This window comes from Staurois parvus, unplaced genomic scaffold (assembly GCF_062004578.1).
Source record: "Staurois parvus isolate SC_StPar_1 unplaced genomic scaffold, SC_StPar_1.0 ptg000831l, whole genome shotgun sequence".
Lineage (NCBI taxonomy): Eukaryota > Metazoa > Chordata > Amphibia > Anura > Ranidae > Staurois > Staurois parvus.
Genome location: NW_028318627.1, coordinates 394,150 through 682,507, shown reverse-complemented (window position 1 = coordinate 682,507; position 288,358 = coordinate 394,150). Strand labels below are relative to the sequence as shown.

The 288,358-nt window shown below is 48.1% G+C and overlaps 2 protein-coding genes and 1 pseudogene across 2 annotated transcripts; 2 read left to right on the top strand and 1 right to left on the bottom strand.

The window, feature by feature from the left end:
- Positions 1-54,538: 54,538 nt before the first annotated feature.
- Positions 54,539-174,825, top strand: LOC149443808 (protein mono-ADP-ribosyltransferase PARP15-like). Its single transcript, XM_089655264.1, has 10 exons — positions 54,539-54,789; positions 55,996-56,135; positions 100,939-100,996; positions 104,497-104,646; positions 110,206-110,268; positions 110,482-110,661; positions 149,130-149,321; positions 159,101-159,237; positions 166,922-167,096; positions 171,804-174,825. The coding sequence occupies exons 2-10, from the start codon at positions 56,100-56,102 to the stop codon at positions 172,088-172,090; spliced, it is 1,278 nt and encodes a 425-aa protein (XP_089511390.1). The 5' UTR covers positions 54,539-54,789; positions 55,996-56,099; the 3' UTR covers positions 172,091-174,825.
- Positions 174,826-189,093: 14,268 nt separating this feature from the next.
- Positions 189,094-232,275, top strand: LOC149443807 (protein mono-ADP-ribosyltransferase PARP15-like). Its single transcript, XM_089655263.1, has 9 exons — positions 189,094-189,535; positions 191,966-192,105; positions 197,526-197,559; positions 200,476-200,625; positions 203,154-203,216; positions 203,430-203,609; positions 216,116-216,304; positions 224,478-224,596; positions 232,106-232,275. Exons 1-8 carry the CDS (start codon positions 189,346-189,348, stop codon positions 224,576-224,578), a joined length of 1,047 nt encoding a protein of 348 aa, XP_089511389.1. The 5' UTR covers positions 189,094-189,345; the 3' UTR covers positions 224,579-224,596; positions 232,106-232,275.
- A 20,930-nt stretch (positions 232,276-253,205) lies between these two features.
- Positions 253,206-264,839, bottom strand: LOC149443806 (protein mono-ADP-ribosyltransferase PARP15-like; annotated as a pseudogene).
- Positions 264,840-288,358: the final 23,519 nt, after the last annotated feature.

Here is a 288,358-nt window from a genome sequence, read left to right as displayed (position 1 = left end):
GCCGCAGCAGCAGCAGCAGCATCAGGTGGACCTGGAGCAGGAGCTCAAACAACAGGCTTGGGCCTACTTGGACAGCACCCTGCCAACCGAGGTAGACAATCCCCTTGACTACTGGGCAACGAAACTTGACCTTTGGCCCCAACTAGCTGAATTTGCCCTTGAAAGGCTGTCATGCCCGGCCAGTAGCGTGGCATCGGAGCGCGTGTTTAGTGCGGCAGGAGGTATTGTAACTCCGCGGAGGACACGACTGTCCACCCAAAGTGTGGAGAGACTCACGTTTGTGAAAATGAATCAGGCGTGGATTAGTCTGGATTTCAAACCACCAGTTCCTGACACAACTGACTAAATCCGCCATGAATCATGCCTCAAACATGTGCCACTTTCAGGTCTCCTCACACTGCTGGTGTGTTTAATTTTTTGACATAGGGTGCTGGCAGATTACGGGCCTCCTATAGCTGCTGCCAGGCCCCTAATCTGCCATAGGCCCCTATATACCGCCTCCTCATGCTGCTGCTAGGTCCAGAGTCTCTCATGGGTCCCTGTACGGCCTCCCATTGCTGCTGTCTCCATCGCCACACTCTGCTGCCATGTGCCACTTTCAGGTCTCTTCACACTGCTGGTGTGCTAAATTTTTTGACATAGGGTGCTGGCAGATTACGGGCCTCACATAGCTGCTGCCAGGCCCTTAATCTGCCATGGGCCCCTATAAACCGCCTCCTCATGCTGCTGCCAAGTCTAGAGTCTCTCATGGGTCCCTGTACGGCCTCCCATTGCTGCTGTCTCCATCGCCACACTCTGCCATGTGCCACTTTCAGGTCTCTTCACACTGCTGGTGTGTTTAATTTTTTGACATAGGGTGCTGCAAGATAACGGGCCTCACATAGCTGCTGCCAGGCCCCTAATCTGCCATGGGCCCCTATATACCGCCTCCTCATGCTGCTGCCAAGTCCAGAGTCTCTCATGGGTCCCTGTACGGCCTCCCATTGCTGCTGTCTCCATCGCCACACTCTGCTGCCATGTGCCACTTTCAGGTCTCTTCACACTGCTGGTGTGTTAAATTTTTTGACATAGGGTGCAGGCAGATTACGGGCCTCACATAGCTGCTGCCAGGCCCCTAATCTGCCATGGGCCCCTATATACCGCCTCCTCATGCTGCTGCCAAGTCCAGAGTCTCTCATGGGTCCCTGTACGGCCTCCCATTGCTGCTGTCTCCATCGCCACACTCTGCTGCCATGTGCCACTTTCAGGTCTCTTCACACTGCTGGTGTGTTAAATTTTTTGACATAGGGTGCAGGCAGATTACGGGCCTCACATAGCTGCTGCCAGGCCCCTAATCTGCCATGGGCCCCTATATACCGCCTCCTCATGCTGCTGCCAAGTCTAGAGTCTCTCATGGGTCCCTGTACGGCCTCCCATTGCTGCTGTCTCCATCGCCACACTCTGCTGCCATGTGCCACTTTCAGGTCTCTTCACACTGCTGGTGTGTTAAATTTTTTGACATAGGGTGCAGGCAGATTACGGGCCTCACATAGCTGCTGCCAGGCCCCTAATCTGCCATGGGCCCCTATATACCGCCTCCTCATGCTGCTGCCAAGTCCAGAGTCTCTCATGGGTCCCTGTACGGCCTCCCATTGCTGCTGTCTCCATCGCCACACTCTGCTGCCATGTGCCACTTTCAGGTCTCCTTCACACTGCTGGTGTGTTAAATTTTTTGACATAGGGTGCAGGCAGATTACGGGCCTCACATAGCTGCTGCCAGGCCCCTAATCTGCCATGGGCCCCTATAAACCGCCTCCTCATGCTGCTGCCAAGTCTAGAGTCTCTCATGGGTCCCTGTACGGCCTCCCATTGCTGCTGTCTCCATCGCCACACTCTGCTGCCATGTGCCACTTTCAGGTCTCTTCACACTGCTGGTGTGTTAAATTTTTTGACATAGGGTGCAGGCAGATTACGGGCCTCACATAGCTGCTGCCAGGCCCCTAATCTGCCATGGGCCCCTATAAACCGCCTCCTCATGCTGCTGCCAAGTCTAGAGTCTCTCATGGGTCCCTGTACGGCCTCCCATTGCTGCTGTCTCCATCGCCACACTCTGCTGCCATGTGCCACTTTCAGGTCTCTTCACACTGCTGGTGTGTTTAATTTTTTGACATAGGGTGCTGCAAGATAACGGGCCTCACATAGCTGCTGCCAGGCCCCTAATCTGCCATGGGCCCCTATATACCGCCTCCTCATGCTGCTGCCAAGTCCAGAGTCTCTCATGGGTCCCTGTACGGCCTCCCATTGCTGCTGTCTCCATCGCCACACTCTGCTGCCATGTGCCACTTTCAGGTCTCTTCACACTGCTGGTGTGTTAAATTTTTTGACATAGGGTGCAGGCAGATTACGGGCCTCACATAGCTGCTGCCAGGCCCCTAATCTGCCATGGGCCCCTATATACCGCCTCCTCATGCTGCTGCCAAGTCTAGAGTCTGTCATGGGTCCCTGTACGGCCTCCCATTGCTGCTGTCTCCATCGCCACACTCTGCCATGTGCCACTTTCAGGTCTCTTCACACTGCTGGTGTGTTTAATTTTTTGACATAGGGTGCAGGCAGATTACGGGCCTCACATAGCTGCTGCCAGGCCCCTAATCTGCCATGGGCCCCTATATACCGCCTCCTCATGCTGCTGCCAAGTCCAGAGTCTCTCATGGGTCCCTGTACGGCCTCCCATTGCTGCTGTCTCCATCGCCACACTCTGCTGCCATGTGCCACTTTCAGGTCTCCTTCACACTGCTGGTGTGTTAAATTTTTTGACATAGGGTGCAGGCAGATTACGGGCCTCACATAGCTGCTGCCAGGCCCCTAATCTGCCATGGGCCCCTATATACCGCCTCCTCATGCTGCTGCCAAGTCTAGAGTCTCTCATGGGTCCCTGTACGGCCTCCCATTGCTGCTGTCTCCATCGCCACACTCTGCTGCCATGTGCCACTTTCAGGTCTCTTCACACTGCTGGTGTGTTAAATTTTTTGACATAGGGTGCAGGCAGATTACGGGCCTCACATAGCTGCTGCCAGGCCCCTAATCTGCCATGGGCCCCTATATACCGCCTCCTCATGCTGCTGCCAAGTCTAGAGTCTCTCATGGGTCCCTGTACGGCCTCCCATTGCTGCTGTCTCCATCGCCACACTCTGCTGCCATGTGCCACTTTCAGGTCTCTTCACACTGCTGGTGTGTTAAATTTTTTGACATAGGGTGCTGGCAGATTACGGGCCTCCCATTGCTGCTGCCAGACATGTAATCTGCCATGGGCCCCCGTACCGACTCCTCATGCTGTGACGTTGCAACAAGGTGTAATTCAACCCTACATATGTTAGACCGCCTTTACGAACAGCTAAAGGCCATCACAGATTTCCTGATGTTAAAAGCGGATAAAGGTACTCCCTGTGTAACTTAGATGTCAGCCATTGTCAGCTCATGTGTGACACCTGCGCTTGCTCAGGCCCTTTGAGGAGGCCACGCTATTCGTGAGTCGGCAGGACTATGGGATGAATGAGGTCAAATCGGCCATGGGCCCCCGTACCGCCTGTTCACGCTGATGCTGGTCCCACAGTGTGACCTGGGTCCCTGTACGGCCTCCCATTGCTTCCACTCTGCCATGTACCTCTTTGAAATCTCCTCACACTCCTGCGGTTGTCCATTTTGTCATAGGTTGCTGGCAGATTAGCGGCCTTCCATAGGTGCCGCCAGGCCCCATATCGACCATGGGCCCCCGTACCTCCTGGTCACGCTGCTGCTGAGCCCACAGTGTGACCTGGGTCCCTGTACGGCCTCCCATTGCTTCCACTCTGCCATGTGCCACTTTGAAATCTCCTCACACTCCTGCGGTTGTCCATTTTGTCATAGGTTGCTGGCAGATTACAGGCCTTCCATAGGTGCCACCAAGCCCCATATCGGCCATGGGCCCCCGTACCGCCTGGTCACGCTGCTGCTGGGCCCACAGTGTGACCTGGGTCCCTGTACCGCCTCCCATTGCTCCCACTCTGCCATGTGCCACTTTCAGGTCTCCTCACGCTCCTGCTGGTTTCCATTTTGTCATAGGTTGCTGTATGGCCTCCCATTGCTGCTGCCTCCACCGCCACACTGTGGCTCCAAACACTGGTTTTGGCCCCGTGACTGGCCAAATGAGTGAAGTGTGCGGTGATTCTAAGATCGACGGCACTCATCTGCATGTCATACTGACAGACAGTATTATTTCTCTTCCCCAGCAGACTCCAAGGGCATTTAAATTAAAGGTACAGTGTTCTGCACTAATATTAAGTCTCTCTGAAGCCTAGAAACACCCTTTTTTAAGTTAAATTCACAGCGAATTTATTCGACTCGAATCGAATATTGTCCACGAATTCGCCGAATCAGTCGAATCGAATTTTTCATTTCTTCGCTCATCTCTAATAATAATCATTCCGTTCTCTATGTGTAAACCCTCCATGACGTGATTGCTGTGCGCAGCATTACACCTAAGCGGCATTGTGCGGCAGCGAGGTGTCCCCGGGAATTGTTCAGCAAAGGCTCACGTGATTGATGAGCGCAGCCACAAAACCTGCATGAGGAGCCAAAAGTCCCACAATGGGAGAGGCTCAGATCTTCATATACTGTGCTGACACTAAGCCCGCGTTCACAACGACTGCCATTTTGAAATTGTGCGACTTCCCTTGAAGGCCATGATTGCAAAGTCGCATGTCAGAGCGACTTCAGGTGTGACTTGTAAGACATCTGTGTGACTTCATTATTATTATTATTATACAGTATTTATAAAGCGCCAATAGTTGGCTCAGCGCTGTACATTACAGAGGGGGACAGAACATGTGACAGAACAATACCAATACAATGCAAAACATGAGGGGATCGAGGGCCCTGATCCTTGGAGCTTACAATCTAGGAGGGAGGGGATGGTGGTACAGGAGGAGATAGCTGTGGGGGATGGGGTGGTAGGAAGAGTGGAGGAGGTCGGCAAGTTAGCAGGGGGTGGGGTAGGCTTCCCTGAAGAGATGGGTTTTCAGGGTGCGCCTAAAAGAGAGGAGAGTAGGTGATAATCTGATGGGTTGGGGCAGGGAGTTCCAGAGGATGGGTGACACCCTTGAGAAGTCCTGGAGGCGGGTATGGGAGGAGGAGACCAGGGAACTAGAGAGAAGGAGGTCTTGTGAGGAGCGGAGTGTGCGTGTTGGGCGGTACTTGGATATTAGGTCAGTGATGTAGTTCGGGGCAGTATGGTGGACGGCTTTGTACGTCAGTGTTAGGATTTTGAATTTGATCCGTTGCGCAATCGGAAGCCAGTGGAGGGATTGGCAGAGGGGGGTGGAGGACACTGAGTGGAGGCCAGTGGAGGGATTGGCAGAGGGGGGTGGCGGAGATGGAGCGGTTGGAAAGGTGAATGAGTCTGGCAGCCGTATTCAGGATGGACTGAAGCGGGGATAGCCTGTGGCGAGGCAGGCCAGTGAGGAGGGAGTTGCAGTAGTCGAGTAGTGATATGATGAGGGAGTGGATGAGCTGTTTAGTGGTTTCTGGGGTTAGGAACGTGCGGATTTTGGTGATGTTGCGGAGGCGGAGTCTGCAGGTTGCGGAGGCGGAGTCTGCAGGTTGCGGAGGCGGAGTCTGCAGGTTGCGGAGGCGGAGTCTGCAGGTTGCGGAGGCGGAGTCTGCACGAGTTTGTTAAAGATTGGACTTGGGGCTGGAAGGATAGGTTGGAGTCCAGAATGACACCAAGTACTCTGGCCTGCGGGGCGGGTTTGATGGTGGCATTGTTGGACATGATGGAGAAGTCAATGGGGGGTGGTGTCCAGGCTTGGGGGAAGACAAGAAACTCGGGTTTGGAGAGGTTCAATTTAAGGAAGTGGAGCGACATCCAGTCTGATATGTCGCTCAGTAGGTGTGTGATTCGGGCTGAGACCAAGGGGGTGAGGTGGGGGGTGGAGACCAAGGGGGTGAGGTGGGGGGTGGAGAGATAGATTTGTGTGTCGTCGGCATAGAGGTGGTAGTTGAAGCCGTGAGAGTGTATGAGTTGGCCAAGGGAGGAGGTGTAGATGGAGAAGAGAAGGGGCCCGAGGACAGAGCCTTGAGGGACCCCAACAGAGAGGGGGAGTGAGGGGGAGGTGGTAGCATTGTAGGTAACGCTGAAAGAGCGTTGTGACAGGTAGGAGGAGAGCCAGGAGAGAGCAGAATCTCTGAGGCCGAGGGAGTGTAGTTTCTTGAGAAGGAGGGGGTGGTGGACTGTGTCGAAGGCCGCAGAGAGGTCAAGGAGTAGGAGCACTGAATAGTGTCCATTAGCTTTGGTGGTTAGCAGGTCGTTGGAGAGTTTGAGTAAGGCGGTTTCGGTGGAGTGTAGGGGACGGAAGCCGGACTGTAGGGGATCGAGGAGGTTGTTGTCGTTGAGGTGAGAGCATAGGCGGGTGTAGACGAGGCGCTCGAGGAGTTTAGATGTAAATGGGAGCAGGGAGATGGGTCTGAGGTTGTTCGGGTCATTGGGGTCCAGGGAGGGCTTTTTAAGTATGGGGGTGATGTGTGCATGTTTCAGAGGGGAGGGGAAAGTGCCTGAGGAGAGGGAGAGATTGAAGATGTGGGTGAGGGAGCGTAGGATGGAGGAGGAGGAAGGTCGTAGGAGTTGTGAGGGGATAGGGTCGAGGGGGCAGGTGGTGAGCAGATGTGACTTCAGGCACACAGGTGCGACTTCATGCACAGATGAGACGCTTCATGCACACAGGTGCCGCTTCATGCACACAGGTGCCGCTTCATGCACACAGGTGCCGCTTCATGCACACAGGTGCCGCTTCATGCACACAGGTGCCGCTTCATGCACACAGGTGCCGCTTCATGCACACAGGTGCCGCTTCATGCACACAGGTGCCGCTTCATGCACACAGGTGCCGCTTCATGCACAGGTGCCGCTTCATGCACAGGTGCCACTTCATGCACAGGTGCCACTTCATGCACAGATGTGACTTCATGCACAGATGAGACTTCATGCACAGATGAGACTTCATGCACAGGTGCGACTTCATGCACAGATGCGACTTCATGCACAGATGCGACTTCATGCACAGATGTGACTTCATGCACAGATGAGACTTCATGCACAGATGAGACTTCATGCACAGGTGCGACTTCATGCACAGGTGCGACTTCATGCACAGGTGTGACTTCATGCACAGATGTGACTTCATGCACAGATGTGACTTCATGCACAGATGACGCTTCATGCACACAGGTGACGCTTCATGCAAACAGGTTAGGCTTCATACCAGGGGCGGACTGACCATTTGGAAACTCGGGCACTGCCCGAGGGCCCGGGGTCAGTAGGGGGCCCCATGAGATGCCCTTGGTACCTTTTTCATAGGCTTTTTTGAGTTTGGGCAAGGACACAGGGGCACCATGATCCCCTATTGCCCGGGGCCCCATGAGTCCGCCCCTGCTTCATACACAGATGTGACTTCATGCACAAACAGGGTGCAACTTGTCCTGCGATTTAGCGATTTGTCAGATCACATGACAAGCTGACCGGGGCTAAGCTCGAAGCAGAGATAAAAGACATAAACTGCAGATCTGTAATCAGTAACAGATCATGAAAGATATTTGTATTCAGACAAGTGCTGTAAGTACCTGAATGTGAGCCGGTATCAGCCTCTTACGGTCCCTGTACAGCAGAGCTCAGACTGGGAGACAGAGCCAAACAGTTCATGACAAGAAGCATGCTGATAGGAGGAGAGAGCAGAGTGACAGGCTGGGGGTGGGTTCAGGACTACCTGGGCTCATAAAAAGCAGATTGAATGATGCATGACATCAGACTGAGGACATCTAGTGGCAGAAAAATGTACTGTGGAACATTGGCGGATCTAGGGGGAGCCCCCTGGCCAGATCTAGAGGGGCCCCCCACCATGATTGCAGTTGTAATCAGGGGGGGGTGCACCATCCTGGCATTTTTACTGCTGAGCTAGGGTGGCCCTCCCCCACCATGATTGCTGTTGTGCCCCCCTCCAATGGACTTGGTCCCTGGCCTGCTGAGCTCCTCCCTCTGTCCCCGCACTAAGGACCCAAGACAAAAGGGGGGGGCATCGGGACATCCTGGCATTTTTGTACTGCTCCCCCACATCAGACAGGCTAGATCCGGCCCCGAGGAGGACGTCTCTAGATTGGAGGTGAGCTGGATTGCAGTATGAACCGTTTTCTTCTCATTTAATGACTATTCACTTCTATTGTCTTTTATTATGAAACAAAGATGCATTTTTCAATAAAAATTGTAGGCGGTCCAACCAATCAGATCAGTGGAAACCCCCACCTGTGTGCCAGCGGGGTATTTCGGCTTTGTGCTGCCCTAGGAAAGACTACAATCAATTACCCCCCCCCCTCCCCCATCTAAATTTGTCCTACCCCCTTCTGCTTAAGATGCACCCCTTCAGGACAGGAGGGGGGCAGCGGGGGTGGGACAGGTGGGGGGGCAGCAGGACAGGAGGTGAGCAACAGAACAGGAGGGGGGCAGAGGGAAAGGACAGGGGGGTAGTGTGATGGGCGGGCAGCGAGACAGGAGGGGGGCAGAGGGAAAGGATAGGGGGGTAGTGTGATGGGCGGGCAGCGAGACAGGAGGGGGGCAGAGGGAAAGGATAGGTTGGTTGCGTGATGGGCGGGCAGCGAGACAGGAGGGGGGCAGAGGGAAATAATGGGGACAGTGGGACAGGTGGGGGGCAGCGGGAAAGGAGGGGCAGCAGGACAAGAGGGGAGCAGAGGGAAAGGATGGGGACATCATGATGGGGGGGGCGCGCAACAGGACAGATGGGGGGGAGAGGGAAAGGATGGGAGTAACAGGATAGGTGGGGGGCAGAAGGACAGGAGGGGGGCAGCATGACGGGTGGACAGCAGGACCGGAGGGGGGCAGAGGGAAAGGATGGGGACAGCGGGACAGGTGGGGGGCAGCATGATGTGGGGGCAATGGGACAGGTGGGGGGCAGAGGAAAAGGATGGGGGCAACAGGAAAGGTGGGGGGCAGCATGATGGGGGAGCAGAAGGACAGGAGGGAGGCAGTGGGAAAGGAGGGGGACAGGTTGGGGCCAGCATGACAAAGGAGGACAATGGGACAGGAGGGAGGCAGTGGGAAAGGAGGGGGACAGGTAGGGGGCAGCATGACACAGGAGGACAATGGGACAGGTGGGGGGCAGAGGGAAAAGATGGGGAAAGCGGGACAGGCGGGGGGGGGCAGCGGGACAGGTGGGGGCAGAGGGCAAGGATGGGTACAACAGGAAAGGTGGGGGGCAGCATGATGGGGAAGCAGGAGGACAGGAGGGAGGCATCGGGAAAGGATGGGGACAAGTGGGGGGCAGAAGGAAAAGGTGGGGACAGTGGGACAGATAGGGAGGCAGCATGACGGGGGAGGCAGCGAAATAGATGGGGGGGGCAGTGTGACAGGACTCAGGGAGCACCAGTCTTCCAAGCTCTTACCTGTCCAGCAGCAGCTCCTCCAGATGGGGTCAGGAGATGGGGTCAGGAGATGGGGTCAGGAGATGGGGCCAGGAGATGGGGCCAGGAGATGGGGCCAGGAGATGGGGCCAGGAGATGGGGCCAGGAGATGGGGCCAGGAGATGGGGCCAGGAGATGGGGCCAGGAGATGGGGCCAGGAGATGGGGTCAGGAGATGGGGTCAGGAGATGGGGTCAGGAGATGGAGTCAGGAGCGGTAGCTGAGCCTTGCCCCATCTCCACCAGGATCTGAGGGGGGCACAGAGTGGGGGGCTCCTCCACCCTGACCTCGTCCTCTTCTTCCTCCACAGGCCCTCCGCTGGCACCCATGGTGTCCCTTCTGCGCCCCCCCTGCTGTGTGCACGGAGGAGTTCCTGTACATTGTCTGGGTGTACGGCGGCCTGTGCAGGGTTTCCTCCAACTCTGGGACCCCTAAGCGGGGGAGGGGTACCTATGCAGTGCTATAGAGGGGCAGGAAAGTCATTGCCCCATGTGGAGGCACCTCCTGCATAGGTACCGCCCCCCTCCTGGATGTCTCGGGGGCCCCTGTGGGTGACATCTGCTTTACATTTCTAGTTGTATAAACCCACCTGGATGACACTTCCTTACTCCGGGTGTCATCAGCTGACAATAAAATCCACATCTCTGTCTCCTTTGTTCGAGTCCCGCGGATCTCCTGCAGCCACTTCCTGTCTACATGTCCCCCACTGGTGTCTGCCCGGCATTTCTCAGGGCGGGTCTCCTGACGGTGACAACCGAGGACCGTGTCTGTGTCATGTGTTATGCAATGGCGCTGGGGGAGATTTCCCTTCACTTCCTGTCCCGTGGCCTAAGCAGGAAGTCCCCATTGGAAGATTTCCCCTCTATTCCTGTTCTGGGGACAACCCAAAAATCTGGGATTCTAGATTTATTTTCAATGAAAACAGTAAAACGGGACAAATAGAGAGGAATCTCCCTACCGGGGGGCACAGACGGCAATACAAACCTGACAGAGGGTCTCCCCCCTCCCCCTAACACAGACAAGAGGTCTCTCCCCCCTCCATCCAACACAGACAGGGGGTCTCTCCCCCCTCCATCCAACACAGACAGGGGGTCTCTCCCCCCTCCATCCAACACAGACAGGGGGTCTCTCCCCCCTCCATCCAACACAGACAGGGGGTCTCTCCCCCCTCCATCCAACACAGACAGGGGGTCTCTCCCCCCTCCATCCAACACAGACAGGGGGTCTCTCCCCCTCCATCCAACACAGACAGGGGGTCTCTCCCCCCTCCATCCAACACAGACAGGGGGTCTCTCCCCCCTCCATCCAACACAGACAGGGGGTCTCTCCCCCCTCCATCCAACACAGACAGGGGGTCTCTCCCCCCTCCATCCAACACAGACAGGGGGTCTCTCCCCCCTCCATCCAACACAGACAGGGGGTCTCACCCCTCCTCCTCTCCCCAACACCGACAGGGGGTCTCTCCCCAACACCGACAGGGGGTCTCCCCCCTCCATCCAACACAGACAAGAGGTCTCTCCCCCCTCCATCCAACACAGACAGGGGGTCTCACCCCTCCCCCTCTCCCCAACACCGACAGGGGGTCTCACCCCTCCCCCTCCATCCAACACAGACAGGGGGTCTCTCCCCCCTCCATCCAACACAGACAGGGGGTCTTACCCCTCCCCCTCTCCCCAACACCGACAGGGGGTCTCACCCCCTCTCCCCAACACCGACAGGGGGTCTCAGCCCTCCTCCTCCATGCAACACCGACAGGGGGTCTCACCGCTCCCCCTCTCCCCAACACTGACAGGGGGTCTCAGCCCTCCTCCTCCATCCAACACCGACAGGGGGTCTCACCCCTCCCCCTCTCCCCAACACTGACAGGGGGTCTCAACCCTCCCCCTCCATCCAGAACTTAGTTATACTCTAATGCAGGCCATAGACGGGTCAAAAAACGGACGTTTTTTAATTTAAAAAAAAAAAAAAAAATGGCCGATTTTCATCCCATCTACGGTTGACATTTAATGACTTCTGTCCCTGCAGAGCTCGGCTGTTATATTTTACATGAAAAGTCTTGCGGTTGTAACAATGTATCCATTTGTATCCGAATAAAAACATCTGTATCCAAAATGGATACAAATGGATACAAATAGATACATTGTTGCAACCGCAAGACTTTTCATGTAAAATATAACAGCGGACTGGAATTCTTCTTCCTCTTGCAGGTCTCGGCTCATACGCAGGTCTTTTTAATCGGTAAAACGATCGGCCGCAAATTTCCCAACTTTACAGATGAAAAATTGTGCCAAAATCCCGAAAAACAGCCGACCAATTAACCCACTAATGGTGTGAAAATCGGCCGTTTTTAACCCGTCTATGGTAGGCATTAGGCATGGCGGGCCCTATCAGCATTATTGTGGCCCTCAAAAGGCTGGTTACATCACATGCCAAGAGCACCCCTCCCCCATTACATCAGATGTCCAGAGCACCCCTCCCCCATTACATCACATGCCAAGAGCACCCCCCCCCATTACATCAGATGTCCAGAGCACCCCTCCCCCATTACATCACATGCCAAGAGCACCCCCCCCCCATTACATCAGATGTCCAGAGCACCCCCCCCATTACATCAGATGTCCAGAGCACCCCTCCCCCATTACATCAGATGTCCAGAGCACCCCCCCCATTACATCAGATTTCCAGAGCACCCCCCCATTACATCAGATGTCCAGAGCACCCCCCCCCATTACATCAGATGTCCAGAGCACCCCTCCCCCATTACATCAGATGTCCAGAGCACCCCTCCCCCATTACATCAGATGTCCAGAGCACCCCACCCCATTACATCAGATGTCCAGAGCACCCCCCCCCATTACATCAGATGTCCAGAGCACCCCTCCCCCATTACATCAGATGTCCAGAGCACCCCCCCCCCATTACATCAGATGTCCAGAGCACCCCACCCCATTACATCAGATGTCCAGAGCACCCCACCCCATTACATCAGATGTCCAGAGCACCCCTCCCCCATTACATCAGTTGTCAAGAGCACCCCCCCATTACATCAGATGTCCAGAGCACCCCCCCCCATTACATCAGATGTCCAGAGCACCCCCCCCCATTACATCAGATATCAAGAGCACCCCCCCATTACATCAGATGTCCAGAGCACCCCACCCCCATTACATCAGATGTCCAGAGCACCCCCCCCCCATTACATCAGATGTCCAGAGCACCCCCCCCCCCAAATACATCAGATGTCCAGAGCACCCCCCCATTACATCAGATGTCCAGAGCACCCCCCCATTACATCAGATGTCCAGAGCACCCCCCCATTACATCACCGTACACCCCCTTTGGGGCAGAGCTGGAAAGCAGATAGCGCAGGGTCTGGAGGAGGACCAGAGGAGGAGTGGAGTCAGTTACCAGATTCTGCTGAATGCTGAGACGGGGGGGGGGGGGACGCAGAGATGAGGGGGGGCTGCAGCTGCACTGAGAGGTGCAAGATTTGGCAGAGGAGTTCTATTATCCTCTCTGCTGAGACAAGGTGGGGGAGGAGACAAGGGGGTACTTGCAGGAGAGGTGCAAGGGCCACATGGAATGGCCTGGAGGGCTGCATTCGGCCTGCAGGCCTTGTGTGTGACACCTGTGCTCCGAGGTGTCACTGACAATGTACTGCTACAGGCAAAGCAATGTGCAGGTATGTCACTCTGGCTGTACCAACACAGGGGGCGCTGCACAGGGGAGCAGGCGCGCTGCGCTCCCCACACGCAGAATGAAGACCCCAAGATCATGAGACGGCTACATGTGATCATACCAGTCTGCTGCTCTTCCAGGTGAGCTGTGATTGGCCCACAGCTCTCACATGATACATGGGCCCAATCACTGCACCCGCTACCATGTGACCAGCCCCAGCCAATCACAGGTCACTATTATCTTGAACCGAACATGAAAATAACTCATTAAAGACCGTTCAGAGCAAAGTGTAAAACAAAAAGAAAAAGTAATTTTTGCTACATAAGATGCCCTCCCCCCCCCCCCCCCAATGGGGAAAAAATGTCTGTGTGTCTTATGGAGGGAATATGGAGCGACCGGCCTGGTCTGAACCTCTCCTGTACTGTGTCCGCAGTCTCTGGTCATCTCCTGTACTGTGTCCGCAGTCTCTGGTCATCTCCTGTAATGTGTCCGCAGTCTCTGGTCATCCCTGTACCGTGTCCGCAGTCTCTGGTCATCTCCCTGTACTGTGTCCGCAGTCTCTGGTCATCCCTGTACCGTGTCCGCAGTCTCTGGTCATCTCCTGTACTGTGTCCGCAGTCTCTGGTCATCTCCTGTACTGTGTCCGCAGTCTCTGGTCATCTCCTGTACTGTGTCCGCAGTCTCTGGTCATCTCCTGTACTATGTCCGCAGTCTCTGGTCATCCCTGTACCGTGTCCGCAGTCTCTGGTCATCTCCTGTACTGTGTCCGCAGTCTCTGGTCATCCCTGTACCGTGTCCGCAGTCTCTGGTCATCTCCTGTACTGTGTCCGCAGTCTCTGGTCATCTCCTGTACTGTGTCCGCAGTCTCTGGTCATCTCCTGTACTGTGTCCGCAGTCTCTGGTCATCTCCTGTACCTATGTCCGCAGTCTCTGGTCATCCCTGTACCGTGTCCGCAGTCTCTGGTCATCTCCTGTACTGTGTCCGCAGTCTCTGGTCATCCCTGTACCGTGTCCGCAGTCTCTGGTCATCTCCTGTACTATGTCCGCAGTCTCCGGTCATCTCCTGTACCGTGTCCGCAGTCTCTGGTCATCTCCTGTACTGTGTCCGCAGTCTCTGGTCATCTCCTGTACTATGTCCGCAGTCTCTGGTCATCTCCTGTACTGTGTCCGCAGTCTCTGGTCATCTCCTGTACCGTGTCCGCAGTCTCTGGTCATCTCCTGTACCGTGTCCGCAGTCTCTGGTCATCTCCTGTACTGTGTCCGCAGTCTCTGGTCATCTCCTGTACTGTGTCCGCAGTCTCTGGTCATCTCCTGTACTATGTCCGCAGTCTCTGGTCATCTCCTGTACTATGTCCGCAGTCTCTGGTCATCTCCTGTACTGTGTCCGCAGTCTCTGGTCATCTCCTGTACTGTGTCCGCAGTCTCTGGTCATCTCCTGTACTGTGTCCGCAGTCTCTGGTCATCCCTGTACCGTGTCCGCAGTCTCTGGTCATCTCCTGTACTGTGTCCGCAGTCTCTGGTCATCTCCTGTACTATGTCCGCAGTCTCTGGTCATCTCCTGTACTGTGTCCGCAGTCTCTGGTCATCCCTGTACCGTGTCCGCAGTCTCTGGTCATCTCCTGTACTATGTCCGCAGTCTCCGGTCATCTCCTGTACCGTGTCCGCAGTCTCTGGTCATCTCCTGTACCGTGTCCGCAGTCTCTGGTCATCTCCTGTACCGTGTCCGCAGTCTCTGGTCATCTCCTGTACTGTGTCCGCAGTCCTCTGGTCATCTCCTGTACCGTGTCCGCAGTCTCTGGTCATCTCCTGTACCGTGTCCGCAGTCTCTGGTCATCTCCTGTACCGTGTCCGCAGTCTCTGGTCATCTCCTGTACCGTGTCCGCAGTCTCTGGTCATCTCCTGTACTGTCCGCAGTCTCTGGTCATCTCCTGTACTGTGTCCGCAGTCTCTGTTCATCTCCTGTACTGTGTCCGCAGTCTCTGGTCATCTCCTGTACTGTGTCCGCAGTCTCTGGTCATCTCCTGTACTGTGTCCGCAGTCTCTGGTCATTCTCCTGTACTATGTCCGCAGTCTCTGGTCATCTCCTGTACTATGTCCGCAGTCTCTGGTCATCTCCTGTACCATGTCCGCAGGTCTCTGGTCATCTCCTGTACTGTGTCCGCAGTCTCTGGTCATCTCCTGTACTATGTCCGCAGTCTCTGGTCATCTCCTGTACCATGTCCGCAGTCTCTGGTCATCTCCTGTACTGTGTCTGCAGTCTCTGGTCATCTCCTGTACTGTGTCTGCAGTCTCTGGTCATCTCCTGTACTATGTCTGCAGTCTCCGGTCATCTCCTGTACTATGTCCGCAGTCTCCGGTCATCTCCTGTACTGTGTCCGCAGTCTCTGATCATCTCCTGTACTGTGTCCGCAGTCTCTGATCATCTCCTGTACTATGTCTGCAGTCTCCGGTCATCTCCTGTACTGTGTCTGCAGTCTCTGGTCATCTCCTGTACTGTGTCCGCAGTCTCTGATCATCTCCTGTACTATGTCCGCAGTCTCTGATCATCTCCTGTACTATGTCCGCAGTCTCTGGTCATCTCCTGTACTATGTCCGCAGTCTCTGGTCATCTCCTGTACTATGTCCGCAGTCTCTGGTCATCTCCTGTACTATGTCCGCAGTCTCTGATCATCTCCTGTACTATGTCCGCAGTCTCTGATCATCTCCTGTACTATCTCCGCAGTCCTAAAATCTAGGTTCATTTTATGGAGTGAAAAATACGGTAATCCCTGATCAGCCCCCCCAGGGTAGTACAATGTTATTATGGTAACATTGTACTTCTCTGATTAAAGTATTTTTAAAGAAATAAATTAAAAAAATTTAAACAATAACTAAATAAAATCAAAAATACTGTATTGAGATCTAAAGCAAACATTTTTTAAGGGTTTTTTTTCAAGTACTTGCTGACACCTGATGACCTATCAGCGACTCTGGGCGAAGCGCCTAACCTTTCTGCTTTGGATTGTGAACGTGCCTACGCCCCACTGCTGCCCCCCCCCCCCCCCCGTCGAGAAGAGAGAACACGGCACCGAGTAAAAGCACTACATTGTACACACACACGTTAGATTAGCACATTTAACCCTTTGATCGCCCCGTCACCCAGCCAGTGCCATTAGTACAGTGTCAGTATATAGAATGTTTCACTGATCTCTGTATTCCTGCCACTAGTGACATCAGATAACGTCAGGGTCAGTAAGTACCCCTCCCAGCCAGGGTCAGCTGGCGTTAGATTGCCCGCACACTGTCGCACTCACGCTATAGGTTGCTGATCACCGCCATTACTAGTATAGTGTTTGTACGGATCAATATAATTATTATCATTATATCATAAAGCTCCAACAGTTTGCACAGCGCTGTACAATATAAGGGAGATAGTACAGTTACAGTATGTGATGGGAGTGACTTTTGGGGGTGGGGGACCCCTGTCTCTGCTCCCCATATTCACCCTGTGCCTTTTAGGGGTACAGGCTGGATTGTCCTGATATGGTGTAGACCTGTATAGGTGGGGTGTGGGGGTTGTTCATTGTTTACTGCCATGTGGTTGTTCCATTGTTCTATTGTGTCTTGCTTGCCAGCAAACTATTATGGGATGCATGTGTTCCTGTATTGTCTGCTGCCATGTGGTGTATCCTATTGTTCTATTGTGTGTCTTGGTTTGGTGGGGGGGTGTTTAAGGCAGCCCTTCCCCCTGATGGGACGGCCTGCTTATGTGTTTCCTGTTCCTGGTTGTATTTCCCCTCCCTGTGTATATATCTTGTGTTTGTGTTAAAATAAAGCAGTCCATTTCCTGTCTTAAGAAGTCTGGTGCTGTCTTGTCATGTATGGTCAGCGATGGTGTCCGTGGATAATGTTAGAACAGGAAAGCGGGAGTCTAATGGAAATACCCTAGCGCAGTCGGGGTCCGGTTCCGTTACATTGGTGGCAGCGGTGGGATTGTGCTTCCAAGCTGTGAACACGTCCAAACCACCACCGTGATTCAAGATCAGGAAAGGAGACATCGGTCACCTCAGAGGAGATATGGACCTGGCATCAGAGTTCCCAGGGCTGCTGCAGACCGTTCTTACAACACACCCCAGGACTGTGTCTACGGATCAGTACCTGGAGCTCAGGCAGCGGATTTGGAGAGGAGCAATTCAGGTTGCTGATATGGGCAAGGGCTATCCAACCCCAGGGGAACGGGCCAGGGACCATCGGAAGTTACAGATACCATTCCTGGGAGAGTGATCCCAGGAGCAATGGGTGACTGAGTTGGACAAGCTGGTCCAGCAGGAGATAGAGCTGGACAACTGATATCGGGCTCTGCAATTGTATGCAGAGCAGGAATATTTAGGGGTGACAACAGAGTGCTCTCCGGAGGAATATGACTTTGGTGGCCCTGGAATGCTGTGGGAGGTCCTTACAGATCATTTTGTGTTTGGCGATGAAGGAGAACCTACCCTGGAGGAGTTGCGAGAAGACAGAGAGGCTATGTACCAGCAAACTATTATCGGATGCATGTGTTTCTGTATTGTCTGCTGCCATGTGGTGTATCCCATTGTTCTATTGTGTGTCTTGGTTTGGTGGGGGGTGTTTCTGGCAGCCCTTCCCCCTGATGGGATGGCCTGCTAATGTGTTTCCTGTTACTGGGTGTATTTCCCCGCCCTGTGTATATATCTTGTGTTTGTGTTAAAATAAAGCAGTTCTCTTCCTGTCTTAAGAAGCCTGGTGCTGTCTCGTCCTGTATGGCCAGCGGTGGTGTCCGTGGATAATGTTCGGACAGGGAAGCGGGTGTCTAACAGAAATACCCTAGTGCAGTCGGGGTCCGGTTCCGTTACACAATACATTTCAGTACAGAAGGAATATGAGGGCCTGGCTCATGGAGCTTACAATCTGAAGGAAGGGGGAGGTGATACAAAAGGTGATAGCTGCGGGGAATGATCTGGTGGAGGTGATTCAAGTACAGTTCTCAGGTGGAGGTGGGGTAGGCTTCCCTGAATAAGTGAATTTTCAAAGATCGCCTAAAGGCAGACAGGGTGGGGGCTGACAGGACTGTAACATAAATGTAATATTCGGATAGTTGAGATGTGATCAGTAGAAATATGTCATTGTATATCTGTAACGGACATGTAAAATTTATTGTAACGGACATGTAAGGTTTGAGTGGAAATATGGTATCATAGCCATGACAGGTGAGTAGATGAGATGAGGCCACGCCCTTTCATTACAAAGGTGTGTGCAGGAACAGTCTGGTCATTAAGGATGTACATTGAGCCCCTGGGCAGTAGGGAAATGAATAGATGGTACAAAGGAATGGTCTGGGATCAGATGTGTATTATACACAATTACTCCATAGGCCTTACAGACCCAATCATCATTTAGCATTAATTAGTCTAAAGCCCCGCCTCCTGGAGGTGACAACTTTTGTGTGTCAATCAGGTTATCACCTTCTGGGAAAACCAGTGACAGCAGACAGACTGTCTGCCTTTTGTGGAAAGCTCTATAAGTAATATTCACATCAAAGAAGTATGTTTAATCTCTTATAAAAGCCAAAATATTAGCTGCAGAGATATGAACAAGCTTCCTTCTTGTAGGCAATTCTGTACGCTGCATTTACATATAAGAATCATATTTGTGGCTTGGGGAGGAAGCCAGGGAAATGCATGGAATGAATAGATGACGCGGGGGTGCTGTCAAGGTCCTACCTTTTCCCTGAGGTTATGTTACTCCATGTGCTGGCGTCCATCTTGGATTCTGCTGTGCATGATGGGAATCCTTTTATGCCTTCAGGTCTCTGAGGTCCATCCCCCAGAGGGGTGTGGCTGATGACATATAAGCCTGTGGCCCGCACATGCTCTTTGCACTTGTGTCTTGTGTCTTTGTGTTGCTATTACTCTGTTCTGACTCTCGCGACTCTCCTGGTATCTGATTCGGCTTGTGACTTGACTATTCTTTGTATTCTCCTTTGATCTGACCCTCTGTTGCTGAACCCGGCTCGTGACCTGTGATTCTCGTCTGCTGTCCTGTACTGTTTTGTCCTGTTGTTGTTGACCCGGCTTGTCTGACTACTCTTTTGTCTCTTCCACCAGCTACACGCCATTGGCGGCGGCCATTACCGCAGCTGAGGTGTCTCGGGGGGCGCGACCTGGTTCCTGGCTGCGTCAAGTCCATCCCCACCAACAGGGGCCCTGGTGAAGGGCAGCCTGGGACTTAGACTCCACGCCCTGAGGGACTTCGGTCTGTGGGTGGTGGTTGTCGTCAGCCAGTGCGTTACATTGTTAGGCCTGCCTGTCCGTTCCTCGGCCCCTGCCCTGACATTACACAAGTGCCATGAACCCTGACGGTGCAGGCACGCCTTCGCTCCCAATGCTAGTCGCCAGACTCGATCAACAGGATCACCTGTTGGATCAGTTCGCTCAGGCGTTGCAAACTCTGCTTGCACGCACTGCACACCTTGATCCTGGTGCTATTAGGCCGGTAGTCACTCCGGTGGTCTCTTCCGCAGCTTCTTCGCCTATTGCGTCCACCACCTCGGCGGCTGCATCAGCGGCGCCCAGAGGTATGACTGGTTCAGCCCCTCTTCCACAGCGCTTTGGGGGTGAGCCGAGTCAGTGTCGTGGGTTCCTCAACCAGGTGGGTATTTATTTTGAATTAATACCCCACGTTTTTCCGACTGAGAGGTCAAAGGTGGGGTTCCTAATTTCACTACTCTCAGACAAGGCCTTGGCCTGGGCAAATCCCTTATGGGAGAGGAACAACCCGGTGATTCAAGATTTTTCCGGTTTTGTCGATGCCTTCCGTAGGGTATTCGACGTACCGGCTCGTTCCGCCTCGGCGGCCAAGCTGCTCATGACCATGCATCAGGGTTCACGGACCGTGGCCGAGTACGCTATAGAGTTTCGTACCCTGGCGGCAGAGGTCGGTTGGAACAATGAGGCTCTGGTGGCTGCGTTTTCCCATGGTCTTTCTGACACATTGAAGGACAAGATTGCAGCTAAGGAACTGCCTGTGGTGTTGGAGGAGCTCATCTCTTTCCTGATCCTGATTGACACCAGGCTCAGGGAGAGGCCTTCACTCAAGGAACGCCTGCGGAGGCCTTCCAATCGACTGGCACCTGCGTTTTCTGTTCCTCCCTCTCCTCCCACGCCTCCTGGGGATAGCTTGTCTGGTGGGGAACCCATGCAGCTGGGGTTTGCTCGCCTTTCCGAGGGGGTCGCTGCCTGTACTGTGGCCTCGGTGGGCACTTTCGGCAGTCTTGTCCGGTCCGTCCGGGAAATGCTCGCACCGGAGATCATGTCGGGGACAGATCTTGGGTGGAGTTTCCTCGTCCCCGGCGTTCCGCAAGGATAAGCCACTGATCACCGTGGTCCTTTCTTGGACGGAGGGCTCGGTGACGGCCCAGGCGTTGGTAGACTCTGGGGCCGGTGGGTTGTTCTTGGACAGCTCGTTTGCTGCACAGCACTCCATTCCCCTGCAGGCTCGTGCTACCCCATTGGTTCTCGAAGCCATAGATGGCAGGCCCCTGCAGCCGCCGCAGGTTACCCACGAGACTCTGCCGATAGAGGTAGCCATTGGGGCTGTTCACAGGGAGTTGGCCTGTTTTCAGGTGATTTCTTCCCCACACTATTCGGTGGTTTTGGGGTATCCCTGGCTCCAGAGGCACAATCCGACCTTCAATTGGCAAACAGCCGAGATTCTCTCATGGTCTCCACAGTGTGGGGCCGGGTGCATCCGGGGGCCGGTTAAGGTATTGTGTGCCTCCTCGGACTCTGCGTTGTCCACCGACTATGGGGAGTACCGGGACGTGTTTGATAAGGTACGCGCTGGTACCTTACCGCCGCATCGTCCTTACGACTGCGCCATATCCTTGCAACCCGGGGCCACTCCTCCGCGTGGCAGGGTGTACCCTCTCTCGGTTGCAGAGAATAAGGCCATGGAGGAGTACGTTGTGGATGCGCTTTCCCGGGGGCACATTCGTAAGTCTACTTCTCCAGCAGGAGCAGGTTTTTTTTTCGTAAAGAAGAAAGGTGGGGAATTGAGGCCTTGCATCTATTATAGGGTAATCTCAATCGGATTACCATTAAAAATGCATATCCAATTCCTTTGATTTCTGAGTTGTTCGACCGCCTTAAGGGAGCAACAGTCTTTACCAAACTCGACCTTAGGGCGGCGTACAACCTCGTACGGATCAGACAGGGGGATGAGTGGAAGACCGCGTTTAACACCAGAACTGGGCACTACGAATACCTGGTGATGCCCTTCGGATTGTGTAACGCGCCCGCGGTTTTTCAGGAATTCATAAACGATGTCCTTCGTGATTTGTTGCAGCAGTGCGTAGTGGTTTACCTGGATGACATCTTGGTTTACTCTACCTCCATGGAGTCTCATATCCACACGCCACGCCCACAGTGACTAGCTAACCGTGACGCACGCGTGTGGCCGCGACAGGGTGGTAAAGAGGGGATAATAAAGAGATTTACACTTGAATATCTCAAACCGTATATAAGATCAGCCGTGATACCTTTTCACAGCCCGCACTACCTCTGGCCACCACCGGATGGAGACTCCACTCCAATCCAGCTGGTCGACCACACACTGGCAGATACGATCTTACATACAACCTGGTGCCCTGATTAGAGTTGAGGACCAGCTTAGTAATCACACCCTTCTAAAGGTCCCTTCAGCTATCCTAGCTTGAACCCCGGTGTTGATAACCCTTCCACTGTCCACACACCCCCACACCAGACGCACCACAAAGGTAGCCTGCCACCACCCAACAGTTTATCCGCAGAACGGTCTGTTGAGACACCCCACACACACAGATCTCCATCTGGCAGATCTGTTACCTTTGCAATCTGCGTGCAATCTGCCCACTCACAGTGCAGTTGCATACAGATTGGCAATGAGCATAACCGAGCGTTTTAAAGGCACTAAAATACAATACAATATAACCCAATCCAATCTCTCCAATCTAGTCTCTCCGAAGATATGAGCCCGAGCTTAAATACACAGAAGTTCACTAATTAATTTTAAGATTTAATTTCCCAAAGTGGGCGGAGCATAAAATATGTACAAAAGATAAAAGGTTACAGAAAATACAAAGATATAAGAAGACACACAAATGACTAATTACTATAAAATAAAAGGGAATAAAAGACAGAATAACACTTTACCCTGCGGCTGGAGCAAGCCAGAAACTTAGCAATCCATTGGTCAATCCAACCAGCTCCGTACGGATCACCCTGTCCAAATGTCCGTGCGTTCAATTTATGGCGATTTGGACATGGGCGGGACATTAGTCTTCGGCCAATTGACTCTGGGGGAGGTGGTCCTGACCTGCCCACAAGAGGTACTGTGTATGGACCTGCCCAAGTTCAATTGGGCCGAGACTGGCCTGAACACCAAGTCGGGGATTGGATTTCTGACACCAGCGTGTACAGTACCAATCACCATCCGACTGTCGCACCCCCGCGTCATCTAACCATTCCATGCATTTCCCTGGCTTTCTCCCCAAGCCACAAATATGATTCTTATATGTAAATGTAGTGTACAGAATGGCCTGCACACAGGAAGCTTGTTCATATCTCTGCAACTAATATTTTGGCTTTTATAAGAGATTAAACATACTTCTTTGATGTGAATATTACTTATAGAGCTTTCCACAAAAGGCAGACAGTCTGTCTGCTGTCACTGGTTTTCCTCAGAAGGTGATAACCTGATTGACACACAAAAGGTGTCACCTCCAGGAGGCGGGGCTTTAGACTAATTAATGCTAAATGATGATTGGGTCTGTAAGGCCTATGGAGTCATTGTGTATAATACACATCTGATCCCAGATCATTGTCTGTACCTTCTATTCATTTCCCTACTGCCCAGGGGCTCAATGTACATCCTTAATGACCAGACTGTTCCTGCACACACCTTTGCAATGAAAGGGCGTGGCCTCATCTCATCTACTCACCTGTCATGGCTATGATACCATATTTCCACTCAAATCTTACATGTCCGTTACAATAAATTTTACATGGCCGTTACATCTCCTCTCTTCCAGATGATGCATAGCTGAGCCTAAACGGGTCGGCTAACGCGTCTACATGGAAGGTTCCGTAGGTTGGGGGGGGGGGGGGGAGTTCTCCCAACTAAAGTTTGACACCGCTGACAGCTCAGCCCATCCCCCTGCCGATGGGGAAGGGCTTCTGCCCAGCTCTCTGACTGATCCCAAAGGGTTTGGGTCACCACTGGCCAGCAGATCCCCCCGCGGATCCATTTCATCTGCTGGCCACCGACTATCGACTGGACGGGTACAGGCAAACCTGTCATTGTGCGCTGTCAACATTTTCAGCCACTGGCCAGGGTCATCTGGTGGTTCGCCATTGGCTGTGACACCCAGATGCCTGAGCCTGACATAAGGTTGTTCCTGGGTGGTCTGGACCTGGTTCCATGGCTTGGATACCAGAACCTCCACCCTCTGACCTGTCTCCCACACTTCTGCTCTTTCTGCCTCAGCCAGAGACTGGTCAGCACAACCCCTGAGCTCCTCCAGGCTGACATCAAGCCTATCAGCCACCAAGAATACAGGGTTGTCAGCTCCAGCCTCTGAGAAAGCAGATTCAGAGGGGGTCAGTGTTCCCCCGTCATCCTGTGATCCTTCCTTTGCTGTGCACAGCAATGAGTCTTCAATCATGATACTCATAGCTGTGGGGACAAAGGATAAATCCACAGACTTTACTCCACCCGGGGTCATCCTCTGACCCGTGCCACACCCTTCTACTCTATCCTCCTCAGCAGAACATCTGTCAGCACCACCCCTGAGCTCCTCCGGGCCAACCTCAAACCTATCAGCCTGGAAGGACTCAGTGATGTCAGCTGCAGCTGCTGAGGTGGAAGACACTGATTGGGCTGAATTTGCCCCAACGTCCTGCAGACTTCCCTCTGCAACACACAGAAATGAGTCTGCACTGGCAGCACCCGCGACTGTGGTGACAGAGGGGAAGGTTACAGGAGGAAGGATTCCACCAGGGGTTGTCCTCTGACCCACGTCACACACTTCTACTCCGTCCTCAGCAGAGCGTCTGTCAGCACCCATGAGTTCCTCTGGGCTGGCATCAGATGTAACAGCCTCTGGAAACTCGGTGCCGTCAGCCACAGCTACTGAGGGGGTAGAGTCAGAATGAATCAGACTTAAACCCTCACCCTGTGGTCCCTCCTCTGTGCACCACAGCCCAGGATCCAAAATGGCATTACTGGTATCTGTGGTGTCAGGGGAGCAGACAACAGAAAACTTCATCCCACAAGGGGAGAGGGGCACACAACACTGGTCTACTGAAACCCAATGTACCTTTTCCCCGGGGACTTCAAAAGAACATCCTGTTGCTTTACATAGGGGTAAAAAAAACAAATTCCTTTTGCCCATGCACCCCCATCCTGCTATCCACCGCTGGCGGTCCTTCAGCCAGACCCCTGAGATCCTCTGGGCTGCCATCAATTCTCACAGCTCCAGGGGACTCAGAGCTATCTGCCACAGGTGCCAGATGGACAACAGTCTGAGGAGACCTTATGTTATGATCCGCCAGATGGTGCTGCTGGCTGCCCACTTGACAGACCTACCCAAAGCGTGGAGTCTAAGTCCCGGTCTGTGCTTTCACCAGGGCCCCTGATGGTGGGGATGGACTTGAAACAGACCAGGACCAGGTCACGACCTCTGAGCAGGCCCACCAGTGGCAGGGGGAACCTCTGGGGATGTATTGGTACCGGAAGAGCCAGATGTGAGGAGGACGGCAGGGCCCAGCAGGATAGATTGCGAGCAGTGGTCCCGTGGGAGAGGCGTGGTACAGAATCGGCAGGCGGAGAATCGGCAGGTCACTCGCAGGGTCAGCAGGAGAAGTCAGTCCGTAGATAGGTTTAACAAGCCGGGGGTCAGGATGGGAGAGAGTAGAGTAGTCAGGACAATCCGGGTCAAAATGCGGGAGAGAGTAGAGTAGTCAGGACAATCCGGGTCAAAATGCAGGAGAGAGTAGAGTAGTCAGGGTCAATCAGGATCAAAAACACAGGTACAGGATTCAGGAACTCAGAAGACCTTGCGGCAATCAGTGACAGTGCAAGGCATCTTTAAATATCGCGCCCTGCACTGTCATTGGCCGCCCAGGACGCGCCCCCGGGCTGTTATTGGCCGCCCGAGGCGCGCCCCCGGCTCCCACTGCGCATGCGCGGCGTCCTGTCATCCGCGGCTCGCCGGGACCTAGTGCTTGTATCCCGGCGTGAGCCGTTGCCAGCGCGCATGCGCCGGCCGACAGGACGCCGCGATCCCTGACACCTTAGGCCCTCTGGGCCAGGTTCACAAGGGTCCAACCCAGCTAGATTGGGCCCTTCCACAGACAGTCCCTTTGTAGCAGTGGGCAATGACTGGTCCGGGGCCACCTGGTGGGCACCCCGAGTCACCACTGCACCAGAGGGAAGGTCTGCCTTACACATGTCATTACATTTATCATCACATAAAACATTATCACTTGCAGAGTCCTCTGTGATTTTAAACTCTTCTCCAGGCCTGGACTCCAGACATCCACTAGAGCCAGGCCCTGGTACACAGTCCTTCACCCCCTGACCCTCCCCAGAATTCCCAGTGTGCATTGAGTCACTCAACAGTACATTATGTGAATCCGAGACCTCGGGTGGAAATGTAGACTTCAGGGGTGTTGACTTAGACTTGTTCTGGGTTACCAACCGCCCCAGGTCAGTACCCAATAGTATGTTCGTGGTAGCTGCTACGCCCACTTCTCTCACTTTGCTTCTGGATCCTTGGGGCAAAGCAACACAAGCTGCAGGTAGTACAGGGGTGACTCCTCCAACCCCTATGATAACTGTGGCTTTCTTTGGGACCACATCCTCACGACTCTTCCATCCGGGAAGGGATAGGATATCCTCGGGTCCCTTATCTCGGAGTCCAGTTGAAACATTGTTGCCTATGGTAACTGGCTGCAGGCTCTCCACATGGCCTCCTTCATTAGTGGGATCTGCTCTGCCCACTTCTTCCACTTTGACTTCCAGACTCCTGGCTCAAAGAAACACAAGCCATAGGCACTGCAGGGATGGCTCCTCCAACCCCTGTGCCAGCAATGGCTTCCACTGGGATCACATCCTCACAGCTCCTCAATTCTGGACGAGCTAGGACATTCTCTGATCCCGTACCTTGTAGTCCAACTGTAACGCTGTTACTTGTAGTAAATGGTGGCTGGTTATTCGCTCGGCCTCCTCCATTTTCTCCAACAAGAAACACAGTAGGGGGTACATTTTCCACTTTTGCTGGTGGGCTGGATATCCTCACGTTTGGACAGGGCCGTGCGTAATGTCCCACTTGGTTACAGGTAACACACTCCCAGGTCTCCTTAAATGTAGGTCTGGCCCTTGTAGTTCTTGATACAGATGGAGCTAACAATGCATTACTCTGCTGGATTTGGACCTTCTCGGCTTTGTGCCTTCTCTCAGTTTGCTCCATCTGCTGCTGGTACTTTCTCTCAATTCGTAGTAACTCGGAAATGAGCTGAAACTGCAACTCGAGGTTATCACTTGCCAAAAGCTGTAGATTTATTCCCAGAGAAAGATCCTCTGATTTCTTGTACCAAGAGGGTTTGAGAACAGAGTCACACCGATTCACGCAGTCATCTGGAGTGACACAGTTGCAGGGTTCCACCAACATGGTGCGCTGTTCTAACTCCATCTCTATCAGAGCACCTAGGAGCTGGTACCTCGTCTTGCCAACTGTATTGATGTCCTTTAGATCACAGAGCTCAATCACAGTCTCATCGGATTGTCTCAGGTACCACCGGATTAACTTATCTTCCTGGGTTACCATCTTCACGTTTTGCCAAAATAAAAGATAGAAAAGAAAAACAAAGAAGGGGGGGGGGAGCAAATAGCCAAGTATGTCTTCTACAAAACAAAAATTATGCACTGAGTGAGCTTCTGTAGGTCAGTCACTTCTACCGAGCTTCCAACCTTTAGTACACGGGGTACATGAATAAACCATGCACTAATGTACTAAGCAGATCCCGCACACTGCCGCCAACTGTCAAGGATCCATTAAACGATCACCCTGTCACGTTTCCACCACACGCCATGCCCACAGCGACTAGCTAACCGTGACGCACGCGTGTGGCCGCGACAGGGTGGTAAAGAGGGGATAATAAAGGAATTTACACTTAAATATCTCAAACCGTATATAAGATCAGCCGTGATACCTTTTCACAGCCCGCACTACCTCTGGCCACCACCAGATGGAGACTCCACTCCAGTCCAGCTGGTCGACCACACACTGGCAGATACGATCTTACATACAACCTGGTGCCCTGATTAGAGTTGAGGACCAGCTTAGTAATCACACACCCTTCTAAAGGTCCCTTCAGCTATTCTAGCTTGAACCCCGGTGTTGATAACCCTTCCACTGTCCACACACCCCCACACCAGACGCACCACAAAGGTAGCCTGCCACCACCCAACAGTTTATCCGCAGAATGGTCTGTTGAGACACCCCACACACACAGATCTCCGTCTGGCAGATCTGTTACCTTTGCAATCTGCGTGCAATCTGCCCACTCACAGTGCAGTTGCATACAGATTGGCAATGAGCTTAACCGAGCGTTTTAAAGGCACTAAAATACAATACAATATAACCCAATCTAATCTCCCCAATCTAGTCTCTCCAATCCAATCTCTCCAATCTAGTCTCTCCGATCTAATCTCTCGATCTAGTCTCTCCGGAGATATGAGCCCGAGCTTAAATACACAGAAGTTCACTAATTAATTTTAAGATTTAATATCCCAAAGTGGGCGGAGCATAAAATATGTACAAAAGATAAAAGGTTACAGAAAATACAAAGATATAAGAAGACACACAAATGACTAATTACTATAAAATAAAAGGGAATAAAAAGACAGAATAACACTTTACCCTGCGGCTGGAGCAAGCCAGAAACTTAGCAATCCATTGGTCGATCGACCAGCTCCGTACGGATCACAGATGTCCAAATGTCCGTGTACCCAATTTATTGGGATTAGGAGATGGGCAGGACATTAGTCCTTGGCCAACCAACCATGGGGGGCGGCTCCTGCATCCGCCCGCAATGTGCTGTGGATGCTGACCTGCCCAAGTCCAATTGGGCCAAAACTGGCCTGAACACCAAGTCGGGGATTAGATTTCTGACACCAGAACGTCAGCCCGATCGTGACAGTACCAAACACCATCTGACTGTCGCGATGCCACGCCCCCTAACCATTTCCTACATTTTCCTGTCTTTCTCCCCAAGCCACAAACATGATTTTCATATGCAAATGCAGCGCACAGAATGGCCTACAAGAAGGGAGTATGTTCATCTCTCTGCAACTAAGATTTTAGCTTTTATGAGAGATGAAACATCCTTCTTTGATGTGAATATTACCTATAGAGCTTTCCACATCAGGCAGACCGTCTGCTGTCATTCGCTCCAAACTGGTTTTCCCAGAAAGTGATAACCTGATTGACACACAAAAGGTGCCACCTCCAGGAGGCGGGGCTTGTGACTAATTAATGCTAATTGATGCTAAATGATGATTGGGTCTGTAAGGCCTATGGAGTAATTGTGTATACATACACATCTGTATCCCAGATCCATGGATGACCCCTTGTTTGTACATCTATTCATTTCCCTACTGTCCAGGGGCTGAATATACATCCTTAATGACCAAACTGTTCCTGCACACACCTTTGTAATGAGAGGGCGTGGCCTCATCTAATCTACTCAACCTGTCATGGCTATGATTCCATATTTCTACTGATCAAATCTTACATGTATGTTACAATTATACAAACTCTAATCTGGCCTTCCTGTTTTTGAGGCTCACCAATGGTTTCCATCTTGTGGTGAACCCTCTGTATTCACTCTGGTGAAGTCTTCTCTTGATTGGTGTCAGGAATGGACTTGCCAGTAATGGTGGGACTCACCTGCCTTGTGGGCGGCAGTACCAGGGCTGGCCAGCAGGTGCTCCCGGCAATCAGAGACTCAACCCTGCAGCCAGCCAAACATCTGAAACTGATCATGCAGGTGTATTTAAGGGATGGCCAGACCTGCAGTCTCTGCCTTGGTGTGTGGTTTTCCTGGGCCCTGTATCTTGTTCCTGCATTCCTGTTCCTGTCTCTGTCTGATTCGTTGCTGACCCTGCCTCATTCCGGACCTCTGCTGACTTCTCCTGTTTCATCCCTGGCTTGTGACCCCGACCATTCTCTGCCTGACCCCCTGTTCCTACCTGCCCGATTGTTATTGACCCGGCCTGCCTGACGACGCTTGCATTGTATATATTGTTATCTGTGGGTGGTTTGGTTTGGTTTGTTTGCACTGTGTTATGTTTTAGTATTGCACTGCGTTTATGTTTGTATTGTTAGTCTTTAATAAATTGTCTTATTGTTTATAACATATCTGAAGTCTGCGTTTCCCTGCGTCAGTTCACATACCTCTGGTCATACCCTGGAGCCCTGACATTACACCAAGGCCAATCCTGACCAGAAGTGGCTGCACAGGGAAGCCATCTTGGCTTGTTGATGGGAAGGATGGATCTGGATGAGGTTGTGTATTTATATCTGCTAGTGTTTGATGACAGAGAGTATGCTTATCAGACTCTGAAGGAGTATACCCGGGATGAACTGCTAGAATGTATACGGCTCGCTCATGTTCTAGTAGATCAGGGCACAGAGTTCTCTGAGGTGCAGCCATTGATTCAGGTTTGTGCTGAGTTGGTTTCATCTGGTTCCCCCGAATGCAGGGATGAATTTTTGCCGCCATTTAGTGCCGACCAGGTAGAGTCCCTGGTGTGGTTATTAGAGGATGATGTGGGTTACTTCTTGGAGCGTTATTCTGCATGTTCACCACAGACACTAAGAGATTGTATAAACGCAGTGCAGTCATTGACCAGACAGGCTTTGTGTAAGCTCAGCTTTGTTCAACCCATACTGCAGACATGGACAGACTTGTTACACCCAGCCTCAGTCAGCTTACAAAGACCCCGTCCTGCTTCTAATCTATTTTCTCAAAGCTCTACTCCTGCATTCCCAACAGCTCCTCCTGCCCTGCTATCTACCGCATGTCAGTCCCCTGTTCCCACTCGCTGCACCTATCCTGCCTTTAACCCTGTAAAGAAGTCCTCTGTAGCAACTGCTCCCTCCTCTGTTCCATCCTCCAGCTCTTCTCTGTCTCCAGCTGCTCCATTCCTTTACAAACCTGCGCTTACTTACAGTACTCCAGTAACTAAAACCAGGAAAAGGCGAAAGTTCTTTCCAACCAATACCATCCTGCCAGTATCCAAACCGGTCAGCCTCCCATCTGAGAACCTGCCTTCCATGGTGCAGCCTGGTGCCTCGGCGCCCACAATTCAGCTTGATGCCTCCACCCAGCCTGATGCCTCCACCCAGCCTGATGTTTCTACCCAGCCTGATGAACTGATCCAGCCTGATGATCCTATTATGCCAGACGACTCGGTGCCCGCTGTTCCGCCAGTTGACTCGGTGCCCGCAGTCTTGCCAGACGACTCGATGCCCGCTGTTCCGCCAGTTGACTCGGTGCCCGCTGTTCCGCCAGTTGACTCGGTGCCCGCAGTCTTGCCAGACGACTCGGTGCCCGCAGTCTTGCCAGACGACTCGGTGCCCGCTGTTCCGCCAGTCGACTCGGTGCCCGCTGTTCCACCAGTCGACTCGGTGCCCGCTGTTCCGCCAGTCGACTCGGTGCCCGCAGTCTTGCCAGACGACTCGGTGCCCGCAGTTCCGCCAGTTGACTCGGTGCCCGCAGTTCCGCCAGTTGACTCGGTGCCCGCTGTTCCGCCAGTTGACTTGGTGCCCGCTGTTCCGCCAGTCGACTCGGTGCCCGCTGTTCCGCCAGTCGACTCGGTGCCCGCAGTTCCGCCAGTCTACTCGGTGCCCGCAGTTCCGCCAGTCTACTCGGTGCCCGCAGTCTTGCCAGTTGACTCGGTGCCCGCAGTCTTGCCAGTTGACTCGGTGCCCACAGTCTTGCCAGACGACTCGGTGCCCGCTGTTCCGCCAGTTGACTCGATGCCCGCTGTTCCGCCAGTTGACTCGGTGCCCGCGGTCTTGCCAGACGACTCGGTGCCCGCGGTCTTGCCAGACGACTCGGTGCCCGCAGTCTTGCCAGACGATTCAATGCCTGATGACCCAGTGCCCGCGGTCATGCCAGTTGACTCGGAGCCCACTGTCGTGCCTGGTGACTCGGTGCCCACTGCCTTGCCAGATGACGCGGTGCCCGCTGGCGAGCCAAATGACCTGATGCCTGGTGACCCAGTGCCCGCTGTCATACCTGGTGAACCGATGCCCGCTGTCGAGCCAGACAATCCCATGCCTGATGACCCAGTGCCCGTTGTCATGCCTGGTGAACCGATGCCCGCTGTCGGGCCAGACGATCCAATGTCTGACCCAGTGCCCACGGTCATGCCAGTTGACTCGGAGCCTACTGTCGTGCCTGGTGACTCGGTGCCCACTGCCTTGCCAGATGACGCGGTGCCCGCTGGTGAGCCAAATGACCTGATGCCTGGTGACCCAGTGCCCGCTGTCATGCCTGGTGACCCGATGCCCGCTGTCGTGCCAATTGACTCAGAGCCCACTGTCGTGCCTGGTGACTCAGTGCCCACTGCCTTGCCAGATGACGCGGTGCCCGCTGGCGAGCCAAATGACCTGATGCCTGGTGACCCAGTGCCCGCTGTCATACCTGGTGACCCGATGCCCGCTGTCGAGCCAGACAATTTCATGCCTGATGACCCAGTGCCCGCTGTCATGCCTGGTGACCCGATGCCCGCTGTCGGGCCAGACGATCCAATGTCTGACCCAGTGCCCGCGGTCATGCCAGTTGACTCGGAGCCCACTGTCGGGCCTGGTGACTTGGTGCCCACTGCCTTGCCAGATGACGCGGTGCCCACTGGCGAGCCAAATGACCTGATGCCTGGTGACCCGATGCCCGTTGTGGTGCCTGATGACCCGGTGCCCGCCGCTCCGCCTGGGGGCCCGGTGTCTGCCGCCCCTCCTGGGGGCCCGGTGCCCGCCGCTCCACCTGGGGGCCCGATGCCTGTTGCCCTGCCTGGGGGCCCGGTGCCCGCTGCTCCGCCTGGTGATCCGGTGTGCAGCTCGATGTGCCTCTGCCCGGAAGTCCAGCTCGATGTGCCGCTGCCCGGAGTTCAGCCCGATGTGCCGCTGCCCGGAGTCCTGCCCGATGTGCCGCTGTCCGGAGTCCTGCCCGATGTGCCACTGCCCGGAGTCCAGCTCGATGTGCCTCTGCCCGGTGTGCCGCTGCCCGGAGTCCTGCCCGATGTGCCAGTCTTTGATATCCCGCCAGTTACCAGACCCGGGCGGTGGAACATTTCGCCCAGCTAGGACTGTTTGGAGCGTCCTGAGGCCGCTCCTTGAGGGTACTGTCAGGAATGGACTTGCCAGTAATGGTGGGACTCACCTGCCTTGTGGGCTGCAGTACCAGGGCTGGCCAGCGGGTGCTCCCGGAAATCAGAGACTCAACCCTGCAGCCAGCCAAACACCTGAAACTGATCATGCAGGTGTATTTAAGGGATGGCCAGACCTGCAGTCTCAGCCTTGGTGTGTGGTTTTCCTGGGCCCCTGTATCTTGTTCCTGCATTCCTGTTCCTGTTCCTGTCTCTGTCTGATTCGTTGCTGACCCTGCCTGATTCCGGACCTCTGCTGACTTCTCCTGTTTCATCCCTGGCTTGTGACCCCGACCATTCTCTGCCTGACCCCCTGTACCTACCTGCCCGATTGTTATTGACCCGGCCTGCCTGACGACGCTTGCATTGTATGTATTGGTATCTGTGGGTGGTTGGTTCCTTTGCACTGTGTTATGTTTTAGTATTGCACTGCGTTTATGTATTGTTAGTCTTTAATAAATTGTCTTATTGTTTATAACATATCTGAAGCCTGCGTTTCCCTGCGTCAGTCACATACCTCTGGTCATACCCCGGAGCCCTGACAATTGGTGACTTTGACACACATACACCTACCTCCTGGAGAGTGTTCTTGATCTGGCCAACTGTTGTGAAGGGTGTTTTCTTCACCAGGGAAAGAATTCTTCGCTCATCCACCACAGTTGTTTTCCGTGGTCTTCCGGGTCTTTTGGTGTTGCTGAGCTCACCGGTGCGTTCCTTCTTTTTAAGAATGTTCCAAACAGTTGTTTTGGCCACGCCTAATGTTTTTGCTATCTCTCTGATGGGTTTGTTTTGTTTTTTCAGCCTAATGATGGCTTCACTGATAGTGACAGCTCTTTGGGTCTCATCTTGAGAGTTGACAGCAACAGATTCCAAATGCAAATAGCACACTTGAAATGAACTCTGGACCTTTTATCTGCTCATTGTAATTGGGATAATGAGGGAATAACACACACCTGGCCATGGAACAGCTGAGAAGCCAATTGTCCCATTACTTTTGGTCCCTTAACAAGTGGGAGGCACATATGCAAACTGTTGTCATTCCTACACTGTTCACCTGATTTGGATGTAAATACTCTCAAATTAAAGCTGACAGTCTGCAGTTAAAGCACATCTTGTTCCTTTCATTTCAGATCCATTGTGGTGGTGTATAGAGCCAAAAATGTGAGAATTGTGTCCATGTCCCAATATTTATGGACCTGACTGTATTACTGTCCTTTTGCATGAATGTGTTCTGCTGAACGATTTGCCCTATTTCAGGCGCAATGTGTGGTTAGGTAGGATCTCTGCAGTTCCTGTTACCGGGCGACTGGGCGGGCCAGGGATCGGGACTTCTGACTCAAGATATCTTGAGGTATGACTGATAAGGTACTAAGTGTGGTGGGGCCATGTGGTTCTTTGCCGTGGGTGACAGGCTGCTTAAAAAACAGCACTGCTTCATTACACATTAGTACCAGCTTCGATTGATGAAGCTTTCTTCTTTTTCTCTTCTGCGTGGCTCTCCATAAAGCCACACCATAAGTAGAGGAACTGTCTTTTTTATTCTACAGCAGTGTCTATAGACTGATGTGGAAGACTTCTTAGGGAAACAGAGCTGTCAGATACTATACTTTCTCTAAAAAGTTCTTGTCACGGAGCTGGTCCTTCCTTCCCCATCCTCCAGGTTTACTGGCTGCCACCTCCCACCCCTTAGCAGCCCCTCACCCTTCTGTCCCATCCATGCTGGGACTTCTAGTCCTCTTTGTCCCTGACACAGGCAGCCCTCAGCAGCCCCTCACCCCCCTGGCTTGCAGTCTGACGGAATCCACAAACAGGCCATCTCCTCCCTTCCCCCTCATGCACAAATTCCTGGGCTCCCTGGACAGGATAGGAAGTATTCGGTTACCAGCTCTATACTTAAGGGTGAGCAGAAAAACCTCCGTGTGTTCTCCTGGCTGCGTATGTGAGGGAAGGCTGCGCTGAGTGCCAGCTTCTCTCATCCGACCATCCCCCGTCCTCCTCCTCATCTCCTGGACTGTCTGTGCTGCCTGGAATCCCTGCACTGTGGAGGAATCTTCTGCTGTCCCCATCTGCCTGGCTGGATCTATCCCCTGCCTGGACTTAACCCCTTGTTCTCCGTGAACCTGCCTGGACTTAACCCTTCCCTGTCTGGAGAACTGTACTGTGTTGCTGTGTCTGGTGTGGATCTGTGGACTAAAGGAACTGTTGTCTGTGCCCCAAAAACCTCCCCAATAAAAGCACGTTGGCTTCCGTGCAATCTGTCTCTGTGTGCTCTCTGGTTCTCTTGACAGTTCTATAATCTTTTCCTATTGACATTTTGGTTGCTTTGGTTGTACTGTACTGATCTCTTTATGCGCTGCCATGTGTTATACATATAAGTGGATTGTCTCTTTTTTAGAAAGAAGTACTTTTTTTTTTTTTACATTCCTGAATTGTTTTACTCTGTATAACTGAATCCCCTCAGCCTATGTGACTGAGGTGTCCCTGACTGAGGTGTCCCTGACTGAGGTGTCCCTGACTGAGGTGTCCCTGTCCAGTCTGTGTGGCTGATGTATGCATAGTATAGTCTGGTATATATCCTTGGCCAGGATTGGGGGCCAGATATACGGTTCCTGCTGTTATCTAGGTATGTCGTATCTTACATTTGATGGTGGGGGCTCAGTAATAGATGAATTCTGACATTATCCAGGTATGTCGTATCTTACAGTTGATGGTGGGGGCTTAGTAATAGATGAATTCTGACATTATCCAGGTATGTCGTATCTTACAGTTGATGGTGGGGGCTCAGTAATAGATGAATTCTGACATTATCTAGGTATGTCGTATCTTACATTTGATGGTGGGGGCTCAGTAATAGATGAATTCTGACATTATCTAGGTATGTCGTATCTTACATTTGATGGTGGGGGCTCAGTAATAGATGAATTCTGACATTATCTAGGTATATTGTATCTTACATTTGATGGTGGGGGCTCAGTAATAGATGAATTCTGACATTATCTAGGTATATTGTATCTTACATTTGATGGTGGGGGCCTAGTAATAGATGAATTCTGACATTATCTAGGTATATTGTATCTTACATTTGATGGTGGGGGCCTAGTAATAGATGAATTCTGACATTATCTAGGTATGTCGTATCTTACATTTGATGGTGGGGGCTCAGTAATAGATGAATTCTGACATTAGGTATATTGTATCTTGCATTTGATGGTGGGGGCTTAGTAATAGATGAATTCTGACATTAGGTATATTGTATCTTGCATTTGATGGTGGGGGGCTAGTAATAGATGAATTCTGACATTATCTAGGTATGTCGTATCTTACATTTGATGGTGGGGGCTCAGTAATAGATGAATTCTGACATTATCTAGGTATGTCGTATCTTACATTTGATGGTGGGGGCTCAGTAATAGATGAATTCTGACATTATCTAGGTATGTCGTATCTTACATTTGATGGTGGGGGCTTAGTAATAGATGAATTCTTGAGGAAGTCTCACCACCGTGTGAGATGGGGAATTGTACCACCGTGTACACCCCAAATGGGTATCTGTGTGATCCCACCGGGAGCTCCTCCTGGATTGCCAAGGATTACATGATATATAACTTTGGAACAGGAGTGGCTGAATCCCTCAAGGAATGGCACCGAGGCACACCGGGGTTTAGTACCCCTAGAAGGAAATTTTACCTTAAACGCTTGAAAGAATGTAAAAAAAGTACTACCCAGATACTTTCAAAGATAAGATAATTGAACAAATGTGAGTGAACAATGTGAACAAAATTGTTGAAAAAGGAAATAAAAGAGACTTCTAGTCCTGGTACCTGGAACATGAACCTGGTAATATTGCCAAATAACTGTAAGCAGATGATAGCTTATACTACCACCCTGCTTACTTACAATGACCTACCTAGAGGCATGGGTTAAAGCCTAATGTAAGTATTGTAACGGAACCGGAACCCAGACCGCACTGAGTTTTTCCGTTATAGCACAACTTCCCCTGTCCGAACACCATCCACGGACCACACCCTTGAAATCCCTCAGGAAAAAGACAGCACCCAGCTCTTCTTAATACAGGAAGCCAACTACTTTTATTGTACATAAACAACATGTTTTATACAGAGGGCGGGGAAACACAACCAGGAACAGGAAATACATCATCAGCCCACCCTCTCAGTGGGAAGGGCTACAGTATAGGCAGGAAACACCTCATCACCCCTCCCCATCCAACCAGACACAGAACAATGGGATGCAGCCATGTGGCAAAGGACATTGACCAACCCCCACACCAATACACAAACAGTACATCCCATAATAGTTTGCTGGACAGGAAGGCACAGCACCATGGGGGGGGGGGGAGCACATGGCAAACAAACAATGGACAGCCATGTGGCCTAGACAAAGGACAACACACAAATGCACAATACTGGGACATTCACATGTACACCCTGTACCCTTAAACAGGCACAGGGTGGGTTAAACATAATGATTTGGGGAGATGATACAGAGGTCCCCCCACCCCCAAAAGTCACTCCCGTCACAAGTATGAACACCAGATTAAAAAAAAACAAAGGGAAATAATGAGATCTATATATAGATTTGAGGTACAGTCCAGGAAAAAAAAGAGAGAATGCAGCCTTATTAGAGAAATGTGCTAATATTTTTGTCTAGAATTTAGGCCAGCTGATTGTGAGAGTCTGTTGTTGTGATAAGATGTGTGAGATCCATGGATTGTATGTTGTGTTGTCTGGGCTGACTGTATTAATGTGCCTAAAGTGCCGTGTCAGCAAAATATCTGACAATACTGATTCTATATCAGTGGCATAATGATTTGTTTTGTGTTTGTTATTTATGTTTTAAGGTGATGTGATGTTGGAAGTAAAGGGAACGAGTCAATACCATGTTGGTCATGGCAACATCTAGAAGATAAACACATTTTGACCTTGAAATTACTAAATTTTGATTTTTGACTTTTAGAAGTTTAAACAAATTGAGACATGATTGGGGTAACTAATCACTTAAAAGCTATAAGTGTAATATGCAGAAGTTTTGCACTTTCCAATTTAGGAATGTGATAAATTTAATGTAAGGAAAAAAAATGTAAAATATATTGCTCATTCTAAAAAAATTAATCTAAGAAAACTGTAAGTTGAAAATTGTGAAAAGCTTGCTGGGGTAACTATTAATTCGGACAGTTAAGCCACACCCATTGCCGTTATTAAAATTGATAGAAAGTCAAGTGGAATGTTAAAAGAATTAGTGACATGTAAAAAGCATTTTCACTGATCTTATTTAACCCCCCTGGTGGTATTCCCGAGTGTAGCTCGGGGTAAAGTTTCAGTACCAAAAGCAGTAACCCCCCCGAGCTACACTCGGGCTTACCATGCGGCGTTGCTCAGGGGGTCCCTGCAGCGCTTACCTTGTCCTTCGCTCCCGCGACGCGTCCCCTGCAGCGTCCCCGGCCATCTCCTCCGGCCGATGCCGGCATCTGGCTTCTGTGTTCCGGTCCCTGTGACATTGGGACGTACGGGCGCCGGAATTTGAACATTTTAAAAAAAATGACATTTTTTTTAAAACGATTATTTCATAGCAAAACATTCCTGTATCAAACCATTTCACATACATTTTGTCCCGAGTGCTTTGTCCGGCGCCCTGCCTGCATTTTGACTGTTCTTTCTGCCTGGAAACTTAGAAAAGTCCACGGCGTCCAAAAAGCGCCCCTTTACGTCAAAAGCGGTTTTAGACCGGCTAGAGAACAGCGATAGTAAATCAGAACCACTTGCAGAATTGAGTGATAATGATTGGTGGGGGAAATTCCTCATCAGAAACTGAAAACGATTCTGTGACTGAGCTCAGCGATGGGCCAACTTGGCGCTCTATTTCACATTTCAGTGTTTTTGGTTTGATTATATTATTGAATTATATTTATTATTATTATATTATTATTTTTTATGAGTATTTATTAAGTAAGTAATTACTAAGAATTGCAGGCCTACAATACATAACACCAAATTTCCATGCAAAAAAAATGGTACCGCTTTTGTTACAAAATTCCTGACATAATCATAACGCCAGGGAGGTTAAAGTTTAAAAATCAGGAGTGCTGTCTGATATGTTTAAGGTGCTGACAGCCCACCGAGTGCTGACCCCCCCCCCTCCCCCTTTTTCTTTAACATAGGTTAATTGCGTGGTTTGTGAATGAGAACAGCTGTGTGGTCATGTGAATTTACTGAGCCAAGTGAACTCTAAAAGGAAATCAGCTGTGAATAGTGAATCGTTATGTGTATTCACTATCTTGTGTTTGGTTTTTTTATTTTAGAAGATACAGTTTTGGAAGTTTCCAATGTGTTCAGAAGTGTGAAGTATAACTCTTGCACACAAATGGTAGCTTTCTAAAAGGTTTACATCGAGCTGCTCATTTTTAACCACGTTGAATAATAATTTTTTTTTTAATGGTATACCATAAACAAAATCCACGCGGTAATCGTTAATTTGACGTCAATAATTTTTGGTATTAGAAAAGTGCACTGTTAGAACAACTAAGAGAGAAAATGTTAAAAGTATGTACTGTATGTTTTGTTGTTAGATCTTTAACCATTGGTTTATTAGGAGGAAAGTGTCATGTTTGTTACTAAATGTAATTGATGATTATTCCTCAGATTAGATCAATGCCCTGGTTGGACTTCTTTCAGGCTGTCAGAACGAAAGATCACAGCCTTCATAAAAAAAAAATCAACCGATGGAAGTATTATTCCAAATTGTTTTCTTCCTTGTTTTATTAGTCTGTTTTCTTTTGTAAATACTTAAATGTTTCACCCCCATTAGCTGATATCGGTGTAGTTGGTTGAGTTTGGACCTTCTTTGGCAGTTCCTAGTTGCCTATTGATTGGGTGTTAGATCTTCTTTGTTGTGTGTTCTGATCTAACATGTATGGGCTCTGGTATTAACGAGTTCAACAATCTAAGAGCGGTCCCCAAACCAACCAGACAAAGCCAGAAATCCCCAATTACCAGTGACAATAGAACTGAGCATTTTCTATCTTACAAAGTTTTTATATTATTGTGAAAGTTTGACTATTGAGTTGAATAATTATAATTATATTATATAATAATTATAATTTATATTATAAACAATTATAATTGTTTCCTATTTTAACACCTATAATATCCTAAGAAATAAAATGAATGTATGTTAGTGTTACTATATTGATTGTTAAGCTTAGTTAGATATTGTCAATATTGATAGATATTGATTTTATATTAAATCTATGTCGGGGTCTTCAGCTTTTCTTCAGATCTGTCTCCTCTATTTCCAAAGAGCAGCAGAGGTATGCTGGCACATGTAGTTCCATGACTTTAAATGATAAGGTTCTGCTGTTGCCTATTGGCCCACAAGACTTGTGTTTAAGGCTGCTTAACCTCCTGCTGATGATTTAATGAGCTACAAGCCCAGCCAGGCCATCTCTTCACATTCTAATGTGGCTCATTGCCTCAGGCTTTACACCTTAAAGGTCCTAGCAGATTGTCTCTGTGTCTCCGAAATGTGTTTCAATCCTGTTTCCTGTTCGGTGTCACCGTGCATCTCTATCTGCTCTTAGAGACCTGTTTGTTTGCTTGCTTTACTACCTACTCCTAGTTTTCTGTTCTCAGTGTCTGTGTGTTTCCATGCATATCAGCTTGAGCTGACCTCCCTAATGTCCAGTGATCCCTGTGCCTCATCACTGCAAGGGGTTCATATTTATCAGTTGGTAGTTTCCAGTAGCTTCCTGCCTGGGTGAGTACGAGGACCGCAACCTGGGGACTGTCTGCAGCAAACCCATCTCTACCTTCAAGAGCTCTGGAGAAGACAAGGCAGTTCCTTAGACCCTGCTCCTTGGCCCTTGCAAGGGCCCTCGCCCTTGTTGCATGTGCAGACATGCTGTGTTCTCCCCAGATGATACTGTTGGGTATCCTTCCTGTCTTAGAATCCTTGATACATCAGCTGTATCCTGTGTGCCTGCATTCCCTGTGAGCCCTGATCCCCAGTGCTACAAGTGTTTCTTACTAGCATTTTGTGTCCTGCTTGCCTTTAAGACCAGTACCCCAGCGCTGAACTGTCCTCCTGCCATTCTTCTAAGTCCTGTATTCTGTGCAGTTGTAAGCCGTGTACCGGGGGGGCTCCCCAGGATACAGTGAAGTCACGAACGAGGAAACAACCCCAACACCAGCTTTTGTCACAACAGAATTTTACTTAGATGTGGCAAATAAACACAACCACAAATGCTGGGAACATACAATACATTTACATACACCCAGCCCAAAGGCTGAGACCCTTGTGCTGCACAGTACGGCGCCCCCTGATGGATGAAGGTAGAAAGGGTAGTAATTTACCTACTGGGGGGCACAACTAAGCTGCCACACCTTACCTGTTATTACCCTACAGAGCAGGAATCAGTGTATGGGTGTACGGTATGGGCTAGCCTGCGGTGCAGCACAACAGCTTACAATCTTACACAGATCTACAGTATTCCCCCTCCCATAACTGGTCCTGTAGCACGTGCCTGAGTATTCCTTCTGAGCAAAACGCCAGTCTGGCTTGAGTTTGTAGGATTTTATCAGCTCTCCAATGTGAAATGTCACTTTAAGTTGTGGAGTCCTTCCAATGATCAGTAACAACACTTGTGGCCTGACACAGAGACCCTAACTAACTAACTATAGGCCTGGACTCAGTCTCTAGGCGCCAACACTGAAATGAGGTGCGTGCACGATCTTACCGACCCGGGTGTGCTTTGCATCCGCTGGTGACTCTGAACAGAACAAATGTCTCTCCACTGAGCATGCAATATCACAGTATATATTTTGCTTAGTTCCTCAGCTTCCTGGAAGTAATCTTCCTTTCTTTGAACAGGGTTAGCGTCTTGAACACCATCAGCTTCACTCAACTGAATTTCTGATTACAGAGGGCTGTCCTCACATCTGGATGGCATCGGATTCTCAGATCACACAGTGTCAGGGAGCCAGGAGCCAGACACACAAGGTAGGTTTATTATACAAAAACAAGACAGAGTCTATGCAAGTCCAACAGCAACAGCGGATGACTTGGTAGTACAGAAGCCAGGAAGGATGATCGCCAGAGCCGGGGTCAGAAGCCAGGAAGGATGGTCACCAGAGCCTGGATCAGAAGCCAGGAAGGATGGTCGCCAGAGCAGGGGTCAGAAGCCAGGAAGGAGTCTTGCCAAAGCCGAGTCAGTATCCAAGAGAGCAATGAGAAACTAAACGGGAGCTTGCTGCTGAGCAACAGACAGGACACGAATGCAATGGACAGCTACAAACAGCAGACTTATATGTGATAAGCTGCCACCTCCTGGGGGAGGAGCCACAGAGGCGAAAAGCATAAAGGATCCCACAATGCTTTGCAGACACCTAAGATGGATGCCAGCACATGGAGCAGCACAAGCCCTGAGGAAAGGTAGGACCTTGACAGTACCTCCTCCTGAAGGACCCCTCCCCCTCCGCAGCTCAACATAAGGCTTCTGGGGAATTCGGGCGTGAAAAGCGCGGAGGAGGGCAGGAGCATGAACATCCGTGGAAGGAACCCAGGAACGCTCCTCGGGACCATAACCATGTCAATGGACCAGGAACTGCACCCGACTGCGGACCAACCGAGAGTCCAGGATGCGGCTCACCTCATACTCCTCATGACCGTCAACCCGGATAGGACGAGGTCAAGGCGGAGAGGCAGTAAAGCGATTACAGACCAGAGGCTTCAACAGGGATACGTGGAAGACTTTAGGGATACACATCCCAGGAGGAAGAGTAAGGGCATAGGCAACCGGGTTCACCCTGCGGAGAATGCGGAAAGGACCAACAAAACAGGGAGCCAGTTTCAGTGCCAGCACCCAAAGATTGAGGTTACAAGTGGACAACCACACCCGATTTCCGACCTGGTATGAAGGAGCAGGCAACCATCTACGATCAGCCTGGAGCTTCTGGTGCTGAGCTGAGTCCTTCAAGGACCTCTGGATCTGCCCCCACGAGGAACGCAGGGCAGCAAGATGGTTCTCCACAGCCGGAATGTCCTGTGGCGAGAACAACTCAGGCAATACAGTGGGTTGGAACTCATAGCTGGCCATGAAGGGAGACATCCTGGAGGAGGAGTTGACAGCTGAGTTCCTCGCAAACTCTGCCCATGGCAGGAGATCGACCCAATTGTCTTGATGGTCTGAGATATAGCAGCGAAGGAATTGTTCCAGGGCCTGGTTGGAATGCTCCGCAGCCCCATTGGACTGCGGGTGGTAGGCCGAAGAGAAGGAGAGCTTGATACCCAGCTGGGAGCAGAAGGCCCGGCAGAACCTGGACACAAACTGTCTCCCACGGTCCGAGACAATCACCTTAGGCAACCCATGCAAGCGAAAGATCTCCCTGGCGAAAACCGTAGCCAGTTCTTGTACAGTTGGCAATTTCTTGAACGGAACACAATGGCACATTTTGGAGAAACGATCAATGACCATAAGAATGACCGTATGGCCTCGAGACGCAAGGAGGTATATAATAAAATCCATGCCCAGGTGTGACCAGGGATTCTCCCCATTGGGAATGGGTTGCAGAAGGCCTAATGGAAGATACCAAGGAGATTTATTCTGGGCACAGACAGAACATGCCACTACATATTAGGCAATGTCAGAACGGAGAGATGGCCACCAGAATAAACGAGAAATGACCCAGGACAACTGGTTCCTACCAGGATGACCGGCAGTCTTGGAGTTATGGTATGTACGCAGCAAGCGGGTGCGCAATCCCTCAGGTACGAAACATCTACCAGCCAGTCTCTCAGAGGGAGCATCAGTTTGAGCCGCCAAAATCTGCTCCCCAAGGGGATAAGTCAGGCTGGTACAAATGGCAGCCAGGATCTGATCCGGAGGTATGACTGAGGTCGGCTCAGAGTCCTCCCTGGACAGCTCAGAGTATTGCCGTGACAAGGCAACAGCCCTGACATTCTTGGAGCCAGGCAAATAGGAGACCACATAGTTGAAACGTGACAAGAACAAGGCCCATCTGGCCTGACGGGGCGTCAACCTCTTAGCTTCCGAGAGATACGTCAGGTTCTTGTGGTCAGTGAGAATGAGAACCGGAACTGCAGACCCCTCGAGCAGGTGCCTCCATTCCTTGAGAGCCTGAATAATGGCCAACAACTCCCTGTCACCAATCTGGTAGTTGCATTCTGCAGAGGAAAGCTTCCTGGAATAGAACCCACAGGGATGTAGGGGTCCATCGGGCGACTGACGCTGAGACAGGAGGGCGCCTACTCCCGTCTCGGATGCATCAACCTCAAGGACAAAAGGCAACCCAGGATTGGGATGAGACAGTATCGGAGCCGAAGCGAAGGCGGATTTCAGAGCTTCGAAAGCTAAGATGGCCTCGGATGACCACGCGTGGGGATTACTGCCCTTCTTGGTCAGATCTGAGAGAGGCTTGGCCAGCGTGGAGAAGTTCCTGATAAACTTCCGCTAATAGTTGGCGAATCCCAAAAAGTGCTGAATGGACCACTGGGACGAGGCCACTGCAGAACCGCCGAAACCTTCTGAGGGTCCATGGAGAATCCCACAGCGGAAATGATGTAGCCCAAAAAGGCAACCTGGGATCGGTGAAATTCACACTTCTCGAGCTTACAGAATAGCTCGTTCTCACGTAACCGTTGCAGCACCCGCTTAACATCCTGGATATGAGCCTCCATAGACGCAGAGTAAACCAGGATGTCGTCCAAGTAAACCACCACGCACTGCTGCAAAAAGTCACAAAAGACATCATTAATGAACTCCTGAAAGACCGCGGGCGCATTACACAACCCGAAGGGCATCACCAGGGATTCATAGTGACCGGTTCTGGTGTTGAACGCGGTCTTCCACTCGTCGCCCTCCTTGATCCATACGAGGTTGTACACAGCCCTAAGGTTGAGTTTAGTAAAGATCGTTGCTCCCTTGAGGCGGTCGAACAACTCGGTAATCAACAGAATTGGGTAAGCATTCTTAATCGTGATTCGATTGAGACCCCTAAAATCAATGCAAGGCCTCAATTCATCGCCCTTCTTTTTCACAAAGAAAAAGCCAGCTCCTGCTGGAGAAGTAGACTTGCGAATGTGCCCCTAGGAAAGCGCATCCACAACGTATTCCTCCATGGCCTGATTCTCTGCAACCAAAAGAGGATACCCCCTGCCACGCGGAGGAGTAGCACCTGGTTGTAAGGTTATGGCACAATCGTATGGACGATGAGGAGGCAGAGTGCCGGCACGCACCTTGTCAAACACCGTCAGTGTCATAGTCAGTGGGCAACACAGAGTCCGAGGAGGCACACAACACCTTAACAGGTCCACGGATGCAACTGGCCCCACACTGGAGACCACGAGAGAATCTCGGCCGACCGCCAATCAAAGGTCGGATTGTGCTTCTGAAGCCAGGGATATCCCAAAACCACGGAGTAGTGCCGGGAAGAAATTACCTGGAAACAGGCCAACTCCCTGTGAACAGCCCCAATAGCTACTTCAACCAGCAGGGTCTCATGGGTAACCTGCGGCGGTTGCAGGGGCCTGCCATCTATCGCCTCGAGGACCAATGGAGTAAGTCGAGCCTGCAGAGGAATGGAGTACTGGGCAGCAAACAAACTGTCCATAAACAACCCGCCAGCACCAGAGTCTACCAAAGCCTGGGCCGTCACCGAGCCTTTCTCCCAAGAGAGGACAATGGTGATTAGCAGTTTATCTTTGCGGGAAACCGGGGGACGAGGAAACTCCACCCAAGATCTGCCCCTGACAGGATCTCAGGTGCGAGCGTTTCCCGGGTGGACCGGACAGGACTGCCGAAGATGCCCACCGAGACCACAGTACAGGCAGCGACCCTCCCAACGCCGAGAGGCCTGCTGCTCCTCGGGTCAGAAGCCAGGAAGGATGATCGCCAGAGCCGGGGTCAGAAGCCAGGAAGGATGATCGCCAGAGCCGAGGTCAGAAGCCAGGAAGGATGGTCGCCAGAGCCGGGGTCAGAAGCCAGGAAGGATGGTCGCCAGAGCCGGGGTCAGAAGCCAGGAAGGATGGTCGCCAGAGCCGGGGTCAGAAGCCAGGAAGGATGGTCGCCAGAGCCGGGATCACAAGCCAGGAAGGATGGTCGCCAGAGCCGGGGTCAGAAGCCAGGAAGGATGGTCGCCAGAGCCGGGGTCAGAAGCCAGGAAGGATGGTTGCCAGAGCCGGGATCACAAGCCAGGAAGGATGGTCGCCAGAGCCGGGGTCAGAAGCCAGGAAGGATGGTCACCAGAGCTGGGGTCAGAAGCCAGGAAGGAGTCTTGCCAAAGCCGAGTCGGTATCCAGGAGAGCAATGAGAAACTAAACAGGAGCTTGCTGCTGTGCGACAGGACACGAATGCAATGGACAGCTACAAACAGCAGACTTATATGTGATAAGCCGCCACCTCCTGGGGGAGGAGCCACAGAGGCTGAAAGCATAAAGAATCCCACAATGCTTTGCAGACACCTAAGATGAATGCCAGCACATGGAGCAGCACAAGCCCTGAGGAAAGGTAGGACCTTGACACACAGCCCCCCTTCTCTCTCTCAAGCATGGCTGCTCTCCTTTCTTTTTCCTGTTCACTCTCCAAGTGTAAAACCCCACCCCTTCATGAATATAGAAATCTCTATGCAGTCTGAGGCTGTTAGAGAAAACAGTGACATCTTGTGGCCAAACTGCATAACGTCAGTCAGAACGTTTTTAATTCACTTCAATCAGTGTTCAATGAAAGCTGTTTCCCCATCTCACATGCCACCCCACTAGAGGTTGTCGTCCTCGGCAACCCTCCCCATACAAACTCATTCTGGGCATAATGCTGTGGGGGCACACCAGCATTGGGCCTTGCTGACCTTCGTAGAGTGACAGGCTCAGAAGCACTGGGGACGTCAGGCACATTTAATGGGAGAGGAGCTGCTGACCGCTCAACGCTTTCCATTGGTGGCAAACTTGCTAAGGTTGGAGCCTCTGAGGGAACTGGGACAGGGACAACCCACCATTCCTCCCCCTCCTCTAAGGGGATTTCCTCTGTACTCTGAGCAGGAGGAGCCATCCCCTCCCCGCACACTGGTTCATCAAAATTACAATGCCTCAACATGTTACGATGCAAGTTTCGTGTGGGCCCCCCAGTCCCTATTGGATCTACCTCATAGACCGGGATGGCAGGGTCTACCCTCCTCTTCACCGTGTATGGGACCGCCTCCCACCGCCCATCCAACTTTCCAGACGGCTGCTTGGCTTTAACTATCACTCAATCACCCGGGGCATACCCCTCTTTCTGCACTGGTCTTGGATTGGGGTGTACCACTTGTCTAAGGCGCTCCCCCACAACCTTGTGGATCGCTCTGAGCCGGCGGCGGTGCTCTTGCACCCATGCGGTAGTGTTTCTTGGTGGTGGCTCCATCGGATTGGGCATGTGGAGATCTTCAATCTCCCTTCCGGCCCTCCCAAACATGAGCATATGTGGGGAGTATCCGGTGGTACTGTGTACCCTGTTATTATAGGCCCACATCAGTTCAGGTAGGTATTCGGGCCACCGAGCCTTTTGGCGGTCCTCCAGAGTCTGCAGCATCTGGAGCAAGGTGCGGTTGAACCGCTCGCACGCCCCGTTTCCCTGGGGGTGCTGTGAGAACGTTCAATCCCATACAGTTGGTACAACTCATTCATTAGAGTACCCTGAAAACATGCCCCCTGGTCTGAATGTATTCTCTGTGGACACCCGAACACCTGTATAAAGTATTTGCAGACCGCTTTAGCGGCCGACTCTGCCGTCTGGTCTCTGGTGGGTACAGCCACCGCATACTTTGTGAAATGATCTGTCGTGACTAGACAGTACGAGAGTACCGAGGTAGAGTACCCAATCTGTACATAATCGATCATAAGGAGCTCTAGGGGTGCTGATGTCCGGATGGCCTGGACAGGAGCCCGCTGTTCAGTACTTTTACTCAGCCCGCAGGGCCAACACTTAAGGCATGCCTCGGCCACCATGTCTGCCAAATCTGGACAGTACATGAGCCGTTGGAGCCACTTGAATGTTTTATCGCTCCCAAAATGGGCATTCCTCTCATGGGCTTCCCGGGCAGCTTCCGGTCCCAATGACAATCTGTCGCCGGTACTGCAACTCTGACTGCAAGTATATGGTCCGACACAGGAGGCCCTGGGTAACAGTTAGCTTATCCCATTGCCTCAACAACTTTTGGCCCTCGGGAGTCAGATGAGCCCGCTCTTCTGACCGAGGCCAGATCTTGGTCCGGACCCATTCTTTCACTTTTCACAGGTCCGGGCAGCTATCCTGGACCCTCTTCCAATCAGCCAAAGTCTTTCCCAGCACTAATGGCATCCCGGACGCCACCCCACTTGAATGTGCCATGTCCTGGAACATGGGTAATCGACCAAGGTCAGGAGTTTCAGTGTCCTCTAGCTCCTCATCGGCACCCTGAGCCAACAACCCTACAGGGACTCGGGAGAGTGCGTCGGCGTTGCCGTTCTCCCTACCTGACCGGAACTTGATGCGGTATTGGTACTTAGAAAGGCGAGCCAACCACCTCTGCTCAAGCGCACTGAGTTTGGCATTTTCCAGATGTGCTAACGGGTTGTTGTCAGTCATCACGGTCACCTCTGCACAGGTCAGGTACTCCACAAACTTTTCGGTCATGGCCCACACCAGTGCCAGTAGTTCCAATTTAAAGGAGCTATAATTGTCAGGGTTGCGCTCGGACTCCCTCAGAGCCCAGCTGCCATAGGCAATGACTCTCTCATGTCCATCCTGGACTTGGGATAACACAGCCCCCAGACCATGTAGACTTCCGTCAGTGTACAGCAGGAATGGGGTGTCAAACCGCGCATAAGCCAGAATTGGGGCACTAATCAGCGCCCCCTTCACTGCTTCAAAAGCCCCTTGTTGCCAGGGTCCCCACTCGATGGGACGATTCTTCGGGCTCCCTGCAGTGCCCCTTAATAACTCGTTTAACGGGCCCACCAAATGAGCAAACTTGGGTATAAACCTCCTGTAGTAGCCAGCCAGTCCAATGAACGCTTGCACCTCTTGTAGTGTACTCGGCTGGGGCCACTTCTGGACAGCCTCCACCTTATCAGGGGTTGGCTTTACCCCCTCTTGGGTGACCAAATGTCCCAAATACTCTATCTGTTGTTGAAACAGTTGGCACTTCTTGGGCTTGATTTTGAGCCCATGGTCTCGCAGCCATCCTAGAATCTGTCACAGTTTCTGGAGGTGATTCTCAAAAGAGGCCCCAAACACTACTACGTTGTCCAGGTATATCAATACCGACTCAAAGTTGAGATCTCCCAGACAGTGCTCCATCAACCGCTGGAATGTTCCCGGGGCATTGGACAGGCCAAATGGCATACTGTTGAACTCGTAGAGTCCCATAGGTAGGATGAAGGCTGTCTTTGCTTTGTCCTTCTTGGCCATCGGTACCTGCCAATACCCACTGGCCAGGTCAAGAGTCGAGAAGAACTTCGCATGACTCAGGGCAGACAACGACTCCTCAATCCGCGGAAGGGGGTAGGCATCCCAGACAGTCTGGGCATTCAGCTTCCGATAATCCACGCAGAAATGGAGACTCCAATCTTTCTTCCTCACCAAGACTACTGGAACAGCCCAAGGACTTTGACTCTCATGGATCACCTGGTTTTCCAACATGCTGGCCACCATATCCTTCACCTCCTGATACATTTTAGGCGGGATTTGCCAGTAACGTTCCCTGATCGGTGAAGCTTTGCCGACGGGGATTTCGTATTCGATGGTGGAGGCACACCCAAAGTCCTCATCATGTCTCGAGAAGGCCTCCTGAAACTCCCAAAGGGTGTCTTCCAGCAACTTCTGTTGTCCTGGAGTCAGGATCTTGCAGTCCACCCCCATCCAGGCCATGATCACTCGACCAATCCACTCCGCTGTTGGGGTCTCCCTTTGATGGACCTCTACAGCATAGGTTCAGGCTGATCTCCAATCTGCCCGTAGCATGAAGCTCCTCCATCGAGGAATATCCATCGAGGAATATCCCCTTCGGACACATAAACTTCGGCCAGCAAGGTATTCCCAGGGACGGTTAACTCAGTCTTCAACCTTGAGGCACAGGCACACATCCATCTATCCTGTACGCACAGGCACACATCCATCCTTCTCCTATCTGCCCGTAGCTCCTCCGTCGAGGAATATCCTCTTTGGCCAGCAAGGTATTCCCAGGGACAGTTAACTCACAGTCTTCAATGTTGAGGCAGCGTACAGGCACACATCCATCCTTCACAATAGCGAGGGCCCGGGCTACCAGTGGATGAGTCTGCATTTCTTCTTGGTAAGCGGGCTCGATCAGGACCTCCAGTCCATTCAGTCGTCATCCAGCCCCAACTGGCAGCATCAATATTCGCTCATGTCGAGGCGGGATCTTCACCGGGGTCCTCCGCGACACCCTCACGTGTCCAATGGGCCGACCGGACATGTCGCCCTTTTGTAGACTACAGCTCCTCACCATCTGCTGTAGAACCTTCTGGGTTTGGCTGGTGTGTGGTGGCCCGTTGTCAATACCTCGGCCCTTCTTTGGCATAGAGTTGGTGGTCTAGGTCCCTCAGCATGTTCATACCTAATGTCACGTCCATCCCTCTCCTGGACGAATGATCCACCAGCACGACCCCCTTCTTGCCGACGACTTGCCCACACAGCCGGACCCACTTCCAGACTATTCCTCGGACGTCCATCTCTCTGTTATTGGCAGCCGTCAGCTTGATGACACTCCCGTCTTCCGGCTCCATCATATGTCCAAAGTGTCTTTTGAAGAACTCCCGAGGCATAAGGGTGCATTCCGACCCTTTATCAACTAGGCAGCGTACCTTCTGGCCTTCCAACTCGGCTTCCATAACGGAGCTGCTGGCATACAGGTCGGGTTCTTCATGCTTAGGGCTTAGCTTCTGGTGTACCGCCGCAGGACGCCCAGCTACTGCAGCGGTCGGAAGTTTAACTTTGGCTCGGACTTCATCTGTTCTGGGCCCTCTCTGGCCATGTGGCCGTACTGTCGACAAGCTCAACAGAGGGGTCCCCTTTTGACGTGCCCCCGCAGCTGAGTTATCCTGAGTGGAGTGGCGCGAGGTGCTGAGGTCATTTCCGGAGACCGGGGAGATTCTGCCTTCATCTGGGACACTTCCAGCCAAAGTTCTCTTAATTCTGTCCGCAGGGCCTGGACCACATTCTTCAGATGTGTCTTCAGATGCAGACTGACCTCTTGTAGCATGGGTACTACTCACTATTCTCGCCACCACAGGTATGCACTCTTCCTTTCTCTCCACAGCGGCTAAGTAGATGCTGTAGAATGTCATGTTGGGCGCTGTCCGGGTCATCTCTTGCAAAATGTCTTGTAAGAACTTGTTGGAGAGCCCCACTATGAACTGGTCTCATAGTAGTCAGTCCACCTCCCGGAAAGCTCCCATGGCCTCTGGATCTCGCCGCTGTATTTCATTTAGCATCTCCTGTAGGGCATTGGAGTACTGCATCAGGGTCTTGCCCTCTCTCTCGTGGTCGGTTGAAGAAGTGGCTCCACAGCTGCACTACTTTTGCACACCCCCCTTGGGCTCTCTCCAGCAGGGAGAATATTTTCTCTAGGGTGTCTCTCTCAGATTCGGTCCTTACCATTACTGTCCGTCTGACGTCACCCTCTAGAGCCCCCAATGCAACCTCTGCCCGCAGCTCGGACGTCAGGTTACACATCCTAACCGCACTTCGCACTCTTTCAGTCCAGTCCTGCAACGTCATCTTTTTACCGTCAAATTTTGCCAGGTGGCTCAATAGCGCCCCCACGGGAATGTACCCTACTGGTACGGGCAGGGCAGGGGCAAGCTGTATCAGCGGTGTTGGGGGCAACTTGGTCCTGCATCGGCACACCCTGAGCTGGGTCCTGGACCGGTGCCATTGGCGCCGGGGGGAAGAGCTCCAGCCGCATTCCCATCCATAACGGTCGCTGTATCCTGCTGACTACGCCACGTTGTAAGCCGTGTACCGGGGTGGGCTCCCCAGGATACAGTGAATGTGTAAGCCGTGTACCGGGGGGGGGCTCCCCAGGATACAGTGAAGTCATGAACGAGGAAAGCAATCCCAACACCAGCTTTTGCCACAACAGAATTTTACTTAGATGTGGAAAATAAACACAACCACAAATGCTGGGAACATACAATATATTTACATACACCCAGCCCAAAGGCTGAGACCCTTGTGCTGCACAGCACGGCACCTCCTGATGGACGAAGGTAGAAGGTGCAGTAATTTACCTACTGGGGGGCACAACTAAGCTGCCACACCTTACCTGTTATTACCCTACAGAGCAGGAATCAGTGTATGGGTGTAGGTATGGGCTAGCCTGCGGTGCAGCACAACAGCTTACAATCTTACACAAATCTACAGTATCCCCCCCCCATAACTGGTCCTGTAGCATGTGCCTGAGTATTCTTCTGAGCAAAACACCAGTCTGGCTTGAGTTTGTGGAATTTTATCAGTTCTCCAATGTGAAATGTCACTTTAAGTTGTGGAGTCCTTCCAATGATCAGTAACAACACTTGTGGCCTGACACAAACAGAGACCCTAACTAACTAACTATAGGCCTGTCTCAGTGCTATGGGCACCAACACTGAACAGAGGTGCGTGCACGATCTTACCAACCCGGGTCTGCTTTGCATGCGCTGGTGACTCTGAACAGAACAAATGTCTCTCCACTGAGCATGCAATATCACAGTATGTATATTGCTTAGTTCCTCAGCTTCCCATCAGCTTCCTGGCAGCAATCTTCCTTTCTTTGAGCAGGGTTAGCGTCTTGAACACCATCAGCTTCACTCAACTGAATTTCTGATTACAGGGGGCTGTCCTCACATCTGGATTGCATCGGATTCTCAGATCACACAGTCCCCCTTCTCTCCCTCAAGCATGGCTGCTCTCCTCTCTTTTTCCCCACCCCTTCATGAATATAGAAATCTCTATGCAGTCTGAGGCTGTTAGAAAAAACAGTGACATCTTGTGGCTAAACTGCAGAATGTCAGTCAGAACGTTTTTAATTTACTTCAATCAGTGTTCAAACAATGAAAGCTGTTTCCCCATCTCACACTCTCCAAGTCTCCTGTCTCTGTGCTTACATGTTCCTGGTCAACTGTAAGGTCACTGATCCCAGCCATACATGATAGGCCCTTTTTAAGATGGCCGATTGTTCATGATTGAATTCTGAATAGTGTAGTTAGTTTGGATGACGACTGAGTAACACGTTATACAAAGTGAGAGTGGTTTCTCCTCGTATTAAGATGTATTTCTTTTCTTCTAGGTCTTATTGTCTCTATAACACAGATTTACTTCGGCAGAAAAATAAAAACGCCATGGCTTCATGGGCATTTTTTTTTTAACTAATGTTGGGCTAGCAATCTCAATGACGCCATCTTCAAAAATATCCTCCCTTATTCCTGGACTTCATGACATCAGCCACAAACAACAGTGATGGAGAAAAGTGGTTTCAAAACTTTTAAGTATCTGAAGAACATTTTTACTTATCATTTCAGCTGTCCATGAATAGAAGTCAAAGCTCAATGTGCTATAATTGCAGCAGATCTGCACACCTACCGGAAGTTTCTTGTCATGTGGACTGCGATGGTCCTGAAGAATATATTATGTGTGAACATTGTACGAGTTCTTAGGTGTTGCAGTACAGTCATTTGGAGGACTAGCTGTCAGGGATACATTGGAGGAATCAACTAAAGACTTGGCGTTCATAAACAGCCCAACACACAGTTTTTTTTTAGACTTTGATTTTTAATTTTTGTTTAATGTTTTGCATTTTTCAGCCTTCGTGAAGCAAAATTAGATTTTTCTGCAGAAGTAAATTGGATGTATAAATCAGGAGAAATATGAACTAGAAAGAAATATTAGGCAAACAAATTGAGACGTATGAGCATTTAAAGCAGGGGAGGAATTGTAAAGCAAATATGTTTCTCAAATTTCTTTTTAGGAAGGGATAATTGTTTGGACAATATGATGTCCAAGAGGAGGGACTGTAAGGGAAAACGGAGCAGCCATTTTAGGTATAAATAAAATACATTGTTAATATGAAATACATTGGTAATGAATCAGATGGCACACCTCATGCCCTCTCCTGTTGGCTTAACACAGTGTTTCTCAACTCCAGTCCTCATGGACCTCCAACAGGTCATGTTTTCAGGATTTCCCTCAGATGAAACAGCTGTGGTAATTACTAAGGCAGTGAAACTGATCAAATCACCTGTGCAAAATAATGGAAATCCTGAAAACATGACCTGTTGGGGGTCCATGAGGACTGGAGTTGAGAAACACTGGCTTAACATCAGCTTCTGCTGCCAGTTCCACAGCATTCTCACAACCTATTGACCTCAAGATTGTTTTCACAACCTTTGAGGACCAGTCAAACTTGATGGACATTTACATGTGGACAAATAAGCGCATCTCCAGGAGTTTTCTCCAAAAACACAGATGGCTCTCCAAAGAAAGATCAGACAGTCAGGTACCACCCACTGGAAAGCATATATAAATTGTATTAGAGGCCCTAGTTAGGCAGAGCGTTCCTTTGAATCCAACACCATGTATTGTTCTGCTCTCCCTGCATGGAGGTCTACATGCTTGTATAATAAACATCTACTTTTCAATCTGGCTTCAGCTGTCAAAATGTTACTGAAAGCCATGAGTTTTGGGTTTCCCCATTAAGTGTCCTGAGAAATCCAATATTAAACTTATTGGGAGAAATAGAGCATCAGCTCTTGTGCTCAGCCCTGCCCCATGTTTGTTGTTGTCAGACCGGTGGAGACATTCTTGAAAGACAAATTAAAAACTGAAAAACAGAAAGTGAAAGGCAGCAGAAAGCAATTTTCCGCTCCACACCCAACACAGACATCTCCATGTCACTGCCATAGACCGTCACCCTCTCAGAGGAACACAGAATGGAGGACAAACCCACCGGCTTCCCCGTACTACTTCAGTGGGATCAGGGGATCTAGGAGCTGAAAAACCGAAAGAAAACCCTTCTGCTGTATTTCCAAAATCCCAACGAGTCTAACGGAGGAGAATGTTAGATTCCTGATACCTGCTGCAGCCAGAGATACGTCACCATATACTTCAAGGAGCAGAAAGGTAGGTACTGAGGTAAGGGTTACTTATATATACTACAAGGAGGGGGCAGGTAAGTACTGAGGACTGGAGGGGATCCTCATACACTACAAGGAGGAGGCAGGTAAGTACTGAGGACTGGAGGGGGATCCTCATACACTACAAGGAGGGGGCAGGTAAGTACTGAGGACTGGAGGGGATCCTCATACACTACAAGGAGGAGGCAGGTAAGTACCGAGGACTGGAGAGGATCCTCATACACTACAAGGAGGAGGCAGGTAAGTACCGAGGACTGGAGGGGATCCTCATACACTACAAGGAGGAGGCAGGTAAGTACTGAGGACTGGAGGGGATCCTCATACACTACAAGGAGGGGGCAGGTAAGTACTGAGGACTGGAGGGGATCCTCATACACTGCAAGGAGGAGGCAGGTAAGTACTGAGGACTGGAGGGGATCCTCATACACTACAAGGAGGGGGCAGGTAAGTACCGAGGACTGGAGAGGATCCTCATACACTACAAGGAGGAGGCAGGTAAGTACCGAGGACTGGAGGGGATCCTCATACACTACAAGGAGGGGGCAGGTAAGTACTGAGGACTGGAGGGGATCCTCATACACTACAAGGAGGGGGCAGGTAAGTACCGAGGACTGGAGAGGATCCTCATACACTACAAGGAGGAGGCAGGTAAGTACCGAGGACTGGAGGGGATCCTCATACACTACAAGGAGGGGGCAGGTAAGTACTGAGGACTGGAGGGGATCCTCATACACTACAAAGAGGAGGCAGGTAAGTACCGAGGACTGGAGGGGGTCCTCATACACTACAAGGAGGGGGCAGGTAAGTACCGAGGACTGGAGGGGGTCCTCATACACTACAAGGAGGAGGCAGGTAAGTACTGAGGACTGGAGGGGATCCTCATACACTACAAGGAGGAGGCAGGTAAGTACTGAGGACTGGAGGGGGATCCTCATACACTACAAGGAGGGGGCAGGTAAGTACTGAGGACTGGAGGGAATCCTCATACACTACAAGGAGGAGGCAGGTAAGTACTGAGGACTGGAGGGGATCCCCTGTCATGTAATAATAGAGAATGTATATACATATTTGGATAATAAAACATCTAATATATCAATTTATATTAAAATACCAAATAAATAAATTCTGTTGTACTTTTCCGTTACGTTTCCTGTAGAAATATTTGAATATTTATATTTCTTTTTTTTCACAGATCAGCAAAGGGTTGTGCAGAAAAATCCTCATCATCTTCTATTACAAGGCGGGAGCACATTATCGCTGCGCGTCTCATTACCGGACGCAGAAAACGCTCAGAAAATGGGCGGTTCTTCCTCCTCACTGGACGCTTCCCATGTAAGTTCCACTTTTATTGTTATTGTAGCGCTTCCCCCTTAGGAGCCGCTGACGTTTTTGGTCCCCCTATAGTCCTGCACAGCCAGGCAACACACATTTTCCTCCACACTTTGCACACTGGAGTCAGCAAACAGTGCTTGAGCTTGGTTTTGGGGTTGATAACTTGGATGGGGTTGAGGAGTGTATGGGATGCCCAAGGGAACTGTGAACTGGAGGACCAACTATGTTCACAATTGCAGACCACAATAGTCTCTTCTTTAAGAGCCCTCCAGCTCTCCCAGAGGTGTACCTCCTCCATCCTCAGATAAATCCTCCTCTTCACCCAGCTGTCCTGAGGGTATTCCCAGGGTAAGGGGGCCCAGAAGCCGCCAATTTAGCACAGCAGTCCCAGAAGAGAATCTAGTTGGGTTTTCCACCTGACTGCCCTCTCCCATTATTCGGCCCAGGGGGTCTAGGAGTACCCACACTGTCCACCCTGTCAGCTTGGTGGGTTGGTAGCTACCTTCAGGCCTTTTGCTGAGCTGACTTCTTCCCTGCTGCTCAGGATGGCCCTCCTAAAAGACAATGGTGCAGTAGAGATCCTCCTTTACTGCACCTGCCTGTAGGTAGGCCCTTTCCCTGGGGCCCCCTCCCAGGCTGCTGTTAGAAACCTCAGGGCCACCTACAACCAACATGACAGCCCCCCCCAAAAAAGAAAAAACACAGCTTACTATGCTTTAGTTATGAATGAACACAGTGGGTGATCGGTACCAATCATGATCACTCATTGTATTAATTCAGGAAAGGAAGGGGCTGGTAAATGTGACATATTTATGGGACCCTTGGACTCTCCATCCTGAGACATCCTATTAAGTGCTTGCAGCTGCCAGTGGGAAGGAGAGGAGGGAAGCCAGCAGCACTTTGGGGGGGGGGGGGGAAACGGGGTCCTGGGCAGGAGGGGGGAAACATATGGTGCACAGGGAGGGTAATGGGTGTGGCAGGTTCCAATTACTGGAACCGATCCCCTGTAGGTCTCTCTCTGCAGCAGCTGAAAACCAGCAGGATGGAGAGGAGAAGAAGCCGGCTTTCTGCTGCTGCAGAGAGATCCATACAGAGGATTGGTTCCTGGAATTGAACCCTCCCCACTGTGCCGATCACCCTCCCTGCCCACATCTGATTAACCTACCTGCCTTGGACCCCCTGCTGGCCTTGGCCCCGTACAGGAGAACTGCTGGTACCCCCTTATCCACGGCCCTGCTTCTCTGCTCCCCAGGCTCTGTCATACCTAAGGGTTGCCTTGGTCACCATACCCAGCCATACCACAGCCCACCTGTCCTGAGGTGAACTCCTGCCTCACTCACAGGCTGACTCATCCCCAGGCTGCTACTCAAGCTCTAAAAAAAACAGAAAAAACAACAACAAACAGCCTATCTAAGTTGGAGGGCGTTACGTTCCAAAGAGATGAATCCATTCATTTTGTGTCTGTTATCTGCTCAGCCCAGTGTCAGGGGCGATGCTCCCCAGTGTCAGGGGGTGATGCTCCCCAGTGTCAGGGGGTGATGCTCCCCAGTGTCAGGGGGTGATGCTCCCCAGTGTCGGGGGGGCGATGCTCCCCAGTGTCGGGGGGTGATGCTCCCCAGTTTCGGGGGGCGATGCTCCCCAGTGTCAGGGGGTGATGCTCCACAGTGTCAGGGGGCGATGCTCCCCAGTGTCAGGGGTGATGCTCCCCAGTGTCGGGGGGCGATGCTCCCCAGTGTCAGGGGACTATGCTCCCCAGTGTCAGGGAGTGATGCTCCCCAGTGTCGGGGGGACGATGCTCCCCAGTGTCGGGGGGCGATGCTCCCCAGTGTCAGGGAGTGATGCTCCCCAGTGTTGGGGGGACGATGCCCAGTGTCAGGGGGACGATCCCCAGTGTCGGGGGGACGATGCTCCCCAGTGTCGGGGGGACGATGCTCCCCAGTGTCGGGGATGATGCTCCCCAGTGTCGGGGGGTGATGCTCCCCAGTGTCGGGGGGTGATATGCCCCAGTGTTGGGGGGTGATGCTCCCCAGTGTCAGGGGACTATGCTCCCCAGTGTCAGGGAGTGATGCTCCCCAGTGTCGGGGAACTATGCTCCCCAGTGTCAGGGAGTGATGCTCCCCAGTGTCAGGGGACTATGCTCCCCAGTGTTGGGGGGCGATGCTCCCCAGTGTCAGGGGACTATGCTCCCCAGTGTCAGGGAGTGATGCTCCCCAGTGTCGGGGGGTGATGCTCCCCAGTGTCGGGGAGTGATGCTCCCCAGTGTCGGGGGGTGATGCTCCCCAGTGTCAGGGAGTGATGCTCCCAAGTGTCGGGGGGTGATGCTCCCCGGTGTCGGGGGGTGATGCTCCCCGGTGTCGGGGGGTGATGCTCCCCAGTGTCGGGGAGTGATGCTCCCCAGTGTCGGGGGGTGATGCTCCCCAGTGTCAGGGAGTGATGCTCCCAAGTGTCGGGGGGTGATGCTCCCCGGTGTCGGGGGGTGATGCTCCCCGGTGTCAGGGGGCGATGCTCCCCGGTGTCGGGGAGTGATGCTCCCCGGTGTCGGGGGGCGATGCTCCCCAGTTAAACAAACTAATACAGGGAGGAATGTAGCGCTACTCACACCGGTGCATAAATCCAAAAACAATACAAATACTAAGTAGTGTATCAAATCAGTGAACAAAGAAGCTATAACTGTGCTCACTAAAGTGAAATCATGCAAATAAATACCATCAGGTGACACTGATACATGTGAATGAATCTGCAATATAAACAGTGATAGTGATTGGAGTAAATAGATGCTTCCAAATGATGAATAAATAAATAAACTCATATATCTATATTGTACCGCGCTCCAAACTTAATAACTCTAAGTGCTCTAAATAATTAAATAAATAAATATTATATATAACCAATTATTCAATAATAATCTATATCCATAATGCTTAAATCCATAATTGCATAGTACTTAAATCCATGATTGAAGTGAATCAAAAAAATTTCATTAATAATTATGAATCAGTGTATAAAAAACTGCGTGCCTAAAAAGTGAAAAAATACAATAAAAATATAAAAAAATGAAAAATGTAAAAAATAAATAAAGTAAAATATACTGGAAGAAAATTTTATATAGGTTAATGATAGTTCAGTTCATCCGAATAGAGATGGTAATATGGATCAATCTGATTTGCGTAGTAAGTCAATGTTCATGACATGAACCTCTCTCTCCTTCCTCCTTTCTTCAACTTTTCTCAATTAAGACTTTCTCCTCTATCTGCTTAGGCTTATTCCTCCATAAACGATACATACATAGAGAAGAGAAAAAGAAACATAGTGTCTTATCCTGAGTAAAAATGTTTAATGAGCTTCTGATCTCCCACTCACATGGTATCAGCAAAAGTAACGCTTTGTATAAATAACTCCAATTCCTCCTGCAAACAGCACTGCAGGTGTGTGTGTGTTCACTCGCTATACTCGCCGTTTCCTCTGTGGATGCGTGATGACGTCACCGCCCCTCCCCTACGCGTTACGCTACAGGGACTCGTAGCTTCCTCTGGGGGATGTAGTTTTACATGTCATCCTGCACCGAAGGTTATATATATCCTACCAACGCCATTTTTGCTATGATTTAAACGTTCTTGGTGCCACCTCCATATTAAGGGAGTCCAAATTGAACCACAATGTTAATACTATAATATATATTCATAGTGCGCCTCTTCATCCTCCGGCTGCATATCGAATGCTTCCACACACACCCTTCACAATTGGAATTGCGAACTACTACCTTTACATCGCCATACAGATAATAATAATCATTGCTATACTATCCACAATTTACATACTATATCTCCATATTAAACATTTAAATTCATTTAGATACATTTTTAAAAAATAACCATAAAATAAGTATGACAGTAACTAATTTATTAAGAATATGCTAAAATATGAAAAAATGAAAATCAAAATAAAAATAAGAATGGGAATGAAAAATAAAAAATTATAAATCAAAATAAAAATAAAAATAAAAATAAAATAAAAATAAGAATAAAATTAGCAATAATACAAAAAAAAAATAAAAAAAAAAAAATTAAAAGATAAAAATTAAAAATAAACCTATTACTTAAATATTTATATGTTCAACAATAAAAAATTAATATTATAAGTGCTAAAAAAGCACCAACCTTGCCTTAAAAATTATTTTTATATACTATTCTTTAGTTGACGTTTTTAACGTTAATACATCTATATTTCCCCATAATATTTCATTCTATATAAGAGATATATTCTTATGCTCCTTAATACATATTAATATCAGTAATCACTCAGGAAACAAGCTAAATCAAATTCCTTATTTAGTCCCAGCGGATGCAAAGAATTCATTTGATAAATCCACTGGGATTCTTTCTTACTAATTTCTCTGATAAGATTATCCCCTCTCCAGTGTGCCTTATGTTTATCTATTCCCCAAAATTCTAATCCTTCTGTTTTCTGACCATGGTGTAATTTAAAATGTAATGATACATTATGATATTTATATCCTTTTGAAATATTTCTAACATGCTCCTTTATTCTTTCTTTTAGCATGCGTTTTGTTCTTCCTATGTAGATTTTATTACACGGACATTTTAATGCATATATTACCCCCTTAGTGTCACATGATATAAATTGATTTATCTTAAATAATTTTCCACTTATTGGATTAGTGAAATGCAATCTATTTCTGGGGTTATTCTTTGTTCTAATGCAACTGTAGCATCTTCCACATTTGTAAAAACCAATTCCCTGAAAAAATGAAAATGAATTTTGTTTAGGGGGATCTAATATGTTCTTTACTACCTTATCTCTAATGTTGGGAGCTTTTTTATAAATAAATCTTGGATTATCCGGAATGTTATCTTTCAAATCTTTGTCCAGTTTCAATATATCCCAATATTTTTTAATTATTTTTTGCACATCTTTATATTGCTTATTATAAGGCATTATAATAGTCATAGCCTTATCCATATTAATATTATCCTGACTTTTAGTTAGTAAATTGCTTCTATCCAATGCACCTACCCTATCTCTTTCTTCACCTATATACTCTTTTTTGTACCCTTTATTAATAAATCTCTTTACAAGGATGTCACTCTGTTCCTGATAATCTCTATCATGTGTGCAATTACGTCTCAGTCTTGTGAACTGCCCTCTGGGTATGTTCTTAATCCATGCTTTATGATGGCAACTATGGGTAGGTATATACGAATTTCTATCAGTGTTTTTAAAATAATTCTTTGTAGAGATAGATGATCCCTCTTTAACTAGCCATATATGTAAAAAATTGATTATTGTATCACTGCTATTCCAGCTAAGTGTTATATTATTGTGATTGTTATTTAATTCCGTATAGAATTGCTCTAGTGATATATCATCTCCTCTCCATACTAGAATGATGTCGTCTATAAAGCGATAGTATGCTATAAGCTCTTGTTTTTGATTTTTAAAAATTGTGTCCTCCTCCCATTGTGCCATATATAAATTTGCTATGCTAGGGGCAAAACGTGCCCCCATTGCTACTCCTTTGACTTGTAAAAAATATTTGTTGTTATACCAAAAGAAATTGTGTTTAAGACAAAATGTTAGACATTTAATAAGGTATTTTTTCTGTCTTTTATGCAAATCAGAGTATTTATCCAATGCCCACTTAGCTGCTTCAATTGCCCCATCATGGTCTATATTTGTGTACAATGAGGTGACATCCGCTGTACTTAGTATACTATCATCAGTGAGTGGTAGGTTTTGCATTAGTTTAATAACATGTCTAGTATCCTTCAAATATGCCTGCGTTTGTACCACTAATGGCTGCAGATATTGATCTATATATTCTCCCATCCTTGCTGTTAGAGAATCTATCCCATTAATTATGGGTCTGATTGGGGGATTCACAGGATCTTTGTGGATTTTTGGTATTGAGTATATAATAGGCAGTTTACATACTGTTGGCACCAGATATTTTGCCTCTTTATCATTTAGTATGTGCTTTTTATTTCCATAATTTACTAACTTTATTAACTCTTTTTTATACTCTTTATTTGGATTATTCTTAAGCTCCAGATATGTACTTTCATCTTTTAACATTTCCTCCATAGATTGTTCATAAAAAGTTTTCGATAATATAACTATACCACCCCCCTTATCTGCCGGCCTAATCACTATGTTTTTTCTATCCTTAAGGCTATTAATACCTTTCTCAAGGTTATGGTTATGCTTGTACTTATGTATTTTTAGTTTTTCTAGATCACCTGTTACTAATTTTTTAAAAGTGGTTATATATGTGTTATCACTGGATTTGGGGTTAAAAACAGATTTATTTTTCAGATCACTGTGTTGGTATTTTGATGTTTTGGCCACTTGGTTATATTCTATCGGGTTTTGAGCATAATATTTCTTAATATTTAATTTTCTTATAAATTTTTTTTTTTTTTTTTTTTATAAATTTTTTTTTTTTTTTTTTTTTTTTTTGTACACACACACACCTGCAGTGCTGTTTGCAGGAGGAATTGGAGTTATTTATACAAAGCGTTACTTTTGCTGATACCATGTGAGTGGGAGATCAGAAGCTCATTAAACATTTTTACTCAGGATAAGACACTATGTTTCTTTTTCTCTTCTCTATGTATGTATCGTTTATGGAGGAATAAGCCTAAGCAGATAGAGGAGAAAGTCTTAATTGAGAAAAGTTGAAGAAAGGAGGAAGGAGAGAGAGGTTCATGTCATGAACATTGACTTACTACGCAAATCAGATTGATCCATATTACCATCTCTATTCGGATGAACTGAACTATCATTAACCTATATAAAATTTTCTTCCAGTATATTTTACTTTATTTATTTTTTACATTTTTCATTTTTTTATATTTTTATTGTATTTTTTCACTTTTTAGGCACGCAGTTTTTTATACACTGATTCATAATTATTAATGAAATTTTTTTGATTCACTTCAATCATGGATTTAAGTACTATGCAATTATGGATTTAAGCATTATGGATATAGATTATTATTGAATAATTGGTTATATATAATATTTATTTATTTAATTATTTAGAGCACTTAGAGTTATTAAGTTTGGAGCGCGGTACAATATAGATATATGTAATTAACATTCATACACCTGGAGAGGGTGTAAAAAGTACCTGGCGATCTAAATATTTAATTATTTAATTAAGCACGTTTATTGATTCATTAGTCGTTTACTTTTAGAGATGAGCGAATCGAAGTATCCGAAGTGGAATTCGAGTCGAATTTCGGAAAAATTTCGATTCGTGCCGAATCCGAAAAACAGCCTAATTCGGACGCGCGAATCGAAATTTTTCCGAAAATGGCGGCTGACATGTGCGGCGACGGAGCGGGGATGTCGGGGAAGGCGCGCAGACAAGGCGCGCTGCCCCATAATGCATTCCTCAACGACATGTGATCGCATCAGCCAATCAGCAGCCAGCCAGCCAGCACTGTGTAATGGTCGAGGTATATATAGCGGCCATTTTGGAAATCTTCATTTGCCTGCAGTCATTGAACAGAGGCAGACCGCTCTGTACTAGGGACAGGGACAGAGTTAGGGCCACAGAAACGAGAATTGGGGACAGAGAGAAGTTACTTAGGGACAGAGAACCATTACTCAGGGACACAGACTTGTTAATGAGGGCCACAGAATCGTTATTTAGGGACAAAGAAACGCTAGTTAGGGCCACAGAATTCATACTCAGGGACAGACAGAATTGTTACTCAGTGCCAGAGAATTGTTACTTAGGGCCACAGAAACGTTATTAGGGCCACAGAATTTTTACTCAGGGACAGACAGAATTGTTACTGAGTGCCAGAGAATTGTTACTCAGGGACAGACAGAATTGTTACTGAGTGCCAGAGAATTCTTACTCAGGGCCACAGAATTCATTCTCAGGGACAGACAGAATTGTTACTCAGGGACAGACAGAATTGTTACTGAGTGCCAGAGAATTGTTACTCAGGGACAGACAGAATTGTTACTGAGTGCCAGAGAATTGTTACTCAGGGACAGACAGAATTGTTACTGAGTGCCAGAGAATTGTTACTCTCACAGACACAAAATTGTTACTTGCACAGACACAGAATTGTTACTTGCACAGACACACAATTGTTACTCAGGGCCACAGAATTCATACTCAGGGACAGACAGAATTGTTACTGAGTGCCAGAGAATTCTTACTCAGGGCCACAGAATTCATACTCAGGGACAGACAGAATTGTTACTCAGGGACAGACAGAATTGTTACTGAGTGCCAGAGAATTGTTACTCAGGGACAGACAGAATTGTTACTGAGTGCCAGAGAATTCTTACTCAGGGACAGACAGAATTGTTACTGAGTGCCAGAGAATTGTTACTCTCACAGACACAAAATTGTTACTTGCACAGACACAGAATTGTTACTCGCACAGAGACAGAATTGTTACTCAGGGCCACAGAATTCATACTCAGGGACAGACAGAATTGTTACTGAGTGCCAGAGAATTGTTACTCAGGGACAGACAGAATTGTTACTGAGTGCCAGAGAATTGTTACTCTCACAGACACAAAATTGTTACTTGCACAGACACAGAATTGTTACTTGCACAGACACACAATTGTTACTCAGGGCCACAGAATTCATACTCAGGGACAGACAGAATTGTTACTGAGTGCCAGAGAATTCTTACTCAGGGCCACAGAATTCATACTCAGGGACAGACAGAATTGTTACTCAGGGACAGACAGAATTGTTACTGAGTGCCAGAGAATTGTTACTCAGGGACAGACAGAATTGTTACTGAGTGCCAGAGAATTGTTACTCTCACAGACACAAAATTGTTACTTGCACAGACACAGAATTGTTACTTGCACAGACACACAATTGTTACTCAGGGCCACAGAATTCATACTCAGGGACAGACAGAATTGTTACTGAGTGCCAGAGAATTGTTACTCAGGGACAGACAGAATTGTTACTGAGTGCCAGAGAATTGTTACTCTCACAGACACAAAATTGTTACTTGCACAGACACAGAATTGTTACTTGCACAGACACACAATTGTTACTGAGTGCCAGAGAATTGTTACTCAGGGACAGACAGAATTGTTACTGAGTGCCAGAGAATTGTTACTCAGGGACAGACAGAATTGTTACTGAGTGCCAGAGAATTGTTACTCAGGGACAGACAGAATTGTTACTGAGTGCCAGAGAATTGTTACTCTCACAGACACAAAATTGTTACTTGCACAGACACAGAATTGTTACTCGCACAGAGACAGAATTGTTACTCAGGGCCACAGAATTCATACTCAGGGACAGACAGAATTGTTACTGAGTGCCAGAGAATTGTTACTCAGGGACAGACAGAATTGTTACTGAGTGCCAGAGAATTGTTACTCTCACAGACACAAAATTGTTACTTGCACAGACACAGAATTGTTACTTGCACAGACACACAATTGTTACTCAGGGCCACAGAATTCATACTCAGGGACAGACAGAATTGTTACTGAGTGCCAGAGAATTGTTACTCAGGGACAGACAGAATTGTTACTGAGTGCCAGAGAATTGTTACTCAGGGACAGACAGAATTGTTACTGAGTGCCAGAGAATTGTTACTCTCACAGACACAAAATTGTTACTTGCACAGACACAGAATTGTTACTCGCACAGAGACAGAATTGTTACTCAGGGCCACAGAATTCATACTCAGGGACAGACAGAATTGTTACTGAGTGCCAGAGAATTGTTACTCAGGGACAGACAGAATTGTTACTGAGTGCCAGAGAATTGTTACTCTCACAGACACAAAATTGTTACTTGCACAGACACAGAATTGTTACTTGCACAGACACACAATTGTTACTCAGGGCCACAGAATTCATACTCAGGGACAGACAGAATTGTTACTGAGTGCCAGAGAATTGTTACTCAGGGACAGACAGAATTGTTACTGAGTGCCAGAGAATTGTTACTCTCACAGACACAAAATTGTTACTTGCACAGACACAGAATTGTTACTCGCACAGAGACAGAATTGTTACTCAGGGCCACAGAATTCATACTCAGGGACAGACAGAATTGTTACTGAGTGCCAGAGAATTGTTACTCAGGGAAGACAGAATTGTTACTGAGTGCCATAGAATTGTTACTCAGGGACAGACAGAATTGTTACTGAGTGCCAGAGAATTGTTACTCTCACAGACACAAAATTGTTACTTGCACAGACACAGAATTGTTACTCGCACAGAGACAGAATTGTTACTCAGGGCCACAGAATTCATACTCAGGGAAGACAGAATTGTTACTGAGTGCCAGAGAATTGTTACTCAGGGACAGACAGAATTGTTACTGAGTGCCAGAGAATTGTTACTCTCACAGACACAAAATTGTTACTTGCACAGACACAGAATTGTTACTTGCACAGACACACAATTGTTACTGAGTGCCAGAGAATTGTTACTCAGGGACAGACAGAATTGTTACTGAGTGCCAGAGAATTGTTACTCAGGGACAGACAGAATTGTTACTGAGTGCCAGAGAATTGTTACTCAGGGACAGACAGAATTGTTACTGAGTGCCAGAGAATTGTTACTCTCACAGACACAAAATTGTTACTTGCACAGACACAGAATTGTTACTCGCACAGAGACAGAATTGTTACTCAGGGCCACAGAATTCATACTCAGGGACAGACAGAATTGTTACTGAGTGCCAGAGAATTGTTACTCAGGGACAGACAGAATTGTTACTGAGTGCCAGAGAATTGTTACTCTCACAGACACAAAATTGTTACTTGCACAGACACAGAATTGTTACTTGCACAGACACACAATTGTTACTCAGGGCCACAGAATTCATACTCAGGGACAGACAGAATTGTTACTGAGTGCCAGAGAATTCTTACTCAGGGCCACAGAATTCATACTCAGGGACAGACAGAATTGTTACTCAGGGACAGACAGAATTGTTACTGAGTGCCAGAGAATTGTTACTCAGGGACAGACAGAATTGTTACTGAGTGCCAGAGAATTGTTACTCTCACAGACACAAAATTGTTACTTGCACAGACACAGAATTGTTACTTGCACAGACACACAATTGTTACTCAGGGCCACAGAATTCATACTCAGGGACAGACAGAATTGTTACTGAGTGCCAGAGAATTGTTACTCAGGGACACCTAATCGTTGAATTAAATAGTATGTCAGACAACATGCAGAGGAGTGGCAGAGGAGGCAATGTTTTAGGAGCGAGCAGACGTGGCAGCAGAGGAAGGGGTCGAGGCAGCAGTATTCGCAGCCAGAGGCCAGTGCTCCCGGTGTCATCCAGCGGTCGTGTCTCCACCGACAACCCTGCCGTCATTGATTGGTTGGCTCGGTCGTCTTCCTCTTCCCAGGTCACCTCTGACACCTACAGCCAACGGTCGGTGGGTACGTCAGACACAACCGTTAGTTGGCATGGCCCGGGACCAAGCCCACTGAAATCACGTGTCCTCTACCTGCCCCTGTCCTTTGCTGTTCCCTCACCAAGCGAAGTATCGCATGCTGTGGGCTCAGCCCCACTGTACAGTGAGGAAGAGCTAACAGAGGGCGGTCAGGAACGGGGGGAGACATCGGCCTTTTCAGCAGCCAAGCGAACAAGTACTGGCGAGGAGAGTGGCTCGGTAGCCGGTCTAGAGACAGGTCTGTCTCCTGACCCAGACGCAGCCGAGGGGGCTAGTAGTGAGGCGGAGACCCTACTTGATGATGAGGAGGTTGATCGCACTTGGCAGCCTCGTCGTCATCAGGCAATTTCTTCCGCATCATCAGGAGAAGAGGGTGGCAGCTTGGCAGCGAGCAAAACAGTCGGTGGGTTGCCCAGGAGACAGCAGCAGGGTCGCATCAGTGTCAGTGGAGCCAAACGTCCACGGAGTAGAGCACCAGCTCCACTGCAGCCTACCACCACGGCCAGTAGTGGTGCCGGTGCGCACGGAGGAAGTAGCAGTCAGCCAGTGAAGAGTAGCGGGGGCAAAGTTTCCTACTCGGTGGTGTGGCAATTTTTCCTCAAGCCGCCCGAGGAAGTAAACGTAGCCGTATGTCGACTATGTGGCCAGAAATGCAAGCGTGGCCAGGGGGCCCATGTTGGGACTACAGCGTTGCGTCAGCATATGCAGCGTCACCATTCGGTGGCCTGGGAAAACCGTGATAAACATACGGCGGTTCTGCCTGCCCCAGCCCCCGCTCCATCACCCGCTCCGTTACTTGCTCCGTCACCCGACGTCGTCAATCGCCCTCTATCAGCCAGTCAAGGCTCCAACACCTCTGCTGAGGGGAGTTGTCGCTCATTGGCATCTTCCGCTCGTTCAGATGCTCCTTCTCCTGCTACTCCTCTTCTCGGATTCCGTCAACAGTCTTTCTTGGAATCCGTATCCAAGAGACAACAGTTTGCGAGCACGCACCCGACGGTGCAAAAGCTGAACGTCCTCCTGTCCAAGTTGCTGGTGCTGCAGTCCCTCCCTTTCCAACTGGTGGACTCAGCACCTTTCCGAGAAATGATGGCTTGTGCCGCGCCGCGGTGGAGAGTGCCAAGCCGTCATTTCTTTGCCCAAAAGGCAGTGCCAGCCCTGCATTCACATGTAGAAGAGATGGTGGGCCAGTCTTTGAGCATGTCGGTCTCTGCCAAAGTGCACGGCAGCGCCGACGTGTGGAGCTGTAACTACGGTCAGGGACAGTACATGTCATTTACGGCCCACTGGGTGAACGTGGTGCCGGCACAGCCGCACCAGCAACTTGGACAGGTCACGACGCTTTTGCCTCCACGTTTGCACGTCCTTGGTCCAGCAAGCATGTCCGCCTCTACCACCTCTTTTTCCGCCGTGTCCTCAGCCGCCACCCCCGTGCCAAGTCCCATTACCCGACCGGCATATCACATGTGCAGGGCGCAACGGTGTCACGCTGTGCTGCACCTGGTATGCCTTGGCGAACGTAGTCACACAGGGGAGGAACTGCTGAGTGTAATGAACAGAGAAATCGACAGATGGCTGTCTCCGCGCAAACTAAAAATCGGAACCATGTTGACTGACAACGGAAAGAACATGGTGTCTGCTCTGCGTCAAGGAAGGTTGTGCCATGCGCCATGCATGGCTCACGTGTTCAATCTGGTTGTCAAGCGGTTCCTAAAATCCACCATCCCACTGCAAGACATCCTTAAAATGTCACGTAAACTGTGCATGCATTTCAGCCATTCCTACACCGCAAAGAACACCCTCATTGAGCTGCAGCGGCAGAACGGAATTCCACAGCATCGCCTGATCTGCGACGTTGCAACAAGGTGGAATTCAACCCTACACATGTTAGACCGCCTTTACGAGCAGCGAAAGGCCATCACCGATTTCCTGATGTTACAAGCGGATAAAGGTACTCCCCTGTGTAACTTAGATGTCAGCCATTGGCAGCTCATGCGTGACACCTGCCGCTTGCTCAGGCCCTTTGAGGAGGCCACGCTATTCGTGAGTCGGCAGGACTATGGGATGAACGACGTCATTCCTCTGTTGCACGTCCTGGAACAAATGCTGTTAACAATGGCTGGTCAGGGTGCGGTAGACGTGGCGCACAGATCTCAACGCCACATGACCCCTGTGGGGGCAGGACAGGAAGAAGAGGAGGAGGTAGAGGAGGACATTTGTGCTCAGGAATTATTGAGTGAAATGGGTGGTTTTTCCACTCAGCGGACAGGAGTGGAGGAGCAGGAGCATCTGGTAGAGGAGGAGGAGGAGGAGACAGAGGACCCAGACGCACCGTGGCAGTATGCTGTGGAGATGGAGGCAGGGAGTCCCTCGCATTCCTTGGCACAAATGGCCCATAGCATGCTCGGTTGCTTGCGTAGCGACAGCCGAATAATAACCATCAGACAGAGGGATGACTTTTGGCTGTCCACCTTGTTGGACCCTCGCTACCGGTCCAAAATGGTGGCCTTTTTCACACCTGCTGAGAGGGAGGCCAAAATTACGTACTATAAAAACCACCTATGTAGTCAGTTGGTCTCTGCCTTTGTGCGCCAACGTCCATCCTCAGACACTGTGGGCCCTGTGCGCTCGCGTTCCGCTGGCATGGCAGCAGGGGAGGGGTGGGGTGGTAGGAGCAGTGGCAGCTCCACCAGCAGCGGCTGCCTCAGTCTGCAGTCGATGATGAGTAGCTTTCTTCACCAGCGCAGTGAGGAAACTACTAACCAGCCGCAGCAGCAGCAGCAGCATCAGGTGGACCTGGAGCAGGAGCTCAAACAACAGGCTTGGGCCTACTTGGACAGCACCCTGCCAACCGAGGTAGACAATCCCCTTGACTACTGGGCAACGAAACTTGACCTTTGGCCCCAACTAGCTGAATTTGCCCTTGAAAGGCTGTCATGCCCGGCCAGTAGCGTGGCATCGGAGCGCGTGTTTAGTGCGGCAGGAGGTATTGTAACTCCGCGGAGGACACGACTGTCCACCCAAAGTGTGGAGAGACTCACGTTTGTGAAAATGAATCAGGCGTGGATTAGTCTGGATTTCAAACCACCAGTTCCTGACACAACTGACTAAATCCGCCATGAATCATGCCTCAAACATGTGCCACTTTCAGGTCTCCTCACACTGCTGGTGTGTTGAATTTTTTGACATAGGGTGCTGGCAGATTACGGGCCTCCTATAGCTGCTGCCAGGCCCCTAATCTGCCATAGGCCCCTATATACCGCCTCCTCCTGCTGCTGCCAGGTCCAGAGTCTCTCATGGGTCCCTGTACGGCCTCCCATTGCTGCTGTCTCCATCGCCACACTCTGCTGCCATGTGCCACTTTCAGGTCTCTTCACACTGCTGGTGTGTTAAATTTTTTGACATAGGGTGCAGGCAGATTACGGGCCTCACATAGCTGCTGCCAGGCCCCTAATCTGCCATGGGCCCCTATATACCACCTCCTCCTGCTGCTGCCAGGTCCAGAGTCTCTCATGGGTCCCTGTACGGCCTCCCATTGCTGCTGTCTCCATCGCCACACTCTGCTGCCATGTGCCACTTTCAGGTCTCTTCACACTGCTGGTGTGTTAAATTTTTTGACATAGGGTGCTGCAAGATAACGGGCCTCACATAGCTGCTGCCAGGCCCCTAATCTGCCATGGGCCCCTATATACCGCCTCCTCATGCTGCTGCCAAGTCCAGAGTCTGTCATGGTCCCTGTACGGCCTCCCATTGCTGCTGTCTCCATCGCCACACTCTGCTGCCATGTGCCACTTTCAGGTCTCTTCACACTGCTGGTGTGTTAAATTTTTTGACATAGGGTGCAGGCAGATTACGGGCCTCACATAGCTGCTGCCAGGCCCCTAATCTGCCATGGGCCCCTATATACCGCCTCCTCCTGCTGCTGCCAGGTCCAGAGTCTCTCATGGGTCCCTGTACGGCCTCCCATTGCTGCTGTCTCCATCGCCACACTCTGCTGCCATGTGCCACTTTCAGGTCTCTTCACACTGCTGGTGTGTTAAATTTTTTGACATAGGGTGCTGCAAGATAACGGGCCTCACATAGCTGCTGCCAGGCCCCTAATCTGCCATGGGCCCCTATATACCGCCTCCTCATGCTGCTGCCAAGTCCAGAGTCTGTCATGGTCCCTGTACGGCCTCCCATTGCTGCTGTCTCCATCGCCACACTCTGCTGCCATGTGCCACTTTCAGGTCTCTTCACACTGCTGGTGTGTTAAATTTTTTGACATAGGGTGCAGGCAGATTACGGGCCTCACATAGCTGCTGCCAGGCCCCTAATCTGCCATGGGCCCCTATATACCACCTCCTCCTGCTGCTGCCAGGTCCAGAGTCTCTCATGGGTCCCTGTACGGCCTCCCATTGCTGCTGTCTCCATCGCCACACTCTGCTGCCATGTGCCACTTTCAGGTCTCTTCACACTGCTGGTGTGTTAAATTTTTTGACATAGGGTGCTGCAAGATAACGGGCCTCACATAGCTGCTGCCAGGCCCCTAATCTGCCATGGGCCCCTATATACCGCCTCCTCATGCTGCTGCCAAGTCCAGAGTCTGTCATGGTCCCTGTACGGCCTCCCATTGCTGCTGTCTCCATCGCCACACTCTGCTGCCATGTGCCACTTTCAGGTCTCTTCACACTGCTGGTGTGTTAAATTTTTTGACATAGGGTGCTGCAAGATAACGGGCCTCACATAGCTGCTGCCAGGCCCCTAATCTGCCATGGGCCCCTATATACCGCCTCCTCATGCTGCTGCCAAGTCCAGAGTCTGTCATGGTCCCTGTACGGCCTCCCATTGCTGCTGTCTCCATCGCCACACTCTGCTGCCATGTGCCACTTTCAGGTCTCTTCACACTGCTGGTGTGTTAAATTTTTTGACATAGGGTGCTGCAAGATAACGGGCCTCACATAGCTGCTGCCAGGCCCCTAATCTGCCATGGGCCCCTATATACCGCCTCCTCATGCTGCTGCCAAGTCTAGAGTCTCTCATGGGTCCCTGTACGGCCTCCCATTGCTGCTGTCTCCATCGCCACACTCTGCTGCCATGTGCCACTTTCAGGTCTCTTCACACTGCTGGTGTGTTAAATTTTTTGACATAGGGTGCAGGCAGATTACGGGCCTCACATAGCTGCTGCCAGGCCCCTAATCTGCCATGGGCCCCTATATACCGCCTCCTCATGCTGCTGCCAAGTCCAGAGTCTGTCATGGTCCCTGTACGGCCTCCCATTGCTGCTGTCTCCATCGCCACACTCTGCTGCCATGTGCCACTTTCAGGTCTCTTCACACTGCTGGTGTGTTAAATTTTTTGACATAGGGTGCTGCAAGATAACGGGCCTCACATAGCTGCTGCCAGGCCCCTAATCTGCCATGGGCCCCTATATACCGCCTCCTCATGCTGCTGCCAAGTCTAGAGTCTCTCATGGGTCCCTGTACGGCCTCCCATTGCTGCTGTCTCCATCGCCACACTCTGCTGCCATGTGCCACTTTCAGGTCTCTTCACACTGCTGGTGTGTTAAATTTTTTGACATAGGGTGCAGGCAGATTACGGGCCTCACATAGCTGCTGCCAGGCCCCTAATCTGCCATGGGCCCCTATATACCGCCTCCTCATGCTGCTGCCAAGTCCAGAGTCTGTCATGGTCCCTGTACGGCCTCCCATTGCTGCTGTCTCCATCGCCACACTCTGCTGCCATGTGCCACTTTCAGGTCTCTTCACACTGCTGGTGTGTTAAATTTTTTGACATAGGGTGCAGGCAGATTACGGGCCTCACATAGCTGCTGCCAGGCCCCTAATCTGCCATGGGCCCCTATATACCGCCTCCTCATGCTGCTGCCAAGTCCAGAGTCTGTCATGGTCCCTGTACGGCCTCCCATTGCTGCTGTCTCCATCGCCACACTCTGCTGCCATGTGCCACTTTCAGGTCTCTTCACACTGCTGGTGTGTTAAATTTTTTGACATAGGGTGCTGCAAGATAACGGGCCTCACATAGCTGCTGCCAGGCCCCTAATCTGCCATGGGCCCCTATATACCGCCTCCTCATGCTGCTGCCAAGTCTAGAGTCTCTCATGGGTCCCTGTACGGCCTCCCATTGCTGCTGTCTCCATCGCCACACTCTGCTGCCATGTGCCACTTTCAGGTCTCTTCACACTGCTGGTGTGTTAAATTTTTTGACATAGGGTGCAGGCAGATTACGGGCCTCACATAGCTGCTGCCAGGCCCCTAATCTGCCATGGGCCCCTATATACCGCCTCCTCATGCTGCTGCCAAGTCCAGAGTCTGTCATGGTCCCTGTACGGCCTCCCATTGCTGCTGTCTCCATCGCCACACTCTGCTGCCATGTGCCACTTTCAGGTCTCTTCACACTGCTGGTGTGTTAAATTTTTTGACATAGGGTGCAGGCAGATTACGGGCCTCACATAGCTGCTGCCAGGCCCCTAATCTGCCATGGGCCCCTATATACCGCCTCCTCATGCTGCTGCCAAGTCTAGAGTCTCTCATGGGTCCCTGTACGGCCTCCCATTGCTGCTGTCTCCATCGCCACACTCTGCTGCCATGTGCCACTTTCAGGTCTCTTCACACTGCTGGTGTGTTAAATTTTTTGACATAGGGTGCAGGCAGATTACGGGCCTCACATAGCTGCTGCCAGGCCCCTAATCTGCCATGGGCCCCTATATACCGCCTCCTCATGCTGCTGCCAAGTCTAGAGTCTCTCATGGGTCCCTGTACGGCCTCCCATTGCTGCTGTCTCCATCGCCACACTCTGCTGCCATGTGCCACTTTCAGGTCTCTTCACACTGCTGGTGTGTTAAATTTTTTGACATAGGGTGCTGCAAGATAACGGGCCTCACATAGCTGCTGCCAGGCCCCTAATCTGCCATGGGCCCCTATATACCGCCTCCTCATGCTGCTGCCAAGTCCAGAGTCTGTCATGGTCCCTGTACGGCCTCCCATTGCTGCTGTCTCCATCGCCACACTCTGCTGCCATGTGCCACTTTCAGGTCTCTTCACACTGCTGGTGTGTTAAATTTTTTGACATAGGGTGCAGGCAGATTACGGGCCTCACATAGCTGCTGCCAGGCCCCTAATCTGCCATGGGCCCCTATATACCGCCTCCTCATGCTGCTGCCAAGTCCAGAGTCTGTCATGGTCCCTGTACGGCCTCCCATTGCTGCTGTCTCCATCGCCACACTCTGCTGCCATGTGCCACTTTCAGGTCTCTTCACACTGCTGGTGTGTTAAATTTTTTGACATAGGGTGCAGGCAGATTACGGGCCTCACATAGCTGCTGCCAGGCCCCTAATCTGCCATGGGCCCCTATATACCGCCTCCTCATGCTGCTGCCAAGTCTAGAGTCTCTCATGGGTCCCTGTACGGCCTCCCATTGCTGCTGTCTCCATCGCCACACTCTGCTGCCATGTGCCACTTTCAGGTCTCTTCACACTGCTGGTGTGTTAAATTTTTTGACATAGGGTGCAGGCAGATTACGGGCCTCACATAGCTGCTGCCAGGCCCCTAATCTGCCATGGGCCCCTATATACCGCCTCCTCATGCTGCTGCCAAGTCCAGAGTCTGTCATGGTCCCTGTACGGCCTCCCATTGCTGCTGTCTCCATCGCCACACTCTGCTGCCATGTGCCACTTTCAGGTCTCTTCACACTGCTGGTGTGTTAAATTTTTTGACATAGGGTGCTGCAAGATAACGGGCCTCACATAGCTGCTGCCAGGCCCCTAATCTGCCATGGGCCCCTATATACCGCCTCCTCATGCTGCTGCCAAGTCCAGAGTCTGTCATGGTCCCTGTACGGCCTCCCATTGCTGCTGTCTCCATCGCCACACTCTGCTGCCATGTGCCACTTTCAGGTCTCTTCACACTGCTGGTGTGTTAAATTTTTTGACATAGGGTGCTGCAAGATAACGGGCCTCACATAGCTGCTGCCAGGCCCCTAATCTGCCATGGGCCCCTATATACCGCCTCCTCATGCTGCTGCCAAGTCCAGAGTCTGTCATGGTCCCTGTACGGCCTCCCATTGCTGCTGTCTCCATCGCCACACTCTGCTGCCATGTGCCACTTTCAGGTCTCTTCACACTGCTGGTGTGTTAAATTTTTTGACATAGGGTGCAGGCAGATTACGGGCCTCACATAGCTGCTGCCAGGCCCCTAATCTGCCATGGGCCCCTATATACCGCCTCCTCATGCTGCTGCCAAGTCCAGAGTCTGTCATGGTCCCTGTACGGCCTCCCATTGCTGCTGTCTCCATCGCCACACTCTGCTGCCATGTGCCACTTTCAGGTCTCTTCACACTGCTGGTGTGTTAAATTTTTTGACATAGGGTGCAGGCAGATTACGGGCCTCACATAGCTGCTGCCAGGCCCCTAATCTGCCATGGGCCCCTATATACCACCTCCTCCTGCTGCTGCCAGGTCCAGAGTCTCTCATGGGTCCCTGTACGGCCTCCCATTGCTGCTGTCTCCATCGCCACACTCTGCTGCCATGTGCCACTTTCAGGTCTCTTCACACTGCTGGTGTGTTAAATTTTTTGACATAGGGTGCTGCAAGATAACGGGCCTCACATAGCTGCTGCCAGGCCCCTAATCTGCCATGGGCCCCTATATACCGCCTCCTCATGCTGCTGCCAAGTCCAGAGTCTGTCATGGTCCCTGTACGGCCTCCCATTGCTGCTGTCTCCATCGCCACACTCTGCTGCCATGTGCCACTTTCAGGTCTCTTCACACTGCTGGTGTGTTAAATTTTTTGACATAGGGTGCTGCAAGATAACGGGCCTCACATAGCTGCTGCCAGGCCCCTAATCAGCCATGGGCCCCTATACCGCCTCCTCCTGCTGCTGCCAGGTCCAGAGTCTCTCATGCCATGTGCCACTTTCAGGTCTCTTCACACTGCTGGTGTGTTTAATTTTTTGACATAGGGTGCAGGCAGATTACGGGCCTCACATAGCTGCTGCCAGGCCCCTAATCTGCCATGGGCCCCTATATACCGCCTCCTCATGCTGCTGCCAAGTCTAGAGTCTCTCATGGGTCCCTGTACGGCCTCCCATTGCTGCTGTCTCCATCGCCACACTCTGCTGCCATGTGCCACTTTCAGGTCTCTTCACACTGCTGGTGTGTTAAATTTTTTGACATAGGGTGCTGGCAGATTACGGGCCTCCTATAGCTGCTGCCAGGCCCCTAATCTGCCATGGGCCCCTATATACCGCCTCCTCATGCTGCTGCCAAGTTCAGAGTCTGTCATGGGTCCCTGTACGGCCTCCCATTGCTGCTGTCTCCATCGCCACACTCTGCCATGTGCCACTTTCAGGTCTCCTCACACTGCTGGTGTGTTGAATTTTTTGACATAGGGTGCTGGCAGATTACGGGCCTCCTATAGCTGCTGCCAGGCCCCTAATCTGCCATAAGCCCCTATATACCGCCTCCTCATGCTGCTGCCAAGTCCAGAGTCTGTCATGGGTCCCTGTACGGCCTCCCATTGCTGCTGTCTCCATCGCCACACTCTGCCATGTGCCACTTTCAGGTCTCCTCACACACTGCTGGTGTGTTGAATTTTTTGACATAGGGTGCTGGCAGATTACGGGCCTCCTATAGCTGCTGCCAGGCCCCTAATCTGCCGTAGGCCCCTATATACCGCCTCCTCATGCTGCTGCCAGGTCCAGAGTCTCTCATGGGTCCCTGTACGGCCTCCCATTGCTGCTGTCTCCATCGCCACACTCTGCCATGTGCCACTTTCAGGTCTCCTCACACTGCTGGTGTGTTCCATTTTTTGTCATAGGGTGCTGGCAGATTATGGGCCTCCCATAACTGCTGCCAGGCCCCTAATCTGCCATGGGCCCCTATACCGACTCCTCATGCTGTGACGTTGCAACAAGGTGGAATTCAACCCTACATATGTTAGACCGCCTTTACGAACAGCAAAAGGCCATCACAGATTTCCTGATGTTAAAAGCAGATAAAGGTACTCCCTGTGTAACTTAGATGTCAGCCATTGGCAGCTCATGCGTGACACCTGCGCTTGCTCAGGCCCTTTGAGGAGGCCACGCTATTCGTGAGTCGGCAGGACTATGGGATGAACGACGTCATTCCTCTGTTGCACGTCCTGGAACAAATGCTGTTAACAATGGCTGGTCAGGGTGCGGTAGACGTGGCGCACAGATCTCAACGCCACATGGCCCCTGTGGGGGCAGGACTGGAAGAAGAGGAGGAGGTAGAGGAGGACATTGGTGCTCAGGAATTATTGAGTGAAATGGGTGGTTTTTCCACTCAGCGGACAGGAGTGGAGGAGCAGGAGCATCTGGTAGAGGAGGAGGAAGAGGAGACAGAGGACCTAGACGCACCGTGGCAGTATGCTGTGGAGATGGAGGCAGGGAGTCCCTCGCATTCCTTGGCACAAATGGCCCATAGCATGCTCGGTTGCTTGCGTAGCGACAGCCGAATAATAACCATCAGACAGAGGGATGACTTTTGGCTGTCCACCTTGTTGGACCCTCGCTACCGTTCAAAAATGGTGGCCTTTTTCACACCTGCTGAGAGGGAGGCCAAAATAACGTACTATAAAAAACACCTATGTAGTCAGCTGGTCTCTGCCTGTCTGCGCCAACGTCCATCCTCAGACACTGTGGGCCCTGTGCGCTCGTGTTCCGCTGCCATGGCAGCAGGGGAGGGGTGGGGTGGTAGGAGCAGTGGCAGCTCCACCAGCAGCGGCTGCCTCAGTCTGCAGTCGATGATGAGTAGCTTTCTTCACCAGCGCAGTGAGGAAACTACTAACCAGCCGCAGCAGCAGCAGCAGCATCAGGTGGACCTGGAGCAGGACCTCAAACAACAGGCTTAGGCCTACTTGGACAGCACCCTGCCAACCGAGGTAGACAATCCCCTTGACTACTGGGCAACGAAACTTGACCTTTGGCCCCAACTAGCTGAATTTGCCCTTGAAAGGCTGTCATGCCCGGCCAGTAGCGTGGCATCGGAGCGCGTGTTTAGTGCGGCAGGAGGTATTGCAACTCCGCGGAGGACACGACTGTCCACCCAAAGTGTGGGGAGACTCACGTTTGTGAAAATGAATCAGGCGTGGATTAGTCTGGATTTCAAACCACCAGTTCCTGACACAACTGACTAAATCCGCCATGAATCATGCCCCAAACATGTGCCACTTTCAGGTCTCCTCACACTGCTGGTGTGTTCCATTTTTTGTCATAGGGTGCTGGCAGATTACGGGCCTCCCATAGCTGCTGCCAGGCCCCTAATCTGCCATGGGCCCCTATACCGCCTCCTCATGCTGCTGCCAAGTCCAGAGTCTCTCATGGGTCCCTGTACGGCCTCCCATTGCTGCTGCCTCCATCGCCACACTCTGCCATGTGCCACTTTCAGGTCTCCTCACACTGCTGGTGTGTTCCATTTTTTGTCATAGGGTGCTGGCAGATTACGGGCCTCCCATAGCTGCTGCCAGGCCCCTAATCTGCCATGGGCCCCTATACCGCCTCCTCATGCTGCTGCCAGGTCCAGAGTCTCTCATGGGTCCCTGTACGGCCTCCCATTGCTGCTGTCTCCATCGCCACACTCTGCCATGTGCCACTTTCAGGTCTCCTCACACTGCTGGTGGGTTCCATTTTTTGTCATAGGGTGCTGGCAGATTACGGGCCTCCCATAGCTGCTGCCAGGCCCGTAATCTGCCATGGGCCCCCGTACCGACTCCTCATGCTGCTGCCAGGCCCGTAATCTGTCATGGGCCACTGTTGTCGCTTGTTGGCATATTCCGCTCGTTCAGATGCTCCTTCTCCTGCTACTCCTCTTCACGGATTCCGTCAGCAGTCTTTCTTGGAATCCGTTTCCAAGAGACAACAGTTTGCGAGCACGCACCCGACGGTGCAGAAGCTGAACGTCCTCCTGTCCAAGTTGCTGCTGCCAGGCTCGTAATCTGTCATGCGCCCCTGTACCGCCTCCTCATGCTGCTGCCAGGTCCAGAGTGTGTCATGGGCCCCCGTACCGACTCCTCATGCTGCTGCCAGGCCCGTAATCTGTCATGGGCCCCTGTACCGCCTCCCCATGCTGCTGCCAGGTCCAGAGTGTGTCATGGGTCCCTGTACGGCCTCCCATTGCTGCTGCCAGGCCCGTAATCTGCCATGGGCCCCTTTACCGACTCCTCATGCTGCTGCCAGGCCCGTAATCTGTCATGGGCCCCTGTACCGCCTCCTCATGCTGCTGCCAGGTCCAGAGTGTGTCATGGGTCCCTGTACGGCCTCCCATTGCTGCTGTCTCTATCGCCACACTCTGCCATGTGCCACTTTCAGGTCTCCTCACACTGCTGGTGGTTTCCATTTTTGTCATAGGGTGCTGTATGGCCTCCCATTGCTGCTGCCTCCACCGCCACACTGTGGCTCCACACTCTGGTTTTGGCCCCGTGACTGCCCAAATGAGTGAAGTGTGCGGTGATTCTAAGATCGACGGCACTCATCTGCATGTCATACTGACTGACAGTATTATTTCTCTTCCCCAGCAGACTCCAAGGGCATTTAAATTAAAGGTACAGTGTTCTGCACTAATATTAAGTCTCTCTGAAGCCTAGAAACACCCTTTTTTAAGTTAAATTCACAGCGAATTTATTCGACTCGAATCGAATATTGTCCACGAATTCGCCGAATCAGTCGAATCGAATTTTTCATTTCTTCGCTCATCTCTATTTACTTTATTCATAAATTTAATATTATTAGCATTTTTATACACGGAATTAATTGCTTTATAAGTAAGAAAACTTCTAGTGGCTCACAAGTATTTCATTAATTTGCATTTTCAATAAATAAACTCAGCTTCACAAAATAGTGCCTCATAAAGTATACGTCAGCGGTTCTCAACCTGGGGGTCGGGGCCCCTTCGGGGGTCGAACGACCATTTCGCAGGGGTCGCCTAAGACCATCGGAAAACACATATTTCCGATGGTCTTAGGAACCGAGACACCGCTCCTGTCTCAGGCGATCTGTGGGCGGGATGATATGCTGCCCCTGTCACCTGGCCACACCTCCAGGATCACTCAACAGCTCCGCCTCCTCGCCGCTGATTGGCCACCGGAACTGTAGCTCAGGAGAGGCACACAGGCGGCCAATCACTGGCGAAGAGGTGGAGCTTGGAGAGGAGGAGCCGAGCGGCAGCGCGCGGAGATCAAAGAAGATCGAGGGAGCTGCAGGAGCGAGTGAAGAGAGCGGCCAGAGAAGGAAGACAGCTGACAGGTAAGTGCAAATTTTGCTGCTGCAGCCAGGTATGTTGCCTGTAGTTGGGGGAGGGAGAGAGCGAGCCCAGGCTGGAGCAGGGGTCAGCAAGGTAAGTATCATTGGTGTCAGTGGGAGGGATAGTGCCCCATCATTTGTGTCACTAATACCAACAATGAAGCACTATTCCTCCCCCCACTGACACCAACGATGGGGCACTATTCCTCCCCCCACTGACACCAACGATGGGGCACTATTCCTCCCCCCACTAACACCAACGATGGGGCACTATTCCTCCCCCCACTGACACCAACGATGGGGCACTATTCCTCCCCCCACTGACACCAACGATGGGGCACTATTCCTCCCCCCACTGACACCAACGATGGGGCACTATTCCTCCCCCCACTGACACCAACGATGGGGCACTATTCCTCCCCCCACTGACACCAACGATGGGGCACTATTCCTCCCCCCACTGTCACCAACGATGGGGCACTATTCCTCCCCCCACTGACACCAACGATGGGGCACTATTCCTCCCCCCACTGACACCAACGATGGGGCACTATTCCTCCCCCCACTGACACCAACGATGGGGCACTATTCCTCCCCCCACTGACACCAACGATGGGGCACTATTCCTCCCACTGACACCAACGATGGGGCACTATTCCTCCCACTGACACCAACGATGGGGCACTATTCCTCCCCCCACTGACACCAACGATGGGGTACTATTCCTCCCCCCACTGACACCAACGATGGGGCACTATTCCTCCCACTGACACCAACGATGGGGCACTATTCCTCCCACTGACACCAACGATGGGGCACTATTCCTCCCCCCACTGACACCAACGATGGGGCACTATTCCTCCCCCCACTGACACCAATGATGGGGCACTATTCCTCCCACTGACACCAATGATGGGGTACTATTCCTCCCACTGACACCAATGATGGGGCACTATTCCTCCCACTGATACCAATGATGGGGCACTATTCCTCCCACTGATACCAATGATGGGGCACTATTCCTCCCACTGACACCAATGATGGGGCACTATTCCTCCCACTGACACCAATGATGGGACACTATTCCTCCCACTGACACCAATGATGGGGCACTATTCCTCCCACTGACACCAATGATGGGGCACTATTCCTCCCACTGACACCAATGATGGGCACTATTCCTCTCACTGACACCAATGATGGGGCACTATTCCTCCCACTGATACCAATGATGGGGCACTATTCCCCCCACTGACACCAATGATGGGGCACTATTCCTCCCACTGACACCAACGATGGGGCACTATTCCTCCCACTGACACCAATGATGGGACACTATTCCTCCCACTGACATCAGTGATGGGGCACTATTCCTTCCACTGCAAAATTACAGTTATGAAGTAGCAACGAAAATAATTTTATGGTTGGGGGTCACCACAACATGAGGAACTGTATTAAGGGGTCTCGGCATTAGAAAGGTTGAGAACCACTGGTATACGTAATACTTACACAAAAAAAAAAAGAGGAAAAAAAACAGTGTACATCAACACACACATATCTTATATAAACCCCATTCAGTGAAAAATGAATAAAACAATAAATCACATCAGCGTGCATACATGTGAGCAAAATAAGTGCAACAGCACACAACACAGATGTCTATTATGGGGCTCATAAAGTCCACAAACATGGATGAAACACTCGGATGAAACACTCGTGCTGGTATTTGTGTGAAAAGTGGGTTGATTGTTGACAGAAGATAATCCGACCACCGGCTAGATCAGCCTCTCACCTTAAAACTTCGAGCCTTTGCGGGTCAAAGCGCTTAATGTGGATCCTTCTCTCAGATCCTTCAAGTCTGCTGTCACTTCCAAAGGATCAGCTCCCACCGCACACAAATCTCCCTCTAGGGGTCAGCACTCCAATAATGGCTCCTCTCCAGGCAAGGTCAAATGCTGCGCTATCATCTCATTTAAAACACAAAACACGCTCCCATTGTGCAGTATGTTTATTTCCAGTGATAAAATAATAATAAGTCAATGGCGCACTCACATCAAATGGTAGAAATCACAGCTCCAACCTCATGCTTTTGGATGAAGTGTATATGCATGGGTGTACAAGGGTGGACCAAGATGGCCGCCACTCCAGGAAGTGCATCACTACGTCAGGCCGACGCGTTGCGTCACAATACCATGTGACTTCCTCAGGGCTAGCGTCCATAGTGACGAACCTCCCTTAAGTATCCGGCATAAGCAGAGGGAACTCCTCGAGGGCGGATCAATACCCGCATCACCATTCCGCCCTCATCTCCCGCAGACATATTCTCGTAGACCACAGGGAGAGCCTACACTGCCCAGCTATATCAAGGCTGGGATATCTCCAACAGAGACAAACAATGGAGCCCCAAAATACCCCATAATGTGATGACCGCTTACTATTGAGCATTCGCCCATAATAAATAAAAAATAATATAAATATAATATAAAAACTGCCTGGGGTGATAAACAATTTTTTTTAATAAACCCCACAATAAAAACATGTATTAAAATATAGATATAGATATATAATATATATCTATATCTATATATATATCTATCTATATATATATATATATATATATATATATATATATATATGAATACGAAAAAAACTACCCCCAAAAAAATAATAAAATATATAAATGATTTCTAAAAATAATCTAAAAATATTCCATAAAAAGAAATATATATATATATATATATATATATATATATATATATATATATATATATAGGGAGTCTATAAATATATATATATATATGTATATCTATATATAGATATATATATATATATATATAGATATATATATTATTATTATTATTATACAGTATTTATAAAGCGCCAATAGTTGGCTCAGCGCTGTACATTACAAAGGGGGACAGAACATGTGACAGAACAATACCAATACAATGCAAAACATGAGGGGATTGAGGGCCCTGCTCCTTGAAGCTTACAATCTAGGAGGGAGGGGATGGTGGCACAGGAGGAGATAGCTGTGGGGGATGGGGTGGTAGGAAGAGTGGAGGAGGTCAGCAAGTTAGCAGGGGGTGGGGTAGGTTTCCCTGAAGAGATGGGTTTTCAGGGTGCGCCTAAAGGAGAGGAGAGTAGGTGATAATCTGATGGGTTGGGGCAGGGAGTTCCAGAGGATGGGTGACACCCTGGAGAAGTCCTGGAGGCGGGCATAAATATAAAATATATGCCTAAGGAATCTATAAGCTCCACCCATAACTAACTATTGAAAGTCCATATAGACCACATCCAAAAGCTCAAGTTGGCTCCAATATATATGCAATAATGTATACATGTAATTAAAACATAATATAAAGTCGATCATGTAAAATCGATCATATAAAATGAACACATCACACATGGTAGAAAAAAGCATACAAAATGATATAAAATAAAAACATCACATATAGTAGAAAAAACGTACAATGTCAACCCAAGTACCTATCTCAAGGAAATCCCTACTTATCGCCAGATTCTCAAAATATACAAATTATCCAGCTCCTTCAATAATCTGAAATAAATATAAATCAAATTCTATATTGAGTCCTTTGGGGGCATATGTTTGCATAATATAAATCCACTTCGATTCTAATTTGCTCAGGGATCGCACCTTATGACTCCCCCCTCCAGTGCTTTCTATACTTGGTAATACCCCAAAATAGCAGATCCTTAGGGTCTTTATTATGGTATTTTGCAAAATCCTTCGACACACTATGTTTCGGGAACCCTTTTTTAACCATTAGTCGCCCGGCCAATGGCCGTTTGGCGGCTTCAGATGTGCCTCTTCATTCCGGGTGCACGCCATTTGGCGTGCTCCCGCACATGCGCCGTTTGCGGTAATGCAGAGCGGCGCAGCAGCGGGATCTGTCACGGGCCGTGCACCTCGGACACGGACGATGACAGATCCGAGTACCGGCTCCCGTTGCTGGTACCATGTGACCTGCTGTGACCAATCACAGCAGGTCACATGACAGTTGTATACAATGGATGGCTTCATTCATGCCATCCATTGTATACTAGTGCCTAGCTGTGAATGGTCACAGCTAATCACATGCACATGTCATGTGATTAGCTGTGACCAAATCACAGCTAAGCACGAAAAAAAAAAAAAAAAAGCTGAATGAATCGATTTCATTCAGGTAAATGCTTGCTTATAGTAAAGTAATTCTTTGCTATAAGCAAATTGTGTAAAAAAAAAAAAAAAAAAAAAATACTGATCACTTCCCCAAAGTAGTACAGTGTTACTATGGTAACATTGTACTACTTTGGTCATAGTAAAATATGAAAAACAAATCTTAAAAAAAATGTAATAAAAAATTAAATATAATAAAAAAATAAAAAAAAATGTAAAAAAAAAATATATATATATATTTTTTTCATACTGTCACCAGTCAGTGTCCCTGTTAACCGCCATGCCAGTTATATGATGACGCTGTACTGCACTGGTGACAATATGTAAAAAAAAAATAGTGAAAATAATTTTTTTAATTTTTTCATTTTCCGAAAAATTATGACATAAAAATACAACTTCAAAAAACTCGCCATTCCTCTTATAAAGTACGTCGGACTGTCTACTCTGCAAAAAGGGGTCATTTGGGGGATATCTGTACTGTCCTGACATTTGGGGGATATCTGCACTGTCCTGACATTTGGGGGATATCTGCACTGTCCTGACATTTGGGGGATATCTGTACTGTCCTGACATTTGGGGGATATCTGTACCGTCCTGGCATTTGGGGGGATATCTGTACCGTCCTGACATTTGGGGGATATCTGTACTGTCCTGACATTTGGGGGATATCTGTACTGTCCTGACATTTGGGGGATATCTTTACTGTCCTGACATTTGGGGGATATCTGTACTGTCCTGACATTTGGGGGATATCTGTACTATTCTGACATTCTTGGACCTCAAGAAATTAGATTGGCCGTCAGTACTTCAGGATTGATCAATAATCAGATCTATACCATAGTTTGTGAACTCTATAAGTTTCCTACAAACTAAAAAATACATCCTAATTTGGGTTATTTTCACCAAAGACATGGAGCAGAATACATCTCGGCCTAAATTTATGAAGAACAATTATTTATTTGTAAACTTTTATAACAGAAACAAAGAAAAATGTGTTTTTTTTTCAAAATTTTTGGTCTATTTTTGTTAATTTAGCAAAAAATAAAAACCCCAGCGGTGATTAAATACCACCAAAAAAAAGCTCTAGTTGTGTGAAGAAAATTTTAGTTTGGGTACAATGTTGTATGACCGCGCAATTGTCATTCAAAGTGTGAGAGCGCTGAAACCTGAAAAATGGCCTGGGGGCAGGAAGGGGGGAAATTGCACGGTATTGAAATGGTTAAAATTCTGTACATGTTCCCGTAATCTGACCCAGAGAGGTCTTTTGGTTCTCCCTATGTATTGTAAACCACAACGGCATTGCAGCGCGTAAAGGACACCCTCAGTCCTACATGAAATAAATTCATCAATAACGTACTCTTTCTTATTTGCAGATGAAGTAAAACAATTCCTTTTTAAATTCTTTCCTTTTGTAGCTTTGCACGCATAACATTTCCCTTGCATGGGAAAAAGCCCTTTTGGTCTAAAAACGTTACTTTTTTATTTTTAACAGGAGGATCAGGAACACTTTTCACCACTTTGTCCCTTTATTGATGGGGCTTTTCTATACCTAAAAATTGGGAACTCAGATATCACATCCTTTAAAACTGGATCTGCTTTCAATAATGGCCAATGTCTTCTAAAAATAGTCTCCACTTTCTTAAATGAATATTAAAATCTAAACATACGGCCAACTGATCTATTTGATCATCCTTTTTTCCTTCTTTATCCTTAAGAAACAGATCCCTATCTGTATCTCCTATTTCATAAACCACCTTATTCATTTCATATTGGGAATAGTCCTTATCAACAAACCTTTGACCTAGCTTTTTTGATAGCTTTTTTGCCTGATGATAAAAATCTTCCTGTGTCATACAGTTCCTCTGGAGTCTAATCACTTGACCCGTCAGTACATTTAGTAGCCATGATGGAAAATGGCAACTATCTTACCCATTCCTATCGACACTCTTAAAATATGTCTTGGTGGTAATCTTCCCATATTTAATCCCAATATCCAAATCCAAAAAACGAATCCATTCACGGTCATGTTCTTTTATTGTTAACATTTAAATTATTTAAAAAACATAATACATCTTCCTCCTTGCCTTTCCATAACACCATGACGTCATCTATATATCTTTTATATAATAATAATTCTTTAGGGGGTCCTAGATACACAGCCTCTTCTTCCCAGTGGGCCATAAAAAAATTAGCCACACTAGGGGCAAAACGGGCCCCCATAGCTACACTGTAAGGGACCGCCTGGCGGTACCACTAGCACTCCACTGAATAGGCGTCCCCAGCGCACGGAGTCTAAGTCCCAGGGTGCTTGTTCACCAGGGCCCCTGATGGTGGGGATGGACTTGGAGCCCCCTGAGACCAGGTCGTGGCTACTGGGTGCGTCCGTCAGTGGTAGTGGTGGGAGGGGCTTAAAAGTTGAACTTACTCCTAGTGCACAGGGAGAGGGGATCAGGAGTGTGTAAGGTCATTTTTTCCCCGCAGTCGGTGGGCCCAGTCTTGGGGTTCACCCTGCAGGAGGGAGATGACGAACCCCACCTTCACGGATTCAGTCACAAAGGTTCGTGGTTGCAACTCAAAATAGAGGAGACAGGACTCACGGAATGACCTGAAGCGTGTGGTGCGGTCCCCATGAAACCGTTCCGGTAGGGGTACTCGGGGTTCGGCCGCCGGGAGTGGGGCGGATGCCCCAGAAACCGGTACAGGGGCTGCTACGGCCGGAGGTGCGGGGACCGCGGCCTGTGGGGCAGAAACGGATATAGTGCAGGTCTGGAAGTGATTCTCAATCTGCTGACATCTGTCCTGCAGGGCCGATACGGCCTGCGTCAAGTTAGACAGGTGCCTGCAGATCTCCTCAAGCGGCGAGGGCCCTCCTCTAGACTCAGTCATGGCCTTCTGGTACTGTAAGGGACCGCCTGGCGGTACCACTAGCACTCCACTGAATAGGCGTCCCCAGCGCACGGAGTCTAAGTCCCAGGGTGCTTGTTCACCAGGGCCCCTGATGGTGGGGATGGACTTGGAGCCCCCTGAGACCAGGTCGTGGCTACTGGGTGCGTCCGTCAGTGGTAGTGGTATGCGCCAAGGGCTCCCACGGGGAAGAGTCTGATATGAGGAGGTCAGCAGACCCCACTGCACGGGATGGATGGATGGATGAGCAAGGTCAGACGGGCCGGGTCGGTAACAGAGAGGACGGCAAGGTACAAGGCAGCGGGCATAGAATAGTCGGGTCACACGCCAGGTCAGCAACAGCAGGTCAAATCCAATAGGGGGCATTCAGGAGAGAGGTCAGGCAAAGCAAGGGTCTGGGCAGGAGAAATACAGCAAGGTCAGGTACAATCCGGGTCAGCAACTTACAATACACAGGTTCACGGATACAGGATACAGGTAAGACCAGAAGGCACTCAATGACAGCTCAGGGTCGTTTAAATATCCCGCCCTGCGCTGCCATTGGTGCCCAGCGGGCGGCCGCGGCTTCTACTGCGCATGCGCGAACTCGAACGCCGCGGCCGGCCCGGACCCAGTGCTCGAGTCCCTGCACAGGGCGGCACACTGCGCCTGCGCCGGGACCATAGCGGTGGGGATCGAGGGGATCCCTGACATACACCTTTAATTTGATTATAGAAGGAATTGTTGTACCAAAAGTAATTGCGTGTCAAGCAAAATTCTAGGCACTCTAAGATATATTTTCTCTGCCCTTCTGTGAGATTCCCATATTTCCTTAGACCCCATTCAGTGGCTTCCATACCATCTCCATGGCCTATAATCGTATACAGAGATGATAATCCGCCGTAGCCATAATAACATTACTATAATCTTCTTCTAGTTTATCAAGTAACTGTATGAGATGCTTAGTATCTCTTACAAAGGTGTCAGGGCAGGAGCTGGGAAACGGACAGGCAGGCCTAAAATCAATGTAACGCACAGGCTGACGACAACCACCACCCACAGACCGGAGTCCCTCAGGGCGCGGAGTCTAAGTCCCAGGCTGCCCTTCACCAGGGCCCCTGATGGTGGGGATGGACTTGACGCAGCCAGGAACCAGGTCGCGGCCCCCGAGGCACCCCAGCTGCGGTAATGGCCGCCGCCAATGGCGTGTAGCTAGTGGTAAAGACAATAGAGTAGTCAGACAGGCCGGGTCAACAACAACGAGACAAAAACGGTACAGGACAGCAGACGAGAATCACAGGTCACGAGCCGGGTTCAGCAACGGAGGGTCAGATCAAAGGAGAACACACAAAATGGTCAGGTCACAAGCCGAGTCAGATTCCAGGAGAGTCACGAGAGTCAGAACAGAGTAATAGCAACACAAAGACACAAGACACAAGTGCAAAGAGCATGTGCGGAACACAGGCTTATATGTCATCAGCCACACCCCTCTGGGGGATGGACCTCAGAGACCTGAAGGCATAAAAGGATTTCCACCATGCTCTGCAAAAATCCAAGATGGATGCCAGCACATGGAGTAACATAACCTCTGGTAAAAAGGTAGGACCATGACAAAAGGACCTAGTTTCCTTGACAAAAGGTTGTAGAAATACATCGACGTATTGTCCTAACCGTGCCAACAAAGACCCAATCCCATTCACAATGGGACGTCCTGGCGGTATATCTCTATTCTTATGTATTTTAGGGATAGTGTAAATAATCGGTATTCTGCATACCTCAGGTACTAAGTATCTGGCTTCTTTTTTATTTAAATATTCCTTCGCAAGTCCCCTTTTCACTAGTTTGTCTAATTCCTTTTTATTTTTCACAGTAGGGTCCTTCATTAATAATTGATAGGTACTATTATCTCCCAGTTGTGTACCAAGTTCCTCCAAGTAATAATCTTTTGACATCACCACTATTCCTCCTCCCTTGTCAGCTGGCCTAATAACAATATCGTCTATATTGGTCAAAGATTGAATTCCGTTCCGTATGGCTACATTAGGCCGTATTCTTGGGAGTTTCAAAACTTCTAAATCATGACTGACCATCTTTTTGAAAGCTTCAACTTGCCTATTCCTGGGGATTAAATAAGGATTTATTGCACAAAGTAGTGTGACGAACATCACTACTTGGGGCACTACTTAAAACATTCTTTGCACCAGGTAAACCAATAAAATGTTTTTTAATGTTTACCTTTCTAATGAATTTTTGCAAATCAACAAAGATATCAAATTTATCTGTGGGTTTGGGTGGAGCAAATTTCAATCCCTTATCCAAAACTAATAATTCTTCTTTGCTAAATTCAATCCCACTAATATTGAAAACACCTTTGCCTACTATTTTCTTTTTCGCTTGGGCCTTCCGTCCGGCCCTACATCCTCTTGTCTTCCTGGACTTCTGCTGATCCATCCTTCTCTCCTGGGACTTCTTTCCACATAATCTTTCCCTAAAAAACCTCTCTGTTGGTAGTCATAGTCCAATGGTTCGTACCTGTTGTATACGGGTACAGGACATCTACCTTCAAATCTCGGTCCTTGCCATCCTTCATTGTATTGTATAGGACTTCTAGGATAAAAGGATCTATTATACTGCCTCGGTGGATAAGATGATCTGTAGGGCTGATAATAATTGGGTTTGGGGTAGTAAGGTTTGTAAGGGGGGCGATAGGGCTTACCATTCATATTACTCCTACCATGTGGTTTTTTATGAAACTAACCTCCATTTTTAGGTCTCCGTCCTTTTTGTGGCATATAGTATCCTTTTTCCCCTTGTGCATAATTCACAAGGGGATTCCCTTTTCCTTGACTTCTATATTCCACTTGATTTTCATTATCCTGCCCTTTCATGGATTCTATTCATACTTCTTTTGCAGGTGTAGTATTGGCTGAACTAAATTCAGTCTCTCCATTAGAGGATTGCCATTTAAAAACCTGATCTTTATTAAAATCATTTACATCTCTTTGGTACAGTCAGGTCCATAAATATTGGGACATCAACACAATTCTAACATTTTTGGCTCTATACGCCACCACAATGGATTTGAAATGAAACGAACAAGATGTGCTTTAACTGCAGACTGTCAGCTTTAATTTGAGAGTATTTACATCCAAATCAGGTGAACGGTGTAGGAATGACAACAGTTTGCATATGTGCCTCCCACTTGTTAAGGGACCAAAAGTAATGGGACAGAATAATAATCATATATCAAACTTTCACTTTTTAATACTTGGTTGCAAATCCTTTGCAGTCAATGACAGCCTGAAGTGTGGAATGCATAGACATCAGCAGACGCTGGGTGTCATCCCTGGTGATGCTCTGCCAGGCCTCTACTGCAACTGTCTTCAGTTCCTGCTTGTTCTTGGGGCATTTTCCCTTCAGTTTTGTCTTCAGCAAGTGAAATGCTCAATCGGATTCAGGTCAGGTGATGGACTTGGCCATTGCAGAACATTACACTTCTTTGGTGTCTTTTGCAGTCTGCTTTGGGTCATTGTCCATCTGCACTGTGAAGCGTCCAATGAGTTGTGAAGCATTTGGCTGAATATGAGCCGATAATATTCCCGAAACACTTCACAATTCATCCGGCTGCTTCTGTCAGCAGTCACATCATCAATAAATACAAGAGAAGCAGTTCCATTGGCAGCCATACATGCCCACGCCATGACACTACCACCACCATGATCACTGATGAGGTGGTATGCTTAGGATCATGAGCAGTTCCTTCTCCATCCTCTTCTCTTCCCATCACTCTGGTACAAGTTGATGTCGGTCTCATCTCTCCATAGGATGTTGTTCCAGAACTGTGAAGGCTTTTTTACATGTCGTTTGGCAAACTCTAATCTGGCCTTCCTGTTTTTGAGGCTCACCAATGGTTTCCATCTTGTGGTGAACCCTCTGTATTCACTCTGGTGAAGTCTTCTCTTGATTGGTGACTTTGACACACATACACCTACCTCCTGGAGAGTGTTCTTGATCTGGCCAACTGTTGTGAAGGGTGTTTTCTTCACCAGGGAAAGAATTCTTCGCTCATCCACCACAGTTGTTTTCCGTGGTCTTCCGGGTCTTTTGGTGTTGCTGAGCTCACCGGTGCGTTCCTTCTTTTTAAGAATGTTCCAAACAGTTGTTTTGGCCACGCCTAATGTTTTTGCTATCTCTCTGATGGGTTTGTTTTGTTTTTTTCAGCCTAATGATGGCTTCACTGATAGTGACAGCTCTTTGGATCTCATCTTGAGAGTTGACAGCAACAGATTCCAAATGCAAATAGCACACTTGAAATGAACTCTGGACCTTTTATCTGCACATTGTAATTGGGATAATGAGGGAATAACACACACCTGGCCATGGAACAGCTGAGAAGCCAATTGTCCCATTACTTTTGGTCCCTTAACAAATGGGAGGCACATATGCAAACTGTTGTAATTCCTACACCGTTCATTTCAAATCCATTGTGGTGGTGTATAGAGCCAAAAATGTTAGAATTGTGTCGATGTCCCAATATTTATGGACCTGACTGTATATTCCACTTGATTTTCATTATCCTGCCCTTTCATGGATTCTATTCATACTTCTTTTGCAGGTGTAGTATTGGCTGAACTAAATTCAGTCTCTCCATTAGAGGATTGCCATTTAAAAAACTGATCTTTATTAAAATCATTTACATCTCTTTGGTATTTTCTCATTTTTTTATTTTTCACTTCTAGATCTATTTTTTCTAGGTCCTTATTAAGTCTTTTAGCAAGATTATCCATTTCCGGGGAATTTTTAAGGGGTTCCATTTTTCCTTTTATATCTAAAACCTGTGTCTCTAAAAGTCTCATTTTCCTTTGTTTACGTTTTAGTAAAAATTGGATTAATTCTAAACTTTTATCATGAAAAAAATTAAACCATTCATCCTTAGAATCCTGGTCTAATAATCCATCACTAATGGGCACGTCGCACCTAAAACTTCTTGGAACAAGTCTATCTTTTTGATACTTTTCATGGGTAGTCATGTCCCACCATAATCTAACTTTCTTCTCCATCACATGACCCAGTCTCCTATAAAGGGTATTCAAATCCCCTGTGGATTAATAATGGGTTTTACTAAAAATATCCTCTATATTGATAGACCGGTTTATAGAGGTCTATGTGAGTAGCGCTACATTCCTCCCTGTATTAGTTTAACATGATCATTGGTATGTGATTCTAATGTTGGCAGCTTCTCTTAGTTAGGTGGGTTGGGTTATTCCCTTTTAATTGAGGCAGGAGGTTCACACCATGACCACCGCTGATGCTCCCCAGTGTCGGGGGGTGATACTCCCCGGTGTTGGGGGGCAATGCTCCCCAGTGTCGGGGGGCGATGCTCCATTTTCACCATTTTGTAGTTGAAGAAAACGGAAGTTCTTAGAATTTATATTAGAATAGAAAGTCTAAACACAGCAGATAATGGAAAGTGCCTGCGTGTGTAACACTCTGGGTCCAAAGACAAGGCGCTCACCAGACATGGAATCCCATCTGCCAATCAAAAAAGAGGGGAACAGAAGGGGGAAGAGGTTAGCCCAATATCCATTGTTGAAGTGCTTAGAAGGGTCATTTTTTTAAAAATAACAAACATTTTATACTTACCTGCTCTGTGTAATGGATTTCCACAGAGCAGCCCGGAATCCTCCTCTTCTGGGGTCCCCCTGCTGGCGCTCCTGGCTCTTCCCTCTTCATCAGGTACCCCCATAGTAGTGGTGGGCTGAACACTCCCCCCGTTCGGTTCTCAGTCAAACATTTGAACCTAAAGAAAGTTCTACCGTGAAAATCGAACATAATGCAAGTCTATGGGACTTGAACTTGTAAATTCAAACGTGCCCATTTTCAAGGCTTATAGGCAAGTGTTTGGCCATTAAAGGGGTAAGGGGACTCTGGGATGGCTCTGAGAGATACGAATCAGTGAAAAGCTGTTTTACAATAAAAGGGGCAGTAATTTTTCATTTCATTGAATATCATGCCTGGTGGGGGGGGGGGGGGTTCCCCTTAAACTACCTGCACATCTATACAATGTATAGAACCTGAATAACAAAGGTCAAAGGCTCCTACAGTAGTTAGTTTCACATAAATTTTACAGTAATTGTGCCCAATAACCATAGAAGCCACCTATCAGTGCTGTCAATCAGTGCCACCTAACAGTGCCAGTCAGTGCCGCCTATCAGTGCCATATATGAGTGCTGCATTTTAGTGCCCATCAGCGATGCCTGTCAATGCCCATCAGTGCCCATCAGTGCCGCCTATCAGTGCCCATCAGTGCAGCCTCATTAGCGCACATCAGTGAAGGAGAAAAATCACTTATTTACAAAATTTTATAACAGAAACTAAGAAAAAACGTTTTTTTTTTCAAAATGTTCAGTTGTTTTTGGTTTGTTTAGCAAAAAATAAAAAACCCCGAGGTGATTAAATACCATCAAAAGAGAGCTCTATCTGTCACAAAAAAAATATAAAAATGTAATCTAGGTACAGTGTTGCATGACCGTGCAATTGTCATTCAAAATGTGACAGCTCTGAAAGCTGAAAATTGGCCTGGGCAGGAAGGGGGTAGAAGTGTCCGGTGGGCAGGAAGGGGGTAGAAGTGTCCGGTGGGCAGGAAGGGGGTAGAAGTGCCCTGTAGGCAGGAAGGGGGTAGAAGTGTCCGGTGGGCAGGAAGGGGGTAGAAGTGTCCGGTGGGCAGGAAGGGGGTAGAAGTGCCCGGTAGGCATGAAAGGGGTAGAAGTGCCCTGTAGGCAGGAAGGGGGTGACAGCGCCCGGTAGGGAGGAAGGGGGTGACAGTGCCCAGTAGGCAGGATGGGGGTGACAGTGCCCTGTGGGCAGGAAGGGGGTAGAAGTGTCCGGTGGTCAGGAAGGGGGTAGAAGTGTCCTGTGGGCAGGAAGGGGGTGACAGTGTCTTGTAGGCAGGAAGGGGGTAGAAGTGTCCGGTAGGCAGGAAGGGGGTGACAGTTCCTTGTAGGCAGGAAGGGGGTATAAGTGTCCAGTAGGCAGGAAGGGGGAGACAGTGCCGGTGGCCAGGAAGGGGGTAGAGGTGCCCGGTAGGCAGGAAGGGGGTGACAGTGCCCTGTAGGCAGGAAGGGGGTATAGGTTCCCTGTAGGCATGTTCCTTTTTGTAACCGCTTTCTTCTGTATAGAACCTACCTGACATTTTTATTAAAAAAAAACAAAAAAAAAAACAAAGCAGCGTGGGGTCCCCCCTCCCTAATGTATACCAGACCCTTTAGGTCTGGTAGGAAGGTTACGAGGGATCCCACAGTGAAATTTTTTTTCAGAAAAGTGCGTGGGGTTTCCCCTAAAAGCCATACCAGACCCTTTAGGCCTGGTAGGACTTTGAGGGGGGACCCCACCCTCCAAAAATGGGGAAAAGAGTGTGGGGTCCCCCTAAATTCCTACCAGACCCTTGATCCAAGCATAGGCCTGGCATTCCAGGAAAGGGGGGGACAAACGAGCGCCCCTCTTCCTCCCTGGGCCATGTGCCCTCAATATTGGGATGGTGTCCCTATGCCGTTGAGGACAAGGGCCTCTTCCCCACAACCCTGGGCTGTGGTTGTGGGGGTCTGCGGGTGGGGGGCTTATCGGAATCTGGAAGCCCCCTTTAACAAGGAGGCCCCCAGATCCCGTCCGCCCCCATGTGAATGAGTATACGGTACAAGGTACCGCTACCCGTTCACAAAAAATAGGGTGATGACGTAACAAGGGGGCGAGATCACCCCCACCCGCTTGTGACATCATCATGCCCTGTGATTGGCCACAGCATAGCACCTGACCTGTGCTCAGGTGCTATGCTTTGGGCAATCAGAATGCACAGTCAGGGCGCAGTGCACATGGGACGCAGCAGATGAATAGCCCGCCGAATGCCCTTACCGTTCATGTGTTCACAGTATACATGAATGGCCAATGTTGAGTCGAACTAACATTGGACTCGAACATGAAGACTATGACGGGAGTCACTTTGGGTGGGGGGCCCATGGAACACAGCTCACTATGGAGAGGTGGGGAGACTCCTGTCTCAGCTCCCCATATCCCTCTTATGTGTAAGTCACCCTGTGCCTGTTAGGGGTACAGGGTGAGCTGTCCTAATATTGGGGTGGGGGGTTGTGGATTGTTTGATGTCATGTGGTTGCATCCCATTGTTCTATTGTGTGTCTTACTTGGGAGCAAACTATTATGGGATGTATGTGTTTGTGTATTAGCTTAGTGGGGGGTGTCGCCAGCAGCCCTCCCTCCTGATGGGACTGTCTGTTGGTGTGTCTTTTGTTACTAATGTAGATTGCCCCGCCCTGTGTCATTATGCAGGGAGGGGGGATTGTCCCCTTGAGTGTATATATCTTGTATCTCTGTTCCAATAAACTAGTCTACCTCCTGGTTTATTTCAAGATTGGTGTCATCTAGTCTTGTATGGCCGGCTGCGGGTGTCTGTTGTCGGTGTTCAGACGGGGAAGCGGTATTCTAACGGAAATACCCAAGTGCAGTCTGGGTCGGTTCAGTGACAAAGACCATCACTAGTGATAAGATAGTGCTCAGCTACTACAACCAGGCAGGAGTTCTATGATGACATCACGCTGTATTATAGTAGTGAAAACATTCATTCATGTCTCCGATGTCAGTGGGGTCCCTGGTGTCAGTAGGGTTCCTGGTGTCAGTGGGGTTCTGGTGTCAGTGGGGATCCTGGTGTCAGTGGGGATCCTGGTGTCAGTGGGGATCCTGGTGTCAGTGGGATTCCTGGTGTCAGTGGGGTTCCTGGTGTCAGTGGGGATCCTGGTGTCAGTGGGGTTCCTGGTGTCAGTGGGGATCCTGGTGTCAGTGGGATTCCTGGTGTCAGTGGGGTTCCTGGTGTCAGTGGGGTTCTTAGAGTCAGTGGGATTCCTGGTGTCGGTGGGGTTCCTGGTGTCGGTGGGGTTCCTAGTGTCAGTGGGGTTCCTGGCTGACAGCTGAATGTTAAAAGAATTGTCTGCATTGCCCAGCAATTAAAAACATTTTATAAAAAGTGGCGTGCCCCCCTCCCCCCATCCATACCAAGCCCTTTGGGTCTGGTATGGATTTTGAGGGGAAGCCCCCACACCGCAATTTTTTTTTTAAATGGTGTGGGGGTCCCCTCCAAAATCCATACCAGACCCTTATCTGAACATGCAGCCCAGCAGGTCAGGAAAGGGGGGGACAAGCGAGCACTTCCCCACCCCGAACAATACCAGGCCACATGCCCTCAATGGGGGTGCTTTGAGGCAGGGGGGCTCCCCCCCCCAAAGCACCTTGTCCCCATGGGCCTCTTCCCCACAACCCGGGCTGGTGGTTGTGGGGGTCTGCGGGCGGGGGGCTTATCGGGATCTGGAAACCCCTTTTGTCAGGAGGCCCCCCATATCCCAGCCCCCCCTATGTGAACGAGTATGGGGTACATGGTACCACTACCCGTTTACAAAAAAAAATTGTAGTGTAAAAAATGACAGGAGACAGTCTGTGACAATTCCTTTTTTTTAAAAATAAAAATACAAATAATGTCCCCCGAAGTAGATCCAACGTCAATCACGATGCCCGCCGCCGACCCGAAAAAAGAAATTAAAAATGCACTCAGCCCTCGATACTGGCTCCTGCCGTCTGACAGCTACACCAGGATGATGATGTCACAAAGGGGCGGGATGCGATGCCATCATGGTGTGACGCCATCTTAACTCGTGACTGGCCAAAGCATTGCAACTGACTTGTGGTCAGGTCCAATGCTTTGGCCAATCGCAGTGCATTGTGGGGCCCGCCGAACTCCCGTACTGTTTGTGTGTTCACCGAACACGCGAATGGCCCACATTCCAATCGAACTTACGAACATACAGCCCTTCATTAACCCATAGTAAGCCTGTAAACAAAGGAACACAGCGAGCGCTTAATAATGGAAGCAGCTAATGCACTAAAAAAAAGGGAACAAAAAACCTTTTGAAATAGCGTGCGATAATGTAAAAGTGCAGCTCTTATAACAACATAAATAAATTATAAAGTGCTAGATATACCAATATTATGAAAGATTGTGGAAAATAAATAATATCTGTTGAAGTGAACAAGTGTATGGTAATAAATGTTCAAGTAAATCCAATTTATTATGCAAAACACAAAGAATCCATGGAATTTTGGCAATTCAGCACATTGCTGACATGTAGTATACACTGACCAGTTGGAGATCTAAGATGGCCGCCGGACCTCCGTGATGGACATTAGATGGAGGGCAGGCTATATGGGACAGAAGAGGGGGGGCAGGATATATAGGACAGGAGATGGGGGGCAGGGTATACGGGACAGGAGATGGGGGGGCAGGGTATACAGGACAGGAGATGGGGGGCAGGGTATACAGGACAGGAGATGGGGGGGCAGGGTATACAGGACAGGAGATGGGGGGGCAGGGTATAAGAGACAGGAGATGGGGGGGCAAGGTATACGGGACAGGAGATGGGGGGACAGGGTATACGGGACAGGAGATGGGGGGACAGGGTATACGGGACAGGAGATGGGGGGGCAGGGTATACGGGACAGGAGATGGGGGGGCAGGGTATACGGGACAGGAGATGGGGGGCAGGGTATACGGGACAGGAGATGGGGGGCAGGGTATACGGGACAGGAGATGGGGGGGCAGGGTATACGGGACAGGAGATGGGGGGCAGGGTATACGGGACAGGAGATGGGGGGACAGGGTATACGAGACAGGAGATGGGGGGACAGGGTATACGGGACAGGAGATGGGGGGGCAGGGTATACGGGACAGGAGATGGGGGGACAGGGTATACGGGACAGGAGATGGGGGGACAGGGTATACGGGACAGGAGATGGGGGGACAGGGTATACGGGACAGGAGATGGGGGGCAGGGTATACGGGACAGGAGATGGGGGGGCAGGGTATACGGGACAGGAGATGGGGGGACAAGGTATACGGGACAGGAGATGGGGGGCAGGGTATACGGGACAGGAGATGGGGGGGCAGGGTATACGGGACAGGAGATGGGGGGGCAGGGTATACGGGACAGGAGATGGGGGGGCAGGGTATACGGGACAGGAGATGGGGGGCAGGGTATACGGGACAGGAGATGGGGGGCAGGGTATACGGGACAGGAGATGGGGGGGCAGGGTATACGGGACAGGAGATGGGGGGCAGGGTATACGGGACAGGAGATGGGGGGACAGGGTATACGAGACAGGAGATGGGGGGACAGGGTATACGGGACAGGAGATGGGGGGGCAGGGTATACGGGACAGGAGATGGGGGGACAGGGTATACGGGACAGGAGATGGGGGGACAGGGTATACGGGACAGGAGATGGGGGGACAGGGTATACGGGACAGGAGATGGGGGGCAGGGTATACGGGACAGGAGATGGGGGGGCAGGGTATACGGGACAGGAGATGGGGGGACAAGGTATACGGGACAGGAGATGGGGGGAAAGGTATACGGGACAGGAGATGGGGGGACAGGGTATACGGGACAGGAGATGGGGGGCAGGGTATACGGGACAGGAGATGGGGGGCAGGGTATACGGGACAGGAGATGGGGGGCAGGGTATACGGGACAGGAGATGGGGGGGCAGGGTATACGGGACAGGAGATGGGGGGGCAGGGTATACGGGACAGGAGATGGGGGGGCAGGGTATACGGGACAGGAGATGGGGGGGCAGGGTATAAGAGACAGGAGATGGGGGGGCAGGGTATACGGGACAGGAGATGGGGAGCAGGTTATACGGGACAGGAGATGGGGGACAAGGTATACGGGACAGGAGATGGGGGGACAGGGTATACGGGACAGGAGATGGGGGGACAGGGTATACGGGACAGGAGATGGGGGGACAGGGTATACGGGACAGGAGATGGGGGGACAGGGTATACGGGACAGGAGATGGGGGGCAGGGTATACGGGACAGGAGATGGGGGGGCAAGGTATACGGGACAGGAGACGAGGGGACCGGGTATACGGGACAGGAGACGAGGGGGGCAGGGTATACGGAACAGGAGATGGGGGGCAGGGTATACAGGACAGGAGATGGGGGGCAGGATATACAGGACAGGAGATGGGGGGCAGGATATACAGGACAGGAGATGGGGGGCAGGATATACAGGACAGGAGATGGGGGGCAGGGTATACAAGACAGGAGATGGGGGGCAGGGTATACGGAACAGGAGATGGGGGCAAGGTATACAGGACAGGAGATGGGGGCAGGATATACAGGACAGGAGATGGGGGAAGGGTATACAGGACAGGAGATGGGGGGCAAGGTATACGGGACAGGAGATGGGGGGCAAGGTATACGGGACAGGAGATGGGGGGCAGGATATACAGGACAGGATATCAAACTAAAACAAAAAGGGCCACCTAAATAGACACTTGCAAAACTATAAGCCAGGCAAGGCCTTTACTCAGTGTCCTAGGAGCTGTCTGCCCCCCAGCATCCACAGTTAGTTCCTCAGTGAGGGGGATAAAAGATCCTTCTCCAGACCAGGACTTCAGTGCAGTGCTCTCCAGAACATGTAACCCTCCAGCAATCTTCCCCAGACCCACAGCCCAGCAGCTCCTGAGGCCCAGACTGCAGTTTCTTGTCTTAGTGGAGCTGCCTCCAGGGGCAGGAAACTCCAGAGAACCGGATCCCTTCCTTCAGGGGGAAAAAAAATACTCCATTCAGGGCTCCTGCACGTGTATCACCTCCCCAGCCACCTTCTGGATGCCTCCTTCTAGGGATTGGCTGGGGCATGATAAACATTAAACTGATCATTTGAATCTCCCAACCCCATGATCTGGAAACATCTTTCAGAGGCTTGTGGGACTTATGAAACCCTCATCTCAGGAAACCCTGAACAGATCAAAACAATCAAACATTTCTGCACTAAAGTGAAGCCAAGAACTAAATATAACATAGAAGTCTATCTGGGAGGGGGAGGGGGGGGGCTGCATCTGCTATTGGATGGATCGATAAACAAATTATTGCACACAAATCTCGCTGATGTAATAATTGATCATTTTGGTGTTTTGTAGGATTATAGAGCATCTCAATCCTTGGCTGAATCCTTGGCTGAATCCTTGGCTGATGCAGGTAATAAACACTCATTATATCCTAATGATAATATATTGAAATGTCTGGCCGAATGTTGCAAAGGAAAGATGTAGCCATACACATTGGCCGGGCCAATCTAATACATTCAGGTTGGGGCGTGCAGCTCACCTTTGCCTGTATTTAGCTCCATCCCTGACCTATCCCTCCATCTCTGCTGATGAGAAGCCTGATGACAGCACGACACCCCCACCACCATGCACTGTATACTGTGTCTATAGATCACTGGTGGACCTCTAGATCTAGATTTGACAAACTCCAAAAATTGATGTATTATAGTTTTTTCAGCAATGGCTTTCTGCCCATCACTCCTCCATAGATCCTGGCTATGGGGAGCTTCAGGGTTTCAACTCATCTGTGAGTACTCACCATTTTCAGATACAGGCACATGTCCCTTTAGCTCCTTTCCTATAAACCCCCCTTGGGTTCCTGGACATGCTCAGGGAAGATACATGTCTCTGCTTCCTTCCCTCAGTGGCTCTGAGAGGCCACATCTAATGAGGTAGAGGTAGCTGGGCAGGTGATCTGCAGCCAGATGAGAGGCCCTCCATTGTCAGAACCATCATGTGGGCAGCAGTCTCATAACATGCAGCTTCTTCAGTTGACCCAGCCGGTGTGGAAACCCTATACCCAAGTGCTGTGTGAGTGTTCCAGTTCCAGTGTGGTAGCCTTGAGCCTCGGACCCCTTCAGCCTGTGTTACCAAGGCTACCCGGGACTTCACTGAGAGGGTTGCAGTCAAGTTTGTGCAGCTTTCATAATCTGTTTGGTATTATTCTCAGATCTGCGTGTTGTTTGCCATGCTGACCCTGTTTTGCATTTTCAGTTTCAAACTTTTCACCAATTTAGTAAACTACAAGCTAGTTACACCCTATCTGACCACTTAGAATCTATGAATGGATTGGCAATGTCAGATAAGGGTCATCAAACACTTTGAGTACCTGACAGGAGCCAAGTTCGAGGTCTGGAAGGATAACAATCCATTGATGCATCTCCAAACAGCTAAAGTTGGTGCTCTGGAGTAATGTTAAGCAGTCTGTCTGGCAAGGCTTGGATTCTCCTTGTATTATTATCCAGGAAAGAGTAGGCATGTGGCAGATGCACTATCATGTACCTGGTGATGGAGGCCAAGTTCCGGACTCCCCTGAGAGTGGGACAGCGGGAGTCAGGCCCAAAGTTGCACAGGTCGCCTGTAGGAATGCTGGTTGGTGGTCCACTCAGAAGCACAGCTGGTGCACGGAGATAGGTCTGCAGACAGGAGGCGCCTGTGCGTGGTATGCAAGGCCTTCCGGGATTTAGATGTTTACTGGGTAGTCGGTTCAAGCCAAAGTCAGGTACCAGGTGGGAATCAGAGCGGACGTAGTCAGATGGGAAGGCCGAGGTCATACACAGAGGAGCGAGAGAGAGAGTATCCGTAAGCCATGCCGAGGTCAGATCAGGGGTAAAGCAGAGTAGACAGGTCCAGGAGCAAGCCGAATTGGTAACAAGAAATGACAGGTCAGAATCAGACTGGCACCAGACTGAGGCTGATGTGTACTTCTGCGGCCATGTAGAGTACTGGCAGAATTGCGAGATCTTCCAGGACTTCTGCCGTGGACAGGACCCTGACATGCTCTATCACGATATCCACTATTCAGGCCTCGGTGATATGTGGATGGAGAAGCATAAAGGATAGAGAGCCCAGACTTCCTGAGACTATCCTTGATCTCCAACCTACAGTGATGGCACTTTTCAGGAGCTGATTCCCTTCATAGTGCTATAGAGACTAGAGATAGAAAGGGTCCATAGGGCTGTTATGTGCTGAACCCAAGATGGTCCTCCACATTATTGTATGCTTGGTCTATTTTCATACCAAGAAAGCTCTTCTTCAGGCCTCCAGGAGCAGCCGGTCTCTCTCTTTCCAAAGACATCAATGCCAACTGTTCCAAGATCTTTCACCACAAACCATTGCTCAACGTTGGGCTATGACACCCTGCATACAGATTCTTCTTAAACATAGAATCAGATACCAATAGGACTTCCCTTTCAGCTTCCACTTTTCCTATAAAGGCAAATGATACAGCGGTACATCCCCAGGGGAAATCCAGGCACACTTTGAGTCAATGAATAATTGTAAATAGACAGGCGCTACGTATATAATGTGCATATACATATAAGAGGCTTGTTTCTCAGCATGCCCCTATACCAACCATTAAAAATGTGCACCTATAGTGGGTGCTATATTTTCCACTGACTGTATAAAAAACATAAAAAAACACATAATCAATAAAACTCCATGGGTGAATTTAGGTTTTGGAAAAAGGTGACAGTCCTTTCTACTGTGACCCAAAAAAGAGACTTTATAACTTCACTCACTCACCAGACCTTTTGACCCCAGTTAAGGTGGTCAGATACGCTTTTTGGTCCTATAGGGGACCATCCTCTCAGGTTCTCCTAGAATGTTACTCCCCCCCAGGGGCTCTCCGTTCACATGGCCATAAGCTAAAGCATTGGGATTCCCAGCATAATCTCCGATTCATCTATGATGTTCAATGCGGGTTAATCCTTCAGGAGATTTGGTACCAGACCTCTCAGATAAACCGGACAGATAAAAATCCTTCCAAGTGCAGTATTTATTAAATATACATTGAGAGGATAAGACAAACGGTTTTGCACTCACATGGAGTGGTGCCTGTATACCGGCACCAGTATCTGCAGCTTGTGAATGCCAGAGATGTCCAACATGTGCTCCAGGCCTTGCTTTCGCTATGACTGACCGTTCCCGGACCCAGAAGTGACGTATTGACGATTCGATGTGTGTTTCGCCCAGCAGCGTCTTCACATAGCTGCTCCAAGAAAAGCCTCCTTCACAACCACCTCAGCCCAAGGTCTTGGCTTTCAATCCTTACCATTGGCTCCTCTGCCATCTTACCCGTAAGTGTCCTCACAAGGACAGCGCCTGGCTCCAGACTGTAGGCACCGGCGTGGTTTTTCTGGTGCTACCACTTCAGGCCGGCTTGGATGATCCTCATGGCTGTATGTTTTGTAAGAACTCTTTATGAAGTACAGGACACTGTGCAGACACACAGCATGCCTGGATTGAGTAGTTTGTTCATTCACAACGCCCCCTGACCAATCACAGCATGCTTCTTGAACACACTCCACCCAACCACAGCTGCCTCTTGCCTCAGTCTCAACAGACTGGAATCCAGGCACATGGAGTGTCTGCACAATGTCCTGTAACCCCGCCCCCCACTATCAGGAAGAAGACATACATGGTCATATGACAGAACTTTTTAACTTTGAAAAAAGGTAAGAAAGATCATTTTAGAAACTTAGCAAAATCAGTTGTGGTATCTGCATAATTCTATATCACAGTCTATAACATTGGATGCTCACAACTCCTTTCATCTTTCCATGCGCAGCTGATCATCGGTGGTGGGAACTCGGCTTTCTTTTATCCTCCATTCTGCTTATTAGCATTCCTTTCCTTTCTGTCTTACAGAGCTCTTTGGGAAGGTGACAAACCCATCACTCAGAGTTTATGAAATGACGATCGGATCTGTCACTTACCAGGTGAAGGCCGGCGATATCACCAAAGAGGAGATCGATGTCATTGTAAATTCCTCCAATGAAGACTTCACTCTGCGCACAGGTGATTCATCCCATCCCCCGAGATCTCAATATCAGATTATAGATTTTGCAGAAATCCATAGAAATTCTAAGGGGTCACAAACTTTTTCCTATGTACAAAGTCCTAGTTAGAACACGGGCGAGCAGTACAGATAATACAATGCATATGTAACCCATTGAAATGGTGTTAGTTGCAGTACTATAAAATGGACATTAGATGGCGGTGGCCTGCCATTCAGGGTCACTCACATTTGGCAGAACAGCCCTCTGGGACTTGTATGCTGAACAGCAGGACTCAACTGGTGAGCAGGGCACCCCGGGGACTTCATTTCGCAGGGGAGGTAGCGTGTGGGTGGAGGCATATAAATATCAAAGCCTGGGAGATGGGCCAGGAGAATGCAGAGGGAGAGCCTGAGAGAGGAGGAGGTGTGCTGATGGCTGAAGTGCTGAACTGGGCTGTGAAGCCAGAGTTGGAGAGGGAGGAGTGGAAAGAGCCTTCTGATTGACCGGTCTGCCAAGCTGACCAATAAGCCAATCTATTATCAGGAGGCTAGATGGGACGCTGAATCTGAACCGGAGAGCCTGTGGGGGTCCCCATCTGCCAGGAAAGATGGATCGCTATGATCTGCCAGTTCACATTGATCGGGTGAGAGAGTCCCAAGTATCCACTAAGAACACTTACCGTTTTGTCACCTCAGCTATCTACCTGCACATAGTTGTGAACATTACATATAGTTGCCCCAGGTTGTGGCCTAGTTCTCCCCACCGCCATTGTTGGGATACATCCGCATTACAGTTTCACCATCGAAGCTGACTGCAGGACATACTGTTACAGGTCAGAATACAGCAATGCCAACTGAAGCAATAAGTTCCCTTTTCCCAGCAGAGCGGGGTTCCTACTACTGTTGTATTTGGCTTTTGACATCCAGAGAGAGTTGTTCTTGCCCATAGAGACACTTATGACAGTTGTTACCCTTCACTTCTATAGGTTTGCCTTTTATTTAGCGCCTTATTAGGGAACCCAGCAGTAATTCACTGCCAGCAAAAGGGAAAGTATTAATCTTTCCCCTTTTTCCTCATTATCTTTTGTGTTACCATCCTGAGGAACTATCATCTACACCAGGGGTCTCCAAACTATCGCTCTCCAGGTGTTGAGGAACTGTAAGTCCCATGAGGCCTTGCAAGACTCTGACAGCCACAGACAAGACTCCCAGAGGCATGATGTGACTTGTAGTACTTCAATAGCTGGAGAGCCATAGTTTGGAGACCCCTGATCTACACAATAATTCAACTTCATACCAACTGGGCCTCAACAAGCGCACAGAAGACTCTATACATTGCTCAACTATAAATGAGTGTTCTCTCCACTCCACATTTAATCCTTGTCATCTAGTTCTGAGGACCCACAGTGAGCTTACCAGTTTCTTGTTGGTTGTTTTTCTGCTCACTCGGGGATTCAACAGACCCCTCAGAAGCAGTGGATTATTTCTGAAATCATGCCTGCTAATGGTTACTGGAACTTCACTGTTACTCAGAACTGATAAAGTGATTATAATTGCTGCATATATCAGTTTTAGTTTGCTCCTTTTGACCAAGTCACATTCAATTCTAATACAAACTTCATATTGGATTATACTAACTTGTGTGAATCCATATTAGAGGCGTTGTTTATCTTGGTCACAGGAGAGCGGTGGTGGCAGCAGAGGTTGGGCTGTCAAAAAGAGGTCCAGATTGACAAGGAACCCAAAAATTACTAAGCATTTTCCATGGAGGGCGTCAATGGATAGGGGGTGTGAGGCCCTCTATATACAAGGAACAGTAGAGGGATTATTGAGATCAGGGTTTGGCCACCAGGCAGCTATAACCAGTTGGGTGGCCAAGACGTATTTGTTGCAGTGATGCAAAAGTAGTTTGGTAAAAATCTTTTAAAATGTGAATGTAATAATGCTACGGGCCTGTACTTCATGCAGAGTGTGCAATCTTTATCCAGTTTACGTATCAATGTCACATAGGAGCGTTGCATGTCTTGTGGTTGTGGTGCTACCCCCTTAGGAGCTGCTGAGTATTTTGGGTGCCCTATCAGTTCTGAGCCTGATTTGGAAGCACAGCAAATGCCGACACCACCATGAAACCTTGACCAGGAGAACACCCTGGCTTTGAAACACAAAATAATCATAGTTTAAAATGGTTGTAAAGGATGAAGGTTTTTTTACCCTCATGCATTCTATACATGAAGATAATAAAACCTTCTCTGTCAGTGATACCAGTGATCTGTAGTCCCTCTTTCCTTCTCTCCGATGCGACCCTGGGTCCTCTGAGTCCTACACTGCCTCCTCCACACACGACCTCAACTTTTCCACATCTACTTCCTTCCTTCCTGGAAAGTTCCCAGGTGTCAAGTACCAGGAGCGCATTCAGAGAGCACGCGGAGACAGACTGCACGGAACCCGACGTGTGGGCGTTTATTGGGGACATTTTTGGGGCACAGACAATAGATCCGTTAGTCCACAGATCCACACCAGAGACAGCAACACAGTAAAGTTCTCTGGAAGGCAATATGGGACAACAGGGGGATGATAGTCCACCGGGTTCAATAGGACAGGGGAGTGGAGGTTTCGTGAGAATTCAGGTTCCTGGGGAGAATTGGGCTCAGTCTTTCGGGCAGCACGAGGTTAGTCAACTTACTGGATGCAGGGAGCCGGACACGGAGGGTTACAGTCCACAGCAGCAGGGGATTGAAGCCCGGAGGAGGCTGGCATGGAGCACAGACCTCACTCACACACGGCAGGCAGGAGAATACACGGGGCCGGCTCCCTGCTCTTTAAGTACAGAGCCGAGCGCGTTGACATTGCCGCGGTAACCTGAGACGTTGTGTCGGGTTACCATGGCAACGGGCCCCGCCCCCCGCGTCTCCGGACCCACACAGGGAACACGGCCTTTGTCCCTGTTGGGAAGACGTGCATGAGGGGACAGGGGAGGTGGTGACAGGAGGGATCCTGCCTGTGGATTCCCACAGAAGGGGGCCAACTTTCTGGTGCCCAGCCAGGGAAGCAGAATGCTCCCTCAGCAGGTGGCCAGATTGCTGGCGACAGGGGTGAGGGGCCGCTGGGGGCTGCCTGTGTCAGGGACAAGGAGGAGTAGAAGTCCCAGCATGGACTGGACAGAAGAGTGAGGGGCTGCTGAGGGGTGGGGGTGGCAGATAGCAAACCTGTATAATGGGGGGGAGACCAGCTCTGTGACACCAGGCCTTTGAATATATAGGCTCCAGCCCCATTTCCAGCTCCTCTGTGAAATGTAGTCTGTTTACTCTTTGTCTGAGTACAGAAGTCCTGCCATCAGCACACAAGTTCAACAAGGCTTTGCTTTGCTTCATTAAAGTCTGAATACCTAAACAGCTGAACGCTGCCATCTTGTGGTTAATTAACATCCTGCAATCAGCATTAGTGCAGTGTGTTACACAGTCTAGGGGATTTGTGGAGGAAGCCATTGAAAAATGAGGACATGTATGGGAGAAGAATCTGGAGAAAGTATTAATAGTATTCATATGGATGGCCATCTGGTCCCGGGGCTTTGTGGTTTGGAAGTATTTTGATAGTTTACATGATTTCCTCTCCTGTAAGAGGAGCATTCAGGGAGTAAAACACTGACAACGATCGTTTAGGAATACTGCTACCCACAAGATATTGTTGTTTGTGTTCCTGAAGGTCTCGGCAGGGTGGAAGGTACAGTCAGGGCCGTTGCTACCACTAGATGAATTAGGCCGCCGCCTAGGGTGCACTAGTGCCTAGGGCTCAGCCACGGCTGCTGGTTTCCCTACACTCCACCATTGTGGGGGGAGGGGGGTTGTGCTCAAAGGAAGGAGGGGATATTGGGCAAGGAGGGAGTTTTTATGTTGGGAAGGGTAATTTGGAAGGGTTTTAGCTACAGGAGGAATTTGGGGGAATTCATTCTAGGTGGGGGATCGAAGGAAGAGGATTGGTGCTGGTAGGGGGGATTGGGGGGACTATTTGTGCTAGGAGAGGGAATTGGAGTGACTTGTGTTAGGAGAGGGAATAGGGGGGATTTGTACTAGGAGGGGGATGGAGGGATTTGTGCTAGTAGGTAGTAGGGGGAATTGGGGGAATTGTGCTAGGAGAGAGGATGGGGAGTTGGGGGGGGGAATTGTGCTAGGAGGGGGGATTGGGGTGAGTTGTGCTAGGAGGGAGGAAGGGGGGGTGATTTGTGCTATGAGGGGGGGGGGTAGGGAAGGTTTTGTGCTAGGAGGGCAGATAGGGTGGGTTGTGCTAGGAGGAAAGATTGAAGAAGTTGTGCTAGGAGGGAGGATGGGGGGGAGAATTGTGCTAGGAGGTGGGATTGGGGTGGGGTGTGCTAGGAGGAAGGGGAATTTGTGCAAGGGGAAAGAAGAGGGGTGAAGTAGAACTACAGGTGAAGTTTTTTGGTTTTTTTGGGGGGGGTGCAAGTAGCTGGTCTTGCCTTGGGTGTAAATTCGTCTAGCAGCAGCCCTGGGTGCAGTATGGTGATGTCACATGTTATATAGGGTGGTGCAATATTCCCTTTTCCCTATTCTCTTTTATGTGTTTTGCATTTTTGGCTGTTAAGGAATGGGTGGCCGCCGCGTCCTTCGCTGTCAGTGGGATCCCCCAAAAACAAAAGAATGTCGGCATTAAAAAAAAAAACAAGCTTGGCAGGTCAGAAAAAGAGGGGGGATGAACAAGCCCCCCATTCTGAACCATACCAGACCACATGCATTTCACATGGGGGGGTTACTTGGAGCAGGGGGGCTCCCCGAAAATCACCTTGTCCCCATATTGATGGGGACAAGGGCCTGTTCCCCATAACCCTGGCTGGTGGCTGGTGGTTGCGGGGAGTCTATTAGAATCTGGAAGCTCCCTTTGACAAGGGGCCCCCCAGATCCCACCCCTCCTCCCCCATGTGAATGAGTATGGGGTAACTTGTACCCCTACTCATTCACCCAAAAACAAAAAGTGTAGTGTAAAAAAAACAGGAGGCAAATCCCTTTTTAAAAAACAAAAAGAAAAAATAGATGTCCCCAAAGTAGATCCAATGTCAGTCATAATGAGCGCTTCACACCAGACAGCTCCACTGTCTCACAGATCTTAAATAACTAAGGGGCGGTGCCACCCGTGACATCTTTGGGTGGCCCTGCCCCTTTTGAAAAAGCATAGATGTGAACATGTCCCATAGGAAACCACGTTAAATGGACTGGAGTGCGTTTCTGCAAAATTCAGTAAAAAAACGCATAGATATGAACCTGTCCTTAGAGTAGACTCCAGTTCCATCCTAGATGGGTCACGTTTAAGTAAAAACTCGATTAGTTGCCAATGACACGCTTTCAATTACGTAGAATCCAGGTGAGTAGGGCAGGGACGTGATCCGACCACAACACAGGGAAGAGATGTGAGGCTTCAGCATCCAAGGTTGGATTATTAAAGTAATCATTATGGGAAGAAGTAATATGGAGTTGGGAGTAGTGCTTATATTGCTGTTTGCCCGGGTGAGAAACCGCCAAACATCGAATAACGAATGTTTAATCCATCATGTTTTCTATTTTTATTTGTAGGAGTTTCAAAAGCAATTCTGGAAGCTGCTGGACCACCGGTTGCATCTTCTGCTGCTGCTCTGGGTAAAGCTCTGCGTTGGACCATCATTGTTTTATTTTTTGGATTTGTCAAAAATGTTTTTCATATGTACAGAATAGACGATACACCAAGAGAATGGGGCAGACGTAGGGAATATATAGAGGGTCATGGGCTTCAGGCGTTAGGATTATTATGGTTCATGGATGCTCACCAGGTACCAGTAAAGGCCATGCTCTGTATGTTTCCATTTCTGGCAGGATCCAAACCTCATAAGGGATACGTCGTTACTGGGTCTGGAAAGCTCAGAAAATGTATATGGATTATCCATGTGAGAGGACAAAATGATCCAACATCCATCAGGAAAATAGTCCTGGATGCTTTACTGGAGTGTGAGAAACTTCAGGTCTCTTCCGTCGCCTTCCCCGCTCTGGGAACAGGTATGATTATTATTATACAGGATTTATGGCGCCAACAGTTTGCTCAGCACTTTACAATATAAAGGGAGACAATACAGATCAATACAAGAGGGATAGGAGGGCCTGATCCTGGCAGCTTACAATCTAAGGTATGATCAATCACAGACAGTTTTACTTCAATATGCAAGACGAAAATGGAAAATGTAATGACAGATACAGTAAATTTACTTTCCTGACAAGCTCCATGTCAGGACAGCTGAGTAAGGGCCCCATGTCCCCCCATGCTTCCAGGACCTAACTCAGAAATTTGAGCCCACCTGCAGCCTCTTCGTTCTATAACTAGTCCTACCAAGTAGGGTGGGAATTGTGCTGACATGGAGTCAGGAAAGGAAATTTAAGGTACTGTATCTGTAATTCAGTACTCCATTTTCCCTGACGGCTCCATGTCAGCACAGCTGGGAACTAACTAGCCACACAGGGGAGGGATAATGCTACACACTCCGTAATTCTGGCTTTTTTGCAGAAGGTAGGATGCCTCTACCAAAGTCAACTGTCATTAAGGCTGCTTCTATACAGTAATGAGCCATGAACCTATCTATTGACACCCACGTAGCCAGGGGCGTATCTACTGCGAGGCAAACAAGGCATTTGCCTAGGGCAGCAATTTTTAGGGGGACGGCACTGCCCCCAGGAAGAAAGGACCTGTTGATTAGCGGAGGACAGAGCCATGCAGGGCCGCCATCAGAGGGGTACCACCGGTACTCTTGCAGTGGCCCAGACAGCAGGAGGATCGATGTGGTGGGGCGTGGGGGAGGGCAGTTGCAGAGTGATGCTCGTGTACCTCTCCCTCCAGCAGCTGACGAGCCAGGACCAGGGGACAGCCTGGAGCAGGGAGAGAAGTGGCAGAGATGAAAGAGCCCAGAGGAGGTGAGCTGTGTTGTGTTCTGTGGGATCTCCTTCCTGTCGTCCATCCAGCACATTATACACTGATGGATCGTATGGGACTGCACACACCTCCCCTCCCCCCTTCCTACTGCCCAGAGATCAGCAGCCCTTGGAAGATGTGTGTGTGTGCACGTGCAGTCCCGTACAAACTAAGAAAGAGAGGGGGGAGGGAGAGAGAGGGAAGAGAGAGAGACGGGGAAGAGGAGAGAGAGGAGGAGAAAGAGGGAAGAGAGAGAGGAGAGAGAGGAGAGGGGGGAGAGAGAGAAATAGAGGGAAGAGAGAGAGGGAACATAGAGGGAAGATGGAGGGGGTGGGGAAGAGAGAGAGGGAGAAAGAGAGGGAGGAAGAAAGAGTGGGAGGTAGAAGGGGGAGAGAGATAAGGGGGAGAGAGGGGGGAAGAGAGGGAGGGGGGAAGAGAGAGAAGAGAGGGAGGGAGGGAAGAGAGGGAGGGAGGGAAGAGAGAGAAGGAAGATAAGGGGGATGAGAGAGAGGGGGAGGGAGAGAAGGGGGAGATAGAGAAAGAGAGTGTCAGGGCAGGAACGATGGCATGCGCAGGCAGGCCTATGGTACGGTCACTGACGCGACTGACGACAGCCACTCCCCACAGACCAGAGTCCCTCAGGGCGCGGAGTCTAAGCCCCAGCCTACCCTTCACCAGGGCCCCTGATGGTGGGGATGGACTTGACGCAGCCTGAGACCAGGTCGTGGCCCCCGAGTAACCCTAGCTGTGGTAACGACTGCCGCCAATGGGAACACGTGTAGCATAGTCAGACAGGCTGGGTCTATAACAACGGAGCGGACAGTACTAGACGGTAGGCAAAGAATACTCAGGTCACGGGCCGGGTTCAGCAATGGGAGGTCAGGTAAAGGGTTAAGGTAGCGAATAGTCTTGTCCAAGCCGAGTCGGTTACCAGGAGAGCAACGAGAACAGCACAAGAGCTTGAGACACGGGAACATACAGGACACGAATGCAGAGAGCACTTGCAGACAGCAGGTTTAAATGTGCTCAACCACACCCTTCTGAGGAGGAGCCACAGAAGCCTGAAGGCATAAAGGTTCCCACCATGCTTTGCAGAAACCCAAGATGGATACCAGCACATGGAGATGCACAAGCTCTGCAGAAAAGTAGGACCTTGACAGAGAGAGAGAGAAGAGAGGGGGGAGAGAGGAAGGGAGGGGAAAGATAGGGAAGAGAGAGAGGGAGGGAAGAGAGAGAGGGGGAAGAAAGAGAGGGAAGAGTGAGAGAGAGGGGGAACATAGAGGGAAGATGGGGGGGGGGGAGAGAGAGAGAGGGAGAAAGAGTGGGAGGTAGAAGAGAGAGAGAAGAGAAAGAAAGGGAGAGAGAGAGAGAAGAGAGAGAAAGGGAGAGAGAGAGAATCATATATACATACACACACGTATTGACTCTCTTGCTCTCTCATTGGGGGGGTGCAAAATTTTTGCGTTGCCTAGGGCAGCACAAAGTCTAAATACACCACTGCACGTAGCTGTCTTGCAGATAGTGTCTCTGGGGACACTTGGCCTGTTGCCACTCACAAGGACAAGACCCTTCTAGTGGAGAGTGCCGTGATCCCCCTGGCACAGCCAACCCTTTCAACTTGTAGGCCAAGGAGATGAGCTTCAACAACCAAGAGGAAATAATCTCATTGGAAGCTGTGAAATCATTATGCGCTCCACCTTGAATGACAAACAGGAGCTCCGACTTCCTGATGCCAGATGCCACCTTGATGTAACATTTTAGAGCTTGGCCCACATCTGATGGGCTAACTCCTTGAGTACTTCCCAAAAGGGCCATAGGAAGGATAACCTCTTGTGTGACATGGACTCTGAAGGCCCCGTCTGTAGAAACTTCAGAAGGTGACAGACTTGTGAAGAGCCCAGTGTAAAACCTTGATAAGCAGCAGTCCTGTGAATTTATGCCATATTCTACTATAGGCACTGCTACTGCTGTCCTTCCTTGCTTTCTTTAGAGTATTCACAACCTTTACAGAGCACCTGAAATTTATTAGCCACTGTCTCTCAAGACCCAAGCCATCAACTTGAGCCTTACAGCTGCTGGACGAATGGGACTTGGCAGAAGATTTGACCTTACCAGCAGAGAAAATGGATCCTTGACACTCATTAAAAGGGGTAGAGGGTACCAAGGCCCCTTTGGCCAATCTGGGATCATCAGCATAATTGTCACTGTCCCCTGCTACAGCCTTAGTAGGAAGTTGAGAATCAGAGGGGGTGTCAAAGGCATAAGCTGTCTTGGAGATCCACTATACGATCAGCATTTCCACTCCAATTGCCTGCAGATGCTGGACCCTGGAATAGAACTTTGGCAACTTGATGTTGACTGGGGATGTGAAAAGGTCTACCTTTGGAAGAAATTACCAAGCTTTGTTAATTTTAAAAAGACTTGAGGCAGTCTAGACCATTCAATGTCGTCCAGGATTGTCCTGGACAAATAGTTCAGTTGAAGATTCTTCCAAATGGGCGCTTAGACCGCAGATAGCTGCAAAAGATTGACTTGGGCCGACTCCAGAATTGGAGAAACCTCCTTCAGCAGGGAGAGACTGAGTGCCTCCTTTTTTCTGGATGTAGGCCACAATCGTTGTGCTATTTAACTTCAGCGAGAAAAGTTTACCCCAGATGAGGCGACCAAAGGCTAAGAGAGCCTGAAATGACGCTCTCAACTCCAGGATGTTGGACACCATCTTGGACCCTTGAAAACAGCCCTTGGCCCTGAGCCCGTTGCTTCTGAAATAGGACTCTCCAACTACTTTGTTGTCTGACTGCACAATCAGCTACTAGGTTGTCAGAAGGGAATGACATTGCAGAAGATTCCACTTCTCCAGCCATAAGTTTAGGCTCGCTTTCATACATGACGTAATCCATATTGTCTGACCTAGGCCCTCTGACTGCCATTGGTCCAGAAACCAGACTTAAAAGGGGGCAAGAGTTCAACTGAGCCTACCTGACCTGCTGAATGAAGCGATTTATGTGGCCCAATCTGAGATGTGAGGGATAAAAGATCTCCCAAATATGGCCTGAAATGCTTGCCTTGAGGGGCCACTCATCAGTCTCCAAAGCTGTACCTATGCCCAAAGAGGAGCCACCAAGTGCCAATAAGACATGTATTGGTGGCACAGTCCCCAAAATACCAAAAAGCATCCTGATATGGAGCTCATCATTGACTTTTTGGATTATGTACTGGCTTACCATTTTCTGGACTCCCAGCTAGAAATGTAGAAGCTAACCTCTCTGGAGTGAGCATGGAAACTGACTCTTGAACTTTTCTCTGCTTTAACTCAGCAGACATTCATCTTGAGGTAGGAAGCCAAACTGACCACTATTAATTTAGGCTTCACCTTCTAAGATCCAGAACAATGCAGTGGTTGAGTATGTCCTTAAAGACCACAGCATCTTCTAATGGTAAGGTCATGTATCTGGCTAATCCCATAAGGGACACATCAACTAAAGGTGTGATTCCAAACCCTGGACACCTTCCTGTTCAACGGGGCACAATTTTGACATCCTGCTGTGAAAAAATGCTTCTATCTTGTAGATTGAGCACTTGATTCAGGCACTATAAGGGAATAGTCAAGCAGTCTTCTGGAGGCACTTGAAATACTTCGACAGGTTTGCTTCTATTTAAAGGCATTTCACCAACCTTACAAAGGGAGGAATCAAACACCCAGACAAAGGACATCCTCATCTTCTTGTTCAGAAGAAACTGAAGTGGATTGATTGGCTTGAGAAGGCTCTGAGACCAGTTTTAATGACCCTGAAAGGAAGACTGGACATTGCTAGAATAGATGGCCCTTGCAGAAGGTAAATTCAGCAATTCCTTTAGAGTGTCTTGACCACATACCTAATGAATTGTGGCAACTTGGTCACCATTATTTTAATCACCGTATGCTTGAACAAAGTAGCAATCATATAGTCATGTTCATCCGTATCTTTTTTGGAAGAATCTGACAAGGATTGATTTGTCTGAGGAGGTTCTGAGACTGTTCATTGGCAGAATATATGACCCCTTCACAGGGTGAGTGGAAGCAACTCCTTTAGAATGTATTGACCATGTGTTTAATGAATGTGACAACCTTTTAAGTGTCTACATCTTTATCCCTGGCTGCTTGAACCAGCAGGGCTTATACAGTCCTGCTCATCTGCATCTTCTTTTTGGAAGAGTCTGAAGGGGATTGTTTGCCTGGAAGACTAGGAGACTGCTTATTGATAGAATAGATAACCCTTTCACAGAGTGTATTAGCCTCATGTGACAACCTGTTAGGTGTCGTTATCTTTATCCTTGGTTGCTTGAACAAAGCTGTAAGGGACCACCTGGCGGCACCTCTAGCAACCCACTGATCAGGTTTCCCCGGAGCACAGAATCTAAGTCCCGGATCACTTGTTCACCAGGGCCCCTGTTGGTGGGGATGGACTTGGAGCGTACCGAGACCAGGTTGCGACTACTGGGTACACCCACCAGTGGTAGAGGAGTCCGCCAGAGGCTCCTGCAGGGTGAGAGCCTGACGTGAGGAGGCCAGGAGGTCCCGGTGGGATGGACGGATGGATGAGCAAGTGCAAAGTCAGACAAGCCAAGTCGGTAGCCGGGGGTCGGTGCGGTACAAAGCATCAGGCAAAGAATGGTTGGGTCACACGCCAGGTCAGTAATAGGAGGTCAGATCTATACAGGGGCATTCAGGAGCGAGGTCAGGCAAGCCAGGGGTCAGGACAGGAGAAATCAGCAAGGTCTGGCAATCCAGGTCAGCAATACTCACAATACACAGGTTCAGGAACAGAGATAACAGGAAGACCATACGGCAACCAGTGACAGCACAGAGGGGATTTAAATACCCCGTCGCCGCGGCTGGCCGGGACCTAGCGCCCGCATCTCCGCATGAGATGGCATACTGCGCCGGGACCAGCGCCGCGATGATCCCTGACAAAAGCAGTATTCATGCAGTCATGTCCATCCACATCATTCTCTATGGAAACTCTGAAAGGGACTGTTTTGCCTGGGAAGGCTAGGCGGCTTCTCATTGCTAAAGCAGATAACCCTTTTGGAGGGTGAGTGAAAACCACCCCTTTAGAGTGCATTGACACCGTGTTTATTGAATGTAACATCCTCTTAGGTGTCACCATCTCTATCCCTGGCTGCCTGAACCAGCAGGAGGCATATAGTCATGCTCAACACCCTCTTTATAGCGTCTGAAGAGACTGTTTGCCTGGGAAAGCTAAGAGACGGCTCATTGCCAAAACATATAACCCATTCACGGGGTTAGTGGAAACTACTCCTTTTGAGCGTATTGGCCATTTGTTTAATGAGGCAGCAACCTGTTCGGTGTCATCATCCTCATCTCTGGTTACATGAACAAAGCAAGATTCATACAGTCATGTTCATCCACATCTTTTTTTGAAGAGCCTGAAGAGCGCTGTTTTGCTTGGAAAAGCTCAGAGACGGCTCATTGCCAGAACAGATAATCCCTTTGCATGGCTTTCTTTGTAACAAACCCTAAAGGGTTGACTACTGCTAGAGGGAGATTTATACTGCAGCTTCCATCCACAGCCCTGAGATCACCAAGTGGTTAATGAATCAAACCTTTCCCTGCTAGGAAGCAGAAGATGATGAAAAGGTTTTGTTCAGAAGAGCAACAAAAAAGGTAGGAATCTGCAAGAGGACTGCACTATTATTCTGCAGTGTACACAGACCACCCAAGGAAAATTGTTGACATCATAAAATCATACTTTTCTCTTTTTTTTGGGCTGAGAAACTGGAGAGCACAAAAATAAAAGGATGTCCTATACTCCGACAGGCAATAGCTGGCTACAGTAGGTATCCATAGGTGACTCCCCTTCCTTCTCTGGAAATGCTGGTCTTTTGAGGGGGTTGGCCTAGTGGCACAACAGTAAACCAAGCAGGAGAAGCCACTAAAGGGTTAATGTGTGAAAAGACAAAGTATTATTTTGTGCACCAGTTATGCAGAGTATGTGAATGAGCTCAGGGTATGCACAGCGGCTGCAGGGAGCAGAGCAAAACAACACCTAGCAAGGCAGCATACATTCGGATACAAAACATTTGTGTAGCACTACCCCCGTAGGAGCCACTCAAGAACATTTATTTTACGTAGGTCCCCCTATAGTCCTGCTTGATACATCCTCAGCATCCCCACACGATCTTGTACTCAGTCAGGAATCCAGCCAAGGAACATTTGTTTTGTTGATTTTATTAGGGGAATATCAACTTGGATAGGGTGTAGGGATGTGTAGGATGTTCTTTGGACTGAATTGGAGGACAATCTTTAGACTATTTACAAAGCTTCTTCTTTAAGGCTTTTACTACACAGTTGGAGTGCTAGCCAGCACCTCCAAAGACAAAGTCTCCTACTAGTCCTGGGCTGGGGACATGGATCCTGTACACAGTCTCTAGCAAAGGGGCGAATCTGGTTTCCCACCAGAGTGCTCCCTCCCCAATCCACCCAGGGGTTGCAGGTATATTCAGGGTCCTTTCCTGTACACCTGCTTTACAGGTGTTCCTCTGGATAGAGTCCCTTGAGTCTTGAGCTTTCTCCTCTCACAACACCAGGCTTACAGAACGGTCCCATCCCAGCAGACCCCTTTACAGCCTTACAGCACTCTGCACTCTCCTTCCACATGACCACCTTTATCAGCAGCATCTCTTCCTTTTCCTCAAGCTCCTTCTATTCCTCCAGACTGAGCAAGCCCCATCCACCTTTTTAAGGACTCCAGCCCCTTCCAACTTCCTGGTGGAGATTGGCTAGAGTCCCTAAAGGGGTTCAGCCAGCGACTCTTCAGATCTACCCTCTGCCTTCAAGGCCCTCCCAGAGAACCTCAGAGGAGGGGGGAAATGCCAGAGAGGCTGGTCTGTAGAGCCTCTCAGCCCTGTCCCAAATTTGACCCCACTGACTATTTCTCCTGCTTAGCAGCTCCTGAATAACCAAAATTGTGATCCAACTAGTGTAACTAGGAGGGTGTTACACTTGTAAATTTAGCTCACCCAGACTCCGCCCTCTGACTGTAAACACTGGCACTCCGTGAGCGCATGTTCCTAGGGGAGACTCTGCTAACATCGCTGCCCACTTTACGTGGACCCCAGACAAGGCTGTTAGCCATGATAAATGCTGCCCCAAGGATCAACAGTGGGGCTCGCTGGATTATGGGTCATTTATCCGGTACACCAGGGGCTGTGGCCAGCTGAAACCCACATGCATGAATGGACGGCACACAGGAGGAAAAAAGAGAAACGCCAAGGCTGCAGGTGGGCTCAAATTTATGAGTTAGGTCCTGGACACATATGCGGGTTGGGGCCCACACCCAGCTGTGCTGACATGGAGCCTTCAGGAAATTAAGTTTTCCAATAATCACCCGACTCAGTTTGGGAATCTCTGCATTAGGAGATGTTCTACACATCTAACTCTGGACACGTTGAAAGGAGCAAATACATTTGTGCTTCTGTTGTCATCACATTAGTGTGAACTGGTCCTGAAGGTGTTCTGTTCCTCAAAGCCAATACTGAAAAATCTCTCATGAAAATACAAATGTTTTCTTATATTATGAGTACCACAATTCTTTGGCCAGAGATGGATTTAACTTGTTGTCTTGAATTATTGTGATGGAGGATGAATGACCAGTGTATATTCGTAAATGTACTTTTCCCGCAGCAATTAGTCCAACAGTTCTTTTTCCAGAGAGATGCATTAATTCGGATAAAGATATTTGTTACAAATGACAGAAATCCAGCTGAATATTTGTAGATATTACAATGAACAAACCGCACATTTAAGATACTTCATATCAAGCATGGAGATCCTACACCGTCCATCATATGTCTGATCTATGATATGCACCGAGGTGGGGCTTCCATGCGTGCCATAATGGGAGTTGTGACCTATACCTGAGCTTCCATATTAATGACAAGAAGCTCATCTCCCAGCCAAAATAAATTCCCTTGAAATACAGTGTACTGGAGAGGTTTCTGATTGGCTGACATAACACTTTTGATCTTACATGAAAAGACTTCACTTGTCATTACTATAGATAGCAATTTGGGTCACCATAGTGTTTACCAGATAATCAAGTCATCCTTCCACCATTTCCCTAATTACCATCAATAAATACTTCTTGTATGGTCCAATCACATTCTATATCATTCTTAAACATGTAAACAATGTACCCTCTGAAAAGTAATCCTTTCCAGTCTGACGGAGTGATCTGCATTTTATCACCCTTGCAAGTTTGTAAATTACCTCCTTTGAAATGTAACAAGTTAACCCCCCCGAGTGCCGAGGTGATCTTATATAAAAGGAACATAGTAAGGAGTCCTCGGCTATCCTTTTGTTGTGTAAAATACATCTAGCTCAGTCCTACATACAGTATATATATATTTATTATTATTATTATACAGTATTTATATAGCGCCAGAAAGGTTTGCTCAGCGCTGTATATTAAAGTGGGGGGGACAGTACATGAGACAATACAGTAACAATACAATACACGAGGGGTTCGAGGGCCCTGCTTTTTCGAGCTTACAATCTAGGAGGGAGGGGGTAGAGGTACAGGAGGAAGTGGCTGTGGGGGATGGAGTGGTAGGAGGAGTGGAGGAGATCGGCTGTTAGGTGAGGGTGGGTTAGGCTTCCCTGAAGAGATGGGTTTTCAGGGAGCTCCTGAAGGAGAGGAGAGCAGGTGACAGTCTGATGGATTGGGGTAGGGAGTTCCAGAGGATGGGGGAAGTCCTGGAGAAGTCCTGCAGTCGGGCGTGGGAGGAGGAGACCAGGGAGCTAGAAAGTAGGAGGTCTTGTGAGGAGCGAAGATTACGGGTAGGGTGGTATTTGGGTATCAGCTCGGTGAGATAGTTTGGGGCAGTGTTATGAATGGCTTTGTATGTCAGTGTTAGTAATTTGAATTTAATGCGTTGGGCAATCGGGAGCCAGTGGAGGGAATGACAGAGGGGGGTGGCAGAAGCGGAGCGGTTGGTAAGGTGGATGAGTCTGCCCTCTGAGTTCAGGATAGACTGAAGCGGGGATAGTCTGCGAAGAGGTAGGCCGGTGAGAAGGGAGTTGCAGTAGTCCAGGCGTGAGATAATTAATGAGGGAGTATACGAATTGCTTAGTGGTGTCTGGGGTGAGGAACGTACGTATCATGGAGATGTTGCGGAGGTGGAGCCTGCATGAATTTGATAGTGATTGGACATGAGGTTGGAAGGAAAGGTTTGAGTCCAGGGTGACAACTAGGACTTTGGCTTGCGGGGTGGGATTGATGGTGGCATTGTTAGTCGTGATGGAGAGGATGGGGGGACGCGGGCTGGGGGGAAAACTAGGAGCTATGTTTTGGAAAGGTTTAACTTGAGGAAATGGAGCGACATCCAGTCTGATATGTCGTTTAGGAGGTGGGTGATGCGGGCGGAGACTGAGGGGGTGAGGTGAGGGGTGGAGAGGTAAATTTGCATGTCATCGGCGTAGAGGTGATAGTTGAAGCTGTGGGAGTGTATCAGTTTGCCAAGGGAGGAGGTGTAGATGGAGAAGAGAAGGAGTCCGAGGACAGAGCCTTGGGGGACCCCAACAGAGAGGGGGAGAGAGGGGGAGGTGGCAGCGTTATAGGTGACGCTGAAGGAGCGTTGGGATAGGTAAGAGGATAACCAGGAGAGAGCGGAATCTCCGATGCCAAGGGAGTGTATTTTATTAAGGAGGAGCGGGTGGTCGACTGTGTCAAAGGCCGCGGAGAGGTCGAGGAGTAGGAGGACTGAATAGTGGCCGTTAGCTTTGGCGGTTAGCAGGTTGTTAGTGATTTTGAGTAAGGCGGTTTCGGTGGAGTGTAGGGGACGGAAGCCGGACTGTAGGGGATCGAGGAGGTTGTTGCCAGTGAGGTGAGAGCATAGGCGATTGTAGACTAAGCGCTCAAGGAGCTTGTAAGTTAGTGGCAGCAGGGAGATGGGTCTGAGGTTGTTCAGGTCAGTGGGGTTCAGGGAGGGTTTTTTGAGTATGGGGGTGATGTGCGCGTGCTTTACGGGGGAGGGGAATGTGCCAGTAGAGAGGGAGAGATTGAAGATGTGGGTGAGGGTAGCGAACGATGGAGGAGGGGGGTGACCGGAGGAGTTGTGAGGGGATAGGGTCCAGGAGGCAAGGGGTGAGTCTTGCTTCTGAGAAGACCTTAGTGACCTCCTCAGTGGTAGCAGGGCTGAAGAAGCGGAGTGTTGGGGAGGTTATAGTGTGCTGCATGTTAGGTGTGGTGGGGGGCAGTTAGGTTGCGAGGTCAGAGAAGGGGAGAGTTGAGGGGGTGATGGAGGGAGGGAGGCTCGGTGGAGAGGTAGATTGTGAATTGACAATGTCCTTACGGATTGCGTCAATCTTGAGGTACTGAGTGGAGGTGGGGGGGAGCGAGCAGGGAGTTGAAAGTGGAGAAGAGCCGGCGAGGACAGGTGGAGAGGGTGTTAATGAGGGTTATGAAGTAGGCTTGCTTGGAGGCGTGGATGGAGGAGGTGTAGGTGAGGAAGGCGGATTTGTAGAGGGAGAACGCTCGAGGGGATCTGGTTTTGCGCCATAATCGCTCCAGCGCTCGACTGCATTGTTTGAGACATTTTGTATGTTCATTCTGCCAGGGTTGAAGCGGTCGGGATCTGATGCTACGTGTGGTTAGGGGTGCCAGGGAGTCTAGGGCAGCTGACAGTGAGTCGTAGTACACATTAGTGGCCAGGTCAGGGCATGACAGTGGAAGGATACTGTCGTACAGACGGTCAGCTGCCAAGTGGAGAGGGGCCGGGTTCAGGTTGCGGAGGTTACGGCTGGTGATGGTTTGACGCTTTGGGGGGGGAGTTAGAGGATGGGGAGACGGAGAACGTGAGGAGGTGGTGGTCAGAGAGAGGGAAGGGGGTGTTACTGAAGTTGTGGAGGGTACAGAGGTGGGAGAAAATGAGGTCCAGGGTGCTCCCATTGGTGTGGGTGGAGGACTGGGTGCACTGTGTGAGCGCGAAAGAGGGGGTTAGGAGGAGGAGTTGGGAAGTAGCTGGGTTGTTGACATTGATAGGGATATTGAAGTCTCCAAGGATGATGGTCGGTAGCTCAGAGGAGAGGTAGAAGGGGAGCCAGGCGGTAAAGTTGTCCAGGAAGAGGGATACGGGTCCAGGAGGCCGATAGATTACTGCAATCCTCAGAGGGGTTGGAGAGAAGAGCCAGATGCAGTGGGCCTCGAAGGAGGAGAAGGATAGAGAGGGGGGTTAGGGAGGACCTGGAAGGTGCTCAGCGGTGACAGGAGCATGCCGACCCCACCACCTCTGCGACCACTCAGTCTGGGTGAGTGGGCCCAGACAAGGCCTCCATAGGTGAGTGCCGCAGGGGAGGTGGAGTCAGTGGCTTGGATCCATGTTTCGGTGACCGCTAGGAGGTTGAGGGAGTGGAAGATAAAGAGGTCATGGATAGCGGTGAGCTTGTTGCAAACCGAACGGGCGTTCAGGAGTGCAACTGAGAGAGGAGGGGGACAGGTATAAGATTGAGGAGGTTGCAGAGGTTGGCGGGAGCAGGAGGGTGCCTAGAGGGGGAGTGGGGAGGTGGGGGGCCAGGGTTCGAGGAGATGTCCCCGGCGGTTAGGAGAAGGAGAAGGTTGAGAAAGGTGGCATGGGAACGGGATGTGCAGGAGCGTGTGGATCTGTTAGTGGTGGCATGTGGGTCAGCGGGAGAGTGGAGTATTAGGAGGAGGTGGTGAGAGCCATAGTGGGGAGAGGGAAGACGTGAAGGAGCAGTGTATAGCTGTTTTGGGGGAGTAGGGGGGTAGAGGGAGGGGATTTTGGGAATGGAGGAGAGTAATACGAGGAGTGCAGCTGACATGTTAGGGTGAGCGGAGTGCTGGTCAGATTGGGGGAGGTGTAAGGTTTCACATCAGGGAGTGATGATGCGGAGAGTCTGTCACGCCGTGGCAGAGTTCATCTGTGTCCATCTGTAGGAGGAGAGTGAGAGTGGTGGGCAGCTGGGTCAGCAGCTGGGTAGTTGCAGTCAGTGGGTGCTGTAGGCCAGCATCCGTGGGTGCTGTGGCATAGCGTCGGTGGGTACGGTGGCTCCACGACTGGACGAGCTGTTTGGCGCGGTGACTGGGGGCGTTGTAGGGCATGGCGTCTGGGGATGCTGACGGCTCAGAGTCTGGAGGTGCTGTAGGCCTGGCGTCCGGGGGTGCTGAGGGCCCGGTGTCAGGAGGCGCTGAGGGCTCGGTGTCAGGAGGTGGTACATACCGATGTCTGGAGGTGGTGTAGGCCGACGTCTGGAGGTGGTGTAGGCCGACGTCTGGAGGTGGTGTAGGCCGACGTCTGGAGGCGGAGTGGGCTAGGCGTTGGTAGGTGCAGTAGAGCCCGGCGTCAGTGGGTGTTGTAGGCCAGTGCATGTGGATGCTGCGGACCAGTGACTGGGGGTGCTATGGGGCTCAGCGTCTGTAGGAGCGGCAGGGTCCGGTGACCGCAGGTGTTGTAGGGCCCGGCGTCAGTGGGTGCTGTAGGCCACGTGAAAGGCTCGCCTCCACCAGATTGGGCGGGCCTCGGGGCTGTGCGGTGGCAGGGGCACGGCTGTGTGGTACACGGTGGGGAGTAGAGAAGCAGATCTGGTAGCGGTGCCTTACCCTCTTGGTGCCGGGGGCGGTGGGGGCTTACTCTCTCGGTGCTGGTGGGGGTGGTTGCTGCTTCCCCTTTCTCTGCGGTGGCTGTAGGTAGGGGAAGCGATGGTGGTAGCTCCCCTCTCTCTGGCGCAGGCGGCGGCGTCCTGGTTGATTGGCCGCAGGGGACAGGGCGCTCAGTACTCCTCAGGTCGATGGCAGGACCACTGGAGCGGTTGGTGAGGGTGCCGACGGGGGAGGGGGTGGTGGTGGCGTCCCCACTGGAGCGGGGGTTGTGTCCCCTCTGGAGCGGGGAATCTTGGTGGGCTGCGGCCGGCAGGAAAGGCCACGGCTTCAGGGGCCATGGTAGGCCGCGAGCCGCCGGGGCACCGCCGGAGGGACAGAGCGCCCAGAACCCCTTCTGGGTGTTGGAAGGACCTCCGGGGGATGCTCTGGAGCCCGCTACCTCCCGGATGGTGGCTGATGGCGGCGGATTCGGCGGGGGCGCCGGAGCTGGCGATTATGCGGCCGCTCCGGATGCCATCTTGAAGAATATATAAAATTACAATATCCCTACATGCCCCCACTTGAATCGGTTATTACTCAGAATCAATTCACAAATAGTGAACATATAATCAACTAGAAGGGTAGCATTGTGATTTGAGATACTGAATGCTTCATACATAAAATATGAAATTGAAACTTACATCTCTCTTCACCAGCCTCTAAAATATCCCCATCATTCAATCAAGTTAAAATCTAAATTCAGACTGGAGTGATAACTTTCACTCATCCCTCTTATAATTTTAAAGAAAGTGTTATATTCTCAACTTATTCTACCCAGTCTGAGTGTCTGTGTGCAAATCCTCCGACACCCAATACGTTATGTTATGCAAAGTCATTGTGTAGCATCTCACCTCAGGAGTTACATGTATACAGAGGGCACGGGATACACAGGTTGTAAAATGATCATCAGGTTTAAATACTTCTCTCTGGTTTTAAGACAAAGATTGAGAGATAAAAGATAAAGAAAAAAATGGAAAAAAATGACGGTAGAAAGTCCATTGCTAGGTAAGTCCATTAGTTTAACCAATTCCAGTCTGGACACTTTCCCCCCTTCCAGTCCGGACACTTTCCCCCCTTCCTGTCCGGACACTTTCCCCCCCTTCCAGTCCGGACACTTTCCCCCCCTTCCAGTCCGGACACTTTCCCCCCCTTCCAGTCAGGACACTTTCCCCCCTTCCTGTCCGGACACTTTCCCCCCCTTCCAGTCCGGACACTTTCCCCCCTTCCTGTCCGGACACTTTCCCCCCCTTCCAGTCCGGACACTTTCCCCCCCTTCCAGTCCGGACACTTTCCCCCCCTTCCAGTCCGGACACTTTCCCCCCCTTCCAGTCAGGACACTTTCCCCCCTTCCTGTCCGGACACTTTCCCCCCCCCCCTCCAGTCCGGACACTTTTTCCCCCCTTCCAGTCCGGACACTTCCCCCCCTTCCAGTCCGGACACTTTCCCCCCCTTCCAGTCCGGACACTTTCCCCCCCTTCCAGTCTGGACACTTTCCCCCCCTTCCAGTCTGGACACTTTCCCCCCCTTCCAGTCCGGACACTTTCCCCCCCTTCCAGTCCGGACACTTTCCCCCCCTTCCAGTCCGGACACTTCCCCCCCTTCCAGTCCGGACACTTTCCCCCCTTCCAGTCCGGACACTTCCCCCCCTTCCTGTACGGACACTTCCCCCCCTTCCAGTCCGGACACTTTCCCCCCCTTCCAGTCCGGACACTTTTCCCCCCTTCCAGTCCGGACACTTTTCCCCCCTTCCAGTCCGGACACTTTTCCCCCCTTCCAGTCCGGACACTTTCACCCCCTTCCAGTCCGGACACTTTTCCCCCCTTCCAGTCCGGACACTTTCACCCCCTTCCAGTCCGGACACTTTTCCCCCCTTCCAGTCCGGACACTTTTCCCCCCTTCCAGTCCGGACACTTTTCCCCCCTTCCAGTCCGGACACTTCCCCCCCCTTCCAGTACGGACACTTCCCCCCCTTCCAGTACGGACACTTTCACCCCCTTCCAGTCTAGGCCAATTTTCAGCTTTCAGCGCTATCACACTTTGAATGACAATTGCGCGGTCATGCAACACTGTACCTATATACATTTTTTAGCATTTTTTTGAGACAGATAAAACTTTATTTTGTTGGTATTTATTCACCGCTGGGATTTTCATTTTTTTACTATATAAATGAAAATGTCCAAAAATGTTGAAAAATTGTGTTTTTCTTGTACAATTTTGCAAATAAATAATCTTTCTTCATAAATCTTGGCCAAAATGTATTCAGCTATCTTTTTAGTAAAAAAAAATAACCCAAATTAGTTTATAACCAAAAATTATAATTTTTCAAGATTTTTTTTACATTTTTATTTTATTTTTTTATATTATTATTTATGTTTTTTTTTCTTTTTTAATATATTATCACCCTAGCAATACAGTGTCACCATAGTGACACTGTACTTGTGGGGGGTGATGAAGATTTTTCTTCATCACCCCCCACAATTACAGCCTTTACCCATAAAGGCTGTAAAAGCAATCATTTCTTCTTCTCTCTGGCTGCATTCCTGCAACCATTGAGAAATACTGTGAGAGATGTGATTGGTCACAGCTTGCCACATGGTACAAAGCTGTTGTGAATAGCCCTGTACCATGTGATCTCTGTGATCATTCACAGATTTCATTAGTAGTAAGCAATGATGTAAGAAGTGACATCTTGCTTACTACTCTTCATGTGATCACTGATTGGCCAGTTAGTGATCATATGATTGGGACCTCACACAGAGGTCCCATCCAACTATCAATGTTCTGCTGGGTCCGGAGGACACAGCTGGCACCGGATCCCTGGTAGCGCGCACAATCAGGGAGCGGGGAGGACGTTCATAAATGGCCACCCGCCCCTGCACTGCTCCTGTGCGGCCATTTATCCACATGGGCTGGACGTGAAGTGGTTAAAGTCTTTGTAATTCATGTAAGTTGGTATCAACACAACACACAGCTTTTCATGGCATTCTGTTCTTCACTTGCAAATGAGCATTTCCAGTCACAGGCCTCCAACATCTGAAAGACAAGAAAAACAAGAAATTCTTAAACATTGTGTTTAAAGATAAAAAAAATTCTTCTTACTTTAAAAACAAAACCCAGATGGAATGCGGCTTTCAACCTTTTCCCTCTATTCTCATTAAGAGCAAAGAGCATGCAGGATGTTAAACGTATTAGACCCGTGTCACCACTTTGACATGATAATAAAAATTACAAAAAAAAAACACAAGAGCAACTCAAACACTGTATGAACCACACACACCCAGTGAAGGAAATGCGTATTTGCTCCCCGGCTGATGCTGAATGTTCGCCCCTCACACAGAAACGATCGGTCTAACAATGGAATGTTCGCCCCTCAGACAGAAATGATCGGTCTAACAATGGAATGTTCCCCCTCACACAGAAATGATCGGTCTAACAATGGAATGTTCGCCCCTCACACAGAAATGATCGGTCTAACAATGGAATGTTCGCCCCTCACACAGAAATGATCGGTCTAACAATGGAATGTTCGGTGTAACACTGAGAGACAGAATACAACAACAAATTCAGCAGAAATGCGTCTAACAAATGATGACTGATCTGCATGTTCATGAGGGAAAGAAGGATTTGATCCCCTTCACAAAACATGACTTAGTAGTTGGTGGCCAATCCCTTGTTGGCCATCACAGATGTCAGACGTTTCCTGGAGTTGGCCACCAGGTTCGCACACATCTCAGGAAGGAGTTTGGCCCACTCCTCTTGGCAGATCCTCTCCAAGTCATTAAGGTTTGGTGGCTCAAACTTTCAGCTCCCTCCACAGATTTTCAATCGGATGAAGGTGTGGAGACTGGCTAGGCCACTCCAGGACCTTAATGTGCTTCTTCTTGAGCCGCTCCTTTGTTGCCTTGGCCGTGTGTTTTGGGTCATTGTCATGCTGGAACACCCATCCACCACCCATTTTCAATGCCCTGGCTGAGGGAAGAAGGTTCTCACCCAAGATTTGAGGGTACATTGCCCCGTCCATCGTCCCTTTGATGCGGTGCAGTTGTCCTGTCCCCTTAGCAGATAAGCACCCCCCCAAAAGCAGAATGTTTCCACCACCATGTCTCACAGTTGGGATGGTGTTCTTGGGGTCATAGGCAGCATTCCTCCTCCTCCAAACATGGTGAGTTGATGCCTAAGAGCTGGATTTTGGTCTCCTCTGACCACAACACTTCCCACCAGTCCTCCTCTGCATCATTCAGATGTTCAGTGGCAGACTTCAGACGGGCTGGACATGTGCTTTCTTGAGCAGAGGGACCTTGCGGGCACTGCAGGATTTCAGTCCTTGTCGGCGTAGTGTGGTGCCAATTGTTTTCTTGGTGACTGTGGTCCCAGCTGCCTGGAGATCATTGACAAGATCCTCACGTGTAGTTCTGGGATGATTCCTCACTGTTCTCATGATCATTGACACTCCACGAGGTGAGATCTTGCATGGTGCACCAGACTTAGGGAGACTGACACTTGTTTTGTGTTTCTTCCATTTGTGAATGATTGCACCAACTGTTGTCACCTTCTCACCAAGCTGCTTGGCCATAGTTTGGTAGCCAAGTCCAGCCTTGTGTAGGTCTACCATCTTGTCCCTGACATCCTTGGACAGCTCTTTGGTCTTTGCCATGGTGGAGAGTTTGGAATCTGATGGTTTGATGGCTCCTGTGGACAGGTGTCTTTTATACAGGTAACAACATGAGATTACCAGCACTCCCTTTAAGAGACTGCTTCTAATCTCAGCTTGTTACCTGTATGAGAGACACCTGGGAGCCAGAAATCCTGCTGAATGATAGGGGATCAAATCCTTCTTTCCCTCATGAACATGCAGATCAGTTATCATTTGTTAAACCTGCATTTCTTTTGACTTTTTTGTTGCTATTCTGTGCTATTATTTCCTTCACTGTACACAATGTTGAAAAACAGGTTTTTCTCTTTACATACATGGATGGAGCTGCTAGCAGTCTCCCTCCCTTACATAGTTCCATAGTTAGTCTGGCTGAAAAAGACAAAAGTCCATCCAGTTCAACCATTAAAAAAAAAAAAAAGTTATAATCCTATACCCACCCATGTCAATGGCAACCTTTAGGCAACTGTATTTCAGGTGGCTGAAACTATACAAACTACAAAAACAATTTGGAATTTATTTCCCACCTGACTTTAAAAAAAACTAAATCATGAAGGCTTGTCCTTGGAAACATAAAAATATGCCAAGGTCTTCCATTAATGTTCCAAATACTGAGGCCAAATCTCTGAGAGCAGTAGCTAAATTATTATTATTATTATTATTATAATACAGTATTTATATAGCTCCAAAGGGTTTGCTCAGCGCTGTACAATAGCAAGGTGGACAGAACATGAGACAAAACAGTAACAATACAATACATGAGGGGTTCGAGGGCCCTGCTCTTTCGAGCTTACAATCTAGGAGGGAGGGGAAAGTGGTACAGGAGGAAATGGCTGTGGGGAATTAAGTGGTGGAAAGAGTGGAGGAGGTCAGATGTTAGGTGAGGGTGGGGTAGGCTTCGCTGAAGAGGTGGGTCTTCAGGGTGCACCTGAAGGTGATGAGGGTAAGTGACAGTCTGATGGATTGGGGTAGGGAATTCCAGAGGATGGGGGAGGTCCTGGAGAAATCCTGCAATCGGGTGTGGGAGGAGGAGACCAGGGAGCTAGAGAGTAGGAGGTCCTGTGAGGAGCGAAGGGCACGGGTAGGGTAGTATTTGGGTATCAGGTCGGTTATGTAGTTTGGGGCGGTGTTGTGAATGGCTTTGTAGGTCAGGGTTAGCAGTTTGAATTTGATGCGTTGGGCAATCGGGAGCCAGTGAAGGGATTGGAAGAGGGGGGTGGCGGATGTGGAGCAGTTGGTGAGGTGGATGAGTCTAGCCGCTGAGTTCAGGATCGACTGGAGTGGGGATAGCATTCATTTGGGTAGGCCAGTGGAGGGAGTTGCAGTAGTCCAGGTGTGAGATGATGAGGGAGTGTACGAGTTGTTTGGTAGTGTCTGGGGTGAGGAATGTACATATCCTGGAGATGTTGCAGAGGTGGAGCCTGCATGATCTTGATAGTAATTGGATGTGGGGTAGGAAGGAGAGGTGGGAGTCCAGGGTGACACCCAGGACTTTGGCATGTGGGGTGGGAGTGATGGTGGCATTGTTAGTAGTGATGGAGAGGATGGGGGGGCGTGGGTTGGGGGGAAGACCAGGAGCTCGGTTTTGGACAGGTTAAGTTCGAGGAAATGGAGCGACATCCAGTCTGATATTTTGTTTAGGAGGTGGACGATGCGGGCGGAGAGTGAGGGGGTGAGGTGGGGGGTGGAGAGGTAAATTTGTGTGTCGTCGGCATAGAGGTAGTAATTGAAGCCATGGGAGTATATTAGTTTGCCAAGGGAGGAGGTATAGATGGAGAAGAGGAGGGGTCCGAGGACAGAGCCTTGGGGGACTCCGACAGAGAGGGAGGGTGAGGTGGCAGTGTTATAGGTATAGCTAAATCTTAATGCATGCCAAAGAACTGTAATTGGAAAAACTCATCCCACACGTCCAACTCATCCAACTGTCTATGGACTATCAACAAAATGGTGGTCCATCCCAGTGTAGTATCTTTGCGTATATGAAGACACCTCCATTTTCAGCTCTTTCCGTTGATCCATAAACTGAAGTCTTTCTTGCTTTAGCTGACTATTCTCAGATTGTAACCTCGTTATTTGGGTCTTAAAAGAGACTTGGCTTTGGCTACTGTGGCCTCCATGCCTGGGAGAACTGCCCCACCTTGCAGAGTAAACTTCTTTGCATGTTGGTGCAGTTTTGGGGTACCAAGATTTCCTTTGCTTACTACTATTACCATTAAAGCAATATCATGTGATGGGCCCCAACCTTTCCCAAGCAAAACATCTCAGAACTGGCTTCCCTGAATAAGCCCTTCTCTGAGCACATGACGACTGAGACACATTACAATGGCTGGAATCCCGAGACCTCACACTCTCATTGTCTGAGGAACATTCACCACCAATAGAGTCACTAGATGTGGTCACTGCCACTGCATTGCTATTACAGTCAGACCCATTCTCTATTTCCAAGCCTGAGTCAGTCTCAACAGCTAAAAAACCATTGTCCAATCATCCATCGTAGACCTTACTTGCAGCAACACCAACACTCTGCTTCTGTAGAGACATTATCTCTGCTACACATTGAGAATGGTCAACCTTCGCACGTTCGGAGCCTATCTCCCGTATAGCACACTGGGCATTCCCCCAACATTCATTAACCACTTGCCTACCGGGCACTTCTACCCCCTTCCTTACCAGGCCAATTTTCAGCTTTCAGCGCTGCCGCACTTTGATTGACAATTGCGCGGTCATGCAACATTGTACCCATATGAAATTTTGATCATTTTTTTCTCACAAATAGAGCTTTCTTTTGGTGGTATTTAATCGCCACTGGGCGCTTTACTTTTTGCGCTATAAATTAAAAAAGTGCAAAAAATTTGAAAAAAAAAAAAAAGTTTGTTTCTTTTATAAAATTTTTCAAACAGGTATTTTTTCTCCTTCACTGATTTGCGTTGATGAGGCGGCACTGATGGGCACTGATAGGCGGCACTGATGGGCACTGATAGGCAGCACTAAAGGGCACTGATAGGCAGTACTAATGAGGTGGCACGGATAGGCGGCACTGATAGACAGCACTAATTAGGGGTCACGGATAGGCGGCACTGATATGCAGCACTGATAGGCGGCACTGATAGGTGACACTGATGATGGGTACTGATAGACGGCACTGACTGGCATCACTTCTGGGCACTGACTGGCAGCACTGACTGGCACAACCCCTGGGCACTGACTGGTGGCACTGACTGGCAGCACTGCTGGGCTGCACTGGTGGGTGGCACTGGTGGGCAGCACTGGTGGGTGGGCACAGGTGGGTGGCACTGGTGGGCACAGGTGGGTGGCACTGGTGGGCACAGGTGGGTGGGCACAGGTGGGTGGCACTGCTGGGCACATGTGGGTGGCACTTCTGGGCACAGGTAGGTGGCACTGCAGAGTGGCACAGGTGGGGGCACTGCTGGGCACAGGTGGGGGCACTGCTGGGCACAGGTGGGGGCACTGCTGGGAACGGGTGGGCGGGGCTAGTGGGCGCACTGCTGGGCGGAACTTGCGGGTGTCACTGCTGGGCACCGATCATCAGGGCACTGATCATCAGTGCCCTGATGATCGGTGGCGATCCCCGCTCTGACAACTGCCGGTTCTCGGCAGTACTTTCCTCACGATCTGACAGCGTGAGGAAAGTGCAGCCGAGAACCGGCACTTGCCTTTCCCTGTGATCAGCGTGTCATTGGACACCGCTGATCACGTGGTAAAAGGCCGGTGGGATCGGCCTTTCACCACATCACGTGATCAGCTGTGTCCGTAGGACACAGCGATCACGGAGATCGCCGGGTGCGCGCCCCCTGGGGCGCGCAGGAGAGCGCGTTCTGGGAGGACGTCATATGACGTCCACTCAGAACTGGCCGGCCGCGGTGAAGCCGTCATTCGGCTATGCGCGGTCGGCAAGAGGTTAACAAACATCATCTCATTGCATCATTTTATATTTTCATTAGTAATATGCTTACTGTCTGCGTTAAACACAGCAGCGTGCTGGGCGAGAAATTTCACATTTTCAATTTCAGCTCTTCAGCTTTTAAAAACTCCACCTCACCTTCCAATTTTTGCTTCTGCTGAAAAACAGTTTTGTATTGCCCTCCTGTCCAGCCGGCAGCAGAAATGAGAACATACTTCACCTTATGTGTATTGAGCTTTTTTCCACAAATCTTTTCATTCACCCATTTGTGTGCCTCCCACCACGGGTCAGCAGGTCCTTGTATACCTTGAACAATAGCCTCAGTGTCCTTTACTTGGGCAACCTTTTCCAAAATTCCCTCCATTATTGAGATACAGAAATATGCTCAGCACAAGGTCACCAAAGCAAGAGTAATGCCACCAAACACTGCTTGTTGCACAATACACTTTAACACCCAATACAAAAAAAAGAAAAAAATGCACTTATACTCTCAACAAAAGTAACAACTATCTATAGAACAATTAATAATCAAAACACCCATCTGGTAATAAGGAACAAGGTACACTCACCAACTGCTTGGGCTCCTAGACTTATGATCTTCTCCAGGTCCTTCTTGGGCCCTCACGGTCTTCTGCCACCTCATGGGATCATTGAATTCTTCTTCTGGTACACAGCACAGTCCTTTTTTTCAGTTTTCCAGCCTCCAGATAATAATTCTGGGGTACAATTTGTGAATCAGACTCTTTAAGTCACCACCAGACTTTTGAGTCACAGCACAGCTTCACGGTCCACCTCACAGGACTGTTGTCATCACCGAATTCTGTTACTGAATCCGAAAATGCTCTTCTGGTCACTTGGACGGCACCAATATGTTGTCTTATATTAATAATACAACAGTTCTTTTGTCAGAGAGATGAATTGCCCGTAGCGAAAAGCAAGAAAAATAAAATAGCGCAGGGCAGACATGACTAGGTTAAGAGGGGTTAGGAAAGACAGGAAAGGGTTAAGAGAAAAATAGGTGGGAGTTAGAAAATGGACAGGTTACCTAATTGACTGGAATGCAGGGTGGGGTCTTCAGCACCTTTGGGTGTGGTTGTGGGGGGTCATCCTATTCAATCCAGGAGATGGCAGCAGTGGAGTGAGCTTCTACAGGAGATCGAGGAGCTGTGGTGCCCGGGACTTCCATATTTGGCATGGTGGATCTGGAGGGGCTGATGTCCCAGCTGCTGGAGGCTGATGCTTCCCAGGGCACTGCCTGGCTGCAGAGTCGGGTCTCTGCTTTGCTGGGTGACCTGGGATCAGGGTTGGCAGCAGGGGGGCAGGAGTGCCGACACGCTCGTAGGTTTCGGTATCCGGAGCGATTCAGTCTGGGCTCCTCCCCCAGAGTGCGGTGCCAACCTGGGAGCCCCGTTCAGGACCCTCCAGGCCTGCCAGCAGGGTGCTCTCCTGCCTCTGCTGGCAACATGACTTGGAGGAATCCCCATCCATGGTGGAGCTCGGCAGGGGGAGGGCCTCGTGGTAGTAGTCCCTCTCCCCACGTGCTTGGCGGAGTGGTCGGCATGGCAACGGTTCCTCTGCTGATGAGGTGCCAGTCAGGGAGGAGGCACGGCAAGGGAGACGTTTGGCTGTGGCCGCTGGTCTATCCCCTCCTGCGGTCTCCCAGGAGTGTCGGGTGCCTCGGCTGGGAAGTCAGAGACGGAGCAGAGCTGGGCGGAGAGCAGCAGGGCGCGTGGCTGGACGGAGATCTGGGACTTCGATGGGTGGGTCTGGTGCCGAGAGGTGGAGTCGTGAGCGGCACAGACCAGCGGGATCTGTGGCTCCTGGAGCTGGGAGGCCGTCCTACCTGCGAAGAGAGGTGGACAGTTCTGTGGGTGAGCTGTCTGTATCTGAGGCGGGTGTGCGGATCGGCGGCGGTGGAGTCTGGACCTGCGGCTGATGGGACCTCTCCTGGGCAGCCTGGTGAGTTTAATGTTTCTTGTTCTTCTTTTTCTGTTTGTTCTGCTCCGCGAGATTTGTTGGGTGGTGGGTTTGCCCCTTTGGTGGCATCCGTTGTATCCGTTCTGGATGGCGGTGCGGCCTCTGCCCCCCAGGTGGCAGACGGGGCTGACTTGAGGCCGAATTGCAGGCAACTTGGGTTTTGTCAGCAGTCGGCCTGCGTCCGCTGGATTGGCATGCCTGGTATGTTGTGGGGTCATGTGCTCCCTGAGATGCATAGTTTTGCTCGTCTGGACCGGCCGCCTAATGTGCTGTTGCTCCATGTTGGCGGCAACGATTTGGGGATTAGGTCCATGCAGGCGCTGTTCTGGGATGTCAAATTGGATTTTCTTCAGTTGCAGAGGGAATTTCCGGACACGATTGTTGTGTGGTCCGACATGATCGCCCGCACTTCTTGGCATTTGGCTATACCGGTGGAGCGGCTTAACAAGGCCCAAATCAAAGTTAATCAGGAGGTGGGTAGGTTTGTTATCCGGGCTGGTTGTTCAGCATTGGGAGTTGGAAGTTGACACTTGGTGGTACCTTCGTGGTGATGGTATGCATCTGAATGCCGTGGGGACAGATTTATGGTCCCTGGGTTTGCAGGATGGCTTCCAGCATGCTGTTCGGGTGTGGCGTGGCACGCATGGGTAAGGGCTTATCCAGCGTGCTGTGGCAGTTGTTGGTCTTTTAAGCTAATGGTTGGGACCCATCAGTGGTATGGTGTGCCGGGTGCATTCCGTTTAACCGAGGTGTAACTGGAAGGTGGGTTCTGCACTGCAGATGGTGCGTTTGGTCTCCGAGCTGGTGTGTTGCGGCTGGAGGCTTAGTATTAATAATATGGTTAAGGTTCCTCAGGGGATATCGGTTTTGTTTGGTGCCTGCGAAGACCAACAACTTCTCCTGTATGTTTCTGTTTTAAGGGATGTTTTTGTGTATTAAAGTTGAATTGTTAAGAAAAGGCCGTGTTGGCCATTTTACTCCAACGGTGTTTTGGTTTTACTTTATTGGTATGTAAGGGTGTATGTGTGAGAGAGAGACGGTGGTGTTGGGGGTCTTAACTAGCATATCTCTTATACACTAGTCAAGACAAGGCAGATGAATACTTCTAGATATTACAACGAACAAACAGCCCTCAGAGTCCCATTTAAGATCCTTCATATCAAGCATGGAGATCCTACACCGTCCATCATATGTCCGATCTGTAATATGCACAGAGGTGAGGCTTCCATGCGTGCAATAATGGGAGTTATGACCTATACCTGTGCTCCCATATTAATGACATGACCAGGGGAGTAAAGATGGCTTGTAAGTGCCACTAAACCAACACCTACCCCCCCATACTTAACCCCTCCCACCTTTAAGAGATACAGACGCCGGGAGGCGGGGCGGTTGGGGCGTGGTTTAGGAATCATGTGACCGCCGTGATGACGCGTCACGGCGGTCGCATGATTGGGAAAGGTCCCAATCAAGAGAGCGGACCGGGACCTTTCCGTGAGCAACACACATGTGTGCTGGGAGCTCGCAGGGCGCGCGCTCTCAGCACATATGTATTTAGTTCCATGGACGCAAATGTGCGGCCGCTCTGTGTCTAGGCCCAGACGCCGGGCAGCCGCACATTTGTGTGCGGCCAGCGCAAAGGGGTTAACCTAAGTAACCACACTCACAACAGATGGAGTTAATGGACCAACACCGGCCTTTTATTACAACCATCAATAAATAACATTTTTTAAATAACAGAAAACACAATATAACACACGTTCCTGCAAGGTCCCAGTAGGCATCAAGAAAAACGAATACCTGCGTCCTGCTTAACTAGGCCTCCAGCCGCAACATCACTGACTCGGAGATACCACCGCAGATACTCCCACCAGAACAACTGGAAGCCGTACCTCAGATGGGTTCCTACAAAATGCCTTTTCTTGTGCCCACATTAACCAACAAGGACCTTGCACCCCACTGGATGTCCTCCAGCACCAATATGGCACAACCACCAGCAAGACAAACCATCAAACAATGGGCAGGAGGGAAGTTTGCCCTTGTGAAAACTCTCTTCAAACTGAAAAAACCCCTGCCACACCCTGTAAGACCACCCCCTGTGGCTCCCCCCACTCCTTCCTTAACTATTTTAACTCCCCCTTATGCTAATATGACTCTGCCCATCCCAACCCCCTTTAACCCCTGTCAAGCCGGCCCTTCACGTCTTCTTTTCTTCTTACTCTGGGCCTTCCTAGAAGAAGCTCCTCTCCCAGCCAAAATAACTTCCCTTGAAATACATTGTACTGGAGAGGTTTCTGATTGGCTGACATAACACTTTTGATCTTACATGAAAAGTCTTCACTTGTCATTACTATAGATAACAATTAGGGTCACTATAGTGTTTACCAGATAATCAAGTCATTTGTAACGGAACCGGACCCCGACTGCACTGGGGTATTTCCGTTAGACTCCGGCTTCCCTGTCCAAACACAGATCCACGGACACCACTTGTAACGGAACCGGAACCCAGGCCGCACTGAGTTTTTCCGTTATCCTGCAGCTTCCCCTGTCCAAACACCATCCACGGACCACACCCTTGAAATCCCTCAGGAAATAGACAGCACCCAGCTCTTCTTAAAACAGGAAGCCAACTCTCTTTATTTTAACACAAAACACAGGATATATACAGAGGGTGGGGAAACACAACCAAGAACAGGAAATACATCATCACCCCGCCCCATCCCACCAAGACAAAGAACAATGGGATGAAGCACAAGGCAAAGGACATTGACCAACCCCCACACCAATACACAAACAGTACATCCCATAATAGTTTGCTGGACAGGAAGACACAGCACAATGGGGGGTAGCACATAGCAAACAGACAATGGACAACCATGTGACCGAGAACAAAGGAACACACACTATACACAAGACTCAGACATTCACATACACACCCTGTACCCCTTAACAGGCACAGGGTGCCTTAAACATAATGGGAATTTGGGAAGATGATACAGAGGTCCCCCCACCCCCAAAAGTCACTCCCGTCACACCACTCTTGAACGAAAACCAGGAAATAGACTCCTTTATTTTAACACAGACACAAGGTATATACATTCAAGGGAACAATTCTCCCCTCCCTGCATAATGACACAGGGCGGGGCAAACCAAATCTAGCAACAAGAAACAGGCAGCAGACACCCCCCACCAAGCCAGTACACAAATACATACATCCCATAATAGTTTGCTCCCAAGCAAGACACACAATAGAACAATGGGATGCATCACATAACACCAAACAATCCACAACCCCCCACCTGTGGCAGGCGCAGCACCATGTAGTGCCTAGTGCGCTGTGACATTAGAACAATGATGCAATTGCTGTTTCTTTGTTTGATTAGACTGACTTTACTCTGTAATTCCTCCAATGCCGCTCTATGGATGCAGGAGGTTTAAAGAGCACACCGAATACTTTAGTTAACTTCTTTAATAACTTCAATCTTCTTCATATAACGGCTTACAATGGCTTGTTTCGTTTATCTTACAGTAGCTTGATTCGATTCATATTACATGCTTAATTTCGTTTACGATTACTCTACAATGACTTGTTTCGGTGGAACTACAAGTAAACACATATAACAGATTTTACATACAGATCTACTTGCACTGCTAAACAATAGAGGAACACACAAGTGCATTAAATACCTATTTGGCCTTCTCTGCTTCCATAGAGCTTCTCTGACTGGAACTTTGTCTTTCTCCTCTTCTGTCTGGTGAGCAAATGACTCTAGAACATTCTAGCAGGGAGTTTTACACAGGCACAAATGTGAAACTGGCTGGGATTGGTTAAGGCTCTGTACAGTGTGAGGATGGCTGTGATTGGCTCACCCATATACTGACTCTTAAAGGCATATTTTCCCTTTCTGCTTCTGCTAACACAATGAATATATAAATGTCAAATAACATTCAAAGACATAAATTACAGCAATGATTCTGCTTTTAGCTTTTACATATACACATATACACTGTACTGAGGTTATTGGCAGGTTTGGTATACACATATATGTGACCCATATCAGCAACCTAGGACCGGTCTTAGCTGGCCAGCTATACCACCTATCTCCTAGACACGTCTACACAATATTAGGACATCTCACCCTGCACCCCTAACAGGCACAGGGTGACTTACACATAAGAGGGATATGGGGAGCTGAGACATGGGTCTCCCCATCCCTTCAAAGTGAGCTGTGTTCCATAGGCCCCCCACCCAAAGTTACTCCCATCACATCATCCTTCCACCATTTCCCTAATTACCATGAATAAATACTTCTTGTATGGTCCAATCACATTCTATATCATCCTTAACCATTAGCCACCCGGCCAATGGCCATTTGGCGGCTTGAAAAGCGCTGCAGCTTTCCGGGTGCACGCCATCTGGCGTGCTCCCGCACATGCGTGGTTTGCGCGGTTGCAGAGCGACGCAGCAGTGCGATCTGTCACCGCCCGTGCACCTCGGACACGGCCGATGACAGATCCGAGTACCGGCTCCCGTTGCCGGTACCATGTGACCTGCTGTGACCAATCACAGCAGGTCACATGACAGTTGTATACATTGGATGGCTTCATTCATGATGCCATCCATTGTATACTAGTGCCTAGCTGTGAATGGTCACAGCTAATCACATGCACATGTCATGTGATTAGCTGTGACCAAATCACAGCTAAGCACAAAAAAAAAAAAAAAAGCTGAATGAATCGATGTCATTCAGGTAAATGCTTGCTGATAGCAAAGTAATTCTTTGCTATAAGCAAATTGTGTAAAAAAAAAATTGTGTAAAAAATTGTGTAAAAAAAAAAAATACTGATCACTTCCCCAAAGTAGTACAATGTTACTATGGTAACATTGTACTATTTTGGTCATAGTAAAATATGAAAAAAAATCTTTAAAAAAAAAAAAAAATGTAATAAAAAATTAAATATAATAAAAAAAAAAATATATATATATATATATTTTTTTTTTCATACTGTCACCAGTCAGTATCCCTGTTCACCGCCATGCCAGTTATATGATGACGCTGTACTGCACTGGTGACAGTATGTAAAAAAAAAATAGTGAAAATAATTTTTTTAATTTTTTCATTTTCCGAAAAATTATGACAAAAAAATACAACTTCAAAAAACTCGCAATGCCTCTTATGAAGTACGCCGGACTGTCTACTCTGCAAAAAGGGGTCATTTGGGGGATATCTGTACTGTCCTGACATTTGGGGGATATCTGTACCGTCCTGACATTTGGGGGATATCTGTACTGTCCTGACATTTGGGGGATATCTGTACCGTCCTGACATTTGGGGGATATCTGTACCGTTCTGACATTTGGGGGATATCTGTACCGTCCTGACATTTGGGGGATATCTGTACCGTCCTGACATTTGGGGGATATCTGTACCGTCCTGACATTTGGGGGATATCTGTACCGTCCTGACATTTGGGGGATATCTGTACCGTCCTGACATTTGGGGGGATATCTGTACCGTCCTGACATTTGGGGGATATCTGTACCGTCCTGACATTTGGGGGATATCTGTACCGTCCTGACATTTGGGGGATATCTGTACCGTCCTGACATTTGGGGGATATCTGTACTGTCCTGACATTTGGGGGATATCTGTACTGTCCTGACATTTGGGGGATATCTGTACTGTTCTGACATTTGGGGGATATCTGTACTGTCCTGACATTTGGGGGATATCTGTACTGTCCTGACATTTGGGGGATATCTGTACTATTCTGACATTCTTGGACCTCAAGAAATTAGATTGGCCGTCAGTACTTCAGGATTGATCAATATTCAGATCTATACCATAGTTTGTGAACTCTATAACTTTCCTACAAACTAAATAATACATCCTAATTTGGGTTATTTTCACCAAAGACATGGAGCAGAATACATCTCGGCCTAAATTTATGAAGAACAATTATTTATTTGTAAACTTTTATAACAGGAACAAAGAAAGATTTGTTTTTTTTTCAAAATTTTTGGTCTTTTTTTGTTAATTTAGCAAAAAATAAAAACCCCAGCGGTGATTAAATACCACCAAAAGAAAGCTCTAGTTGTGTGAAGAAAATTATCAAATTTTAGTTTGGGTACAATGTTGTATGACCGCGCAATTGTCATTCAAAGTGTGAGAGCGCTGAAACCTGAAAACTGGCCTGGGGGCAGGAAGGGGGAAAATTGCCCGGTATGGAAACGGTTAAACATGTAAACAATGTACCTTCTGAAAAGTAATCCTTTCCAGTCTGACGGAGCGATCTGCATTTTATCACCCTAGGCAAGTTTGCAAATTACTCCTTTGAAATGTAACAAGTTGCCCCCCCCCCCCCCCCCCCGAGTGCCGAGGTGATCTTCATAAAATGAACATAGTAAGGAGTCCTCGGCTATCCTTTTGTTGTGTACAATACATCTAGCTCAGTCCTAGAATACACCACAAACACCATATATATATAATTACAATATAACCAAAACAAACTCCTCTATTTTCCTGCAGAATCACTAAAATGTGCCGGAACAATACTCACCTGTCTGCATTCCTCACATCCAGCCCAGTGTTTCACCTTCTCCTGTGTCCTCCTGAGCTGTCTTGTGGCATTGGATCAACAAATGAGTGATGAGGATTATTCCAGACAAAACTTACTGTGGAACGTATGGTTACTTTGCATGGAATGTAGGGTGTAAGGCAGAGGCATAGCTTGAAGCTTGTGGGCCCCAATGCAAACATTGACATTATGAGGGGTTTCCACCATCCCTGTGCTGCGTTCCCAGGTCTATACACCCGCTGTGCCCATTATGAGGGGTTCCCACCATCCCTGTGCTGAGTTCCTGGGTCTGTACACCTACTGTGCCCATTATGAGGGGTTCCCACCATCCCTGTGCTGAGTTCCTAGGTCTGCTACTGGGCTCAGAAGCAATTCATAAATGTATCAATAAATTATACTCACAAGAGTAGCAGTAAAAAAGGCATAAAACATCCAAAACCAACACAGGGCTAGAAGACACGTACAAGTTCCATCTGGAAGGGAACTTGACCAAGAGTTTATCTATGAAACTGGATAAACTGGATGTTTTATACCGTTTTTACTGCTACTCTTGTGAGTATAATGTATCAATACATTTATGAATTGCTTACTGAGGTAATGCGCAAGCTCGTGCGCTTTGTATTTTGTTCTCTACTACAGTCTATATTGAGCTCTCCCGGCTTCAGAAGGTGTTAGAGCCGCACAACCATTGATCGGTGTTGGATGAACATTAAGCATTTTATTTGATTGGCCTTCTTCTGATCTGGGTCCCAGGAGGTGTTGGATGTATGTCGACTGGGCTCAGAGGGAAGGGCCCTTTCCAGGGGGGGAAAAGGGGACCATTCATGGTTTCTTGCATCGGTGCTCTGAAGGTTCTAGTTACGCCACTGTGTATCAAACAACTTGGAGTATCAAATGATAGAATTGCACCAATAAAGATGCATGTGTCTGCTGGACACTGGATTCGAGTTTTAGGCCCCATGTACACGGGACGTTTCTGAATGATGGAAACTGACTGCTGGAAAACATAGGTTAAAAACATCTGTTTAGCCGCGTTTGCATACCGCGTTTCTGTGCGTTTAGAAGCATTTTTAAAGATAAGCACAGGAGAACCACCCAAATACCCAGAATGCACTGAAAAGTGGTAAATTATGAACTATTACAGACTGTTTCAGAAAAATACAGAGAGTAGAAGCAGAGACCGCAGTATGTGTTGATATTAGCTGAGGTGTGAGTTGCTCATTAACATTTCTTTTGTTTCCAAAAGTGGGAAAGGTGACTGGTGGAGTCATTAAGGTCACCTGGCAGGGGGTCTTCATGAGGAATTTGAGGTGTGAATGGTCATTAACATATTGTTTGTTTCCATGGGTAGGAGAGGTCTGAGGTATGAATGGGCATTAACATATCTTTTGTTTACATGGGTAGGAGAGGTCTGAGGTATGAATGGACATTAACATATCTTTTGTTTCCAAGGGTGGGAGAGGTCTGACATGTGAATGGTCATGAATATATCTTTTTTATCCAAGGGTGGGAGAGATCTCACATGTGAATGGTCATGAATATATCTTTTGTTTCCAAGGGTGGGAGAGGTCTGAGGTGTGACTGGTCATTAATACATATTTTGTTTCCAAGGGTGGGAGAGGTCTGACGTGTGAATGGTCATTAATATATCTTTTGTTTCCAAGGGTGGGAGAGGTCTGACGTGTGAATGGTCATTAATATATCTTTTGTTTCCAAGGGTGGGAGAGGTCTGAGGTGTGAATGGTCATTAACATATCTTTTGTTTCCAAGGATGGGAGACCTCTGAGGTGTGAATGGTCATTAATATATCTTTTGTTTCCAAGGGTGGGAGAGGTCTGAGGTGTGAATGGTCATTAATATATCTTTTGTTTCCAAGGGTGGGAGACTTCTGATGTGTGAATGGTGAATGGTCATTAATATATCTTTTGTTTCCAAGGGTGGGAGAGGTCTGAGGTGTGAATGGTCATTAATATATCTTTTGTTTCCAAGGGTGGGAGACTTCTCATGTGTGAATGGTCATTAATATATCTTTTGTTTCCAAGGGTGGGAGAGGTCTGAGCTGTGAATGGTCATTAACATATCTTTTGTTTCCAAAGGTGGGAGAGGTCTGAGGGAGGTGTGAATGGTCATTAACATATCTTTTGTTTCCAAGGGTGGGAGAGGTCTGAGGTGTGAATGGTCATTAACATATCTTTTGTTTCCAAGGGTGGGAGAGGTCTGAGGTGTGAATGGTCATTAACATATCTTTTGTTTCCAAGGGTGGGAGAGGTCTGAGGTGTGAATGGTCATTAACATATCTTTTGTTTCCAAGGGTGGGAGAGGTCTGAGGTGTGAATGGTCATTAACATATCTTTTGTTTCCAAGGGTGGGAGAGGTCTGAGGTGTGAATTGGTCATTTCAATGTGTGACAAGCTTGGTAGGAACATCCTGTGTTCAGTGTTTTGTCCATCTGAGCACCCTGAAAATGCTTTGCATGCATTTTTCATGCTGAAAAAAATGGCTCTGGACAGTATCGGAACTGGAAGAATTAAAAAAAGAAATTTCAAACACAAATGCTTATAAATGCGATTTGCAGCGTTTAGACACATTTACAAGCATTTTGCATTTGAATTGCTGATAAAATCAACGTCTGAATGCAAGTTTGTTGCATTAAAAAAAATAACTGTAAACTCAACTGCCTGTAAATGACTGTAAAGGACGATGTGTACACGGACACATAGGAAAACATTAGGGAGAGTTCAGGGGCTGCTGAACAAAACGCTGTGCAGCTCCTGAACGTGTGTTTATCAGCCGCAGTGTACATGAGGCCTTAATGTTTGTCTTGTGGACATTTAATAGATAACACTTTGGTGATTTATATTTGTGACGGGTGTGACTTTGGGTGGGGGGCCCATGGAACACAGCTCACTTTAGAGAGGTGGGGAGACCCCTGTCTCAACTCCCCATATCCGTCCTATGTGTAAGTCACCCTGTGCCTGTTATTATTATTATTATTACTATTACATCGAGTTTATATAGCGCCAAAGGGTTTGCTCAGCGCTGTACAATGGGGGGGGGGGCAATACATGAAACAGCACAGCAACAACAAACAGCACACGAGGGGTTAGAGGGCCCTACTCTTTCGAGCTTACAATCTAGGAGGGGGGGATAGTGGTAGAGGAGGAAGTGGCTGTGGGGGATGGAGTGGTAGGAGGAATGAAGGAGAACGGCTGTTAGGTGAGGGTGGGGTAGGCTTCCCTGAAGAGGTGGGTTTTCAGGGAGCGCCTGAAGGTGAGGAGGGAAGGTGACAGTCTGATGGATTGGGGTAGTGAGTTCCAGAGGATGGGGGAGGACCTGGAGAAGTCTTGCAGTCGTGCATGAGAGGAGGAGACCAGGGAGCAAGATAGAAGGAGGTCCTGTGAGGAGCGAAGGGTACGGGAAGGGTGTTACTTGGGAATCAGGTTGGTGAGGTAGTTAGGGGCAGTGTTGTGAATGGCTTTGTAGGTCAGAGTTAGTAGTTTGAATTTGATGCGTTGGGCAATGGGGAGCCAGTGGAGGGAGAGGCAGAGGGGGGTGGAGCCAGTGGAGGGAGAGGCAGAGGGGGGTGGCAGAGGTGGAGCGGTTGGTGAGGTGGATGAGTCTAGCCGCTGAGTTCAGGATGGTCTGAAGCGGGGAGAGCCTGCACTGGGGTAGGCCGATGAGGAGGGAGTTGCAGTAGTCCAGGCGTGAGATAATCAGGGAGTGTACGAGTAGTTTAGTGGTGTCTGGGGTAAGGAAGGAGCGTATCTTGGTGATGTTGCGGAGATGGAGCCTGCATGAGTTTGTAAGTGATTTGACGTGAGGTTGGAAGGAAAGGTTTGAGTCCAGAATGACGCCAAGGACTTTGGCTTGCTGGTAAGGATTGATGGTGGTGTTGTTGGTAGTGATGGATAGGATGGGGGGGGCATGGGCAGGGGGAAAGACGAGGAGCTCGGTTTTGGAGAGGTTAAGCTTGAGGAAATGGAGCGACATCCAGTCTGAGATGTCGTTTAGGAGGTGAGTGATGCAGGCGGAGACTGAAGGGGTGAGGTGAGGGGTGGAGAGGTGTCATCAGCGTAGAGGTGATAGTTGAAGCCATGGGATTGTATGAGTTTGCCAAGGGAGGATGTGTAGATGGAGAAGAGAAGGGGCCCGAGGACAGAGCCTTGGGGGACCCCAACAGAGAGGGGGAAGGAAGGGGAGGTGGCACCATTTTGGAAACGCTGAAGGAGCATCGGGATAGGTAAGAGGAGAACCAGGAGAGAGCGGTGTCTTTGATGCCAAGGGAGAGTAGTTTATTAAGGAGGAGGGGGTGGTCGACTGTGTCGAAGGCCGTGGAAAGGTCGAGGAGGAGGAGGACAGAGTAGTCACCTTTGGCTTTGGCGGTTAGCAGGTCGTTTGTGATTTTGAGGAGGGCGGTTTTGGTGGAGTGTTGGGGACAGAAGCTGGACTGTAGTGGATCAAGGAGGTTGTTGTCAGTTAGGTGGGCACTTAGGCGATCGTAGACTAAGCGCTCAAGGAGCTTGGAAGTGAGTGGCAGCAGGGAGATGGGTCTAAGGTTGTTTGGGTCAGTGGGGTCCAGGGAGGGCTTTTTAAGTATGGGGGTGATGTGCGCATGCTTTAGGGGGGAGGGGAATGTACCAGTAGAGAGGGAGAGATTGAAGATGTGGGTGAGGGAGCGGATGAGGGAAGAGGGGGGTGACCGGAGGAGATGAGAGGGGATAGGGTCCAGGGGGCAGGTAGTGAGGCGGGCTTCTGAGAAGACCCTGGTGACTTCCTCAGAAGTAGCAGGGCAGAAGGAGTACAGTGCTGGGGGGCGTTGCGGTAAACAGGGCCTTGGGTGTGGTGGGGGGCAGCGCTGTTGCGAGGACAGAGGGGGGAGAGATGAGGGTGTGATGGGGGGGGCTAGGTGGGGAGGTAGATTGCGAGTTGACTATGTCCTTACGGATTGCGTCAATCTTGTTGTGGAAATGATTGGCAATCTCGTGGGCAGTGAGTGAGGTACTGAGTGGAGGAGGGGGGGGAGCGAGCAGGGAGTTGAAGGTGGAGAAGAGCCGGCGAGGACAGGAGGAGAGGGTGTTGATGAGGGTTACGAAGTAGGCCTGCTTGGTGGCATGGAGGGAGGAGGTGTAAGTGAGGAAGGCAGATTTGTAGAGGGAGAATGCACGAGGGGACCTGGTTTTGCGCCATAGTCTCTCCAGCGGCGTTTGAGGCATTTAGTATGGTCGTTTTGCCATGGTTGAAGTGGTCTAGGTTTGATGTTACGTGTGGTTAGGGGTGCCAGAGAGTCTAGGGCAGCTGACAGTGAGTCATTGTACATGGTGGTGGCTAGGTCAGGACATGACAGTGGGAGGATGCTGTTGTGTAGGCGGTTGTCAGCTGAGTGCAGGGGGGCCGGGTTCAGGTTGCGGAGGTTGCGGCTGGAGATGGTTTGGCGCTTTGGGGGGGGGGGAGTTAGGGGAAGGGGAGACAGGGAACGTGAGGAGGTAGTGGTCGGAGAGAGGGAAGGGGGTGTTAGTGAACTGGTTGAGGGTACAGAGGTGGGAGAAAACGAGGTCCAGGTTGTTCCCATTAATGTGGGTGTAGGATTGAGTGTACTGTGTGAGCGCGAAGGAGGAGGTTAGATTAGGGTACAGGGTGAGATGTCCTGATATGGTGTAAACATGTATAGGTGGGGTGTGGGGGGTTGTGGATTGTTTAATGCCATGTGGTGCATCCCATTGTTCTATTCTGTGTCTTGCTTGGGAGCAAACTATTATGGGATGTATATGTTTGTGTATTGGCTTGGTGGGGGGTGTCTGCTGATGTGTCTCTGGTTGCTAGATTTGGTTTGCCCCACCCTGTGTCATGCAGGGAGGGGGGGTTGTTCCCTTGAATGTTTGTATCTTGTGTCAGTGTTAAAATAAAGTAGTCTATTTCTTGAATTATTTCAAGTCTGGTCTCCTCTAGTTTAGTATGGTCAGCAGTGGTGTCCGGAGATCTGTGTTTGGACAGGGAAGCCGGAGTCTAACGGGAATACCCCAGTGCAGTCAGGGTCTGGTTCCGTTACAATATTCATTACAAGTATATTTTGCTTGCAGCGCTGCAATGGTGGTATCAATCTCAGGGAGAATCTACAACACTAGGAGTGTATTTATTGGATATTTGTTTTTGTTTTGGAGCACTTTTGCATTTTATTTATATGAATTGTTTTATACGTTTTACAATATTGATTAGCACTTTATTTGTATCTATTATTTGTGCAGATAACTGTATTTTCCTGGTTTGAAAAAAGATGACCTTATTTATCAATGTCTCTACAGGTATTAGAGCATTTGGTGTGCGTTTAGATATTGTAGGTGGGGACGCAGTAGTATGTGAGGAGCTGCTCGCTTGTGAAGTGGTTCAGTTGGGAGTGGTGGAGCACAGGAGACTTTCTTCCTTAGCATTCGTAACATATCACTTTTCAGGGAGGTGATTCTATAAAGAAAACAACGCCAGCTTTAGAACGGCTGTAATGCTCCATGTACTTTGTAAGCAGTCAACTAGTTCTACCAGTCTCTTGGAATTGTGCTTTAGGGTCCGTTCACATGGGGCGGACCTGGTAGCGTATCCACTCGCTCAGCGGGGGATCATCTCTGCTGAGCAAGCGGACACAGACACAGGCTGCTGGCTTCAGTGGGCGGGTGGAAACGGATTGCCTGTCTGTTTCCATCTGACCCGATCCGACGGACAGAAAGGGAATTGGATCCTCATCCGGCCCTTTTTCGCGACTCGCATTGGATGGGATGTCTGCAGGGGCGGACTGACCATTTGGAAACTCGGGCACTGCCCGAGGGCCCGGGGTCAGTAGGGGGCCCCATGAGATGCCCCTGGTACCTTTTTCATAGGCTTTTTGAGTTTGGGCAAGGACACAGGGGCCCCATGATCCCCTGTTGCCCAGGGGCCCCATGAGTTGTCAATCCGCCCCGCCTGTGTGTTTACACCCGCCGCTCCATAGAAGAGAACAGAGGTACCGATTGGATCCCCTTGAAAAGCGGGCAGGTGGACCCGGTCAGAACTGGAAGAAAGCACACAGGCGACGCAAACACCTAGCGCATTATCCAAGGTTTATTAAAAAGCATAAAAAGACAAAAATATATATATATATACTCACAAACATAACGCATATATAGAGCCTATAAGGCCATGGAGATGGCAGAGTGTCCGGCTGGTGGTGCGGTCGGCCTGTTGACGTATTTCGGGGATGAATCCCTTTCCTCAGAGCTAAGAGCTCGTCCATGAAATGCTTCAACAGCACCACCAGTAGGACACTCTGCCTTCTCCGTGGTCTTATAGGCTCTATATATGCGCTATGTTTGTCAGTGTGTATATATATATATATATATATATATGTCTTTTTATACTTTTTAATAAACCTTGGGTAATGCGCTAGGTGTTTGCACCACCTGTGTGCTTTCTTCCAGTTCGTTGATCTCCCCATCTGAGGAGGGTTGCATCTCTGGAACGTTATCCATAGGTCATTCAAACACTGGATTCCCTGGCCTTCCCCTGACATTGGCTCCCTCAAGGCTCTGGAGAGTTAACGCTTCTGTCCGCTTTGGACCCGATCGGAACGTCCGCATGGAAGGAAGCAGAAGTAAGTAGCAGAAGGAGCTTCATACACCATCAGCTTTGTACAGCAGAGCCTCCGGAGGTCAGGTCCCTCTGAGTAATGTCCTTTACTTTTATGTTTAATGAAGCAAAAGTTACATTTTGTGGTCAGTAGATATCTATGGTGAACATTTCGTCTCGTTGATACAGGTGCGGGGGAATTAGCCGCCTCCACAGCGGCCGACTCAATCCTGGATGGTTTGGAGGAGTTCATCAAATCTACATCAGTCTGTTCTCTTCAGACGGTGAAAGTGGTTCTGTTCCAGCAACAGTTGCTGAGTGATTTCCACAGGAGCATGAAGAAGAAAGAAGCCATGTCCCTCTTCTACGCTAGAATCACCGGTGAGTGGGGTGAGAGTTCAGGATGGCCGACTGAACAAGAAAGGGGAAGAAACACTTCTGTACTGTATGTAGGAGGAGCTCAGGATCCTGGAAGAACGAGCAATTAAAGTACCAGAATGTCATATTCAAGTCCAAATATAAGTTTGCTACAATTATAGGTTGATTGCAAAGCCAACACATTTCAGGGGTTGTAACGTCATTCCCTACATTGGGGCTTAAAGCGGAGCTCCACCCAAAAGGGGAAGTTCCGCTTTATCCTTGCAATGTCAAACATAAACGCACAGCGAGTCATACCAAACGCACAGATTTCTGAACCCCCTCATGCTACTCTAGATACCATTTTTTAGACCCATGACCAACTTAAACGACACCTCCGCCTCACACATGGACCATTGTCCATCAGGGCCCCTCCTGCTATCACATCCCCCCTCCATGTCCCTTCTGTTGATAGTTTGGTTACACTTGGCAACACTAAACTCAGCAAGGTTTTGGAGAACAATACCAATGATAACAGTGATTCGGTAGTTAACAGTTCAATCTCCATCCCCACATCCAACCGGTATGGCCCACTTTCCTTAGATCTTGACTCCTTTTTCACAAGAGGACCCACATTGGTCCCTACAGTATCAACTGATGTCAATAATATCTTCCCATCTCTGACTTCAGGTCTTCCCTATGGGGACGCTGAAAGAAAAAAGAAAGTTAGACGAGGTAGACGGAGCGGTAAACGATACCAAGCTATAAAAGAAAGAGAGAATAGATCAACAGGGATGGCCAGTACTATAAACATATCTAATCTTTCATCACACACTCTTTCTGACACTGAGCCGTCCCTCTGACTGAGTTTTCCGCCAGTGATAGGTCCCAATAAGTTTGGATTATTCCAAGGCTTAAACCGTTTTATAAGGTCCCTCACCTTACACTACACAAATGATTCTAAACCAGTCACCGCACCACAGTGCCCCATATTGAGTATTCCTCCCAGTGAGAGGATGAAGAGTTGATCCACATTCTAACCAAATTATGGTCCGAGAGTTATTTGTGCAATATTAATGAACCCCAAATTTCACTCGATCCAGATATAGTCCACACCAATTTTAAACCTAAATCGAATTTTTATCCAGTCCAATCCAAAGGGCCTTTTATGGAAGCTTGTGGAGGAACCGTTCCACCTGGGCTTCCTCGTGCGGAGTGATGCATCTTACCCAATGGTCCCCTTGTCCTGCAAGTCTTCCAAGGCAGGTATTAAAGCTCAAAACCAATCCTTCCCCAAACCACGAGTCGGAACTTTGTGTAGGTTGAAAATGACTCTATCTTTTTTAAACACAGCTCAGTATATACAGCACATCCTGGCAGTAATCCCCGCCCCCTTCAGCCCCACCAGACAGCCTGGCACCGGGTTTTCCCCACCCACAACAAACCCTACAACCCAACAATACAGTATGAACTCTATTAGAAGTGAAAGACTACAAGGTCACATTTCCCTAAACAAACAGTGTAGAATGTCTATCTACATAACAGCACTTTACAAAGGGAAAAAAACTGAAACGGGGCAAAATGTTATCACAAAGGGATGGTTCGTCACAAGGCTCCCCCACTGTGTAACACCCGCCAGACCCGGCGAGACCTTCAAACGGGTCCGCTTGGGGCTGGTCGGTTCAGAAGGTTACTTCTCCAACTCGGCTTGCCAGGACAACCCATCCGCATTGGCCTTCCCCGGTCGGTACTGGATTGTAAAGTTATAGGGTTGGAGGGCCAAGCTCCACCGCAGCAGACGACCATTGTCCCCGGAGACCCAGTTTAGCCATACCAGGGGGTTGTGATCGGTGAGTACGGTGAAGAAGCGCCCATACAGATAGGGCTGCAATTTCTTGAGGGCCCATACCAAGGCAAGGCACTCTTTCTACTTAGGTAGGCCACTGGATGGTTGTTCCCGTCGTCCCCAATTTGGCTCAGAGCAGCGCCCAATGGAGGCATCGGTGTGAACACAAAACCATTTGGAAGGGTCAGGAGCAGCCAAAATGGGAGCATGGATCAGATCATGTTTGAGCTTTTGGAAAGCCGTTTCACACTCTGGGGACCACACAACCTGTCTGGGCAGATTCTTCTGGGTCAGATCCGTTAGGGGTTTAGCAATGGTGCTGTAGTTGGGAATGGATTTACGGTAGTACCCTGCAGTGCCTAGGAAGGCAAGGACCTTGGTCTTGGTTTGGGGAGTGGGCCAATTTGCTACTTCCACCTTTGCTGGTGCCGGTCGTTGCTTCCCACATCCTACCCAATGTCCTAGATATTGGACCTCAGATGCCCCAACATGGCATTTGTCTGGTCAGATGGTCAGCTCTGCTTGCCCAATGCGATCAAGCACTTCCCTCAGATGTCGGAGATGATCCTCCCAACTATCACTGTAGATAGCTGTATCGTCTAGATAGGAGCAGGAGAAGTCCTGCAGTCCATCCAGCAGCTTATCTTCCATTCTCTGAAAGGTAGCCGGCGCGTTCTTCATCCCAAACGGCATGACCCTGGACTGGTACAAGCCGAATGGGGTGATGAATGCTGACTTTGGTACTGCATCCACATCCAGCGGAATCTGCCAGTACCCCTTGCAGAGATCAGTAGTGGTAAGAAAATTACCTCTGGCCATCCGGTCCAGCAGCTCGTCTATCCGGGGCATGGGGTATGCATTGGTCACGGTCCGGTCATTGAGCTGCAGTAGTCCACACAGAACTGGACGGTTCCGTCCTTCTTGGGTACCAGGACCACCGGGGAGGCCCAGGGACTGTCAGAGGGTTCTATCACACCTAAATCCAACATTTCCTTAATCTCTCTTCTCATCCTTTCTCTGATGGACTCGGGCACTCGGTAGGCTGCCTGCTTCGGGGGGCCTGACCCTTCGTGTCTACCCGGTTGGCAGTTGTGGTGGTGTAACCGGGCAGAGACAAGAAAAGCCCTTTGAGCAGTTGGCGGGCCTGTTCCTGGGTCTTGGGAGGCAGCTGCGTGCTGATATCTACATTCGCTACACAGCTGGGACTGGAAGAAGCATTTCTGAGTCATCGGTAGCCGGAGCGCATATAGCAGCTACACTCTCTTCATGTTGTTCGATGAACGGTTTCAGCATATTCACATGGAAGGTTTACCGGATCCTTCCATCTGAACAGCGAGCTACAATGTATGTGGTATCACAGAGTTGCTCCACCACTTGGTACGGGCCCTGCCAGGCAGCCTGTAATTTGTCATGCCTGATTGGTTTCAAGGCCAACACTTTCTGTCCTAAGTGAAACGTTCAGTCTTGGGCAGACTGGTCGTACCACCATTTCTGTCGGATCTGGGTGGCCTCAAGGTTGTCCCGTACTAGGGTCATCAACCGTTGTAGGCACTGCCTGAGCTCCAGCACATAGGCCACCACCGAGGTCCCCTCCTCATCCTCTGCTCCCACCCAGTGTTCGCGTATGAGATCCAGGGGTCCCCGAACTCTCCGGCCGTACAGCAGCTCGAAGGGAGAGAACTCAGTGGACTCCTGCGGTATCTCTCGGTAGGCAAACAGGAGGTGGGGAAGATGCCACTCCCAGTCCTTATGGGACATGGTAAACGTTCGGAGGAGCTGGTTCAGCGTACCGTTAAACCGTTCGCAGAGCCCATTGGTCTGAGGGTTGTAGGGAGAGCTGTATAGCGGTCTAATCCCACACAACTTCCAAAGTTGTTGGGTAAGCTTGGCCGTGAACTGCGTGCCTTGGTCGGTCAGGATCTCCTGAGGAAATCCTACCTGAGTAAGATCTGCAGCAGGGCTTGAGCAACTGTTTCTGCCTGCACATCTCTCAGCGCTAAGGCCTCCGGGTACCGGGTGGCGCAGTCGACAATGGTCAAGATATACTTCTTGCCTGTGGGACTAGGCCGTTTCAGGGGCCCCACTATGTCCACGGTGATATGACTGAAAGGTTTGACTATGGGTAGGGGCCTCAGAGTGGCCCTGGGCCTGTCTCCCTGCTTCCCTACCTTCTGGCAGACCCCACAAGACCGACAGTAGTCCCGAACGTCCCCCGATACTCCTGGCAAGAAGAAACTCTGGGTTAAGTGATGCAGGGTCCATCACTTGCCCAAATGCCCAGCAAGGGGAATATCATGCGCAATCTGGAGGAGGTCACGCCGATACTTCCTCGGTACTACCATCTGCCAGTGAGGTATTTGGACAGCACCCACTCCTGCTCCCCTGTAGACCCTGTACAACTTGCTCTGGTCCCACTCATACCTCACATCTCCCAATCCCCCAGGATCACTTCCAGCCCTTCGTCTATAGGGGTCTAAGGTCCGGTCACTGGCTGTTTCTTTAGCGAAATCAGCAGGGGAATCCCAGGTCAGGGCAGGGACAAGCTCAGCAGGGGGTGGGTATTCGACTCTTACCGGAACCTCGGCAGATGGAGCGGCAGCATGCTCTCTAGCTTGGTGGCGAGTGGTGACTGGATGAGCTTCAGCAGGGGTCTCGGTGCCAAAAGTGGAGACCAGGACTCCCAGATCATTTCCAAGGAGAACCTCAGCTGGCAAGTTCTGCATTACTCCAATTTCAACGTCCCTGGCCCCCCAGTCCAGATGAACCCTTGCGGTAGGAATCCAGTAGACATGGCCTCCCGCTACCCGTACGGTCACAGACCGCCTGGTCTTGGCCCAGTCTGGTACCAGTTGGGGTTGGACTAGGGTGAGTGTGGCTCCAGTGTCCCATAATCCTTGGGCCCGATGGCCATTAACATGGACAGCCTGTTGGTGATCTCGGCGATTGTCCGGGGTGGCAGCCTGGAGAGGGTTAGCCTCATGAAAGACCCCAATGTCCTCATCCTCGGTAAAATTCCTCCATGAAGAGGCGGTGCCACTCGGGTGATCCTGTAGGGAGTAGGCAGAGGCTTGGCCATAGGCAGTGGTGGGTCGGTTGGAAGTGCCCTGAGGGGGTTGGCTGCTCTGGGGCCTTGGTGGATTCCGGGGGCAATGAATGCAGATGTGCCCTGTTTGGTTGCAGCCATAACAGCGTGGGCCAGACCACTTTGGGTCAGAAGGTGTGGGTGGTCTGAGGCATTCTCGGGTGACCTCAGTGGACACCATTGGTTGTAGATTAGGTGCAGGGGGAATGGCTGGCTCAGTTAGCCTCCTCTTGTGCATGTACTCATCTGCCCAGCGACTAGCGTCGGGTAAAGTTAGGGGGTGTTTGTCCCGGACCCAATATCTAACATCCCCTGGAAGTCCATTGTAAAACTGCTCCAGTAACAGCAGTTGTAACATTTCCTCCAGCTTGGTGATCTGACACCCTAGGACCCAGCTTCGGGCAGCGTGTTGTAACTGATGTCCCATTCAGTGAAGGTGTCCTGGGGTTTCTTCTTGAGTGCCTGGAACTTTAAGCGGTACGCTTCTGGGGTGAGAGCGTAGCGGGCCAGCAAGTGTTCCTTAACAAAATCATAATCCAAGCAGTAGTTGTCGGGTACAGTCCTGAATGCGTCTGCAGCCTGACTGGTTAGCTTGCTGCTCAAAATGGGGACCCGGTCTTGGGCTGCCACACCATGGATGGTGCACAACTGTTCAAAGTCCTGAAGAAAGCTGTCAATGTCTCCATCCGCCTCCGAGAAAGTTTTAAAAGCAGTGTAGGGAATTTTCTTTGACCCACATAACATTGTTGTCTTCGATTTTTCTTAGATCATTTTCTTAGATTTAAATTTATTAGCGGAAGACAGTCAGATATGGACCACTAAAGTAAACCCACAGGAGGGAATTCATACTTCCACTACTCCAGCTGTCATTACCCGGCCTGGAAAAACAATATTCCCCGTGGTCATTGTCATAGGTTGAGGAAAAATTGTTCCAAGCTCGGAGATTACTGTACACAAGGTGCTGTGCGGTCAGCGTAGTTTTTAGAAAAAGGTTACCCCCCCTACCCTGGTTGAGGAAACCTTCAACAAATACTGTGGGTCTAATGAAGCTTCTTGCACTAATACCCGAGCTCAACCCAACACAGTGAGGTTCGTCACAGGCTTTAACGATAAACACCGAGACATAACCAAAACTATATGCAAACACTGGCACCTGTTACTGCTGGACCCCAGATTAGCTCCGACCCTTTCCCGTGCTCCCCAAGTTACCTTTAGGAGAGCACGTACCTTAACCAATTCAAGCCCGGACACTTTCCCCCCCTTCCAGTCCGGACGCTTTCCCCCCCTTCCAGTCTGGACACTTCCCCCCTACCGGTCCAGACACTTTCCCCCCCTTCCAGTCCGGACACTTTCCCCCCCTTCCAGTCCGGACACTTCCCCCCCCCCTTCCAGTCCGGACACTTTCCCCCCCTTCCAGTCCGGACACTTTCCCCCCCTTCCAGTCCGGACACTTCTCCCCACTTCCAGTCCGGACACTTTCCCCCCCTTCCAGTCCGGACACTTTCCCCCCCTTCCAGTCTGGACACTTTCCCCCCCTTCCAGTCCGGACACTTTCCCCCCCTTCCAGTCCGGACCCTTTCACCCCCTTCCAGTCTGGACACTTTCACCCCCTTCCAGTCTGGACCCTTTCACCCCCTTCCAGTCTGGACACTTTCACCCCCTTCCAGTCTGGACACTTTCCCCCCCTTCCAGTCCGGACACTTTCACCCCCTTCCAGTCCGGACACTTTCTCCCCCTTCCAGTCCGGACACTTTCCCCCCCTTCCAGTCCGGACACTCCCCCCCTTCCAGTCCAGAAACTTTCACCCCCCTCCAGTCCGGACACTTTCCCCCCCTTCCAGTCCGGACACTTTCACCCCTCCAGTCCGGACACTTTCCCCCCCTTCCAGTCCAGGCCAATTTTCAGCTTTCAGCTCTAACACACTTTGAATGACAATTGCGCGGTCATGCAACACTGTACCCATATGAATTTTTTGGCATTTTTTTGAGACAGATAAAACTTTATTTTGGTGGCATTTATTCACCGCTGGGATTTTTTTTTTTTGCTATATAAATGAAAAAGTCCAAACATTTTTTAAAAAAGTATTTTTCTTATAAAAATTTGCAAATAAATAATCTTTCTTCATAAATCTTGGCCAAAATGTATTCAGTTATCTTTTTAGTAAAAAAAAAAAAAAAAATAACCCAAATCAGTTTATAATCAAAAATTATAATTTTTCAAAATGTTTTTTAACTGTCACCCTAGCAGTGTGGGGTCACCATGGTGACACTGTACTACTTGTGGGGGGTGATGATGTTTTGTTTTTTTAACACTGATTGCTTTATACCCATAAAAGCTGTAAAAGTGATCATTTCTTCTTCTCTCTGGCTGCATTCTTACAGCCATTGAGAAATACTGTGTGAGCTTTGATTGGTCACAGCTTGTCACATGGTACAAGGCTGTTGTGAATAGCCCTGTACCATGTGATCTCTGTGATCATTCACAGATTTCACATGTAGTGAGCAATGATGTCAGTAGTGACATCTTGTTTGCTACTCTTCATGTGATCACTGATTGGCCAATCAGTAATCACATGATTGGGACCTCACACAGAGGTCCCGTACAACTATCGGTGTTGCGCTGTGTCCGGAGGACACAGCGGGCACTGGATCGCGGAGCTGCGTGGGAACGCTCACAAGCAGGGGGTGGGGAGGCTGTTTATGTACATGGGCCAGACGGGAAGGGGTTAAAGAACATCTTAGCCCCAAGTAAATTATCCTTGACCAATCACAATAAAGACAAAATGTGCTCTTTGTTTGACAATAGAATCAGTATTTATAAATGGAAGAAAAGGGGCAGTTTGACCTGTCAGTTTATTACCCGTGGCAGATCGCACATCACTGATTCCAAGGGTACAATGTATTGCCTGTGCCACTGATCATGTGGTGTACGTCCGTACTTGTCCCTGCAAACTGCTGTATGTGGGTCGTACCGTACGCCCCCTGCGCAAACGAGTCAGTGAACACAGGAGACTCATCAGGGAAGGATGCGACAAGCATTGTGTACCCAGACATTTGTTACATCATCACCACAAAGGTGTCAGCCTTTTAGAAGTATTGGCCATCGAATGTGTAATGAAAGGGACCCTCACAGACAAGGAGAGGTCGGCCCTCTTGTGTAAGAGAGAGACTTTTTGGATGTACTAATTATATACTAATTAATTTAAAAGATAATTAAAAAATATATACAGTGAAGGAAATGCGTATTTGCTCCCCCGCTGAGGGTGAAGGTTCGCCCCTCACACAGAAATGATCGGTCTAACAATGGAATGTTCGCCCCTCACACAGAAATGATCGTTCTAACAATGGAATGTTCGCCCCTCACACAGAAATGATCGTTCTAACAATGGAATGTTCGCCCCTCACACAGAAATGATCGGTCTAACAATGGAATGTTCGCCCCTCACACAGAAACGATCGGTCTAACAATGGAATGTTCGGTGTAACACTGAGAGACAGAATACAACAACAAATTCAGCAGAAATGCGTCTAACAAATGATGACGGATCTGCATGTTCATGAGGGAAAGAAGGATTTGATCCCCTATCATTCAGCAGGATTTCTGGCTCCCAGGTGTCTCTCATACAGGTAACAAGCTGAGATTAGAAGCAGTCTCTTAAAGGGAGTGCTGCTAATCTCATGTTGTTACCTGTATAAAAGACACCTGTCCACAGGAGCCATCAAACCATCAGATTCCAAACTCTCCACCATGGCAAAGACCAAAGAGCTGTCCAAGGATGTCAGGGCCAAGATGGTAGACCTACACAAGGCTGACTTTCTCTGATTTGCTCCAGTCGCAGGATAATTCTTGGTAAACGTTTTATCTTTGTTTTTATTCCCTTTTATTTTATAGTGAATAGCCAATTGTGTATCTTCTTGTATTTTCTGTAACTTTTTTTTCTTTGTTTATATTTTATGCACCGCCCATTTTGGGGATATTAAATCATAAAATGAATAAGTGACTTCTGTGTACTAAGTTCGGGCTCATATCTCCGGAGAGATAGTTGTATTGTAGTGTCTATGTGCTCGGTCTAAGTTCATTGCCAATCTGTATGCAGTTGCACTGCGTGTTGGCAGATTGCATGCAGATTGTAAAGTCGTAGGTCTGCCAGACAGAGATCTGTGTGTGTGTGGTGGCCCAGCAGACCAGTCTGCGGACAAACTGTTGGGTGGTGGCAGGCTTTGTTGTGTGTCTGGTGTGGGGGTGTGTGGAAGAGGGGTGTGTCTGGTGTGGGGGTGGATGGACAGTGGAAGAGTGATTAACACCGGGGTTCTAGCTTGTAGGATAGCTGGAGGAATCCTGGAAGGGTGTGTGATTGCTAGGCTGCTCCCCAACCCTTAGAGTGCACCAGATTGTATGTAAGATTCGTATCTGCCTGTGTGTGTGGTCACCCAGCTGGATTGGAGTGGAGTCTCCCTCTAGTGGTGGCCAGAGGCAGTGCAGACTGTGAAAGTGTATCACGGCCAGTCTTGTATGCTATAAGTCCCCCTCATTCCCTTTTACCCCCAGTCACGGACCACGCCTCGGTTAGCTAGTCGCTGTGGGTGTGTGGATTGATCCGTGACACTGTCTATGGCTAGTGGCCTATTCCTACATTGCTGGGACATGGAGGGAATGTGACATCCTAAGAACAGTCCATTTGATATAAGGAGGACAATCTGTTTCTCTGGTACGATTTGGTGGCTTTATCAGTGTCCTGAGACCTGAGGGTATGAGGGGACATCAGAATTATTGTCTCTACATTAATCCATTCTTTCAGTCAGGTTGTACTCCCAAGATTTTACTTGTTTGGTTTCTCTTTGGGTCCTGACTGCACATCTTATCTTTCTGATGTAGATATTCACAGTTTACCATCACACTGGGATCTATCGGGTGGGACTCTTGTGATGGAAGTCGATGTTGATCCAGGAACTCCTGAATACTCCAGTGTACAGCAGAAATTCCAGAAGGGCTGCAAAAAACAAATACTGAAGGTAATGTCTCCGATTCATTGTGATGAATGATGTCAGACAGGCCAAGACTGGGACAATAAATAGGCCCGGGCATTTTAGACTGAGCAGCCAATTTTCTTTGTGGGGGGGAGGGTGTGCAAGGGCATCCGCAGGGGCAGTTGGTGACAAAATATTCATGGATTTGGTCCTTCGCACTGTAATGTAAAGGGGCACTATGATATAAAGGGGACTGCTCTGTAAAGTGTCACTGTATTGATTACAATGCCCCTTTACAGCGAGGTCCCTTTTATATTACAGTGCCCCTTTACATTACAGTGCCCCTAGTGATCTAATCACAGGGCCCTTATATATTCAAAGAGACGGCCCAATCCAGCAAAGAGACATCCACATCCAGCAAAGAGACATAATAGACATCCCCACCCAGCAAACACACATCCCCATCCAGCACAGAGACATCCCAGTCCAGCACAGACACATCCCAATCCACAAAGAAACATACCAATCCACAAAGAAACATACCAATCCACAAAGAGACAGGATGTCTCTTTGCTGGATGGGGATGTCCCTTCTTGGACTGGACAATCTCTTTGCTGGAATGAGATGTTGCTTTGCTGGACCCAACTGAGCAAAGAGACAGCCCAGTCCAGCAAAGAGATATCCCCATCCAGCAAAGAGACATCCCCATCCAGCAAAGAGACATCCCTGTCCAGCAAAGAGACATACCTGTCCAGCAAAGAGACAGCGCACCCTGCAAAAAGACAGCCCATGCAGCAAAAAGACAGCCCTTACAGCAAAGAGGCAGCTCATCCAGCACAGAGACAGCTTGTCCAGCAAAGAGGCAACTCATCCAGCAAAGAGACAGCCCGTTTAGCAAAGAGACAGTCAGTCCAGCACAGAGAGAGCCCAATCCACTGTCGTTACAGAGCTGTCACATTGTGCCGGCTGGTGAAGGAGAGAGGCCAATGTTGTCCTTTCAGTGCAGCTGTGTGTGCAGCAGCCAGCCGGGGACGTGTCTGTGTGTCCTCGGCGGCATTTCCTGCCTGTCACTGGAGCCATCACTGCCACTCCTCCTTTCGGGCCTACTATAGGCATAGCCACACAGTGGGAGGTGAGCGGCGGCCATGGTCGGTGTTGCCTTTTCCAAACTACGGTTGCCGCTTACCTCCCGCTGTGCGTTCTGGTCAGCAACAGGTCGTTGTTCTTAAACCCGGTGGCTCCGGCCCACTAGGCAAATGCCCGGTGTCAGTGATAGAATTCTGGGTGACAGTGATGGTGGTCAGCTCACAGTGTAGGGACTGGGCACACCAACATGGCACTGGAGACTGGTCCTGAGTATGTGTCATGGAGTATATGGATCCTTCATTCTAGGGAGAGATGTTTGACTTCTCTGGAGATTCAGGGTCACACCACTACTGGATGACACCAGATAAATACCCCGATAGAAGCTCCTAGTGGCTACTGAACTGCGGCTATCATAAGATTTTAATCTCTTTAAAATGCTGAGCTGTAGGAAGTTTGCCAGAAGTCTAGAAAGGTGGCAGCAAACACGGGGATGCAGAACATTTCAGTCATCTCCCAGAGCAGTAGACCAGATCAGAACAGAACCAGGCAGGGTGCACCATCACATAGCCAACTACTCAGCCAAAGCTCAGGATTCAAAAGCTTAGTAATGGAGCACTTCCAATCAGGCAATGAGCTGGAGGTCAATCTCAGGTTTGGTCACATCCACTTTGTGTAGTCTAGTGCACACACATTCAAGTACATCAACTTTCTGGGATTGTGGACATGAGAAACATTTCTATGAAGTCCTTTATGAACTGTCCTGCCTCTTTTGTGGTGTTCAGCATCAGGTGCCTGATGGCAGGGCTGACCTTCCACCATGTTTTCCCAATCAACTCATTGGACACCAAGTCCGGGTCACATGAGGGGATTACCCCTGGCGTGGGTTCTTCTGGGCTAGGCTAGGCACCTGTAACAGGATCATTCTTCTACACACAAGGTTCCTTTATTCTGTGCTGTTTTCATCAATGTCGTGGGACAAGGCTGAGGTTGCCGTGGGGGAATACTCAACCTTAAAACTGGCCTCTGACAATAGAGATGACTGTGTACACTTGCGCCATAAGTGTTCTCCAGATAACTCTCAGGTCCCCGTGACAATGTACAGCCCTCACTGTTGCTTGCAATTAGAAGGGACATGCTGAGCCTTGTCCACAACCTTCTGTCCAGCCTTTTTGAGCTTCCTTACCTATATACAGGATGGGAACCTCTGCGGTGCCAATCCATTCCCATTGCTGTGGGAGGCAAACCGCTGGCAGAAAGAGTGCTGACAACATCTCCCTTGCTCTTTTGCCTATACAGATACACGTTACCAACAGGCTGCTTGACTGACTGTAGACTTCTGTTGCCCACGGCAACCACTTGCTGAACTTCACCAGGATAACTCTTTAGGAGCTGTTTCTTCATACCCCAAGAAACTAGTGACCCACAGTTGTAACTAAGTGTAACCAGTGCACTCCATTGAATAATTTTAGAAGGCAAAGTTTCAACGCTAGTGCCAAAAGAGTACAGAATCCAATCTACAAGAACAGTCCTTTTCCCTACCTCTCTGATCCCTAATCCTTACTCAGGCTGTGTGCTGGCCTGGCATACCTGCAAAGGTAGAGTCCATGTGTAACAAGGTCCATTAGTGGCATTGTCCAGCAGCTGGTGTCTTCTGGAACAGCCCAAGCTCCAGTGGCCTCCTACATCACGACAGGCTTTGAGATGGTAGTAGATGTCATAGGGAAACAAGCAGCGAGCCAAGGCAGGAACAGATCTCAGACCTCCGAATCTCCGAGATCCAGATCACTCTCCCTTTGTATTCCCAAGACCAGTGAATCGGAACCAAAAAGCCCACCAAACACAAGACTCGGCAAATACAGTTAACGCTAACCCTCCCGTCGGGGCAGCACCTAACTAAACTAAATTACCAACCCACTTATATGCCTATGCAATAAATCTACATAAGAAAAAAACTTAGCAAGAACTGGAAGCCAGAATCAATCCATCTATACAGTAGCTGGGTTCCTCAGTATGTTCCTCCGGCAACTTTCCAATAAACGTGGAGATAAGATACTTTCCAAGGCATCCTCCAGGGCGGTTCACAAGAGATAGGCTCCTCCCCTACAGGAAACACAAACAGAGATGAAGGGTAAAATCTACCTACCAGCTGTTGCCCCTCATTTCCTGTGTTTCCTGCACTCCTACAGGTACATGCACCTATTTGTTTTTTGTATTCCCCCTTCATTCCTAGGAGATGCCCAGGAATGCCTCTGTCCACCTCTGGCTGCTGACGGGCGAGGAGGTCCTGTGCCAGGAGGGGGGAAGAGGGTATGGGGAGGATGTTCAGACGGTCATAGTTAATTGACAATTAATTATTATTTTTTTTAAATGGTGTGGGGTCTCCCCCATCCATACCAAGCCCTTCAGGTCTGGTATAGATTTTGAGGGGAACCCCCCATGCCAAAATAATACAAAAATTGCATGGGGTCCCCCCCCCAAATCCATACCAGACCCTTATCCGAGCATGCAGCCCAGCAGATCAGGAAAGGAGGGCTGAGCAAGCACTGTCAGGAACATGAATTTAGGGCCCTCTTCCTGCATACAATGACATACAGTACTTTGGGAACATTGCGACACAAATCCCTAGATGTGTGAGGCAGAATTCAATTTCTTTATTATTGATTAGGCCTTAAGTAATAAATGATAACGCAGCATATTTCAGGCGGTGTCCATAAAGCACCAATCAGAATACAGTAAAAAAAAGATCTCCGTAAACTATTATATGGCGCGTCATAACAAAAATGCAACAGAGTAGTAACTTCTGGAATTTCTCAGGGAAAATGTGTGCATAGATAACAGCATTTCAATCCCAAGGGAACATCTTGAATAACATAAACCAGTTAGTAGGCACAAAGCAAAAGTTAGTTAACTAATAACCCTTTCAACTTTCCTGAACCATACTAGGCCACATGCCCTCAACATGAGGGGGTGCTTTGGGGCAGGGAGGCTCCCCTAAACATGGGGACAAGGGCCTCTTCCCCACAAACGTGGTTGTGGGTGTCTACGGGATGGGGGCTTATCGGAATCTGGAAGTCTCCTTTAACAAGGGGGCCCCCAGATCCTGCCTTACCCATGTTGATGAGTATGGAGTACATGGTACCACTACCCATTCACACAAAAAAAAAAGAAGTGTAGTCTAAAAAATGACAGGAGACAGTCTGACAAGTCCTTTATTAAAAACAAAAATAAACAAAATGTCCCCCAAAGTAGATTCAACGTTAATCACGATGCCCGCCACCACCGCCGACCCGAAAAAAACCGCTCCGCTCTCCACACTGGCTCCTGTAATATGACAGCTGTGCCGGGACACCAGTTCTTGAATACATTGATGACATCATCATGTGCTGTGATTGGCCAAAGCATTGCACCTGCATTGCATTGCTTTGACCAAACACAATGTACTGTCAGGGCACAGTGCATTGTGAGGCGCGGTGGATGAACAGCCCGCTGAACGCCCTTACTGTGCGTGTGTTCGCAGAAAACACAAATGGCTCATGTTTGACTCAAACATGTAGCCCAGCACTAATGGCTATATCTTCCCTCCCTGGGTGCAACCTACGGGTCTCCTACCTTCCCCAGAGGCAGTATGACATGAGGTCATGCTGCTGTGTCCTTCTGACTTTGGTCACGTTGAAGATGTGGAGGTCTGTCTAGAGGGTTCATGTCCCTGTGGATGGGTGCTCTCTAGCAAGTGCCAACAGGATGGGCGGAGGTGCGTCTGGCCTGCCGGGATCCTACCGGTTTGTTGTATCAGACGGAATAGACATTGCTTCCAGGGAGATGAGCTGAAAATGATATCTTCCTGCCTGTGGTGAATTGGGACAGCCATTTTCTTATAGCCTGCACAACCTGCATCTGGACCAACGGGAGGATGTCCTTTCTGCTTGAGGAGCACCAGAAGTTGCGAGTGGTTTCTTGTGCTTGGAGCGCAAGTTCCAAAATATCCAAATAATAAATAATATACAGAGCATTCATAAAGTAGGCAGACCCCCTTCACTTTTTCCACTGTTTTGTTGCAGCCTGTTCCTGCAGTTGTTTACATTCATTTTCCTCTCCTTAATCTACACTCAGTACCCCATAATGACAAAGTGAATACAGAATTTTAGAAATGTTTGCAAATTTATGAAAAAGAAAAACCTGAAATCTCACATTGGCATAAGTATTCAGACCCTTTGCAACAACACTTGAAATTCAGCTCAGGGGTCTCCCGTTTCTCCTGAGTGTTGCTGAGATGTGTCTGCACCTTGTTTGGAGGCCACCTGTGGTAAATGACATTGATTGGAAATGATTTGGAAAGGCATATACCTCACTATAAAAAGGCCTCACTGCTGACAATACATACTGTATCAGAGCAAGAGCCATGAGGTCAAAGGAACTGCCTGCAGAGCTCAGAGACAGGATTATTGCATGGCACAGATCTAGGGAAGGTTACAAAGACATTTCTGCTACACTGATGGTTCCCAAGAGCACAGTGGCCTCCATAATTCTCAAATGGAAGAAGTTTGGCACAACCAGGACTCTTCCATGAGCTGGTCGCCTGACCAAACTGAGCCATCGGGGGAGAAGGGCCTTAGTAAGAGAGGTGCACAAGAACCCAATGGTTGCTCTGACTGAGCTCCAGAGATCCTGTGTGGAGATGGAACAAAGTTCCAGAAGGATATATAAGAATAATACATAATATTATTAATCTGTAATTATAGTCACTGCAGCACTCCATTGATCACTGGAATCTGATGACAGAAAGGGGGAAAAGTGTAACAAGTCCTCACAGGAGTGATCCTGGGGTGTTGTAGACGTTTTCCTGCCTTTGGGAGTGAGAGTAGAGCGGTTCTGTGTGCCTCTGCAAAGGTGGGAATCAGTCTTCTTGCTGAGCATGCTTTCACAGCTCCATGGCTTGGCCATGCCCCTGCAGGAGATGGGATGTAGTTTTACTCTGCCACAGCTAACGTCTTCAAAATAGACGGTTCCCATGCCTTCACGGACTTTTTTGCCCTGGAGATGTTCTAAAGTAATAAGCCCCTCAGGATGGCTTTAAGTACATCCCAAACCACCCCACCCCACATGTGGTGGAAGGGTAATTCAGGTCCAGAAATCTAGAGTGGTGTGTTTTTAAGACATAACTGGACTAACCAGCTGAATTGAACCAAAAAAGAATCACTTGCCACTCTTTTGCATGATAACCTACTCCAAACCTCAAAGGAGGAGTGATCAAAGAGGCGCCTAGGTGGCTGCCATCTGGCCACTCTACCATACAGGCCTGATTGGTGGAATGCTGCAGAGATGGTTGTTCTTCTGGAAGGTTCTCCTCCCTCCACAGAGAAACACTAGAGCTCTTTCAGAGTGACCATTGGGTGCTTGGTTACCTCCCTGGCTAAGGCCCTTCTCCCTCGATCGTTCATTTTGGCCCGGTGGCCCACTCTAGGAAGATTCCTGGTGGTTCCAAACGTCTTCCATTTATGGATGATGGAGGCCACTGTGCTCATTGGGACCTTCAATGCTGCAGAAATGTTTCTGTACCTTTCCCCCGATCTGTGCCATGATACAATCCTGTCTCGGAGGTCTACGGACAATTCCTTGGACTTCATGGCATGGTTTGTGCTCTGATATGCACTGTTACCTGCGGGATCTTCTATAGACAGGCTTATGCCTTTCCTAATCATGTTCAATCAACTGAATGTCCCACAGGTGGACTCCAATGAACTGAATGTCCCACAGGTGGACTCCAATCAAGTTGTGGAAACATCTCAAGGATGATCAGTGGGAACAGGATGCACCAGAGGTCAATTTTGAGTGTCATGGCAAAGGCTGTGAATACTTATATACATGTGTTTTTTTTATCTTTAATAAATTGTAAAGATTTCAAAACAAACTTCTTTCATGTTGTCATTATGGGGTATTGTTTGTAGAATGTTGAGGAAAAAACTGAATTGAATCCATTTGGGAATAAAGCTGTAACATAACAAAATGTGTAAAAGTTAGGCGCTGTGAATACTTTCTGGATGATCGGTATAGAGGACCAATTTGGATTTGTTTGTTATATTCTTATGTGAATACCAGGTGCGGACTGACTATTCGAGCACTCGGGCACCGCCCGAGGGCCTGGGGTCAGTAGGGGTCCCATGAAATGCCCCTGGTACCTTTTTATAGGCTTTTTTGGGTGTTCTTTGAGTATGGGCAAGGACACAGGGGCCCCATGATCCCCTATTGCCCGGGGGCCCCATGAATTGTCAGTCCGCCCATGGTGAATACAATACAATATTACTATCTTAAGGGGATATGGCTTTGGTGTCCTTTTTCGTGTCCGGTTTAGGATGCAGGATCCACCAGAGGGTGTATAATCAGGGTTTAGGTTCAGGTTTGGTTATGACAGTATGGTGCAAACAACTGGGTGCTCCAATCACAGAATAATGACTGGCACTAGGAATGGGCAGACATAAACCTTCAATAGAATATTCCATCCATAACATCATGTTGGAGCTGTTTGATACTTGACCTGTCCATGTATTCTTCCTAGACTATGTCCTGTATAGTGGGTGGAACATTCTGGAGCGTAGCTGGTAGAACAGTGTATAGATCTGAGCCTTGGTATGTCTTGTCCTCCTAGATTCGGCGTGTACAGAACCGATATCTCTGGACCCAGTACCAGTCGAAGAAACAGAGCATAGACTCCAAAAACGGTTCCACCAACAATGAGAAGGAGCTTTTCCATGGGACCGACTTCAACTCCATCCAACATGTCAATCAACAAGGATTTAACAGAGGCTACGCAGGGAAACACGGTGAGAGGTTTCAGAGGAACAATTACAGCTTAAAGCTGAACTCCAGGAATTCAGCCACTTTGTAAAATGGTCCAGATTACTGAGGGAAAAGTCCTGTGAGGTGCATGCTACCCTGTGGACTTATCTCTTTAATTTACCATTTTTATTTTTACTAGGCGCTGGGAGTACAGCTATTGCTTTACCTGTGCTTCCCCCCAACACCTTCTGGTGACATGCAGCTGCTCTGTCCACTCTGCCCAATCACAGAATGCTTTGTATTGTGTCAACCTATTCTCAATATACAAAGCCTTCTGAGAATGGACATCGGAGGAGAGGGGTGGGCAGAGCTGCTGCTGTGTGAGAAAGAAGCATCTCTCCTGTCAGAGCACCAGGAGTATAGAGATAGCTGTACACCTGGTACTCAGTAAAACGTAACCTCTAGTAATCTGGCACATTTTAGAAAGTGTCTGAATTCCTGGAGTTCAGCTTCAATAACAATCTCTGTATTATTTAAAAATAAAGTTCTGGATGTGTTTGTAAATGCAGAGAATTTATGTTTATATTGATAGCTATGTAGCGATGGTTCCCAAGGGAGCTGCTGGAAATATCTGTCCTCCTTACTTGTTTGGAGGCTGCACACCGTGTTACCAGTCCCGGTATCTCAACGACAAACTCCAGTCCAAGGGTCTTTTTACTGTTTATTGTGTAACACAGAGAACTGCAGGGAGGAGAGTTCAGGGTGCAGGTTACCCGAGGACTGAGAATCTAGCAGAGAACTGTAAGGGCAGCCATGCAGTAATACAGATATACCCTCATCGGACACTTTATTAGGTCCACCTTGCTAGTCCCGAGTTGGACCCCCTTTTGCCTTCATTCTTCGTGGCATAGATCTAATGTGTTGGAAACATTCCTCAGAGATTTTGGTCCATATTGACATGATAGCATCACAGAGTTGTTGCAGATTTGTCGGCTGCACATCCATGAACCATTGATACAAGGCAGGATAGATCCACTACACCATGACGCCACCACCACCAGCCTGAACCGTTGATACAAGGCAGGATGGATCCACCACACCATGACACCACCACCACCAGCCTGAACCATTGATACAAGGCAGGATGGATCCCCCACACCATGACACCACCACCACCAGCCTGAACCGTTGATACAAGGCAGGATGGATCCCCCACACCATGACACCACCACCACCAGCCTGAACCGTTGATACAAGGCAGGATGGATCCCCCACACCATGACGCCACCACCACCAGCCTGAACCGTTGATGCAAGGCAGTATGGAACCACCACACCATGACACCACCACCACCAGCCTGAACCATTGATACAAGGCAGGATGGATCCACCACACCATGACACCACCACCACCAGCCTGAACCATTGATACAAGGCAGGATGGATCCACCACAACATGACACCACCAGCCTGAACCGTTGATTCAAGGCAGGATAGATCCACCACACCATGACACCACCACCACCAGCCTGAACCATTGATACAAGGCAGGATGGATCCCCCACACCATGACACCACCACCACCAGCCTGAACCGTTGATACAAGGCAGGATGGATCCCCCACACCATGACACCACCACCACCAGCCTGAACCGTTGATACAAGGCAGGATGAATCCCCCACACCATGCCACCACCACCAACCACCCTGAACCATTGATACAAGGCAGGAAGGATCCACCACACCATGACACCACCACCACCAGCCTGAACCGTTGATACAAGGCAGGATGGATCCACCACAACATGACACCACCAGCCTGAACCGTTGATACAAGGCAGGATGGATCCCCCACACCATGACACCACCAGCCTGAACCGTTGATACAAGGCAGGATGGATCCATGCTTTCATGTTGTTTCTGACCCCACCATCTGAATGTTGCAGCTGAAATCCAGACTCATCAGACCAGGCAACGTTCTTCCAATCTTCTATCATCCAATGTTGGTGATCCTGTGCGAATTGTAGTCTCCGTTGCCTGTTCTTAGCTGACAGGAGTGGCACCCGGTGTGGTCTCCTGCTGCTGTAACCCATCTACTTCAAGGTTGGATGTGTTGTGCGTTCAGAAATGGCATACCTGGATTGTATCGAGGGATTATTGGAGTTCCTGTTGCCTTTCTATCATCTCCAACCAGTCTGCCCATTCTCCTCTGACATCAAGAAAGCATTTTCCTCTACACAACTGCCGCTCACTGGATATTTTCTCTTTTTTGGACCATTCTCTGGAAACCCTAGAGATGGTTGTGCATGAAAATCCCAGTAATATTATTATACAGGATTTATATAGCGCCAACAGTTAGCGCACTGCTTTACAAAATGAAGGCAGACAGTACAGTTACAATACAATGTGGTACAAGAGGAAACGGAGGACCCGGCTCGTTAGAGCTTACAATCTAGGAGATCACCAGTTTTTGAAATACTCAGATCAACCCGTCTGGCACCAACAACCATGCCACATCCAAAGTCACTTAAATCCCCTTTTGTCTGCACTCTGATGTTCTGATTTTCCCACACAATCATCTCTAGGTTTTACAGAGAATGGTCTGAAGAAGAGAAAATATCTAGTGAGCGGCAGTTGTGTGCAGGAAAATGCCTTGTTGATGTCAGAGGAGAATGGGCAGACTGGTTGGAGATGATAGAAAGGCAACAGTAACTCCAATAACCACTCATTACAACCAAGGTATGCAGAATACCATCTATGAATGCACAACACATCCAATTTTGAAGCAGATGGGCTACAGAAGCAGAAGACCACCCCGGGTGCCACTCCTGTCAGCTAACAACAGGAAACAGAGACTACAATTCGCACATGCTCACCAAAATTGGACAATACAATATTGGCAAAACCTTGCCTGGTCTGATGAGTCTGGATTTCAGCTGCAACATTCAGATTGTAGGGTCAGAATTTTGTGTAAACAACATGAAAGCATGGATCCATCCTGCCTTGCATCAACGGTTCAGGCTGGTGGTAGTGGTGTCATGGTGTGGGGGATCCATCCTGCCTTGTATCAATGATTCAGGCTGGTGGTGGTGGTGTCATGGTGAGGTGGATCCATCCTGCCTTGTATCAATGGTTCAGGCTGGTGGTGGTGGTGTCATGGTTTGGGGTATCCATCCTGCCTTGTATCAATGGTTCAGGCTGGTGGTGGTGGTGTCATGGTGTGGTGGATCCATCCTGCCTTGTATCAACGGTTCAGGCTGGTGGTGGTGGTGGTGTCATGGTGTGGTGGATCCATCCTACCTTGTATCAACGGTTCAGGCTGGTGGTGGTGGTGTCATGGTGTGGGGGATCCATCCTGCCTTGTATCAATGGTTCAGGCTGGTGGTGGTGGTGTCATGGTTTGGGGTATCCATCCTGCCTTGTATCAATGGTTCAGGCTAGTGGTGGTGGTGTCATGGTGTGGTGGATCCATCCTGCCTTGTATCAACGCTTTAGGCTGGTGGTGTCATGGTGAGGTGGATCCATCCTGCCTTGTATCAATGGTTCAGGCTAGTGGTTGTGGTGTCATGGTGTGGTGGATCCATCCTGCCTTGTATCAACGGTTCAGTTTGGTGGGGGTGGTGTCATGGTGTGGGGGATCCATCCTGCCTTGTATCAACCGTTCAGTTTGGTGGTGGTGGTGTCATGGTGTGGGGGATCCATCCTGCCTTGTATCAATGGTTCAGGCTGGTGGTGGTGTCATGGTGTGGTGGATCCATCCTGCCTTGTATCAACGGTTCAGGTTGGTGGTGGTGGTGTCATGGTGAGGTGGATCCATCCTGCCTTGTATCAATGGTTCAGGCTGGTGGTGGTGGTGTCATGGTGTGGGGGATCCATCCTGCCTTGTATCAATGGTTCAGGCTGGTGGTGGTGGTGTCATGGTGAGGTGGATCCATCCTGCCTTGTATCAACTGTTCAGGCTGGTGGTGGTAGTGTCATGGTGTGGGGGAGATTTCCTTGGCACTAGCAAGGTGGACCTAATAAAGTGTCTTTTGATATGTAGTCTGCTCATTGGTTAAGGGTTTTATCTGGTATCCAATTTGAGCCCATATTCCTTCAACTAAAAGTCTTAAACCCCGAGGAAGGAGCCATCTGAACCTCTAAAATATGTTGACCTTTCCTTAGGACTCTGCAACTCAAACTCTGTCTGGACTATCATGTTCCTGTTCTATTTTCTTTCTAATTGAAGACTTTACCACATGGTCCTAGCCTGTGGCTACAGTGCTGCCTGGATCTAATAAGGACTCCTACAACCAACTGATATACCTACCTACCAGGACCTTAGAACCTCATTATTCTAGAAGATATGACACATCATAGTCTGTAACCCTTCCCCACTACATCCATAACTAAGCTGGGTTTTAATGTCTCATCTATCAGGACTTACCATTGAGTGCAGTACAGTATGGCTTCCTTGTCACATCCTGTGTGTTATGAGGTGTATCTTGGGGCCCATTCACATCACATCCATAGTATTTCTTAACACAGGCCCAATGCTATAATGTACTGAAATCTATTGTTTCCAATTGGGCCAGTTCACACCAGTGTGATGTTTTGATGTGTGCCGGGTGAAATTGGACCAACTACATGTAAACACAGTGAAACATGGCGTGATTCCATATTTTGCTCGCACCTCCAGACCTTCTCTCCTGCTGCACCTCTCCTCTGGAACTCTCCCATATTAATCTGTGACGTGTCTTTCTTTTCAAACAGCTGCTTGTTATGGAAATGGAACTTATTTTGCAGTAAATGCAAGTTACTCTGCTGATGACACATACTCCAAACCTGATGGAAATGGACAGAAGCACATGTACCTGGCCCGCGTTCTCACCGGACACTACTGTGTTGGAGAAGAAGGGAGGATAAGACCTCCAGCCAAAAATACAGGCTACGCCACCGACCTGTATGACAGCGTGACGAATGACGTCCAGGACCCTGCAATGTTTGTGATATTTAATGACATCCAGGCCTACCCCGAATATCACATCATCTTCCAGTGATGATCTATGGCTGTGTCCGAGGATCACACAAATCTCCGCACATTTACACTTGTTTCAACTTTAACACACATTAAAGCGCCTACAGCTTCAACAGGCTTTTGTGATGCTTTAATGGAGCATGGCAAATGCCCTGTGTGTGTTGATTTTCTATTTGTTTGAAATGGGCCCAGTAGAACCGTGGCTCTGTAGTACCACCACTCAGCAGATCCCAAGCTCATTAGTACCCTTGTTCAGCAAGTCCCTAGCTTATTAGTGCCCTCATTCTGCAGATCACCTGCTCAGTAGTAGCCCCGATCTCTGCAGATCCCCCACTCACTAGTACCCCCAGCTCTTCTGATCCCCCACTCACTAGTAACCTCCAGCTCTGCTGATCCCCCACTCACTAGTAGCCTCCAGTTCTTCTGATCCCCCAATCAGTAGTAGCCCCCAGCTCTGCTGATCCCCCACTCAGTAGTAACCTCCAGCTCTGCTGATCCCCCACTCAGTAGTAACCCCCAGCTCTGCTGATCCCCCACTCAGTAGTAACCCCCAGCTCTGCTGATCCCCCACTCAGTATTAACCTCCAGCTCTGCTGATCCTCCACTCAGTAGTAACCTCCAGCTCTGCTGATCCCCCACTCAGTAGTAACCTCCAGCTCTGCTGATCCCCCACTCAGTAGTAACCTCCAGCTCTGCTGATCCTCCACTCAGTAGTAACCTCCAGCTCTGCTAATCCTCCACTCAGTAGTAACCTCCAGCTCTGCTGATCCCCCACTCAGTAGTAACCTCCAGCTCTGCTGATCCTCCACTCAGTAGTAACCTCCTTCTCTCCTGATCCTCTGGTTTACTGATCTTCCTCTCTCTCTTGTTCCCACTCAACTCCCGCTATATTGCCCAGCCCTGTCTCTCTGGTCCCCGCTCACCTTCTGCTATTGCGTTTCTATGTTGCACACCACATGTGCCATCTTTTAGTTGCTCTGCTCTGGTCCGGACCCCGCTCACCTTTCTGCTGCTCCACGCTGCACACCAGATGTGGTGTCTGCACCAGACACTCCCAGAATATATCCACAGGAAACTGAAGTGACTGCTGATGACGTCTTTCCAGTTTGCTTGTTGGTTTCCCAGTGCATCCTGGGATATCTCATACCTCCAATACTCCAAAACAAGGCAAAGCTGGCTCTGAATAAAAGCCTCTGACAAGCTGCAGGTGCTGTAAGTGAATGTTGTCATAGACTTCTATGGAGGCATTGGGGATGCTACGAAGCACCAAGAAAGCGACATGGGGGATCATTTTTGAAGTAAAGCAAAGCAAGCACAATTTGTGAACAGGAAAGTAAGGTAACCATTTTATTTAGCCTAGTGGGCTTTGATTGGCATTCTGAGTGCTTTAAAAAAAGTGTGTCCAATGCCACATGAAGCAAGTGTAAACGAGGCCTTAGTGCCCCTCGGTCTGATCGGGATATAATATTGTCAGAGTGTGGCGTCATCACTTGTCTACAGCCGCCATAAAACACCGATAAATAATTCCAGAGGAAACAAGCACACAGGAACTCCATCGTGAAGGACCAGAGAGTGACGAGGAGGTGGAGGTCCTAGCCTCCCATTGTCTATATTCTCTGGGATCTCCATGGCTTGTTGCTCCACAACTCCTCATGTGCTGCACTCATTCTCTGGGACTCTGATCTTCACTCACTGAGCCTCAGATAGGGAAAAGCCGGCTGCTTCTTGCTGGACAGGTGGAAGGGGGTGGAGTGGAAGACAAATTTGGCCCCTATGGCATCACCAGTTGCACATTTCCAATAATAGTGTATTATAGGTGACATGGTGGATCAGCAGAACTTCAACCTCCATTTGACACCATGTAACCACACAGAACCCACTCCATGTTGTCAATAATATTGGGAAAGACTGCATGGAGGAGCCATGATGGTACGTCTGTCTTCCATAGAATAGTTATGGTTGAGGTTGTCCCAGAAAATCCAAGCAATATCAGTGATGAGATGGTTCACCAATGGACGGTTACAACACATAAAGTTATTATTTGATTATAGTTTTCTCCTCCATGTATCTGGTCTACTGAGATATATCCATCCTCCAAGCTGCAGATACTACACTTCTTTGTTCTGCCCTCCTCGTTATTCTCTTTAGAATGTAAGCTCTTTGGTGCAAAACTCACTTTAGACACAAATACCGTACATAGACAGTACCACATTACTTGCAGTGCGAAAAAAGGGATCTGCGTCATTGAAGTAATATTTTCTTGGAATCTCAGGGCAGAATAGCAAAGTGTTGAAGTGCAATTATTGTATGTGACCTTTAGGATGAACGTCACCACAGCGCACGTGTTTTCCTGCATTGAGAGTTATTGCAGCAGGTTGTGGTGGCCATTTATAACGGTTGCGCTCCAACACAATATACACTACATGTTGCGTCAGGCGTTGCATTCTAAAGGATTGTTGAGGTGTGAATAAGAGTAGTGCCTTACCTCATGTGTTGTGTGGATGAGGCCACAGAAACAATATGAAGTCCCCACACTGACAGACATCTAATCTATAAAACTCTCGATGGGAAAAAAATGGAATCAGCTCATAGGAATCAAATTCCAACTTTCACTCTCCAAGGATCATTCTTCAGGGCAGGTCTGAATGTGATTGGTTGCCATGAGTTGTCTGAAATGGACCTTCCCATATATGATACCTCAGTCTGCTACAATGTAACAAGATAAATGTGAATGAATAAAATGTTACTATCAATAAATGGTGTATTCCATGCTGTTCATACTCACTCAGTCACTATGGGACTAGGTTTCTGTATTCTGCCAAAAACCTGGTTGATCCTGCTGCTTTCTGTCTCCCCCTCCTGTCTATGTCCCCAATGCAGTTGGGGATTTTGCAGAGCAGTGTTGACAGCTACTGCACATGCTCAGTTTTCATTCAGTTTCTGTGCTGAGCGTTTCCCTCTCTGTCACATCTGAGCAGCCCATGTGACTATAGAGTCACACATGTGGGCATATACACAGTGGTAAATGAAAGCCCGCTCCCTCCCTCCTCCTCCATGCCCACTAACCAGCTACACACAATGGTGACACGATATTACATGTAGATTGATGGAGGCTTCTCCTCCCTGTTATTCTAAGACACAGGCTGGAGGGGTGTGACAGCGCCTGTGACTGATTGGCTGTGCGGGGGGGGGGCTGTCAGGACAAGTCTGATCATTGGAGGAGACCAGGCTGAGTTCCCAGCACAGCTAGAGAGCTGACCACGCTGTTCTCTCATCCCTAATGTGGTCAGTTTTTAATAGAATAGCAGAGGGACTGGTGGAACACCGAGGATTTCACACAAAGGAAGCGATACAAAGAGGAGAGGAGATTTGTCATATCAGTCTATGGTACAGCCGGCACAGATCAGGGAGAGGGAATGTTGGGTCTACATAATCTTTAACCATTTCAATACCGGACAGTTTCACCCCCGTCCTGCCCAGGCCAGTTTTCAGCTTTCAGCGCTGTCGCACTTTGACAATTGTGCGGTCATGCAACATTATACCCAAATTACATTTTCTAATTGTTTTCACACAAATAGAGCTGACGGCCGATCTCATTTCTTGAGGCCAAATAAAGATCAGGACAGTACAAATCCCTCCAAATGTCAGGACAGTACAGATATCCCCCTCAAATGCCAGGACAGTACAAATCCCCCCATTTGTCAGGATGGTACAAATACCCCCCAAATGTCAGGATGGTACAGATATCCCCCCCAAATATCAGGACAGTAGAAATCCCCCCCCACAAAGGCCAGGACAGTACAAATCCCCCCCAAAGGTCAGGACAGTACAAATCCCCCCCAAAGGTCAGGACAGTACAAACCCCCCCAAATGTCAGGACGGTACAAAGCCCCCCAAATGTCAGGTACTAATCCCCCCAAATATCAAGAATTTACAGATAGCCCCCAAATGTCAGGACAAAACAAATCCCCTCGTATGTCAAGATGGTGCAAATCCCCCCAAATGTCAGGACAGTACAAATCCCCCCCAAAGGTCAGGATGGTACAGATATCCCCCCAAATGTCAGGACAGTACAAATCCCCCCAAATGTCAGGATGGTACAAATCTCCCCAAATATCAGGACTGTACAGATAGCCCCCAAATGTCAGGATGGTGCAAATCCCCCCAAATGTCAAGATGGTACAAATCCCCCCCCAAAGGTCAGGATGGTACAAATATCCCCCCAAATCTCAGGACAGTACAAATCCCCCTAAGGTCAGGACAGTACAAATCCCCCCCAAAGGTCAGGACAGTACAAATACCCCCCAAATGTCAAGATGGTGCAAATCCCCCCAAATGTCAGGACAGTAGAAATCCCCCCCACAAAGGTCAGGACAGTACAAATCCCCCCCAAATGTCAGGACAATACAAATCCCCCCTAAAGTCAGGACAGTACAAATCCCCCCCCCAAATGTCAGGACAGTACAAATCACCCCAAATGTCAGGATAGGACAAATATCCCCCAAAATGACCCCTTTTTGGAAAGTAGACAGTTTTTCTCAATTTTTTAAATATTTTTTTCTTTTCTAACAATTTTTTTTTAAGAGTACAGTACTGATAACACAGAGGTCCTACTGCCCCCCTCCTGTCCCACTGCCTCCTCCTGTCCCACTGCCCCCCTCCTGTCCCACAGCCTCCCACCTGTCCCACTGACCCCCTCCTGTCCCACCGGCTCCTCCTGTCCCACTGCCCCCCTCCTGTCCCACTGCCGCCCTCCTGTCCCACTGCCCCCCTCCTGTCCCACAGCCTCCCACCTGTCCCACCTACCCCCTCCTGTCCCACTGCCCCCCTCCTGTCCCACTGCCGCCCTCCTGTCCCACTGCCCCCCTCCTGTCCCACAGCCTCCCACCTGTCCCACTGACCCCCTCCTGTCCCACTGCCGCCCTCCTGTCCCACTGACCCCCTCCTGTCCCACTGCCGCCCTCCTGTCCCACTGCCTCCCACCTGTCCCACTGCCACCCTCCTGTCCCACTGCCTCCCACCTGTCCCACTGCCCCCCTCCTGTCCCACTGCCGCCCGCCTGTTCCACTGCCTCCCACCTGTCCCACTGCCTCCCACCTGTCCCGCTGCCCCCTCCTGTCCCACTGCCCCCCTCCTGTCCCACTGCCTCTACCTGTCCCACTGCCCCCCCCTCCTGTCCCACTGCCTCCCTCCTGTCCCACTGCCTCCACCTGTCCCACTGCCCCCCTCCTGTCCCACTGGCCCCCTTCCTGTCTCACTGCCTCCCACCTGTCCCACTGCCCCTCTCCTGTCCCACTGCCCCCCATCCTGTCTCACTGCCTCCCACCTGTCCCACTGCCCTCCTCCTGTCCCACTGCCCCCCTCCTGTCCCACTGCCTCCTCCTGTCCCACTGCCTCCTCCTGTCCCACTGCCCCCCTCCTGTCCCACTGCCCCCCTCCTGTCCCACCGGCTCCTCCTGTCCCACTGCCCCCCTCCTGTCCCACTGCCTCCCTCCTGTCCCACAGCCTCCCACCTGTCCCACTGACCCCCTCCTGTCCCACCTGCTCCTCCTGTCCCACTGCCCCCCTCCTGTCCCACTGCCGCCCTCCTGTCCCACTGCCGCCCTCCTGTCCCACTGCCTCCCTCCTGTCCCACTGACCCCCTCCTGTCCCACCTGCTCCTCCTGTCCCACTGCCCCCCTCCTGTCCCACTGCCGCCCTCCTGTCCCACTGCCTCCCACCTGTCCCACTGCCCCCCACCTGTCCCACTGCCCCCTTCTGTCCCACTGCCCCCTCCTGTCCCACTGCCTCCCTCCTGTCCCACTGCCTCCACCTGTCCCACTGCCCCCTCCTGTCCCACTGCCTCCCACATGTCCCGCTTCCCCCACCCATGCCACTGGCCGCCTGTCATGCTACTCCCCTTTCTTCCTGCTGCCCCCTACCTGTTCCATTGCTCATCTCCTGTCCTGCTGCCCCCCTCTCGCATTGGAAGCAGAAGGGGGTAGGACAAATTTATATGGGGGAGGGGGGGGTAATTGATTGTAGTCTTGCGTAGGGCAGCACAAAGCCAAAATACCCCGCTGGCACACAGGTGGGGGTTTCCACTGATCTGATTGGTTGGACCGCCTACAAGTTTTATTGAAAAATGCATCTTTGTTTCATAATAAAAGTCAATAGAAGTGAATAGTCATTAAATGAGAAGAAAACGGTTTTCACTGCAATCCAGCTCACCTCCAATCTAGAGACGTCCTCCTCGGGGCCGGATCTAGCCTGTCTGATGTGGGGGAGCAGTACAAAAATGCCAGGATGGTGCACCCCCCCCTTGTCTTGGTTCCTGATTGGGGGGATGGAGGGAGGAGCTCAGCAGGCCAGGCACCAAGTCCATTGGAGGGGGTACAACTGCAATCATGGTGGGGGAGGGGGGCCCCTCTAGATCTGGCCAGGGGGCTCCCCCTAGATCTGCCAATGTTCCACAGTACATTTTTCTGCCACTAGATGTCCTCAGTCTGATGTCATGCATCATTCAAACTGCTTCTTATGAGCCCAGGTAGTCCTGAACCCACCCCCAGCCTGTCACTTTGCTCTCTCCTCCTATCAGCATGCTTATTGTCATCACTTGAACTGTTTAGCTCCGTCTCCCAGTCTGAGCTCTGCTGTACAGGGACCGTAAGCGGCTGATACCGGCTCACATTCAGGTACTTACAGTGCTTGTCTGAGAACAAATATCTTTCATGATCTGTTACTGATTACAGATCTGCAGTTTATGTCTCTTATCTCTGCTTAGAGCTTAGCCCCGGTCAGCTTGTCATGTGATCTGACAAATCGCTAAATCGCAGGACATGTTGCGCCATATATTTCGCAATGGAACCGTTGTCATCGGTGCAACTCCTGCGCTACTTTTGGCTATTTTAGGGGCGACTTGCATAGACCTCTGTGCATGAAGCGGCACCTGTGCATGAAGTCACATCTGTGCATGAAGAGTCATCTGTGCATGAAGCGGCACCTGTGCATGAAGTCACATCTGTGCATGAAGAGTCATCTGTGCATGAAGTCACATCTGTGCATGAAGAGTCATCTGTGCATGAAGTCACATCTGTGTATGAAGTCACATCTGTGCATGAAGTCACATCTGTGCATGAAGAGTCATCTGTGCATGAAGTCACATCTGTGTATGAAGTCACATCTGTGCATGAAGTCACATCTGTGCATGAAGAGTCATCTGTGCATGAAGTCACATCTGTGCATGAAGTCACATCTGTGCATGAAGTGGCATCTGTGCATGAAGTCACATCTGTGCATGAAGTCACATCTGTGCATGAAGTCACATCTGTGCATGAAGAGTCATCTGTGCATGAAGTCACATCTGTGCATGAAGTCACATCTGTGCATGAAGTCGCATCTGCGCATGAAGCGGCATCTGTGCATGAAGCGGCATCTGTGCATGAAGTCACATCTGTGCATGAAGAGTCATCTGTGCATGAAGTCACATCTGTGCATGAAGAGTCATCTGTGCATGAAGTCACATCTGTGCATGAAGAGTCATCTGTGCATGAAGTCACATCTGTGCATGAAGAGTCATCTGTGTATGAAGTCACATCTGTGCATGAAGTCACATCTGTGCATGAAGTCACATCTGTGCATGAAGTCACATCTGTGCATGAAGTCTTGTCTGTGCATGAAGTCACACCTGTGCATGAAGTCACACCTGTGCATGAAGTCTTGTCTGTGCATGAAGTCACACCTGTGCATGAAGTCACACCTGTGTATGAAGTCACAGCTGTGCATGAAGTCACACCTGTGCATGAAGTCTTGTCTGTGCATGAAGTCACACCTGTGCATGAAGTCACACCTGTGTATGAAGTCTTGTCTGTGCATGAAGTCACATCTGTGCATGAAGTCACATCTGTGCATGAAGTCTCATCTGTGCATGAAGTCCCATCTGTGCATGAAGCGGCACCTGTGCATGAAGTCACATCTGTGCATGAAGAGTCATCTGTGCATGAAGTCACATCTGTGCATGAAGAGTCATCTGTGTATGAAGTCACATCTGTGCATGAAGCGGCATCTGTGCATGAAGCGGCATCTGTGCATGAAGTCACATCTGTGCATGAAGCGGCATCTGTGCATGAAGCGGCATCTGTGCATGAAGTCACATCTGTGTATGAAGTCTTGTCTGTGCATGAAGTCACAGCTGTGTATGAAGTCACATCTGTGCATGAAGTCACATCTGTGCATGAAGTCTCATCTGTGCATGAAGTCCCATCTGTGCATGAAGTCACATCTGTGAATGAAGAGGCACCTGTGCATGAAGTCCCATCTGTGCATGAAGTCACATCTGTGCATGAAGTCTCATCTGTGCATGAAGTCCCATCTGTGCATGAAGTCTCATCTGTGCATGAAGTCCCATCTGTGCATGAAGTCTCATCTGTGCATGAAGTCCCACCTGTGTATGAAGTCACATCTGTGCATGAAGAGGCATCTGTGTATGAAGTCACATCTGTGCATGAAGTCACATCTGTGTATGAAGTCACATCTGTGCATGAAGTCACACCTGTGTATGAAGTCTTGTCTGTGCATGAAGTCACATCTGTGCATGAAGTCACATCTGTGCATGAAGCGGCACCTGTGCATGAAGTCACATCTGTGCATGAAGAGTCATCTGTGCATGAAGTCACATCTGTGCATGAAGAGTCATCTGTGTATGAAGTCACATCTGTGCATGAAGCGGCACCTGTGCATGAAGTCACATCTGTGCATGAAGTCACATCTGTGCATGAAGTCACATCTGTGCATGAAGTGGCATCTGTGCATGAAGAGTCATCTGTGCATGAAGTCACATCTGTGCATGAAGTCACATCTGTGCATGAAGTCGCATCTGCGCATGAAGCGGCATCTGTGCATGAAGTCACATCTGTGCATGAAGTCGCATCTGCGCATGAAGCGGCATCTGTGCATGAAGTCACATCTGTGCATGAAGTCACATCTGTACATGAAGAGTCATCTGTGCATGAAGTCACATCTGTGCATGAAGAGTCATCTGTGCATGAAGTCACATCTGTGCATGAAGAGTCATCTGTGCATGAAGTCACATCTGTGCATGAAGTCTTGTCTGTGTATGAAGTCACATCTGTGCATGAAGCGGCACCTGTGCATGAAGTCACATCTGTGCATGAAGTCACATCTGTGCATGAAGTCACATCTGTGCATGAAGTGGCATCTGTGCATGAAGAGTCATCTGTGCATGAAGTCACATCTGTGCATGAAGTCACATCTGTGCATGAAGTCGCATCTGCGCATGAAGCGGCATCTGTGCATGAAGTCACATCTGTGCATGAAGTCACATCTGTGCATGAAGTCACACCTGTGTATGAAGTCACAGCTGTGCATGAAGTCACACCTGTGTATGAAGTCACATCTGTGCATGAAGTCACATCTGTGCATGAAGTCTCATCTGTGCATGAAGTCCCATCTGTGCATGAAGTCACATCTGTGCATGAAGTCACATCTGTGCATGAAGTCACACCTGTGTATGAAGTCTTGTCTGTGCATGAAGTCACACCTGTGTATGAAGTCACATCTGTGTATGAAGTCACATCTGTGCATGAAGTCACATCTGTGCATGAAGTCTCATCTGTGCATGAAGTCCCATCTGTGCATGAAGTCACATCTGTGCATGAAGAGGCATCTGTGTATGAAGTCACATCTGTGCATGAAGTCACATCTGTGTATGAAGTCACATCTGTGTATGAAGTCACATCTGTGTATGAAGAGGCACCTGTGCATGAAGTCACATCTGTGCATGAAGTCGCATCTGTGCATGAAGTCACATCTGTGTATGAAGTCGCATCTGTGCATGAAGTCACCTCTGTGCATGAAGTCACATCTGTGCATGAAGTCGCATCTGTGCATGAAGCGGCACTGACATGAAATTTTGCAAGTGAAGTCTCACAATTTCAAAAATCATTGTGAACGCGGGCTTAGTGTCAGCACGGTATATGGAGACACGACCCAACCTGTGTCCCCCACACGCCACGCCCACAGCGACTAGCTAACCGGGACTCGCACGTGCGGCCGTGACTTGGGGTAAGAGGGAATAAAGGGGACTTAACTTTGAATATATAGAACCGTATGTAAGATCAGCTGTGATACCTTTTCACAGCCCGCACTACCTCTGCCCACCACCAGATGGAGACTCCACTCCAATCCAGTTGGTCGACCACACACTGGCAGATACAAATCTTATATACAATCTGGTGCACTGATTAGAGTTGAGGACCAGTTTAGTAATTACACCCTTCTAGAGTCCCTCCAGCTATCCTACAGCTTGAACCGCGTTGTTAATCACCCTTCCACTGTCCACACCCCCCACACCAGATACACCACAAAAGCTAGCCTGCCACCACCCAACAGTTTATCCGCAGAATGGTCTGCTGGGACACCCCACACACACAGATCTCCGTCTGGCCGATCTGTTACCTTTTACAATCTGTGTGCAATCTGCCCACACGCAGTGCAATTGCATACAGATTGGCAATGAGCTTGACCGAGCGTATAAAGGCACTAAAATACAATCCAATTTCTCCAATCCAATCTCTCCAATCCAATCTCTCCAATCTAATCTCTCCGAAGATATGAGCCCGAGCTTAAATACACAGAAGTCACTAATTAATTTTAAGATTTAATTTCCCAAAGTGGGCGGAGCATAAAATATGTACAAAATATAAAAGAAGACACACAAATGACTATTCACTATAAAATAAAAGGGAATTAAAGACAGAAGTAAAACTTTATCGAGATTTACTCTGCGACTGGAGCAAGTCAGAGAATCAGCAATCCGTTAGTCGGTCGAACCAGCTCCGTACGAATCACAAATGTCCCAATGTCCGTGTACTCAATTTATTGGGATATGGACGTAGGCAGGACATTAGTCCTTGGCCAATTGACCCTGGGGGGGTGGTCCTGATGTACCCACAGGAGGTTCTGTGTGCTGACCGGCCCATGTTCAGTCGGGCCAAGACTGGTTTGAACACCAAGTTGGGAATTGGATTTCCGACACCAGCGCGTCAGCCCGATCACGACAGTATTAAACACCATTTGACTGTCACCATCCAGTGCCACATAACCATTCCCTGCTTTTTCCTGGCATTCTCCCCAAGCCACAAATATGATTTGTATATGCAGATGCAACGCACAGAATGCCCTACAAGAAGGGAGTATGTTCATCTCTCTGCAACTAAGATTTTAGCTTTTATGAGAGATTAAACATACTCCTTTTGATGTATGGATCCCTTTAGAGCTTTCAATGTCCGGCAGACACCCTGTCTGCTGTCATTTCCTCCAAACTGGTTTTCCCAGAAGGTGACAACCTTATTAACAGAAAAGGTGTCACCTCCAGGAAGCCGGGCTTTTCAGAAGGCAAATGCTAATTGATGACCGCTGTCTGAGTACATCTGACTGAATACACATCTGTAATGAAAAGGGCTGAATCTACATTTAATCTACTCAAATCTGTACATTTATGTCACATGTGAGTGCACTATCGTTACGATTACATATTGCCACTGATCATATCCTATCCACTCAAATCTTACATGTACGTTACACTGAGCCTTTCCCATCATGGGACCTTTGGCTCGTCATGCAGGTTTTGTGGCTGCGCTCATCAATCACGTGAACCTTTGTTGAACAATTCCCAGGGACACCTCGCTGCTGCACAACGCCGCTTAGGTGTAATGCTGCGCACAGCAATCACGTCATGGAGGGTTTACGCATAGAGAAGGGAATGATGTTTTTTTTTTTGCACTTTGAACATTTCTGGGTTGTTTTATTAAAAAAAAAGAAAACAAAACAAAATTGCGACGCTATCCATACATTTGTTCTGTGTGAATTGTTAAAAAAACGAATGTCTATTAGGCTTCTTTCTCTTCGGCACGAATGTTCGTTTATTATGGGCGGTAGTCAAATGATGAATTATGACCACTAGATGGAGGGGAGGAGCCTAGGAAAGATATACAAGAGATACAACGTAACAATTCCAGAGAAGGAAAGAGTTGGGGACGTGAATTTGCTAGTTCTCTAGAATTGTTACATTGTATCTCTTGTTAGAGCGAATCTTCACCCTCCTTACCCACTTCCCTCCACTCCAGCCCTCCCCCCGTCCTGTATGTGTACAGCGCGTTCTTTTTACCTTCTCTATGGGAAAACTGTCCGGCCCCGCCTCCCCAAGGACGTCATCGCTGTGCCTGCCCGGATATGCACATCACATGTCCGGGTGGTGGGGGGGGGGCATACCCTTTCATTCAGGAGAGGAGGGAGCGGGCCTGTTGGTTCATCATTGGGAGACCCGTCTGCCAAACCCGGGAGTGTCGGTGGGCTTCACAATGACAACAGAAAGAACATGGCAGCGCGGACAGAGCTGTGGGCGGGCCTGAGAGGATCTCAGTGGGATGATGTTGGATCTGCTAGAGCAGTGTTTTTCAACCTTTTTTGTGCAAAGGCACACTTTTTTCATGAAAAAAATCACGAGGCACACCACCATTAGAAAATGTTAAAAAATTTTACCTCTGTGCCTATATTGACTATATATAAAGTAATTCTCTTGAATAGGAATCAAACACAAAGAAATTATTTTATAATTACTTTATTATGAAATAATAAAGTATTTTATAATTGGACCCGGGGGCCGGACCAAGAGTAGATGAATGATGTGTATGTGTCTTCCATAGTAAGTATAGTAATATTCCCCCATAGTAAGCATAGTAATTAATCCCCCATATAGTAATTCATCCCCCATATAGTAATTCATCCCCCATATAGTAATTCATCCCCCATAGTAATTCATCCCCCATATAGTAATTCATCCCCCATATAGTAATTCATCCCCCATAGTAATTCATCCCCCATAGTAATTCATCCCCCATATAGTAATTCATCCCCCATAGTAATTCATCCCCCATATAGTAATTCATCCCCCATAGTAATTCACCCCCCATAGTAATTCATCCCCCATATAGTAATTAATCCCCCATAGTAATTCATCCCCCATATAGTAATTCATCCCCCATAGTAATTCATCCCCCATAGTAATTCATCCCCCATATAGTAATTCATCCCCCATAGTAATTCATCCCTCATATAGTAATTCATCCCCCATATAGTAATTCCTCCCCCATAGTAATTCATCCCCCATAGTAATTCATCCCCCATATAGTAATTCATCCCCCATATAGTAATTCATCCCCCATAGTAATTCATCCCCCATATAGTAATTCATCCCCCATAGTAATTCACCCCCCATAGTAATTCATCCCCCATATAGTAATTAATCCCCCATAGTAATTCATCCCCCATATAGTAATTCATCCCCCATAGTAATTCATCCCCCATAGTAATTCATCCCCCATATAGTAATTAATCCCCCATAGTAATTCATCCCCCATATAGTAATTCATCCCCCATAGTAATTCATCCCCCATAGTAATTCATCCCCCATAGTAATTCATCCCCCATATAGTAATTAATCCCCCATAGTAATTCATCCCCCATATAGTAATTCATCCCCCATAGTAATTCATCCCCCATAGTAATTCATCCCCCATAGTAATTCATCCCCCATATAGTAATTCATCCCCCATAGTAATTCATCCCCCATATAGTAATTCATCCCCCATAGTAATTCATCCCCCATATAGTAATTCATCCCCCATAGAAATTCAACCCCATAGTAATTCACCCCCCATATAGTAATTCATCCCCCCTATAGTAATTCATCCCCCATAGTAATTCATCCCCCATAGTAATTCATCCCCCATATAGTAATTAATCCCCCATATAGTAATTCATCCCCCATAGTAATTCATCCCCCATAGTAATTCATCCCCCATAGTAATTCATCCCCCATAGTAATTCATCCCCCCCATAGTAATTCATCCCCCATAGTAATTCATCCCCCATATAGTAATTCATCCCCCATAGTAATTCATCCCCCATATAGTAATTCATCCCCCATATTAATTCATCCCCCATATTAAGTCCCCAAGCCCCCCCTGTGTCAATTCACTTACCTTTGCTCCGCGCGTTCCTCTCGCCGTGTTCCCGCGCCGTTCCGGTGTAGCATGAAAATCTGTCTCCTATGAGGATCTGTCCCCCTCGACGTATCTGCGCATGTGCCAGTTTCAGGCATTAGCAGCCGATCGGCGATCTCCGGCACATGCGCAGATACGTCGAGGGGGACAGATCATCCTGACAGTATCACGCTCCGCGGGCCGGATTAAAAGGTCCGCCGGGCCGTAGTTTGCCCATTGCTGTTCTAATGATTGGTCTATTTGTGAGCCGAGGCCACATGTTACGGATGAAATTGCAATTTTTCCCACAGCGCACCAGACAATATCTCACACTAGTGTGCCGCGGCACAGTGGTTGAAAAACGCTGTGCTAGAGGGATCAGTATCTGAAATGTGCTGATACCACCTTCATGCAGGGGGGGCAGGAGTTGGACAGAAATATGCTTTATATATATATATATTTCCTATGATCTTTGGCTCCCCCTAGTGGCCATAATGTGATATTTTATTAGCACCCATAATAAAAGAACATTTGTTTCATGAGAAAACAGCCTAAAGAACATTTGTTTTCTTTGTCCAATTCACACAGAACGAATGTACATGCAGATTCACAGAGTGAACGATTATGCTTTTTTTTTTTTCTTGTTAATTCCTTCCCACTAACTCGGGGGCAATGGCTGACTTGCTAATCATGTGACCACTGTGATTGGCTGCCATGATCGTGAAGCCATCCCACCAGCTCCCGATCCTTTCTGGGGAGCAAGAGTTGTCGGTCTCTGGGCTGGGAGCGTGCAGTGAGTGCGGTCTCGGCACAGAAATCTCAGCTGCCCCGGACCCACGCGTGGTTGTTCAGGTTCGCCCTCCTCGCTGCCACACGTATGTGTGTCATGGACAGCGAGAGGTTAAATGTGCTAAAAAAACACAACAAGTGATATGAATAACTTGTTATATCAATAATAATATATACTGTATAACAAATATATTACAAATGATACATTCTTCATAATAATGATAAATACAGTCATGGCCGAAATTGTTGGCACCCTTGATATTTTTCCTGAAAATCAAGTATTTCACACAAAAAAGGTATTGCATTAACACATGTTTTGCTATACACATGTTTATTCCCTTTGTATGTATTGGAACAAATATAAAACAGAGGCAGAAAAGCAAATATGACATAATGTCACACAAAACCCCAAAAATGGGCTGGACAAAAGTATTGGCACCCTTAACTTAATATTTGGTTGCACACCCTTTGGAAAACATAACTGAAATCAGTCGCTTCCTATAACCATCAATAAGCTTCTGACACCTCTCACCCGGAATTTTGGACCACTCTTCCTTTGCAAACAGCTCCAGGTCTCTCTTATTGGAAGGACACCTTTTCCCAACAGCAATTTTAAGATCTCTCCACAGGTGTTCAATGGGATTTAGATCTGGGCTCATTGCTGGCCACTTCAGAACTCTCCAGCGCTTCTTTGCCATCCATTTCTGAGTGCTTTTTGACGTATGTTTGGGGTCATTGTCCTGCTGGAAGACCCAGGATCTTGGACGCAAACCCAGCTTTCTGACACTGGGCCCTACAGTGCGACCCAAAATCCTTTGGTAATCCTCAGATTTCATGATGCCTTGCACACAGTCAAGGCACCCAGTGCCAGAGGCAGCAAAACAACCCCAAAACATCATTGAACCTCCACCATATTTTACCGTAGGTACTGTGTTTTGTTCTTTGTAGGCCTCATTCCGTTTTCGGTAAACAGTAGAATGATGTGCTTTACCGAAAAGCTCTATCTTGGTCTCATCTGTCCACAAGACGTTTTCCCAGAAGGCTTTTGGCTTACTCAAGTACATTTTGGCAAACTGTAGTCTTGCTTTTTTATGTCTCTGTGTCAGCAGTGGGGTCCTCCTGGGTCTCCTGCCATAGCGTTTCATTTCATTTAAATGTCGACGGATAGTTCGCGCTGACACTGATGCTCCCTGAGCCTGCAGGACAGCTTGAATGTCTTTGGAACATGTTTGGGGCTGCTTATCCACCATCCGGACTATTCTGCGTTGCAATCTTTCATCAATTTTCCTCATCCGTCCACGACCAGGGAGATTAGCTACAGTGCCATGGGTTGCAAACTTCTTGATAATGTTGCGCACTGTGGACAAAGGCAAATCTAGTTCTCTGGAGATGGACTTGTAACCTTGAGATTGTTGATATTTTGCCACAATTTTGGTTCTCAGGTCCTCAGACAGTTCTCGTCTCCTCTTTCTGTTGTCCATGCTTAGTGTGGCACAGACAGACACACAATGCAAAGGTTAAGTGAACGTCTCTCCTTTTTATCTGCTTTCAGGTGTGATTTCTATATTGCCCACACCTGTTACTTGCCCCAGGTGAGTTTACAGGAGCATCACATGCTTGTAACATTCTTATTTATCCGCAGTTGTGAAAGGGTGCCAATACTTTTGTCCAGCCCATTTTTGGAGGTTTGTGTGACATTATGTCGAATTTGCTTTCTTTCCTCCCTTTTTTTGTTTTGTCCCAATACACACAAAGGGAATAAACATGTGTATAGCAAAACATGTGTTAATGCAATACGTTTCGTGAGAAATACATGATTTCCTGGAGAAATATCAAGGGTGCCAACAATTTCGGCCATGACTGTATATATATATTGTATTATTATTATTATGATGATGAATGTATCATTTGTAACGCACAGAATGTACGCGGCTCAGGCGGACGGGCGATACCCCAAACATCAGCCTGTCCCTGGAAATGGGGGGCCGATGGCCGCATTCTCCTCCTCCTGTCACCTGACTTGTCAGCACATTGCTCAGATGTCCCCTTCAGACGTGGCGCCCCCTACAGCTTTTATGTGACAATGTCACAAATGATCATTTTACTTCCTGATCGGAGGAACACTTTCCTCATCTGAGTCTTGCGATTCCTTCCAATCCCCAAACTCAACGCAATATCCCCGGAAATATTAAACGAATTGTGAGGATTTGAGTGTCAGCTCCTGTGCTCAGCCCAGCCCCGTGTTTGTATCCCCCGCAGAGCTCAGAAGTTGTCAGACCGGAGGAGACATTCTCGGAGTCAGAGGGGATTTCCCAGAAGAGGAGGAGAGACTGAAAACTGAAAAACAGAAAGTGAAAGTCAGCCGAGAGCCATTTTCTGCTCCACACCCAACCCAGACATCTCCATGTCACCGCCATAGACCGTCACCCTCTCAGAGGAACACAGAATGGAGGACAAACCCAACACGTATCCCGTACTACTTCAATGGGATCAGGGGCCCGAAGAGCTGAAAAAACTAAAAAATAGACTTCTGCTGTATTTCCAAAGTTACAGCGAATCTCATGGAGGAGAATGTGATATTCCCGACACCGACTGCAGCCAGGGATACGTCACCATATACTTCAAGGAACAGAAAGGTAGGTACTGGTGTTGTAGCAATTTTTGGAAAATCAGGAAAACTCCGGACACGGACTCTTAAGGAATACAAGTTTATTGAAAACAGCGCTGTTTTGACCCAACAGACGGTTCTTATCTGCTGCGTGTCTGGTGTACCCTCCTTACAAGCGTGTATATGGCGATTATGTCACAAAGCGTATATTTTCCTCTTAACATTTCCTGTAACTGTGAAAAGCAGTATACAGAATATGGCCTCATCGCAGTTTCTGCTCAAACTGTCACCTGCTAAATTAGGACAGGCCGTTGCTACAGGAAATCCGGGGGTAGAACTGCTTAGCTTAGCTATTGTAAACATAAGTTTAAAAACCTTACAGCGTAAAGGGGACCTCTGCACTAGCTGGGTGCTACCACACTGGTCCATATTAAAGGGGAACTCTACCATTGCTGCCTTACTGGGGTAAGGGTTACTTATATATACTACAAGGAGGAGGCAGGTAAGTACTGAGGACTGGGGGGGATCCCCATACACTAGAAGGAGGAGGCAGGTAAGCAAAGAGGACTGGAGGGGATCCTCATACACTACAAGGAGGAGGCAGGTAAGTACTGAGGACTGGAGGGGGATCCTCATACACTACAAGGAGGGGGCAGGTAAGTTCTGAGGACTGGAGGGGGTTCCTCATACACTACAAGGAGGAGGCAGGTAAGTACTGAGGACTGGAGGGGATCCTCATACACTACAAGGAGGAGGCAGGTAAGTACTGGAGGACTGGAGGGGATCCTCATACACTACAAGGAGGAGGCAGGTAAGTACTTAGGAATGGAGGGGATCCACATACAATACAAGGAGGAGGCGGGTAAGTACTGAGGACTAGAGGGGATCCCCATACACTACATGGAGGAGGCAGGTAAGTACTGAGGACTGGAAGGGATCCTCATACACTACAAGGAGGAGGCAGGTAAGTACTGAGGACTGGAAGGGATCCTCATACACTACAAGGAGGAGACAGGTAAGTACTGAGGACTGGAGGGGGATCCTCATACACTACAAGGAGGAGGCAGGTAAATACTGAGGACTGGAGGGGATCCTCATACACTACAAGGAGGATGCAGGTAAGTACTGGAGGACTGGAGGGGATCCTCATACACTGCAAGGAGGAGGCAGGTAAGTACTTAGGAATGGAGGGGATCCTCATACACTACAAGGAGGGGGCAGGTAAGGACTGAGTACTGGAGGGGAATCTCATACACCACAAGGAGGAGGCAGGTAAGTACTGAGGACTGGAGGGGATCCTCATACACTACAAGGAGGAGGCAGGTAAGTACTAAGGACTGGAGGGGGATCCTCATACACTACAAGGAGGAGGCAGGTAAGTACTGAGGACTGGAGGGGATCCTCATACACTACAAGGAGGAGGCAGGTAAGTACTGAGGACTGGAGGGGGATCCTCATACACTACAAGGAGGAGGCAGGTAAGTACTGAGGACTGGAGGGGATCCTCATACACTACAAGGAGGAGGCAGGTAAGTACTGAGGACTGGAGGGGGATCCTCATACACTACAAAGAGGAGGCAGGTAAGTACTGAGGACTGGAGGGGATCCTCATACACTACAAGGAGGAGGCAGGTAAGTACTGAGGACTGGAGGGGATCCTCATACACTACAAGGAGGAGGCAGGTAAGTACTGAGGACTGGAGGGGATCCTCATACACTACAAGGAGGGGGCAGGTAAGTACTGAGGACTGGAGGGGATCCCCATACACTACAAGGAGGGGGCAGGTAAGTACTGAGGACTGGAGGGGATCCTCATACACTACAAGGAGGGGGCAGGTAAGTACCGAGGACTGGAGGGGATCCCCATACACTACAAGGAGGAGGCAGGTAAGTACCGAGGACTGGAGGGGATCCTCATACACTACAAGGAGGAGGCAGGTAAGTACTGAGGACTGGAGGGGATCCTCATACACTACAAGGAGGAGGCAGGTAAGTACTGAGGACTGGAGGGGATCCCCATACACTACAAGGAGGGGGCAGGTAAGTACTGAGGACTGGAGGGGATCCTCATACACTACAAGGAGGGGGCAGGTAAGTACTGAGGACTGGACGGGGTCCTCATACACTACAAGGAGGAGGCAGGTAAGTACTGAGGACTGGAGGGGATCCCCATACACTACAAGGAGGAGGCAGGTAAGTACCGAGGACTGGAGGGGATCCTCATACACTACAAGGAGGAGGCAGGTAAGTACTGAGGACTGGAGGGGATCCCCATACACTACAAGGAGGGGGCAGGTAAGTACCGAGGACTGGAGGGGATCCCCTGTCATGTAATAATACAGAATGTATATACATATACAGATAATAAAACATCTAATATATCGATTTATATTTAAGAAAACTAACGTTTCCGTTACGTTTCCTGTAGAAATATTTGAATATTTTTTTTTTTTCGCAGCTCAACAAGGGGTTGTGCAGAAATCTCCTCATCATCTTCTATTACAAGGCGGGAGCACATTATCGCTGCGCGTCTCATTACCGGACGCAGAAAACACGCAGAGAAGGGGCAGTTCTTCCTCCTCACCGGCCGCTTCCAGTGTAAGTTCCGCTTCTATTGTTACTAATGAAATCCAACCTTCATTTTATGTCATTATTATGTGTCGGGGGAGGTGCACTTTTCTCCATGGTGTAGTCGATGATTAGGGAACATTGTATCGGTTTTGTATCCTCGAGATTCATCGTAGAGTGGAATGTATGAAGACAGAAGATACAAAATAACCCGCCGGTGTGCCATGTACTATAGATCCAAAGACAAGGCGCCAGCGCTGCCGACCTCCCGCCGCATTTATTTACTGACAACCTGAAAAGTGACATTAAGCGCTGTAACGGAACCGACCCAGACTGCACTTGGGTACTTCCGTTATACTACCGCTTCCCCGTCCGAACACCAACCACAGACACCACCGCTGACCATACAAGACTGGATGACACCAGTCTTGAAGTAAACCAGAGTAGACTACTTTATTTGAACACAGATACATATACACTCAGGGCACAATCCCCCCCTCCCTGCATAATGACACAGGGCGGGGCAATCTACACTCAGCAACAAGAGACATACAGGTATTCAAACTTCACAGCAGCAGACAGTCCCATCAGGAGGGAGGGCTGCTGGAGACACCCTTCTCCAAGCCAATACACATAAACACATACATCCCATAATAGTTTGCTCCCAAGCAAAACAATGGGATGCAGCCACACAACACCAAATAATCCACAGCCCCCCACCCCAATATTAGGGCAGATCACCCTGTACTCCTAACAGGCACAGGGTGACTTACACATAAGAGGGATATGGGGAGCTGAGACAGGGGTCTCTACACCTCTCCAAAGTGAGCTGGGTTCCATGGACTCCCGTCACATATCTCCCCTTTCGGCAGGAGACTAACACAGGAGGAAATCCCAGAGGGGTGGACCCCGAAGTTAGTCTGTACTTCCAGTCCCCCTGTCAGTGCTCCGGGTGTGACCAGAGGTGTGTGGACTGACACAGGGAACCGCAGGCTTCAGATATGGTATAAATAAGACAATTTATTGAGACTAACAATACAAATATAAACGCAGTGCACCAAACCCCAAGCTAACACAAATACATACAACAAGGTGAAACAAACCCAAACCTAAACTGATATAGATACACAGGTACATACACATATAGAGCACAACGTAGTCAGGCAGGCCGGGTCGATAACTATCGGGCAGGTAGGTACAGGAGGAGCAGGTGGAGAGTAGTCAGGGTCACAAGCCAGGGATCAAACAGGAGAAGTCAGCAGAGGTCAGGATCAGGCAGGGTCGGCAACAAGTCAGGCAGGAACAGGAACAGGGATGCAGGTTACAAGATACAGGGGCCCATGGAAAAACACACACCAAGGCACAGACTGCAGGTCTGGCCATCCCTTAAATACACCACCTGCAATCAGCCCCAGGTGATGGCTAATTGCCGAAGTGAACCTCTGGTTGTTGAGAGCACCCGCTGGCCAGCCCTGGTAATGCAGCCCACAAGGCAGGTGAGCCCCACCACTATTGGCAAGTCCATTCCTGACAGTACCCCCCCGCCCTCAAGGAGCGGCCTCAGGACGCTCCAAACAGTCCTAGCTGGGCAAAATGTTCCACCGCCCGGGTCCGGTGACTGGCGGGATATCAAAGACTGGCACATCGGGCTGGGCACCGGGTGGAGGCACATCAGGCTGGACGCCGGATCACCAGGCGGAGCAGCGGGCACCGGGCCACCAGGCGGAGCAGCGGGCACCGGGCCACCAGGCGGAGCAGCAGGCACCGGGCCACCAGGCGGAGCAGCAGTCACCGGGCCCCCAGGCAGGGCGGCGGGCACCGGGCAACCAGGCAGGATAGGCAGGCACCGGGCAACCAGGCAGGGCGGCAGGCACCGGGCCCCCAGGCGGAGCAGCAGGCACCGGGCAACCAGGCAGGGCGGCAGGCACCGGGCAACCAGGCAGGGCGCCAGGCACCGGGCAACCAGGCAGGGCAACAGGCACCGGGCCCCCAGGCGGAGCAGTGGGCATCGGGCCCCCAGGCGGAGCGGCGGGCACCGGGCCCCCAGGCGGAGCGATGGGCACCGGGCCCCCAGGCCCCCAGGCGGAGCAGTGGGCACCGGGCCCCCAGATGGAGCGGCGGGCACCGGGCCATCTGGCTCGACAGCGGGCATCGGGTCACCAGGTACAACAGCGGGCACCGGGTCAACAGACATTGGATCGTCTTGCTCGACCGCGGGCACCAGGTCATTTGGCTCAACAGCAGGCATCGGGTCACCAGGCACGACAGCGGGCATCGGGTCACCAGGCATCAGGTCATCTGGCTCGACAGCGGGCACCGAGTCATCTGGCAAGGCAGTGGGCACCGAGTCACCAGGCGTGACAGCTGGCTCTGAGTCAACTGGCATGACAGCGGGCATCGGGTCACCAGGTATTACAGCGGGCACTGGAGCATCAGGCATTGGATCGTCTGGCTCGACAGCGGGCATCGAGTCATCAGGCACGACAGCGGGCATCAGGTCACCAGGCATGACAGCGGGCACTGGGTCATCAGGCATTGGATCGTCTGGCAAGACTGCGGGCACCGAGTCATCTGGCAAGACCGCGGGCTCCGAGTCATCTGGCAGAACAGCGGGCATCGAGTCGTCTGGCAAAACTGTGGGCACCGAGTCGTCTGGCAAGACTGCGGGCTCCGAGTTGTCTGGCAAGACCGCGGGCTCCGAGTCATCTGGCAAGTTTGCGGGCTCCGAGTCGTCTGGCAAGACAGCGGGCATCGAGTCGTCTGGCAAGACCGCGGGCACCGAGTCGTCTGGCAAGACCGCGGGCACCGAGTCGTCTGGCAAGACCGCGGGCTCCGAGTCGTCTGGCAAGACCGCGGGCTCCGAGTTGTCTGGCAAGACTGCGGGCATCGAGTCGTCTGGCAAGACTGCGGGCACCGAGTCGTCTGGCAAGACTGCGGGCACCGAGTCGTCTGGCAAGACTGCGGGCACCGAGTCGTCTGGCAAGACTGCGGGCACCGAGTCATCTGGCAAGACCGCGGGCTTCGAGTCATCTGGCAAGACCGCGGGCTTCGAGTCGTCTGGCAAGACAGCGGGCTCCGAGTCGTCTGGCAAGACTGCGGGCACCGAGTCATCTGGCGGAACAGCGGGCATCGAGTCGTCTGGCAAGACTGCGGGCACCGAGTCGTCTGGCATAATAGGATCATCAGGCTGGATCAGTTCATCAGGCTGGGTAGAGACATCATGCTGGGTAGAGACATCAGGCTGGGTAGAGACATCAGGCTGAATTGTGGGCGCCGAGGCACCAGGCTGCACCACGGAAGGCGGGTTCTCAGATGGCAGGCTGACCAGTTTGGATACTGGCAGGATGGTATTGGTTGGAAAGAATTTTCGCCTTTTCCTGGTTTTAGTTACCGGAGCACTGCAAGTAAGCGCAGGTTTATAAACAGATGGAGCAGCTGAAGACAGAGAAGAGCTGGAGGATGGAACAGAGGAGGGAGCAGTTGCTACAGAGGACTTCTTTACAGGGTTAAAGGCAGGATAGGTGCAGCGAGTGGGAGCAGAGGACTGATATGTGGTAGTTAGCAGAGTATACTGGGCCGTCACTGGGGGTGCTGTCGGGGATGCAGGAAGAGTGCCTTGAGTGGAGGAATGACGTTGTAAGCTGACTGAGGCTGGGTGCAACAAGTCTGACCATGTCTGCAGTATGGGTTGAACAAAGCTCAGCTTACACATAGCATGTCTGACCAAAGACTGCACTGCATTTATACAATCTCTTAGTACCTGTGGTGAACATGCAGAATAACGCTCCAAGAAGCAATCCACATCATCCTCTAATAACCACACCAGGGACTCTACCTGGTCTGCACTAAATGGTGGCAAAAAGTCATTCCTGCTTTCAGGGGCACCAGATGAAGCCAACTCTACACAAACCTGAATCAAAGGTTGCACCTCAGAGAACTCTGTGCCCTGATCTACTAGAACATGAGCGATCCGTATACATTCTAGCAGTTGATCCCGGGGATACTCCTTCAGAGCCTGATAAGCATACTCCCTGTCATCAAACACTAGCAGATATAAATACACAACCTCATCAAGATCCATCCTTCCCAGCAACAAGCCAAGATGGCTTCCCTGTGCAGCCACTTCTGGTCAGGATGGCCTTGGTGTAATGTCAGGGCTCCGGGTGTGACCAGAGGTGTGTGAACTGACACAGGGAAACGCAGGCTTCAGATATGGTATAAATAAGACAATTTATTAAGACTAACAATACAAATATAAACGCAGTGCACCAAACCCCAAGCTAACACAAATACATACAACAAGGTGAAACAAACCCAAACCTAAACTGATATAGATACACAGGTACATACACATATAGAGCACAACGTAGTCAGGCAGGCCGGGTCGATAACTATCGGGCAGGTAGGTACAGGGGGAGCAGGTGGAGAGTAGTCAGGGTCACAAGCCAGGGATCAAACAGGAGAAGTCAGCAGAGGTCAGGATCAGGCAGGGTTGGCAACAAGTCAGGCAGGAACAGGAACAGGAATGCAGGTTACAAGATACAGGGGCCCATGGAAAAACACACACCAAGGCACAGACTGCAGGTCTGGCAATCCCTTAAATACACCACCTGCAATCAGCCCCAGGTGATGGCTAATTGCCGAAGTGAACCTCTGGTTGCTGAGAGCACCCGCTGGCCAGCCCTGGTACTGCAGCCCACAAGGCAGGTGAGTCCCACCACTATTGGCAAGTCCATTCCTGACACCCCCAATGCCAGCACCCACACAGTACCCCAAACAAATTGTCCCACACAAATCATTGCTCACCCAGCCAACCTCTGCCTCTCTCATAGAACATACCCACCGCTGTGGAGAAGTACGGGCCAGTCCTTCTTCATGAAGTCCTCTCAGCCACTGGAGAGAAGACAGGGTGGCTGGGCTGACTCCATCATGCGGTGGGGGATCTGGGCCGACTGCCCAGCCTCCCTGGGGTATCCAGGTGGTGACTGTAGTCTCATCCACTTTGACTTGATGGACATCCCCCAGTGTTTGCAAAGTAAGGCTGACATCCTCCTGTCCCAATGCCAGACCCTTTTCTGGGGTTGTGTCATTGGAGACCGAAGTCCCATCCATGGACATCAGCTCAAGCTGCCGTTGTGAGGTGCCGATTGCATCCTCTTCCTGTAGCTCCTGAGGTGCTGATTGTTGTGGGCAGAGGTCAACCACGCCATGCCCTGATCCCAGCTCTTCTGCTGGAGGCTCACCGGCTGGTTCCTCCTCAGCAGAAAAGTCAGGAGATGGGGGGGGCAGTTAAGCTGCACATAAGTAACAGAGGGCCCTTCAGGGGGAAACCCCCCCCCCACTCCATTCAGGGCTCCTGGGGACGTATTTACCACGAGGGTGGACTGATAAACAAATTATTGCACACAAATCCCACTGATGTAATAATTGATCATTTTGGTGTTTTGTAGGATTATGGAGCATCTGAATCCTTGCTTATTGCAGGTAATAAACACTCATCGTATCCTAATGACCTAATGATAATATATTTGAAATGTCTGGCCGAATGTTGCAAAGGAAAGATGTAGCCATACACATTGGCCGGGCCAATCTAATACATTCAGGTTGGGGCGTGCAGCTCTCCTTTGCCTGTATTTAGCTCCATCCCTGACCTATCCCTCCATCTCTGCTGATGAGAAGCCTAATGACAGCACGACACCCCCACCACCATGCACTGTATACTGTGTCTCTATAGATCCTAGGTGGATTTCTACATCTAGATTTGACAAATCCAAAAATTGATGTATTATAGTTTTTTTCAGCAATGGCTTTCTGCCCATCACTCCTCCATAGATCCTGGCTATGTGGAGCTTCAGGGTTTCAACTCATCTGTGAGTACTCGCCATTTTCAGATACAGGCACATGCCCCTTTAGCTCCTTTCCTATAAACCCACCTTGAGTTCCTGGACATGCTCAGGGAAGATACATGTCTCTGCTTCCTTCCCTCAGTGGCTGTGAGCTGGGCAAGTGATCTGCAGCCAGATGAGAGGCCCTCCATTGTCAGAACCAGCATGTGGGTAGCAGTCTCATAACATGCAGCTTCTTCATCCTACTGTCGGCTCCTCTGCCATCTTACCAGAAAGTGTCTCCACAAGGACAGCGCCTGGCTCTAGACTGTAGGTGCCGGCGTGGTTTTTTAGATGTTACCACTTTAGACCAGCTTGGATGATCCCCATGGCTGTATGTTTTGCAGGAACTCTTTATCCCAGTGTAGCAGTCTCATAACATGCAGCTTCTTCAGATGACCCAAATAGTATGGAGATCAAATACCTAAGTGCTGTGTGAGTGTTCCAGTTGCAGTGTGGTAGCCTTGGGCCTCGGACCCCTTCAGCCTGTGTTAAGCTACCCGGGACTTCATTGAGAGGGTCGCTGTCAATGAGGATAAGTCGCTGTTTATATTCTGAACTGTTTTACTGAAGTACTGATTCTCAGCTGGCCTCTCAAGTTTGTGCAGCTTTCATAATCTGTTTAGTATTCTCAGATCTGCATGTTGTTTGCCATGCTGACCCTGTTTTGCATTTTCAATTTCAAACTTTTCACCGGTTTAGTAAACTTTAAGCTAGTTACACCCTATCTGACCACTTGGAATCTATGAATGGATTGGCAATGTCAGAGAATGGTCACCAAACACTTTGAGTACCTGACAGGAGCCACGTTCGAGGTCTGGAAGGATAACAATCCATTGATGCATCTCCAAACAGCTAAAGTTGGTGCTCTGGAGTAACATACGCAGTCTGTCTGGCAAGGCTTGGATTCTCCTTGTATTATTATCCAGGAAAGTGTAGGCAGGTGGCAGATGCTCTGTCATGACATCCACTATTCAGGCCTCGCTGAGATGTGGATGGAGAAGCTTAAAAGATAGAGAGCCCAGACTTCCAGAGACTATCCTTGATCTCCAACCTACAGTGATGGCACTTTTCAGGAGCTGATTCCCTTCATACTGCTATAGAGACTAGAGATAGAAAGGGTCCATAGGGCTGTTATGTGCTGAACCCCAGATGGTCCTCCACGGGACATTATTGTATGCTTGCTCTATTTTCATACCAAGAAAGCTCTTCTTCAGGCCTCCAGGAGCAGCTGGTCTCTTTCTTTCCAAGGACATCAATGCTAACTGTTCCAAGATCTTTCATCACAAACCATTGCTCAACATTGGGCTATGACACCCTGCATACAAGTTCTTATTAAACATAGAATCAGATACCAATGGGACTTCCCTTTGAGCTTCCACCTTTCCTATAATGGCAAATGATACAGCGGTACATCCCCAGGGGAAATCCAGGCACACCTTGAGTCAGCATAGCTGCTCCCAGAAAGGCCTCCTTCAGCGACCACCTCGGCCCAAGGACTTGGCTCTCAATCTTTACTGTCGGCTCCTCTGCCATCTTACCCGAAAGTGTCTCCACAAGGACAGCGCCTGGCTCTAGACTGTAGGTGCCGGCGTGGTTTTTTAGATGTTACCACTTCAGGCCGGCTTGGATGATCCCCATGGCTGTATGTTTTGCAGGAACTCTTTATCCCAGTGCGGCAGATACGTATTGTTACCCGTTGTGCCTGTTATGGATTCTCATATAGGCGTATTGCACATTTCTTATTGTTTTATACTCTTTAGTATCAGGCGTGTCGGTTTATCACTCTCACTGTTCACTACGTATGAGTTGTAATCACCGGGATCCTTTGCCATTCTGATTCTCTGGGTGAAGATATATACCACTCTGCCTCTTCCCCAGTTTCTACTATCGATCCTTTGCCTGTACATCTGCTGTGAGGTCACGTGTCATTTCCATATGTTCTCTCATGTCTCACCTTTTCTTCCTTGTTCTAAAACTGACCGTACAGAAGCTGATCTGTGTTAGGTGGTCAGTGTTCATCTGTTGGTTGGCCATTCAGAAGTACAGGACACTGTGCAGACACACGGCATGCCTGGATTGAGTAGTTTGTTCAGTCACTACGCCCCCTGACCAATCACAGCCTGCTTCTTGAACACACTCCACCCAACCACAGCCTGCCTCTTGAACATGCCCCCTGCTCAAGCACAGCTGCCTCTTGCCTCAGTCTGAACAGACTGGGATACAGGGACACGGAGTGTCTGCACAATGTCCTGTAACCCCGCCCCCCACTATCAGGAAGAAGAGATACATGGTCACATGACAGAACGTTTTAACTTTGAAAAAAGGTAAGAAAGATCATTTTAGAAACTTAGCAAAATCAGTTGTGGTATCTGCATAATTCTATATCACAGTCTATAACATTGCATACTCACAACTCCTTTCATCTTTCCATGCGCAGCTGATCATCGGTGGTGGGAACTCGGCTTTCTTTTATCCTCCATTCTGCTTATTAGCATTCCTTTCTGTCTTACAGATCTCTTTGGGAAGGTGAAAAACCCATCACCTGGGGTTCATGAAATGACGATCGGATCTGTCACTTACCAGGTGAAGACCGGCGATATCACCAAAGAGGTGACCGATGTCATTGTAAATTCCTCCAACCGAGACTTCACTCTACGCACAGGTGATTCATCCCATCCCCCGAGATCTCAATATCAGATTATAGATTTTGCAGAAATCCAGGGAAATTCTAAGGGGTCATAAACTTTTTCCCATGTACAAAGTCCTAGATAGAACACGGGCGAGCAGTTCAGATAACACAATGCATATGTAACCCATTGAAATGGTGTTAGTTGCAGTACTATAAAATGGACATTAGATGGCGGTGGCCTGCCATTCAGGGTCACTCACATTTGGCAGAACAGCCCTCTGGGACTTGTATGCTGAACAGCAAGACTCAACTGGTGAGCAGGGCACCCCGGGACTACATTTCCCAGGGGAGGCAACGTGTGGGTCCTGTGAGACAAGCTAGGAGAGTGCAGAAGGAGAGCCTGAGAGAGGAGGAGGTGTGCTGATGGCTGAAGTGCTGAACTAGGCCGTGAAGCCAGAGTTGGAGAGGGAAAAAGAGCCTGCTGATTGCCTGGTCTGCCAAGCTGACCAATAAGCCACTTTGTTAGCAGGAGACCATATGGGACGCTGAATCTGAACCAGAGAGCTGGTGGGGGTCTCCATCTGCCTGGAAAGATGGATCGCTACGATCTGCCAGATCACATTGATCGGGTGAGAGAGTCCCATATATCCACTAAGAACACTGACCGTTTTATCACCTCAGCTATCTACCTGCACATAGTTGTGAACATTACATATAGTTGCCCCAGGTTGTGGCCTAGTTCTCCCCACCGCCATTGTTGGGATACATCTGCATTACAGTTTCACCATCGAAGCTGACCGCAGGACATACCATTACAGGTCAGAATACAGCAATGCCAACTGAAACAATAAGTTCCCTTTTCCCAGCAGAGCGGGGTTCCTACTACTGTTGATTTGGCTTTTAACATCCAGAGAGAGTTGTCTTTGCCCATAGAGACACTTATGCCAGTTGTTACCCTTCACTACTTTAAGTCTGCCTTTTATTTAGTTCCTTAAAGGGGACCCCGCACTAATTCACTGCCATCAAAAGGGAGAGTGTTAACCTTTACCCTTTTTCCCTATTATCTTTTGTGTTACCATCCTGAGGAACTATCATCTACACCAATGGTCTCCAAACTGTGGCCCTTTGCTTGCCTTTATCTGGCCCTTGAGGCATTATTCCTGCCACTGACACAAACAATGGGGCACTATTCTTTTCACTCACACCAATGCTGGGGCATAATTCCTTCCAATGACATCTAAAATGGGACACTATTCCTCCCACTTACACCAACTATTTCTCCCCCTAATACCAAAGATTGGGCATTGTTGACACCCACTGGGCCCCCCTGAAGGACAGTAAACTAGCCCTTTTAGAAAGTTTGGAAACCCCTAATCTACACCTTAATTCAACTTCATAACAACTGGGCCCCAACAAGCACACAGAAGACTCTAGCCTTCTTAAATGGACATTGCCTAACTATAAATGAGCGCTCTCTCCCTTCCACATTTAATCCTTGTCATCTAGTTCTGAGGACCCACAGTGAGCTTACCAGTTTCTTGATAGTTGTTCTTGCTCACTCGGGGATTCAACAGACCCTTCAGATTGGAAGCAGTGGATTATTTCTGAAATCATGCCTGCTAATGGTTACTGGAACTTCACTGTTACTCAGAACTGATAAAGTGATTGTAATTGCTGCATATATAAGTGTTATTTTGCTCCTTTTGACCAAATCACATTCAATTCTAATATAAACTTCATATTGGATTATACCAACTTGTGTGAATCCATATTAGAGGTGTGATTTATCTTGGTCACAAGAGCGCGGTGGTGTCAGCAGAGGTTGGGCTGTAAAAAAGAGGTCCAGATTGACAGGGAACCCAAAATTTACTAAGCACAGTGGGGGTAGAGGGGCAGTAGAGTGGCTAAATACTTAGCACTTCCCCCTGGCAGTACGAGGGTTGTCGGTTGGAATCCCATCCACAACACCACCCGCCTGGAGTTTTCATGTTCTACGTGTCTGTGTGGGTTTCCTCAGGGTACTCTGGTTTCCTGCCACATTCCAAAGATATGCTGATAGGTTAATTGACTCCTGTCTAAACTGGCCCTAGTATGTGTATGTATTGTGATATGAGAGATGCTTAGCTCAGCAGTAGATGCATTTTTTGTTAGGGAGTTCACACCAGACAGGAACTAAAATTAAGGACCTGGTAGCCCACTTTTATTAAACAGTAACCGAAAAGTCCTTTCAACACAAGGTTTCCCATGCAGGGGGTTTCAACTTCACTCAAAATAATACACAATGAAATGCCGAGCCACCTGGCTCTCTGGTTAGCAGTACCTCTGCTTGGCTTGGTCTCCCAGACCACTGGCTAGTCAAGCTCTCTCGTGATTCAACCAAAACATAGCGAGGATATGTGAGACTTCAACATCCAAAGGTTGGATTATTAAAGTAATGATTATGGGAAGAAGTAAAATGGAGTTGGGAGTAGGGCTTATATTGCTGTTTGCCCGGGTGAGAAACCCGCCAAACATCGAATAACGAATGTTTAATCCATCATGTTTTATATTTTTATTTGTAGGAGTTTCAAAAGCAATTCTGGAAGCTGCTGGACCACCTATTGCATCTTCTGCTGCTGCTCTGGGTAAAGCTCTGCGTTGGACCATCATTGTTTTATTTTTTGCTTTTGTCAAAAATGTTTTTCATATGTACAGAATAGACGATGCACCAAGAGAATGTGGCAGACGTAGGGAATATATAGAGGGTCATGGGCTGCAGGCGTTAGGATTATTATGGATCATGGTTTCTCACCAGGTACCAGTTAAGGCCATGCTCTGTATGTTTCCATTTCTGGCAGGATCCAAACCTCATAAGGGATACGTCGTTACTGCGTCTGGAAGGCTCAGAAAATTTATATGGATTATCCATGTGAAAGGACCAGATGATCCAAAATCCATCAAGAAAATAGTCCTGGATGTCTTACTGGAGTGTGAGAATCTTCAGGTCTCTTCCGTCGCCTTCCCCGCTCTGGGAACAGGTATGATTATTATTATACAGGATTTATGGCGCCAACAGTTTGCTCAGCACTTTACAATATAACGGGAGACAAGACAGCAACAATACAGTTCAATACAAGAGGGATAGGAGGGCCTGATCCTGGGAGCTTACAATCTAAGGTATGATCAATCACAGACAGTTCTACTTCAATGTGCAAGGCGAAAATGGAAAATTAAATGACAGATACTTACCGTAAATGTCCTTTCCTGATGAGCTCCATGTCAGGACAGCTGAGTAAGGGCCCCGTGCCCCCCCCCCCCCAGGCTTCCAGGACCTAACTCAGAAATTTGAGCCCACCTGTAGCCTCTTCGTTCTATAACTAGTCCTACCAAGCTGGGTGGGAATTGTGCTGACATGGAGTCAGGAAAGGAAATTTACGGTATCTGTAATTCAGTATTCTGTTTTCCCTGACGGCTCCATGTCAGCACAGCTGGGAACTAACTAGCCGCACAGGGGAGGGATAATGCTACACACTCCGTAATCCTGGCTAAAAGCAGAAGGCAGGATGCCTCCACCAAACTCAACTGTCATTAAGGCTGCTTCTATACAGTAATGAGCCATGAACCTATCTATTGACACCCACGTAGCTGTCTTGCAGATAGTGTCTCTGGGGACACTTGGCCTGTTGCCACTCACAAGGTCAAGACCCTTCTAGTGGAGAGTGCCGTGATCCCCCCCCCCCCGGCACAGCCAACCCTTTCAACTTGTAGGCCAAGGAGATGAGATTCACCAACCAAAAGGCAATAATCTTGTTGGAAGCTGTGAAATCATTTTGCTCTCCACCTGGGATGACAACTAGGTGCTCCGACTTCCTGATGCCAGATGTCGCCTTGATGTAATATTTCAGAGCTTGGCCCACATCTGATGGGCTAACTCCTTGGGTACTCCCCAAGAGGGCCATAGGAAGGATAATCTCTTGTGTGACAGACTCTGAAGGCCACTTAGGCACAAACTCGAACATCGGCATGAGTATCACCCTTTTTGGGATGAACATAAGAAGGGGATCTTAAAACCCCAAGGCTGCTATTGCCGACACTGTTCTGGCTGATGTTATTGCTACCAGGAAAGCAGTTTTCAGCAAGAGCTACCACAGGGGGCCATTTCAATAGAAGGCATCTGATGCAAAAAAGTCCAACACCAATGGGAGATCCCACTTCGAGAACAGCAATCCTGTTGGGAGGTTTCAACCAAATTGCAGCTTGAAGAACAGTATAATTACGTGTTGGATGCCCACTGTATGCCAGTGAAGCTGAGAATCAGAGGGAGCGTCAGAAAGGTATAAGCTGTCTTGGAGATACACTCTATGATCAGCATTTCCACTCCGATTACCTGCAGTTGCTGGACCCTGGAATAGAACTTTGACTGGGGATGTGAAAAGGTCTACCTTTGGAGAAAATTAGCAAGCTTCGTCAATTCTCAAAAGACTTGAGGCAATCTGGACCATTCAATGTTGTCCAGGATTGTCCTGGACAAATAGTTCACCTGAAGATTCTTCCAGTCGGGCACATAGTCCGCAGATAGCTGCAGAAGTTTGACATGCACCGACTCCAGAATTGGAGAAACCTCCTTCAGGAGGGAGAAAGACTGAGTGCCGCCTTTTTTCTGGATGTAGGCTATTTAACTTCACCAAGAAAGGTTTACCCCAGATTAGGTGACCAAAGGCTAAGAGAGCCTGAAATGACGCTCTCAACTCCAGGATGTTGGACACCATCTTGAAGCCTTGAAAACGGCCCTTGGACCTGAGCCCATTGCTCCTGAAATAGGGCTCTCCAACTACTTTTCTGGTGTCTGACTGCACATCCAGCTACTAGGTTGTCAGAAGGGAATGACATTGCAGAGGATTCCACTTCTCCAACCACAAGTTTAGGCTCGCTTTCATACCTGGTGTAATCCTAACCTAATCCTAGGTCTAACCTAGGCCCTCTGACTGCCACTGGTCCAGAAACCAGACTTGAAAGGGGGTGAGAGTTCAACTGAGCCTACCTGACCTGCTGAATGAAGCCATTTCTGTGGCTCAGTCTGAGATGTGAAGGATGAAAGATCTCCAAAATATGACCTGAAATGCATGCCTTGAGGGACCACTCATCAGTCACCAAAGCTGTACCTATGCCCAAAGAGGAGCCACCAAGTGCCAATAAGACATGTATTGGTGGCATAATCCCCAAAATACCAGAAAGGCACTTGAAATACTTCCACAGGTATGCTTTTATTTAAAGGTATTTCACCAACCTTACAAAAGAAGGAATCAAAAACCTAGACAAAGGACATCTTCTTGTTCAGAAGAAACTGAAGTGGACTGATTGGCTTGCGAAGGCTCTGAGACCAGTTTTAATGACCCTGAAAAGAAGACTGGACATTGCTAGAATAGATGGCCCTTGCAGAAGGTAAATTCAGCAATTCCTTTAGAGTGTCTTGACCACATACCTAATTAATTGTGGCAACTTGGTCACCATTATTTAAATCACTGGATGCTTGAACAAAGTTGGAATCATATAGTCATGTTCATCCGTATCTTTTTTGGAAGAATCTGACAAGGATTGATTTGTCTGAGGAGGTTCTGAGACTGTTCAGGTAGAATACAGTTGCAAGAAAAAGTATGTGAACCCCTTGGGATTACGTGGAGTTTTGCATGAATTGGGCATAAAATGTGCTCTGAACGTCATCTAAGTCACAACAATAGAAGAACACAGTCTGCTGAACATAATACTACACAAACATTAGATGTTGCCATGGTTTAATTGCACATAACATGTAAACATTCACAGTGCAGGGAGGAAAAAGTATGTGAACCTTTGGACTTAATAACTGGTTGACCCTCCTTTGGCAGCAATAACCTCAACCAAACGTTTCCTGTAGTTGCAGATCAGACCTGCACAACGATCTGGAGTCATTTTGGACCACTCCTCTTCACAAAACTGTTTCAGTGTAGCAATATTCTTGGGATGTCTGGTGTGAATCGCTCTCTTAAGGTCATGCCACAGCATTTCAATGGGGTTGAGGTCAGGACTCTGACTGGGCCACTCCAGAAGGCGTATTCTGTGCTGTTGCAGCCATTGTTTTGTTGAATGACTTGTATGCTTTGGGTCATTGTCCTGTTGCATCACCCATCCTCTGCGGAGCTTCAGTTGGCGGACAGATGGTCGTACGTTTTCCTGCAAAATGTCTTGATAAACTCTGGAATTCATTTTCCCATCAATGACAACAATCCGTCCAGGCTCTGAGGCAGCAAAGCAGCCCCAAACCATGATGCTCCCTCCGCCATGTTTCACAGTGGGGATGAGGTTTTGATGTTGGTGTGCTGGGCCTTTTTTTCTCCACACATAGTGTTGTGTGTTCTTCCCAAACAACTCAATCTTGGTTTCATCTGTCCGCAGTATATTCTGCCAGTAGTGCTGTGGACACATCCAGGTGCTCTTTTGCAAACTTCAAACGTGCTGCAATCTTCTTTTTTGACAGCAATGGCTTCCTCCGTGGTGTCCTCCCATGTACTCCATTCTTGTTTAATGTTTTCCTTATTGTAGATGTGTCAACAAAAATGTTAGCATGTGCCAGAGATTTCTGTAGGTCTTTAGCTGACACTCTGGGATTCTTCTTTACCTCATGCAGCATTCTGCGCTGTGCTCTTGCAGTCATTTTTACAGGAAGACCACGCCTAGGGAGAGTAGCAACAGTGCTAAACTTTCTCCATTTGTAGACAGTCTGTCTTACCGTGGACACATGAACATCAAGGCTTTTGGAGATACTTTTGTAACCCTTTCCAGCTTCATGCAAGTCAACAATTCTTGATCGCTGGTCTTCTGAGAGCTCTTTTCTGCGAGGCATGGTTCACATCAGACAGTGCTTCTTGAAACCAGTAAACCCAAAACAGGTGTGTGTTTTTTAAGGGCAGGACAGCTGTCAGCAACACATCCAATGTCATCACACTGATTGGAGTCAAGGTTGGCTCACTCCTGGCTCCAATTAGCTCTGGGAGAAGTCATTAAGCTAGGGCCTCACATACTTTTTCCTCCCTGCACTGTGAATGTTTACATGTTATGTGCAATTAAACCATGGCAACATCTAATGTTTGTGTAGTATTATGTTCAGCAGACTGTGTTCTTCTATTGTTGTGACTTAGATGACGTTCAGAGCACATTTTATGCCCAATTCATGCAAAACTCCATGTAATCCCAAGGGGTTCACATACTTTTTCTTGCAACTGTATATGACCCCTTCACAGGGTGAGTGAAAGCAACTCCTTTAGAATGTATTGACCGTGTGTTTAACCACTCGCCTACCGGCCACTTTTACCCCCTTCCTGCCCAGGCCAATTTTCAGCTTTCAGTGCTGTTGCAGTTTGAATGACAATTGCGCGGTCATGCAACACTATACCCAAGCAAATTTTTTTATTTTTTGAGCCATATAGAGCTTTCTTTCGGTGGTATTTAATTGCCGCTGGGTTTTTTATTTTTTGCTAAACAAACTAAAAAAGACTGAAAAATTGGAAAAAAAAAAGTTTTCTTAGTTTCTGTTATAAATTTTGTAAATAAGTAATTTTTCTCATTCACTGATGTGTGCTAATGAGGCTGCAGTGATGGGCACTGATAGGTGACACTGATGGGCATTGACAGGCATGACTTGAGGGCATTGAAAGGTATTATTGATGGGCACTGAAAGGCAGCACTCATATATGGCACTGATAGGCAGCACTGATTGGAACTGTTAGGCGGCACTGACTGGCACTGATAGGTGGCACAGATTTGTACTGGTAGGCACCGATATGTGGCATTAATGTGCATTGATGGGCACTTGTATATGGCATTGATGGGCACTTGTATATGACATTGATGGGCACTTGTATATGGCATTGATGGGCACTGGTATATGGCATTGATGGGCACTTACAGGTGGCATTAATGGGCACTGACAGGTGGCACTGATGGGGCAACCACTGATCATCAGGGCACTGATGATCAGTGTAGCTGTCCCCTCTGAGGAATGCTGATTACCGGCTCTCCTCACAAGCGGGAGGAGAGGACTGCCTATAACCAGCATTTCCTGTTTACATGTGATCAGCTGTGATTGGACACAGCTGATCACATGACAGAACGTATGTAATTGACTCTTTACAGTGATCGGTGATCCATTGTGTCCCAGAGACACAGCGCACCACAGATCACCACGCTCCCCAGAGGGCGGTCATGCTCAGTTAGAGTGGGAGGACGTCATTTGATGTCCTCCCAGGACGAGAGAACCGCCACCCGCCTGTCATTACATGTGGGGTGAGAGGCGGTTAATGAATGTGACAACCTGTTAGGTGTCTACATCTTTATCCCTGGCTGCTTTAACCAGCAGGGCTTATACAGTCATGCTCATCTGCATCTTCTTTTTGGAAGAGTCTGAAGAGGATTGTTTGCCTGGAAGACTAGGAGACTGCTTATTGATAGAATAGATAACCCTTTCTCAGGCTGATGGAAAACACTCCTAAGAGTGTATTAGCCTCATGTGACAACCTGTTAGGTGTCATCATCTTTATCCTTGGTTGCTTGAACAAAGCAGTATTCATGCAGTCATGTTCATCCACATCATCCTCTATGGAAACTCTGAAGAGGGCTGTTTTGCCTGGGAAGGCTAGGCGGCTTCTCATTGCTAAAGCAGATAATACTTTTAGAGGGTGAGTGGAAACCACCCCTTTAGAGTGCATTGACAACATGTTTATTGCATGTGACATCCTCTTAGGTGTCATCATCTCTATCCCTGTAACGGAACCAACCCCAGACTGCAGTTGGGTACTTCCGTTAGGATACCGCTTCCCTGTCCGAACACCGGCCACAATCACAACAGCAGACCATACAAGACTAGACAACACCAGTCTGTCCGAACACCGACCACTGACACCACCGCTGACCATACAAAACTAGACAACACCAGTCTGTCCGAACACCGACCACTGACACCACAGCAGACCATGCAAAACTAGACAACACCAGTCTGTCCGAACACCGACCACTGACACCACAGCAGACCATGCAAAACTAGACAACACCAGTCTTGACGTAAACCAGGAAATAGACTAGTTTATTTTAACAGATACAAGATATATACACTCAGGGGACAATCCCCCCTCCCTGCATAATGACACAGGGCGGGCAATCTACATTTAGTAACAAGAGACACACCAACAGACAGTCCCATCATGAGGGAGGGCTGCTGGAGACACTCCCCCCCACCAAGCCAATACACATGAACACATACATCCCATAATAGTTTTCTCCCAACCAAGACACACAATAGAACAATGGGATGCAACCACATGGCATTAAACAATCAACAACCCCCACCCCACCTATCTCCTACACATGTCTACACAATATTAGGAAAGATCACCCGGTACCACTAACAGGCACAGGGTGACTTACACAAAAGAGGGATATGGGGAGCTGAGACAGGGGTCTCCCCACCTCTCCAAAGTGAGCTGTGTTCCATGGGCCCCCCACCCAAAGTGACTCCCGTCACACTACCTGAACCAGCAGGAGGCATACAGTCATGCTCATCTCCCTCTTTATAGCGCCTGAACAGGCTATTTGCCTGGGAAAGCTAAGAGACGGCTCATTGCCAGAACATATAACCCATTCACGGGGTTAGTGGAAACCACTCCTTTTGAGCGTATTGGCCACTTGTTTAATGAGGTAACAACCTGTTCGGTGTCATCATCCTCATCTCTGGTTACATGAACAAAGCAAGATTCATACAGTCATGTTCATCCATATCTTTTTTGAAGAGCCTGAAGAGCGCGGTTTTGCTTGGAAAAGCTCAGAGACGGCTCATTGCCAGAACAGATAATCCCTTTGCTTGGCTTTCTTTGTAACAAACCCTAAAGGGTTGACTACTGCTAGAGGGAGATTTATACTGCAGCTTCCATCCACAGCCCTGAGATCACCAAGTGGTTAATGAATCAAACCTTTCCCTGCTAGGAAGCAGAAGATGATGAAAAGGTTTTGCTCAGAAGAGCAACAAAAAAGGTAGGAATCTGCAACAGGACTGCACTGTTATTCTGCAGACTACACAGACCACCCAAGGAAAATTGTTGACATCATAAAATCATACTTGTCTCTTTTTTTGGGCTGAGAAACTAGTGAGCAAAAAAAAATAAAAGGATGCCCTATACTCCGACAGGCACTAGCTGGCTACAGTAGTTATCCATAGGTGACTCCCCTTCCTTCTCTGGAAATGCTGGTCTTTTGAAGGGGTTGGCCTAGTGGCACAACAGTAAAGGAAGCATGAGAAGCCACCAAAGGGTTAATGCCGTGTGTGAACAAAGTATTATTATGTGCACCAGTTATGTAGAGTACTACCTCTGAATGAGCTCAGGGTATGCACAGCGGCTGCAGGGAGCAAGGCAAAGCAACACCTAGCAAGGCAGCATACATTCGTATACAAAACATTTGTGTAGCACTACCCCCCGTAGGAGCCACTCAAGAACATTTATTTTACGTAGGTCCCCCTATAGTCCTGCTTGATACATCCTCAGCATCCCCACACGATCTTGTACTCACAGTCAGGAATCCAGCCAAGGAACATTTGTTTTGTTGATTTTATTAGGGGAATACCGACTTGGATAGGGTGTAGGGATGTGTAGGATGTTCTTTGGACTGAATTGGAGGACAATCTTACTATTTACACAGCTTCTCCTTTAAGGCCTTGACTACACAGTTGGAGTGCTAGCCAGCACCTCCAAAGACAAAGTCTCCTACTAGTCCTGGGCAGGGGACATGGATCCTGTGCAAAGGGGCGATTCTGGTTTCCCGCCAGAGTGGTCCCTCCCCAATCCACCCAGGGGTTGCAGGTGTACTCATTCAGGGTGCTTTCCTGTACAGCATGTGGAAGGTTGCTGCGGCCAGGCTTGTGAGCTGGGTGGCTCCTTCCTGCTTTACAGGTGTTCCTCTGCATAGAGCCCCTTGAGTCTTGAGCTTTCTCCTCTCACAACACCAGGCTTACAGGTCGGTCCCATCCCAGCAGATCCCTCACAGCACTCTGCACTCTCCTTCCGCCTCCATCAGCAGCATCTCCTCATTTTCCTCAGGCTCCTTCTATTCTACCTGAATGAGCTGAATGAGCAAGCTCCATCCCCTTTTCCCTCCTTCCAACCTTCTGTTGGGGATTGGCTAGAGTCCCTAAAGGGGTGCAGCCAGCGACTCTTCAGATCTACCCTCTGCCTCCAAGGCCCTACCAGAGAACCTCAGAGGAGGGGGGAAATACCAGGGAGGCTGGTCTGCAGAGCCTCTCAGCCCTGTCCCAAATTTGACCCAACTGACTATTTCTCCTGCTTAGCAGCTCCTGAATAACTAAAATTGTGGTCCAACTAGTGTAACTAGGAGGGTGTTACACTCCGACTGTAAACACTGGCACTGCGTGAGCGCACGTTCCTAGGAGAGACTCTGCTAACATCACTGCCCACTTCACGTGGACCCCAGACAAGGCTGTTAGCCATGATAAATGCTGCCCCAAGGGCCAGCAGTGGGGCTCCCTGGATTATGGATCATTTATCCGGTACACCAGGGGCCACGTCCAGCTGAAACCCACACGCATGAATGGACGGCACACAGGAGAAAAAAAGAGAAACGCCAAGGCTGCAGGTGGGCTCAAATTTATGAGTTAGGTCCTGGACACATACGAGGGTTGGGGCCCATACCCAGCTGTGCTGACATGGAGCCTTCAGGAAATTAGGTTTTCCTTTCAGCTGCACCCAATAATCACCCAAATCAGTTTGGGAATCTCTGCATTGGGAGATGTTCTACACATCTAACTCTGGACATGTCGAAAGGAGCAAATACATTTGTGCTTCTGTTGTCATCACATTAGTGTGAACTGGTCCTGAAGGTGTTCTGTTCCTCAAAGCCGATACTGAAAAATCTCTCATGAAAACACAAACTCCTCTATTTTCCTGCAGAATCACTAAAATGTGCCGGAACAATACTCACCTGTCTGCATTCCTCACATCCAGCCCAGTGTTTCACCTTCTCCAGTGTCCTCCTGTGCTGTCTTGTGGCATTGGATCAACAAATGAGTGATGAGGATTATTCCAGACAAAACTTATTGTGGAACGTATGGTTACTTTGCATGGAATGTAGGGTGTCAGGCAGAGGCGTAGCTTGAAGCTTGTGGGCCGCAATACAAACATTGCAATTATGAGGGGTTCCCACCATTCCTGTGCTGAGTTCCCGGGTCTGTACACCCACTCTGCCCATTATGAGGGGTTCCCACCATCCCTGTGCTGAGTCCCCAGGTCTGTACACCCGCTGTGCTCATTATGAGGGGTTCCCACCATCCCTGTGCTGAGTTCCCAGATCTGTACACCCACTCTACCCGTTATGAGGGGTTCCCACCATCCCTGTGCTGAGTCCCCAGGTCTGTACACCCGCTGTGCTCATTATGAGGGGTTCCCACCATCCCTGTGCTGAGTTCCCAGCTCTGTACACCTGCTGTGCCCATTATGAGTGGTTCCCACCATCCCTGCGCTGAGTTCCCAGGTCTGCCAAGGGCCTATTTATCCCACCAGACTGCACCTATACCTAGAATATCTTAAAGCATACAAAATGTGGCACTTGCTCTAATACCTATAGGAACATATTGATAAATAAGGTGATCTCTTTTTAAAACCAGGAGAATAAAGTTATCTGTACAAATAACTGGCTAGGCCACTCCAGGACCTTAATGTGCTTCTTCTTGAGCCGCTCCTTTGTTGCCTTGGCCGTGTGTTTTGGGTCATTGTCATGCTGGAACACCCATCCACCACCCATTTTCAATGCCCTGGCTGAGGGAAGAAGGTTCTCACCCAAGATTTGAGGGTACATTGCCCCGTCCATCGTCCCTTTGATGCGGTGCAGTTGTCCTGTCCCCTTAGCAGAAAAACACCCCCAAAGCAGAATGTTTCCCCCACCATGTTTCACAGTTTTGATGGTGTTCTTGGGGTCATAGGCAGCATTCCTCCTCTTCCAAACACGGCGAGTTGATGCCAAAGAGTTCGATTTTGGTTTCATCTGACCACAACACTTCCCACCAGTCCTCCTCTGCATCATTCAGATGTTCAGTGGCAGACTTCAGACGGGCCTGGACATGGGCTTTCTTGAGCAGAGGGACCTTGCGGGCACTGCAGGATTTCAGTCCTTGTCGGCGTAGTGTGTTCCCAATTGTTTTCTTGGTGACTGTGGTCCCAGCTGCCTGGAGATCATTGACAAGATCCTCACGTGTAGTTCTGGGATGATTCCTCACTGTTCTCATGATCATTGACACCCCACGAGGTGAGATCTTGCATGGTGCACCAGACCTAGGGAGACTGACACTTGTTTTGTGTTTCTTCCATTTGTGAATGATTGCACCAACTGTTGTCACCTTCTCACCAAGCTGCTTGGCCATAGTTTGGTATCCCAGTCCAGCCTTGTGTAGGTCTACCATCTTGTCCCTGACATCCTTGGACAGCTCTTTGGTCTTTGCCATGGTGGAGAGTTTGGAATCTGATGGTTTGATGGCTCCTGTGGACAGGTGTCTTTTTTATACAGGTAACACAATGAGATTAGCAGCACTCCCTTTAAGAGACTGCTTCTAATCTCAGCTTGTTACCTGTATGAGAGACACCTGGGAGCCACAAATCCTGCTGAATGATAGGGGATCAAATCCTTCTTTCCCTCATGAACATGCAGATCCGTCATCATTTGTTAGACGCATTTCTGCTGAATTTGTTGTTGTATTCTGTCTCTCAGTGTTACACCGAACATTCCATTGTTAGACCGATCGTTTCTGTGTGAGGGGCGAACATTCCATTGTTAGACCGATCATTTCTGTGTGAGGGGCGAACATTCCATTGTTAGACCGATCGTTTCTGTGTGAGGGGCGAACATTCCATTGTTAGACCGATCATTTCTGTGTGAAGGGCGAACATTCCATTGTTAGACCGATCGTTTCTGTGTGAGGGGCGAACATTCCATTGTTAGACCGATCATTTCTGTGTGTGGGGGGGGGGCATTCCATTGTTAGACCGATCATTTCTGTGTGAGGGGCGAACATTCCATTGTTAGACCGATCATTTCTGTGTGAGGGGCGAACATTCCATTGTTAGACCGATCATTTCTGTGTGAGGGGTGAACATTCACCATAAGGGGGGAGCGAATACACATTTCCTTCACTGTATTAGAGCAAGCTCCACATTTGGTGTGCGTTTAGATATTGTAGGTGGGGACGCAGTAGTATGTGAGGAGGTGCTCGCTTGTGAAGTGGTTCAGTTGGGAGTGGTGGAGCACAGGAGACTTTCTTCCTTATAACTAAAATATCATTTTCAGGGAGGTGATTCTATAAAGAAAACAACGCCAGCTTTAGAACGGCTGTAATGCTCCATGTACTTTGTAAGCAGTCAACTAGTTCTACCAGTCTCTTGGAATTGTGCTTTAGGGTCCTTTCACACGGGGCGGACCTGGTAGAGTATCCACTCGCTCAGCGGGGGAGCAAGCGGACACAGACACAGGCTGCTGGCTTCAATGGGCTGTCGGGTGGAAACGGACCGCCTATCTGTTTCCATCCAACCCGATCCAACGGACAGAAGGGAAATTTGATTTTCATCCGGTCCTTATTTGCGGGTCGGATCGGATTGGATGTCGGTGAGTGTAAACAGATACCTGTCTGTTTACATTCGCCGCTCCATAGAGGAGAAAGGAGGCTCCGATTGGGTCCCCATGAAAAGCGAGCAGGTGGACCCGATCAGAACTGGAAGAAAGCGTACAGGCGGCGCAAACACCTAGCGCATTATCCAACGTTTATTAAAAAGCATAAAAAGACAAAATATATATATATATACAGTATATACTGACAAACATAGCGCATATATAGAGCCTATAAGGCCACGGAGATGGCAGAGTGTCCGACTGGAGCTGCGGTCGGCCTGCTGACGTATTTCGAGGATGAATCCCTTTCCTCAGAGCTAATAGCTTGTCCCTGAAACGCATCAGCAGGCCGACCGCACCACCAGTCAGACACTCTGCCATCTCCGTGGCCTTATAAGCTCTATATATGCGCTATGTTTGTGAGTATATATATATATTTTTTGTCTTTTTATACTTTTTAATTAACCTTGGATAATGCGCTAGGTGTTTGCACCACCTGTGTGCTTTTTTCCAATTCGTTGATCTCCCCATCTGAGGAGGGTTGCATCTCCGGAACATTATCCATAGGTCATTCACACACCTGATTCCCTGGCCTTCCCCTGACATTGGCTCCATCGAGGCGCTGGAGAGGTAACACTTCTGTCCGCTTTGGACCCGATCAGAACATCCGTGTGGAAGGAAGCAGAAGTAAGTAGCAGAAGGAGCTTCATACACCATCAGCTTTGTACAGCAGAGCCTCCGGAGGTCAGGTCCCTCTGAGTAATGTCCTTTACTTTTATGTTTAATGAAGAAAAAGTTACATTTTGTGGTCAGTAGATATCTTTTGTTAAACATTTTTGTCTCGTTGATACAGGTGCGGGGAAATTAGCCGCCTCCACAGTGGCCGACTCAATCCTGGATGGTTTGGTGGACTTCATCAAATCTACATCAGTCTGTTCTCTTCAGACGGTGAAAGTGGTTCTGTTCCAGCCACAAATGCTGAATGATTTCCACATGAGAATGACGAAGAGAAAAGCCAAAGCCCTCTTCGCTAGAATCACCGGTGAGTGGGGTGAGAGTTCAGGATGGCCGACTGAACAAGAAAGGGGAAGAAACATTTCTGTACTGTATGTAGGAGGAGCTCAGGATCCTGGAAGAACGAGCAATTGAAGCACCAGAATGTCATATTCAAGTCCAAACATAAGTTTGCTCCAATTATAGGTTGTTTGCAAAGCCAACACATTTCAGGGGTTGTAACTGCATTCCCTACATTGGGGCTTAAAGCGGAGCTCCACCCAAAAGGGGAAGTTCCGCTTTAAGCCTTTGTGCCCAGCTCCCCATTAAGGATTGGCACCTATGGGGAGTGGGTACCCGAATTTGACAGGTACCCGCTCCCACTTCTCCTGCGATCGCCTAGCCAATCAGAAGAGGAAGTTCTCCCCTCCCTCCCCGTAGTGGGACACATGACAGGTCCCAGAAGACTATGGGGCCATTCACAAAGCGCAGCACTTCTCACGCATGTGCAGTGGGCACCCGACTGTGAAGCCACAAGCTGTCACAGCCAGATGCGCACACTGAAGATGCCGGCGCCGGGAAGAGAAGGTGGCCGGTGAAACCAATGGTGGTGAGGACACCGCTGGACTGAGGGCCAGGTATGTGGCTGTATTTTACAAGTCAGCAGCTACAGTTTTTGTACAGTTTTTGTGCAGTTTTTGTAGCTGCTGACTTTTATTTTTATCTTTCAGCTGGAAGTCCGCTTTAAGGTAACAATACAAGGATACGGTGTACGTGGAATCAATGATCATTATATAGATGAGGAATGCTGTTGGAGTGCAATGAATTTTGGTGGAATGTACTTGTTATATCTAAAGGTGATAGAAATCATGTCAACAGAAAAAGAATGGATTTTAAATTGCCATAAAAGTTCTGTTTTTGCACATAATGAGATTCCAACTTGTTACAAAGTGTCAGTCCTTCCCTTACCAGGAAATACGCAGCCCCAGCCAGGAAGAAGCACACAATGGGGCTCCATGTTCACTCAATAATTCATTGGCAGCCGGATGTCTCATTGTAACATAATGTCAGAGTAGAATCATTGTATCAGTAGTTGGGATGTCATGTGATCAGTAGAAAGATGTGATTGTAGATCTTGTCTCATTCCGTGTTATTACAGATCAGTGTTCAGTATTCAGTCAGAGACATATGTCCACCAATCAGCATCTGAGAGGACAGAGCAGCTTCTAGGCTGGAGGGGTCACCGAGGTGCCAATACAATGTTGTCACCTATGTAGTCAGAGCTTGACACCTTCTTAAACCTAAAAGAAGACTCCTAGTCATTTCAGCTGCAAGAGTCAGCAGGGGACCAGGAGAAGGCTCCGAAGGGTTTGCCAGCTTTGAATTGTACCAATGGATCAGAGAAATATATTTAATCTCTCATAAAAGCTAAAAGATTAGTTGTAGAGAGAGGAAAATACTTCCTTCTGATTGGACACATTAGGCTCCATCTACATGTAAAACTGTATTTGCAGCCTCTGTAGAATCCCAGAGAAATGCACAAAATGGTTATATGGCGCCTGATTGCTACAGTGCATTGGCATCCCCTGTAGTGCTGGTGCCCAAACGAGACCAGACCACAAGGTTTTGCATAGACCGTCATAGACTGAATGCGATGACAGTTTTTGATGCACACCCAATGCCCAGGGTCGATGTAACGGAACCGACCCAGTCTGTGCTTGGGTACTTCCATTAGACTACCGCTCCCTCATCCGAACACCAACAGACACCACTGCTTACCATACAAGATTAGACGACACCAGTCGGTCTGAACATGGAACTCTTTATTTGAAACTTGAACTGGCTTTTTATACACTCAGGGGACAGTCCCCCCTCCCTGCATGATGACACAGGGTGGGGCAATCTACATTTAGTAACAAGAGACACACAGATATTCAAACTTCACACCAGTAGGCAGTCCCATCAGGAGGGAGGGCTTCTGGAGACACCCCCCCCCCCACACTAAGCTAATACACACAAACAAATACATCCCATAATAGTTTGCTCCCAAGCAAGACACACAATAGCTCAATGGGATGCAACCACATGGCATTAAACAATCAACAACCCCCCACCTCCACCCCAATATTAGGACAGATCAACCTGTACCCCTAACAGGTGCAGGGCGACTTACACATAAGAGGGATATGGGGAGCTGAGACAGGGGTCTCCTGCAAAGTAAGCTGGGTTCCATGGGCCCCCCACCCAAAGTGACGCCTGTAACAGTCGATGAATTGTTGGACAAGATAAGCAGGACCCGCTATCTGACAGTCATGGACCTAAGTCAAGGATACTGGCAGATCCCTCTTACCACTGAGGCTTGGGAGAGATCTGCCTTTATCATCCCCTTTGGCCTCTTTAAATTCAACAGCATGTCATTCGGGATGAAGAATGCCCCAACCACCTTCCAAATGGTCATGAACGGTCTGCTGGAATGGGTGGAACATTGCGCTGTGGCCTATCTAGACGACATTGCAGTGTTCAGTGCAACCTGGGAGGAACATTTAGCACACCTAACACAAGTTTTGGAGAAGATCACAGCAGCCGGCCTGACGATTAAGCCCAACAAATGCCAGGTCGTAAAAATAAATAAATATAAATAAATATGCAGCGCTAAAAAGTATATAGCATGATATGAAACCAGAAATAATAAGGAAGTAAAAATATTAAAATTGGTGTAGCAATATTACGTCTATGAGTGACGTGACTAGGGTCCCATAACAGTATTAGTAGGTCCAAAGAATGGTGATGTCCATATAAACCCGTAATTAGTGCTTCGTAAGTTAGAGTATAATGCAGGCCATAGATGGGTCGAAAATCGGCCGATTTTTCAGCTGAAAATAAAATCGGCCGATTTTCGGATCGTTAGTGGGCGATTTGGTCAGCCGTTTTTCGGGATTTTGGCCGTTTTTTTTTTCGGTAAAGTTGGAGAAAAATCGGCCGATTTTGCCGATCGGCTGATTTTCGCGGCAATTAGTGGGCAAATCGGCCGATTTTTTACCGATAAAAATCTGCGCATGAGCAGTGACCTGCAAGAGGAAGACAAAAAGAAGAAAAAGAAGAAGAGGAAGAGGATGAAGAAGAAGATGAAGAGGAAGAAGAAGAGGATGAAGAAGAAGAAGAGGATGAGGATGAGGAAGAAGAAGAAGATGAGCATGAGGAAGAAGAAGAAGAAGAAGAAGAAGAGGATGAGGATGAAGAAGATGAGGATGAAGAAGATGAGGATGAAGAAGAAGAAGATGAGGATGAGGATGAAGAAGAAGAAGAGGATGAGGAAGAAGAGGATGAGGATGAAGAAGAAGAAGAGGATGAGGATGAAGAAGAGGATGAGGATGAAGAAGAAGAAGAAGAAGAAGAAGAGGATGAGGATGAAGAAGAGGATGAGGATGAAAAAGAATAAGAAGAAGAGGATGAGGATGAAGAAGAAGAAGAAGATGAGGATGATGAAGAAGAAGAGGATGAGGATGAAGAAGAAGAAGAAGAAGAAGAAGAAGAAGAGGATTAGGATGAAGAAGAAGAAGAGGATGAGGATGAAGAAGAAGAAGAAGAAGAAGAAGAGGATGAGGATGAAGAAGAAGAAGAAGAAGAAGAGGATGAGGATGATGAAGAAGAAGAGGATGAGGATGAAGAAGAGGATGAGGATGAAGAAGAAGAAGAAGAAGAGGATGAGGATGAAGAAGAGGAGGATGAGGATGAAGAAGAAGAAGAGGTTGAGGATGAAGAAGAAGAAGAGGATGATGAAGAAGAGGATGAGGATGAGGAAGAAGAAGAAGATGAGGATGAGGAAGAAGAAAAAGAGGATGAGGATGAAGAAGAAGAAGAGGTTGAGGATGAAGAAGAAGAAGAGGATGATGAAGAAGAGGATGAGGATGAGGAAGAAGAAGAAGATGAGGATGAGGAAGAAGAAAAAGAGGATGAGGATGAAGAAGAAGAAGAAGAGGAGGATGAGGATGAAGAAAAAGAGGAGGATGAGGATGAAGAAGAAGAAGAGGATGAGGATGAAGAAGAAGAAGAAGCAGAAGAAGAAGAAGAAGAGGATGAGGATGAAGAGGAAGAAGAAGAGGATGAGGATGAAGAAGAAGAGGAGGATGAGGATGAAGAAGAAGAAGAAGAGGATGAGGATGAAGAAGAAGAAGAAGAGGATGATGAAGAAGAGGATGAGGATGAGGAAGAAGAAGAAGAAGAAGATGAGGATGAGGAAGAAGAAGAAGAGGATGAGGATGAAGAAGAAGAAGAAGAAGAAGAGGAGGATGAGGATGAAGAAGAAGAGGAGGATGAGGATGAAGAAGAAGAGGATGAGGATGAAGAATAAGAAGAAGAGGATGAGGATGAAGAGGAAGAAGAAGAGGATGAGGATGAGGAAGAAGAAGAGGATGAGGATGAGGATGGGGAAGAAGAAGAGGATGAGGATGAAGAAGAAGATGAGGATGATGAAGAAGAAGAGGATGAGGATGAGGAAGAAGAAGAAGAAGAGGATGAGGATGAAGAAGTAGAAGAAGAAGAAGAAGAGGATGAGGATGAAGAAGAAGAAGAAGTAGGATGAAAATAAGAGGAATTCCAGTCCAGCAAAAAGTGTCTCTGCAGAGAGCTCCGCTATTTCTGACAGTTCTCTGACAGTTCCTTGAGATTTACAGCGGTTGTAACATTGTATCTATTTGTTTCTGTATAAGAACATCTGTATCCTAAATGGAAATAAATAGATACAATGTTGCAACCGCTGTAAATCTCAAGGAACTGTCAGAGAACTGTCAGAAATAGCGGAGCTCTCTGCAGAGACACTTTCTGCCGGCTGTAGAGGGGGTGAAAATCGGCCGATTTTTTTTTTTACCATTGATGGTAACGTCGGCCGCTTGAACGACCGAATTTTCGTTTTTTAAAAGAAAAATCTGCTGTTTTTCTCCCCATCTATGGCCTGCATAAGTGCCAGAATCTGGTGAGGTGAGCAACTTTTGTTGCTGGAACAACTTTTGAACCTTGGTCACCAATGAATGATGCTGCAAAGCCACAGTTGACTGACTGTACTTAAGTGATTCCTGATGCTTGCTCATTGCGAGCTTCACAAGGTGGAGCCATTTGGGAGTGTGGAGTTAATACCCAAAGCTGTGTGATGAGTCTGTGAGCGGAGTGAGACCCCCCCCCCCTTCGAGTGTGAGATATCATCTTGCTTGTCCACTGCTGAGCCTGATGACACCGCAGCCTCGGACCAGATCCCGATGACTCCACCATAAGGACTTACATATAATGCTCATATTATATGTACTTCTGGTAAGTGCGTCACCTCACCAGATTCTGGCACTTATACTATATGTTACGAAGCACTAATTACGGGTTTATATGGACATCACTATTCTTTGGACCTACTAATACTATTATGGGACCCTAGTCACGTCACTCATAGACGTAATATTGCTACACCAATTTTAATATTTTTACTTCCTTATTATTACTGGTTTCATATCATGCTATATACTTTTTAGCGCTGCATATTTATTTATTTTTATTTCCTTGAGGTGTTGAGGTTTGCCTTTTTATGCAAGCAGCTTCTATTTGATTAATATTTGATTGCGCTCACATTTACCTCCTATACCAAATGCCAGGTCGGCATGACCAAGGTACATTACCTGGGACATGTAGAGGGAGGAGGCATGGTCCGGCCTGAACCGGGAAGGTTGATGCCATCATCTCCTGGCCCACTCCTTGGGGACGGCGGGGTGCTATTGGACGTTTGTTCCTAACTACAGTGCCCTGGCCAAACCCTTGATGGACTTAACAAAGAAAAAGCTACCAAAACAGGTTCTCTGGACAGCAGACTGTGAACAAGCATTTGCAGCTCTTAAACATGCTCTGGCCTGTGCTCCCGTGCTGCAGACCCCAGACTTCCGCCGCAGGTTTGTGGTCCAGACCGATGCCTTGGCAATGGCCTAGGTGCTGTGCTGAGCCAGGTGAACCCAGCTGGGGAGGAGCACCCTGTTCTGTACCTCAGCCAGAAGCTGCTGCCCAGGGAGGTGGCCTATGCCACCATAGAGAAGGAGTGCTTGGCAATGGTTGGGCTTTACAAAAGCTGCGGCACTATCTCTATGGTCGTGAATTCACAGTGATCACTGACCACAACCCCCTTAGCTGGTTGCACAGGGTTGCTGGTGACAATGGGAAATTGTAGCGCTGGAGCCTAGTTCTGCAGCAATACAACTTCACCATTCAGCATAAGAAAGGAAGCAATCATGGAAATGCTGATGGTCTGTCCCGTCAGGCGGAACCTTCCACGTAGACGTGTTAGCTGACCTGTTTAGGCTCAGCTATGCGTCATCTAGAAGGGGGGAGATGTGACGTAAATGTAAGATTCAGGTAGTGGAGATGTGAGGTGATCAGTAGAAATATGTAATCATAGGTCTAGTTTAATTCCATGTTATTACAGATAAGTATTCAGTATTTGGTCAGAGACAAATGTTCACCAATCAGCATCTGAAAGGACAGAGCAGCTTCTAAGCTGGAGGTGACACTTGGTTGCCAATAAAACGTTGTCACCGATGTAGCCAGAGTTTGGCACCTTCTTGAAATCTAAAAGAAGAGCTCTAGCTATTTCAGCTTCAATAAACTGTAGGGGACATTGAGGGGGCTCCAAAATGTCTGCCAGCTCTGATTTATATCCACAGATCAGAGGAATCAATTTCATCTCTCATAAAGGCTAAAATATTAGTTGCAGAGAGATGAAAATACTTCCTTCTGATTGGACACACTGTATGCTCCATCTGCATGTAAAACTGTATTTGTAGCCTCTGTAGAATCCCAGAGAAACGTAGAAAATGGTTATATGGCACCTGATTGCAACAGCTAAACAGTGATTGGTACTCTCATGATCGGCGCTGGTGTCGGAAATCCTATCCCTGACCCAGTGATCAGAATCGTTTCTGGCCCATTTGAGATTGGGCACCTCAGAACACAGAACATCCTGTGGGCCGGTACAGGAACACCCCCCAGGGTTGATTGGCCAAGGACTAGTGTCCTGCCCACATCCATATTTCAATAAATTGAGGACCCTGAGATATGGACGGTGTGATTCGTACAGAGCCGGTTCCACTTTACTGGTGAATTGCGGACTTTCTTTGACTTGCTCCAGTCACAGGATAAATCTTGGTAAAAGTTTTATTTCTGTATTTATTTCCTTTTTATTTCATAGTGAATAGCGAATTGTGTCTTTTTGTATTTTCTGTAACTGTTTTTTCTTTGTATGTATTTTATGCTCCACCCACATTCGGGACATTAAATCATAAAATGAATAAGTGACTTCTGTGTACTAAGCTCGGGCTCATATCTCCGGAGAGATTGTTATATTGTAGTGTCTATGTGCTCGGTCTAAGTTCATTGCCAATCTGTATGCAGTTGCACTGCGTGTTGGCAGATTGCATGCAGATTGTAAAGTAGCAGATCTGCCAGACAGAGATCTCTGTGTGTGTGGTGGCCCAGCAGACCAGTCTGCAGACAAACTGTTGGGTGGTGGCAGGCTTTGTTGTGTGTCTAGTGTGGGGGTGGGTGGAAGAGGGGTGTGTCTGGTGTGTGGGTGTGTGGAAGAGGGGTGTGTCTGGTGTGGGTGGACAGTGGAAGAGTGATTAACACCGGGGTTCTAGCTTGTAGGAGAGCTGGAGGAATCCTAGAAGGGTGTGTGATTGCTAGACTGCTCCCCAACCCTTAGAGTGCACCAGATTGTATATAAGATTCGAATCTGCCTGTGTGTGTGGCCAGCCAGCTGGATTGGAGTGGAGTCTCCCTCTAGTGGTGGCCAGAGGCAGTGCGGGCTGTGAAAGTGTATCATGGCCAGTCTTGTATGCTATAAGTCCCCCTCATTCCCTTTTACCCCCAGTCACGGACCACGCCTCGGTTAGCTAGTCGCTGTGGGTGTGTGGATTGATCCGTGACACTGTCTATGGCTAGTTGCCTATTCCTACATTGCTGGGACATGGAGGGAATGTGACAGCCAAGAACAGTCCATTTGATATAAGGAGGACAATCTGCTTCTCTGGTACGATTTGGTGGCTTTATCAGTGTCCTGAGACCTGAGGGTATGAGGGGACATCAGAATTATTGTCTCTACATTAAACCATTCTTTCAGTCAGGTTGTACTCCCAAGATTGTACTTGTTTGGTTTCTCTTTGGTCCTGACTGCACATCTTATCTTTCTGATGTAGATGCTCAGACATTACCTAAACACTGTGATCCATCGGGTGGGACCCCTGTGACGGAAGTGGATGTTGACTCCAGTGTACAGCAGAAATTCGAGGATGGCTGAAAAAAACAAATACTGAAGGTAATGTCTGTGATTCATTGTGATGAATGATGTCAGACAGGCCCTGAATGGGACAAAAAATAGGCCTGGACATTTTAGACTGAGCACCCAAATTTACGGGGGTATGGGGTGGTGTGCAAGGGCATTCGCATGGACAGTTGCTGATGGAATATTTACAGAGTTGGTCCTCCACTCTGTAATGTAAAAGGGAACTGTGATATAAAGGGGACTGCACTGTAAAATGGCACTGTATTGATTACAATGCCCCTTTACAGCGAGGTCACCTTTATCTCACAGTGCCCCTTTACATTACAGTGCCCCTAGAGATCTAATCACAGTGCCCCCTATATATTTAAAGAGACGGCCCCAATCCAGCAAAGAGACATCCCCATCCAGCAAAGAGACATAACAGACATCCCCACCCAGCAAAGACATCCTCATCCAACAAAGACAGCCCAGTCCAGCAAAGAGACAGCCAAATCCACAAAGAAACATGTCAATCCACAAAGAGACAGGATGTCTCTTTGCTGGACAAGGATGTTTCTTTGCTGGATGGGGGTGTCCTTTCTTGGACTGGGTTGTCTCTTTGCTGGATTGGGATGTCTCTTTGCTGGACCCAACTGAGCAAAGAGACAGCCCAGTCCAGCAAAGAGATATCCCCATCCAGCAAAGAGATATCCCCATCCAGCAAAGAGACATAACTGACATCCCCACCCAGCAAAGACATCCTCATCCAACAAAGAGACAGCCCAGTCCAGCAAAGAGACAGCCAAATCCACAAAGAAACATGACAATCCACAAAGAGACAGGATGTCTCTTTGCTGGACAGGGATGTTTCTTTGCTGCATGGGGATGTCCCTTCTTGGACTGGGTTGTCTCTTTGCTGGATTGGGATGTCTCTTTGCTGGACCCAACTGAGCAAAGAGACAGCCCAGTCCAGCAAAGAGATATCCCCATCCAGCAAAGAGACATCCCCATCCAGCAAAGAGAAAGCCTGTCCAGCAAAGAGACAGCTCGTCCAGCAAAAATACAGCCCGTCCAGCAAAAAGACAGCCCATCCAGCAAAAAGACAGCCTGTCCAACACAGAGACATCCATGTCCAGCAAAGAGACAGCCCATCCAACAAAGAGACATCCATGTCCAGCAAAGAGACAGCCCATCCAACAAAGAGACACCCCCGTCCAGCAAAGAGACAGCCTGTCCAGCAAAAAGACAGCCTGTCCAGCACAGAGACATCCCTGTCCAGCAAAGAGACAGCCCATCCAGCAAAGAGACAGCCCATCCAGCAAAGAGATATCCCCATCCAGCAAAGAGACATCCCCATCCAGCAAAGAGAAAGCCTGTCCAGCAAAGAGACAGCTCGTCCAGCAAAAATACAGCCCGTCTAGCAAAAAGACAGCCCATCCAGCAAAAAGACAGCCTGTCCAACACAGAGACATCCATGTCCAGCAAAGAGACAGCCCGTCCAACAAAGAGACATCCCCGTCCAGCAAAGAGACAGCCTGTCCAGCAAAAAGACAGCCTGTCCAGCACAGAGACATCCCCGTCCAGCAAAGAGACAGCCCATCCAGCAAAGAGACAGCCCGTCCAGCAAAAAGACAGCCCGTCCAGAGCTGTCACATTGTGCTGGCCGGAGTAGGAGGGAGGCCACCATTTTCCTTTCAGTGTGCTTGTGTGTGCAGCGACCGGCCAGGGAAGTGTCTGTGTGTCCTTGTTGGCACTTCCTGCTTGTCACTGGAGCCATCACTGCCACTCCTCTTGTTGGCCCTGCTTTAGGCATAGGCGCACAGCTTGAGGTGAGTGGCAGCTGCGGTCTGTGTTGCCCTGTCCAGACTGTGGTCGCTGCTTACCTCTCACTGTGCAGCCTGGTCATCAACAGGTTGCTGTTCTTAAGTTCAGCAGTTCTGGCCCACCGGGCAAATGCCCAGTGTATTCTTTGGCCAGTCCAGGCCTGATGTCAGTGATAGAATTCTGGGTGACAGTGATGTTGGGACTGTGTAGGGACTGGGTACACCAACACAAACTGGTGCTGAGCATGTAGTACATGGATCCTTCATTCTAGGGAGAAATGTTTGACTTCTCTGGAGATTCAGGGTCACACCACTACTGGACGACACCAGATAAATACTCCGATAGAGGCTGGAGGCCACTGAACTGTGGCTGTCATACTTTTTTAACCCCCTCAAGTCCAGACACTCCCCCCCAGGCCAATTTTCAGCTTTCAGCGCTGTCACACTTTGAATGACAATTGCGCGGTCATGCAACACTGTACCCGTATGAATATTTTTAGCATTTTGTGAGACAGATAAAACTTTATTTTGTTGGTATTTATTTACCGCTGGGATTTTTATTAATTTTTTGCTATATAAATGAAAAAGTCCAAAAATGTAAAAAAAAAAGTGTTTTTCCAATAAATAATCTTTCTTCATAAATCTTGGCCAAAATTTATTCCGTTATCTTTTTAGTAAGAAAAAAAAATAACCCAAAGTAGTTTATAACCAAAAATTATAATTTTTCAAAAACTTTTTTTACATTTGTATTTTTTTTTTATATTATTATTTATGTTTTTTTCTTTAACATACTGTCACCCTAGCAGTGTGGGGTCACCATGGTGACACTGTACTACTTATGGGGGGTGATGAAGATTTTTTTTTTTACACTGATAATAGAAGGTTGTAAAAGCAATCACTTCTCCTTATCTCGGGTTGCGTTCTTGCAGCCTTTGAGAAATACTGTGTGAGCTGTGATTGGTCACAGCTTGTCACATGGTACAAGGCTGTTGTGAATAGCCCTGTACCATGTGATCTCTGTGATCATTCACAGATTTCAGACGTAGTCAGCAATGATGTCAGAAGTGACATCTTGGTTATTACTATTCATGTGATCACTGATTGGCCAACCAGTGATCACATGATCGGGACCTCACACAGAGGTCCCGTACAGCGGGCACCGTATCGCGGTGCCGCGCGCTCCCAGGCTAAAATGGCGGGCGTCGTTTATGAACGGCAACCCGCTCCTGCACTGCTCCCGTCCGGCCGTTTATATACATGGGCAGGAGGGGAAGTGGTTAATCTCTTTAAAATGCTGAGCTGTAGGACGTTTGCCAAAAGTCCAGATAGGTGGGATGCAGGACAATTCCGTCATCTCCCAGAGCAGTAGACCAGATCAGAACAGAATCAGGCAGGCCCAAGGAGGAGGTAAAGAGAGAGAAAAGGAGAGGCCCAAGGACAGAACCTTGGGGTACCCCAATGGAAAGAGGGAGATGTCTGAGATATGTTCCTGCCTTGGCTCACAGGGGGCACCATCACATAGCCTACCAATCAGCCAAAGCTCAGGATTCAAAAGCTTAGTAATGGAGCACTTCCAATCAGGCAATGAGCTGGAGGTCAATCTCAGGTTTAGTCACATCCACTTTGTGTAGTCTAGTGCACACACATTCAAGTACATCAACTTTCTGGGATTGTGGACATGAGAAACATTTCTATGAAGTCCTTTATGAACTGTCCTGCCACTTTTGTGGTGTTCAGCATCAGGTGCCTGATGGCAGGGCTGACCTTCCACCATGTTTTCCCAATCAACTCATTGGACCCCAAGTCCGGGTCACATGAGAGGATTACCCCTGGTGTGGGTTCTTCTGGACTATGCTAGGCACCTGTAACAGGATCATTCTGCTACACACAGGGTACCTTTATTCTGTGCTGTTTTCATCAATGCCCCGGGACAAGGCTGAGGCCGCCATGGGGGAATACTCAACCTTAAGACTGGCCTCTGACAATAGAGATGACTGTGTACACTTGCATCATAACTGTTCTCCAGATAACTCTCAGGTCCCCGTGACAATGTACAGCTCTCACTGTTGCTTGCAATTAGAAGGGACACGCTGAGCCTTGTCCACACCCTTCTGTCCAGCCTTTTTGAACTTCCTTACCTATATACAGGATGGGAACCTCTGTGGTGCCAATCCATTCCCATTGCTATGGGAGGCAATCCGCTGACAGAAAGAGTGCTGACATCTCCCTCGCTGCCAGAGGTCGCTCTGACTATACAGATACACGTTACTGCTTGACTGAATGCAGACTTCCGTTGCCCATGGCAACCACTTGCTGAACTGCACCAGGATAACTCTAGATAACTTTAGGTGCTGTTTCTTCATACCCCAAGAAGCTAGTGACCCACAGTTGTAACTAAGTGTAACCAGTGCACTCCATTGAATAATTTCAGAAGGCAAAGTTTCAATGCTAGTGCCAAAAGAGTACAGAATCCAATCTACAAGAACAGTCCTTTTCCCTACCTCTCTGATCCTAATTCAGGCTGTGTGCTGGGCTGGCATACCTGCAAAGGTAGAGTCCATGTGTAACAAGGTCCATTAGTAGCATTCTCCAGCAGCTGGTGTCTTCTGGGTGAGCACCAAGCTCCAGTGGCCTCCTACATCACGACAGGCTTTGAGATGGTAGTAGATGTCATAGGGAAGCAAGCAGTGAGCCAAGGCAGGAACAGATCTCAGACATCTCCCTCTTTCCATTGGGGTACCCCAAGGTTCTGTCCTTGGGCCCCTCCTTTTCTCTCTCTATACCTCCTCCCTGGGCCAATTGATAACCTCCCATGGCTTCCAATACCACCGCTATGCTGACGACACCCAGATCTATCTCTGCACTCCCCAGTTCACCCCCTCAATCTTCTGACGTATCACAAATCTGCTAAGCGACATATCAGCATGGATGTCACACCACTCCCTTAAACTCAATCTTCCCAAAACCGAGCTGTAATATTTCCTCCCCCCGATCCCCCACTCATGACTTTACCATTAAGATCAACAGCACTACCATTGGTCCTTCCCCTCATGCCAGGGTGCTGGGCGTAATCCTAGACTCTGACCTCTCCTTTGGGCCCCACATCCAATCACTAAATCCTGCTGCCTCAACGTCCGGAACATTTCCAAAATCTGCCCCTTCCTGATCAATGACACCACAAACAACTTATAAACACCTTGGTTATATCCCGCCTCCATTACTGCAACTCCCTCCTCACTGGTCTACCGTTACACAGGCCACGCCCCCTTCCGTCTATTATGAATGCTGCTGCTAGACTCATACACCTTACCAACCGATCAGCGACTGCTGTTAGACTCGTTCACCTTACCAACCGATCAACGACTGCTGCTAGACTCATACATCTTACCAACCGATCAGCGACTGCTGCTAGACTCGTACACCTTACCAACCGATCAACGACTGCTGCTAGACTCATACATCTTACCAACCGATCAGCGACTGCTGCTAGACTCATACATCTTACCAACCGATCAGCGACTGCTGCCCCTCTCTGCCAATCCCTCCACTGGCTTCCACTAACCCAACGTATAAAATTCAAAATACTAACCACAGCTTACAAAGACATCACCAACACCACCCCTAGCTACATCACCAACCTCATCCACAAATATCGCCCGCTCTTCTCCTCCCAAGATATCATACTCTCTAGCTCCCTCGTCACCTCCTCCCACGCTTGCCTCCAGGACTTCTCCAGAGCCTCTCCCATCCTCTGGAACTCCCTACCACAGTATGTCCGGTCAGCCCCCACCCTGTCTGCCTTTAGGCGATCTTTGAAAACTCACTTATTCAGGAAAGCCTACCCCAAATCTACCCTAAACCTAAAGATTTCTAACTTCTCAAGCAAGTAGACATCTTTAATTGCTCAAACAAGTTCTTATCTCCTAATGTAACATTTCTAGATGTCATAAACACGTTCAGTCCCACAAACAAGTTCTTATCTTCTAATGTAACATTTCTAGATGTCATAAACACGTTCAGTCCCACAAACAAGTTCTTACCTGCTTTAACCCCTTGCCTACCGGGCACTTATACCCCCTTTCTGCCTACCAGGTACTTATACCCCCTTCCTACCTACAGGGCACTTATACCCCCTTCCTGCCCAGGCCAATTTCCTTCCTGCGCACCCTTGGAGCCATGCACGCGTGGTTAGACGTCCTCCCAGAATGAGAGAACCGCCTTGCGCCCGTCATTTCCTTATATGGCGGGCGGGAGGTGGTTAAGCAGTCTAATATCTTGTGACTGTTCCTTTAGCCTACAGAAATTACATCAGTCACTTCTCATGCTCCTGGCATTTGGGCAACAATGCTTTATTGTAAAAATTACCCAAGCAACAAAGGGTCCAAGGCCAACACATTTCATAGGCATTGCAATACTGTATCAGAGCAAGAGTCATGAGGTCAAAGGAACTGCCTACAGAGCTCAGAGACAGGATTATTGCATGGCACAGATCTAGGGAAGGTTACAAAGACATTTCTGCTACACTGAAGGCTCCCAAGAGCATAGTGCCCTCCATAATTCTCAAATGGAAGACGTTTGCCACAACCAGGACTCTTCCATGAGCTGGTCACTTGACCAAACTGAGCCATCGGGGGAGAAGGGCCTTAGTAAGAGAGGTGCCAAGAACCCAATGGTGACTCTGACTGAGCTCCAGAGATGCTGTGTGGAGATGGGACAACGTTCCAGAAGGACAACCATCACATAATATATAATATTATTAATCTGTAATTATAGTCACTGCAGCACTCCATCAATCTCTGGAATCTGATGACAGAAAGGGGGAAAAGTGTAACAAGTCCTCACAGGAGTGATCCTGGGGTGTTGTGGAAGTTTTCCTGCCTTTGGGAGTGAGGGTAGAGCGGTTCTGTGTGCCTCTGCAAAGGTGGGAATCAGTCTTCTCGCTGAGCATGCTTTCACAGCTCCATGGCTTTGTCATGCCCCCACAGGAGATGGGATTTCTATGTAGTTTTACTCTGCCACAGCTACCTCCTTCAAAATAGACGGTTCCCATGCCTTCATGGACTTTTTTGCCCTGGAGATGTTCTAAAGTAATAAGCCCCTCAGGAAGGCTTTGAGTGCATCCCAAACCACCCCACATGTGGTGGAAGGGTGATTCAGGTCCAGAAATCTAGAGTGGCATGTTTTTTAGACATAACTGGACTAACCAGTTGAATTGAACCAAAAAAGGATCATTTGCCACGCTTTTGCATGATAATCTACTCCAAACCTCAAAGGAGGAACGATCGGAGAGATGCCTAGGTGGCTTCCATCTGGCCACTCTACCATACAGGCCTGATTAGTGGAGTGCTGCAAAGATGGTTGTTCTTCTGTAAGGTTCTCCACTTTCCAAAGAGAAATGCTGGAGCTCTTTCAGAGTGACCATCGGGTGCTTGCATAGGCCCTTCTCTCTCGATCGCTCATTTTGGCCAGACGGCCCGCTCTAGGAAGATTCCTGGTGGTCCCAAAGTTCTTCCATTTTTGGATGATGGAGGCCATCATTGGGACCTTCAATGATGCAGAATTGTTTCTGTACCCTTCGCCAGATCTGTGCCTTGATACAATCCTGTCTCGGAGGTCTACGGTCAATTCCTTGGACTTCATGGCTTGGCTTGTGCTCTGATATGCACTGTTAACTGTGGGACCTTCTATAGACAGGTGTATGCCTTTCCTAATCATGTACAATCAACTAAATTTCCCACAGGTTAACTCCAATCAAGTTGTGGAAACATCTCAAGGATGATCAGTGAGAACAGGATGCACCAGAGCTCAATTTTGAGTGTCATGGCAAAGGCGGTGAATACTTATATACATGGGGTTTTTTTTTTGTTTTTTTGTTTTTTTTTAAATAAATTGCAAAGATTTCAAAATGAACGTCTCTCACATTGTCATTATGAGGTTTTGTTTGTAGAATGTTGAGGAAAAAACTGAATTAAATCCATTTTGGAATAAGGCTGTAACATATGGCAAAAGTTAAGCGCTGTGAATACTTTCTGGATGCTCTGTATATACTGGGAATACTTTCTGGATGCTCTGTATATACCGGGAATACTTTCTGGATGATCTGTATATACTGGGAATACTTTCTGGATGCTCTCTATATCGACCTAGATGACCAATTTTGATTTGTTTGTTATATTCTTATGTGAATACAATACAATATTACTATCTTAAGGGGATATGGCTTTGGTGTCCTTTTTCGTGTCCGGTTTAGGATGAAGGATCCACCAGAGGGTGTATAATCAGGGTTTAGGTTCAGGTTTGGTTATGACAGTATGGTGCAAAGAACTGGGTGCTCCAATTATACAATAATGATTGGCACTAGGAATGGGAAGACATAAACCTTCAATAGAATATTCCATCCATAACATCATGTTGGAGCTGTTTGATACTTGACCTGTCCATGTATTCTTCATAGACTATGTCCTGTATAGTGGGTGGAACATTCTGGAGTGTAGCTGGTAGAACAGTGTATAGATATGAGCCTTGGTATGTCTTGTCCTCCCAGATTCTGCGTGTACAGAACATAGATCTCTGGATCCAGTACCAGGTGAAGAAGCAGAGCATAGGCTTTAAAAACGGTTCCACCACCAATGAGAAGGAGCTTTTCCATGGGACCGACTTCAACTCCATCCAACACGTCAATCATCACAGATTTAACAGAGGCTATACAGGGAAACACGGTGAGAGGTTTCAGAGGAATAATTAAAGCTGAACTCCAGGAATTTAGCCACTTTGTAAAATGGTCCAGATTACTGTGGGAAAAGTCCTGTGAGGTGCATGCTACACTGTGGACTTATCTCTTTAATTTACCATTTTTACTGAGCGCTGGGAGTACAGCTATTGCTCCTTGTGCTCCCCCCCTCAACACCTTCTGGTGGCATGTGGCTGCTCTGTCCACTCTGCCCAATCACAGAATGCTTTGTATTATTACTACCTTCCTCCACAACTCCGTCTCTGCTGATGAATGGGAAGAGAAGGGCTGGAACTCTGCAGTGATCAGCAGCCACCAGCTGGCTTGCAGTAAGAGACTGAGTCTGAGAGGAACACTGGAAGGAGCAGAAGCTCAGCTGTTACACTGGCCACAGATACCCCGCATCTTAATCTGTCCTTTCGTCCCACACAGAGAGAGTGCTTCTGCCCTAGGCGGCTGCCTAATTTGTGTAGTGGAAGCAATGGCCCTGCCTACAATACCTGGTACTATACTATAATTGATGGGTTCTTCTCGATATGTCCATACAGCAGATTCCACCCAGCTCCTCTGCAATGCTCCTCCATGAGGGATCCCTTCCGCAGCTCAGCTTTCACAGAAGTCTCTTCATCAAGCCTCCAGGCCATAACTCATATTGGGCCACTTGCCTACGGCTCGCATACACATTACATTCTTTGGATTTACGAACAAGTATGTAGTGCAAGGATCTGTCTGATTGGATACTAATTGATTGGATATGTTAGGTAGATACCCACAGCACATAGTTTTGTTAGCTGCTTGGAGACCCCCCACAGTACTTTTACTGCTGCAGGGCAGCCCCTGTGCACAGGATAACGTATATATACGTGTTTTATGCATTTCAACAACAACACACTCTGTCGTCCTTGAGGTGACCCTGAATTTGACCGGCTACATAAAATTCAGCCCCTCTTAAATCACCTTAGCCAAAAATTTGCAGATGTCTATACTCCCCAGCAAAAAGTCTCTGTTGATCAATCCCTCATTAATTTTTCTGGCCGCCTTGCATTCATACAACTTCTCCCTAGCAAGTGTGTCAGATATGGAGTCAAGATGTAGAAGACCTGTGAGAGGGCAACAGGCTTTACATATGAGTTTCGGATTTACGAGGGAAAAGATAGTCACGTGGAGCCGCCGGATGCCCAGACTACATGGGGAGCAGTGGCAAGATAGTTTGGGACTTGGTGTCATCTTATGTCCACTTATACGTGGGCAATTTTTATTCAAGCATGCCACTATTTAGACATTTGTACAATCTTGGAATTGGCTCATGTGGCACCGTGCGACCTAATGTGTGCCCATCATTAGAAGTGGGTGGATGCAGGGCGGTATATTCTAATGGTGGGCATACCACACACTTTTTCTGGCAGAGATTTCTTCTCTTTTTTTAATTCAGCCCACAGGCTGCATGCAAAAAAAAAAAAGAACATAGCATATATACCCAACAAGGACCAGCGACGTACTGGTACATCACTGGACTGAATGGTTATACCAGGATGATGCCTACAGCTGCAGGCATGTTGGATTTTCTGAGACACATATAATATTTCTTTAGTGTCTTAAGGCAATTTTTGCAAATGAAAGAGCCGGTGAGATAAAAAATAATGTGTGATTTTATTTTATCACCCAATGGCTTAAAATAACAAAGTAAAGGGTATCATGAACAGTTCCATGTAGATAAATCCAGAAATATCATAGCAGAAGTTTAAAGATGTGTCACCTTTATGTCCATTGTCTCATGTGCTTCTTCCATGTTCAGTTTGTCCTTCAGGGTCTTTGGGAAGAAGTCGGAAGTAGACGGAAGTGACTATTTCTTGTCCTAGAGAATGCACCTGTTCCAGTCTGTCACTTCTGTGATTAACCATAGCATCTTCATGCTATGCTTGTGTGTGTGTGTCGCTTCAGTGTGTATTGAAAGGATCGATTTTCTTTATCCCGTCAGAGACCCCCACTCTGTGGAGAGATTCCTGGTTTATCAGCAGAATTCTGGGAACACCCCTTGAACACGGAAATAACGGCAGCTTATGTTCAGAGATGTTCAAAGTGTATTAGACATTACTAAGATTATATAGGATACAGAAAAAATAAGGGGGAGGGGGAGGGGGAGGGGGGAGCGAGTTCTAAGACTGTAACTTGTAAGTTTCCATCATGAGCTAACTACATGAAACATGACATACATTTCTTGGTATAAAATGTTTTTGCTAGTTTTCTGAGAATTAGTCGAACAGAGAAAGCTTCAGGGTCATGTTATCTTTTGTTGATAAATCCTTGAACAAACTAAAACAGTTTCATTAAACTTCTAATATATCTGCAAACACCTAACTTATTACTTAAAATGGCGTACATGAACAAAATGGAGGTTATCTCGATCGTTTCAATCCTCTCTTAGATCATGAACATGATCTCAATTCTTTACCTCATTAATCTTTTTGTACATAGCCAGATAACCTTCATTTGTATTTTGCGGCTTGGTAGCTCTAGCAATAAAATATAATAAGCATTTAAAACATAGATATAAAAATAAAACAAAAAGCAATATCATGACTATGCATACTGTCAGGAATGGACTCACCATTAGTGGTGGGACTCATCTGCCGTGTGGGCTGCAGTACCAGGGCTGGCCAGTGGGTGCTCTCAGCAACCAGAAGCTCACTCCTGCAATCAGCCATCACCTGAGGCTGATTGCAGGAGGTGTATTTAAGGAATGGCCAGACCTGCAGTCAGGGCCTTGGTGTATGTTTCCCATGAGCCCCTGTACCTGCATCCTGTCTGCTTCCTGCCTGATCCTGACTCTGCCTTGATCCTGACTCTGAACGAACTCCGCCTGTCCTGACCTTGGCTATTCCTGACCACTCTTCCGTTCGCTCCTGGTACCCTGTTTGCCCGTTTGCTACCGACCTGGCCTGCCCGACTACGTTTGATTGTATATATGGTTATCTGTTGGGTGTGGGTTGTTTGCACTGTGTTATGTTTACCTTGCACTGCATTTGTGTTGTTTAGTCTTCAATAAATTGTCTTATTTACACTATACCTGAAGCCTGCGTTTCCCTGTGTCAGTCCACACACCTCTGGTCATACCCGGAGCCCTGACACATACAGCGATACCTTTCATCCATGAAAAGACGGAACCAAATCCTGATCCTAGCCAATCAAAAGGAGTCCATCCATCTTTTCCTATAGCTCTAGCTTCTTCCATTAAACCATCTACCTGTTCCCTGTGTTGCTTTATTATTTCATAATTATTATTATTATACAGTATTTATATAGCGGCAGAAGATTGCTCAGTGTTGTACATTATAGTGGGAGACAGAACATGAGACAATACAGTAACAATAACAATACACGAGGGGTTCAAGGGCCCTGCTCTTTCGAGCTTACAATCTAGGATCTGGAACAGTCATTGTGGTATTATATATCCAAGTACAACATTCAGAATCCTCTGTCATCTCACACAAACCTGTTAGAGCAGCACTCATGCTTTCAATAGCTAATTCTTGCATCTCCAGCTGTTCTCTAATAGCTCTGGTCTCAGTATTTAGCAACCCCATGTCCTTAGAGTTCCTCTCCAGTATATCATCAATAATGTTTGTGTCATTATTTATTTTGTTCATGAGTGTTATCCCCCATCCCGTGTAGGTAGGGAACCATGACCAAACCTTATCACCCATCCCGTGTAGGTAGGGAACCATGACCACACCTTATCACCCATCCCGTGTAGGTAGGGAACCATGACCACACCTTATCACCTGTAGAGAATAGATCTACCTTTTCTTGTTTGGTTTCCCTTCTCTGTCTCACAGTTAGTTGGTGTTTTGGGTATGTACTGGCTTTTACCTGGTGTTCCTTTTGGTCTATAGCTGCCATAATTGGCACTAATTGGGCTACATAGCACCAGCCCTGGACATTACTCGGTATCCAAGGGTAACAGATCTTACCACAACAGATATACGTATTGTTTCCCAAGGAAATCGGCAATTTTTGTATTGCAGAACGAAATTCAGGGGTGACAACAAGTGTGAAATAAAAAAGAAGTTTTCCAAACATAGTTTTTCCCACATTATCTTGTATCTCTTCTAAACTTTCATTCAGGGTTTTACCATTTACTTGCCAGAGTTTCACAGAAGAAGTTCCATCCCTCCTTCCAGGATCAGATATATTTAATATGGACTGAGAGCACATTCCCTTTCCCTTGTGGGAAGTATTCCCCAGTCTAAAACACCAATCGGGGAGTTGAGTGACTCCCAGAGTTGGAAAAGATATGGTGGCATTAGAAGTAATATTGGTCAAACCAATACTTACATTCCCTGTTATTAACAAAAATATTTTGACTGGAGCGGCCAGAAGAGGAATTTCATATGTGCTAGGATGTAACTTACTACAGATCCAACATTTATCAGAACCTGACTTTTGAGCATAAGCAGATTTAAACTGCATCATCAACATTTTTCCTGAAAAAGGATTGTTCTCTTCAAAACTTCTTTTTGACTTTCTTTCACTTTTGGATATCTGGGTCTCATTTAAATCTAGTCCTTGACCACAGATACCTTTTATTAGGCCCAAGTCCTCAGGGTGATAAATACAGTTAGTTATGATCCATACTGGCAGGAAAAAGAGCAGTCAGTGTGCCCAATAGGACCCAGATCTTCAAAGCACCATGAGGGGCAGTAAGGAATGTCATCTTCAGGGTCTTTTTCACTGATTTCACCTGCTCTTCGAGGATTTTCCTCTCATACTTCACCTCCTTTTTCCGTCTCGTGTTTCTCAGGTGTTTGATTCACCTTCCTCACTCGACTAGCATGGACCAGGACTGGGAATTCTCCACCAGAACAGCCGTTCTGATAACCGCTATCACCGTAGTAGGTGGTCCAAAGGGGTAGCCTTGCTTCTTGTCTTTAGCGAGTTGGCGGACCACTTCGACATCTCCCACTTGGAAAGGGTGTGTTGGTTCCTGAGAAAATAAAGGAGAGGTGCGAGCAACATTTCTTACAATCTGATCTAAAATCTGAATCAATTTTCTCACATATTCTTGTTGTACCAGGTCAAGGTCCCCTCTTTCTAACATAAGTGGCTGTCTAGCCCAAGGAGTGGGGAACGGTCTTCCCATTAATATTTCAAAAGGAGATAACCCTGTAGTCTTATTAGGTGTCATTCTTACCTCTGCTAGAATTGCAGGTAACATCTTCTTCCAGTGGGTATAGGTTCCTCCAGTGGCCTTCCTCAGCTCATCCTTAATTGTCCTGTTCATCCTTTCTACTATACCCCAACTTTGAGGATGATAGGGAATATGACATTTCCAATCTAAGTACTTTTACCAGGTCTTGGCATACCTTGGCCACAAAAGCTGGTCCGTTATCAGAATTTATCTGTAGTGGACATCCCCATCTGGGTATTATCTCCTGTGTAAGAATTCTGACTACAGTCTGCGCGTCTTCTTTATTAGTGACAAATGCTTCCACCCATCTTCTATGTCCTAGACCGGGTGTCGGCAACCCGTGGCTCCGGAGCCGCATGCGGCTCTTTTTCACCTTTCCTGCGGCTCCAGAGCACACTGCCCACCAGGTGACAGGCAATAGGGACGGCAAGCCGCGGCTCTTTTAATGCAGCTCTTCTGTGTGCTGGGCGCCCGCTGGCAAACATTGGCTGTCAGGATGTAGGCGGGGCAGCGTGACGAACTCCTCTCACAGTCCGCCCTGAAGACCAGAACGGCGCGGGAACACAGCGAGAGGAACGCGCGGAGCAAAGGTAAGTGAATTGACACAATATGGGGAATGAATTACTATAGGGGGGATGAATTACTATATGGGGGATGAATTACTATAGGGGGGATGAATTACTATATGGGGGATGAATTACTATGGGGGATGAATTACTATATGGGGGATGAATTACTATATGGGGGATGAATTACTATATGGGGGATGAATTACTATATGGGGGATGAATTACTATGGGGGATGAATTACTATGGGGGATGAATTACTATATGGGGGATGTATTTTCAGTTTTAAAAATGTTTCTCTCAAAATAAATTTCAATCGTGGTTTTGGCGAGATTTGGCTCAGTTGAAAAAAAAGGTTGCCCACCACTGACCTAAGGCTATGATTGTGATTATGACGATACACTGTGGCCCTGATTAACCCTTTGCTTACTGGGCCCTTAAACCCCCTTCATGATCAGAGCGCTTTTTGCAATATATGCAGTGTCGGATTTGTTATAAATGTTGCAATGGTTTTGCGGCTCCCAGTCTTTTTTTCCCTCTCGGAAACGGGTCCAAGTGGCTCTTTATGTCTTAAAGGTTGCAGACCCCTGTCCTAGACCATGGTACTGTGTATTGAACAATGGGGCACTTGACATGGGAATACATGGTTTCCCCTCTAAGCACACTAGACCAGAAGCTGGATCTAGTTGTGCACCAGAACCATTCCAGTCTGCTAGATCGACTTTAGTAGCAAATGTTTGTAAATCTGCATACATCTGGTCATGTGGGGTAGTTGTGACGCCTGAAGTGGGCATAGACATCTGCTCACTGGCCACCTGTTGTAATGCAGCTTCCTTTGCTACCTTATCTGCTAATGCATTTCCTTTGGCAATATGATCTCTGCGATTTGTATGTGCCCTGCAATGGAGAATGGCTAATGTTTTCGGTAACTGTATGGCTTTGAGTAGATCAGATATCAAGGAAGAGTGAGATATGGTTTTGCCATCAGCAGGAATGAATCCTCTTCTCTGCCAAATGACCCCAACATGGTGTGCAGCACCATGGGTGTACTTGGAGTCTGTGTAAATGTTGACATCCTGTCCTGCAAATAATTGACATGCTCTTGTAATGCAGGCCATAGATGGGGAGAAAACCGGCCGATTTTTCTTTAAAAAAAACGAAAAATCGGTTGTTCAAGCAGCCACCGTTACCAGGAATGGTAAATTTTCATCCCATCTACAGCTGGCAAAAAGTGTCCCTGCAGAGAGCTCTGCTATTTCTTTGACATTTATAGCAGTTGCAACAATGTATCTATTTGTATCCATTTCGGATACAGATGTTTTTATTCGGAAACAAATAGATACATTCTTGCAACCGCTATAAATGTCAAAGCACTGTCAAAGAAATAGCGGAGCTCTCTGCAGCGACACTTTTTGCCGGACTGGAATTCTACTTCATCCTCTTCTTCTTCATCGTCTTCATCCTCTTCTTCTTCATCTTCTTCATCCTCTTCTTCTTCCTCTTTTTCATCCTCTTCTTCCTCTTCTTCTTCTTCCTCTTCTTCTTCCTCCTCCTCTTCTTCCTCTTCTTCTTCTTCCTCTTCTTCATCCTCTTCTTCATCCTTTTCATCATCCTCTTCATCATCCTCTTCTTCTTCCTCTTCTTCATCCTCTTCTTCTTCTTCATCCACTTCTTCTTCCTCTTCTTCATCCTATTCTTCTTCTTCCTCTTCCTCTTCTTCCTCTTCTTTTTCTTCCTCTTCATCCTCTTCTTCTTCTTTCTTCTTTTTGTCTTCCTCTTGCAGGTCACTGCTCATGCGCAGATTTTTTATCGGTAAAAAGATCATTTTTGCCCATCATTGCCGCGAAAATTGGCCAATCGGCAAAATCGGCCGATCTTTTTCCAACTTTACCGATAAAAAAAATCTGCCAAAATACCGAAAAATGGCCGAACAATTAACCCACTAACGATCCGAAAATCGTCCGATTTCCGACCCATCTATGGCCTGCATAATCTGCATGTGAAAGTATTTCACCTGACTTTTCATCAGCTGAACTCTTTCCATGTTTAATTTTAGGCCTGCCTCCTGTAACAACAGAAATAACTCAGACAAAAGAGTAATATGTTCGTTAACATTCTGCGCACTCAGCATAATCGTATTTACATGCTGAAAAATGCATTTTGGCCTTGAAAATTGTGATAGAATTTTTGCGATGGACTCATGGACTACACCATCACTGATGTCTAAACCAGCTAGTAATGGAGGGAATGCATACGTCTCTTTCTGGAACTTGAAAGCTAGCTTGTACTGACAACGTTTAGCTAAGGGGATCGAAAAATGGCTGTTATCGATTTCTAGAACAGAAAACACTTTGGATTCGGCATTCAAATGTAAATTGATATTAGAATGATCAGGAACAACTGCTTTGTTATTTGTGATATGTTTATTCAGCGTCCTGAATTCAAAGAATATGAATTGTCAGCATTTTTGATAGGCCATATACAGTTATTTACCACTGATTGTGTTTTCTTTAAAATGCCAAGTTGTACAAACCCTTGAACAGGGGTCCTCAAACTACGGCCCGCGGGCCATACGCGGCCCGCCGAAGCCATTTATCCGTCCCGCCGGCAGGGGCGGGACAGGAAGGGACACTAAGTACGTTGCGGGCAGGGGGCTGCTGTACCTTACCTGGCACTGGTCCCAGTCCCACGACAATCCTCCTTCATTCACTCCGGCCACTCCCTCACTCCTGCCGCTCGGCTCCACCTCCTCACCGGTGATTGGGCGCCAGAACTGTAGCTCAGGAAAGGCACACAAGCGGCCAATCACCTGCGAGGAGGTGCAGCCGAGAAAGACAGCTGACAGGTAAGTGTGCCGTGCTGATGGTGCTGCTGCAAGAAGGTATGCTGGCTGCAGGAGCACCATGCTGGAACAGGGGTCAGCAAGTTACATGTAATTGGTGTCAGTGGGGGGAATAGTGCCCCATCATTGGTGCCACTGATACTAATGATGGTGCACTATTCCTTCCACTGATACTAATGATGGGGCAATATTCCTTCCACTGACACCAATGATGGGGCACTATTCCTCCCACTGATACCAATAATGAGGCACTATTCTTCCCACTGACACCAACAATGGGGCACTATTCCTCCCACTGACACTAATGTTGGGACACTATCCCCCCTACTGACACCAATGACGGGGCACTATTCCCCTCCACTGACACCAATGACGTACTATTCCTCCCACTGACACCAAAGATGGGGCACTATTCCTCTCACTGACACCAATGATGGGACACTATTCCTCCCACTGACACCAATGATGGGGCACTATTCCCCCCCATTGACACCAATGACATACTATTCCTCCCACTGACACCAATGACGGGGCACTATTTCCCCCCCACTGACACCAATGACGTATTATTCCTCCCACTGATACCAAAGATGGGGCACTATTCTTCCCACTGACACCAATGATGGGGCACTATTCTTCCCACTGACACCAATGATGGGACACTATTCCTCCCACTGACACCAATGTTGGGACACTATCCCCTTCCTCCACTGACACCAACGATGGGGCACTATTCCTCCCCCCACTGACACCAATAATGGGGCACTATTCCTCCCACCACTGACACTAATGATGGGGCACTATTCCTCCCACTGACACCAATGATGGGGCACTATTCCTCCCACTGACACCAATGATGGGGCACATTTCTTCCCACTGACACCAATGATGGGGCACGTTTCTTCCCACTGACACCAATGATGGGGCACTTTTCTTCCCACTGACACCAATGATGGGGCACTATTCCTCCCACTGACACCAATGATGGGGTACTATTCCTCCCACTGACATCAATGATGGGGCACTATTCCTCCCACTGACACCAATGATGGGGCACTATTCCTCCCACTGACACCAATGATGGGACACTATTCCTCCCACTGACACCAATGATGGGGCACTATTTTGCTCCATAAGACACACTTGGGGGGAGATGTCTGTGCGTCTTATGGAGCGGCCGGCCCAGTATTCCTGCCGCCGTTGTATGTCCACAGTCTCTGGTCATCTCCTGTACAGTGTCCGCATTTGTTCATAGTTTTGTTTTTTTTTTAAACTATAGTCCGGCCCTCCAACGGTCTGAGGGACACTGAACTGGCCCCCTGTTTAAAAAGTTTGAGGACCCCTGCTCTTGAATAATGGCAGAAAGTGGTCCTATTGATTCTTGTGGTAACTCATACTGATTAAGGGGTATAGGATCTTTTCCCTCAATATTCAATTCTGTATCTTTCAAAGTTCCTATGTCATTTTAAAATTTTGACCACAAACTTGGAAAACGTTGTACCAATTCCTTTAGAGCACAATTACCATCAGTATCAGGCCATTTTTGTGTTGTAGACATATTAGAAATGAAACCAACATCACTGTATACAGAAGGATCAATTAGCATTGATTTGGGCCTCGATGGATTCCTCCAAATAACTTTGGTCATAATATCAATAATCCACTTCTGTTTATTGATTACATCAATGCCAAGAATATTCTCGGTGTCGAGACAATACCAAATGTCGATGTTAGATTTCACTAGCCCAGATACTTCAAAGGCAACTGTTACTGACTCAAGATACTTGAATTTCTTTACAAAAGCTTTAATCGTAGCTGAGTCTTCCTCATTTTCTACTCCAAATATAATTTTCTATGCTTTGGAAAATGTATTTTTAAACTCAAAAGGGTTTTCTTCAGCAGTAGTCTGTAGTAAGTCTAGCATTTCTATAGAAGGTACGTCCTCACCAGTTGTACATAACAGCAACTGTCGCAGTCTGTCTGTCGCGTCTCTATGTTTTTCCTGACTTTCACCGTCAATAACAGAATTTTTTATTCGAGTCATAAACGGCAACCATAAATGAAATAAATGATTTATTTGATTATTTGAAAGCCTATGACATTCTGCGTGAATCTCAAATGCTTCCATGTTGCTAAACACGTCTTTCTTTGAATCACAAGCAGGGATGTTTTTTAAAACGTTCATTAATTGGTTATGTATTTGCAACGTAAGTTTTGCAGTTTTACATAACAATTCTTTATGTTTAATTTGTGCTTCGTCATCAGAGTCGATATCCGAACTTTTGGAAATATCGGACGGTCGTGGCTCTGATCTTGAATCATTCTGTTTGTCATCTGTGTTTATCATGGCAACCTGTTTACTGTCATTCTGCAGTCTTAACAAAAGATTTGTTTTTGAATGAATTTCATCCTCAAGATTTTCAATATAATTACAAAAAATTTCAGTTTGGGCAATTAAGAGCATCTTGGGACAAATTTGCAGGCATTTCTGTGTTCTGTACAGTGCTACATTCTGTCTGCTTTAATGTACAAGCTTTTTTAACAGGTAAATCAACATTCAAAATCATTTTATTGAATATTCTTACTAAATTTAAGATATTAGATATCTTTTTACGCTGTTTACGGAAAATCTACATTTTTCTATCTGAATATTGGCCTGTAAACATTCATTGTACATAAACAACCATCATCAAGATATAGAGAAACATCTTTAACCATTAGCCGCCTGGCCAATGGCCGTTTGGCGGCTTCAAATGTGTCCCTGCATTCCGGGTGCACGCCATTTGGCGTGCTCCCGCACATGCGCCGTTTGCGCTAATGCAGAGCGGCGCAGCAGTGCGATCTGTCACCAGACACGGCCGATGACAGATCTGAGTACCGGCTCCCGTTGCTGGTACCATGTGACCTGCTGTGACCAATCACAGCAGATCACATGACAGTTGTATACAATGGATGGCTTCATTCATGATGCCATCCATTGTATACTACTGCCTAGCTGTGAATGGTCACAGCTAATCACATGCACATGTCATGTGATTAGCTGTGACCAAATCACAGCTAAGCACAAAAAAAAAAAAAAAAAAAAAAAAGCTGAATGAATCGATTTCATTCAGGTAAATGCTGGCTTATAGCAAAGTAATTCTTTGCTATAAGCAAATTGTGTAAAAAAAAACAAAAAAAAATACTGATCACTTCCCTAAAGTAGTACAATGTTACTATGGTAACATTGTACTACTTTGGTCATAGTAAAATATGAAAAAAAAATCTTAAAAAAAATTAAAAAAAAATGTAATAAAAAATTAAATATAATAAAAAAAAAAAAAAAATAAAAAAAAAAATATATATATTTTTTTCATACTGTCACCAGTCAGTGTCCCTGTTCACCGCCATGCCAGTTATATGATGACGCTGTACTGCACTGGTGACAGTATGTAAAAAAAAAAATAGTGAAAATAATTTTTTTAATTTTTTCATTTTCCGAAAAATTATGACAAAAAAATACAACTTCAAAAAACTCGCCATTCCTCTTATGAAGTACGTCGGACTGTCTACTCTGCAAAAAGGGGTCATTTGGGGGATATCTGTACTGTTCTGACATTCTTGGACCTCAAAAAATTAGATTGGCTGTCAGTACTTCAGGATTGATCAATATTCAGATCTATACCATAGTTTGTGAACTCTATAACTTTCCTACAAACTAAAAAATACATCCTAATTTGGGTTATTTTTACCAAAGACATGTAGTAGAATACATCTCGGCCTAAATTTATGAAGAACAATTATTTATTTGTAAACTTTTATAACAGAAACAAAGAAAAATGTGTTTTTTTTTCAAAATGTTTGGTCTTTTTTTGTTAATTTAGCAAAAAATAAAAACCCCGGCGGTGATTAAATACCACCAAAAGAAAGTTGTGTGAAGAAAATGATAAAAGTTTAGTTTGGATACAGTGTTGTATGACTGCGCAATTGTCATTCAAAGTGTGAGAGCGCTGAAACCTGAAAAATGGCCTTGGCAGGAAGGTGTAAAATTGCCCGGTATTGAAACGGTTAAACTCTAGCTTGCTTTCTCTAGCTAATTCATCAATAAATTCCATAATTATTACTCACCGTAATCATCAGATTTTCTCGTTTGACCCGGCTCAGTCACTGGACCTCTTTCCACGTCTGTTCAATCGCCTTGTCTTGTAGGTTCTTTTATCGTGTTTTCCCCAGACTTGACCAAAGAACTGTGATGTCTCCACCTTATCAAGGAAGCGGAAAACTGGAGAAAAACTGTGGAAGAGGCTGGCACACCATTAATGTTGGATTTCTGAGACACATATAATACTTCTTTAGTGTCTTGAGGTGATTTTTGTAAATGAAAGAGCCGGTGAGATAAAAAATAAAGTGTGATTTTATTTTATCACACAATGGCTTAAAATAACAATGTAAAGCGTATCATGAACAGTTCAATGTAGAAAAAAACAGAAATATCATAGCAGAAGTTTAAAGATGTGTCACCCTTATGTCCATTGTCTCATGTCCTTCTTCCATGTTCAGTTTGTCCTTCAGGGTCTTTGGGAAGAAGCCGGATTAGACGGAAGTGACTATTTCTTGTCTGACAGTATGCACCTGTTCCAGCTTCTCAGCTTTGCTTATGCATATCTGTATGGATAGACCGACATGTGTGTGTGTGCGTGTGTCCCCCTGTCCATCTAGGATGCCTTTTTAGGATGCATGTATGCGTCATAATTAGTATCTTAGAACCTTGTATGGCAAACAATACTGCTTAGCAGAGCAATTTCATTGAAGGGAGGGGAAGCTACATATATGGTCTTTTGATTGACAGGCACATATGTAGTGACCATAATAATCTGGTGATGTTACATCAGCTTGTTCATCTTTAAATGATAATATAAATTAAGAATGTATTTTTACAACATCTCAATAATGTTATGTAACCACAAATCTACATATGTTACATTACCAACATATAAAACATAAGCTAAGTACATACAGATACTATTAGTATATATTATGTAAGACTTATTCTATTTTGATTCACTTCTAACACCCTTGACATTCTACACCAGAGTCCTGTAACCAGCTATGTCTTGGAAATTTGCTTTTAACGAATTTCTCCTTACCGTGAGTACTCGCAGTTGGATGCGCAGAAATCCCCCATAAAGCTGTGCGAATCTCGCTTACCACGACTGCAGCTAAACTACACGATTCCTGCCCATCCAACTGGGTTAGTTCTGTTGAAATGTGGGGAATTGGAGCTCCGTTACCCAAGAACGATCAGGCGACACTCTCAGGATGATGTTTGAATTCACATAGAGACTGGCTTCTGACTCAGCCCCCGGTTTTATTACAAGCAGACACATGCCCCCCACATGAATAAGGTCAATCCCCTCCCACAGAACAATGCAATGGGGAGTGCCTATACACAGGATGTACATTCCAATTGGAGCATAGCCTTTCCTATTTTCTATCACTGGTCCTCCCCCATGAGCCCTCTGAGGTCAGCAGACTTCCTCCCCCTCCCCCCATGAGCCCTCTATGGAGAGCATACTTCCTCTCCTAGTAGCTCCCATTATGTAAATTCTTTGTACAAGCATTCCCTAGAAACATCAGTCTGTACCTGGATGGGCCCGATACGATCTTTATTAAAACACATCCATCCAGATACAGTTCAGGTTGGTAATGGCTTGTAAGATATGCATAAGCCTACACGCGGAGTTCACACCGCTTGGCGCCTTGCGTTATGAAGTCCATGTGGTACTATGCTGCTGATATGTGGATACAGGCCCGTTGGGGACATTCGCATCGAATGCCGTGGTGGTATACACGCCGGTCTATAAGAGCAGATCTGCCATCTCATCCATTACCGAGCTGAGTACTGTAATACATACATTGTACATGCGCATGGCCCAATTGCAGCCTTCAGAGCTTTAATGAAGCCACACGAGAGACATATGAATAACACTCATATATGACACATTTAAAGTTCAACCAACAATACAAAATTTCCATGACAGCTATGCCCTATTATAGAATACTCAGCTCTCAGCTGGTTAGCTGTCTCAGCTTAACTGAAGAAATTAACACTATCACTGGCTCAAGGCGACCATTCACACATTTTAATATTATTATTAATCATAAAAAAACAAATATTTTGCAAGCTTGCCATTAATATAAGTGCCGAATTATGAATTTGATATAATTAATATTTATCAGAAATGCTCAGCACAGAAACTCACTGAAAACTGAGCATGTGCAGTAGCTGCCAACACTGCTCAGCAAAATCCCCAGCTGCATTGGGGACATGGACAGAAGGGGGAGAGAGAGAGCAGCAGATCAACCAGGTTTTTGGCAGAATACAGAACTAGTCCCACAGTGACTGAGTATGAACAGCATGGAATACACCATTTATTGATAGTTTTTTTTATGATGTGGGTTTAGTGACACTTTAAGTGTCCAGAAGCCGACATGCGAATATGAAATGATCAGAAAACACAACTTTGGAAATATTTTATTCATTCACATTTATCTTGTTACATTGTAGCAGACTGAGGTGTCATACAGGTATATGGGAAGATCTATTTCAGATAACATGGCAACCAATCAAATTCAGACCTGCCCTGAAGAATGATCCTTGGAGAATAAAAGTTGGAATTTGATTCCTATGAGCTGATTCCATTTTTCCCATCCAGAGTTTTATAGATTAGATGTCTGTCAGTGTGGGGACTTCATATTGTTTCTGTGGCCTCATCCACACAACACATGAGGTAAGGCACTACTCTTATTCGCACCTCAACAATCCTTTAGAATGGAACACAGTAACCTGACGCAACATGTAGTGTATATTGTATTGGAGCGCAACCGTTATAAATGGCCACCACAACCTGCTGCAATAACTCTCAATGCAGGAAAACACGTGCGCTGTGGTGACGTTCATCCTAAAGGTCACATACATTAATTGCACTTCAACACTTTGTTCTCCTGCCCTGAGATTCCAACAAAATATTACTTCAATGACACAGATCCCTTTTTTCGCACTGCAAGTAATGTGGTACTGTCTATGTACGGTATTTGTGTCTAAAGTGAGTTTTGCACCAAAGAGCTTACAGTCTAAAGAGAATAAAGAGGAGGGCAGAACAAAGAAGTGTAGTATCTGCAGCTTGGAGGATGGATATATCTTAGTAGACCAGATACATGGAGGAGAAAACTATAATCAGCTGAAATAAGCTGGGAGAGGCCAGAGGGTGGAGTCACTGGTTTTCCAAATGATGGGTGGAGCTATGAGGGTGAGAACCTCCATCTGAGCTTCCTTTATTGGACCGATAGAGCAATGTGTGGTCACGGCACAAACCAACTAAATAGCACTTTATGTGTTGTAACCGTCCATTGGTGAACCATCTCATCACTGATATTGCTTGGATTTTCTGGGACAACCTCAACCATGACTATTCTATGGAAGACAGATGGACCATCATGGCTCCTCCATGCAGTCTTTCCCAATATTATTGGCAACATGGAGTTGGTTCTGTGTAGTTACATGGTCTCAAATGGAGGTTGAAGTTCTGCTGACCCACCATGTCACCTATAAAACACTAATATTGGAAATGTGCAACTGGTGATGCCATAGGGGCAAAATTCATCTTCCACTCCACCCCCTTCCACCTCCCCAGCCAGAAGCAGCCGGCTTTTCCCTATCTGAGGCTCAGTGAGTGAAGATCAGAGTCCCAGAGAATGAGTGCAGCACATGAGGAGTTGTGGAGCAACAAGCCATGGAGATCCCAGAGAATATAGACAATGGGAGGCTAGGACCTCCACCTCCTCGTCACTCTCTGGTCCTTCACGATGGAGTTCCTGTGTGCTTGTTTCCTCTGGAATTATTTATGTGTTTTATGGCAGCTGTAGATAAGTGATGACGCCACACTCTGACAATATTATATCCCGATCAGACCGAGGGGCACTAAGGCCTCGTTTACACTTGCTTCATGTGGCATTGGACACACTTTTTTAAAGCACTCAGAATGCCAATCAAAGCCCACTAGGCTAAATAAAATGGTTACCTTACTTTCCTGTTCACAATTGTGCTTGCTTTGCTTTACTTCAAAAATGATCCCCCATGTCGCTTTCTTGGTGCTTCATAGCAGCTTCAAAGCCTTCCTAGAAGTCTATGACAACATTCACTTACAGCACCTGCAGCTTGTCAGAGGCTTTTATTCAGAGTTAGCTTTGCTTTGCTTTGGAGTATTGGAGGCATGAGATATCCCAGGATGCACTGGGAAACCAACAAGCAAACTGGAAAGACGTCATCAGCAGTCACTTCCATTTCCTGTGGATATATTCTGGGAGTGTCTGGTGCAGACGCCACATCTGGTGTGCAGCGTGGAGCAGCAGGAAGGTGAGCGGGGTCCAGACCAGAGCAGAGCAACTAAAAGATGGCACATGTGGTGTGCAACATAGAAACGCTATAGCAGAAGGTGAGCGGGGACCAGAGAGACAGGACTGAGCAATATAGCGGGAGTTGAGTGGGAGAGAGGAGGATCAATAAAACAGAGGATCAGGAGAGATGGAGGTTACTACTGAGTGGAGGATCAGCAGAGCTGGGGGTACTAGTGAGTGAGGGATCAGCAGAGCTGGGGGTTACTATTGACTGGAGGATCAGCAGAGCTGGGGGTAGTAGTGAGTGGGAGATCTGCAGAGCTGGGGGCTGCTACTGAGCGGGGGATCTGCAGAGCTGGGGGAACTACTGAGCAGGGGATCTGCTGAATGAGAGCACTAATAAGCACTTGCTGAACAAGGGTACAAATGGGCTGGGCCCATTTAACACAAATAGAAAATCAACACACACAGGGCATTTGCCATGCTCCAGTAAAGCATCACTGAAACATCAAAAAAGCCTGTTGAAGCTGTAGGCGCTTTAATGTACTTAAAAAGCCCTCGCTGGACCCCACCAACCTGAACAATCTAAGACCTATCTCCCAGCTCCTGTTTACCTGTAAACTCCTAGAATGCTTAGTCTACAATCACCTGAGCTCCTCCCTCACCGACAACAACCTTCCTGACCCTTTACAGTCTGGCTTTCACTCACTACACTCCACTGACACTGCCCTACTAAACCTCACTAATGATTTACTAACTGCTAAAACCAATGGCCACTACTCCGTACTCATCCCAACCAATGACCACTACTCCGTACTCATCCCAACCAATGACCACTACTCCGTACTCATCCCAACCAATGGTCACTACTCCATACTCATCCCAACCAATGGCCACTACTCCGTACTCCTCCCAACCAATGGCCACTACTCCGTACTCATCCCAACCAATGGCCACTACTCCGTACCCATCCCAACCAATGGCCACTACTCCGTACTCATCCCAACCAATGGCCACTACTCCGTACTCATCCCAACCAATGACCACTACTCCGTACTCCTCCCAACCAATGGCCACTACTCCGTACTCATCCCAACCAATGGCCACTACTCCGTATTCATCCCAACCAATGGCCACTACTCCGTATTCATCCCAACCAATGGCCACTACTCCGTACTCATCCCAACCAATCGCCACTACTCCGTACTCATCCCAACCAATGGCCACTACTTTGTACTCATCCCAACCAAAGGCTACTACTCCATGCTCATCCCAACCAATGGCCACTACTCCGTACTCATCCCAACCAATGGCCACTACTCCATACTCATCCCAACCAATGGCCACTACTCCATGCTCATCCCAACCAATGGCCACTACTCCGTACTCATCCCAACCAATGGCCACTACTCCGTACTCATCCCAACCAATGGCCACTACTCCGTACTCATCCCAACCAATGGCCACTACTCCCTGCTCATCCCAACCAATGGCCACTACTCCATGCTCATCCCAACCAATGGCCACTACTCCGTATTCATCCCAACCAATGGCCACTACTCCGTACTCATCCCAACCAATGGCCACTACTCCGTACTCATCCCAACCAATGGCCACTACTCCGTACTCATCCCAACCAATGGCCACTACTCCATGCTCATCCCAACCAATGGCCACTACTCCAAACTCATCCAAACCAATGGCCACTACTCCGTTCTCTTACTACTTGACCTCTCTGCGGCTTTTGATACTGTTGACTATCCCCTACTCCTAAAAAAAACTCAATTCTCTTGGCCTCAGAGATTCTGCTCTCATCTGGTTTTCCTCCTACCTATCGCAGCGCTCCTCAGCGTTACCTATGACTCTGCCTCCTCCTCTCCACTTCCTCTTTCTGTAGGGGTCCCTCAAGGTTAGGTCCTTGGACCCCTTCTCTTCTCCACCTACACCTCCTCCCTTGGTCACTTGATAAACTCCCATGGCTTCAAGTACCATCTCTATCTTTCTCCTCTTCACCTCACCCCTTCAGTCTCCTCTCGCATTACTAACCTACTAAGTGACATATCGGCATGGAGGTCACTGAACTTCCTTAAACTCAATCTTTTGAAAACTGAGCTCTTAGTATTCCCCCCAGCCCGTGCCCCCTCCCCCGACTTCATCATCAAGATCAATAATACAACCATCAGTCCCTCCCCTCATACCAGAGTACTAGGTGTAATCCTAGACTCCCATCTGTCCTTTCAGCCCCAAATCCAATCGCTGTCCAAATCTTGTAGACTTCACCTCCACAACACCTCCAAGATACGCCCGTTCTTAACCTCTGAAACTACTAAGCAACTTATTCACTTCCTGGTTATATTTTGCCTTGACTATTGTAACTCCCTCCTCATTGGCCGACCTCATCGCAGGCTATCCCCTCTTCAGTCTACAATGAATGCTGCTGCCAGACTCATCCACCTTACTAGCCGTTCCATATCTGCTATCCCTCTCTGCCAATCCCTCCACTGACCTCCATTCAGTGTCCTCCACCCCTCTCTGCCAATCCTCCACCCCTCTCTGCCAATCCATCCACCAGCCTCCATTCAGTGTCTTCCACCCCTCTCTGCCAATCCCTCCACTCGCCTCCCATTGTAGAATGAATAAAATTCAAAACATTAACAATAACAAATAAAGCCATTTATAACTCCACCCCAAATGACATCACCAATCTTGTCTCTGATTATCACCCAAACCGTCATCTCCGCTCCTCCCACGACTTCCTGCTCTCTAACTCCCTTGTCTCCTCCTCCCACGCTCGTCTCCAGGACTTTTCCAGAGCTTCCCCCATCCTCTGAAACTCTCTACCCCAATCTATCCGACTATAACCTACTCTGCTCACTTTTAGGTGATCTCTGAAAACCGATCTCTTCAAGGAAGCCTATCCTGCCCTCAGCTAATAACCAAACCTTCTATTCCTCCTACCAGTCCCTCCCCCACAGTTATTACCTTTTGTACCACTAGCCCCCCCCCCTCTTAGAGTGTAAGCTCCCAGGATCAGGCCCTCCTATCCCTCTTGTATTGAACTGTATTGTTGCTATATTGTCTCCCTTTATATTGTAAAGTGCTGAGCAAACTGTTGGTGCCATAAATCCTGTATAATAATAATAATAACAATAATAATAATATGTGTTAAAGCTGAAGGAAGTGTAAATGGGCGGAGATTTGTGCGTTCCTCGGACACAGTCATAGATCATCACTGGAAGATGATGTGATATTCGGGGTAGGCCTGGATGTCATTAAATATCACAAACATTGAAGGGTTCTGGATGTCATCCGTCACGCTGTCATAGCAGTCGGTGGGGTTGGCTGGATTTTTGGCTGGAGGTGCTTTCATCTCATGGCTTCCAGCACAGTAGAGTCCGGTGAGAACGCGGGCCAGGTACATGTGCTTCTGTCCATTTCCATCAAGTTTGGAATATATGTCATCAGCAGAGTAACTTGCATCTACTGCAAAATAAGTTCCATTTCCATAAACAGCAGCTGTTTGAAAAGAAAGACACGTCACAGGTTAATATATCAGAGTTCCAGAGAAGTGGTGCAGCACGAGAGAAGGTCTGGAGGTGCGAGCAAAATATGGAATCACACCATGTTTCACTGTGTTTAAATGTAGTTGGTCCAATTTCACCCAGCACACATCAAAACATCACACTGGTGTGAACTGGCCCAATTGGAAACAATAGATTTCAGTACATTATAGCATTGGGCCTGTGTTAAGAAATACTATGGATGTGATGTGAATGGGCCCCAAGATACACCTCATAACACAGAGGATGTGACAAGGAAGCCATACTGTACTGCACTCAATGGTAAGTCCTGATAGATGAGACATTAAAACCCAGCTTAGTTCTGGATGTAGTGGGGAAGGGTTACAGACTATGATGTGTCATATCTTCTAGAATAATGAGGTTCTAAGGTCCTGGTAGGTATATCAGTTGGTTGTAGGAGTCCTTATTAGATCCAGGCAGCACTGTAGCCGCAGGCTAGGACCATGCAGTACAGTCTTCAATTAGGAAGAGAAGAGAACATGAACATGAGATTTCTGATAGTCCAGACAGAGTTTATGAGTTGCAGAGTCCTGAGGAAAGGACAAGATATTTTAGAGGTTCAGATGGCTCCTGCCTCGAGGTTTTAGAAATCTGGGCACAAGTTGGGTACCAGATAAAACCCTAACCAATGAGCAGGCTACATATCAAAAGACACTTTATTAGGTCCACCACCTTGATACAAGGCAGGATGGATCCACCACACCATGACACCACCACCACTAGCCTGAACCATTGATACAAGGCAGGATGGAACCACCACCACCATCCTGAACCGTTGATACAAGGCAGGATGGATCCACCACACCATGACACCACCACCACCAGCCTGAACCATTGATACAAGGCAGGATGGATCCACCACACCATGACACCACCACCACCAGCCTAAACTGCTGATACAAGGCAGGATGGATCCGCCACACCATGACACCACCACCACCAGCCTGAACCATTGATACAAGGCAGGATGAATTCCCCACACCATGACACCATCACCACCAGCCTGAACCACTGATACAAGGCAGGATGGATCCCCCACACCATGACACCACCACCACCAGACTGAACCATTGATACAAGGCAGGATGGATCCCCCACACCATGACACCACCACCACCAGACTGAACCATTGATACAAGGCAGGATGGATCCACCACACCATGACACCACCACCACAGCCTGAACTGCTGATACAAGGCAGGATGAATCCATGCTTTCATGTTGTTTACGCAAGATTCTAACCATACTATCTCAATGTCGCGGCTGAAATCCAGACTAATCAGACCAGGCAACGTTTTGCCAGTCCTCTATTGTCCAATTTTGGTGAGCCTGTGTTAATTGTAGCCTTCGTTTCCTGTTCTTAGAGGACAGGAGTGGCCCCTGGTGTGGTCTTTTTCTGCTGTAGCCCATCTGCTTCAAGGTTGGATGTGTTGTGCATTCAGAGATGATATTCTCCTTACCTTGGTTGTAACGAGTGGTTATTAGAGTTACTGATGCCTTTCCATCCTCTGGAACCAGTCTGCCCATTCTCCTCTGACCTCTGGCATCAACAAGTCATTTTCCTCTACACAACTGCCACTCACTAGACATTTTCTCTTTTTCGGACCATTCTTTGGAAATCCTAAAGATGGTCGTGCGGGAAAATCCCAGTAGATCAGCAGATTTTGAAATACTTAGACCAGTCCACCTGGCACCAACAACCATGCCACGTTCAAAGTCACTTAAATCCTCTTTCTTCCCCATTCTGACACTCGGTGTGAACTTCAGCAAGTTGTCTTCACCACATCTAGATACCTAAATGCATTGAGTTACTGCCATGTGATTGGCTGATTAGCAGTTTGTGTTACCAAGCACATGAACCTAATAAGTGTAAGTAATAAGAGTGTATATCTGTTATGGATTGATTTGGTACCCAGCTTGTGCTCAGACTACCTTCAGCTAAAAGTCTAAAGCCCAAAGGAAGGAGCCATCTGAACCTCTACAACATCTTGGAATTTCCTTAGGACTCTGCAACTCAAACTCTGTCTGGACTATCAGATTCTTCATGGAATTCTTTTCCATTTCTGTTTTTTGAAGGTTTTTATTACTGTCTCTGTCTCTGAAGAGGAGATTTCCTGCAATCCCTTCTTCTAGTGAAAACCTATGTGTCTGCGATTGTTGTAAAATCTGCAAAGTTTGGGATTATGCTTCTGAACGATCTTCAAGTTGTCTTCTGATCGAGTCAACCGTCTGCCCACACTTCTGAGGTTGTCTATCTCACTACAACATCACCAGTTACAGAGATCACATTTCCAATACTTGGACTGGGGAAGCAGAACGGACAGAGACAAAACCTGGTGGAGAAATGTCATGGTGTGTATAGAAGAGTCAGCTCTGATGTCCAGCATGACGTCAGCTGCAGAGTTACATGTCTATTGGAATTCCCAACCCCCAACTGTCCAACTATCTCCCACTCTGTCTACTTTTAGGAGAGCCCTGAAAACTTTTCTCTACAGAGAGGCCTCTCCTACCCCCACCTAGCAACTGTACCTGTATCTTCTCCACCAGCTCATCCCCCACAGTTATTACCTTTCCTATCACTTGATCCTCCCCTTTAGATTGTAAGCTCCAGTGAGCCAGGCCCTCGGATTCCCCCTGTATTACATTGTATTGTAACTGTACTGTCTGCCCTCATGTTGTAAAGCGCTGAGTAAACTGTTGGCGTATATAAATCCTGTATAAAAGTTGGATCCAATTTGCTGCAACAGGGGGAATCTTTTCTGATGCCCCAAAGGTCACCATACACATTACAAACTAACTGTGCAATCAGCTTCAGATTTAACAAAACTATGTGCTGTGGGGATCTACCTAACATATCCAATCAATTAGTATCCAATCAGACAGATCCTTGCACTACATACTTGTTCATAAATCTAAAGAATGTAATGTGTATGTGAGCCGTAGGCAAGTGGCCCAATGTGAGTTATGGGCTGGAGGCTTGATGAAGAGACTCCTGTGAAAGCTGAGCTGGGGAGGGGATCCCTCACTGAGGAGCATTGCAGGGAAGCTGGGTGGAATCTGCTGCCTGGACATTGCGAGAAGAACCCATCAATTATAATATGGTGCCAGATATTGTAGGCAGGGCTGGTGCTTCCACTAGGCAAACTAGGCAGGAGCATTCTCTCTGTGTGGGACGCCCCATGTCATGAACGATCCTTCAGCTGAGGTGAGGGGCGGCAGAGGGGGAGGAAGAAAGGACAGAGGAAGGTGCCAGGTGTCTGGGGCCAGTGTAGAAGCTGAGCTGCCGATGCTTCCAGTGTTCCTCTCAGACTCAGTCCCTTTCTGCAAGCCAGCTGGCGGCTGCTGATCACTACGGAGTTCCAGCCCTTCTCTTCCCATTCATCAGTGGAGGCGGAGCTGTAGTCAGAATTTGGCATAAACAACACGAAAGCATGGATCCATCCTGCCTTGTATCAATGGTTCAGGCTGGTGGTGGTGGTGTCTTGGTGTGGGGGATCCATCCTGCCTTGTATCAATGATTCATGGATGTGCAGCTGACAAACCTACAGCAACGGCGTGATGCTATCATGTCAATATGGACCGAAATCTCTGAGGAACGTTTCCAACACCTTGTTGAATCTATGCCACGAATAATGAAGGCAAAAGGGGGTTCAACTCGGGACTAGCAAGGTGGACCTAATAAAGTGGCCGATGAAGGTATAGCTATGTTACTGCATGGCTGCCCTTGCAGGTCCTGTCTCTGCTAGATTCTCAGTCCTCAGGTATCCTGCACCCTGAACTCTCCTCCCTGCATTTCTCTGTGTTCCACAATAAACAGTAAAAAGACCCTTGGACTGGAGTTTGTCATTGAAATATCGGAACTGGTAACACGGTGTGCAGCCTCTAAACAGGTAAGGGGGACAGGATTTCCAGCAGCTCCCTTGGGAACCATCGCTACATAGCTATCAATATAAACATAAATTCTCTGCGTTTACAAACACATCCAGAACTTTATTTTTAAATAATACAGAGATTGTTATTGAAGCTGAACTCCAGGAATTCAGACACTTTCTAAAATGTGCCAGATTACTAGAGGTTACGTTTTACTGAGCACCAGGAGTACAGCTATCTCTATACTCCTGGTGCTCTGACAGGAGAGATGCTTCTTTCTCATACAGCAGCAGCTCTGCCCACCCCTCTCCTCTACTGTCCATTCGCAGAAGGCTTTGTATATTGACAATAGGTTCACACAATACAAAGCACTCTGTGATTGGGCAGCTGCATGCCACCAGAAGGTGTTGAGGGGGAAACACAGGTAAAACAATAACTGTACTCCCAGCGCTCAGTAATGGTAAATTAAAGAGATAAGTCCACAGGGTAGCATGCACCTCACAGGACTTTTCCCACAGTAATGTGGACCATTTTACAAAGTGGTGGAATTCCTGGAGTTCAGCTTTAAGCTGTAATTGTTCCTCTGAAACCTCTCACCGTGTTTCCCTGCGTAGCCCCTGTTAAATCCATGATGATTGACATGTTGGGTGGAGTTGAAGTCGGTCCCATGGAAAAGCTCCTTCTCATTGGTGGTGGAACCATTTTTAGAGTCTATGCTCTGCTTCTTCACCTGGTACTGGTTCTAGAGATCTATGTTCTGTACACGCAGAATCTGGGAGGACAAGACATACCAAGGCTCAGATCTATACACTGTTCTACCAGCTACGCTCCAGAATGTTCCACCCACTATACAGGACATAGTCTATGAAGAATACATGGACAGGTCAAGTATCAAACAGCTCCAACATGATGTTATGGATGGAATATTCTATTGAAGGTTAATTTCTGCCCATTCCATAGTGCCAGTCATTATTCTGTGATTGGAGCACCCAATTATAGAACCGTTTTTGGAGTCTATGCTTTGCTTCTTCACCTGGTACTATCTGTCCACAATCCCAGAAAGTTGATGTACTTGAATGTGTGTGCACTAGACTACACAAAGTGGATGTGACTAAATATGAGATTGACCTCCAGCTCATTGCCTGATTGGAAGTGCTCCATTACTAAGCTTTTGAATCCTGAGCTTTGGCTGATTGGTAGGCTATGTGATGGTGCACCCTGCCTGATTCTGATCTGGTCTACTGCTCTGGGAGATGACTGAATTGTCCTGCATCCCCGTGTTTGCTGCCACCTTTCTGGACTTCTGGCAAACTTCCTACAGCTCAGCATTTTAAAGAGATTAAAAACTTATGACAGTTACAGTTCAGTAGCCACCAGGAGCCTCTATCGGGGTGTTTATCTGGTGTCGTCCAGTAGTGGTGTGACCCTGAATCTCCAGAGAAGTCAAACATCTCTCCCTAGAATGAAGGATCCATATACTCCATGACACATACTCAGGACCAGTCTTCAGTGCCATGTTGGTGTGCCCAGTCCCTACACTGTGTGATGACCATCATTGCTGTCACCCAGAATTCTATCAATGACATCAGGCCCAGACTGGCCAAAGGGCACACCATGCATTTGCCCGGTGGGCCGGAGCCACCGGGCTTAAGTACAGCGGCCTGTTGATGACCAGGCTGTACAGCAGTAGTTAAGTCTGGACAGGGCAACATAGACCATGGCCGCCACTCACCTCCCGCTGTGTGGCTATGCCTAAAGCAGGGCCAACAGGAGGAGTGGCAACGATGGCTCCAGTGAGAAGCAGACACCTCCGCGGCCGGCCGCTGCACACACAGCCGCACTAAAAGGCAGCCTCTCTCCTTCACAATTTGACAGCTCAGTAGCGGCAATGGATTGGACTGTCTTTTTGCTGGATGGGTTGTCTCTTTGTTGGACTGCTGTCTCTTTACTGGTCAGGCTGTATTTTTGCTGGTTGGGCTGTCTCTTTGCTGGGCGGGCTGTCTCTTTGCTGGGCGGGCTCTCTCTTTGCTGGTTAGGCTGTCTCTTTCTGGATGGGAATGTCTCTTTGCTGGATGGGGATATCTCTTTGGACTTCGCTGTCTCTTTGCTTAGTTGGGTCCAGCAGAACGACATCCCAATCCAGCAAAGCGACAGCCCAGTCCAGCAAAGAGAAATCCCATCTCTTTTGTCTTGGAAATTCGCTTTAACGAATTTCTCGTTACTGTGAGTACTCGCAGTTGGATGCGCAGAAATCCCCTATAAAGCTGTGTGAATCTCGCTTACCACGACTGTAGCTAAACTACACGATTCCTGCCCATCCAACTACTTTTAGCTTCTGTTGAAATGTGGGGATGATGGAGCTCCGTTACCCTAGAATGATCAAACGACACTCTCAGGATGATGGTTGAATTCACATAAGGCCGGTTTCAGACTCAGCCCCTGGTTTTATTAAAAATACACACATGCCCCCCACATGAATAAAGTCAATCCCCTCCCACCGAACAATGTAATGGGGAGTGCCTATACACTTTGCGTCATGAAGCCCATGTGGTACTATGCTGCTGATATGTGGATACAGGCCCACGGTCTACTGCCAGCGGCATTCGCATCGAATGCCGTGGTGGTATACACGCCGGTCTATAAGCGCAGATCTGCCATCTCATCCATTACCAAGCTGAGTACTGTAATACATACATTGTACATGCGCATGGCCCAATTGCAGCCTTCAGAGCTTTAATTAAGCCACATGAGAGACATATGAATAACACGAATATATGACACATTTAAAGTTCGACCAACAATACAAAATTTCCATGACACTTTGTGGATAGGTATGTTTCTTTGTGGATTGGGCTGTCTCTTTTCTGGATGAGGATGTCTCTTTGCTGGATGGGGATGTCTCTTTGCTGGATTGGACCATCTCTTTGAATATATAGAGGGTACTGTGATTAGATCTCTAGGGGCACTGTAATGTAAAGGGGCACTGTGATATAAAGGGGACTGCACTGTAAAGGGGCATTGTAATCAATACAGTGCCGCTTTACAGTGCAGTCCCCATTATATCACAGTGGCCCTTTACATTACAGAGTGGAGGACCAACTCCGTGAATATTCCTTCACCAACTGCCCCCCCCTCGAATGCCTTTGCACCCCCCCCCCCCCAGAAATTGGCTGCTCAGTCTAAAATGCCTAGGCATATTTTTTGTCCCAGTCTGGGCCTGTCTGACATCATTCATCACAATGAATCGGAGACATTACCTTCAGTATTTGTTTCTCGCAGCTCTTCTGGAATTTCTGCTGTACACTGGAGTATTCAGGGGTTCCTGGATCAACATCCACTTCCATCACAAGAGTCCCACCCGATCGATCCCAGTGTGATGGTAAACTGTGAGTATCTACATCAGAAAGATAAGATGTGCAGTCAGGACCAAAGAGAAACCAAACAAGTAAAATCTTGGGAGTACAACCTGACTGAAAGAATGGATTAATGTAGAGACAATAATTCTGATGTCCCCTCATACCCTCAGGTCTCAGGACACTGATAAAGCCACCAAATCGTACCAGAGAAGCAGATTGTCCTCCTTATATCAAATGGACTGTTCTTGGCTGTCACATTCCCTCCATGTCCCGGCAATGTAGGAATAGGCAACTAGCCATAGACAGTGTCACGGATCAATCCACACACCCACAGCGACTAGCTAACCGAGGCGTGGTCTGTGACTGGGGGTAAAAGGGAATGAGGGGGACTTATAGCATACAAGACTGGCCATGATACACTTTCACAGCTCGCACTGCCTCTGGCCACCACTAGAGGGAGACTCCACTCCAATCCAGCTGGCTGACCACGCACAGGCAGATACGAATCTTACATACAATCTGGTGCACTCTAAGAGTTGGGGAGCAGTCTAGCAATTGGCACACCTGTCTAGGATTCCTCCAGCTCTCCTACAAGCTATAACCCCGGTGTTAATCACTCTTCCACTGTCCATCCACCCCCACACCAGACACACCCCTCTTCCACACACCCCCACACCAGACACACCCCTCTTCCACACACCCCCACACCAGACACAGAACAAAGCCTGCCACCACCCAACAGTTTGTCCGCAGACTGGTCTGCTGGGCCACCACACACACACAGATCTCCATATGGCAGATCTACTACTTTACAATCTGCATGCAATCTGCCAACACGCAGTACAATTGCATACAGATTGGCAATGAACTTAGACTGAGCACATAGACACTATGATATGAGCCCGAGCTTAAGTACCCAGAAGTCACTTATTAATTTTATGATTTAATATCCCAAAAGTGGGCGGAGCATGAAATATGTCCAAAGAAAAAACAGTTACAGAAAATGCATGTCAGGGCAGGAGCCGAGGAACGGACAGGCAGGCCTAACAATGTAACGCACTGGCTGACGACAACCACCACCCACAGACCGAAGTCCCTCAGGGCGCGGAGTCTAAGTCCCAGGCTGCCCTTCACCAGGGCCCCTGATGGTGGGGATGGACTTGACGCAGCCAGGAACCAGGTCGCGGCCCCCGAGACACCTCAGCTGCGGTAATGGCCGCCGCCAATGGCGTGTAGCTGGTGGAAGAAACAAAAGAGTAGTCAGACAAGCCGGGGTCAACAACAACAGGACAAAACAGTACAGGACAGCAGACGAGAATCACAGGTCACGAGCCGGGTTCAGCAACAGAGGGTCAGATCAAAGGAGAATACAAAGAATAGCCAAGTCACAAGCCAAATCAGATACCAGGAGAGTCACGAGAGTCAGAACAGAGTAATAGCAACACAAAGACACAAGACACAAGTGCAAAGAGCATGTGCGGGCCACAGGCTTATATGTCATCAGCCACACCCCTCTGGGGGATGGACCACAGAAACCTGAAGGCATAAAAGGATTCCCATCATGCACAGCAGAATCCAAGATGGACGCCAGCACATGGAGTAACATATCCTCAGGGAAAAGGTAGGACCTTGACAATGCATAAAGACTAAAAGTTACACAATTGGCTATTCACTATAAAATAAAAGGGAATAAAAACAGAAATAAAACTTTTACCGAGAGTTATCCTGCGACTGGAGCAAGTAAAAAAAAGTCAGAGATTCTCCAGTCATATGGAACCGGCTCTGTACGAATCACCCCGTCCATATCTCAGGGTCCTCAATTTATTGAAATATGGATGTGGGCTGGACATTAGCACTTGGCCAATCAACCCTGGGGGGTGTTCCTGTACCCACCCACAGGACGTTCTGGGTACTGAAGTGCCCAATCTCGAATGCGCCAGGATTTGGTTTGGATCACCAAGTCAGAGATAAAATTTCCAACACCAGCATGTCAGTACGGTCGCAACAGAACCAATCACTGTTCAGCTGTCGCAATCAGGCGCCATATAACCGTTTTATGTGTTTCTCTGGGGTTCTACAGAGGCTACAAATACAGTTTTACATGCAGATGGAGCCTACAGTGTGTCCAATCAGAAGGAAGTATTTTCATCTCTCTGCAACTAATATTTTAGCTTTTATGAGAGATTAAATATATTCCTCTGATCTATTGGTACAATTCAAAGCTGGCAGACCCTTCGGAGCCTTCTCGTGGTCTCCTGCTGACTCTTGTAGCCAAAATGACTAGGATTCTTCTTTTAGGTTCAAGAAGGTGGCAAGCTCTGGCTACATAGGTGACAACATTGTATTGGCACCTTGGTGACACCTCCAGCCTAGAAGCTGCTCTGTCCTCTCAGATGCTGATTGATGGACATATGTCTCTGCCTGAATAGTGAACACTGATCTGTAATAACACGGAATGAGACGAGATCTACAATCACATCTTTCTACTGATCACATGACATCCCAACTACTGATACAATGATTCTACTCTGACATTATGTTACAATGAGACATCCGGCTGCCATTGAATTATTGAGTGAACATGGAGCCCCATTGTGTGCTTCTTCCTGGCGGGGGCTGCGTATTTCCTGGTAAGGGAAGGACTGACACTTTGTAACAAGTTGGAATCTCATTATGTGCAAAAACAGAACTTTTATGGCAATTTAAAATTAATTATTTTTCTGTTGACATGATTTCTATCACCTTTAGATATAACAAGTACATTCCACCAAAGTTCATTGCACTCCAACAGCATTCCTCATCTATATAATGATCATTGATTCCACGTACACCGTATTCTTGTATTGTTACCTTAAAGCGGACTTCCAGCTGAAGATAAAAATAAAAGTCAGCAGCTACAAAAACTGCACAAAAACTGTACAAAACTGTAGCTGCTGACTTGTAAAATACAGACACTTACCTGTCCCTCGGTCCAGCGGTGTCCTCACCACCATTGGTTTCACCAGCCACCTTCTCTTCCCGGTGCCGAGATCTTCAGTGTGGGCACCCGGCTGTGAAAGCTTGCGGCTCCACAGTCGGGTGCCCACTGCCATGTGTGAGAAGTGTTGCGCCTTGTGAATGGCCCCATAGTCTTCTGGGACCTATCATATGTCCCAGAAGACTACAGGGAGGGGAAGGACAACTTCTGCTTCCAATCACCTAGGCGATTGCAGCGGAAGTGGGAGCGGGTACCTGTCAAATTTGGGTACCCACTACCAATAGGTGCCAATCCTTAATGGGGAGTGGGGAACAAAAGCTTAAAGCGAAACTTCCCCTTTTGGGTGGAGCTCCGCTTTAAGCCTCAATGTAGGGAATGACGTTACAACCCCTGAAATGTGTTGGCTTTGCAAACAACCTATAATTGGAGAAAACTTATATTTGGACTTGAATATGAAATTCTGGTGCTTCAATTGGTCGTTCTTCCAGGATCCTGAGCTCTTCTTACATAGTACAGAAGTTTTTCTTGCCCTTTCTTGTTCAGTCGGCCATCCTGAACTCATACCCCACTCACCGGTGATTCTAGCGGAGAGGAGGGATTTGGCTTTTCTCTTCTTCATGCTCATGTGGAAATCATTCAGCATTTGTGACTGGAACAGAACCACTTTCACCATCTGAAGAGAACAGACTGAGGTACATTTGACGAAGTCCAACAAACCATCCAGGATTGAGTCGGCCACTGTGGAGGCGGCTAATCCCCCCGCACCTGTATCAACGAGACAAAAATGTTTAACAAAAGATATCTACTGACCACAAAATGTAACTTTTGCTTCATTAAACATAAAAGTAAAGGAAGTACTCAGAGGGACCGGACCTCCGGAGGCTCTGCTGTACAAAGCTGATGGTGTATGAAGCTCCTTCTGCTTCCTTCCACACGGACGTTCCGATCCGGTCCAAAGCGGACAGAAGCATTACCTCTCCAGTGCATCAAGGGAGCCAATGTCAGGGGAAGGCCAGGGAATCCGGTGTGTGAATGACCTATGGATAACGTTCCAGAGATGCAACCCTCCTCAGATGGGGAGATCAACGAACTGGAAGAAAGCACACAGGTGGTGCAAACACCTCGCACATTACCCAAGGTTTATGAAAAAGTATAAAAAGACAAAACAAATATATATACAGTTGCAAGAAAAAGTATGTGAACCCCTTGGGATTACGTGGAGTTTTGCATGAATTGGGCATAAAATGTGCTCTGAACGTCATCTAAGTCACAACAATAGAAGAACACAGTCTGCTGAACATAATACTACACAAACATTAGATGTTACCATGGTTTAATTGTACATAACATGTAAACATTCACAGTGCAGGGAGGAAAAAGTATGTGAACCTTTGGACTTAATAACTGGTTGACCCTCCTTTGGCAGCAATAACCTCAACCAAACGTTTCCTGTAGTTGCAGATCAGACCTGCACAACGATCTGGAGTATTTTTGGACCACTCCTCTTCACAAAACTGTTTCAGTGTAGCAATATTCTTGGGATTTTTGGTGTGAATCTCTCTCTTAAGGTCATGCCACAGCATTTCAATGGGGTTGAGGTCAGGACTCTGACTGGGCCACTCCAGAAGGCGTATTCTGTGCTGTTGCAGCCATTGTTTTGTTGAATGACTTGTATGCTTTGGGTCATTGTCCTGTTGCATCACCCATCCTCTGCGGAGCTTCAGTTGGCGGACAGATGGTCGTACGTTTTCCTGCAAAATGTCTTTATAAACTCTGGAATTCATTTTCCCATCAATGACAACAATCCGTCCAGGCCCTGAGGCAGCAAAGCAGCCCCAAACCATGATGCTCCCTCCGCCATGTTTCACAGTGGGGATGAGGTTTTGATGTTGGTGTGCTGTGCCTTTTTTTCTCCACACATAGTGTTGTGTGTTCTTCCCAAACAACTCAATCTTGGTGTCATCTGTCCGCAGTATATTCTGCCAGTAGTGCTGTGGAACATCCAGGTGCTCTTTTGCAAACTTCAAACGTGCTGCAATATTCTTTTTGGCCAGCAATGGCTTCCTCCGTGGTGTCCTCCCATGTACTCCATTCTTGTTTAATGTTTTCCTTATTGTAGATGTGTCAACAAAAATGTTAGCATGTGCCAGAGATTTCTGTAGGTCTTTAGCTGACACTCTGGGATTCTTCTTTACCTCATGCAGCATTCTGCGCTGGGCTCTTGCAGTCATTTTTACAGGACGACCATCCCTAGGGAGAGTAGCAACAGTGCTAAACTTTCACCATTTGTAGACAGTCTGTCTTACCGTGGACACATGAACATCAAGGCTTTTGGAGATACTTTTGTAACCCTTTCCAGCTTCATGCAAGTCAACAATTCTTGATCGTAGGTCTTCTGAGAGCTCTTTTCTGCGAGGCATGGTTCACATCAGACAGTGCTTCTTGAAACCAGTAAACCCAAAACAGGTGTGTGTTTTTTAAGGGCAGGACAGCTGTCAGCAACACATCCAATATCGTCACACTGATTGGAGTCAAGGTTGGCTCACTCCTGGCTCCAATTAGCTCTGGGAGAAGTCATTAAGCTAGGGCCTCACATACTTTTTCCTCCCTGCACTGTGAATGTTTACATGTTATGTGCAATTAAACCATGGCAACATCTAATGTTTGTGTAGTATTATGTTCAGCAGACTGTTTTCTTCTATTGTTGTGACTTAGATGAAGTTCAGAGCACATTTTATGCCCAATTCATGCAAAACTCCACGTAATCCCAAGGGGTTCACATACTTTTTCTTGCAACTGTATATACTCACAAACATAGCGCATATATAGAGCCTATAAGGCCACGGAGATGGCAGAGTGTCTGACTGGTGGTGTGGTCGGCCTGCTGACACGTTTCAGGGATGAGCTATTAGCTCTGAGGAAAGGGATTCATCCCTGAAATACGTCAGCAGGCCGACCGCAACACCAGTTGGAACACTCTGCCATCTCTGTGGCCTTATAGGCTGCATATATGCGCTATGTTTGTGAGTATATATATATATATATATATATTATATATATATTATTTGTCTTTTTATGCTTTTTATTAAACCTTGGATAATGCGCTAGGTGTTTGCACCACCTGTGCGCTGTCTTCCAGTTCCGATCGGGTCCACCTGCCCGCTTTTCAAGGGGACCCAATCAGGCCTCAGTTCTCCTCTATGGAGAGGCGGGTGTAAACAGACAGGTGTCAGTTTACACCCGCCGACATCCAATCCGATCTGACACACGAAAAAGGATCCAATTCTCCTTCTGTTCGTCGGATCGGGTCGGATGGAAACAGACAGGCAGTCCTGTGACGGGAGTCACTTTGGGTGGGTGCCCATGGAACACAGCTGACTTTGGAGAGGTGGGGAGACCCCTGTCTCAACTCCCCCTATTCCTATTATGTGTAAGTCATCCTGTGCCTGTTAGGGGTACAGGGTGATCTGTCCTAATATTGGGGTGGGGGGTTGTTCATTGTTTAATGTCATGTGGTTGCATCCCATTGCTCTATTGTGTGTCTTGCTGGGAGCAAACTATTATGGGATGTATGTGCTATGTGTATTGGCTTGGTGGGGGGTGTCTCCAGCAGCCCTCCCTCCAGATGGGACTGTCTGTTGGTGTATCTCTTGTTACTAAATGTAGATTGCCACGCCGTGTGTCATTATGCAGGGAGGGGGGATTTGTCCCTTGAGTGTCTATATCTTGCATCTGTGTTAAAATAAATTAGTCTACTTTCTGGGTTACTTCAAATGTGTGGTGTCTGTGGTCGGTGTTTGGACGGGGAAGCAGTATTATAATGGAAGTACCCAAATTCAGACTGGGTCGGTTCCGTTACATTGGTGGCAGCGGTGGGATTGTGCTTCCAAGCTGTGAACATGTCCAAACCACCAACGGGATTCAAGATGAGGAAAGTAGACGTCGGTCACCCCAGTGGATATATGGACCTGGCATCAGAGTTCACCGGGCTGCTGCGGATCGTTCTTGTAACATAACCCAGGATTGTGTCTACGGATCAGTACCTGGAGCTCAGGCAGCGGATTCAGGTGGTGCTATCCAACCTCAGGGGAATGGGCCATGGACCATCGGAAGTTACGGATGCCATTCCTGGGAGAGCGACCCCAGGAGCAATGGGTGACCGAGTTGGACAGGCTGGTCCAGCAGGAGATAGAGCTGGACAACCAAAATCAGGCTCTGCAATGGTACGCAGAGCAGGAATATTTAGGGGTGACAACAGAATGCTCGCCGGAGGGATATGACTTTAGTGGCTCTGAATTGCTGTGGGAGAGCCTTACAGATCATATTGTGTTTGGCGATGAAGGAGAACCTACCCTTGAGGACCTGCGAGAAGACAGAGAGGCTATGTTTGGTCTCACAGGGGTCTCAGACCTTGAACCAGATCTGGAATATCTGCTGATGAAAGAACAGCATCTGGATAGGGCATACAGGCAACTGCTAAAACATGTTCAGCAGCATGCCCAAGAATCGGCAGTGGAAATTGCAGAGATTGCCATCCCCAAACCTGAAGTGCTGACAAAAGGGCAGAGCTCTGCTAGCCTCCGCCCAGCACTGGTAACATCTTCTGGGTTCCACGGACAGGAGATGGTGAACCCCTATCCCCAGACACCAGTTCCAGAGACTGGGGATTTGATAGACTTCTCTGCTGAGGAAAAACAACCTGGTGAGCCTCCAGCAGAAGAGCTGGCAACAGGGCCAAACATTGCTGAACTCTGCCCAGCACTGGTAACATCTTCTGGGTTCCACGGACAGGAGATGGTGAACTCCTATCCCCAGACACCAGTTCCAGAGACTGGGGATTTGATTGATTTTTTTGCTGAGGAGGAATCAGCCGTCGTGCCTCCAGCAGAAGAGCCGGCATCAGGGCATGGCGTGGTTGACCTCTGCCCACAACAATCAGCACCGTAGGAGCTACAGGAAGAGGATGCAATCGGCACCTCACAACGGCAGCTTGAGCTGATGTCTGAAAGGATCTAGATAACTTCCATTTTGTATTATGTACGCCATTTTAAGTATTAAGTTAGCTTTTTGCAGATATATATTAGAAGTTTAATGAAACTGTTTCAGTTGCTCAAGGATGTATCAACAGAAGCTAACATGACCCTGACAATGTCTTTGTCTGGCTGTTTTCCAGAAAGTTAGCCAAAACAATTTGTACCAAGAAATGTATATGTTATGTTTTATGTAATTAGCTCATGATAGAAAGTTACAAGTTACAGTTTTGAAACTCGCTCCCCCCTCCCTTATTATTATCTGTAGTCTATATAATCTTATTAATGTCTAATAAACTTTGAACATCTCTGAACATAAGCTGTCGTTATTTCCGTGTTCAAGGGGTGTTCCCAGAATTCTGCTGATAAACCAGGAATCTCTCCACAGACCGGGGGTCTCTGAGGGGAAAAGAAAATCATTCCTTTCACCTGGGGGCTCGTCCGGGATGACCACCCACCTCACTTGGTAAGTAAACCTTTTGTCTTTTTATGACTAAAAGCTCTTTCTTGCCCTGTGTTGAGGGAAGGTCTTGAATCATTCTGTATTGTCTATATAGACCCGTGATAACCTGTAGCTGCTTTTGGTAAGCAGACTTAACTCTTCGGTAAGAGTTACAAAATAGTGCACTATAATATAAAAAAGGTGTTTTTGGTAAACACAGATTGTTCTCTGGTAGAACACACTGTTTTTTGGTAAAACAGTGAAGAGATAACTTTTGGGAAGTTATCAAGAGGTTAATAAGTCTGTGGAGCAGATTCTGGTTTATCTGTCTTTTGCTTTTTCTTTCTGTTGCGTAGAAGTATAAGATAATTTGTTGTGTAGAACAAAATAAGATTTTAAGGTAAAATTGTCTTATCCACTGTCTAAATATGGGTCAAGGAGGTAGTTACCCACCAGGTAACCCCAGAAAAGGGAGAAAATTGTAAGGATTATGTTGCTAGAGTTTGTGGAACGGTCTATTATTTAATAAATCCCTGGGTGGATTGTATGGCAGGCTGGACAGAAGCTATGGGGAGTACAGACCCATTCCCAAGAAAGGGGGCAAATGATCCTTTTCATACAGACATGGTAAAGGGATTATGTTTGGGGGACAAACAAGCCTTTCCTTGGTATGAGGGGGACCCACAATGGGACCAAGTTTATATGAAGAAAGGGGGAGAAAACTGGTTGAAATGGTCACCGTATTGGGTTGATAATAGCAAGGGAAAGTTCAATTTGATTTTCTCTTTAAAACAAAAGAGGAAGTTGAAATTGGATACATTAAAAATATGCCAGGAAAAGCATCAATCTGAAAAGACATGCAGACCCAAGATTGGACTGAAAACAGTTCAGACACCAACCCCACCCCCTCCGTATAATATATACAGTTGCAAGAAAAAGTATGTGAACCCCTTGGGATTACGTGGAGTTTTGCATGAATTGGGCATAAAATGTGCTCTGAACTTCATCTAAGTCACAACAATAGAAGAACACAGTCTGCTGAACATAATACTACACAAACATTAGATGTTGCCATGGTTTAATTGCACATAACATGTAAACATTCACAGTGCAGGGAGGAAAAAGTATGTGAGGCCCTAGCTTAATGACTTCTCCCAGAGCTAATTGGAGCCAGGAGTGAGCCAACCTTGACTCCAATCAGTGTGATGATATTGGATGTGTTGCTGACAGCTGTCCTGCCCTTAAAAAACACACACCTGTTTTGGGTTTACTGGTTTCAAGAAGCACTGTCTGATGTGAACCATGCCTCGCAGAAAAGAGCTCTCAGAAGACCTACGATCAAGAATTGTTGACTTGCATGAAGCTGGAAAGGGTTACAAAAGTATCTCCAAAAGCCTTGATGTTCATGTGTCCACGGTAAGACAGACTGTCTACAAATGGTGAAAGTTTAGCACTGTTGCTACTCTCCCTAGGCGTGGTCGTCCTGTAAAAATGACTGCAAAAGCCCAGCGCAGAATGCTGCATGAGGTAAAGAAGAATCCCAGAGTGTCAGCTAAAGACCTACAGAAATCTCTGGCACATGCTAACATTTTTGTTGACACATCTACAATAAGGAAAACATGAAACAAGAATGGAGTACATGGGAGGACACCACGGAGGAAGCCATTGCTGTCCAAAAAGAAGATTGCAGCACGTTTGAAGTTTGCAAAAGAGCACCTGGATGTTCCACAGCACTACTGGCAGAATATACTGAGGACAGATGACACCAAGATTGAGTTGTTTGGGAAGAACACACAACACTATGTGTGGAGAAAAAAAGGCACAGCACACCAACATCAAAACCTCATCCCCACTGTGAAACATGGCGGAGGGAGCATCATGGTTTGGGGCTGCTTTGCTGCCTCAGGGCCGGGACGGATTGTTGTCATTGATGGGAAAATGAATTCCAGAGTTTATCAAGACATTTTGCAGGAAAATGTATGACCATCTGTCCACCAACTGAAGCTCCGCAGAGGATGGGTGATGCAACAGGACAATGACCCAAAGCATACAAGTAATTCAACAAAACAATGGCTGCAACAGCACAGAATACGCCTTCTGGAGTGGCCCAGTCAGAGTCCTGACCTCAACCCCATTGAAATGCTGTGGCATGACCTTAAGAGAGCGATTCACACCAGACATCCCAAGAATATTGCTACACTGAAACAGTTTTGTGAAGAGGAGTGGTCCAAAATGACTCCAGATCGTTGTGCAGGTCTGATCTGCAACTACAGGAAACGTTTGGTTGAGGTTATTGCTGCCAAAGGAGGGTCAACCAGTTATTAAGTCCAAAGGTTCACATACTTTTTCCTCCCTGCACTGTGAATGTTTACATGTTATGTACAATTAAACCATGGTAACATCTAATGTTTGCGTAGTATTATGTTCAGCAGACTGTGTTCTTCTATTGTTGTGACTTAGATGACGTTCAGAGCACATTTTATGCCCAATTCATGCAAAACTCCACGGAATCCCAAGGGGTTCACATACTTTTTCTTGCAACTGTATCCTTCATTAAGTGGTTTTAAAAATGCTGCTGATGATGATTTTTTGATTAGTTTGGGGATGATTACTCCCCAGCCTAATGCCCCTCCAGCCCCTGCTCCTGTCTCTGCCCCTCCAGCCCCTGCCCCTGTCCCTGCGCCACTTCCCGTCCCGGATCTACAACCAATACAGCCAGGCCCCTCCACTAGACCCAAACAGATCATTAGTATAAAATCACCAGAGGAGGGTAGCCAAGTTCAAGGCATCCTTACAGAGAATAATGACAACGAAGGAGAGTTGGAATACGAAGAACAGGGACAGGTAAATATAATAAAATTACAGAAAAAGGATGGTCAATGGAGGAGAAGTGACACCAGTCATAGAAAGGGCAGAGAGGTGGAGGAATTTAGAATGCAGCTTAGATCCATGGATAAGAAACGAGGGAAAAAGAGAAGATGAGGGGGCCATAGGAGGAAAGGAGTTGGCTATATTGACACTACCTTTTCTCACAGCAGGAGAACTAATTCTAAAAAAACCCCATAGAATTAGAAGATATTAATAAGATTGTTAAACATTGTCCCAAGCCTACAGTATCTCCTGGAGGTACACTTGCTTATTTAAAAAAGGCATGTTTAGGAAGAAATTACACACAGGAAGATATGAGATTGATCATTGATGGTATTCTGGGAAATAATCCAGCTTGGGATTGGATAAATGTAAAAAGCATTAGTCACATAGAACCAAGTAATACACAGGCTACTGCCTATAAACTGAACACCACAGAAGGGAGGGAAACTATGTGGGGGGAGCTTGACACAGAACTAAAAAGGGTTTTCAAGAATAAGGCTTCCCTCCCTATTGCTACAGCATGTAAACAGAAGGCAGGAGAAACGGTTTCTCCTTACAACACACCTATCAATCCTGTTAAGAAGCCGGATGGCTCTTACAGGTTTGTACAAGATTTGAGGGCCATAAATAATTTGGTGGTTCCATTAGCCCCAATAGTGCCTGATGTGCCATCACTCCTCACCTCCATTCCGTCCGATGCAGAATATTTTACAGTGATTGATTTAACAAATGCATTTTTTTTGGTTCCTGTGGACCACCAGACGAGGGCGCTATTTGTATTTATATTATGAAAATTGCCAGATGAGCTGATGTAGAATGCCCCAGGGCTATGTAGAATTGTTTGCAGTCTACTCACTTGCCCTCCAGACCACACTGAGGTCCTGGACCCCTCCCAATGGTTCGGTCCTCATTATATATGTGGATGACCTATTGATTTGTAGTTCAAGTCAGGCGGCCAGTCAGGAGGATAGTTGGTCTCTGTTAGAATGGTTGTCAGGGAATGGTCACAAAGCATCTAAAAGGAAATTGCAATGGTGCCAAAAACAGGTTGAATACCTTGGTTTTATTCTAAGTCATGGTGAGAGGAATGTCAGTCACAAAAGAGCTGCGGCTCTCGTGGGTCTGCCCCGCCCACAAACAAAAAAGGACATGCTAACTTTTCTTGGTATGATTGGTTACTGCCGCCAATGGATACCTGATTGTTCATTCTATGATCACACTCTGAGGTCTGCCACACTTTCAGAATCATCTGACATTCTCACATGGTCAAATGAAATGGTTGATGCCTTTGTGTACCTGAAGAATGCTATGGTAACGGCCCCTGGTCTTGGACTACCTGACTATAAGAAGATGTTTCATCTGTATGCGGGGGAAAATTGTACAACCATGGCGGGGGTCCTGGCTCAGGAACATGGAGGCAAGCTCTGCCCTGTAGCTTTTTTTTCCAAAGTAGTGCCAACTCAGGTTCAGGGCATGCCTGCTTGTCTGAGAGCTGTTGCATCCTGCGCTATGGTGGTGGAGATGGCTATTTCTTTCACATTGGGACATGAAACTACCCTACACACCACACACCAAGTGTCCTTACTACTGAAAAACATACACACTCAACACATGTCAGCACAAAGGTTGAGCGGATATGAAGTGATTCTTCTATCTGATCCCAACTTGATTATTAAATATTCTTCAGTAAATTCAGGTCCTGCTCCAATTTTGAATGCCCTATTGGGGCTAAAGGGGGAACAGGATGAAGTGGCACCAGAACACAATTGTATAACCCACATACAGCAAGACACTTCCCCTAGGTCCGACATGTCAGCTGTGGCTCTTGATGGGGCCCCAGATGTGTTTGTAGATGGCTCATGTTTTAGGCCAAATGATAATACTTACCATGCAGGAGATGCCATTGTGCAACTTCCTGACAAAATACTCGAGGCAAAGCCAATCCCATATCAGTCAGCCCAAGCAGCCGAACTGATTGCCCTTACAAGAGCATGTCAATTATTTGCAGGACAGGATGTCAACATTTACACAGACTCCAAGTACCCCCATGGTGCTGTACATGATTTTGGGGTCATTTGGGAGAGAAGAGGATTCATTGCTGCTGATGGCAAAACCATATCTCACTCTTCTTTGATATCTGATCTACTCAAAGCCATACAGTTACCAAAAACATCAGCCATTCTCCATTGCAGGGCACATACAAATCGCAGAGATCATATTGCCAAAGGAAATGCATTAGCAGATAAGGTAGCAAAGGAAGCTGCATTACAACAGGTGGCCAGTGAGCAGATGTCTATGCCCACTTCAGGCGTCACAACTACCCCACATGACCAGATGTATGCAGATTTACAAAAATTTGCTACAAAAGTGGATCTAGCAGACTGGAATGGTTCTGGAGCACAACTAGATCCAGCTTCTGGTCTAGTGTGCTTAGAGGGGAAACCATGCATTCCCATGTCAAGTGCCCCATTGTTCAATACACAGTACCACGGCCTAGGACATAGAGGATGGAAAACGACATGTGAAACATTATTGCAGGATTTTTACATTACAGGTTTATCTAGGTTGGTGAAAGAATATGTTTCCAGGTGCATTACATGTATAAGGAACAATCCACAGAACCCAAAGAAATCACAACACCAGCATCTAGTGTACCCAACTACACCTTTCACCCATTTACAAATAGATGTTACCCACATGCCAAAAACAGGACAGAGGCAAGAGTTTTTGTTGGTAATGGTGGATATGTTCAGCAGATGGGTGGAAGCATTTGTCACTAATAAAGAAGATGCGCAGACTGTAGTCAGAATTCTTACACAGGAGATAATACCCAGATGGGGATGTCCGCTGCAGATAAATTCTGATAACGAACCAGCTTTTGTGGCCAAGGTATGCCAAGATCTGGTAAAAGTACTTAGATTGGAAATTTCATATTCCCTATCATCCTCAAAGTTGGGGTATAGTAGAAAGGATGAACAGGACAATTAAGGATAAGTTGAGGAAGGCCACTGGAGGAACCTATACCCACTGGAAGAAGATGTTACCTGCAATTCTAGCAGAGGTAAGAATGACACCTAATAAGACTACAGGGTTATCTCCTTTTGAAATATTAATGGGAAGACCGTTCCCCACTCCTTGGGCTAGACAGCCACTTATGTTAGAAAGAGGGGACCTTGACCTGGTACAACAAGAATATGTGAGAAAATTGATTCAGAGTTTAGATCAGATTGAAAGAAATGTTGCTCGCACTTTTTCTTTATCTTTTCAGGAACCAACACACCTTTTCCAAGTGGGAGATGTCGTAGTGGTCCGCCAACTCGCTAAAGACAAGAAGCAAGGCTACCCCTTTGGACCACCTACTACGGTGATAGCGGTTACCAGAACGGCTGTTCTGGTGGAGAATTCCCAGTCCTGGTCCATGCTAGTCGAGTGAAGAAGGTGAACCAAACACCTGAGAAATACGAAACGGAAAAAGGAGGTGAAGGACAAGTAGAAAATCCTCGAAGAGTGGGTGAAGTAAGTGAAAAAGGCCCTGAAGATGAAATTTTTTACTGCCCCTCATGGTGCTTTGAAACTCTGGGTCCTATTGGGCACACTGACTGTGCTCTTTTTCCTGCCAGTATGGATCCTAACTAACTGTATTTATCACCCTGAGGACTTGGGCCTAATAAAAGGTATCTGTGGTCAAGGACTAGTTTTAAATGAGACCCAGATAACCAAAAGTGAAAGAAAGTCAAAAAGAAGTTTTGAAGAGAACAATCCTTTTTCAGGAAAAATGTTGATGATGCAGTTTAAATCTGCTTATGCTCAAAAGTCAGGTTCTGATAAATGTTGGATCTGTAGTAAGTTACATCCTAGCACATAGGAAATTCCTCTTCTGGCCGCTCCAGTCAAAATATTTTTGTTAATAAAAGGGAATGTAAGTATTGGTTTGACCAATATTACTTCTAATGCCACCATATCTTTTCCAACTCTGGGAGTCACTCAACTAATGTGGGGAAAACTATGTTTGGAAAACTTCTTTTTTATTTTACACTTGTTGTCACCCCTGAATTTCATTCTGCAATACAAAAAATGCCGATCTCCTTGGGAAACAATACCTATATCTGTTGTGGTAAGATCTGTTACCCTTGGATACCGAGTAATGTCCAGGGTTGGTGCTATGTAGCCCAATTAGTGCCAATCATGGCAGCTATAGACCAGAAGGAACACCAGGTAAAAGCCAGTACATACCCAAAACACCAACTAACTCTAAATAATTACACAAACATTATTGATGATATACTGGAGAGGAACTCTAAGGACATGGGGTTGCTAAATACTGAGACCAGAGCTATTAGAGAACAGCTGGAGATGCAAGAATTAGCTATTGAAAGTATGAGTGCTGCTCTGACAGGTCTGTGTGAGATGACAGAGGATTCTGAATGTTGTACTTGGATATATAATACCACAATGACTGTTCCAGATTATTATGAAATAATAAAGCAACACAGGGAACAGGTAGATGGTTTGATGTAAGAAGCTAGAGCTATAGGAAAAGATGGATGGACTTCTTTTGATTGGCTAGGATCAGGATTTGGTTCCATCTTTTCATGGATGAAAGATATCGCGGTAAGCATAGTCATGATATTGTTTTTTGTTTTATCTTTATATCTGTATTTTAAATGCTCATTATATTGTATTGCTAGAGCTACAAAGCTGCAGAATACAAATGAAGGTTATCTGGCTATGTAAAGAATTGAGATCATGTTCATGATCTTAGAGGGGATTGAAAGGATCTAGATAACTTCCATTTTGTATTATGTACGCCATTTTAAGTATTAAGTATTAAGTTAGCTTTTTGTAGAGATATTAGAAGTTTAATGAAACTGTTTTTGGTTGTTCAAGGATGTATCAACAGAAGCTAACATGACCCTGACAATGTCTTTGTCTGGCTGTTTTCCCAGAAAGTTAGCCAAAACAATTTGTACCAAGAAATGTATATGTTATGTTTCATGTAGTTAGCTCATGATGGAAAGTTACAAGTTACAGTTTTGAAACTCGCTCCCCCCTCCCTTATTATTATCTGCAGTCTATATAATCTTATTAATGTCTAATAAACTTTGAACATCTCTGAACATAAGCTGTCGTGATTTCCGTGTTCAAGGGGTGTTCCCAGAATTCTGCTGATAAACCAGGAATCTCTCCACAGACCGGGGGTCTCTGAGGGGAAAAGAAAATCATTCCTTTCAGCGATGTATGGCGATCTGCAGGGTGTACGGAATGTACGGGGATCTGCAGAGTGTACGGGATGTAGTGATGTATGGTGATCTGCAGGGTGTACGGGATGTAGTGATGTACGGGGATCTGCAGGGTGTATGGGATGTACGGGGATCTGCAGGGTGTACGGGATGTATGGGGATCTGCAGGGTGTATGAGATGTATGGGGATCTGCAGGGTGTATGGGATCTGCAGGGTGTACAGGATGTACGGGGATCTGCAGGGTGTACGGGTTGTAGTGATGTAAGGGGATCTGCAAGGTGTATGGGATGTAGTGATGTACGGGGATCTGCAGGGTGTACGGGTTGTAGTGATGGACGGGGATCTGCAGGGTGTACGGGATGTAGTGATGTACGGGGATCTGCAGGGTGTACGGGTCGTAGTGATGTAAGGGGATCTGCAAGGTGTATGGGATGTACGGGGATCTGCAGGGTGTACGGGATGTAGTGATGTACGGGGATCTGCAGGGTATACGGGTTGTAGTGATGTAAGGGGATCTGCAAGGTGTATGGGATGTACGGGGATCTGCAGGGTGTACAGGATGTAGTGATGTACGGGGATCTGCAGGGTGTACGGGATGTACGGGGATCTGCAGGGTGTACGGGATGTACGGGGATCTGCAGGGTGTACGGGATGTAGTGATGTACGGGGATCTGCAGGGTGTACGGGATGTATGGGGATCTGCAGGGTGTACGGGATGTACGGGGATCTGCAGGGTGTACGGGATGTAGTGATGTACGGGGATCTGCAGGGTGTACGGGATGTAGTGATGTACGGGGATCTGCAGGGTATACGGGTTGTAGTGATGTAAGGGGATCTGCAAGGTGTATGGGATGTACGGGGATCTGCAGGGTGTACAGGATGTAGTGATGTACGGGGATCTGCAGGGTGTACGGGATGTACGGGGATCTGCAGGGTGTACGGGATGTACGGGGATCTGCAGGGTGTACGGGATGTAGTGATGTACGGGGATCTGCAGGGTGTACGGGATGTATGGGGATCTGCAGGGTGTACGGGATGTACGGGGATCTGCAGGGTGTACGGGATGTACGGGGATCTGCAGGGTGTACGGGATGTAGTGATGTACGGGGATCTGCAGGGTGTACGGGATGTACGGGGATCTGCAGGGTGTAGTGATGTATTCATTCATGGAAGTCGGCTGTTTTCAAATTTGGCAGATAGTACAGGGAGACTTCTCTCCATATTATCTGTTAGAGCAGTGGTTCTCAACCTTTCTAATGCCGCGACCCCTTAATACAGTTCCTCATGTTGTGGTGACCCCCAACCATAAAATTATTTTCGTTGCTACTTCATAACTGTAATTTTGCAGTGGGAGGAATAGTGCCCCATCATTGGTGTCAGTAGGAGGAATAGTGCCCCATCATTGGTGTCAGTGGGAGGAATAGTGCCCCATCATTGGTGTCAGTGGGAGGAATAGTGCCCCATCATTGGTGTCAGTGGGAAGAATAGTGCCCCATCATTGGTGTCAGTGGGATGAATAGTGTCCCATCATTAGTATCAGTGGGAGGAATAGTGCCCCATCATTGGTGTCAGTGGGAGGAATAGTGTCCCATCATTAGTATCAGTGGGAGGAATAGTGCCCCATCATTGGTGTCAGTGGGAAGAATAGTGCCCCATCATTGGTGTCAGTGGGAGGAATAGTGCCCCATCATTAGTATCAGTGGGAGGAATAGTGCCCCATCATTGGTGTCAGTGGAAGGAATAGTGCCCCATCACTGGTGTCAGTGGGAGGAATAGTGCCCCATCATTGGTGTCAGTGGGAGGAATAGTGCCCCATCATTGGTATCAGTGGGAGGAATAGTGCCCCATCATTGGTGTCAGTGGGAGGAATAGTGCCCAATCATTGATGTCAGTGGGAGGAATAGTGCCCCATAATTGGTGTCAGTGGGAGGAATAGTGCCCCATTGTGGGTGTCAGTGGGGGGAGGAATAGTGCCGCATCGTTGGTGTCAGTGGGGGGAGGAATAGTGCCGCATCGTTGGTGTCAGTGGGGGGAGGAATAGTGCCCCATCGTTGGTGTCAGTGGGGGGAGGAATAGTGCCCCATCGTTGGTGTCAGTGGGGGGAGGAATAGTGCCCCATCGTTGGTGTCAGTGGGGGGAGGAATAGTGCCCCATCGTTGGTGTCAGTGGGGGGAGGAATAGTGCCCCATTGTTGGTGTCAGTGGGGGGAGGAATAGTGCCCCATCGTTGGTGTCAGTGGGTGGAGGAATAGTGCCCCATCGTTGGTGTCAGTGAGGGGAGGAATACTGTCTCATCGTTGGTGTCAGTGGGGGGAGGAATAGTGCCTCATCGTTGGTGTCAGTGAGGGGAGGAATACTGTCTCATCGTTGGTGTCAGTGGGGGGAGGAATAGTGTCTCATCGTTGGTGTCAGTGGGGGGAGGAATAGTGCCCCATCGTTGGTGTCAGTGAGGGGAGGAATAGTGCCCCATCGTTGGTGTCAGTGGGGGGAGGAATAGTGCCCCATCGTTGGTGTCAGTGGGGGGAGGAATAGTGCCCCATCGTTGGTGTCAGTGGGGGGAGGAATAGTGCCCCATCGTTGGTATTAGTGACACAAATGATGGGGCACTATCCCTCCCACTGACACCAATGATACTTACCTTGCTGACCCCTGCTCCAGCCTGGGCTCGCTCTCTCCCTCTCCCATCTACAACCTGCATTCCTGGCTGCAGCAGCAAAATTTGCACTTACCTGTCAGCTGTCTTCCTTCTCTGGCCGCTCTCCTCTTCACTCGTTCCTGCAGCTCCCTAGATCTTCTTCGATCTCCGCGCGCTGCCGCTTGGCTCCTCCTCTCCAAGCTCCACCTTCTCGCCGGTGATTGGCCGCCTGTGTGCCTCTCCTGAGCTACAGTTCCGGTGGCCAATCAGCAGCAAGGAGGCGGTGACAGGGGCAGCATATCATCCCGCCCACACATCGCCGGAGACAGGAGCGGTGTCTCGGTTCCTAAGACCATCGGAAATATGTGTTTTCCGATGGTCTTAGGCGACCCCTGGGAAATGGTCGTTCGACCCCCAAAGGGGTTGCGACCCCCAGGTTGAGAACCGCTGTGTTAGAGGGAGGGGTGCGGCGGACACGGCTGCAGCTATGGGAACGGATGGAACATGTTCCGTGTTCCCAAAGATGAACTGATCCTTTAACAGACTTTGTAAGCACCGCTAAAGAAAACTAAAATCATTTCTAAGAATTTTCGTTCGAATTCCGCACCATTAGTGGGCCACAGAAGTGGCCGATTTCCAAGCGGCCATCGAATTTGAGTGATCGGGCATGTTTGAAATTTTTTTTAAAAACAAATTCCTAATCCATGATGGAAGAATCGTGCGAGAAATGTCATCGAAAAAAAATGAGCGCGAACCGTGACCTGGAAAGAAAAGAAGACTCTTGGCCACGAAAATTCTTTCCTGTAGCAACACGAGGTGAAATGAAATGCTTGGATGGTCGAATTTCAAAATCAATGGTGGCGCCATCAGATTCCAAAATGCATGGCCAATGTCAGGTGAAATCTCCAGTCATTACACACTATTACGTATCTTACAGATTGTCAGTAATTCTCATTGTCCTTCCTGACCAGAGGAACACTTTCTTCATCGTTATGTACGGGGATCTGCAGGGTGTACGGGATGTAGTGATGTACGGGGATCTGCAGGGTGTACGGGATGTACGAGATCTGCAGGGTGTATGGGATGTACGAGATCTGCAGGGTGTACGGGATGTACGAGATCTGCAGGGTGTACGGGATGTACAAGATCTGCAGGGTGTACGGGATGTACAAGATCTGCAGGGTGTATGGGATGTACGGGGATCTGCAGGGTGTACGGGATGTACAGGGATCTGCAGGGTGTACGGGATCTGCAGGGTGTACAGGATGTACGGGGATCTGCAGGGTGTACGGGATGTAGTGATGTACGGGGATCTGCAGGGTGTACGGGATGTAGTGATGTACGGGGATCTGCAGGGTGTATGGGATGTAGTGATGTACGGGGATCTGCAGGGTGTACGGGATGTAGTAATGTACGGGGATCTGCAGGGTGTACGGGATGTAGTGATGTACGGGGATCTGCAGGGTGTACGGGATGTAGTGAGGTATGGCGATCTGCAGGATGTATGGGATCTGCAGGGTGTACAGGATGTACGGGGATCTGCAGGGTGTACGGGATGTAGTGATGTACGGGGATCTGCAGGGTGTACGGGATGTACGGGGATCTGCAGGGTGTATGGGATGTACGGGGATCTGCAGGGTGTACGGGATGTACGGGGATCTGCAGGGTGTACGGGATGTACGGGGATCTGCAGGGTGTACGGGATGTACGGGGATCTGCAGGGTGTACGGGATCTGCAGGGTGTACAGGATGTAGTGATGGACGGGGATCTGCAGGGTGTACGGGTTGTAGTGATGGACGGGGATCTGCAGGGTGTACGGGATGTAGTGATGTACGGGGATCTGCAGGGTGTACGGGTTGTAGTGATGTACGGGGATCTGCAGGGTGTACGGGATGTACGGGAATCTGCAGGGTGTACGGGATCTGCAGGGTGTACAGGATGTAGTGATGGACGGGGATCTGCAGGGTGTACGGGTTGTAGTGATGGACGGGGATCTGCAGGGTGTACGGGATGTAGTGATGTACGGGGATCTGCAGGGTGTACGGGTTGTAGTGATGTACGGGGATCTGCAGGGTGTACGGGATGTACGGGGATCTGCAGGGTGTACGGGATGTAGTGATGGACGGGGATCTGCAGGGTGTACGGGATGTACGGGAATCTGCAGGGTGTACGGGATGTACGGGGATCTGCAGGGTGTACGGGATGTACGGGGATCTGCAGGGTGTACGGGATGTAGTGATGTATTCATTCATGGAAGTCGGCTGTTTTCAAATTTGGCAGATAGTACAGGGAGGCTTCTTTACATATTATCTGTTAGAGGGAGGGCGCGGCGGACATGGCTGCAGCTATGGGAACGGGTGGAACGTGTTACGTGTTCCCAAAGGTGAACTGATCCTTTAACAGACTTTGTAAGCACCGCTAAAGAAAATTGTTTTCTTTAGTAAATCATTTCTAAGAATTTTCGTTCGAATTCCGCACCATTAGTGGGCCACAAGTGGCCATCGAATTTGAGTGATCGGGCATGTTGGAAATTTTTTTTAAAAACAAACAAATTCCTAATCCATGATGGAAGAATCGTGCGAGAAATGTCATCGAAAAAAAAAATGAGCACGAACCGTGACCTGGAAAGAAAAGAAGACTCTTGGCCACGAAAATTCTTTCCTGTAGCAACACGAGGTGAAATGAAATACTTGGATGGTCGAATTTCAAAATCAATGGTGGCGCCATCAGATTCCAAAATGCATGGCCAATGTCAGGTGAAATCTCCAGTCATTACACACTATTACGTATCTTACAGAATGTCGGTAATTCTCATTGTCCTTCCTGACCAGAGGAACACTTTCCTCATCTGAGTCATGTGATTCCTCCTGTAGCGCTACCCTCTCGAGGGCCACTGAGATTTTGGGTCCCCTAAGCTCTGCACAGCCAGGCAACACGCATTTTCCACACTTTCATCCAAAGTCAGTAAACAGTCCATCAGCTTGATTTTTATTGTTTTATTAGGTGTTAACAACTTGGATGGGGTCTAGGGGTATATGGGATGCCCAATGGAACTGGACAACTTGGAGGACAAATTCTCAGCAAAAAGGACAACATTTAGCACACTGTCTCTATAAGGAACACTGGGTCCCCTTTGGTGAACCTCCTCAGACCCCTGGATGAAAATCTCCTCATCCACCCGGCTGTCTTGGAAATGTCCCTGAGCAAGGGATTCCAATATCTGCAATGAAGTAGTCCCAGGGAGAACTAGTTGGGTATATGGCACCTTACCGCCCTCTCCCTTCTTTGGCCCAGGGGGTGTAGAAGTGCTCACACTGTCCAGTCCTGTAGCTTGATGGGTTGCAGCCTTATGCTGGGCTGGCTCCTTCTTCTAAGCAGACTGTGGGACAATGGAGGTCCTTCTGTCTAGCTTCACCCTGTAGGTAGCCCACCCCCTCCCAGGTTCCACACCAGTAGCACCTTCCTCGATTTATCTTCCACCTGATTCTCCTGCTGATCAGGTTCTCCCATATTTAAGGGCTGACCTAGCCACCCTGCAGGCCTCCTGCCTGGGGATTGGCCAGTTTCCCTCAAACATGCAAATTCAGGCCCCCTCCCCTCCTCCGTCCCTCTTCTAGAAAGTTCCAGAAGTTTCTAGAAGGGTGGGAGGCTCCAGAGGCCCTGACCTGTAGAGCCTCCCAGCCTAATCTGAAGAGAATTTACTGACTCATCCCAGGCTTCTAGCAAGCCTCTAACCAACACAAAAAAATCCTTCCTAACTAGAGGGCGCTACACTTCCAATTCCCCAAACCTGACACAGTGTCCTGAGCAATCCAATATTAAACTCATTGGGAGAATTAGAGTGTCAGCTCCTGTGCTCAGCCCTGCCCCATGCTTGTTGCTGTCAGACCGGTGGAGACATTCTTGGAGGGGATTTCCCAGAAGAGGAAGAAACAATTGAGTACTGTCCGTGATACTTTTTTATTTGCACTAACATACAATTTTGAGGACAAGCTTTCGGGGAATGTCCCCTTCTTCAAGGTCCAAGCAGTACTACTTACAAAGTTAGCAGAATATTAGAAGAGATGAAATTAAAAAAAAAAATGCAGGCTAGAGATAAGATGCAGTCAAAGCGAGGGGGGAGGGGGGGTACTACACTCACACAGAGGGAGTCCAGCTACAGCTAATAGTCATAAAACTGTTGGATGATGATTGAGGAATCCCATGTCCAAGTTAAGGCCGTTATCTTTTGTGTCAAATAGAATTATCATTCTTGGTTCAAAAGTTTTTCTTTCCTGAATGGATTTGAAATTTCCTTTAAGTACTAAAACATTGAGGTCTCCCATTGTGTGGTCTGGTTGTGTGAAATGGTGTCCTACAGGTGTTTTTTCTGTTCCTTGATGGTATGTCTGTGCAGATTCATTCTTGTTTGCACCTTCTGTCCTGTTTCACCAACATAAAATCCTTTGCTGCATTTCCTGCACTGGATGAGGTACACCACATGACTGGAGGTGCAGCTGTATGATCCGGAGATATTGAAGATCCCTTTTGAGTGTCGGACACTTTTTGATGGATTGATTTGGTTGCACAATTTGCAGCGTTTCTTATTGCAGGGTTTGCTTCCATTATTTGTGACGTCATAATCAGAAGGAAGTTTCCTACTGATTAGTTTATTTCTGAGGTTGGGGGGTTGTCTGAAGGCCAGTATTGGTGGTTGTCTGAAGGCCAGTATTGGGGGGTTGTCTGAAGGCCAGTATTGGGGGGTTGTCTGAAGGCCAGTATTGGAGGGGTTATCTGAAGGCCAGTATTGGGGGGTTGTCTGAAGGCCAGTATTGGGGGTTGTCTGAAAGCCAGTATTGGGGGTTGTCTGAAGGCCAGTATTGGGGGGTTGTCTGAAAGCCAGTATTGGGGGTTGTCTGAAGGCCAGTATTGGGGGGTTGTCTGAAGACCAGTATTGGGGGGTTGTCTGAAGACCAGTATTGGGGGTTATCTGAAGGCCAGTATTGGGGGGTTGTCTGAAGGCCAGTATTGGGGGGTTGTCTGAAGGCCAGTATTGGGGGTTGTCTGAAGGCCAGTATTGGGGGTTGTCTGAAGGCCAGTATTGGGGGGTTGTCTGAAGGCCAGTATTGGGGGTTGTCTGAAGGCCAGTATTGGGGGGTTGTCTGAAGGCCAGCATTGGGGGTTGCTGGAACATTTCTTTCAGAGTTCCATCCTCTGTTATGATGGGTTGAAAATCTTTGATTATTTTTCTTCTCCCTTCTAGTGCCGGGTTGTATGTGGTTACTAGAGGTACACGGTTGGTTGTTTTTTTCTCTTTGTACTGAAGCAGATTTTCTCTTCGGGTTCTCAGGGCTGTGTTTATGCCGGTGTTGATAGTTTTGTCCTTGTAACCTGGAAGGAGTCTGCTAGTGTCCCGAGATGTGTATCTCTGTCTCTTGGGTCAGAACATATTCAGTGGTATCTAATGGCCTGACTGTGTATGATGGCACGTTTCCTGTGTTGGGTCAGAACATATTCGGTGGTATCTAATGGCCTGACTGTGTATGATGGCACGTTTCCTGTGTTGGGTCAGAACATATTCGGTGGTATCTAATGGCCTGACTGTGTATGATAGCACGTTTCCTGTGTTGGGTCAGAACATATTTGGTGGTATCCAATGACCGGACTGTGTATGATGGCACGTTTCCTGTGTTGGGTCAGAACATATTCGGTGGTATCTAATGGCCTGACTGTGTATGATGGCACGTTTCGTGTGTTGGGTCAGAACATACTCGGTGGTATCTCATGGCCTGACTGTGTATGATGGCACGTTTCGTGTGTTGGTCAGAACATACTTGGTGGTATCTCATGGCCTGACTGTGTATGATGGCACGTTTCATGTGTTGGGTCAGAACATACTCGGTGGTATCTAATGGCCTGACTGTGTATGACGGCATGTTTCCTGTGTTGGGGGTGGAAGCTGGAACTGTGGAGGTAGTGGCATCTGTCGGTGGGTTCCCTGTATATTGAGGTGTGAAGCGTATCATCCCTGATGTATACTGGGGTGTCTAGGAAGGTGACGTGTGTTTGAGGATTCCATTTTTAGTTTGATTGATGGATGAGAAGTGTTGATCAATGAGTAAAATTGTTTTAGGTTTTCTTCACCTTCTGTCCATATGATGAAAATATCATCAATATAGTGATAGTATCTGGATGGTTTTTGTTCCGTGCTGGTCAGGAATTGTTCCTCCAGGTCAGCCATACATACATGGGCATATTGGGGGCCATTGTACTTCCCATCGCAGTGCCCAGACATTGGAGATAGATGTCTTTATTGAAGGCAAAGTAGTTGTGTGTAAAAATGAATTCAATGAGCCGTGTAACATCCTCAGCCGTGTATTTGTGGTCTGGTGAGGATGATGAGGATCTGTGACATGCAGCTCATCCATCCTTGTGAAGGATATTACTATACAGGGATACTACATCCATATATTACTATACAGGGATACCACATCCATATATTACTATACAGGGATACTACATCCATATATTACTATACAGAGATACTACATCCATATATTACTATACAGGGATACTACATCCATAGATTACTATACAGGGATACTACATCCATAGATTACTATACAGGGATACTACATCCATAGATTACTATACAGGGATACTACATCCATATATTACTATACAGGGATACTACACCCATATATTACTATACAGGGATACTACATCCATAGATTACTATACAGGGATACTACATCCATAGATTACTATACAGGGATACTACATCCATAGATTACTATACAGGGATACTACATCCATAGATTACTATACAGGGATACTACATCCATAGATTACTATACAGGAATACTACATCCATATATTACTATACAGGGATACTACATCCATACATTACTATACAGGGATACTACATCCATAGATTACTATACAGGGATACTACATCCATATATTACTATACAGGGATACTACACCCATATATTACTATACAGGGATACTACATCCATATATTACTATACAGGGATACTACATCCATAGATTACTATACAGGGATACTACATCCATATATTACTATACAGGGATACTACACCCATATATTACTATACAGGGATACTACATCCATATATTACTATACAGGGATACTACATCCATAGATTACTATACAGGGATACCACATCCATAGATTACTATACGGGGATACTACATCCATATATTACTATACAGGGATACTACATCCATAGATTACTATACAGGGATACTACATCCATAGATTACTATACAGGGATACTACATCCATAGATTACTATACAGGGATACTACATCCATAGATTACTATACAGGGATACTACATCCATAGATTACTATACAGGGATACCACATCCATAGATTACTATACGGGGATACTACATCCATATATTACTATACGGGGATACTACATCCATAGATTACTATACAGGGATACTATATCCATATATTACTATACAGGGATACTACATCCATATATTACTATACAGGGATACTACATCCATAGATTACTATACAGGGATACTACATCCATATATTACTATACAGGGATACTATATCCATATATTACTATACAGGGATACTACATCCATAGATTACTATACAGGGATACTACATCCATATATTACTATACGGGGATACTACATCCATATATTACTATACGGGGATACTACATCCATATATTACTATACGGGGATACTACATCCATATATTACTATACGGGGATACTACATCCATAGATTACTATACAGGGATACTATATCCATATATTACTATACAGGGATACTACATCCATATATTACTATACAGGGATACTACATCCATAGATTACTATACAGGGATACTACATCCATATATTACTATACAGGGATACTATATCCATATATTACTATACAGGGATACTACATCCATAGATTACTATACAGGGATACTACATCCATATATTACTATACAGGGATACCACATCCATAGATTACTATACGGGGATACTACATCCATATATTACTATACGGGGATACTACATCCATAGATTACTATACAGGGATACTATATCCATATATTACTATACAGGGATACTACATCCATATATTACTATACGGGGATACTACATCCATATATTACTATACAGGGATACTACATCCATATATTACTATACGGGGATACTACATCCATAGATTACTATACAGGGATACTACATCCATATATTACTATACAGGAATACTACATCCATATATTACTATACAGGGATACTACATCCATATATTACTATACA

Bases quoted from the DNA above. Each gene is read 5' to 3' on its own strand.
- LOC149443808 (XM_089655264.1), top strand. From the start codon at position 56,100: ATGGGCGGTTCTTCCTCCTCACTGGACGCTTCCCAT. The intron at 104,647-110,205 runs GTGATTCATCCC...TTTTATTTGTAG, and splicing joins AGACTTCACTCTGCGCACAG to GAGTTTCAAAAGCAATTCTG. The intron at 110,269-110,481 runs GTAAAGCTCTGC...CATTTCTGGCAG, and splicing joins ATCTTCTGCTGCTGCTCTGG to GATCCAAACCTCATAAGGGA.
- LOC149443807 (XM_089655263.1), top strand. From the start codon at position 189,346: ATGGAGGACAAACCCAACACGTATCCCGTACTACTTCAATGGGATCAG. The intron at 192,106-197,525 runs GTAAGTTCCGCT...GGTGTTTTGTAG, and splicing joins CCTCACCGGCCGCTTCCAGT to GATTATGGAGCATCTGAATC. The intron at 197,560-200,475 runs GTAATAAACACT...TCTGTCTTACAG, and splicing joins TGAATCCTTGCTTATTGCAG to ATCTCTTTGGGAAGGTGAAA.